The sequence below is a fragment of the Drosophila serrata genome, unplaced genomic scaffold (assembly GCF_035046125.1).
Source record: "Drosophila serrata isolate PLE 108 unplaced genomic scaffold, ASM3504612v1 contig_336, whole genome shotgun sequence".
NCBI classification, from domain to species: Eukaryota; Metazoa; Arthropoda; class Insecta; order Diptera; family Drosophilidae; genus Drosophila; species Drosophila serrata.
Window position 1 is genome coordinate 1 of NW_028257234.1, and position 253,993 is coordinate 253,993.

At 38.9% G+C, this 253,993-nt stretch overlaps 22 protein-coding genes across 55 annotated transcripts; 10 read left to right on the top strand and 12 right to left on the bottom strand.

Annotated features, from left to right (window-relative positions):
* Nucleotides 1–10,547: 10,547 nt before the first annotated feature.
* On the bottom strand, nt 10,548–13,458 carry LOC110184810 (uncharacterized). The gene is made up of 3 exons (XM_020953448.2): nt 11,988–13,458; nt 11,818–11,932; nt 10,548–10,904 (listed from the first exon to the last, which is right to left on the bottom strand). The coding sequence occupies exons 1-2, from the start codon at nt 12,547–12,549 to the stop codon at nt 11,895–11,897; spliced, it is 600 nt and encodes a 199-aa protein (XP_020809107.2). The 5' UTR covers nt 12,550–13,458; the 3' UTR covers nt 10,548–10,904; nt 11,818–11,894.
* A 14,051-nt stretch (nt 13,459–27,509) lies between these two features.
* Nucleotides 27,510–44,226, bottom strand: Tbh (Tyramine beta hydroxylase). 4 transcript variants are annotated; one of them, XM_086837945.1, is made up of 2 exons: nt 44,152–44,226; nt 27,510–28,139 (listed from the first exon to the last, which is right to left on the bottom strand). In XM_086837945.1, exon 2 carries the CDS (start codon nt 28,024–28,026, stop codon nt 27,706–27,708), a length of 321 nt encoding a protein of 106 aa, XP_086694071.1. In that variant the 5' UTR covers nt 28,027–28,139; nt 44,152–44,226; the 3' UTR covers nt 27,510–27,705. The 4 variants fall into 4 exon arrangements, with proteins under 4 accessions (XP_086694071.1, XP_086694067.1, XP_086694068.1 ...); XM_086837941.1 differs by lacking the exon at nt 44,152–44,226 and adding an exon at nt 31,751–31,959; XM_086837942.1 differs by lacking the exon at nt 44,152–44,226 and adding an exon at nt 31,747–31,955.
* A 2,764-nt stretch (nt 44,227–46,990) lies between these two features.
* Nucleotides 46,991–75,260, bottom strand: sn (fascin domain-containing protein singed). 2 transcript variants are annotated; one of them, XM_020953453.2, is made up of 7 exons: nt 75,200–75,260; nt 74,498–74,862; nt 54,125–54,394; nt 49,945–50,365; nt 49,312–49,881; nt 48,992–49,240; nt 46,991–48,295 (listed from the first exon to the last, which is right to left on the bottom strand). In XM_020953453.2, the coding sequence occupies exons 3-7, from the start codon at nt 54,327–54,329 to the stop codon at nt 48,202–48,204; spliced, it is 1,539 nt and encodes a 512-aa protein (XP_020809112.1). In that variant the 5' UTR covers nt 54,330–54,394; nt 74,498–74,862; nt 75,200–75,260; the 3' UTR covers nt 46,991–48,201. The 2 variants fall into 2 exon arrangements, with proteins under 2 accessions (XP_020809112.1, XP_020809111.1); XM_020953452.2 differs by having other exon boundaries at nt 75,149–75,260.
* LOC110184813 (uncharacterized) lies at nt 52,433–53,824 on the top strand. Its single transcript, XM_020953454.2, has one exon. The coding sequence runs from the start codon at nt 52,576–52,578 to the stop codon at nt 53,560–53,562; it is 987 nt and encodes a 328-aa protein (XP_020809113.2). The 5' UTR covers nt 52,433–52,575; the 3' UTR covers nt 53,563–53,824.
* Nucleotides 75,261–76,602: 1,342 nt separating the features above from the next.
* sws (patatin like phospholipase domain containing sws) lies at nt 76,603–95,064 on the top strand. Its single transcript, XM_086837975.1, has 15 exons — nt 76,603–77,570; nt 81,216–81,947; nt 82,368–83,338; nt 83,392–83,963; nt 84,094–84,512; nt 85,243–85,518; nt 85,623–85,809; nt 87,106–87,222; nt 88,146–88,262; nt 88,957–89,168; nt 89,237–89,578; nt 89,645–89,966; nt 90,571–90,705; nt 92,220–94,529; nt 94,595–95,064. The coding sequence occupies exons 1-15, from the start codon at nt 77,469–77,471 to the stop codon at nt 94,975–94,977; spliced, it is 7,197 nt and encodes a 2,398-aa protein (XP_086694101.1). The 5' UTR covers nt 76,603–77,468; the 3' UTR covers nt 94,978–95,064.
* Ubr3 (Ubr3 ubiquitin ligase) lies at nt 95,054–119,058 on the bottom strand. 3 transcript variants are annotated; one of them, XM_020953440.2, is made up of 11 exons: nt 117,323–119,058; nt 113,949–114,685; nt 113,653–113,881; nt 113,172–113,584; nt 112,961–113,131; nt 98,816–101,788; nt 98,318–98,738; nt 97,390–98,246; nt 97,183–97,314; nt 96,973–97,112; nt 95,054–96,919 (listed from the first exon to the last, which is right to left on the bottom strand). In XM_020953440.2, exons 1-11 carry the CDS (start codon nt 117,981–117,983, stop codon nt 96,802–96,804), a joined length of 6,852 nt encoding a protein of 2,283 aa, XP_020809099.2. In that variant the 5' UTR covers nt 117,984–119,058; the 3' UTR covers nt 95,054–96,801. The 3 variants fall into 3 exon arrangements, with proteins under 3 accessions (XP_020809099.2, XP_020809098.2, XP_020809101.2); XM_020953439.2 differs by having other exon boundaries at nt 98,318–98,741; XM_020953442.2 differs by having other exon boundaries at nt 95,530–96,919; nt 112,961–113,119.
* Nucleotides 106,812–112,917, top strand: orion (chemokine-like protein orion). Of its 2 annotated transcripts, XM_086837946.1 has the most exons (6): nt 107,089–107,664; nt 108,065–110,461; nt 110,539–110,703; nt 111,175–111,893; nt 111,957–112,352; nt 112,413–112,917. In XM_086837946.1, the coding sequence occupies exons 2-6, from the start codon at nt 110,081–110,083 to the stop codon at nt 112,705–112,707; spliced, it is 1,956 nt and encodes a 651-aa protein (XP_086694072.1). In that variant the 5' UTR covers nt 107,089–107,664; nt 108,065–110,080; the 3' UTR covers nt 112,708–112,917. The 2 variants fall into 2 exon arrangements, with proteins under 2 accessions (XP_020809103.1, XP_086694072.1); XM_020953444.2 differs by lacking the exon at nt 110,539–110,703 and having other exon boundaries at nt 106,812–107,664; nt 108,065–108,385.
* A 482-nt stretch (nt 119,059–119,540) lies between the features above and the next one.
* Nucleotides 119,541–120,628, bottom strand: LOC110184804 (small ribosomal subunit protein uS11A-like). Its single transcript, XM_020953438.2, has 3 exons — nt 120,440–120,628; nt 119,906–120,170; nt 119,541–119,848 (listed from the first exon to the last, which is right to left on the bottom strand). The coding sequence occupies exons 2-3, from the start codon at nt 120,140–120,142 to the stop codon at nt 119,630–119,632; spliced, it is 456 nt and encodes a 151-aa protein (XP_020809097.1). The 5' UTR covers nt 120,143–120,170; nt 120,440–120,628; the 3' UTR covers nt 119,541–119,629.
* A 48-nt stretch (nt 120,629–120,676) lies between these two features.
* Nucleotides 120,677–121,351, bottom strand: LOC110184803 (small ribosomal subunit protein uS11A). Its single transcript, XM_020953437.2, has 2 exons — nt 121,094–121,351; nt 120,677–121,024 (listed from the first exon to the last, which is right to left on the bottom strand). Exons 1-2 carry the CDS (start codon nt 121,328–121,330, stop codon nt 120,806–120,808), a joined length of 456 nt encoding a protein of 151 aa, XP_020809096.1. The 5' UTR covers nt 121,331–121,351; the 3' UTR covers nt 120,677–120,805.
* Nucleotides 121,352–121,916: 565 nt separating this feature from the next.
* Dhdds (Dehydrodolichyl diphosphate synthase subunit) lies at nt 121,917–123,325 on the top strand. Its single transcript, XM_020953446.2, has 2 exons — nt 121,917–122,786; nt 122,841–123,325. Exons 1-2 carry the CDS (start codon nt 122,130–122,132, stop codon nt 123,087–123,089), a joined length of 906 nt encoding a protein of 301 aa, XP_020809105.1. The 5' UTR covers nt 121,917–122,129; the 3' UTR covers nt 123,090–123,325.
* A 366-nt stretch (nt 123,326–123,691) lies between these two features.
* Nucleotides 123,692–125,519, top strand: LOC110184801 (uncharacterized). Its single transcript, XM_020953436.2, has 3 exons — nt 123,692–124,514; nt 124,571–124,716; nt 124,785–125,519. Exons 1-3 carry the CDS (start codon nt 124,075–124,077, stop codon nt 124,934–124,936), a joined length of 738 nt encoding a protein of 245 aa, XP_020809095.1. The 5' UTR covers nt 123,692–124,074; the 3' UTR covers nt 124,937–125,519.
* Nucleotides 125,520–129,213: 3,694 nt separating this feature from the next.
* Usp2 (Ubiquitin specific protease 2) lies at nt 129,214–144,461 on the bottom strand. 23 transcript variants are annotated; one of them, XM_086837961.1, is made up of 11 exons: nt 144,310–144,461; nt 142,333–142,470; nt 141,611–142,270; nt 137,397–138,084; nt 133,418–133,628; nt 132,871–133,017; nt 132,586–132,799; nt 132,196–132,518; nt 131,979–132,128; nt 131,842–131,920; nt 129,214–131,735 (listed from the first exon to the last, which is right to left on the bottom strand). In XM_086837961.1, the coding sequence occupies exons 3-11, from the start codon at nt 141,637–141,639 to the stop codon at nt 131,663–131,665; spliced, it is 1,914 nt and encodes a 637-aa protein (XP_086694087.1). In that variant the 5' UTR covers nt 141,640–142,270; nt 142,333–142,470; nt 144,310–144,461; the 3' UTR covers nt 129,214–131,662. The 23 variants fall into 23 exon arrangements, with proteins under 23 accessions (XP_086694087.1, XP_086694081.1, XP_086694084.1 ...); XM_086837955.1 differs by having other exon boundaries at nt 137,397–138,440; XM_086837958.1 differs by having other exon boundaries at nt 141,611–142,274.
* Nucleotides 144,423–148,891, top strand: wap (DDB1 and CUL4 associated factor wap). The gene is made up of 5 exons (XM_020953204.2): nt 144,423–145,276; nt 145,343–145,535; nt 145,605–146,064; nt 146,129–146,310; nt 146,391–148,891. Exons 2-5 carry the CDS (start codon nt 145,345–145,347, stop codon nt 146,587–146,589), a joined length of 1,032 nt encoding a protein of 343 aa, XP_020808863.1. The 5' UTR covers nt 144,423–145,276; nt 145,343–145,344; the 3' UTR covers nt 146,590–148,891.
* On the bottom strand, nt 146,744–150,437 carry tilB (touch insensitive larva B). Its single transcript, XM_020953201.2, has 3 exons — nt 150,278–150,437; nt 149,364–150,210; nt 146,744–149,228 (listed from the first exon to the last, which is right to left on the bottom strand). The coding sequence occupies exons 1-3, from the start codon at nt 150,285–150,287 to the stop codon at nt 148,901–148,903; spliced, it is 1,185 nt and encodes a 394-aa protein (XP_020808860.2). The 5' UTR covers nt 150,288–150,437; the 3' UTR covers nt 146,744–148,900.
* A 576-nt stretch (nt 150,438–151,013) lies between these two features.
* LOC110184610 (uncharacterized) lies at nt 151,014–152,901 on the top strand. The gene is made up of 4 exons (XM_086837972.1): nt 151,014–151,034; nt 151,305–151,410; nt 151,471–152,479; nt 152,539–152,901. The coding sequence occupies exons 3-4, from the start codon at nt 151,761–151,763 to the stop codon at nt 152,738–152,740; spliced, it is 921 nt and encodes a 306-aa protein (XP_086694098.1). The 5' UTR covers nt 151,014–151,034; nt 151,305–151,410; nt 151,471–151,760; the 3' UTR covers nt 152,741–152,901.
* A 234-nt stretch (nt 152,902–153,135) lies between these two features.
* LOC110184606 (solute carrier family 35 member E1 homolog) lies at nt 153,136–156,075 on the bottom strand. Its single transcript, XM_020953199.2, has 4 exons — nt 155,453–156,075; nt 154,745–154,953; nt 154,558–154,683; nt 153,136–154,479 (listed from the first exon to the last, which is right to left on the bottom strand). Exons 1-4 carry the CDS (start codon nt 155,781–155,783, stop codon nt 154,006–154,008), a joined length of 1,140 nt encoding a protein of 379 aa, XP_020808858.1. The 5' UTR covers nt 155,784–156,075; the 3' UTR covers nt 153,136–154,005.
* Nucleotides 156,076–158,498: 2,423 nt separating this feature from the next.
* Nucleotides 158,499–163,286, bottom strand: Vap33 (VAMP-associated protein 33kDa). Of its 3 annotated transcripts, XR_002319711.2 has the most exons (8): nt 162,792–163,286; nt 162,398–162,609; nt 160,303–160,455; nt 160,133–160,242; nt 159,836–160,066; nt 159,664–159,768; nt 158,825–159,230; nt 158,499–158,702 (listed from the first exon to the last, which is right to left on the bottom strand). XR_002319711.2 is itself a non-coding variant. In XM_020953198.2 (7 exons), exons 2-7 carry the CDS (start codon nt 162,459–162,461, stop codon nt 159,075–159,077), a joined length of 819 nt encoding a protein of 272 aa, XP_020808857.1. In that variant the 5' UTR covers nt 162,462–162,609; nt 162,792–163,286; the 3' UTR covers nt 158,499–159,074. The 3 variants fall into 3 exon arrangements, 2 of the variants coding, with proteins under 2 accessions (XP_020808857.1, XP_086694099.1); XM_020953198.2 differs by having other exon boundaries at nt 158,499–159,230; XM_086837973.1 differs by lacking the exons at nt 162,398–162,609; nt 162,792–163,286 and adding an exon at nt 160,738–160,815 and having other exon boundaries at nt 158,499–159,230.
* A 321-nt stretch (nt 163,287–163,607) lies between these two features.
* Nucleotides 163,608–166,652, bottom strand: LOC110184607 (gem-associated protein 4a-like). Its single transcript, XM_020953200.2, has 3 exons — nt 166,431–166,652; nt 164,201–166,372; nt 163,608–164,138 (listed from the first exon to the last, which is right to left on the bottom strand). The coding sequence occupies exons 1-3, from the start codon at nt 166,546–166,548 to the stop codon at nt 163,702–163,704; spliced, it is 2,727 nt and encodes a 908-aa protein (XP_020808859.2). The 5' UTR covers nt 166,549–166,652; the 3' UTR covers nt 163,608–163,701.
* A 42-nt stretch (nt 166,653–166,694) lies between these two features.
* On the top strand, nt 166,695–170,889 carry LOC110184604 (N-acetylneuraminate (7)9-O-acetyltransferase). The gene is made up of 3 exons (XM_020953196.2): nt 166,695–167,424; nt 167,493–167,589; nt 167,660–170,889. The coding sequence occupies exons 1-3, from the start codon at nt 167,142–167,144 to the stop codon at nt 169,851–169,853; spliced, it is 2,574 nt and encodes an 857-aa protein (XP_020808855.1). The 5' UTR covers nt 166,695–167,141; the 3' UTR covers nt 169,854–170,889.
* Nucleotides 170,890–206,776: 35,887 nt separating this feature from the next.
* On the top strand, nt 206,777–237,043 carry LOC110184609 (uncharacterized). Its single transcript, XM_020953202.2, has 13 exons — nt 206,777–207,304; nt 207,439–207,639; nt 207,704–208,397; nt 213,719–214,209; nt 214,318–214,629; nt 214,753–214,919; nt 215,333–215,939; nt 219,388–219,509; nt 224,230–224,304; nt 225,323–225,516; nt 230,902–230,993; nt 231,595–231,787; nt 231,888–237,043. The coding sequence occupies exons 1-13, from the start codon at nt 207,176–207,178 to the stop codon at nt 232,193–232,195; spliced, it is 3,585 nt and encodes a 1,194-aa protein (XP_020808861.2). The 5' UTR covers nt 206,777–207,175; the 3' UTR covers nt 232,196–237,043.
* On the top strand, nt 232,295–237,043 carry LOC147642886 (uncharacterized). Of its 2 annotated transcripts, XR_015272831.1 has the most exons (2): nt 232,295–232,869; nt 235,297–237,043. XR_015272831.1 is itself a non-coding variant. In XM_086837974.1 (1 exon), the coding sequence occupies exon 1, from the start codon at nt 232,295–232,297 to the stop codon at nt 232,781–232,783; it is 489 nt and encodes a 162-aa protein (XP_086694100.1). In that variant the 3' UTR covers nt 232,784–237,043. The 2 variants fall into 2 exon arrangements, 1 of the variants encoding a protein (XP_086694100.1); XM_086837974.1 differs by having other exon boundaries at nt 232,295–237,043.
* A 3,459-nt stretch (nt 237,044–240,502) lies between these two features.
* LOC110184613 (uncharacterized) lies at nt 240,503–248,441 on the bottom strand. 2 transcript variants are annotated; one of them, XM_020953206.2, is made up of 3 exons: nt 248,168–248,441; nt 242,792–243,676; nt 240,503–241,341 (listed from the first exon to the last, which is right to left on the bottom strand). In XM_020953206.2, the coding sequence occupies exons 2-3, from the start codon at nt 243,666–243,668 to the stop codon at nt 240,737–240,739; spliced, it is 1,482 nt and encodes a 493-aa protein (XP_020808865.2). In that variant the 5' UTR covers nt 243,669–243,676; nt 248,168–248,441; the 3' UTR covers nt 240,503–240,736. The 2 variants fall into 2 exon arrangements, with proteins under 2 accessions (XP_020808865.2, XP_020808864.2); XM_020953205.2 differs by lacking the exon at nt 248,168–248,441 and adding an exon at nt 244,504–244,589.
* Nucleotides 248,442–253,993: the final 5,552 nt, after the last annotated feature.

Consider the following 253,993-nt stretch of genomic DNA (forward strand, 5'->3'; position numbering starts at 1 on the left):
GAGATTTTTAAATTTTGATTTGACGACAAATTTAATTTAAAATTCTTTGATTTTGCAAAAAAAAAAAAAATGGTTAATAAAAGCAATGGGTTAATATACCCAGAATACAAATATTTGGTTTACACACTTTGTCTTCTAGAACTTAGCTTCCTTTTTGTTTTCCAGCAAAGGAAAACGTGGATTTATTTTGAATGGATATATAGTACAAAAACAAGAAAATTAAATTGGATTTGAAAGATTTAATTTCTTCTTGAAATATGCCCAAATGAATGCTCTACTTTAAGCGATTTCTTAAGCAACGCGTTAAGAGAAAGGGGAATTTATTTCCGTTGTTTCGTAATTCGAATGATTAAATGAAATTAAATTAAATTTTCTCTCTCTGTTCCAGTTACTCCCGGCCCGCATGAATATGGTGAAAGGGGAGAGGGGAAAGGGCGGACCGTGGACCGTGGACCGTGGACAGGGGAGGTCAGAGGACGACTTGGATTTATGCGGCGAAGTTGCTCCAACCGGCAGCACATCAGGCACATCAATTACAGCAACAATATCAGGCGGGCAACAGCAGCAATCGTGGATCCAGTGGAGCGGCAGTAACGAGAGCAAAAGAAAACCCAATAAAATGTCAAATCCAATTGGCAAACACACGCCGAGATCGAGGACGTGGAAGTGGACGTGGACGTGGATGGGGATGGGGATGTGGACATGGAGGAGAAGGAGAAAGAGGTCCTGGGCCAGGAGGATGGACGTGGACCGGGATGTGGCTTTACAGAGCACAGTTCGTAAAGTATATCAAACTGTTTGTCAGTCAGCAAAACACTGCGAAAAATATTTCCAAGTCAAAGGGTTTAAATAAATTGTAATAATAATAATATAATAAGAATAATTATGATAATAATTATATAATAAGCATAGTTATAATAATAATAATATAAATAATAAATAAATATGAATTCAGTAAGCATTTTTTCTGCGTTTTTTTCTGAACTAAAACCTGCACTTATTGTAGTCTTGGTAATTATATTAAGAATTTAAATCATTTAGCAATATCTTAAAAGGTATTCTGCATAAAATATGATTTTATTTAACAAATTTTACAACATATTCATATTGCTTAATATTAGATAGTTTTAAAATTGTTGTCAAAGCTCTAAAGTCTCTTAACAATTTGGATTTTAAAATGTTTTGCCTTCTTTACTAATTTGAATTTTTTAAGTTTACTTTTTCCTAATTCAAGTTTCACGTTTTATTTTTCCTTAATGTTTGTAAAAGTACATTTTAAATGTATATGACATTTATATCATTATTAGTTTATAGTTTTTTTTTCAGTGCACCTAGATGAAGATACTAAAGCCAGAAACGAAAGCGAGAGCGAGAGGGCGACAATAAAAACACTCGATTACAATCAAAAGTGACAGGGGAGGGGGGAGAGGGTGGCTACCGTGGTTTCTCCTACTTTCTTTTCTCTTTTTTTTAGCACCGGGAGAGGGTTATCAAAGGCAAGGGAGGCGGAGAAAGTAGAATGGGGGGCGGGAGGAGTCCATCCAAACCCCTTCTCCCCTCCCGATTCCGGGCAATGGTGCGTTGATGAATTTCGCTTTCCGGACCAGAGCAGTTCAATCAAGTTCAGCGGAAGTAATATGCCCCAAACGAGTTTTGGGTCGCAAGTCCCCCCTTGGGTGTGTGGGAGTGTGTGTGTGCTTGCCACTAAAATTGATTTGTTACCGTACATATGTCTCACTTCACTTTTACAAGCGGCACGGACGCACACAGGAGACCGCAGGACCACAGGACCTTCTCCCCTCGCTTTCTCCGGTGAAAGTTTGGTAATACGGAACAAATCGGTGTGTGCTTGTTCCGCTGCCATTTCGCAATTGTTCCGCCTGTTCCGGCACCCCCCCTCAGGCGATGGCGGCGCGAATCGAAATCGAATTTCGAAACCAATTCGAAAAAGGGGTCACAAACTCATAATTGGCTCGGTCGATCGGTAATTATATTTGCGAATGCCTGCTTTTCCGGTCCTCGGAGTTTCCGGTTATCCGGTTCTTCTGATAATCGGGTTGCTTGGCCTTTACCAGGTATTTAAGAGTTTGTTCAGAACTTGATAAAACAGCACATAGTATGTTTCAAGATAACAAGTATATGCCAAAAGTCAGAAGCTTGTAATGCAGTGAAGAAGCCATTTCCGACCCTATAAATATAAATATATAAATATATATATATATATATATTCTTGATCAGCATCAACAGGCGAATCTTTTAGGCCATCTCCAGTTATGATCGATTGCAAATTCGAATGCATGATTTTCTGATATTTTAGAGACAATATAAAGCTGAATATTAACTAAAACAAGGTAATAAATTTGTAAATGCAATTTAGCTAAAAGAAATGCTTCTCCAAATTTCGGCTTTTAAGCTTCTCAATATATAAATTTATTCTTAAGATTAAATTATATGCGATTATTCGACATTTGATTTGACAATACAGAATTATTGAGCGTTTGTAGTTATTTTTCTTGGAACCTGAGCAAAAGCCCAGAGCCGGTAGCTTCTTGGAATTCCACATGGGCCATGGACATGTCCCATCATCCTAGTTCTCCTGGCATTTAACAGCCGTATTATACGGGTAAATATAGCCGTATCCATCTACCTAAGTAATTCAATTTGTATCGCTTTGGGAGTGGCATGAGTTCGAGGGTCAGTCCACTGGAGTTCATTGTAGATTCAGTTGGGGGAACTGCTCGAGTTGAATTCATTTCGCATTGATTGGGCCCTCAGCAGTGCTGGCAATTTATCAACTATAAATTTCACTGTTTAAGAATATAATAAATATGCAATCTAATCTATCAGTAATAAATGCAAGTATCAGGGTAATTTAATAATAAATATTTATAGTCTCACAGCTAAAAGTTTGTTTTTGTTTTGTTTTGTTTAAAAAGAAAGAAATCCAATTTGTTGGCCAACACTGGGTGCTGAGTTTTACACTTTTCCTTCGCCTTTTTGGCAATTTGATTCCCGGCAAACAATATAGCAGGTATGAGAGTATGAGGAGTGTGATAAAATTTAATAAACTTGAAGTTTATTGCATTCGCCCGACTGCCTGAATTTCCCACCGCTCCCCCAATCGAGAAGTTTTCCGATTTTTCCTGGCCGCTTGAACTTGAAATGCCATTTGGACGCAGCTTCGTGTCATTCCAAGGGGCAAGCCAGGGGAGGTGGATATTCTCTTTTTTTTTTTGGGGGGGGGGAGAAGGAAAGAAGGAGATTTTAGAGAGGACTCTAAAGGGAATCCTTCGCATAGTTTTGCGTTCTCGATGACGGGAATGATGAGGACGTTGGCGCGGAAATGCCAAAGCGCACAGGAATTTTCTTATTATTTACTGGAGATGCGAACGAAGCGGCGGCACTCGAAGGCATGTCCAATTTACCGCCACCCACTCACTCCGAATCCAATGGATTCAGTCCTCCACCAAGAGTCCCATCCCATCCCCATGGCCCGAAAGGGGGGACAGCTCCACCAGCTGCACTGGGAAATGGCTTCATCAATTCATTGGCAAATTCGAATGCCATTTGTCACGAATTCAGTTAGGGATTAGTTCGGGATTAAGTTATGCCTCCACAAAGGGGAATAAATATGAAGAACAATTTGTTAAATATTAAGAGACTCTGAGCCAATAATCAATTAATATTTAAATCATTGAATTCATTGTTTTCCATTTGAAATAAGAGTTGTTATCAGAGATGATGTGAAGTAGGAATATTAAATTCATTGATTCATTTTAATTGGTAAATTCATTTTGCTAAATTTATTGATATTATTCTTTATCGGCATATATTTTACTGTATTTTTGATTGATTAATTAATATGTTATCTTTTATTTAAGTGAAATGTAGGAAGAAGACTATTTGTGTTGATAATTTCTAAAGTGAAAACTTTATAAAAGTTTACTAGTGAATTTATTTGGGATATGGGATAAATCTTTAGATTAAATTTCATTAAATTAAAATACACTTTAGAGAAGTTTTTGTGGTTATTTTGGCACAGTGTATCTCCTTTGCATTCGGACAACGGGCGGCTGCCACAGGGTTCTTTGTGAATGATGTCATTATAATAATGTTATATGCACAAATCGTCAATTGGTTTGGCCCGAGGACGATTTAGCTCTGGCTCTGGATTTTCCCCTATCCTCTTTTCCGACGAATTACCCCATTGCTCCATTTTCTCTCCGACATTTTCCCGTCCCCCTCCCCACTTGGCATTCCGATTCACATTCGTTCATTCAAATTGGCGCTCAAGTGACGCAAAAGCATCTTGGGAATGAAATGTTCGTGCTTTCTCTTTGCCCATTCCACAGCTTTCCACGTTTTCCGCTTTCTCCTGTGGCCCACTTAACACTTTATTGAATTCCTCTTGTCCATGGCAGTTGTTGTTGCTGCCTCCGTTACTCTTATCTCTTATCATTATCCGCGCTCTCATCTGTCCACTTCGATTGCCATGTCCAGGACATTGGCTCATAATATAAATTGACTGCCTTGTCCTTGTGTCCCCCTGCCCCCTTTATATCCCCCTTTTTTCCGGCCAATGCCTGCTGTCAGTTGTGAGTTATGAAATGGCTGGAAAAGCCACAGAACTTTTAAGGGGGCGTGGCATTCGAGCATTTCACAATTTCTGGTACTGTCATTTTCCCCAAAATGTTCCCTTTTTAACTCTTACGTTGGAATGGAATAGAGGGGCAACACTTTCACAGATATTTAAAGGATTTTTGACAAGAAGATATAGGACTTTATTTATGCATTTCAACAAGTAACAAAAATATTTACAAATATAAAAGATTTACAGGAAATAACTACAATTATGTCAAGGATTAACTCTGTGATATTTATTTCTTATTTTAAAGTACAACTAATACAATAAAGTAATAAATACAAACAATAAACTTATGAAATAATAATCATTATAAAAAGGAAACAATTCCACCTTCTGTTTTAATTAGATAATTCTCCAATACTTTCTCGCATTTTTAGAGTAACTTTCGGTCGACCTTTTTGTATTTAACACAAAAGAAAACATTGTCACACCCTCTCTTTGATTGAGACAAATATTTGAACAAATTTCGCTTTCGTTTTCGCTTAGAGACACCCGGAAAACTCACCCACCCATCGAAAGTCTCTCCTTCCTCCTCGCGAAAAACCTCAGAAATGCGGTCGTCGCTCTATATAAATTATTGAGGATTTATTGGAAGCACACACAGTGTGTAGGCTCACATAGAAGAGTACTTGTGTTCATGTGAGTATATATATAGTATCAGTGTATATATATTGGCATTTTGATAGACTTCCTATTGGGCAACCCCCAAAAATTTGATGTCCAGTGATGGCAAGTTTCTTGGGTAACTTAAATGCTACAAATGTACACAATTTGAACATAAAATTGTATCTCACCAATGGGTAAATAATAGTTGATTACACTGGTTAAAAGTGTTTTTTATATAAATATATGTACTTACAAACTTACATTTTATACATGCCTAATACATTCTTGTTTTATTACATTTTATCACTATTTTTCTTGTTTATATTTATTATTTAATTTATATGTATATATTTCAAGTACCAGCACCACCTTTTTGTCATCACTAAATATACACATTGGCGAAAACAAACGAGCGCACGTTTAGTTTATCATAAAGCTTATTTATGGCAGCCACTTTGCGCCACCTTTCGATAATGATAATGATTCCCATAGTGGTGGTGATGACGAACGATCTTGGGCAAGGTACACATCCTATACCTATTCCTATAAATACATATATATATATATGCCACCTTGGGGGCCGGACTTACCCCTAACAACTGTCAGGACACATTGAGTAATGACACTCTCAAGTCGATAATCCATTAGGATGTCCAGGCACTAAGCTCTATGAATCGTTAATGCCCCTGAAGCGGGGGGCAGTTGGGGGTTTGGAATTATATTTAACAGGCATTGTGGGGTTAAGTGGAAAAGAATTAACTATTAGTTTAAGAGTAATTTCCGACCCCGTAAATCATATATATTCTTGATCAGCATCAACCAAAAATTGTTTCTAGCTATCTCCGGCAGAAATAACATTTTTTCAAATATTGTAAATTTTTCCAAAAAACGAAAAGGGGTTACAACATTAAAATTTTTAAAAACTGACAAAAAATTTTACTTTTCAACATTTTAAACTGAGTATGCTGATTTATTTCCCTTACAAAAATTAAAACAGAAATGCTTTCCGAATTTAAATTAATTCATTTTTGGCTAAGATATGATTGATTTCAAGTTGGAGTTTCTGAGCCAATTAAAAGGGTATACAATCTTCGGCTTCTCGAAGTTAGCTAACTTTCTTATTAAGGGTTGTTCTTGATTAGTTAATTTTAATAGTTAATGAATAACAATTTAATATTTTCTTAGGAAATTTTAATACGAAAAAAGTGTTGCCTACATTTCAGCGCAAATGTCATTTTATGTCAAGTTTTGCTTATGCTCTGTTATTTGTGGATTATTTTGCTATTATTTATTTATTTCAATACCATATTTTTGACTCAACTAAACTATATTTATATTAAAGTCTACATTTGGGTAAAACTTTGTTGTTTTATTCTTTTTTAGTAACCAAATCCCCAACACATTTCAGCATCGATCATAAACTCTGCTTTCTGGCTTTTTTTTTCAGCCTACATTTCTGTGTGACATTTGGCCATTGGAAGGGAAAAAAGGACGAAAAGGAAGTCAGGCAACTGTGTGGGGATCAGGATTTAGAATGAAGCTGCATATGTTCCGAAGGGAGGAACGCACGTGAATGTAAACTGCCGCAGGCTGTTGCATAAATAACAAAGCCGCCAAATTGCCACGGCCACGTTTTTTGGCCAAATGACGCTTTGACCACGACCAAAGTCCTGACCACAAAAAAAAAATAAAAATAAAAATAGCAGGGGAAAAAAATGAAAATAGAGGGAACAAAAACAAAACTGCGGCGACGACTGCGGCCTCTGATAAATAAATTAAAAGGCACACGCAAAACAGCGGGAGAATAGGCCCCCAAAGTTCCCCTTGCAACTTGAACCTAATAAAGCTGGCCACGGACCAGGGGCGGCGGCATCACAGCTGAGAGAGGGGTCACAGCCACAGCCACAGCACATGTGTGGCCGGCAATAGAAAAAAAAAACAAAAATTGGAAACAAAAAAGAAAAAACCGCCAACGCGTGGCCACAGAACGGCCCAAAAGCGGCAAAAACTGGGCCAGGACCATGGCCAAAAGCGAAGCTGCAAAGCCACAGCCCTAAACAAAATTGATAAAAACCCAAGACCAGCAGATAGACGAAGCTTGAAATACCCTTAAAATACAATAGCATATCAAAATGTAGTTATTGGTTAATACAAAATTTCTAATAAATTATAAATAGGAGTCAGAAAAATCATATAAGATATGAATAAGCATTATTTCAGCTTTGAATATGATTTAACCATCATCTGATAACAGAATACCATTAATATTAAATCTATACCTAAATTGAATTTCCTTCTCTAGTTGTAAGCAATAAAATATAATCATCAAATCAGTTTAGCTAGGGCAACTTCTTCAGAATATACTTTCCCAATTGCAAACTTTTTATTCGTACCAAATCACCCGACTTATAATGCCCATTTCGAGAGGATAACAAGCAATGTCTAAACGAGTGCAGCCAGGAGAAAAAACAGTGGATGATGGTCACTGTCTAGAGCAGAGTGAAAACGAGTCCTGGCCATGTTTTCATTGGGTTATTTGACGCCACTGGCCGAAAGCCGAAAAAAAAGAAATAGTGGTCTCTAAGCCAAAGTGATCAGCAATGCGAATGACAGATAGATAAGACACAAGGTGGTCGGTATTGGATTTCGTTTTGATAACCAAGGATTTATATGTTTTCGAAACCTTCGAAAAACGTTACTTACAATTTACCTAAAGTTCTGCTTACTTTTGGCATTATATATAGAAAGTACATAACATTTATAAGTAATTATACAAATCAAAACATTTGTAACTTTGCAGGTTATTATAATTTCAGTCAGAAGCTTATAACGCTGAAACTAATTTATCTTTCTTATTTGTTATTGATTATTTTATATATATATATTACTATTTTATGAATTCCCTAAGATTGGTCTTACTTTAGTAACAATTGCCTTACAAATATATGAAGCTCCAACTTTGACTAAATTAACTTTAATTCGGAGCACTAACTATTGTTTAATATAACTATGACAAAATCGAAACACCAGCTAATTGGTACATATTAAATATTTATCAATAAAACCGATAACAAAGTTCAATTCACTGATTGGCAAAGGAGAGAAACTTTTGGATAATAAACTTAAATATTTTCCATCACTTAACTTTCTCAAAAATATTTAAATAAATTAAATTAAGTACAGAACTTCAAGGCGTTGATTATATTTTAAAGTTTCCTTATTTTTTGTGTTTATGTTTTAAAGCTAACATAATAATCTGTAATCTGTGAAGGCAGCCTGCCTGCCTGGCTTTCGCTTTTATGATGTCTATCTTGAGTAGCTCTTGATGTAGCCAACACATACACTTGTTCCGGAAAACTCTTGGATCGAAGGAAAGTGGCGATAAATGGAAGGCGAAAAAGGGGGAGAGAGAGGAAAATGAAGGGGGTTTGAGGTGGGGGGGGAGGGCGAAAAAAACCTTATCAGTGAGTGTGTGCGTGTTGGGTAAATTAGGTTTCATCTTTGGGCAATTTTCCTTTTGCTATTTTGCTGCCTTTTTTGCACTCTGTTTGCAAACTAATTTACCGTTAGTTATTACTTGGCACGTGTGTATGCGAGTGTGTGTATGCGAGTGTGTGTGTGTGTTTGTATGAGTGTGTGTCTATCTCAGCATGCATATGCCGGCCATTTGTCTGCCACGCCTTGACCATAAATAACACGTTCTTTAGGGTCCTGGCCACACCGAGCACACCGGACACAGCAGCAGCAAAGATACAGATACACAGATACAACCATACACACACACAGATACACTCGCACGCATACTGGGACAAAGTTGTCACTTATAAATGTGCAGCTATTTCCATTAAGTTGTTGTCATCACTAACATTCCTGCGAGCCTCATTTGACCATCGCCCAAGGCACTTGGTCGAAAAACAAAATTTCCTCCTCCTTGCCATCCTTGGATATCTTTACGTTTTGTTTTATATTTTGCAGGATCCATTGACTATGATGGTCAGTTGGTGACACAATGAATATTTGCCAAAATATATTAACATTAATTAATTCATATTTTAAGAAGCTTAAACCCAAAGACTTATTTTACTTTATTGAAATCGAATTTATTTTAAGTTTTAAAATAATCAAAAACAAAGGCAGGGAAAGGTATTTTAAAGTATAGATAATAATAATATTTAGAAAACTGAAGAACTCTTTTAAAACTTATATTAATATCTGTATTTATATACTCCCTTAAGAATTTAATAAACAAGTTTTATGTTAAACTTGTAATAAATACTATTATTATAAATACTATATTTATAAATATAAATGTTTATCTTGTATATTTAAAACTAAAAAATAGACAAATCCAAGAAATAATAAAATGCTTCTGTAAAAATAAAGAGTACTTGGTGCGCTGATAAGTTTTAACCATCGAAGACTCCTTTCATTTTGTTTTCGGGTTTGTTTAGGCCTGGCCAAAAAGGAGAAAGGTCATGGGGAGCAAGTCACTAGGTAATCTACGGCTAAACGAAGCAATGGGAAGTGGACTTGGACTTGGACTTGGACCTGGATGGGTTCAGACGGATGGAGGGGGATGAAGGAGGAGCAGGAGCAGGAGCAGGAGCAGGAGCAGGAGCCAGGGGACGGCTTTGTGGGCAACCAACTTAATCACAAGAAAACGACGTCACAATCTAGCTCGCTCTCGGTCGCTCTGACCCCTCCCTCCTCCCCTCCCCGCTGGGCTCCAGTTCCAATTGGAATCTGCAGTGTCAGCGATTCATTTGGTTAATGACATTGTGGCGGTTGCTGCGCCAAAAGCCACAACGAGGGGGTGGGGCAGGGGACCAAGAAGCAGAAGAGGCGGCAAGCAAGTATCTTCAAGATACTTTTCAACTGACACATAAACTTTTCGTTCGGCCCATCGCCATATGTACACACAGAGAAAAATTAAGGGGCTTATTCGTGAGAGATTCCCAATTCCTAATTAATAGAAATCCTTATTTATTGAGCTTAATATTTAAAGGAGGTTTTATACTTAATGACTTAATTTAGTCATCTCCGGCCGATTTTTCAGAAATTTCCCATTTTTTAAAAATAAGGAAAGGAAGGAAATTTGAATTTTTTAACATTTTAAACCGAGTATGTAGATTTCTTAGCCCAAGCCTTCCGATTGTAAATTAATGAATTTTTGACTGAGTTATGATCAATTTTCTCTGCAAGGGTATAGTAATTTCGGTTTCCTTTCTTCTACCTCCTAATCCCTCTCAACTTTATATGCTTAGGATATTTTCTTTTAAGTATAAGACAATAATTCTCAAATGTCTTGGGAATACATTTATTTTCTCTGTGTGTATATACATATGTATGTATATATTTGTAGGTGGATTTCTGTCGTCGTTGTCGCTGTTGTTCATGTTGCCGCCTGCCACTTGCCGCTTGCCGCTTGCCGCTTGTTGTCTGTGCATATGAAAGTTGTCCTCTTGGTGTCCCGCGGTCTTCCTTCAACCGCCGAGTGTCTGAGTCCTGGTTGAATTATTTTAGCAGCAACTGTTGTCTGTGTTCTTCGTCGTGTTGTTGTTGCTGCTGCCTTTGTGCTAATGCAGCAACCATTCACATCCCCTTGGGATGTGGCGACGACGACGGCGGCAGCAGTGAGAAATGGAAATGAAATCTAAATTAAAAATAAAAAAATACAAGAACAAAAAAGCAGAAGCAGAGGAAAAAAAATAAAATTAAAATTAAAATAGACAAACAAACGAGAATGTATGGAATGTAACCGAATTGAATTAAATGTACAAATGTCTGGGGAGGGGCCGAGGCACCACAAGCATTTGCATAACAGTCCTAGAAGTGACTTTCAGAATAACAGAGATATATAAACACACATATATTTAATATATGTTTATGAAAATGTATATAAATATGTATATTTTGTATGAAAATAAAAGGCTCTTCTTTGAATTTAGCGAGCAAGTCCTTGAACTTGACTAAAGATTCTAATAAAAAGGTAGAGCTTTCATATTGGAAATTAAGTAAATTATTTAAATAAAAAGGTTTACCTATCAAATTCTAATATTAATATTAAATTAATTATTTGGCCCTGCATTTAGTTTTAACAAGTTTTCAATATATTTGTTATAAATTTTAAGATTAATGTTTAAGTTTTTCCATATCAAAATATTACATTTCCAAGAACCAGCTTGAATGTGGTATTTAAATTATTTATATTTTATTAATTTAATTTATAAATAATAACTACAAATTAGACATTAGACATGAGTCAAGACCTTTACAAATTAAAAATGTTTTAAATTTAAAAAATAAGCCATTAAGATGTCAAGTTCTTTTTTAAAATCCCAATGTCTTGTTAATTACTTTTCATGATTTTATAGTACTTAAAATAAAAGTAATTAATGTGCTACAACTGCAAATGAAATGTGGACCAAAAGTATAGATATAAATCCTTATCTATATATCTATATATATCTTTAACTGTATACATATCTATACAGCAGACCTTTCTCTGTGGATATGTAACTCGGTTACTCTTAAGAAGTTGGAACACTAAGTTCTAGTAGTCTTACCGATTTAATAAGCTAAGCTTATAGAATGTGATTATGACTATGACAATGGTATATGATATCATTCACTGAGAAAGACTCTACTTCTTCTTGGGCTTCACATGGTCTTCTTTGCTTCCTGTATGGTAATTGGTATTAGTCTTATTCACTAGTCCCTATCCGGATTAGCTTACCCTTTGTGGGTGTGACCGAAGATTCGGATTCGGGATTGGTTGAGGCCTCATTTCCACGTTGGTTAGAGTTGGTGCCATTTTCTTTCGACTTCTTGCGATGAAGTCGCGGCTCCTTGGACTTGGACACAGCCGGCGATGTATCCTTGGAGCTCTTCGGCTGCGAACGCTTCTTGGGTCTGCCCACAGCCTTCGGCGACGAGGTGGACTGCCCGGATGTAGAGACCATTCCATCGGACTTCTTTGGGGTCAGACGTAGTGGCGTTACCTTTGCCCCCGATATCCTCTCGATCTCCGCGATTATCCTGTCGGTCTCTGTTTCGTAGACCCTTTCCGGGCCCTCACCCCTGCCGGCCACATCCATTCCACGGCTGCCATCCAAATCCAGTGGAATGGGCGGCCGAAAGATGAAGCGCCGAGCCTTGTCGTCCAAATTGAGGCATGCCTCATTTCCCGAACTGCCCCCCATCGACAGTGGAATGGGGGGTCGAAAGGTGAAGCGCCTGGCGACGCCTGTGTCCATGCCACGGCCTTTTGGCTTTTGCATTGTGGAATTATTGGGCATTTTACTGTACCAAAATATATTGATGTGCACAAGTGAAATCAAAAATGTTAACTCCTATGCAACGAAATGTTTTCCAGGGCACACTTGGATCTTAGACCACCAGGCAATTGTGATTAGATTTTAAATGATTTACTGCCAAGAATTTTTCTCTTGCAGGTTTGGTTTTCTCTTCTTTTCTACCAATATTAATGTTACGACGGAGAGAGCGGATCTTGCAGGTTTCCAAAATGCAAAAATCAAACGTTGTTTTTCTTTGCTGATTTTCCTTGGGTTTTTCGCAGGCACAAAGTGAAATCCAAGATATAAGCTCCTGTTAATCGAAATATATTCCAGGGCACACTTGGACCTTTGAAGTTTCAAGTACATTTTGCCAATCACATTTGTTTAGTGAGAGTTTTACTTCCCTTAAAAGGAAACTCTGTTTATTTTTACAAATTCCAGGGAATTTTAATTTAATTTTTAATGATTTTCTGCCATGAACTAGTCGCTTTTGGTTTTTATTTTAGAAAGACAGAGAGAGGGAGGCAGGCGGCTTGACCAATATTCTAGTGGTTCTTGTAGAATTTTCAGCGATGGCTCTTCCAAACACACACACCCACACACACCCACACACACCCACACACACACACACACACCCACACACATGTCATATGCAAAGACAGTAACCTGCCACTCCCCCTCCCCCCGATTTCCCGCTGAACTCTCACTAATGAGTTTCAAATGGAAAGTACTCAGACTCCCCGAAAAATACGCCCATTAACGGGTCGGGTCGGGTCGGGTCCCGTCCTCGATACGATTCCGTGGCTTTTCTTTTCTTTTTTCATTTTCATTTTCATTTTCCCATTTTTCGGACGCTTTCGGGCACTTGCCACTTGATGATGCACTGCAGCAGCAGCGGCGGCAGCGGCACTCGAACGGGGATGCAGGATACAGGATGCAGGATGGATCGGTTGATGATTCCCGATTTCCAAATGGTTTTCCTTTTAATGCGCGCCACATAGTTGACCCAAATGTGGAGGAGGACTAGGACCAGGACCAGGACCAGGACTAGGCGGCGGAGGCATGCCACACACAGTGGCACAACAGGATTTGCCTGCCCCTCCTTCTTAGCTTCTGCTGCTCCCGTCTCACTCACCATCATGATTCATGACACTGAGAACGAAACGAATTTTCTATTTCTGCATAGAACATTTTTAGAAGCCAAAAAAATATACGCAGTCGCTATACACTGACAGAAATAATTAGCAAGACAGCGTATGATAACAAAAAGAATCAGAATATAGTTTTCCGAAGGTAATTGAACTTGATAGAAAATCAATTATAGGTAATATTGCATCTTCATAGTTTATTGGTATATTCAATTAATTTATACTAATTTATTATTTTATTCTGTATTTTTGTGTACTTATTATTAATTAATAATATTATTTAATTAAAATATTATCTACATTTATTTTAAAGTACCTTAAACCTTTCCTATGATTTATTTCTACCGAAACCTGTTCTTGTGATCTTAAACTTAACCACAAGTATATACATAATTGATATATAAATCCTTGTAAATATTTTACAAGCTAGAAAACTTTCTTAAAATGTCTCTCAGTGTACTATTCTTTGCCTTTAATGAGTTGCAAAATGTTCCACATGGAAACATTTGAGAATGGAATGAAGCCCGGCAGCATTTTGTAATTGGCTAAGAGCGCGGCTCTGGTGGCAGGAGAGGGGAGGGGTTTGGACTCAAAAATGAAATTATATACCGCAAGGACAAGCCCTAAATGGGGGAGGGTGAAGGTGGTGGGAGGAGGTGGGAAAACCTGGGAGCCAAGCAGCTTGGGCAAACTCAATTTAATCAGGCAACGAAAATCAATTTAAAATAGATTTACTTCGCCACGCTAATTGAGGCGCCGCCGTTGCCGTTGGAAGCTAGCAAATATTTGCCGAAAACTAAACGCGGCTATATATGGGAAGCAGTTAGTTAATTAAACGCTTTTCCACGCTCCTTTCACAGCCCACGCCCTGCCCATCGCTTTCCACGCTTTCCGCTCGCGTTAACAAGCGGCGAGAACAACAACAATAAAAGTTGTTTAGACATAAGTAAATTACTTGGAAGCGCCATTTTGACACTTGGCTGGCGGCGGCAATTCCACAATTCCGCCCCCAAAGCTCACCCCCTTCTTGTTGGACCAAGGAAAATCCAGCGGAAAATACATGTGCCCCCATCTCCCTCTTCTTGATGGATTTAAGTTTCGAGCGTAAACTGTAAACAAGGGTTTGCGACTTCCAACTAAAGGATACCGTTTTTGGTACGATAAAATATGTAACAAAATAATTAATAAATCAATAATATTAATAATTGATAATTTTATGTACAAATTTGTCGACAAATCAAAGTCTGAAAAACTTATAACTAAGTCAAAAACGCATTAATTTCAATTCGGAAAGCTTTGGTATGTTTGTTTTTATGAGGTTAATAAATCTGCAATCAGTTTTCAATGTTAAAAAATTCAACATTTTATAAAATATTGAAAAAAATTTAAAAAAATGTATAATATATTTACCAGAGATAGCTAAATTGATTTAGCTATTCATGCTGATCAGGAATATATATGATTTATGGAGTCGGCAATGACTCCTTCACTGCGTTGCATGATTTTGAGTGAAATTAAAATACCCTGCAAGGTTATAATAATTATTTTGCGTCTTATAAGATTTAACATTTAGTTGGACATTTTATAGTCAAAATATTAAAACCAAAATACAATTCTAGAATAATCTCAACTGTAAAGTGAATCGAAATCGTAAATACCCCAACACTTTTGGCCAAATACCTTGTGGGCCAGAATGAGATAAGGATGAAGATGTAGAACGAGAAGGAGGCAACGGCGGCGACTAAGGAAAAGATGAAGAAAGGACCCAAGGAAAACGCAGGAGCCGCAGCAGCCAAGTGCCCACAAATACATTCAAATTTAATTGAAATACAAATTGGCAGCTTTTGTTGCCAATCGTCCGGCATAAAGCCCAAGTGGAAGTGGAAGCCGAGGCGAAATAACAAAGCAAATAAACAAACAAACAAACAAAAAAGGACGATGGCAAAAGGACAGCGAAATTTCGCAAGTGGAAAGCAATTTGAATTGAATCTAAATATTTATGCAGCAGTTGGAGGCAAGCAAAAGCAGAAACAGAGGCAGCTAACAAAGAGGCAAGAGAGCAGTAAATAAATACGAGGGAAATAAAACCAAGGCCCAGTAAATATTCAATCAGAATCCTGACTGATTTGTGAAATTCATAAATACTTGTACGAAGCACAAAAAAACAATGATAATCAATAACTATATCCAATTAATTATAATGAAATTCCCATAGTTTTCAATCGATTTCTTTCTCTCTCACACTTTTCCACACGAACACACATTGTTGCATTAATTAAGTGAAGAATTTTTCAGTGAAACAAAGAAAAAATTCAAATAAAACCAATAATTAAACTAACCAGTTGAAAATGCATACAATAACGTCTGTATATATTATTTATATTAAGTAAATCAATGGAAAAATTACTAAATAATGATAAAAGGAAATCTTTGGCTTTTGAATAAGTACCACAAACAAACAAATATTAAAGTCAACAATTAATACTTTTAATCTTGCCTTTGTTTTGTAATATATTTAAGTACATATATGTGGCTGATTTTATATTATTTTCAAACTTTTAAACCCATATATCGCTTCAGCTACTTTGGCTTTTCTGTATAGATACAAATAAGATCAAATGGGATTTGGTCATGAAGCGTGGCTATCTTTTGGATTGCATTTCCCCGTGAAGGTCTCTCTCGCGGTTGCCTCTAAATCCTCACTGCTCCCTCTTTTTGGTCATCTTAAATCGCATTAAAGTTTCCATTTTCCTTCAACAAAGTCAGCCAATCGTGGTCTCTTAAGGATAACACTCACCACACTCAAAACCCAGCACCCATACACACCCACACCCACACCCACATCCACATCCATATTCATTCACGTACGCACACCCACACCCACACTTGTGTTAAGCTGCATCAAGTGATTTGCCCAATTTAAATTGCCAACACATATATGTACCTAGTGTATATATATAAAGTGTAACATATAGTATATATAGAACCCAAATACAGCACAAAGTGCACCTTAATATTACCCAAAAGAAAAGGGAATTCATCTTAATTTTTGTGTCAAGAAAGGAAGTAAGACATAATAATGACGATCGATTGGCTCGAACATGAAAATATCCTACTTTTTTGTTGTTTTTGTTCGACTCAACCTCAATGTGTTTCCCCGAATCGAAATCCGATTCCAAGTCGATTCCTTCGCTAACCGGAGCAAATTCAAAGAAAATTTCCCTCAACAGCTTTGCCTTGCTTGAGCGCACTTCAAGTGGCACACACACACACACACACACACACACTGGCACACGTGTTGCAGGAAAAATCGAAGGAAAAGCGATGGGAAATGCAACACACAAAAAACTAGAGACGCTTAATAAAGCCACACGGAGCGGAAATGAGCGTGTAATGTAAACGGAAATGCGTTGAATGACGCCATATTTGTTTGGGGTTCCTTCGGTTGCTTGTGGAGAATACGAATTTCGCTTTGTGATGGTTACTGCACCAGAGGTCCTTCTGCTCCTCCGGTTATCCTAGTTATACCCCACGGAAACAAAAAAAAAAAACAGAAAGCAGCGACAAAGTGTTAAATTGTGTTCGCCAAAGAGTGACAGAATTTTTTAGGGGGAGAATCCTCTCACGCGTCGCACACACACACATCGGAGATCCGGGGAATTCCCGCTTTATGTCACCGCGCGCACGCTGCTGCAGGCAATTCCGCCAACCGACACTGTGGGACCATTATCTCTGGAATCGACTATATATATGTATATTTCTTTTTTGTCACATTTACGAAAATCGAAGACAGTATTTCGATAAATCAAAGTTTTTTCACTTTCTCTGATCGAACAAACAACTGGGTTTTTAGGGGGGAAAAAATGATCTTACTTAATGATATATCAAAATTATGTTTAATAATGAAAATTTAGTAAATCTAAATAAGCTCAATTATTTTTTAACAAATCTTGGATATGTACAAGAGGAAATTAAAAATAAATACATGGAAATAAATCCTTTATGGTTACTTTAAATATACTTGAAAGATTTATGGTAAGTTAAATAATACTTTATTTTAACTTTATGTTAATAAATATTTTAAATTGGTAATACAACAAATTAATTTGTACTCAAATAAATGTATCTCATTCTCTCTCTAATCTCTCTCTATATTTAATATGTATATTTAGTCATATTTATGCAATTTTGATGCAATTTTAGCTTCTCAGAACCACTGTGTAACACTGCACTCGGGGGACACAGTTGTGCTTGTGCCAGTATGTGTATGAGAGAGACATACATCATTGGTTATTTATTGGTTTCCACTAAATAAATCGAACTGAAATTGGCAAACGTCGCAGAACGGCCATCATTGGCCTCTCCTGACCCAGCGACTCGTGCTCCTTGCCGTGCCGTGCCGTGCCCCGACTCCTCACTGACCTCCATCCAGCTGGGAGAGTCCACGTCCACGTACTCCTCCTCACATATTTGGGGGATTGCCTTTCGAAGGAGCGCCAAAGTTTTCCCCGTGGCCCAGTCAGTTCCAGTCTCAGTCTCAGCCAAAGTCAAGTCAAGTCACTCCAGTGAATGTTGGCCAAAGTTTCATCCTTCGTTTTTTCTTTTCATTGCCTGGAGTTTATTATTTATTCAGTTGAGTTTTCACTCTGACACCGAATTCCAATACACGTCCATCTATATGGGTCGAAATGGGTCCACGTATATGTATGTACATATATATCTCATTAGCCTCGGTTTAGTTAGCGGATGATTTGCCCGATTGTCAACTGATTGCAGTGTAGCCAAAGTTTTTGGGGGCCCAAAGGAAGCCCGAAAATGAGTAGGCGAAAAAATACACACACACAACAGAAAAGCCAGCACGTTGCACACTTTGAATAAATATTTTTGATTTTTCAACACTATTTCGGGGCTAATTTAAAGTATAAGATTTTATATTTGATGGAAAAATTATTGATAAAAAATTGTAAACTTATCAGCACTGGTGTTAATTTTAATAAATTATTTAAAACGATTTTTTATTCCAAGTGCAAGAGACAACGCCACCTGCATTATCCGAAAGCAAATAAATATATATTTTAGATTTTCCAACACTATTTCAGGGCTGATTTAAAGTTTTAGATTTTATATTTAATGGAAAAATTATTGAGAAATAATTGTAAACTTATCAGCACTGGTGTTAACTTTTAATAAATTATAGGAAATGATTTTTTTATTCCAAGTGCAAGAGACAAAGTCACCTGCGTTATCCGAAAGCAAATTTGCTGTCTAGGGATTCGGTTTTTTTTTTTTTTTTTTGGATACGGAAGAGCAGCAGGAGCAGGAGCAGGAGATGCTGGCGATAAGAAAGGTAATAACTTTTTAAATCGCTTTAGGCCAACCCAAAAAGGCGAGATATAGGCTGACAGGGGGCAGGAGGAGATGGAGAAGGAGTAGAGGAGAGCCTCTCATCTTCGTCCTTTTTAGGCAAATCATTTGCCATTATGTTCGTCGGGGACCAGATTAGATAACTGCTTTGTGAATATTACACCAACGATGTGCACTCGATGATAAATGAAACAGTCCTGTAATAAATAATCAAGTTCCGTTCACCATTTGACAGCATAATTTTGAGTAAAAGAAATTATTAAATCATTTGAAACTGAATTTATTCAACAATTTTTAAGCTTTTTAAAGAATATTCATTTGATTTCATTAATTTGTTATTGATTGCAAAGAAAAATCACAGAGAAATATAAAAATAAAATACCACTTAAGTCTCTTAGCTTTGGAAAATTTAATAGGTCATCAGAATTTGTCAAATCCCCGATGAATAGTCCTCTTGCAGTTGCTAAAAACTTCGAATTTGAATTCGAATTTGAATTTGTATTGCTAATTAAATTTTCATAGCACACTTTATGGGGCATTCGCTTGGCCATTCTCCTCCTTTCCCCCTTGATTAAAATTAATGACAAGTTTTAGTTTGCCAGTAAATTTTTGCTGACGAAAACGAATGAATGCCAAAACAAGTGAACGGTCGACCAATGAACTTGCTCTTTTTTTATGTATGTTCATTTTGATACCCTTCAATAGTATATATCATTTTGTATGCAACAAACAAATTGCCTAAATTTGCAATACAATAAAATAAAAAAAAAACATCAATAATCAAACAAGTATGAGAATACTTTAATTATTTCCACGGTACCTTGGTCTTCGACTCCACCACGTTTCTTCGTTATTGGAAAATCACAGTTGGAGTCTTTCACTCTCATTCCACTCTGCCTTTCTGACTCTCGCTCTCCACTTCCAGTCCTTAAATTTCCAGCCAAGTCCAGTCAGCTTAGTGCCGAGCAGTCTCAGAACAACAATAATAATAGCAGAGAAAAAACAAAAAACAAAAATACAAACAACAATAGCGCCGCCGCCGAGCACTTTGCACACAACAAAAGTCGCCAAACAATAACAACAACTAAATCAACACTAAAACAGAGGAGCAGAGCATAAAACGAAGCAACAACAACAACAACAACAACAACAACAACAACGAAAGCAGCGAAGAACAGCTGTAAAAAGCGACAGTCAAGCGGTGCGGCGCTGGAAAAGAACTGGGAATAAAGAAGGAAACGACAGCTAAGAAGGAGGAGAGAGCGCCAGTCAGCGAGTCAGGAGGAGGGTCGGGGGGCAAAGGGGGAGAGCAGGAAAATGCAGCTGAGCACACCCACACCCACACCCTCACACACACACACACACACCTACACGCACATAACTCAGTAGCGTCGTGCAAAGGGAGCTTGAAGATCTCTGGATCTAATTAACGAAGAATATTTTTTCTTAATTAAAAAATCTATATTTCTTCTCTTGCGGGATACTTTCAAGTTAGTCTGAAGCCTTAAACTTTGTGAAAATGAACATTTTTTTTTTTAAATCTTAAATTTTTTCACAAAAAGGAAAGGGGTTACATCATGAAAATTTGCAAAAATCGGCCAAAAATTCACATTTTAAATGGAGTATGCAGTTTTGTTAACCTGCTAAAAATAAACATACAGCCGCTTTCCGAATTAAAATTAACGCTTTTTTGGCTTAGTTATGAGATTTTTAAATTTTGATTTGTCGAAAAATTTGCTATAAAAATATAGTTAAAATCGGTTAAAAAATGGTAATGGACCTTCAGTCAGAAGCTTTAAAATAAGTGAAGGAGTCATTTCCGACCCCATAAATCATATATATTCTTGATCAGCATCAACAGGGGAATCTTTCTGGGCATTAAGTGAAGAAACAACATTTTTGAAATTTTTTTCGAAATTTTATATGGGGTTACATCGTTAAAATGTTCAAAATGTTGAATTTTTTAACATTTTAAACTGAGTATGCAGATTTGTTAACCTAATAAAAACTAACATAGGAAAGCTTCCCGAATTGAAATTTATGAATTTTTGGCTTAGTTATGAGTTTTTAAAACTTTAACTTGTTAAAAAAAATGCATTTATATCGATTAAAAGAATGCAAATAATTTTAACTGAGTTATGGTCGATTACCGATTCTATTTTATAACTCGATTGAAAACGGCAAGGGTTTTAAATTTTCGGCTACCCGAGGATAGATTCCTTACTGGTTATAAAATTTTAATATTCAAGTAAATAATATTATTAGAATTCAAAATCAACATATAATATAACCATAAAAGCTAATAGTATTTAACCCTCTTGGATACGCCTCTGAACGAATAGGAATAAAATATATGAATACATAAAAAAAAGTACGCGACAGCAAAGTTAAGCTCAAACAAAGGCGCCGCTTGCTCAAAAAGGGGGGGGAAGGGGCACAGGTGGCAGTTAAAGAAAATGAGGCAAAGGGTGCAAGGGTAAGAATGTCGGGGGAGCAAAGCCTCAAAGCGCAATGCTAAACGCTCGTAAAGCTTTCAATTAAAATTAATAAAAATTAACGTGAATTAAATAAACACGGACCACAGATGAGACACCTATACCAGAGTGCAGTTGTTGCTCCTGGACAGGTGAAACAAAGGTAAAGGTGGAGAAAAATAAGAGAAAGCGAGAAGGTTTTCATCAAAGTTTTCAATAAGCAAAGATGGATTTTGTGGAAATATCACACAGGGCAACACTGCGTATGCGTGATATCAAGCCTATCAATTACTTATCATTTACATTCCAAGATCAAATTAGTCTGCAAATTGAAATCATGCATAAATCAATAAGAATATATATATGTCTTTGCATTTAGTTTATAATACAATACCATTAAAAACAAATTATTAAAAGTTATTGAAGGTTTGTGTATAAAAACATAGATTTTAAACGATTTAAATCGATGTTTTATTTTTTGCTTGAAAGAAGTATAATACAATTTACAAGTGTGTTTACTTGTTTTCAACAAGATTAATTATAATCAGTGATTTTCCCTAACAAATATATCCCAAAAGCCAACCCTGCGTATACTTGATTTGACGCTTATCAAACCCTTTTTTTCTGTACTCCTAGATTATATAAAACTGATATTTAGTACAAATTGAAATCGAAAATAAATCAATTGAAATGCATAAATTGTGATGAATATACAATATTTGCATTTAGTTTATAATTGAATGCTGTTAAATCAATTTGCCTAATGTAATTCGGTTTTGTCATATTTCCCAGGCACAAAACCAGGCGTTATCCTTGGCGGAACGTGCCCAATGGCCAATTGATTTTGCAATTAAGAATAGTTTTTATTCTTTTTATTTTTGCTCTTGTTTTTTGTACAAATTGCATATGGCTTTAATCGCAGCTCGTTTTTTGATTTAACCAAAATTCAATCAAATGTCCGTTACACAACTTCCGGATGCAACTTTCGCCGCTCAAAGGGATCAAAAAAAAACAAATATAACAAAGGGGAGCCAAGCAATATGTAACACGCATACGCATCCGGTTACGTGATGCGTTTAACGTGACATTCACATCCTCTGTGTGGTTGTGGCTGCCGGTGACACATTAACCTGGCCCAAAGCAACCTGCCAACCTGGATATGGTGGAGCAGGCCAAGGGATCAGGTACAGAATCAAGAGGAACCAGTGCTGCTGACAAGTTAACGTTTAAAAAGGAATGCTTTATCACTTTAAATTAAATTTAAATCTTAAATTCCATTTATAATATACCTTTAACCCGGTTTATTATAAGTATTCAATATAATTTAAATAAATTCCCAAGTCTTACTTTAATTATTTGCTTACCAAGTCACTGAAAAACTTGTATATACCTCCTAGGATCGTTTAAGAAGGGAAAGAAAAATAACAACATAAAATAAAACGGACAAATTGTCAGCTCTGCCAGGAACTGGCCACCGGATTATATAAATTGAATTGTTTGGTACAACATGGCCCTGGCCATTAAGCAGGAAGCTATGGCGGAACCGAGAATTTGTGTGTGCGTGTGTGTGTCTGTCGGGGATTCCGGGGGAGGGAATACTCCTCGTGGCGCCCCTTTGCTGATGCAAAGCTCTCTGTAAGCCGGCCAATGGGTAGACATATAAAAAATAAAAGGCAAAACTACGGTTTGCCTTCGATTTTGTCAGTTCCTTATGGATTTATGAGGCCCAGGAGCCTGTCGAAGGTAAATAAGTGGAGAGGCCTCTTCTCGCACTAATCAGACACTTATGTCGGATTTGGGACGACGACGACGACTACGATTCCTACTCTATGGGAGGTCATTTTGCGCAGACACACTCAAACTCTTATTCGAACTCGAACTCAAACTCTTACTCTCACCAGCCCACATGGCGTATACGTAATTTGAGCTGAGATGGTGGAAAAAGAAGAAAAATCAGAAGGACAACATAAAAATAAGAAATTATTTTGCTTATTTGGATATTTACGGTTAGCATTCAAATTTTGTTTTATGGACATTCAATGCCCCAATATGACGAACATGGTATAATGTTTCATCTGCACACTTACACTTGTAGAAGAGCTTTCTTAAATATCTTCTAGCATTTAAGTAAATATTTTAAGACAGAAAGTTATCCAGCTTTAGGGTAAATAAGCCTTCTTTAAACTCTTTAAGAGATGTCCAAAAATGTTAAATTATATAAATACAAATTTTAGTAATTGCATTTCATAATTTAAGGCCCATTTTAAAGGGTTTTAATACACCTAAAGACTTGTGAATCGAATTATAATTTCGTTTTGTTTTTTCTTCCCTGAAAACCTATTTTTCCAGTGAAATATATGAAGAAGGAGCATCACAGCCACAACGATGGCCATTAAGTATGTTTGTCCCATTTATGATTCATGAATGCTCTTTGTTGCTGTCATCGGACCAATGAACTGTCACCAAAATGGCTGGCGAAACTCGAGCATCAATTTGGACTTGTTGCCATCGATGATGATGTTTGGGCACTCGGTCGTCCAGTTTGCTTGCCAATGCATCAAGTAAATGGATTTACTTTAACATATCGATACATATGTATCGATGTTTTGATGAAGTAACTCAAGTATGGCAAAATAATTGCCATGACTTTCTTTATGGGGGAACATATACATACTCGTTTACTGGAAATATTTAAATTAAAGAATAAGATGAGCTAAAATATCTCTAACCTTTTCTGATTTATTATTTCCTTGGAGGGTATTATAATTTCAGTCAGAAGTCAGAGAAACGGTTGTTAAATGTAGAGGTAAGTATCTTTCAACAGTAATTAACTATAACCAGTAATTAAATATGAGCAGTAAGTAACTCTGAATATTAGGCATCTATGAGCAGTAAGTATCGATGACCAGTAAGTAACTCTGAACACTAAGTATCAATGTGCAGTAAGTATCTATGATCAGTAAGTAACTATGATCAGTAATTAGCTCTGAACAGTAAGAATCTATAACGAGTAAGTATGTAGATCAGTTACTAACTTTGAACACTTGTAAACAATGACTTGCAACTTTTGTAACACAACACATACCTGAGCCGTGGCCGGCAGCAATCACTTCGTTCCGAGGATGTTTGAACCAGTTGGGAATCATATGCACAGATGTGCGAGATTTGTTTTGGAACAAAATTAAAGCTATTTGAAGGAAACTATGGAGTTAATCTTCTATATAATTTTACAACTATATAAATCTGAGCATGGGGAATCGGTGGACTATATATATACATATATAAAGATGCCATAGGAACAATCGGACAATTTATAGAACTATGATCAGTAACTAACTATAAGCAGTAAGTAACTCTGATGAGTAAGTATCTATAAGCAGTGAGTAACTCTGAACAGTAAGTAAGGTATGACCACTGATTAACTATGATCAGTAAGTATCTATGATAAGTAAGTACCTATGACGAGTAAGTGTGTATGATCAGTAATTAACTTTGAACACTAATAAACAATGACTTGCAACTTTTGTAACACAACACATACCTGAGCCGTGGCCGGCAGCAATCACTTCGTTCCGGGGAGGGTAGAACCAGTTGGGAATCATATGCACAGATGTGCAAGAATTGTTTTGGAACAAACTTAAAGCTATTTAAATGAAACTATGGAGTTAATCTTCTATATAATTTTACTACTATATAATTTTGAGCACGGCGAATCGGTGGACTACATATATACATCTATATAGATGCCATAGGAACAATCGGACGATTTATAGAACTATGATCAGTAATTAAGTATGAGCAGTAAGTAACTCTGAAGAGTAAGTATCTATGAGCAGTGAGTATCTATAATCAGTAAGTATCTATGAGCAGTGAGTAACTCTGAACAGTAAGTATGACCACTAATTAACTATAATCAGTAAGTATCTATGATCAGTAAGTATCTAAGACGAGTAAGTATGCATGATCAATTACTAACTTTGAACACTTATAAACAATGACTTGCAACTTTTGTAACACAACACATATCTGAGCCGTGGCCGGCAGCAATCACTTCGTTCCGGGGAGGTTAGAACCAGTTGGGAATCATATGCACAGATGTGCGAGAATTATTTTGGAACAAACTTAAAGCTATTTGAATGAAACTATGGAGTTAATTTTCTATATAATTTTACTACTATATAATTCTGAACACGGCGAATCGGTGGACTATATATATACATATATATAGATGCCATAGGAACAATCGGATGATTAATAGAACTATGATCAGTAATTAAGTATGAGTAATAAGTAACTCTGAAGAGTAAGTATCTATGAGCAGTGAGTATCTATAATCAGTAAGTATCTATGAGCAGTGAGTAACTCTGAACAGTAAGTATGACCACTAATTAACTATGATCAGTAAGTATCTATGAGCAGTAAGTATCTATGAACAGTAAGTGTGTATGATCAGTAATTAACTTTGAACACTAGTAAACAATGACTTGCAACTTTTGTAACACAACACATATCTGAGACGAGGCCGGTAGGAGTCACTTCGTTACGGGGAGGTTAGAACCAGTTGGGAATTATATGCACAGATGTGCAAGAATTGTTTTGGAACAAACTTAAGGCTATTTGAATGAAACTATGGAGTTAATCTTGTATATAATTTTACTACTATATAAATCTGAACATGGCGAATCGGTGGACTATATATATTCATATATATATATCCTGCATTAGGAACGATCAGAAAAAGTTAATATAAAAATTACAACTTCTCTAGTTTTCAACAGATTTTCATCAAATTTAATATATAGCCTTATATATTAATCTTGAATTTTGTGTAAGATTGGATGAAAATCGTACTGCTATATCATATAGCTGTCATACAAACGATCATTAAATTTATAGGCATTACTGTATTGTTTTTTAACATAAATATATATAATTTATAATGTATTACTTCCTAGTGATCGAATTTCAATCTGCAAGGCGAACCGAACTTAGATTCCTTTCTTGTTTTTCTGTTATTAATATTATAAATGGCACACACTTCATCCTGATTACAACTGGAGGATCTGCGAAATCTTTGAACACACCTGAAGATAACCCAGCTATCCTTTGGCTTGGTGGCCACTGAAGCATCCAGCATCCAGTGGACCAGCGTGGCAGTCGGGCTGTCAGCGCACAAATGGCGCCAGAAATGTTTTGCCCTTTTTGCCCATTGGTAGAAGGATACATTTGTAACTTCTATTGATTTTTAATGCACGCCAGCCAAGGCGTCGTCGTCTTGGTCGTCGTAGCCGTCGTCTCGGAACAAGCCACCAAGCCATGAACTTTACAAGGAAGCCACCTACTACAACTGCTACTCCTCCTCCTTCGTCCTGCCAATCTTGTGAGCGGTGTGTGTGTATGTGTGTGCGTGTGAATTTTAATGCTTGTAGCGGGGGAAAACAAACAAACATGTCACAGTCGAGGGAACTGGCCGCAAATCCGCCATCTTCGTTGGCGGCGATGCCATTGCCATCGCTCCACTTGATAACTTAATGCCCCACGCATGCTTCCACATGCACGCACACACAGTCACTCTTTTCCCGGAGTCACACATACGCAATTACCCGTACACACCGACACCGACACAGACACAGACACGGGCATGATGGGTACGAGAACAGACACTCACTTACTCACTCACTCACTCAGACGGACAGAGAGACGGACGGACAGACGGACAGACGGACAGCTTTATAAACAAGCTGGCAAACAAGCGGCTCAACTTGCCCGGAATCCTGCCTATGCATTTGCGTATGGGAGATGGGCACGTGAAGGATAGCAATTTTGGGTAGTCTATCGAATTTAAATCGATCTATCGATGTAATCGAAAAGGTAATTGTGTAAAATTTAATTATCGAAATTTGAGAAATTTAATATTTCATTTCGTTATTCAAATATTTTAACATATTGCCGAGGGACAAGTGAATAATAAGAATTTCTAAAGGTGATCTAGCTGATATTTGATGAATTTAATATTTAATTAAATTATTATGCCGTCCCAGAACTTCTACATTCCCTATGAAAGTTGGTAAAGTAAGGAACTATATTGCTCAATATCATATCATCTTAAATCACAGAAGCAGATAGAAAATGAGACATTTTATAAGTTTTCTTCAAACTAAGTATCTTAGTTAATAATATTTTACTGTATTCAAGAATAATAAAACCCAAAGTTTGTACTCACGATTGGAGAAGACGCTAAGTGGACGCGTGAGAAGTGTGGCCAGGAGCAGGAGCAGCATCACTGGCAACACTGCCGGGGAACGTCCTTGGAGCACTTGTTTTTGTTTCGGCCGCTGCTCCTGATGGCGACGACGATGATGATAAGCCTGTTGTTGCTCCTGCTCCGGCTCCTTCTCCTGCTGATGCTGCTGCTGTGGTTTCTGGCGGAGTCCCAGGGAGCGATGGAGCCCGTCATCTTGACTGCTCAACTGCATTCGCATTTTCAGCATTTTAAGCAGTCCTTGGTTTTCCGATCGGTTATCTGTGTCTTTTGGTTGGTTATCGCTTATCGTTAATCGCTAATCGCTTTCAATACTCTTTGCCTGTCGTTTGTTGCCGAATGCTGTGTGCAAAATCAGTGATAGGAAAAACCAATTTATTTTGAAATCAAATCGCTGATGTGTTCGTTCGTTCACAAATACACACATACACATAAAAAAAATATACACTCTTCAAGGGGAATTGAAAGAAATATATAAACCAGAGAGAGAGAGAGATGGAAAGAGTGTGAAAGGGAAAGGGAGAAAGAGCTTTCATTTAAAATGTGTCGATTAGGAGATACCCTTCTTCCTAATAATTAAAGTATTTAAGAAAGTTTATTTGTTAAAGTCTCCTTAGAAGAAACCAAGCTAGCAGAAAATCCTTTAAAGATCTTCCAATACATCTCTTTAATTTAATTGCAAACTTTCTATTAATAACATAAGTAGTAATAAGTCCTAGTTTCATTACTAAAACACTTTTTTCCTGTTCAAAAATTCTTATAGTTTTGCAAGTCAAATCCCTATTTTGACTTTTCTGAACATACCCCAAGTTTCCGGCCATTCGCTGCGGGTGTAGAGGAGTATAATAAAACAAATCCGTGTACAATTTAAATCAGACAATTGACAGATTTGAGCATTGACAACAACAAGCAGAGAAATGTAAGCACATAATAAATGTTTACACGTTCATTGTATTGTATTTACATGACAAATTTATCCGCCGCCATGGGGAGTGAGAGTGGGTCTCCTCCCATCATTTCTGATGGATAAATGTGGGTGTGTTGGTTATATTGGGTGGTTTTTTGACGGTTTCTGGTGGGGCGGGAGGCGGAGTTTTTCTGATATCTTATTTTGGGAGGCTTTCTTTCGATGGCCGTGAGGCAAATTTCACGGAACCGCCTGCATTAACAATTCCATGGCGGCATTTTACGATTACGCTGCGGCGTACATCCTTCAACTTATTACCAAAAAAAAGAATAAAAAATAAAATAAAATGAGTAAGGAAAGTTTACAACGTGCCAGCATCAACGTGCAACTCCCACCACCACTCCTCCAACCCCCCTGGAACACGTTTTCGGCCTTGGCAAGCGCGGTGTATAATGGGGGATTTGTCGCGGCATAAATGGCATTAATCAGTTTGCGGTTCACTTTTACCAAGTCAACGCAACTTCCACTTGCCGAAGAAGTAAAAGTAATAGTATCAAGTTGCAAACTTGCCACCGAAAATCTAGGGGGATTCCCGCAGAAGAAACTAAAAACTAAAGTCTAAAGTCTTTCCGGGAAAAGAAAATAGAGAGAAAAAAAAGATTGATCATGGGAATTTTTTGTTTTGGCAAGAATTTATGCAGAATAAAATGTACTTTTTCTCTTATATGTATATATTTTATCCCTGCACGTGGCAGTAAGAGGATTTTGGGAATTAGAATCCTTTGACACAGTGGCCAGTGTGTGGTATATATATAAACATATTTATATGATATGTTACATATATTATAGATAACCGGTCAAACGATGTTGGGTTTATCGTCTCTGATTGCTTTGACATTGCGACAAGCGAAAATATTAATTACAAATTTCAAAATGAAATACATATTTGATGCCTGATATTTATTACTACATGCACTAATTAAAGTTTAGCCTTTTGGCTATGAATAATGTAAGATGGAAGCCAACTATTAAGTTATAAAGTCAATTTCATCCCGATACCATCTAATATTGTCAATAATTAATTATTTGCCAGGTGTTGGTGTGTTGGTGGTTTTGGGCATCCGCCAAATTAGCTGCTGTGAATGAACTTTTTTGGGCCAATAAATATCCAAGGAGCCGCCAAGGCAGAAACCTGAAACCCGAAACCTTAACTCAAACCCAAACCCGAAACCCGAAACCCAACAAATCCAAGCAGACAAACCGCCGGAGACGGAGCCGGAGACGGGAGCCGGAGCCGGAGACGGAGCCGGAGCCGGAGACGGAGCCGGAGCCGGAGACGGAGACGTGCCAAGTTTAATCGCGTTGCGGGGGATCTGCGTATTTGCTGTCAACTCGGGCATGAGTTAAGCAATCCTCGAGGCATTAAGTCTGGCCCTGCGGTTGGTTAGACCAAATTGAAAACGAATTAAAATGAAATTTCAAACGCTTTGTGCCAAAAGTTTCATTCAGCGCAGCGCAGCCACACGCTGAAATACTTTGGCAAAGTACTTAAATTCCCTTTTTTCTTTCTTTTTTTTCAAGCGAACTTGCAAAGTTCTGTTAAAGTTTTTTTGTTGTATTTTTCCAACTGTGGAATAGAGAATGCAATTTCCATTTTGATTTGTTCATTTCTAGCGCCTCCAGAACAAACTTTCAATTTTGAAAACGATCGACAGGGAGAAAATATATATAATAGCAAGCTATAGCTTTTATCGTGGCCATCAAATATTTTAAAGAAATGCCTTTTGGACGTGCTTTTAATTTTATTTCTCGAGTTTCCACAAACAACGTTTTACGAGCTTCTCCACTTTGCATTTGTTAAGTGCAGGAGGAGTGTCAAATTGACAGCAAAAAGTGCTAAAAAACATAAATGTTTAACGCAGGTGCGGCGACCCCTCTTCCCACCCACCCCTTCCATTATGTACTTCTGGAAAATATGCTTGTACAACAAAAAATAAAAAAAAGAACAGAGCAAAGATAAAAGTGAATTTTATATTGATATCACGAACTGCACTAAATCATCAATTAAATGATTTTATGATGCCCATTTCGGGTATCGACAGGAGGTTCTGCTCTATATCTCATTGCCCCCTAGCCTTTTCGCTAGGATCTGTTATCTGTTTATTTCAGTTACAGTTGCCATTCCCTAAAGGGAATCCATATACAAATATATAGTTGTATAGCAACTTTATGAATAAGTTAAGGAAACATGTTTTTAAACTTTGAATAAGCACAAATCATGATTTTTCTGATTGAATATATTACCAACATTCGCATTTTTGTCTGGGAAAAAGTTTTGAGACCAAATTAATAATGAATAATTCAAATTGAGTCAAAAATATTTCATATTAGTTTCCAAAATATGAGGAATTTAAATATAAATACAATGTTTACACTGAAGATATTGTAGAAACAACAAGAACTGAATTTAAAAAGTATAAAATAACTATTTAAATCTGAAAAATTATAAAGTATTCAATTTCTAGCTTGAATTTAAAGTCAAGCATTATATTTTGAATGTTTTATTTAAGGTAGGGTAAGGGTGACCGCATTATCTTTAAAAGTGAAGTATTTCCTTTTTAAATGGAGTTTCACTTGGCGAAGTTTTACTGTTCCCTTTTTTTTTTTTTGTTATAAACAGATAGCGGAGTTAGCGAAGGGTAGAGGGCTGTCAGCAACACCTGCGGCCATCTCGTTGTGGCCCCAAAGAAGATGCTAACGATAATGGAGATACTGAAGCTACAGGCAACAACGACAATAACAACACCGCCCGCTGAAGCGACGGGAAATGCAACACTTTTCCTTTTACGCTTCCGTTTCGCCAATTCCCGTTTGTTTTACTAGCTTTTGTTCCTGTTATTTCTTGGCCACTGTTTGAACAACGACAAAAACAACACTGGAAAAAAAACAACAACAATAACGCAGAAATGTGGAGCACGGGTAAAAACAAAAAAAAAAAAAAAAAGAAGGGAAAAAAGAATTAGGGGGAATCACAAGAGTTACCAACATCAACACAAACAAAGCGCCCGCCGGATTTATAATGGCAAAGTAAACAAGCTTACGAGTCGCGCGCGACTTTTGTCCCGTTAGTTGGCTTTTTGTTTTTGCGCGCGCTTTTTACCGCGCGACAGGAAACTGCCGGAGTCTGCGAAACCGGAAACGAGCCGAAAATTAGAGAGAGACCGTCCTTGGCAAGGCCGAAAGCAGAATGCAGCCGACCGCGCAGTCAGCACCGGCTTTTATACACTCCACCAGCCGAGGGCACGGCTGCCTTCGGCTCCGGCTTCGGCAGCGGCTTCGTTGCTGTGTAGTGTATGTGTGTGTGTGTGTGAGTGGGAGAGTGAAAGGTAGGGTTGTAGGGAGTGCAAAATGGAGAATGAGCGGTGGGAGAGAGTAGCGTCAGCGAGAGGGGGGGGGGAGCGGCTTCGGCTCGTTTAGCATATGTCTGATGCCATCGACATGAGCATCACTGGCACACACGTGTGCGTGTGTTTCGAAACAGTGGCATTCAAAATACTAGTTTCAAGCTTAATTTGAGCTTAATATTTAATAACTTTAAGTGCCTCTTTTAAGCATACTTATTCTGATTTCAGTTGATAAATTAGGTTTCATAAATACACATGCGTTTTATTAATTTAGTATACTTGATTACCTAAATAGTAATGAATTTAAATAGTAATACATTTAAATAGTATTTATTTAAATAACATTTCATTCCACACAGAAAACTCAAAAATAAATTCAAAATTAAATTAGCAACACTTCTGACGCTTCTATTTCTTTGACCTCCACTGTGAGTGTGCGTGTGCCAGTGTTTGCATATTTGCTTTATGAATGTGTTTACCAGCAAACTTTGGCGCGAGACACAGAATGAGTGAAAGAGAGAAAGCCAGGAGGAAGGCAGGACGAAAAAGGGCAAGTGGGAGCGAGAGGTGCGTGCGAAAGTGCCAACACTCGCATTAATGACGCCAACAACAAAGCCAACAATTTGAATTGTAAGCCAGCCAACAGCTCAATTAACTACCCGTCCGTCCGTCCGTCTGTCCGTCTGTCTGTCCGTCCGTCCGTCTGTCCGTAAGGGTTGTGCGACTGCCATGCCTCCTACTTGTTTGACTTTACCCCGTACTTACACTGGCCGTACGCATAATTCCCATTATTTTGGCAATTACAAGGATGTAATGGCAATTGCATATGCTTGATATTATTTAACCCGTAAGTATGCCGTGTCAACCAACTCGTGCCGTCTCGCTTGCGCCAGGTAACTGTAAATATGAAAAATGCATCGCAACGCTTGCATTGTCAGGATCTCAATTATTTATACAGTACGGCATACGTACATACATACAGTTGTGATTCTCTAACTAAAAACTTTCCTTTATTTAGTTTGCGAAACATTCGCAAAAAAGTATGCTATATTTTTGGTGAACTTCCGAAACGAATTTCGAAAGTAAATTCAGAGAGATTCAGAAAAACAAGTATTTATCTGAATTATTGATCATTTCTTCTGCTTTTTAATAATTTATTATTATTCTTTAAAAATCGTTATATGGAAGCCCGCCTGTAGCATGGTTATTTGGTGCATTCTGTGCATCTGTTTGTACGCAAGCGAATTTCTCCATGAAACACAAAGTGAGCAGCAAGTAATTTGCATGTAAACAGGTTAAGGGATAAAGTTCATCACATGTAAATGGATATTCCTGATTAATGGCAAATATGTATAAACGACGCACGATTCAGGGACATCTGCATCATTCGTGTTTTAAGTGCAACGTTGCTTTGAATTCGCCACGTAGTGTGACCCTTATTAAATTCGATAAATGGTTTAGGAATAAATTTTTTCGATTTGAAATCAATAAATATATAGGGAATTTTTTTTCCAAATTTTACAAGGGGTTACATCGTTAAAAATTGATTTTGATTTGATTTTTTTACATTTTAAACTGAGTAAGCAGATTTATTATTCTTCGAAAAACTAACATAAGACAGCTTTCCGAATTAAAATTAACGAATTTTTGGCTGAGTTATGGGATTTTTAAAACTTTAGTTTGTCGAATATTTTCATTTTATTAAATATATAAATATCGGTTAAAAAATGGTATTCTAATTTTAGTCAGAAGCCTTAAACGCTATGGTAGACTCATTTCCGACCCTATAAACCATATATATTCTTGATCAGCATCAACAGGGGAATCTTTCTAGGCACTTAGTAAAGAAACAAAATTTTTATAAATTTTTTCCAAGTTTTACAAGGGGTTACATCGTAAAAATTGATAAAAACTTAAATTTTTTAACATTTTAAACTGAGTACGTAGATTTATTATTCTTCGAAAAACTAACATAAGACAGCTTTCCGAATTAAAATTAACGAATTTTTGGCTGAGTTATGGGATTTTTAAAACTTTAGTTTGTCGAATATTTTCATTTTATTAAATATATAAATATCGGTTAAAAAATGGTATTCTAATTTTAGTCAGAAGCCTCAAACGCTATGGTAGACTCATTTCCGACCCTATAAACCATATATATTCTTGATCAGCATCAACAGGGGAATCTTTCTAGGCACTTAGTAAAAAAACAAAATTTTTATAAATTTTTTCCAAAATTTACAAGGGGTTACATCGTAAAAATTGATAAAAATTTGACATAAAATTTAAATTTTTAACATTTTAAACTGAGTACGTAGATTTATTATCCTTTGAAAAACTAACATAAGACAGCTTTCCGAATTAAAATTAATGCATTTTTGGCTGAGTTATGAGATTTTAAAAAAGTCAATTTATCGAAAATTTTCATTTTATTAAATATATAAATATCGGTTAAAAAATGGTATTCTAATTTTAGTCAGAAGCCTCAAACGCTATGAAGGACTCATTTTTGACCATATAAACCATATATATTCTTGATCAGCATCAACAGGCGAATCTTTCTAGGCATTTAGTAAAGAAACAAAATTTTTATAAATTTTTTCTAAACTTTACAAGGGGTTACATCGTAAAAATTTATAAAAATTTGAATTTTTTTACATTTTAAATTGAGTAAGCAGATTTATTATTCTTTGAAAAACTAACATAAAAATTAATGCATTTTTGGTTGAGTTATGGGATTTTTAAGATGTCAATTTATCGAAAATGTTCATTTTATTAAATATATAAATATCGGTTAAAAAATCGTATTCTAATTTTAGTCAGAAGCCTCAAACGCTATGAAAGACTCATTTCCGACCCTATAAACCATATATATTCTTGATCAGCATCAACAGGCGAATCTTTCTAGGCATTTAGTAAAGAAACAAAATTTTTATAAATTTTTTCCAAACTTTACAAGGGGTTACATCGTAAAAATTGATAAAAATTTGAATTTTTTAACATTTTAAACTGAGTACGTAGATTTATTATCCTTTGAAAAACTAACATAAGACAGCTTTCCGAATTAAAATTAATGCATTTTTGGCTGAGTTATGGGATTGTTTTTTCGACTTTTTTCTCGTTTAAAAGATATTATCGAAATCTATAATGCTCTTATTCAAAAAAGGAACTTTTAATAACAATTTAAATAATATAAATACGAATAAATTTGTAAATAGTCGTAGTAGTTTAAAGCAACCAAGCTAGTAATTGCTTGGAGCTCTTAGCAGGGCCAACCAACTCGCATCAAAGTCCCTGCCACAAGTGAACCACTCAAACTTGAACTTCGAGTCGTGGGTGCTGTTGCTCCCCCTGCCCCTGCTCCTACTCCTGCTTCTGCTTCTGCTGCAGTGGTATATATGCCAAATTCGATGCCAAGTTCTCTCTGGCCAAGTTAGTTTCATAAGCGACCTCAAGCCGAGCAGCTCAAACTTGAACTGCTTCCCCTTGGCGAGGTAATTGAGATTGATCCCCGGGCCTGTTTGGCTCGCATCCCGCGGCTTCACGCAACAAACACAGCCAAGCTCCTGCCACACTCGTCCGGATACGGAGCTGCATTCCGCACGGAGAATGTTATGTCACCTGGTGGCAAGAGAAGGTGGAAGAGGCGCCAGAGCAGAGCCTGACATGACCCCGACATTCCTTCGATACCTCAAATTGGGGGGCTGTCGTTCGTCGTTGGCCCAGTGTGTGAGCACTGCGAGAAATAGTTTTCTTAATTGCTACACATTCTTAATAAGAAATTGTGTATTACAATTAATTTTCCTTAAAATGCCTTTATTGTATGTCCTAAAATTAAATTTATTGTTTATTTAAAAATGTTCATTCATATACCAATATATTCATATTTTCTCTTTTCTGTTATTGAAAGCTTAGTTATATTTTCTATTATATTATCTCATTTTCAAAAGTAATCATAATTTATTTATACCTGTGTAATATCCCTCCAGTACTTCTACGATCCAAATTAAACTTGCCTTCATTAAATCATTAATGTAAGACTAACTTTCTTAGTAAGTCCTCTTAAATATGCCAACAAGTGTATCCCCTATATATTTGCGTTTATCTTATTTTATTTTTTAATTTTGGTCGAGTGTGCATAGCTCGTGCAGTTTGCGTATATTTTGCATAGCTGAGATAACTTTTGGGTTCATTGACAATGGCCACCTCGGAATACCCCACAGCCTCAAGGATTTTCGGGGAACATGTCTCGCATTTCACTTTCACAACTTGCCAACTGGCAAAGCAAGCAAGATGGAGATAAAGAATTCATGAATACATTCTGGGAAATACGGTGGAAAGAGACAGAGACAGGAGAGAGAGGCAGAGCCAGAGTGAGAGGAGACAGCGAACAATTTGTATTCAAACGATTTGAGAGCTCTCCTGAAAGTAACATCATTAAAAAAATTCTCCATCGCCTTGAGTAGCTACATAGGTACGGTCTCCATTCCCCGAATCTTTTTGCCAACCTGGAAAATAGGACCCCAGAGGCCTTCGGTCCCACCCGGAGTCCCTGTTTCAGTCCCAATCCCGCGGGAGCCATGGGAACTTCATTCAAATGCAATATTTCCTAAGCGGGGGCTATTCGCCGTTGAATATATATGTATATATAGGAGATGGCCTGGGCTATGTGCTAAGTGACATTCCCTGGCAAATACCGCGTTTATGCTATAAAATTCATGATTATTTCCCTGCTATTTTAATATTTGTCATATATTTTTTAATAACATTGCCACATAAAAAGATGCCGAAAGTTAACGATGTCTTTTAGTCTAGGCAGAAGCAATAGTTAAAGGATATTTCCATTAAAGTTGGATAAATATGTTATATATGTATATGGATATACATCATATTTAAACAATAAATATATATATATATTTAAACAATAAATATTTTAAGGCTTGCAAATAACATTAAAGTTATTATACAACTCTTAAGTAAGAGATTTAATTTAATAGTTTTGGTATAGAGTTTTTAAATGAACTATTAGCAAATAACTGGAAAATTTTATTTTAAAATAATCATTGTTTTTCTAAATTCTATACATTGATATTTACATAAATTGCTTGCTGAACTTTTATAAATGGTCCATTCAAAAAGTATAGCATACATTTTTGGGCATACCACATAGCTCTCCCGAAACCTTAAATATTTGTACATTTCCTTTAGTTATCAAATCGAATTAATTGTATCGCATAAACCTCAAAACTCATTCCGATTCCTATTCCGAAATAGAAACAAAAACCAATGCGCCGGGACCCCCGCAAGTCCAATCCAATTGAGGAGCAGTCGTTACCAGACCTCCGCTACCGCTGCCGCTTCCGTTTCCGTTTCCGCTTCCAATCCGATTCCACGCTCCGGGCTGTCAATCGAAGTTTACACGGGATATCGATACCTGCTACTGCTGTTTCCCGGGAATCAATTGGTAACAAGTGAGGCGGGGAGCTGCTGCGGGGCACAGGCACAGGTATGGGAATCCAATAGAAAGTTTTGCTTGCACCGCAGCAGCAGCAGCAGGAGCAGTAGCAGCAGGAGCAGGAGCAGCCAAAGAAGCGTTGACTGGCAGCTCGGTTAGGAGCTCGGTTCAGGGTTCAGGTCAGGAGGTATGCGAGGCGGGAGTACATCCAGGGATCAGGGGTTGCAGGTTGCTGGTGGGTTCAGGTTGCATTGCCATTGCTGCCAGGCAAAATAGCTAAAACATTTTTGCCAGGTAACTTTTTAATTAAAGCTGGCAACGGACGAGGGACGACGATGACGACGACGACGACGACGACGTGCCACGTGCATCGCCTTGTGCGGCTGCAGCAGCAGCTGCTCCTTCTTCATCATCAGCCTGCATACCCCCAACACACACAACATCATCATCATCATCATTATCATCATCGTCGCCATTATAGTCGTCATCGGCAACAGTTAACAACAGCTTCCTCGATGGCCACAATAAAATGCTTTTGCAGCAGCAACAACCACAAATCCCATTCCATTCCAGGCCATATCCTTGATCCTGCGGTTTTTTCCCCCTCGACTATGACAGTAAATATTCTCATAAGCGAATGTTAATATTAACATAAAGAATTCCCTAAACTAGCAATAAAAAAATTGTATTAGCTAAGACATTTCTTGCCTCGTATTTCTATCGTTTTAAAGAGAAACAAAATATGAAAGCATTTATGGAACTTTTACTGTTTTCAGATATTTCTACCATCATCGTCGGTTTTCCCTTTCACTCTCCTGTCTCCTCAGCCATTACCTCGTTCGCTCTCGTTATTGTTATTGCAATTTTTGCATTTTATTCATAAGCTCCAGCTCCAGATTCTGGCCGACTGTGTTGAAACCAATTTCAATTTATACAAATAAAATCAATTTCATTTATGGCCGGCTGCATCTCCCCTTACTTTTTTTATATTTCATTGCCCAGCAGGGCGGCAGCAGTAAGCAATTTTTAATTGAAAAAAAAAGAAAGAGGCACAGGTTTGGATACATTTTCCAAAGCTTACCAATCGATCTACATCCTAGAAATGGATCAAGCACTGATAATAATATCAATAAATTGTGTGCATTATTTGGTTAGTTATCTGCAATATTTTGCAACTATGAATAACTTCTTTTGTTGCATAGCTGGATCTACTTAACAAATGATGATAGAGAAGATGTATAAAGTCGTACAAAGTCACCTTTTATAATTCTGATCATAGTAATCGATTAATTTATCTAAAATTTAAGTAAGTAACTAAAGTTTTACTATCGATATTCTCCCATCACTAATTGAGGCAACTCCCTGTGCGATCTACCGTTGTTTTACTTTCTCTCTCTCCTGTCTCGATATGGCAACCTTATTGCACGTGTGTGTTTGTGCAAGTGAGTCAGCCGAAATGTTGAATTATGAAAAGTCACCGGTTACCGTTGCTCCTGCTGCCAGCAAAATAATCAAACTGCACAAACAACTCGACCTCATAAATAGTTAAGAGACAGAGAGAATACGGGAAAAATAAAAATGTTATTTCTAGTCCCACATCCTGAGGCCTGGGGGCGTCCAATGGCCAGCCAGTCAGCCAGCCTGTCCCAGTCCCTGTCCCTGTCCCTATCGCTTTCTCCCCCTTTCTCTCCCTCTGGGTGTGTGTGTGTGTCCTGTGTCTGAGTCCCGGATCGCTGGCTTTTCCTACTGCCAGTGTTACCAGAATCGCTTATTTACCGCCCAATCTAGCTTTCTTTTTAAGGTGAAATTTAATTGATATCTTTTTTTAAGTATAATAGCTTAAACAAGAAAGGAAACTAAATCTGGAGGCTAAAGTTTATATAACCTTGCAGTTTGCAATTAAATTAAAGGATAAAATTGGAAATAGATCACAATTAACATAAACTTAAAATAATAGCACTCCTTAGATCGATATTTATTGATATTTTCAAAGTCCAAAAAAACTCATAACTCAGTCAAAAAAATCTTAATTTCCATTCGGAAAGCTGTCCTATATTAGTTTTTATTAGGTTTATAAATCTGCATACTCAGTTTCAAATGTTAAAAAATTCAAATTTTTTAAATTTTTAACAATTTTAACGATGTAACCCCTTATAAAATTTCGAAAAAATGTACAAAAATTTTGTTTCTTTACTAAATGCCCAGAACGATTCTCCTGTTGATGCTGATCAAGAATATATATGGTTTATAGGGTCGGAAATAACTCCTTCACTGCTTTTTAAGCTTATAAATAAAATTAATCCTCTGCAATATAAGTAAGAATCGGAATTTTGCAATAATAAATATTTAAAAAAAATCTAAATTAAGATAATGTTCTTCTTAATAATTAATAAAAAGAATTTGTTTAGCTTTTTTTGTTTAAGGTTAAGTTCCATTTTTATTAAAGCTAAACGCTATATTTCCTGTAGAGTAATTGCCAGCAATGGTTACGATTGCTTAAGACAATATTTTTGTTGTTATACCCTCTCTGAAAACATTATTAGATTTGCAAAACAGTTTGCCTATCTGCAACCTAGTAGATTTAGCAAAGCCCTCCTCTGTGGTTCGTTATTCAGTAACATTGGCACCAATTTTCGGAAAGTCTTAAATTTGTAACACTTTAAATATATATGAACATAAGTTAAGCTTGACTAAATCGGACGACTATAGCTTTAAACTGTCATGGTTAAATGTAAACTATGTAAATAGCTTCCTGCAAGGACATACAAACTTCGGCTATACGATGTAACTTCCCTTTGGTATTGTTGCTGTTTTTTTTTTTTTTTTGTTTGTCCTGTTTCCATTTTTATTGCCCGGTGGCCACACGCGAGGATGCCAGGATACCAGGATCCAAGAGGAGCTCAAGCTCCTTGTTTACACTGTCCAAACTAATTGGATTGGCAGTTTGCAACGCTAGAAGAAGCCGGCGATATATTGCATTGCACTTGGCCAAGTGCGTGTGTGTATGTGTGTGTGTGGGTGTGTGTGTGCGTGTGAACGTGGGCGTATGTGTTCTTGTTGTGGCATTGCTTTTAGCACTCGACTGAGCATCACGATAACGATAAGTCAACGGTAGGTCTGGTCACACCACAGCCGTCTACGGGGATTAAAGGACTCTTTGCTGTCGCACAAAAATTGCTGATGTTGCAAAGTATATATACGGTTTATCAGGGGGCAAAACAAAAATGAAAATAAGGAATTGTTGTACAATTTCCCTTTTTCATTTCATATTTTTGTATCACTAGTTCTATTGAGATAATAGTAAGGCAAAGGTAGATTTGATCAAACCCTGGGCAGCTTTGAAAAACTACCTCATTATTTTTGTTAAAATAAATATATACAAAAATATAAATATATATATTATATTCCATTATATTTTTTGCTTTTCAGAATTTCCCTATCTTTGTAAAGTGCCCACATATATGTATGTATACAGAGAAGCACCTGAAAATTAAGTACAAGGAAGAGAAGACGTTAAAACTCCTGGGCAAAACTTTATCACAAACTTTATAAAATCAGGATACACATACGGGTTTTGCAAGGGATTCTTTTATTTTTCGAACAACTTTAGGCAGTGGATAAGACCAAGTTTCAGTTTCTTATATTCACACTTAAGCCCCAAACCTTAGAAAGTTCGTGTCTTTAAAGCAAAAGCCCAAAATGTGCTGTGCTCTTTGAACTTTTAATGTAATTAATTGCCAAGTTTATTTGTCACGGCCAACGGAAGCGTAATTAATATATTAAACTACATATAATTGCCAACAGTCATAAAGTGAATGGAACTCGGGCTCAAATGGATTTGGCTTGAAGCTTAACTTTAATTACCACGCATTCAGAACCATTTCATGTCATTTAATAAATCATCAAGTTGAATTTAATGGATTTAAAACACATACTTCAATTAACATTATTTCTAAAGCGCATAAATAATATAACCAAGTTTGAAGTATGTTAACCTTATTTCATTCAGCATTTAAGACCCAAGTCCTGAACATTAAATCATCTACTTAATTTATAACGACCTGAGGAATCGTATATTTTTTAATTAAGTGAACAAAAAACGGTGTGAACTTTTCGGTGAAGGCGCCTCAGACGGCGGCAATTTAGCAAATTAGACCAGCGGCAGCAGCAGTCCGAAAGAGTCCAGACTTTCTCCTCCAGCTCCAGCCTCCAGCCTCCATCATCCCGTTAACGAGCAACGTATTTCCAGAGTGGCCCAACCCCAATCCCCATCCCCTCCATCCGCAAGGAGGGACATCCACTTGTTGGCCCATTGCAGCGGGTTAGAGTCGCCTCGAGATGTCCTTACACATTCCGCTAAACAATAAAAATGCAAAAAGGAAATTGAAAGCCCCGAGATGGAGCAATGGAGCCATAAAGTTTGTGACTTTGGCAAACAGTTTCCACGCTTTTCACACTCCTCAAAAACTAAATGCAGATTTGGTGAGAAATTTATAATAGATTGTAATAGATTTAATTATTTTTTTTAAGTCTTTTCGTGTATAATATCTTTGCAAATGTATTTCAGAAAAATCTAGTTATCAAATATTATTATTTAAAAATTCTGCTGTTTAATTGAATTCTACTAAACAGTAAATAATACCTTTTAAGTATCAGATGAAAAAATCAAAATTTGCTGTCTTATTAATGAATTTATAGACGATCTCTTTAGACCCATTAATGTTTAAGTTATCCTGATTAATTGAACGAAATCCAAATCCCATTCCAAAATGTATACTACACTTTTCTCTTTGTGTACTGGCACTTAGCTGGTGGCGCAACTTTGTTGCGAAATGTGCAACAAAATAAGAGCACAGCAAATCCATAGGAGGAATGTTGTTAGCCGGGATTCAGTTCGCGGCTCGTGACTTTCCTTTGCCCTGCGTTTCGTCACTGGCATTTCTCGGTTTTAATGGCAGCCAGGACACTGGCCAGAAGCTGTGCGCCAGGATTCTGCTGCACCCAGTAGCCAGTGGCCGCGAGGAGGCGAAGACGCTTAATTGGCGGGCGGCGAATCTCCGCCTCCTCTGCACTGCCACAAATTGCCGGGCAAGTTGGCGGCGGCTGTGTCTACGTGCTGCCCCATATCCGGCCTCGGCCTTCACTTCCCCCCTCACCTTCCAAGCCGCCTGATTGCACAAGTCCAACGATGGTTGCAAATAAATTTTCGCGCCGTGTTCATCTATCCCCACGTCCGTGTGCCATTTGCATTCCGCCATTGTCCTGCGCCAAAGTCGTTTGGCCAGGCTGGATGGCGAAGGGCACAGGGATGGGAATTAGGATGGGGGAGGGCGGCTAAGGATGGGGGCTTGGAGGTGGGCGTGGGCGTATACTGGAGGAGTTGCCCTACGTGTGTGCCATATAACTTTGTCCTGGCGTCATTGTCATCGTCGCTGTCCATTGTGCACCGAATGCAGTACGTAATCACAACAGCAGTGGCCAGCAACCACGATGCACATTGGTCTCCACCTCATTTTCAATTCAAAATAATAAAAAACACAAATTTCTCACAATTTCGGGTTTTTTTACCCTTGCTGGGTATTATAATACGAGTCAGAAGCTTTAAACGATGTGAAGGAATCATTTCCGACCCTATAAACCATATATATTCCTGATCAGCATCAACAGGGGAATCTATCAAGCCATGTCCGGCAAAAATGTAATTTTTTCAAAATTTTTAAGGGGTTACTCGTTAAAATTGTCCAAATTTGACAAAAAATTTAAATTTTTTAACACTTTAAACTGAGTATGCAGATTTGTTAACCGCATAAAAACAAACATAGGACGGCTTTCCGAATTAAATTTAATGCATTTTTGGCAGAGTATGGAAATTTAAAAATTTAGATTTGTCCAAAAAACTGTCATATAAAAAAATAGATAAATATCGGTTTAAAATGGTATTCTAATTTTAGTCAGAAGCCTCAAACGCTATGAAAGAGTCATTTCCGACCCTATAAATCATATATATTCTTGATCAGCATCAACAGACGAATCTTTCTAGACATGTAGTAAAGAAACAACATTTTTGTAAATTTTTTCGAAATTTCGAAATCGTTAAAATTGTTAAAAATTTATAAAATTTAAATTTTTTAACATTTTAAACTGAGTATGCAAATTTATTAACCTAATAAAAACTAACATAGGAAAGCTTTCCGAATTAAATTTAATGCATTTTTGACTGAGTTATGAGTTTTCTAGGCTTTGATTTGTCAAATAATTTGGCATATAAATATATTGATAAAAATCGATTTATAGAATTTATAAAATATAAGGCTTAAAGTAAATAATAATATAAGTTGAGCGTTATTAAATTGCGCCAGCATTTTTCACCAATTTACAAATTGCCAAGCAAAAAAAGGTAAACAAAGGCAGCTTTCCAAATGTAAACACAGAGAAGCAGAAGAGCGTATCGTATTCCGTTAAGATATCTCTCTCACTCTTAGGTTCTACTTTCAAGAGGCAAAACAAACCGAGCCACTAACGGCGCTTTCACAACAAGAACAAGAAAAGGAAAAAATCACCAAAAGAATATAGTTTTGTTTCACTCACTCGTTCACACTTGTTGCTGCAGCAGATCCCAACGGCGAATTAGCAGACGAAGACACAAACACAAAAAAAATATATATAAAGCGTTATTTGAAGGTTATGGTACATTTCTTTGCATTTTCTTCACATTTGTAGCACTTGCACATACAAAAAAACCAACCAAATTAACTGGCCGAGGAAAATGCACTGATCTTTGGCTATTTACATATACACACATGCACCCACAAGGGGAAAAAAAAACGGCAGCGGCCCGGCTTTTGTATTGTGGCTGTTTCAGGCTTTCCCCCACTTCACCAACACTTTCCACTACTGGAGCTCACTGTCCTCAAGCAATTCCACCACTTTCCAGGGTTTTTCCGCTGCTAGTTTTCCCGGAATTTAATTTTTTCTTCCGACCGATCTGCACGCGTGCAGGTGTTCGCGCTATTTTTTTTCGTTTTGCTTTCTATTCCTTCGTCTGTTATGGCAACAGTTGGCTCCTGTAATTTAACAGACCCATGTTAACATTATACATGTTTACAGATGCATGGGGTAAAATTCGCATGTAGAAAGTAAAGTAGATTAACAGATCTGTAAGTTAACATATGTAGATCGCGGGAGTAACTGATTTGCAATGGCCGCCGGAAGGGGCCGCTCTGCGTCACTCTCTCTCTCTCTCTGCCATTTTTAGGCGAGAGAGGAAATTCGGCAATGGCGTCAATGTCAGCTGTCCCCGTTTCTTAACCACTTCCTGTTTCGATTCAATTTGTGTTGAAAAGGCGTTTTTGGATAATTGGATCAAAGAAAATAACAATTAATAAATAGGTTTAAAAGAAATTAACTTGGTTTGCGCATATATCAACCCTTTTTTATTATACCCTTGCAGGTTATTCTAATTATAGTCAGAATATTGCAACGTAAAGAAGATGCTATTTCCGAATCTATGAAGTAAATATATTAGTTCAGCATTAACAAGGCGATCTAGCCGTGTCCTGTATTTTACTGTATATTAATTTAATTTTTAATACTTTTTAAAACTTTAATATGAATAATTTATTGTCCATTTGCATTTTGGCAAGATCGTGGATTAAATTTTTGTGTAGGAATCAAAGGAGAAATGACCACGGTACACGGTACAAATGACATCAACGACTGACAGCAACAAAACAATGTGGCAAATGTGCAACGTGGCTGTGTGCCGGCGATGGGGGAGGATCAGGAGGCGCTGCTGCCACTGCTGATGTCCTGGCAGTGGCCTCCGCTCCTTGGCCCGAGTCCGGCCATTGCAGTTATGTCACATGGCTGACTTAATTCATTCATTTAGACGACGCTGACAATTGTAGGTGTCGGGTGTGCGCGCGCCCTCTGTCATTTCGTTTTTGTCAGCGACGACGCAGGACGAGGACGACGCAGTGCAGCAAAGGACAGCACAGCCGTAGGGAGAAGGACATGCAGAACAGTGGGACTGGGGAGCCAGTGGAGAGCCATTATGGCACCGACATTGTCAATGACTGGCGAATTATTATTGCCTGGCCAAGGCAGGCAGTTGGACGCCAACTCAACTCGGTCCCAGGTTGCAGTTGCAGTTGGAGTCCCATTTCCATTTCCATTTCCATTCCCGTCGCATTGTTCCACCACGAGTGGCGACCCCATCTTCTTGTGACAGTTGGCACCAATTTCAGCACACGTTGCAGGTGGGGACTCTCTGGCTCTGGCTCTGCTCGTGGGCGTTGCGGAAAGGAGGTCGCTCAATCAGGAGCTGACTTATTGCATTATGCAGCCACTAACAATTGCACTTCACTTTAGTTGTTAACTAAAATCGCGAGCATATTAAATAATTATTCGTATTTGTTCATAAAGTAAACTTTGTAATTAAAATTATATTTCTTATTTGTTTAAGAAAATTTACCAATATCAAGATAGAAAACCATCCTCTATAGCCTTGCAGTTTGCATTTTAATTATGAGATCGAATAAGAAATCGATCATAACTAAACTCTATGACCATTTTTCCGTTAAATCAAAGTCTAAAAATCTCATAACTAAGCCAAAAATGCATTAAATTTAATTCGGAAAGCTGCCCTATGTTAGTTTTTGTATGGTTAATAAATTTGCAAGCTCAGTTCATAATGTTAAAAAATTTAATTTTTTCATAAATTTTTAACAATTTGAACGATGTAACCCCTTGTAAAATTTGGAAAAAATTTATAAAAATTTAGTTTCTTTACTAAGTGCCTAGAAAGATTCCCCTGTTGATGCTGATCCAGAATATATATGGTTTATAGGGTCGGAAATGAGTCTTTCATAGCGTTTGAGGCTTCTGACTAAAATTAGAATACCATTTTTTAACCGATATTTATATACTTAATAATATGAAAATATTCGAAAAACTAAAGTTTTAAAAATCCCATAACTCTGCCAAAAATTCATTAATTTTAATTCGGAAAGCTGCCCTATGTTAGTTTATTAAATAATAATAAATCTGCGTACTTAGTTTAAAATGTTAAAAAATTAACAATTTTTATTTTATTTTTGACAATTTTAACGATGTGACCCCTTATAAAATTTCGAAAAAAATTGAAAAAAATTTACTTTCTTTCCTACATACACAGAAAGATTTGCCTGTTGATGCTGATTAAGAATATATATGATTTATAGGGTCGGAAATGATTCCTTGACTGCTTTATTATCTTCTGATTAAAATTAGAATACCATTTTTTAACCGATATTTATCTATTTATTTTATAAGACAAATCAAATTTAAAAATATCACAACTCTGCCAAAAATGCATTAAATTCAATTCGGAAAGCTGTCGAATAATCCCACAAAACAATACCAAGCAAAATGCAATTAAACATAATCATTTATATATATGTATATATTTCATATGTATCATACAAAATTTCCATTTGAAGATTTAGCAACTAAATGGGTTTGAGTTTTGTTTTTCTTTCTGGTTTCGATTTCGAGTTGAAGTGCACAGATTACAAAAAAAAAAACATTGATTACTAATTAATTAATTAAGAAAGAGTTGATGCAAATAAATAACAAAAAACTAATTCAATATATATATTATGCATACATATGTAAGATATATAGTTGGAGTTGATTCCATTGAAAATCGCAGTACGGAGAGATTTGTTTTCTGTTTGTTTTTTTTCTTCGGTTTTTTAATTTTTTTTTTGTTTTATTTTTTATTACAGATTAAACTTTTTTTTTAAGTTTTTGCTTAGCGACTAAAATGTGGTTTTTGCGTATTAAAAATTGCTTGCTTGAGTGTTTTGTGTGTGTGTGTTTTCAATTGTGTGGGTGTGTGTGTGGGTCAGTGTTCATATCAATATGTATATAAATATATATATAAATAAATTTATAGGAATATGTGTTGATTTATTTTTATATAATTCTTGATTCATTATCATTCTCATTTATCATGCTTTCCTCACTCTTCCTTTACTCTTTCGATCCTCTTTATTTTTATAAATTATTACTTTTTATTTAATTCCGTTTGATTATGTTTATTATATAGGTTGTGTGTGTGTGTGTTTGTGTGTGAATATATGATGTGCTTGCTATATAACCATTATGATCTTAATTTTGCTCTTGCTTAGTTGCTGATATACTTTTTGTTGTTTGATAAAAAACGGAAGGACTCGCTTGCGACAAAAGTTCTGCATTTTAATATATATATTTTCTGGTTTTCTTTCATTTTTCATATCTTCGTATATAAAAACGTATAAAAAGCTAAGTAGGTTGGTTGTGTGTTTAAAAAAATCCCTCTCTTTTTCTCTTTCTCTTTATGTATACGATATAGATCTTTATCATAATCTTTATTTATATATATATAGTAAATATATAGATATATATATATATGTAGTATATATATATAAATATGTGTTTTCAATTTCATCCTCGCTCTTTCCCTCTCTTCGTTTAATTGTTTTTTTAGGATCAAATTCTTCTTGTGCGACTTTCACTGCAGCTCCTTCCTCATCGAGACTTTGGGCATGGAAATGGGGGACATGTGATGATACTGACGACCGGAATGGTGGTGGGTGGGATGAGTGGAGGAACGCCCTAGAACTCCCATTGGGTGGCCGAGTCGGTGCCATCGTCCAACAGCTTGAAGGCTCCGTTTTTAGTGGCGCCCAAATACTTGCCCTGCTGCGATCTGTAAAGATGTAGAATTTAAATTATATTAGTAACCAAGTTTAATGTTAATTTGTAGAAGAATTTACACACTTTTTGGTCAGAATAAAAGCTTTTTCTAGTAAAAATTTAATGCGACTATTATCAATACACATATTGATCCTTAGATATTATAATTCATTAAAATACAGATGCTTTAACCCTACATTATTATGAAAAGTACATATAAAGTAGAAAACTTTCAGAACATTAATTAGATATAAAGGATTTTGATACAAAAGATCATTTTTTCTAAAAGAAAATCTATTTCTTTAATTACTTTAAGAATTTTTCACATAATAATCGGATATGTATACATTTTAGATCATAGAAATCTAAGAAAGAGAAATACTTTCAACTAGGGCTAGCAGAAAGCATCTAAATATAGTTACTGTATCGATTTTGATGCTAATCTAGATATACAAATCAATATTTTAACGTTGCGATATGCATATATACGATAAATTGATATTATTTATAATATATCTATGCAATATTATAGGAAAGATAAAAACTTATCACATTTTTTGGGATATTTTTGATACTTTCAAATTATTTAATTATAATGTGGTATTTGTGGACTATTATAAACGACTTTTTCTCTTGATATACATTGCTACTGCTATTATTTTGACCAAATTTATAACTGCCAGTATTGGCATTGATATATCCTCCGAACCTTATGCAGATCCTGGTTGGCTCGCGTAACTCCAGGAAGAATCCATCGCTGGGCGCGTCGGCATCCACCGAGATGCTCTCGCCATCGATGCGCCAATACTTGCCGCTGTGCGCCTTCAAATGAACGAGACCCTTCTGGGCGCGCTCCACCAATATGGTCTCATAGGTGGCCTTGTTGCACTCCAGCTTTAGGTTGCCGGGTGTACGATATCCCACGAATCCTTGCTCACACTTCAACACAAGAATGGGTCTGCCCAAGTAAAAAGAGAAGCAAATTAATAGCTGTGTGAAGTTAAATAACAAACCCATATTAAAACTTACCGATTAATCAAGTAAAAATAGAACTTGGCAATCTCCTCGATGGACTCCGAGGTGGCAAACAGATGACCGGAACGCTTGGTGGCCAAAAATTTGCCATTATTGGCCCGGAACGAGAGCGAACCATCACCGTGCCAGATCAATTCGAACAATGCGTCGGCACAACGACGATTTCCGGTGGCCTGGATGCCACCGCCGGCGGACAGGCACCAGTAGCGATCCTGGGTGGTGCGCAGGGCCCAGCGGTGTGCCGACCAATCGTATTCCAACTGGAATGTCTCATTCTCGCCCACCTCATCCTGGTTGGCCGTCACATCGACGCCCTGCTTAACGCTCACATACCGCAAGTTAAGGCCGGCAATGAACGAGGCCTGCGGCAGTGAGTCCTCCAGCGAGAAGAGCTCATCCCGGGTGACCGTCGAGGAGCGTGACTTGAGCACAGCCTTCGATCCAATGGGTGACAAGTATTGACCCTGGCGATCGCGCAGCGCCAGATGACCGCCATGATATTCGGCGCTAAACAGACAGTCCTCGTTGCACACCACCTGAAGTTTGCCATTGGCATTCAAATATCTGCAAATATAACCAAGAAAAGTAATTAGTAAGGATTTAGAATGGAGATTGGATACCACTCACTTGTTGTTGCACGTATGCAGGGCATAGCGTCCTCCCTCCTCGGCACGAAACTCGAGAGTAAAGAGTGTATCCTCGCCCCACGGAATATTGGCATCGACATGGATCTCATCCTGCGACTCAGACAGATGGGCGAAACGCTTCCGTCCAATGGAACGCAGATTAACCTGCGGCCTGGCGGCCAAATGTACGGTCCAGAACTCGCTGGCACCCGGAGTCTTGGCCGTGCAGACCAGCTTGTCGGGCGTGCCGCCCAGGAAGTAGCCACGCGACTCATTCTTCAGCGCCCAACGACCGCTGCCATCCTCGCTGATGCTGATCTGGAAGCGGCTGCCAGCGTCCCGTTCGTCGCTCTCGCAAAGCACATTGCCAAACTGATCGACCGAAAGGTACTTGTTCAGATGAGATCGTAAGTAGATAATACCTATTGGAAAAGATATGAAAAAGATTGGAATTGTATTACTTTTTTGAAGAATTATTGGAATAATAGTAATAGAAATAGTAGTGGTTATGATAGTAATTGTAATAGGAATTTTATGACTCCAACTATTTCTATAAAACTGACTAGATAATTTATAAATCAGCTTACTATATACTTATTTACGTAAATAGAGAGCATTTAATATCCATAAAATATGTTTATTAATACATATATATTATAATTAATATAATATAAATAATTTATACTATTTGACTTTATTTTTTAGCAGTTTTTAATTACAAAAATCTCCTTAAAGCAGAATAAACTTAAGGATCAACTTATTGCCTCGTTTCTTCATCTAAATACACAGCATACAAATTCGATAGTTGATTGTTATGCTAACCAGTTATCGATATTGCTCGATTTTACTTAAATTTCTTGTACATTTATAATACTTAACGATTTCAAAAGTAGTTTTGTTAAGTTGGTTAAGCTGCATTAATCATTGATTTTTGAATTAATTATCTCTCTCTCTGTTCATTTTTGTTTTGATTGTGTGACCAATTAGTGAGCCTGAAAAAAACGATAATCCATGGCGCTGACATCGATCTATCGATTGGCGATTTGTCTCGCTTTCCAAACATTTTGAATGCTATCATCTATTAAGCCATTTGCGCCAATCCACCGTAACAAGTAATACAATAAGTGTGGTTGGTGTTTTTTATTTTTTCAATTTGGATGAGCTATTTTAATGGCCAACAACGAATGCTGACTTATGGCTTTGGTATTATAGAAAATGTTTATTAATTGCCCAGTGGCAACGACCACGAGTGGCGGCAAAAGAAAAATAATAAAAAATAAGTAAGAAAACCAGTTGCTTTACCAGCTTTAATTGTAATTGCCTGCCTCGCCACGGACTAACCAACATCGAGTCGAGTCGAGGCACCAACTTTTAAAGCCAACTTTAAAGCCAAGTCCAAAGCCAAGTCCAGCTCCAAATCCAATTCCAATTGCAATGCAGAAGCCGCTTGTTGCCTGATAAATGATGCCAAATTCGTGAGGCGCTTTGTTTTCTACTCTCTTGGCTCCGTCAAATTAGTGCAACTGGAATTATCTTTGCCTCGGACCCCCAATGATTTATGTTACGAAAATAAAACACAAACAGCAACAACATCAGAAAATGAAGAAAAAATTCAAGTAAAAGACGCCACTAACTGGCCAAGATGATAGTGATTAAGCCTGGCAAATGGCTTCGACTCTGCGCCACTTAGGCCCCAAGAGTTGTGGCAACTAACTGGTTGATATATATATACACATATCTTATATATATAGAAACCAACAAACAACAAAATAAAAATAAAAAAATCACTTGCTGTCCAAGGCAGAGGATTAACGTCTGCTTATCAGGATTCATAGATAACAAAACCATGGTTATTCCCATGTAAATGCAAAGGTGTATCATCGATTATTCCGATTAAACCATCGTGGGAAGTCAGACAGGCAGGTGTCATTGAAAAAAAATATACAAAAAATCACATAACTTAAGCTTAATGAATAAATATGTAGTCATTATGAAAGGGAACTTTTCTTTAAGGGATTATTGTTTGAAGAACTTGAAATGTTTTGCTCAAGAAGAATTAATAAATAAAGAAAGATTATATAAATAAATGAAGAAATAAATAGATAAGTATATAAATAAATAAATACATAAATAAATATATAAATAAGTATATAAATAAATATATAAATAAATATATAAATAAATATATAGATAAATATATAAATAAATATATAGATAAATATATAAATAAATACAGAAATTTAAAGTTCAAAAAGGCATTAAATTTAATTCTAAAAGCTCAAATGCGAAACAAGGAAAATGTATGAATTACTCCCTTAGATCTTTTCTAACTTCTGATTAAAATCCAAATAATAGTATTTAACAAGACCTTGATTTTTTAAAAATAAATTTACATAATAAACATTATTTAGCTTACATGAAAATATAATATAATATATATACAATCAAGTAAGCCTTGGAAACAAATTTAGAACTCAAATAGGAATCATTGTAAGACCTAAGCCCAGCTCCACATTCTCAGTCGATCAGATCTCTCATACAGTGCGGTGTTCCAAAAATAAAATATATATCCAAAAATAAAAAGTTCTTACTATTTTTCTCACTTTTCGATTATAAAACTAAAAAACCAAAAATGAATTCAAAACTTTTCTTAACTTTCATATTTTTCGTGAATGTGATTCCCCTTATCCTGGGCACCTACGATCCCCTGCTGGATGATGAACTCTTCGGAGATCTCAGCTTGTATGCGGAGGCAACTGGTGGTGTAGGTGGTGGTAATGGTATCGGTTCCAATGGCGGAGGCGGTATCAGTGCCGCCAGCGGTGGCGGAGATGCTGGTGGTGATATCGACACCGGCATTGGCACCAGAGGCAACGGTGGCAGAACTGGTGGAGGAGGAGGCGTAGGATGTGGTGCGGAAGTGGAATCCTCTTGTTCGGGCAAGACGAACACCAATGACAAACAGGGATGCGGCATAAATCTATCGGATCCCAAGCAAAAGGCCTCGAATATTGCCCAGAAGGCGGCCCAGGAGGCCAAGGCCGCCAGCGATGCCCAGATGCCGGCAGCCGAGGCGGCTGCCATGCAGGTGAAGACCGAGCTGGCCGACAAGGCATCCCAATCCGCTCGAGCGGCTGAGGCGGCGCTGGCGGGCAAGCAGCAGATTGTCGAGCAGCTGCAGGTGGAGGCCAAGGAGGCTAATGCTGTGATCCTGGAGGTGACCGTCTCCCTGGAGAACACACAGGCCAATGCCAATGCGGCCACATCGGCGGCCAATGAGGCTCAGGCCCAGTTGACCCATCTCCGCACGCTGGCCGAGAAAATTGCCGGCAATTTGGCCAACATCAAGAAGGTGGCCAATGGGGCCCAGGCTCAGTTGGCCGAACGCACCCAGCTATTGGAGGCGGCCAAGATGCGTGTGGCCAATGCCACGCGCCGTGTGGCCGATGCCCAGGCCGATTATGACAAGACCAAGGAGGCCGCCTCCAGAGCTGTCTGTGCCGCCATGGAGGCCAAGCAGAAGGTATCCCAGTCGCCGCGTGGCCGCAGGACTCTCGGCCATGATCATGGTCGCAAGGACAATATTGGCAATAGCGTCAAAATGTCCAGATACTATTAACTTTGCATTTGCATATTTTGGCATCACTTTAATGTTTCAAATTCTATTTGGTGTTACATTGTTTTTCGTTTTCGGTTTTCAAAAATTTGATTTACGTTTATATGTATTTGTATCGATGTCGATAGGGGATGAGTATCCATCCATCCACCCCCTTTCAAGACTAGTATTTATATCGATGTCGATAAGGGTTACAATCCCTATAAGCCCTAAGCCCTAACCTAATTGAAAACGGAGCCAAATAAAGGGTTAATTGTTGTTTAAATATCAATAAACTGTCTTTGATTAAAGATTTGCAACTCTTTCTTCATGGCAAAAATAATGAATTTATAATTATTTAACAAGGATTATTTTTAGGCTAGGATTAAATATTAGCCCTGAGATGTCTTTCTCTGTAATTTGGAACACAATTCTTGAACAATTTCCTTATCAAAATCTACATTTCATCAATCAAGAGTTCAAAAGCTTCTAAAAGATCTTTGTAAGCTCTCCAATTATATTTATCAAATCAAATCAAACATAAACAACATTAATTTCCATTTCTATATTTAATGACAAGACTTACTTTCACCGGTGTTCGAGGGCTCCAGTGTCCACAGTTGCTTCTTCTTCAAACTGGCCCCATTGGCATTGAGCTTGAACCCAAAGGTCTCAGCGGTCATGTACTTGTGCTGGCCATTAATCACGCCAATGGTCCACCATCCCTTCTGTTGATTCTGTGAGATGATGTCCCCATTGCTGTGGCCCAGCTCGCAGCCCTGGCCGTTCATGGTGCTTATGGGAGCAATCTTGGGGCTGTTCTCCGGACTCCGGGATGCGTTTGATTGAAAGGAATCTGAAAATGATATGTAGAATAGTTCAATTACTTGGATTATTGAATTGCTTTGCTAAAAATAAATATATATAGTCCTGAATATTACACAGATTATGCATTTAATTATGTAAAACTATACGCTTGATTGATGAACACTTTGTCACGGCCAGACGAGGCGAGGCTGAGGCTGAAGAAGACTCAAGACTGAAGACTGAAGACTAAAGACTGCGTGCAAGATTTATGTGGAGACGGGATTGAAAGACAGCCTGTCAGACGGGATCTCCTCCTCTCCACTGGCTGCTCCTCCTGCTCCTCCTGCTCTGTCTGTCTGCATGTTGAGTAGCCAGCCAGTGGGTTTCCTTCTTCCATCTCCAGACGAGTCTTTGCTCCCTCCCTCTCTCTCTCTCTCTCACTATCCTTGTCTCTGTCTGTGCCCTGGCATTGCCATTCATTCGCAACAGGAAATGCAGATAACATTTGCATTACATGGCGACACATGTCGCTGATCCTCCAGCTGCAGGCTCTCCTCCTCCCCGCTTCTCTCCTGAATGGATTTGGATTTGGTGTCTTCCAGCTCCAATAAATTCAAACTCAACAGGCAGCAGTCAGGCTGTCAAAGCATCGATGACACTTCTATCGGGCTGCATCATCGATAACTGTTGCAAATAGATTCGAAGCAGGTGTTTTGCTTTGCCTTTTTATTTGCAAGAGCCACTCCTCAAACGTCCTTGGAGATTAATTAGTGGCTGCAAATGGCCCAGCTGTATTGCCAACTTGGAAAACGGCTTTGAGTTGAAAAACAGCTGTTTATACTAACTTTAACAACTGATTTTGAACAGGTCTTTGTTAAATGGTAACTTAAACTTGTCGCTTTTGATATCAGAAATCTGTGTTTATATCTAAGAGCCAACTTTTGATTAAAAAAAAACAGCTGTCTATATTTGCATTCTTTGAATCGATATAATTTATATGACAATTTCTTCGATAAATCACAGACTTAAAAACTCATAACTTGGCTAAAAATGCCTTAATTTCAATTCGGAAAGCGTTCCTATGTTCATTTTTAGCAGGTTAATAAAACTGCATACTCCATTTAAAATGTGAAGTTTTTGACAATTTTTGCAAATTTTCATGATGTAACCCCTTTCCTTTAAAAAAAAAAAAATGGAAATTTTCTGAACAAATTTTTTTTCGGCCGGAGATGGCTTAAAAGATTTTTCTGTTGATGCTGATCAAGAATATATATGATTTATGCGGTCGGAAATGACTCCTTCACATTTTTTTTAAGCTTCTGACTGAAGGTCCATTACCATTTTTTAACAGATTTTAACTATATTTTTATAGCAAATTTTTCGACAAATCAAAATTTAAAAATCTCATAACTAAGCCAAAAATGCAATAATTTCAATTCGGAAAGCTGTCCTATGTAAGTTTGTATTAGCTTAATAAATCTGCATACTCCATTTAAAATGTTAAAAAATTCAAATATTTTGTCAATTTTTGGCAATTTTAACGATGTAACCCCTTATAAAATTTGGAAAAAAAAAATTTTAAAAAAATGTGTTTCTTTAATACATGCCTAGAAAGATTCGCCTGTTGATGCTGATCAGGAATATATATGGTCAATATGGTCGCAAATGACTCCCTCACTGGTTTTGAAGCTTTTGACTAAAATTAAAATACCCTGGAAAGGTATACAATATAATAAAAACTATATATATGTATATATATATAGGCATAGTCAGAGAATCGGTAGCAATAACGAGAAGAAGAACCACTCATTAGCGTGACGCGTGCCTGCTAATCAGAGCTTATGAATCGCCGGGCCCCGGATGAGTCAACAACTCCCATAAAAAGCAGCAGCAGCAACGCCAAACATAAATTAAGAACGTCGAGAGGAAAAACTTAAATAAATAATAAAACAAAAAGAGGGGAAATAATAATAATAAGTAAGGAGGAAAGCACAGAGAGAATGACACAAAAGGTGTGTGAGTGTGTGGAGTTTCCAGGGGGGAAAATTAAAGGGGTGCTGATGAGCCTGGGTTGGATTTTGCATTCTAATTTCTCAAAAAGGCAAAACAGCAAGCACAAAGGGGCGATAAACGGCGAAAGAAGACAAAAGCGTGACAGCGACTCCAACGTTTCCTTTTTTTATACACTTTGTTTTTTATTTATATATGTATATATATTTCTAGGCGTTGGCTCCTGGGACGGACAACAAATAACAAAAATCCAACAGAAAATAAGGCAGAGAAAAAGCCAGGGCCAGGGCGTTGGCTTAAAAGCAAATCGCAGATGTTAGATTAACATCAAAATGGAAATGGGAAATAAAGTAGGAAAAACGAAACGAAAATGTTGCACATATAAAGAAGAAATAAACAAAGTAGTGCAAGATATATATAATAAATATAAATGATCTCCTTAAAAAGGCAACTTTTTAATTAAGCGCCACACCCAGCAATAGAAAAAAGATTTCTTTTTTTGATTGTTAAACTAATTTAAGTAATGCATAGTAAAACAATATCTTTTGGATCTTCTTAAAAACTATGCTCGTTTTTTTATTATTTTAATTCCGGTAATGAAACTCAAGGAAATATTGCATGCTTTGTTGAGATAATAAAGGAAAGATATATTTGCTTAGATTTGACTTCAACTTAATGGTTTCTGGGTTATTTTAGGTGAATTAATATATGAATATATCCCAAAATGAGGTAAGAATTTTCGAGTTTATTATTTCAATTAATTAAAGTAAGTGATCAGTAAGTATCCATGAACGGTACGTTGAACATTAAGTATCTATAAGCAGTAAGTAACTCTGAACTGTAAGTATCTATGACCACTAAGTAACTATGATCAGTAAGTATCTATAAGCAGTAAGTAGAACATTAAGTATCTATAAGCAGTAAGTAACTCTGAGCAGTAAGTATCTAAGACCAATAAGTAAGTATGATCAGTTAATAACTTTAAACACTAATAAACAATGACTTGCAACTTTTGTAACACAACACATATCTGAGACGAGGCCGGCAGCAGTCACTTCGTTCCGGGGAAGTTAGAACTAGTTGGGAATCATATGCACAGATGTGCGAGATTTGTTTTGGAACAAATTTAAAGCTATTTCAATGAAACTATGGAGTTCTTCTTCTATATAATTTTACTACTATATAAATCTGAGCATGGCGATTCGGTGGACTATATATATACATATATATATCTGTCATAGGAACAATCGGACGATTTATAGAACTATGATCAGTAATTAATTTTAAGCAGTAAGTAACTCTGAAGAGTAAGTATCTATGATCAGTAAGTATCTATAATCAATACATATCTATGACCAGTAAGTATCTATGAGCAGTGAGTAACTCTGAACAGTAAGTAAGTATGATCACTAATTAACTATGATCAGTAAGTATCTATGAACAGTAAGTATGTATGATCAGTTACTAACTTTGAACACTAATAAACAATGACTTGCAACTTTTGTAACACAACACATATCTGAGACGTGGCCGGTAGCAGTCACTTCGTTCCGGGGAAGTTAGAACTAGTTGGGAATCATATGCACAGATGTGCGAGATTTGTTTTGGAACAAATTTAAAGCTATTTCAATGAAACTATGGAGTTCTTCTTCTATATAATTTTACTACTATATAAATCTGAGCATGGCGGATCGGTGGACTATATATATACATATATATAGCTGTCATAGGAACAATCGGACGATTTATAGAACTATGATCAGTAATTAACTATAAGCAGTAAGTAACTCTGAAGAGTAAGTATCTATGAGCAGTGAGTAACTCTGAACAGTAAGTAAGCTATGACCACTGATTAACTATGATCAGTAAGTATCTATGATAAGTAAGTATCTATGACGAGTAAGTATGTATGATCAGTTACTAACTTTAAACACTTGTAAACAATGACTTGCAACTTTTGTAACACAACACATATCTTAAACGAGGCCGGCAGCAGTCACTTCGTTCCGGGGATGTTAGAACCAGTTGGGAATCATATGTACAGATGTGCGAGATTTGTTTTGGAACAAATTTAAAGCTATTTCAATGAAACTATGGAGTTATTCTCTTATATAATTTTACTAGTATATAAATCGGAGCTTAGCGAATCGGTGGACTATATATATATATATATATATATATATATATATATATATTTATATATAGCTGCAATAGGAACAATCGAAAAATTGTAAGAAAAATAATAATAAAAATAATAACTTTTTCAGTTTTCAACAGATTTTCATCAAATTTAATATATAGCTATTATATATTAATCTAAAATTTTGTGTAAAATTTTATGAAAATCGGACTACTATATCATATAGATGCCATACAAACGATCGTTAATAATAGAGGAAAATGTTAAACGGTGAATGAAATGAAAGCAGGCATTACTTTATATTGTTTCTAACATAAATATATATAATATATATTGTATTAATTCCTAGTGATCGAATTTCAATCTGCAAGGGTATACAAATTTCAGCTTGCCTTGTTTTTTCTCTCTCTGCCTCTTTTGCCAAATTCGGGATTATCTTGTGGATTATTTTGTTGTAAAAGTCAATGCTCGCTATATATGCTGCCTCGTCAGCTTAAAGCCAAAGCTCTCGGCTCTCTTCACCACCTTTTCGTCATTTGTTTTCCAACTAAATGCAATTCGATAGGCGAAAATGTTTGAACAAGTTCGCTGGAAATATTAATTGTGGCCGTTTAAGCAACCGATTTGCACACTCTTGAGTCAAACGCAAATCATAATTAATTATGCAAACGGGTTGGGGTTGTGGTTTTTCCTGCCATCTCTGTATGTGTTTAAACGTTTCTATTTTTCTTTTTTTAAGAGAGGGGACCCCCAGGGGTCACTCTTCAGGGAGTAAGAGAAGGAAAGAAAAGATTCGTCCTCAAACAATTAGACAGAGAGCAAATGTGTTGTTGGCCAGAGGCAAACACATACAATATCACAGTTAGGCACCGGTCTTTTTCTTTTTTTTTGCAGTTGCAGCAACCTCATCATCATCATTAGACTATATATCTATAGCTTTAGTATTATCATCATTATCAAGCCAGCAAAAGCAGCGCCAATTACTGCAAATGGAGTGCCGGGCATCGCCAAGCGGAACAAATGCAGTCCAACAATCTATCCGAACATCCACATCCACCAGGCACATCCACATCCACCAGGCACATCCATGTTCGTGTCCATCCAAAGATGCGATGCCAATGGAAGGCCCAGAAGCTGTTGTAGCTGTTGCCAACTGCCTCCGATTCGGCCTTTGTCTGCCGTTCTGGCTTTCTGCTCTTTTGCTACCCTGCCTTTTGATGGAGAGTATCTTAAACTCAAGGTCGGATTTGGAACAACAATTGTAATCCTAACCTTAACCATTATGGAAGGAGATGCTCACTAGGGATAGCTAGAGTTTCGTTGAATGTCTTCTATTATACCCTTGCAGGGTATTATAATTTCAGTCAGAAGTTTGCAACGCAGTGAAGGAGGCACCTCCGACCATATAAAGTATATATATTCTTGATCAGGATCAACAGCCGAGTCGATCTAGCCATGTCCGTCTGTCCGTCTGTCCGTCTGTCCGTCTGTCCGTCTGTCCTTCTGTCCGTCTGTCCGTTTCTACGCAAACTAGTCTCTCAGTTTTGAAGCTATCTGAATGAAACTTTGTAGTTAGCCTTCTATATACTCTCACTCGTATATATGTCGGAACGGGCCGGATCGGACGACTATATCATATAGCTGCCATAGGAATGATCGGAAAATTTTTACAAAAAAAATTTTAACATTTTCAGTTTTCAATAGAATTGGATCAAATTTGAGATATAGCCATTTTACTATACTCTACAATTTTGTATAAAATTTTATGAAAATCGGGCTACTATATCATATAGCTCCCATAGGAACGATCGAGAAATTAATAAAATTAAAAATTATAACTTTTTCAGTTTTCAACAGATTTTCATCAAATTTGAGGTGTAGCCATTTTATATTAGTCTTAAATTTTGTGGCAAATTTCATAAAAATCGGTTGACTATATCATATAGGTGCCATACAAACGATCGTTTGATGAAGAGGAAAAATGCAAATCTGTGAATGTAAAACTGCAAATATAATATGTATAGGTGAATGAAATGAAAGCAGGTATTACTTCATTGTTTTTTAACACAAATATATTTAATTTATATGGTATGGATTCCTAGTCATAGAATTTCTATCTGCAAGGGTATATAAACTTCGGCGTGCCGAAGTTAGCTTCCTTTCTTGTCTTAATTTTAATTTTAGTTGGAGTATTATTATCTATGAGATACCTAGTCAAGAGTGTAAGTTAAAGTACAGTTTTATACCAATTTTTACTGTTCCTAAATAACCTAGTTTAAAATGTATATCTAAGACAAGTCTTAACTTTGCTTTTGGGTATTATAAAATTATATATGTTTTATAATATTATTTTGAGACTATATATCCCAAAGTTACTATCATTTACGATTCCTACTCACGAGTGCAAGGAAAGATATAGGTTTTTTCTAAATTTAATTCCTCTTAAGTCAAAAAGTTATATCTTTAACCAGTCCTTACTTTGTTATTTCTTATTATAATTTTATTAAATTTAGCATGATGCATTTTAAGGTCATAATATAGATTTTTAACAAGTTTCAGCTCATTCCAATGACTATAAAGCCTTGCAATCCTAGAGAACATGGGTTTGTCAAGGGTATTTCCAGACTCGATCTTAAGATCTCACTCTTTTGTGCTGCTTGTGTGCTCATTATTATTCTGTTGCTGCTCCTTCTTGTTGTTGCTCTGTTCGCAAATCAATTAAATTACACTATCAATATCGGCGATTGAATGTCGCCTGTATATATATAGTACATATATATAGATGCTTGTTTGTGTGTTGTATCTTGGCCTTTATCTGTGCTTTGATGTCTGCTATATGAGTGTGTGTGTGTGTGGCATTATTAAAACGCAATCTAATTAAATGAAATTGCACACGCACACACCACCACCTGAGTGTGTGTGTGAGTGTGTGGGTATGTGCTTTTAGCAAATTACGAAAATGTAAAATATGATGGAAGCTTTATCGCATCCAGCGCGCACCTTTCACCAATTGACGTGTCTCTACGCCTTCTCTCCTCCTCCTCTCCTCTTCTCCATTCTCCACCACTTTCCTAGTCTCTACCTCCCTCTCCACCTCTCCATTTCTTTTTTCTCCTCTTGCTCTCTCTCCTTTCTCCGCTGCCTCGGCCTCTGCCTCTGCCTCCTCCACCTCTCCTTTTTGACGCCCAACCTGCTTTTATTTTGCGTGTGTTTCGCTCTCATGCGTGGCTGTGTTGGCTTGTTAATGATAACGGTAAAGCTAGCCAGCAGCAGAAGCAGCAAAAGCTATAGCTGTTAACTGCTGACTGACTGATAAACGCAGTCGCATCCAAACAATGCGAACACAGATCGCACATCCAAGAAGCTCCAGCTCCAGCTCCACTTCCAGCTCCAGCTCCACTTCCAGCTCCAGCTCCACTTCCAGCTCCAGCTGCAGGTTTCCAGTGCAGCTGTTTCCATTCTTTATTTCCATTCTTCACATTTTCAGCTCTTCTCGCTCGCTCTTGCTTCAATTCTTCTGCTAATAATTCTTTTTTTAAAAACTACTGGTTTCTTTTTAATTTGAAAAGATTTATACATTATTAAGTTAAGCAAACTAGACAAGGTCAGAAGAATTCAATTTTTCAATTTTGTCATTGGAAGTTTCTTGCTTAGATTCTTCTGCTGTTTCTTCTTTTTTCTTTTGGAAAGCTTTAGGTTCCTTTTAACAATAAGAAATTATTTACGTATATAAGATACTGATGAAGATCCTGACAAGGAGAGAAAAAGGTGATCTAAGCCTTTAAATGCGTTTTTATTTTTTATATTCTTTAACTGTGCCATAAGAAGACCCTTTTCTAGTTTTTCCTCTGTTATGTTTTTACCCTTGCAGGGTATTATAATTTAATTCAGAAGCTTAAAACGCAATGAAGAAGTAATTTCCGACCCTGTAAAGCCTACATATTCTTGATCAGCATTAACAGCCGAGTCGATCTAGCTATGTACCGGAATTTTAATTTTTTCAAAATTTTGAAAATTTTATAAGGGGTTACATCGTTAAAATTGACAAAAATTGACAAAAAAGTTGAATTTTTTAACATTTTAAACTGAGTATGCAGATTTATTAACCTAACAAAAACTAATATAGGACAGCTTTCCGAATTAAATTTAATGCATTTTTAACAGAGTTAGGATATTTTTAAATTTTGATTTGTCTAAAAAATTGTCATATAAACAAATAGATAAATATCGGTTAAAAAATGGTATACTAATTTTAGTCAGAAGCTAGTAAAGCAGTAAAGGAGTCATTTCCGACCCCATAAACCATATATATTCTTGATCAGCATCAACAGGCGAATCTTTCTGGACATGCAGGAAAGAAAGCAAATTTTAGAAAATTTTTTGGAAATTTTATATAAATTTTATAATTTAAAATTTATAAAAATTTGAATTTTTTTACATTTTAAATAGAGTATGCAGATTTATAAAGCTAATGAAAACTAACATAGGACAGCTTTCCGAATTAAAATTAATGCACTTTTGGCTTAGTTATGAGATTTTTAATCTTTGATTAGTAAACAATATGGTCATGTAAAAATATACAAATATAAATATAATATATTCTCATTTAAATATAATTAACGACTCGATCCTGAAAATCTATTGCTAACTGAAAGCGTATATAAACTTTTGCCTTCCGTAGTTTGTAGTGGTTTTAAGAAAAATCATTTCATATTTTGTAATATCATAAAACAAGTCACTTTCTTTATAAAATCAAAATTCCCTCATTGCATAAATATTATTCAATCTCTTTTTCAGTTGCACACAAAAAATACCCCAACAAAGCAAAGAGTTATAAGCTGCATTTATATTGTACTTGAAGCTGTCACAATTAGTGTGTTTGTTGTCTGTGTTGCATAAATGACAAAAGCAGCTTAAATCCATTCATTCAGTTGAGGTGCAAAAAAGGTGCAAAAGAAACTAATGAGACTTTAACGAGGGAGACAGACCCCTGAGTCTTGGCTTTGGGCCACATACATAAAATATATATTTTTTCAGGTCATTATTATTATTTTTTGAGCGCAATAAATCAGCGACAATAAACGAGGAGCATCGATTGTGCGCTTGTGATTGTGATTGCGAATTTTCTTCTTTCTTTCTTTTATATATATATATTTGCAGCTCTTTTATAACATTTAATCGTAGAAATATGCTGCAGCATACGGTATATTTTACTGTAATGCACGGCAAGTGGAGCACCGGCAGCACCGGCAGCAGCGGCGTTCTGAAAATACAGATACAAAGATACAAAGATACTGAGATACACCTAACGAGCCGATGGCCGAAGCCTCTCTTCTGCGCGAGAAGAAATGAAAATGGAAATGGAAAGATTGCCACAGTCAGCGCCTGCTACAGTTAACGATGTGCTCATGTCACTCCACCTGTCCCTGTCCCTGTTGCACCTTCGCCAGCCGTCTCGCTCTCCCAGTGCCTTCTGACGCACGCGCGCACGCGCTCTCAAGCGTTGCACATTGTGATCGCTGTGTGAGTGAGAGCGGAGCGGAGAATGGGGCAGAGTGTTCGTGATGCGACTTTTATGGTTGTCAAGAATGCGGTGCAACAAAACTCAAGGAGCCACCGGAGAAAGAGATAGACGGATCGAGCGAGAGAGAGGGAGAGAGAGAGACTAAACCAAAACCTGAACACTCTTTTAAAAGTCCTCACAAAATCAAGGGACATTTTTGAGGATATATCATCTTCCTAGTTTAATATTACCTTGAAATTTGGTATGTGGTTTTTTAAATATATAAAGTTGTTATTAAATGAAATACATTTATATTCGGTAGAACTATAAAGTAAATATTTAGTCTCATCTATGGTGTACAAGAAATTGGCTACATACTTTTCTTTAAATACAATTTTGTTGAAATTTTGTATGTGGGTTTAAAATTATATTTAATTGTTTTTACATTAAATAAATTTATAATGAATGGAACTTTGGCAATTACACTTATGGTACGAGGGAATTCCTCAATCCTTTTCGATCTAAAATTTAAAATTAAGGTAAAATATTAAGTTATTATTATTAAGTTATAAAAAAAATATATGGAACTTATATGATATATGATTTAAGTATTAAAAAGATATTATATACCTGGATTCTTGTTTCTTTGCAATATATGGCTTTAAATTAAGTACAAATATTTATTAAATTTTAAACAACAATTTGTTTAATAAATAGTGTTTTATAATGATTAAATGATTTTTTCCATTCTCCACAAACAGGTGTTAATTGTTGGCTTTACCCCCAAAACCATAATGAAGGCTTAAGGAAAAGCTTTGAGGAAAGTTAATTTACGGGGGTTGATGAAAGTCAATTTTCCGCCAGTTTTCCCAACTTGTTGGAAACATTATAATGCCACCTCTGGCTTTAGGGTATATACATACATCCATACACACATTCATTCATATATGAACATGCAACAAATGGCAGTGACCTGAGCACAAGATACTCGAGGGTATTAAAGTGTGGAGATGCAAAAACATTTACACACACTCTTCAGCTTGATGAGTTGCCTTCGGGCCTCTGTTATTTATAAAACATTTTGCGGTTGTTTATTGTTTATTTTCATCTTTTTTTTGCAGTTAAAACAAAGGAAAACAACTTTCTTCGATGATGTTTTGGCAATGAATTTACATGCTACGGCCGGCCTTCCCCTCGAAGAAATCTTCAAAGATGTTTTGTTTGATTGTTTTGCAGTTATATAGCAAATGGCAAAAAGACTAGTATATAGAATCGATTATGGCCATGGCCAGTTAGGATAATTGCGGACACGATGATGTCGTGATGGCAAATTGTTACATATCCATAATGAAGCCTTACAACAACGGAGACCGAGACCACAATTCAATTAACAATGAAATCAAGCGATCTCTGATCGATGTAGATGTCGATAGTCTATAAACCGGCATTCGGATCGATCGTTTGTCACGGCAGCAAAAGCCGTAAAGTAAGACCGCCACTCAACTAAAATCGACTCAACTCAGCGGGTCACCTTTCCAATTGTTTTATAATTACCAACCGCAAGCCAAAGCTTTTCCTTCGTCTCCACTCTACTCTTCCCATCTTTACTTTACTTTAGTTTTAAGTTTGTAATTGTTTTTTGCATTTTTAGAAAGCGCCGAAACAAGTGCAGCAATCAATTATTACGATGATGATGGCTTCCAAAGAAAAAACAAAACAAAAAAGTAAAAGTCTTTAAGTTGAAAATTTGTATATATTTTTTTCGCTTGGCCAAAAATAAAGAAAACCGTTAGAACAGCAGCGTTCGCAATCGAATTTCCAGCTCTACAAAAAAAAAATATATATAGTAAAAAAATACCCATATTGTGATGCAAATTTGTTGACGGTTTGATGATGGCAAACGGAATCCCCAACGGCGCTATCCAAAAATAACAACAAACTTTACGATCTGCACAGCACGAAAAAAATAAAAGAGATTATCAAAAAATGTTTCGATTCATATTTGGTTACGAGCAATTTTACCGTTTCCCCTTTTCCAATTAAATCAAATCAGATCTCATTTCACTTTATGATTTTTGCCGTATTTTTTAATTAAGTCTTGGGACATAAAGATACTGCGTTATTGTGTTAATTAAATTGTTCCTAATTTGTGAGAATTGCAAGGAAAGAGCATTGGGAACAAAGGTAAACTTGGTCATAACAAAATAATTAATAAAAGAGTTTTTTTTGTTAGTTCTAAAAGTATTATTCGTTCTGCTAAAAGTATAGAGTAATGATTGGAAGAAATATATTTTAAATACTTATTAAATCAAATGAAATCATGAAATCAAAGTAAACTTTGGTTCAATATTTATCAATATATTTACATACCAATTTTTTCGAAATATCAAAATTTAAAAATCTCATAACTTAGCCAAAAAAGTATTAAATTTAATTCGGAAAGCTGCCCTATGTTAGTTTTTTAAAGCATAACAAATCTGCGTACTTTATTCAAAATGTTAAATAAATTAATTTTTTTCTGAATAATTTTTGACAATTTTAACCCCTTATAAAATTTCAAAAAAATTAAAAAAAAAAATTCCCTTCCTAAGATGGCTAGATTGATTCGCCTGTTGATGCTGATCAAGAATATATATAGTTTATGGGGTCGGAAATTACTCCATCACTGCTTTCTAAGCTTCTGATTATTTTTAATGCCATAAAATAATTTCTCACGTTCTCGTGTTTTCCCTGGGTATTTTTCACAGTGTAAACGATCGGATCCACTGCAATTTACAGTTGAGCGACAAAGACGACGAACGGCAATCAAAAAATCAAAATCAATAATGAAATGGAGTGATTTCAAATAGAGAAATCAATGAAAGCCACCGAAAAAAAAGCCCGATACCAAAACTGAAAACTAAAACGAAACAAGAGAGACAAAACGGTTTCGGGTTTTTGCTTTCTTTCTTTTACATTTTGTATCTTGTATCTTTGTATCTTTCCTTCGTTTTGGATAAGCACGAGGGAGAAATACAACAGAAAATAAACTAAAGAGGGGGATGGTCTCTGGCCTGCAATTAAGTGGAGGTTTGGTTTATTGAACGCATCTATCTGTATGGAAAGAAACATCTGTGCAGCAGATACAAATGTATATCCGAGTATCCGAGTATCTGAGAGTATCTGAGGCAAAGCAGCTAACGGTCGCTGTGGCGCTGTGTGTTGTGGCAACACTGAAATTACCGCTGCTGCGCTCTCGGCGAGGCAGGTAAAATGATTTATGCGCCAATTATGTGGACGCCGACAGCACAGGCCAGAGCACACAGAGAGCGCGGGAAAGTCGACGGGAAAATCTTCAGAGCGAAGGAAAATCGCTGCCTCCCTCCACCTCCAGCTTCAGCTCCAGCTCCACATGCACATTAATAATTTGTTCGCATTTTCAATACATAATAACAATGCGCATAAATATCGTGGAACCGAAGCAAATTGCATAGGCCAGCACCAGATGCCTCTGGCAGAAATATAAAAAAAATGTTAAAAAATACATAAAAAAACGAAAGAAAGATATATATAAATGTATATATATATGCTGCCCCTTTTGCTGGATCAATATTTTGCCATCTTTTTCGCAAAAGAATGCTGGGGCCAATCGATTCAGAGGAATCTCTTGCAAAAAGTGGGCTGCAACCATTCAATTCTAATTTATTATTATTATTACAATGCATTATTCCAAGTCAAGTGCTGCTTCACTTCGGGGGCTACATCATTTTCCCAGAATATATAAGAATCAAGATTGCCCTGTGCTGCAATCACAGGTGATTTAATTTAGTTTTCCTTTTACATTCTGAATTGGTTTATTTACTTGAAATTGTTGCAGATAATTTAACATAATTTTTGATAGGTTTGGAAATGCATATTTTAAAATCTTCTTTTGAAAAATTATTATTTAAAACAATAAAGAGACTAACAGCAGTTTGCCATTTTATTATAGGATCGTATCGGAAATCGAACGATTTTTATATGGCATTTTTTTCGAAAAATCTAAATTTAAAAATCTCATAACTAAGCCAAAAAAGCATTAAATTTAATACGGAAAGCTGCCCTATGTTAGTTTTTTGAAGGGTAACAAATCTGCGTACTTTATTCAAAATGTAAAAAAAATAATTTTTTTTGAATAATTTTTGACAATTTTAACCCCTTATAAAATTTCAAAAAAATTAAAAAAAAAATTCCCCCTCCTAAGATGGCTAGATTGATTCGCTTGTTGATGCTGATCAATAATATATATGATTTATAGGGTCGGAAATTACTCCTTCATATCGTTTGAGGCTTTTGACTAAAAATATAATACCAATTTTTAACCGATTTTTATGTATTTCAATTTATGAAAATTTTCGATAAATTAAATTTTTTTAAATCTCATAACTCAGCCAAAAATGCATTAATTTTAAATCGGAAAGCTGTCTTATGTTAGTTTTTTAATTGTTAATAAATCTGCATACTCAGTTTGAATTGTGAAAAAATTAACATTTTTATCAATTTTTAACAATTTTAACGATGTAACCCCTTGTAAAATTTGGAAAAAATTGATAAAAATTTTGTTTCTTTACTAAGTGCCTAGAAAGATTCCCCTGTTGATGCTGATCAAGAATATATATGGTTTATAGGGTCGAAAATGAGTCTTTCATAGCGTTTGAGGCTTCTGACTAAAATTAGAATACCATTTTTTAACCGATATTTATATATTTAATAAAATGAAAATTTTCGATAAATTGACGTGCTTGTAAGTATACTTAAAACTCTGCCTTATATACAAGTTTTAAATATATTTAAAGCTTCTGCATAAACTTATATATCTTATGCATGTTTTCAAACAAATTGCTAATGATTTATGCTTTCAAACCCAATTTTAATTATATGTAATTTATTGTTTTAAAGTTTTAAAGTTATGTTGTGCAATTATTTTTGCTCTCTGCTTAAATTGCTGGTAAATGGCGTTGGGGTTTTTACTTGAAGGTGTCGCCACAAATTCATTTTGCTGCAATTTTTTTTTACATATTTTTTGTCTCTTGGAGGCGTGTCCAATGGCGCATGCCACACAAGTGCAAGCTGCAATATTGCTGCTGCTGCTGCTGCTGCTGTTGTTGATAAACTTGTTGCAGTTGCTTGCTGCAAAAAACTGAACCATAAAGAAATACTAGCAACCAGATGCCAAAGATGTTTTTGGGTGAAGCACCAGTAAAACCTGGAGGCCACATTGCAGCATTGAATCCGAATCAAATTCCCAGTACGAATACGAAACCAACGAAGACGACTGCAACTGGTCCAGCTGGTTGTCAAGTGAGACATAAATGCCAGGTTTTTGGGCTCCCAGGTTAGTGTTTGATATTTGAAAAGATTAAAAAGCAGCTAAACTTTATTCATATTTTCAGTAAAAAAGAGAGAATTTTCATGGGGGGAAATGTAACTGAGATGAAAGAAGAGACTCTTTACCCTGATCAGCTCTCTCTTCCCAGGTTTTAAGCTTTATTCTTTATAGATTTTGAAGCAGGTTCCAAAAAAAACATTGCCGATCGAGAATGTATATGATTTATAAGGTCTGAAATGACTTCTTCTCCGCTTAGCAAACTTTGAACTTAAACTATAATGAAATCTCCACTCAATTAAAGATAAACCCTGACATTTTAATTGTCACCAGTTATTGTCACTTCATTTATTTTTCCCATCCGGGATTTCAGATGCAACATTGTGGCCCTTTTTGTTGATAATTCCCTTATAATTATGCATTATTTTTTTCGGTTTATCGAACGGAAGCGCCCTGATATGTTTGCTGATGCTGAATGAGAGAAAGACTTGGGGTGAGTGAACCCATTGAAATGGGTGGGGGGAATATCATCCCATCGGCAGAAAATCAGAGAAGCAAGAAGCCCACAAGAGCATATCAATTATTTGTATTGTGAGGCGAGGCGAGGCAATGAAGGAAGCAAGTGCAGTCACGACGACAGACGGGCGCCTCCGTAAATATTTCCTCCAGAGTCTCCAGAGTTCCAAGATACCCCGAACCGATACCCCGAGATCTCGAAATGCCATGCCCATTTGCATTGATAATGCCACAAGTCGAAGGAGTTAACCCGGGCCCATTGATATATGGCCCGTAAGTGAGTTTGAAAAGGCGGCAGTGTGAATCACAAGTAGTTGGGAATATATATATTTATACACAGGGACTTGGACTCGGAGTTGGACTCGGACTTGGACTGGCACTGGTGGCCAGAGACGGAGGGAGAGGGTTAAGTCAGGGCGTGCCGTTGAAAGCGAAACCAGTCAACAAGAAAAGCTGGGGGGAAAAAAAGGAGTAACGTGGAGGAACAACACAATATGGGGACATGACTCAGCAGCAACAGATACCCGGGGCAACATACAAAAATAAAAGCACCAAAAAAGAGATTATTATACATATATTTTTATAAAAGAAACCCAGAAAACTTGTACAAAACTAACAAAGAAACCAAGCAGAACCATGCCCCAAAGGGATTATGTTCATTACTTCAAATCGGAATATAGAAAGTCGAAATTAAATGGTTCTGATTATAAATAAAATAATAAAATGGAAAAGGAAACTGTACCAACAGATTACCAAAGAACTCTTGTAAGTCATTTCCGAGATGGTAAAACTCAAACTAAAAAGTAAATAACATGAGTCTTGGTTAAAGGGAAATGTTCTGATCGAGTTTATATAGGGGTAGCCTTTACTCTTCATTTAATGTTATTAATTTAAGATAACAAACTTAAACAGAAATATCCCATATAACTATGTATATACCCCCCCTTGAAACCAATCGAACAAAGAAAATTGAGTTTTATACTACATATATATGTGGTAAGGAGTTGTATTCGCAGAGTGAATATTTCCACAGGCTGGATGGATATATAAATAGCTTATCCACTGGCTCTGCATTCCGTTCAACCCTAGACATATAGACAACCCTCGATATTGTACATATATCCCAGTCGTAAAGTGCGTAAAGTGCGTTCAAGGACAAGCGACAGCTGCAATTGATGACAGATAGAATTGGGGGATGGGGATGTAATTGGGAGTGAGAAGTGAGCACAAGACGGGGGTGTAATGCGAGCATATGCAGCCAAAATCCGCAGACAAGTACATAGACATACACCACATAGCTTATATATACAATTGAAGTCAAGAAGATGGCACTGTTTAAGTTTAAAATACTCACAACTCTGTCAAAAATGCATCAATTTCAATTCGGAAAGTTTTCCTATGTTTATTTTTAGCAGGTTAATAAAACTGCATACTCAGTTCAAAATGTAAAAAAATTCAAATTTTTATCAATTGTAGAAAATTTTAAACATAAAAAAAATTTAAAATTTATGAAAAAAAATGTTTCTGCCGAAGATAGCTAGAAAGATTCGCCTGGTGATGCTGATCAAGAATATATATGGTTTATAGGGTCGGAAATGATTGTTTCATAGCGTTTGAGGCTTCTGACTAAAATTGGAATACCATTTTCTAACCGATAATTATATATTTTTTTATATGAACATTTTTAACAAAAATCAAAATATCATAACTCTGCCAAAAATGCATTAAATTTAATTTGGAAAGCTGTTCTAGATTTGTCTTAATGCGGTTAATAAATCTGCATACTTAGTTTAAATGTTAAAAAATTAACAATTTTATCAATTTTTTTACAATTTTAACGATGTAACCCCTTGTAAAATTTGGAAAAAATTTATAAAAATTTAGTTTCTTTACTACATGTCTAGAAAGATTCGCCTGTTGATGCTGATCAAGAATATATATGGTTTATAGGGTCGGAAATGATTGTTTCATAGCGTTTGAGGCCTTTGACTAATATTAGAATACCATTTTTAACCGATATTTATATATTTTCTTATATGCAGTTTCCTTGATTGTAAAGTTACTAATTTGTTGTCCCCAACTGTAGCTATGTGCTTAGTCTGGAGCGCCCAGACTGTTGCAACAATGGCTTCTGCGAAAGCACCAAGAAGGCGAATGGGCAAAGAAGTGGCAGCCCCGCAATGGGTGGTAAACGATTCTTGGCGGGGGGAGGAGGGAGTCTGGGGAAGGGGACTCCCAGAAAGGCGGTGTTTTGTATGAAGCGGTGGCGGTGACAGAAGGTGGGGTTTTTTTCATTGTCGGGTGTACCTGATTTCCGGCGGTGCGCAGCGGAAGCATTCGATTGCCATGCGACATAAGCATATAGAATACGATATATATATATATATATATATATATACGTTGGAAGGAAAGATATGGGAGACGTTGCCATTAGCACAATCACAAAACAAAATAAAACGTGACTCAGTTTCGAGGGGTCTGTCTCTCTCAGTTGGCTATAACTTCTCGAGCGCTCCTGGCATACTAATTGATCCCGAAACCCATACCAAAATCCTCCATTGAAAATTATTGATTTGCCATTTTTCCCTGGGGTAGGGCAGGATATACGCATAGGGGGTGAAGGTGATGGTGGTGATGGTGGTGGGTGTGTGCGAAATGAGGCAGAAATTGCAGGAGAGACCGGTGAACAAAAGGAATATATGCACATATATCGATGACGTGTCGCCCACCATGGGTCCAATTCCAAAAACCCAAAAATGTTTGTCAACGCCAAATTGCAATTTTCCAATTGAATGCGATTTCTTCAAAAAAGAAAAAGCGAGAATTAAAACGAAAGAACACTCTCCTCTGCTACAGTGATGACTCAACCATAGGAACTGCCATAATCATACCATCTTCAGACAATCGGAACGTGAGATATGAATGAATGATGATAGTTTGTGATAAGTGAATGAGAAGTTTCCGACAAGTATAAATTTGAGAATTAAAAAACCCAATATATTCCATTACAGTTTAATTAATATATGTATAAAATAAAGAAAATAAATGGGAATATTAAAAACCAAGAAAGTTATAAGAATTTATAACAAAGATGTTGAAAATAAGTTGACAAATTCCTAGATAACATTCCATTTCAATATATTATATACTTTAAATATGGAATTTTAATATTATTTAACTATTTTCATTGACTTAAGAATCTTTTTAATAATTTTCAATTAAAAACATTAAAGTTTTTCCAAAATTTTCAGGGTAATGTTTTCCAATATTTTCCACCAATGTAGCTTTTCCGTTTCTGCTGCAGTCGACGTCCTCTGCCAATAAAGCACACGCCCTGCGCGCATCCGGACGGACAGAGAGACAGAGGATAAAACCGGCGGACAAAATAACGGACACAAGGACGAACCAACGAACAAGCGGACGGAGAGCCAGGAGCGGAAGAAAAGGAAGGAAGGGCGTACACAGACACCGGCTGGGATACATACACACACACACTCACCCACATCCTCGTATTGCGATGCGTTTGGGAGCGTGGAAACAAAGAAAGGCAAATGCCGAAAGGAGCAGGAGAAAACGTAAACAAGAGCAGCCGCCGATAACAACAACAACAGAAACTAGCCAGGGAGAGAAAGAAAGAAATGATAGCAGCAAGAGAAATATAAAAAAGAAAAACAGTTATATGGGGGAAGGGGGATGGATTTGCACCTTGACTGCGTGTTTATGTCTGTTTATAGTTGAACTTGAATGATTGAAACAAGTCGGCGAAGAGCGGAGTGCAGAGAGCGAGAGAGAGCGGCTGGAAGGCAAAAAAAAAACAAAAAAAAAAAAAAGAGAGCATTGAATGCCAATGTCAAGGCAATTAGCCAGCCGAAAGCCGGTTGGAAAAATCAGCGGCTGAAAAACAATGCCGCAAGGTGGAATGGTGGCCGCCGAAGGAGAGCTCAAAACGAAATGCTAAAGTGAAAAAGATGGGAGAAAAACAGCCAGCGAAGCGACGAACTGACAACTGCCATAGATTTTATGACTTGCAGACCGGAGTTGAGTTGAGTTGAGCTGAGTGGAGTAGCAGTGGCAGTGGCAGTGGCGTGGCATGGCATAGAGTGGAGTAAAATCCGTGGCCATTGGCTTTACACCTGGAAATGGAGCAGCAGCAGCAGCAGCAGCAGCAGCCGGCTTCGCAGTCGCGACGCTGCTCCCTCTGTCTAATTTGCACGAGAAGATGTCTGCAAATAGAGATGGTAGCGTGACCCAACTACTCCAACAAAACACGACACGGACACCAGGTTTCCAATTCGAATTCCATTAGAAAATTATTAAAATCATTTAAAAAAAAACCAAGGAAAAAAAAAAATTATTAAAGAGAGATTTAAAAAATTACAATAAACTCGACTTATTCATTAAATATGGGCAGAGGTAACTTCGTTTCAACAGGCTGTCAGTATCTCTGTTTTATCTATATAGTTTTATCTTTTTAGAACCTTGCTTAGAGCCCCTTTTTTAATTAATTTCGCAAATTTGCTTGAAAACCTTATTTTCGTGTCACGACATACATACACGCTCCGCCCTAGACACAGTGGGTAGAGTGGGGGAAGGGGGGCGGTAAGAGAGGAGCCATCTTTGGGCAAGGAATTCCACTTACTTTCTTTACTGCTCCTTCGGCTTCTGCCTTTTCTCGCTTTTCGCTCTTCGCTGCTGCTGCTGCTGCTGCTGCGCTGCTTTTGCCGCTATTGCTGCTGCCTTTGTTGTTGCTGTTGTTGTTGTTTTAGATGTCACTTAGCCGCCTGTTTTATAGTATTAGTTAGTCGCTGTGTTATCCTGTTTTCGCGTTTTCTATTTTGCACTCGCTCTCTTGTCTCGTCTACCTTTTAGCCGGTGTTTCTGTGCGTGTGCGTGCGAATGCCGTTTGTGTGTGCGTGCGTCTGTCACACCCTTCACTTCCAATTCGAATTTTGGTTTTTCGGCCTTTTGCTTGTTTTTTCGCCAGCTAGATGCTCTCTTCACTCCCTTCTCACACAATACAAAAAAAAAATGAAGAAAAAAACGTAAACAAATCACGGTTAGCGGCAATTAATTAGTATTTCTTATTCTTGTTGTCAGTGGTTGGGCAGAAGGCTGAGTCCGGCTTTTGTGTTTGTTTGATTTTTCATATGGCAGAAAAGGATTTTCACGATTCGCTTCGAGATGATTTCTGATTGGAGGCGAAACGCATGCGCGCACAACTGTTCTTTTCTGTTTTATATATTTTATTTTATTTTCCGATGCCGGAGAATACGACCGCTATCCAACATACACTCTTTGAGCCAAATTCAAAACTTGCAAACAATTTGTATATGGCTCGCACTTGCGTTCCGCTTGTTTTCTTTAACAAAATTCACCGTTGCTGCAAATCTGAAAAAAATTTTGGAATGGCTCGCTTGCACTCGTATTTATAGCCGCCGACGGTTGTCGGCAGTGGTGTCTTCTCCGCTTTTTTTCCGCCGGATTTGGCTTGAAGTGCGATATAAAATAGCCGGCAGCGGGAATTTTAAATTCTTCGCAAATTGAGCACACTTTATATTACAATTTACCGCATATTAAGAGTTCAATTAAGTGTAACGGCAGCAAAAATATAAAAATGTTTTAAACACCGGAATTAAGGAGTTTTTATTTTATAGATTCATATGTGCGCTTGTTGATGCTGGTCAAAAATATATATTTATAAGAGCGGATAAGCCAACTTCTTACTATAATTATATTTCCCTAGCATATCTGCTAGCATATATGTGTATATATTATAGCATTTGAGTATACAATAATTTAGTATATGAAAATCGTATAAAATAGCTTTTTTACTAGAAATCTAGCTCAGTCGCAACACTGATTGGTAGAGCCATATGTGACTTGCGCTCTTGTCGCGCATCCGCCACTCAGAGACATTTACTATACATTAGCCAGAAATAGTAGCTAAATCATCACCACTGACAAAAAGAGAGTCTGTAACGCCTCTGCTAGATAACAGCATTGGGCCTATGTTAGCCAACAGCGCTGCAACAGCTGCACTGGCTGTTAACTTTCGCGCGCTGCTTAAAATCGTAACGTAACGGTGTTTGGGCAAAGGAAATGTGCATAACTTAAGTGCATTGCATACTTAATTGCAGCTGCATCCGAAGGGGTGATGCGGGGCAGCAGCAGCAGCTGCTGCTGGCCACCCAAACGACGCGTCCCAGCCGTTTTGCTTGGCTTGCCGAGATTCGGATTCAGATTGAGACTGTGCCGCACGCTCTAATAACTTGCGATGCACTTTAAATGCACTTGCATCTTTATTGGATGTTGCACGTTAGTTTCGGACCTCTGCTGCTCGACGCTCTTAGCTATGTTCGGTGTTCGGTGTTCAGTGGGTGTCGAGTTGCTGGATTTCACCAAAATCCTTTAAATCAACACACAGCACATGAATATTTATACAGATTTTGGATTTTACAGTTGTTAATCACTGAATGTTGCCGACTCTCCATCTCCATCCCCGTCTCTGCTCCGCTCTTCACGGCTCCTTGGCTGCGAGCAATCTTAAGCGGAGTTAATTATGCCCCGCAAATTAATGTTCAACTGCATGCCAATGTCGCTGAATGAATTGTCTTGACTTTTGCAATATTTACATTTTTAAATCACAAGCTGAGCGCGCGCGCGCATTTGTCGCCAGAGTTGTCACCCGTCACGCGTCGCTGTTAATTCAGTATGACCATTTGCCGTGAAGGAGAAAATCCTTCCGTTTCGTGACGATTTTCGGCCATCTGGCTGAACAGCCGGGCGATCACACTCGGAAAAAATACAAACAATTCTAGACCATTTGACTTTATTAGTTTGTAGTATATATAGCAAAAATCAAAGTTCGACTAACTAAATTAAGGAGGCTACTGTTGCCGCTGCCATCCCCCACCACTCCCTTCCGCCCCAGAGACTGCAGCAACATGTTTTGGTAAAACTAAACGCATTCAAGACAAAAATCAACATAAATTCTTATTGGAAACGAAAGACTCCTCCGCAGCAAGAGTGTGAGCGAGAGCGTGCGGAAAGAGAGTCGAAATCAAAATTACCCGTTGAATCGTAACTACAAAAACACGAGAAAAATTGAAATCAAAATTTTTGGTCGGTGGTGCTGTGCTCGAGTGTGTGTGCGGGTGTGCGAGGCCTGTGTTTGTGTGTGAAGAATAAGTGCGTGAGAAAGCTGGAGGCGCGTGCATTACAATAATTGCACAAATCCCAAGACAAACGAGGGGCGGGGGTGTCACCAATCCGCGAGAGCGAGCAAGGCAGATAGACAGGGCGAGCGAGACGGCCACGAAGCACAGCAGCAGATAAAACAACAACAAAGGGCTGTGATTTCTGCCAAAACGCCCACGCACCCGCCCCCGCCCCCTCCTTGCCGTGCCTCCGTTGCCTTGCTCTTCTCACTTCCGTATTTACCTAATAAACGGGACACAAGTAGTCAACAATAAGAACAACGACAACAGCAAGAGATAGCCGAGAGAGAGAGAGAGAGAGAGAGAGAGAGAGAGAGCAGCAAGGAAGAACAAACGACTAAGCGGTACAAGGGAGAGAGACCCAGAGGAACTAGCTGGGAGAGCAAGCGAAAAATGGATATCCTGGAGATGCTGCGCGCCAGCGCCACTGGCAGCTACAACACGCTCTTCTCGGATGCGTGGTGCGTTTACGTTTCCCAGCAGATCAGTGCAACGGTAAGTGAACTTCACCCTTTCTTTGTTTATTTTCAAACATGCAGTGAGTCAGTTAGGTGAGAGCGAGACAGAGGTGTGAGAGCAGGCAGGATAGCAGATCCAGGAGAATAGGTAGACACAGCGGAAGGGAATAAGGGTGGATCAAACATAATGCGAGAGTACAGCTGTTTTTAGGGAGTCAGACAGCATGAAAGAGAGGGAGAGAATTATCGATCACATGTGGAGGATAACAGCTGTTCTTGTCCAAGCTTCAAGTTTTCCGGGAAACTTGAAAAAACACTTGATATTGTTAAAGAAGAAGGAGTAAATATATTTTCCTTTGAAAGCCGCGAGTTTTGAAAGTCAAGATTGATTACAAATTGATATTTTGCTGATAATGATAAGCCCTATTAATAAGAAATAAATAAAATGCGTCAGCAAACCTACAAAAAAAAAGTAAATTTTCAAATTAAAATTCAATAAAATAAATATATATATATATTCTTTGAAATTGAACTCTTTAAAACAGTTTTCGAAATTAAATATTTCTTAGAATACACATAAACAGATTGGGAACACCTGTTGAATATTCCGAGTAAATAATTTCATAAATCTCTGCAACTGGTTTCGATCCTGGCTAGGTTTAGGACTTTTTAATTAGTTTGCTGATAAGACCCTCTATTCCTCTCCCATATTTCTCTCTCTTGCCCGCATCCCCATCTCTTTTCGTCACTTCCGTGTTTTGATTTGATTTCTTTTTTTTTTTGTCTTGCCTTCAAATCGGAATTTGTTTGTTTTGTGGCCTTGCATAAAACCAAAAACAAAAACAAATAACCGAAAGAAAAGAAGGAGAAAAACAAGGAACACCAACAACTGGTTACAGTAGCCACATGATAAGCACACGGCCCAATATATTATACTGATAATGATAGTGTGACCCCGCTGGAAAAGCTGATTACACGTCACACGTAACTATAAACGAATGCTAATCAGAAGCACGTGCAATTGAAAAAGGGAAAAGGGAATGGGCTCGAAGGGGGCATGGCTGCCCAAATCAGTTTTCAATAATTCAATTAACCCCTTGGGGCCGCATCAATTTAGCCCATCGTCTTGTGACCGCGACCGTTGCTTTTGTGTGCGAATTTCTCTCCCTCTCCCTCTCCCTCTCACTCCCTATCTCTTACTTTGTTGCCATGTCCGATCAGCTAGCACATACACACATACATACATATGTAAATCCAATTGGATGGCTAAGAGGGTTTAGATTTCAATTGGAGCAAATGAGCCATGGATATCAATTGTTTGCAATGGGACAAGGGGACGGACAATTGGAATTTATGATAAAACGAAAACCTGATGTAGAACTAAATTGTAAACAACAACAATGATAATGGGAATCGTAAATAAAAGTAATATACTTACTATATTTATATCAAAATAAAAGCACAATGCGGAAATTGCAGACAATAACAGAGAAATAAATAACAACAGCAGAGTAAAGTAAAAGAAAACTAATAGCAACAACAACAACAACTATTGTGAACCGCAAAACACTATGAAGAAAGTAGAAGAAGAACGACAACAACAAAAGCAGGAACAACAAGTGCAACGACGCCGCAACGTCGTCATTTCAATGTCAAAGTGCCTATGAATACAATAATAACAATAACAATTGCATATATCAAACATTAGCATGAACATATTTAAGCGTAAAGTCGAATATGTGAATACTCTCGAACAGTTTTTGATTCATTTTGTTCAATAAAAAGTTCTTTTTAAGCCCAGAATGGGATCCTTTACCTAGCTCTCTATTCTAGTTTATTTTGTAATCAAATTTAAGAGAATTTTGAAGAAAGACCTGAAATATTTATATTCTATTTCTATTTATATATATGACAATTCTTCAAATAAATCAAAGCTAAGGATAAACAACTAATGCACAATATCAGAACAATATGAAGAATTAGGGAGTGGCACTTAAGAACAACTTTTAATAGGCAAATGGCAAAACCTTGGGTCATTTTTTATTGTTTTTATACGAAAATAAATGTAATATTCCCCTGATTGGTTATAAAAGCCAAAAGAACAACAAACCGCTAACAACGCCCAGCTGATGAGCTCGATTATACGGGCCTCACACTTACTGGAATTCAGAGCGTTTCTTGGGAACAATAGCAAGTGTTTCTCCCTGAATAATTCAAGATCGTATGTCTCACTGAGCTTACATTGGGTGTCGCTTGAATATTGCATTATACGACCACAAAAACTAAACAAGAAAGGAAACTGGAATCTGGAATCAGAACTTTATATACATATGTATGTACCTTGCAGTTTGAATTATACGATCGTATTGGAAATCGATCATAACTAATCCCAAAATATTCGCTTTCGATTTTTTTGACGACAAAGCAAAGTTTAAAAATTTCATAACTTCGCTAAAAATTCATTAATTTTATTTCAGAAAACTGTCCTATGTTAGTTTTTATGAGTTTAACAAATCTGCATACTCAATTTAAAATGTTAAAAAATTCAGATTTTTATCAATTTTAACGATGTAACCCCTTATAAAATTTCGAAAAAATGACAAAAATGTAGGTTCTTCCCTGCATGCCCAGAAAGATTCGCCTGTTGATGCTGATCAAGAATATATATGGTTTATAGGGTGGGAAATGACTCCTTCACTGTTTTGCAAGCTTCTGACTAAAATTAAATTATCCTGCGGGTATAAAAAAGGCAGAAAAACATGTGTTGGAAAGACTACAAAGTACGGGTTATATATTCTTGTTTAAAAGCCTTTATCCTTAATATTTGTATTTTTTATAAGCTTTAAATTTATAGTTTTAATTACATATGTACATTTTTGTACCCAAAGTTTAATTTGAACCATTATTTGAACATTTCAAAATACATACATAATAGTGGAAATTAAACACAGCTAATTCTCTCTTTGGGAACTTTGCAAGTGTTGCCTAAATGAATAATTAAGCAAAAGTGGTTGTGGTCTCACTTATATATTCCCTTTGACCATGTTCTCCAAGGGATTTCCAAGGAAAGTTTAAGGCAGACGGCGGTTTTCAATCGAATTTTCATGATTAGTTTCGGTAACAAAGTAGAAGAAATTTTTTAGGGTTATTCTCCAAGGATTATTTGAAAAGAACCGTCTTAATATTCAGGGGAATCCCTATACCACTAAAAACAGCTGTTGCCATACAAATTTCTTATTCGATATTTTCCGTCATTTGGGTCGCTAAAAGTATCGGCTTCTCTGATTTAGTCGTTCAGGGAATCCCCTAATTGTTTAACATGATATTATTATTATTAAAGATATATAGTACATAAATCTTAAAGGTATAATCATTTAAGTGAGTTTTAGACATATTTTGGCTTTATCTATAGCTTAAAAAAAGATATACCTTGGCTCGGTATTTTTCTATTGGCGTATATCGTACGTAAGGCATTAAATGCAACCCTGCCCAATAACAAAAAACCTCGTAAACTCCCATCTCTGAGAACCTCCAATTGTCACGACAAATCTCTCGATTAAAAAAGCTCTTTGCTAATTAAAGTGTCCTTAATTATCTCGAAACAATGAGGAACTGGATTAGATTGGGATGCATTTTAAACATTTTCTCAATACTTGTTGATCTCTCATTCTATAATTCACAGATGTACGTATCGATGGGCGTCCTTATTCCGACCATTCTCCTCTTCGCCTGGTGCATATACTTTAAGCGTTTGGCCCGGTTGCGCCTGCGCGATGAGCTTGCCCACTCCCTGAGCGCCGTCACCTCGTCCGGCGGGGATCTCCGCGGCCTGCGCTTCCGGAAGCGTGACAAGATGCTCTTCTATGGACGCCGCATGCTGCGCAAGATGAAGAACGTGAGCGGTCAGATGTATAGCAGCGGTAAGGGCTACAAGCGGCGAGCGGTGATGCGCTTTGCCCGCCGCATTTTACAGCTGCGACGGGACAATATGCCGCTGGAGATGCGAACGGTGGAGCCGCCGGCCGAGTATCTGGAGGAGACAATGGAGGGCAGCGATCGTGTGCCGCCCGATGCGCTCTACATGCTGCAGAGCATCCGGATCTTTGGACACTTTGAGAAGCCCGTCTTTCTGCGACTGTGCAAGCACACCCAGCTGCTGCAGCTGATGGCCGGCGACTATCTGTTCAAGATCACTGATCCCGATGACAGTGTCTACATTGTCCAATCGGGCATGATCAATGTGTACATCTCGAATGCCGATGGCAGCACCCTGTCCCTGAAGACGGTGCGCAAGGGTGAGTCTGTGACGTCGCTGCTCAGCTTCATCGATGTGCTGTCGGGGAATCCCAGCTACTACAAGACGGTCACCGCCAAGGCCATTGAGAAATCGGTGGTCATTCGACTGCCCATGCAGGTGGGTTTCTCCATTGTTTTGTTTCGTTTGGTTTTTTGTGTGGCTTCACCAAGAACCACCTGCTCCGTGGCTTTAATCAGTGCTCATTTAATCATTGGCATATCTTATCTGTGGGTTAGATAGACACCCAAAAATATGGGCTTGAATTAAAATATTTTATAAATATAATCCAGGGGATCTAGATAAGTTTTTTACTTGCTATATCTTTAAGTAAATCCTAAACTTTATAGGGGTCTAGGAATGTATATTGTTTTACAGCAAATACTCCTCTTTTTTTTACAAGTTTTTGCAAACTATAATATGTAAACAAGAGCTGTATTTACACAACTTACTTAAAGATTACCAATTTTAATGTTAACCATATAGAGAACCACAAGACAAACTGTTTAATAAATACTTTTTCTGTTCTCTTTACGCCAGGCCTTCGAGGAGGTGTTCCAAGACAATCCGGACGTTATGATTCGCGTCATCCAGGTGATCATGATCCGATTGCAGCGCGTTCTCTTCACCGCCCTGCGTAACTATCTTGGTCTAAACGCCGAACTGGTGCAGAATCATATGCGCTACAAGAGCATTGCCATGATGTCCGGGACCATTGTCAACTCGCAATCATCGCGTCAAGCTGCCACCACAGCAATGCCGCCCAGCCAATTGCCAGTGCCACCGACAGCGGCGACTCCGATGACTCGGGAAGCGGGAGCGGGAACAGGAGCAGGAGCAGGAGCAGGAGTTGGTCGGGCTCAACACTCATCGTCGCGGCATTCGCGCGAAGAGCACACCTTATCCGATCCAAATCCCAATCCGGATGCCTGCCCACAGATTGGGACAAATCAGATATTCAGCGACCTGCACGGGGAATCGTCCAGTGCGTATGCTTTCCATCAGCAGCAGCATTCTGTGGGGAATCTGTCCACGCGTCGCGGCTCCATCACCCAGCCGGGTCCATCTTCGCCCCTTGAATGTGGCAACTCAACGCAGTCGCAGCAGCAACCGGCGCCTGCGCCGCAAGCACCTTCGATAGATCTACGACTGGTGCAATCCTCGGCCGTGGAGAGTCTGCGCCGGGAGCTGGGCCTACCGGAGGAGGATGCTCACATTATAGAACCCTTTGTGGAGGTCCGTGAACTGGAGCCCAATGTCACGCTCATCACCGAGGGCAATGCGGACGATGTGTGCATTTGGTTCGTGATGACTGGTACCTTGGCCGTCTATCAGGGCAACCAGGATGCCACACGGGCCAAGCCGGATAAGAGTGATATGCTCATACATTTCGTGCATCCCGGCGAGATTGTGGGCGGCCTGGCCATGCTCACAGGCGAAGCGAGTGCCTATACTATCCGATCGAGAAACAATAGCCGGATAGCGTTCATCCGGCGAGCGGCCATCTATCAGTGAGTACTCCATTAGGCTCAGTCGTACATTTATCTCATCTTGTATTCTATAGAATCATGCGACAACGGCCACGGATCGTTTTGGATCTGGGCAATGGTGTGGTTCGTCGCCTGTCGCCGCTGGTGCGGCAATGTGATTATGCCCTTGACTGGATTTTCCTGGAGTCGGGCCGTGCCGTTTATCGGCAAGATGAGAGCAGCGATAGTACCTACATTGTGCTGAGCGGACGCATGCGATCGGTGATCACGCATTCCAGCGGAAAGAAGGAGATCGTGGGCGAGTACGGCAAGGGTGACCTTGTGGGCATCGTCGAAATGATCACCGAGACGTCGCGCACCACGACGGTGATGGCTGTGCGCGACTCGGAGCTGGCCAAGCTGCCCGAGGGCCTGTTCAATGCCATTAAGCTGCGCTATCCCATTGTGGTTACCCGGCTGATTAGCTTCCTTAGCCACCGCTTCCTCGGCTCGATGCAGACGCGCTCGGGCAGCGGGGCGCCGGGCGCGCCCGTTGAGGCCAATCCCGTCACGCACAAGTACTCAACGGTGGCCCTGGTGCCCATCACCGACGAGGTGCCGATGACAACCTTTACCTACGAGCTCTACCACTCGCTCTGTGCCATAGGTGCGTATACAAAATATTAGCATAGGTATCTATTTTCAGCCTTTGATGATCATACTTTCCGGTAAAGTGTATATAATAAGCCAGATCCTGGAAGTTGGTCAGTTATTAATCCATCTTTATCCCACGGCAGGTCCCGTTCTCCGGCTCACATCGGACGTGGTGCGCAAGCAGCTCGGCCCGAACATCTTTGAGGCGGCCAACGAATACCGGATGACCTCGTGGCTGGCCCAGCAGGAGGATCGCAACATTATAACGCTCTATCAGTGCGATAATTCCCTCAGCGCCTGGACGCAACGTTGCATGCGGCAGGCGGATGTGATTCTGATTGTCGGCCTCGGTGATCGTTCACATTTGGTGGGGAAGTTTGAGCGTGAAATCGATCGACTGGCGATGCGAACACAAAAGGAGCTGGTGCTGCTCTACCCGGAGACGACAAATGCCAAGCCCGCGAATACTTTAAGCTGGCTGAACGCCAGACCCTGGGTGACCAAGCATCATCATGTGCAGTGCGTGAAGCGCATCTTTACGCGCAAAAGTCAATATCGCATTGTGAGTATTGTAAATGGATCTGTAAAGCGACTTTATGGGGTTATCAATACTTGTAAATGTTTAGACATAAGATTTAGTATTATTTAGTTTAGTTTTGCCATAGGTTTCCTTCAAAGTCTGTGTGTACTTGCAATATTATTGTTCTCTCGCTCATTCCTAGATATCAAATATTTATCAACATATAACCACTATTTAGAGGCATATTTTTTCTGTGATTTTAGTGCCCACTTTAAGTTCTTTTATGGTATTTTATGGCGAAAATATCTCGATATATCAATACTTATCTTTATCATTATCTCCACTAAATAGAGTCGTAAACTGTAAACCATTCATTATATCAAACTTTCTCTGTACATTTCTTTATACATACATTCCCAATTAAATTTATGTGATATTAATTCACCTGTCAAGGGCCACTACATTCAATTAAACGTCCATGGCACTGAGCATCGTAAAGATAAAGCTATCAGGTGCACTCCATAATCATAATCAGTGAAAATGAGTAAAATTACGTATCATAAATATAGCTATATCTATTAGCGAAGCATGTAGATTAGGGCAGATTAAGTATGGATAGTCACGTTTCAGGTAATCATGATTGACAATATTTCATGAAGAGAAGATAAGGTAATCAATTAACCGGGTTTTTGATTAAATATTTGACAATATTGATGGTATTTTACATACATTTTGGTTATAGTTTCTAATTTCTCTCTTTCCTGCTTTACAGAATGATCTCTACAGTCGCGTCCTGCTCTCCGAACCGAACATGCATTCCGACTTCTCGCGCTTGGCCCGCTGGCTGACGGGTAACTCGATTGGCTTGGTCCTGGGCGGCGGCGGAGCACGCGGTGCTGCCCACATTGGCATGCTGAAGGCCATCCAGGAGGCAGGCATACCCATCGATATGGTTGGCGGCGTGAGCATAGGCGCTCTCATGGGTGCCCTCTGGTGCTCCGAGCGCAACATCACCATAGTCACGCAGAAGGCGCGCGAGTGGTCCAAGGTTTGTCTCTGTGGATCCCAGGGATCTTGGAGATCCTTTGAATGTTGAATTCAGGCCTAGCCTATCATGAAACATATAATAATTTTGGAATTGAATTATTTCAGAAAATGACAAAATGGTTCCTACAACTGCTGGACCTCACTTACCCGATCACATCGATGTTTTCCGGACGGGAGTTCAACAAGACCATCCACGACACCTTTGGGGATGTGAGCATCGAGGATCTGTGGATACCCTACTTCACGCTGACCACAGACATCACGGCCAGTTGCCATCGCGTTCATACCAATGGTGAGTCCAGTCGGTCGTCCTCTGCTTTTGCCTTTTCTCTCCCTCTCTGTCTCTTTGTCTCTGTCTGTCTCTTTCTTTAGATATCTCCCTCCTGTTATACATATCTCTCTCTGTCTCCTTGTCCGTATCTATCTCTGTCTCTGCTATTGTCTGCCTTGCTCTATTAGTTATAAAACTGCAGTTAATATATCATTTAAAGGGATTATCTTTACTTTGCTACATAAATATCAAGATTTTGATTTTATATCGATGGAAATATATATTGTTATGATTAAAGAAATTAATTCATATAAATTATTAAAATATTATTGATCTCTTAATCGATATATTACCTGCACAAAGTTAGTATGTTTTATTTTAGTAGCTTTCCTTTAGTTCTTGCTTCTTTCTCTCTGGTATTTCGATAATTTTCGGTTCGATTGTAACGATAACACAGCTTCTTATAACTTCTTCTGTTTTTGGCTTTTGTAACGCTTCCTATTCCTTCAGTAAAAGCCTTAGAACTGAGTGTACATCCACGATAGAAAAAGACAAAAAAATACACACCCCACACCTGCACACACACACACCATCCATGGCCAGCAATTAATTTTGGAACAATTTCTCAAACATTTAAATGTGAAAATTTCGGAATTATCGGCGCTGAGCTCCCAATTGAATGTGTGCCGTCTTTAATTAGTTGTAATTTCTTGTTGTCCAAATTTTGTAAAGAAATTATTTTTAATTGCTGTTGTTGTTGTTGCTGTTGTTGGTTTCGCGTTGATGTTGTTTCTCTGCAACAATTTGGAGGTTTAAGCATAAAACAAATGAGTATATCCTTGGCTCTTGTGGTTTTTGCTACAGACTTAAAACGTCTGCTGCTCCCTCGTAAAAAAAAGCTACCCATCGCTGCTCCCATTTTTCAACAAGCTCCACTTGTGACACTCATATTCTTTATGTGAAATTCATTTAAAATTGATCCTTCTTTTGTGTGATCCTAGCCAAAGTCATTTTACAATCCTTAGTTTTTTTTTGTGGTCCCCATTTAACCCATATTAGTGGCTCCCAAGTCCTGTAACCCGTACATCGCATGCCCCAAGCTCATGTTTATGTTAATCCTCATCACATATCCTTAAAAAAAAAGAAAAGAAAAGATCGTTGAACGCTTTTTTCTCTCTCTCTCTCTCAATCTCTCTTTTTTTTCTCTTTTCCCCCGCCACACACACAACACACACACGAATTAAACACCCTACACACACACACCCACACCCGCCACGACTTATCATTGCTGCTGGCATGTGTGTCTCTGTGTCTCAGGATCTCTGTGGCGTTACGTACGCTCCTCCATGTCGCTCAGTGGCTACATGCCGCCGTTGTGCGATCCCAAAGATGGGCACCTCCTGCTGGATGGCGGCTATGTGAATAATCTGCCAGGTAATTAGCAATTAGCACATAGAATACGATTTAACCAAAAAAAAAAAAATGAAAAAAATAACGATAATGAATATGAAAATAATACCTAAATCCACCGAGCGTGTTAATCCAAATCTCACTTTCAATTCCAATCTAGAGCTGTTGTTTTTTTTTTTTGTGTTGGCACAGAAAGAGAGAGAGCGCGCAGAGCGTTGGAAAGTCCTTATTGTTCGTTCGATCGATCATGCTTGCCTGCGTTCCCTTCCACTGCTCCACTTCCCTGTTTCATACAAAAATTCCCTCTTGCCCAATACTAAAAAGTTGTGTTGTGTTTTTGTACCGTTTCCGCCGGATGCCATTGCTTTTCTTCGGGCTGGCAATGCCGTCGATCCTTGCATCTCAACCGGTAAAGCTCATTTCCGCCATCATGACCACACACACACACATGAACACACACTGACACAAACAAACAAACACTTGTTAAAAAAAAAACAGAGTGCACAAAGTTTCTTTGGTTTTTTCCCCTTATTTTATTAACTTTGTAGTGTATAGTTGTTGTTTCTTTCTGAGTTGTCCTTTTGTTTGTTTACCCCTTTCCTTGGTTTGGCCTTTTTGTTGTATTTTCATTTGTAGTTAGAGCCTTGTAGCAAAACCGTTATTTCTACACAAGCAACAGTTGTCATCGTGGATAAAATTGTGTCTATCTCTTTATCTCTCTCTCTCTCTTTATCTTTGAAACACACACACACTTACACTCGTCCTCCTTCACACACACACACACACGATCAACAATGAAAATGAAAATTTATGAAATACGAAATTGATGAAATTCAAATCCATAACCCACCATGTCGCGTTTGTGTCTCGTCGTGTTGTGATGTTTTTGATTTGTTGGCTTTGTACACCTGTTTTGTCACCTGTGTTGCAAACGGCAAATAAAACAGGCCACCTGTGGCGTTACTGCCGCGCCAGCATGTCAATTGCCGGCGTATTTCCGCCATTTTGTGATTATAGCGACGGTCACCTGCTGCTCGACGGCTGCTACACCAACAACGTTCCAGGTAAACAGCATCCACAGAGTACCGAGTACCACCAGTCCCGTAAACGTACCATCCACAACACTAGTTGCAATTCCAATTCCCATTCCAACGCTCTGCGTCCGCTCCAGTATTGGAAATTGAATTCAGCGAGAGTGTCCTTGCAAAGAGTCCTCGATTTCCCATGCATCTTGAGTCTCCAATTGCTTCAAAGTTCCAAAAATGCAATTGAAAAACATTAAATTAAGCAATCTAAATTTACAATTAAATCGAAATTAATTTTGGACTAAAGTTTTCTAAAGACTCAAGTTGCTGCGGGAAAAACAAAAACACAGCCAGTGGATTCTATTTAGTTGTAAACGCGAAAATAACACGATTTAATATTAAAACATACAGAATATTATATAATAACACGTATTTACCCATTGAAAGGCTTTCTCTTTGCAAAATTAAGCCCCAAAATAAGGTTTTAAAGGTAGAAATTTGACTTTTCCTTATTGGTATTGCCAAACCTTAAATTACAAAGCTTATTTCTCTGCTTAATTTTGCAAAATGAACCAATAATCGCGCTCGAGATGCTACTGAGAATTGCTAACCAAACATATTTGCATTTTAAACAACAAAACAACCATCCGCCTCCGATCCGCATCCGTGTATTCCAACGCCATTTCCCTCCACACGTCCACTTTCCCGTTTATATATATGTATATATATATAGCCGATGTGATGCACAACCTGGGCGCTGCTCACATCATAGCCATTGACGTCGGCTCCCAGGATGACACCGATCTGACCAACTACGGCGATGACCTCAGCGGCTGGTGGCTGCTCTACAAGAAGTGGAATCCCTTCACGTCGCCCGTCAAGGTGCCCGATCTGCCGGACATACAATCCCGGCTCGCCTACGTCTCCTGTGTCCGCCAGCTGGAGGTGAGTGTGCCTTGGATAGTTTCTCTACAAATCCTTTATTAATCCCTAAACTTCCTGTTCCCCAATAGGAAGTGAAAAACTCAGACTATTGCGAGTACATCCGACCGCCGATTGATAAGTACAAGACCCTGGCCTTTGGCAGCTTCGACGAGATCCGGGACGTGGGCTATGTGTTCGGCAAGAACTACTTTGAGAACATGGCCAAGGCGGGGCGGCTGGGCCGGTTCAATCAGTGGTTCAACAAGGAGCCACCCAAGCGCGGCAACCACGCCTCCCTCAACGAGTACACCTTCATCGATCTGGCGCAGATCGTGTGCCGACTGCCGACCGCGGTCAACACCGGAGCGGAGATCTTTAGCGAGGACGAAGACTGTGATGGCTACATCTCGGAGCCAACAACGCTGAATACGGTGGGTTTGATTAGGATTAAGGCACGGATTAATCAAAGACTAAATCTATTTGTGTTTTAAATACAGGATCGTCGACGTATCCAGGTGCCGCGTGCCGGCAACTCGCTGTGCTTCTCCGAGACTGAAATAGACTCCGATGTGGAGATCGATCTGAAGCTAGAAAAGACGAGTATTCAGAGCAAGGAAGAGGCTACACGACATCATCATCGGTATCATAGGCATAAACGGGAAGACGAGGTGGTGGCAGCGACCACGGCGGAGCAAACAGTCCAGCAGCCACAGAGCACAGCAGATGTTGGAGGGCGGTGTGGCTTGGAGCAGGGAGAGAATTGCCTGAACAAGGACGACGATAAGGAGAACCGGAACAGGGCGAATAATGAAACCAAAAACTAGCAAATAGGCAAAAAAAAAAAACGAAATCAATCATCCGCAGAAACACGGTTGACCTCTCTCCCCTATAGGTTTTATAATATAGCAACCAAGACTTAGGCTTAGCTCTTAGCATACGAGAAAAACCGAAGAAAGATTGCCTTGCCACCCACTGCACACTCTCTCCCACTCACCCACAACTACACATATTGTAATGCAGGCACAACTTTGTCCACAAAACTTTGTATATACATATATATCAACTATATGTATATATATTGTATATTTTTACTGAGGAGAAAACCTGTAAGGAAACGGAGATCCTGGGCCATCCCGAAAACCGCATCCACACCTACACCTAGTGGTGTGTGTAGTCTCCCCCTCTCTCTCTCTCTATATATATATATTACTATTAGTAAGTGCAAATTGTTTGTTTTAATGGTCGGATATATATAGCATATATGTATATGAATTCTTTTTTTTTCTTTTTGTAAATGCAAGCAAATAAACTGAAATCAATTGAAAGTACAAAAAATACACAAAGAAACGTCTTTAAATCTAAATGGAGTCGGATATTTATTTATAATTTACTTATTTACATTTACTTATTACATTTCCCCAAGTGTTCCAAGTGTTGGATTCGGAGTCGTGGCCTATTCCCCGGAAATCGTGGAATGGCACTGATACCGAGTGGTGCCGGCGCCCCAGGCCTCATCTTACAACGGCATCGGCCATAAATGGCTACATCCAGTGGCCAGGTGAGTCAGTTGCCCAGGTAATGGCAACCACAGAGCTTGGGATAGTTGTCGGCTAGCTAACTAAGAGGTGAGTCCCATAAAATTGAAGGGAAGAAAAATAATAGTGTCTAAGTTGAGTGTTAAATTAAAAAAAAAAAAAAATTTTGAAAGCACCGTTAGATCCTCAGAGAGGGAATAGCAAAGCTTCTCTCTGATTGGTCAGTTCAAATGTAAACAAAGGACGGCCATCATTAAAATTTTGAAAGCACCGTTAGATCCTCAAAGAGGGAATAGCAAAGCTTCTCTCTGATTGGTCAGTTCAAATGTAAACAAAGAACGGCCATCATTAAAATTTTAAAAGCACCGTTAGATCGGCGGACTGTGGTTCTGAAGTAACGGTTCTTAAAAGAGGGGAAAGCAAAGATCTTGCTGCTGGCGAACAGCTTGCTGCTGTTTCTGTTCGCCTGGTACATAAAGGTAATGAAATTGGTCATTTTGGCCGGAATTTGGTGCAAACAAAAACGGATTCGATTGAAGTTGGACTCGCATTCACCCAATTTGCCCAACTCGAGTCAATACAAATTAAATATTGTAGAAAAATACAGAACATAAATTTTCACAGTCTTCTATGAACTCTAGGGAATATATTATATTAGGTATATTTCTGGTTAATTTCGGTTGGGTTTTCGTGGAATTTAAATTAAACTTTAAGGTGTATGAACTCTAACAAATTGCGACAACTCTCACTCCATGGCAATCATGTACCCTGAGTGTGCCCTATTTTTTTGAGTTCCGAAATCAAAGTAGGCAGGAGAGGGCAATCCTAAACTAACACACTCATCGTCGTTTTCGGTGTCAGAATTTTTTAGTCGTTGACCGATTCGGAGCTGAGCAGACCTAACCAACAAAAAACGAAACGCTTTTTAATTATTGCCTTTCGGTGGCACTTAAATTCGATTTTGTAATACTTTTGTATAGCGCGGCATCGGCTGTGCTTTATTTTTCGATTGCCCACGATTCATGTAGTTCGTGTATTGGTGATATATACATACATATCTCTTTCCTTTAAGAATGGAGAAGAATCGCAAACACAAGAAGGTTAAAAATTGTGAGTATGGTACGGGGAAGCACACTACCTGTGAAAACTATAGAATCCCAGGGGGGCGCAGAACATCGACAAATACAAATCTGCATTTTTCTTGGTTTCAATTCAATTTTGTTTGGAATTAGTTGCTACCAATGTTGTTATCAATAAGATTCGTAAGCTCGATCCATTTTAAATACCAAATTCAAGAAAATGCACACATTACACGCACACATACATATGTAAATAGCAAGAGGTTTTTTTTGTCTTCTTTCCTTTTCTTTCTTTCAAATTTTGACACTTTGCAAACACCACATATATACATATACCGCCATATTGTCTTCTCTCTCTCATTTTTGACAGTTGTTCACACATACTTTGTTATATATGCACGTGTGTGTAATCCTCCTCTCCTTCTTCCATTCCTTTCTTCCCCCTTCCTCTTTGTCAGGCAAAAAAATGGCACGCGGCAAAAAAGCCCCGGCCCCGCTCGAACCCGTCAGTGCTTCGGAGGAGGAAGCGCGTACTTTGATGCCACCGCCTCCCATTCCGGTCAACAAGGAGCCACTAGAGCAACCGGAGCCATCCATCCAGCACATGGTCGCTCTGAAACCCAAGTTCTTGCCCAACCTGAGGAGTCTGGTGTTCCCGAAGATGGTATACGAGCAGGCCAAGCGTCTGGTGATCACGCCGCTGATGACCTACAGCCATGATGCCGCGGCCGCCACGAAGCTTCGCGGCGCGCGCTGTCCCAGCTTCGAGCTGCCCAAGGATATGTTCCCCAGTGGGGCACCCATATGGAAGATCACATTTCTGCCGGAGGAACTGCTGCCGATGGGCTTCGATGCCGGCGGCGTCTTTGCCACAGGCGTCCTGGCCCGCAAATACTATCCCACAGATTTGTTGAGTGCGGATCACAAGGGCCAAACGCCGCCCCTATTCATTGGACATCGCAACTCGAGCTATATCCTACCGCCGGAGGTCCAGGCCCAGGCCAAGGGCAATGGGAACGGTGGGGGTCAAGCACAGGCCCCGCCTAAACGCATCCAGCCACTGACACCGGCACCGCCACCTTCGCCACCCTACAGGCGCAGCATACAGAAGCCCAATGCCTCCGTTACGGATGATATGAATCGACGCCTTCTCCACCACAACATCACCGTGATTGAGATTGTCATTATGCCGACTTACCCGAAGCCACAGTCGAACTATCCTATGGCCGCTCCTATGCAGATGCAGTGCAACATGTATGCACCCGACTTGAGTAAGGTCATCTTTGCAACGCAGGAAATTAAGATGACCGTTGTGGCCATCCTCTCGACGGTCCATCAGCCGAACGTACCGGAGGTGGCGATGGCCACCATGGACAACGAGACGTGTCCCATGTTCGAGCTGCCTGCCGATATCTTTCCGGTGGACATCAACCGGCCGGGACCACGTTTCCTGCCCCAGCGTTTCCTGCCCGATTTCTGTGATGCTGGTTGCGTCTTTCCGCCGGGCTCGCTGCCCGACTCTGTGTTCCACGGCGCCATCCGTACGCACTATGACCTGGAGCAGCATCACTATTCGATGACGCCACCGCTGTTCGTGGGCCAATGCAAGCAGCAGCAGGAGCAACCGTGTGACAACGGAACTGCCCAAGTTTACAAAATTGACCCGGTAGCCATGCAGCTGAAGAAGCTGGCCCTGAGGAATATGGCAGCGACGAAGAAGGACACCACCAAAATCCCGGTGCCCCTCCCCGAGGGCACGAAGCGCTCCCACGACTTTAAGCTAGCGGCTCAAGCCGGCAAGCCCAAGGGCTTCGTCCTCATCGAATCGGACCATGTGCCGCGTGGCGCCATCCCGACCGATTTCTTTGGGGCCTTCCTCATGGGATGCTTTTTTATGATTGCACCCAATAACAAGGGTGTAACTCAGTCCTCATCCGAGTCGGAGGATGATGAAGAAGATGAACAGGAATTCCTGGACTTTCAGAATAATATGTTTACTATGGTAAAATTGAACAGAGGAAGTCTGGCAGGAGTGCCGGCAGTTGAGAAAACTGAAGTTCAGAAGAATGAAGTTAAGAAAGCGGATGTCAAGGAACCGGAAACTGAGGAATCGGAAGCCGAGCTCAATTCTGAAGAATACGAAACCGAAGAGTACTTGGACGAAGACTGCGAGTCCGAGGGATATGAGGCAGAAGAGATCGATACCGATGAGTATGAGGCTGAAGTGCGCAGGATCGAGGAGATCGATCCAGATGAGATCGACACCGATGAGTACGAGGCCGAGGAGGTCGATCCAGACGAGATCGAGACCGATGAGTACGAGGCTGATGAGGACAAGACCGAGGAGCTGGATCCCGATGAGATCGAGACCGATGAGTACGAGGCTGAAGAGGGCAAGACCCAGGAGTTGAATCAAGATGAGATCGAGACCGATGAGTATGAGGCTGATGAGGGCAAGATCGGGGAGCTGAATCCAATTGAAATTGAGACCGATGAGTACAAGGCTGATGAGGGCAAGACCAAGGAACTGAATCAAGGTGACATCGAGACCGATGAGTACGAGCCTGTAGAGGCCAATACCAAGGAGCTGAATCAAGATGAGATCGAGACCGATGAGTACGAGCCTGTAGAGGCCAATACCAAGGAGCTGAATCAAGATGACATCGAGACCGATGAGTATGATCCTGAGCAAGCGGATGGCAAGAAGCCCAAGGTGGTCCAAAAGTCCGACATCGCAGAGCCCCCGGCTAAGGAACCCAGTCTAAAACGTAACTCCAAGGTGTTCAACTAGAATTAAAATGAAAGTTAACAAAATGTCCCTTTAATTTTGCAGGTAAACATACCAACACTGATAACGAATACACCAACCGCATCGCACCGGACTACACTGGCTGCGACAAGGTCTACAGCTACTTCACCATCGACAGCAACCTGGATGATATTGCCGAGGCTGCCGGTGACCTGACCACCGCCCGTTTCGAGGTCATAGTGCATGCCTCCGAGCTGCCAGGAATAGACGTGAACCGAGCCGTGGAGCAGTTCCGCCAGGTCCTGCAGTGCCGCAACGAGATTCGAGCCAAAATGACGGGACTGATCAATGCCCACGATGCGAAGATGGAGGCGGACCACAAGGTGGTGCTGGTATCTCCTGTCCCGGAAGTGAACACCAAGCGCGTGTTTCGCAAGACTTGCTCGCAGTGCGGTAAAAACCACTAGACGAAATCCATATCAATAATGGATATCGTATCAAGTATATCGATTTTTTTAAATCTTATTTACAATAAATATTAAATTTTTAATGGATTCTCAAGTTTATTCAGGGGCTTTTATCGGCTCGTCACGTCTCACTCCCTACATATACATATATTTATATAATTTTAGCCTTGCGTTTTGGGTTTCAACTATAGAGTGTGTGAGTGTGTGGGTGGTGCTTTAATTGGAAATAGTTAATAGTTAATTGTTAAATTTCTCGATTTGTGTCTTTGTGTGGAGTATTTATTAGTTATTTAGTCTAGGACGCCGAACCAAAACAAATGTATTTGTTAAGCTAGCAAAAAAAAAAAAAATAGAAGAGAATCGAAGGGGGAAATGTCTATTAACATAGTATATTATATATCGCCTTCAGTGTATTTACAATCCCTAAAAATATTCAAATACTAATTAAATATATTATTTCTCGTGTCTTTTCTCTTTTTAAAAATGAAACTCAAACGTTAAAAACTTGATAATCCAATTAATTGCTCTAGAATTCGATGGAAACACATGTTATTCACCAATTGGGAGTAGTAGACAACCTTTTTCTTTTAATTTTTTGTTTTTTTTTGTTTGTATCGCTTAATTTTCTTTGCTTCAATTACAAATAAATTTCACAACTGTAAAAACCTTAAAAATACAGATGTATTTAATTGCTAAAGAGCTAGGGCCCATTTCAAACCCCAGGAAATCCAAAAAAAAGAGGGCTTTTTAGATCTGGGACTAACTTCCGGTGCAAGCAAGGGTGAAAAGTTTGAGGGCGGAAATGTGGGACAACAAAATTCACCTAGCTCTTCCTTGTCGCGTCTTATTACATATCGCCTATCATATGTATAATAATTAATATAAGATGTGTGTGTTATGCAAACTAACTTCTACGCAATTCACAATTCGCTTTTCGTTTATTTGTGTAATTTTTTTGTTTGTTTTCTTTTATGTTGCATTAACTTTAGTTATATTTTATATATATATATTAACTATATAAACTTTTTTATTTATTTTTTACATGCACAATCTCATGAGGCCAAAAACGTAGACAATTTTGTTAATATATCGTGTGTCGGTAGTGTGTTTTACTCGCTACTCATTACTCGCTCTCTTTTGCCTTTACTTTTACCTAAGGAAAAAAAATCTATAGAATTATGGTCCTAAGACTTATCTTTAGAGAGACCGAGTGAAACTGAACTTCCTAGCCGCTTCCTTACTTCTTCATATAGCATATTTATATATTTATTTTATATATATATATATTTATAAGTCGTACTAGATTTCTTGCTAAATATTTTCTTCTTTTCTGACCGGAGATTTGCTGACAACAAACAATCGCAATACATAAATCATTATGTGGCTGTGTTTCGTATTCATATTAGAAGTATGCTTGTTATATATGTATAAAGGGCGTGTAATATCAATTAACTGTAAATTGCCAGGGTAGGATTTAAAGGTGCTTGGTGACATGGACAAGGGTAAGGACACATGGACACACGGTTGCGGTTATAGAGATTACCTGGCATGTGTTCTACTAATACTCCCCATCTTCCTCCTCCTTCGCAAAACAACATAAAAAAATATAGGGAACACGTGGGGCGAAGGTGGAGGAGACTGGAGCTGGTAGCAAACGGATGATTTGAGATTTGGAGATTGTGTGTGTGTTGTCGTGAGTGTCGTCTTCGGAGGAGCTTCGGGTTGAGTGGTTCGACTAGGCTGTGAGCGGCCTTCCAGCTTCTGCGTTCGCATTTAGATCTGGCCAACCAGCTCCTGTATGCTGCGCAATAAGTCTTCCATATTTCACAAGAGATCCCGATGGAATACCCAGGTGTGTTTTGTATGGGCAAACTTATGGGACAGCCACTGCGACTCCAGCAGGTTGAAGCGATCCTGGCTCAAGTACAGCGGTTTGCCGCGCCTGCAAGGAAGGGATTGAAGCAAATGTTTGATATATCACAAAAGAACACTCACTTGAGATCCCGATCCTCCTCATCAAAGTCGTCCAAGTAAAGGGAGCCCCACAGGCAGGCACGACGGCCGCGTATAACGATAATATACGTCGAGGTCACCACCAGGAAGATGCCAATGCCGCCGCCGCAGGATAGGGTGTGCTGCACACATAAAAAATACAATATATACATTATAGCATACAATAGAATATAGAATCTAGCTGACACTCACCCGCACCGCCTCGCAGCAATCGTTCTCTGCACAACAGTTCTGTTTGAGGCACACAATCGTCCCGCACAGCAGGCAGATGGAGCTCTCCTTGGGCACCTTATAGCAGTTGAGGCAGGGCCGTTCGTGGTAGTACTGCCGAGAGAAAGAAAAATTTATACATTTAGCTTAACGATCCCAGATTTTGGTTAATGTTAGGTTCTGCCTCACCGTAAACAAGCGCTCGTACTCGCGCGGCAGCTCGAGGAGTCGCGGCTGTTGCCACAATGAATGCTGATTGATAAGCACCAATTCGCGCACCGTATCCGTTGGCGGTCGCACGTCCATAAGCTGCTTGCACCAGAACTGCGGCAGAGTCTGCTCGGTGCCGGGTATAAAGCACAGGCCCTTACTGGCATTGAAACAATCCCAGTCCATGGAATCGGTGACCAGTTCCAGGTAGTAGACGAGACGCACAAACTCTAGCGGTGGCGCCGAAATCTCTGGCATCTCGTGGTGATACAGATGCTGTCGCAACAGGGCGGCCACACGCAGAAAGGGCAGGCACAGCGTTTGCAATTGCAGTTCCATGGACTTGAGGTTGACCTCGGATGAGGACGAGGAAGAGGCTGCTGCGGCTGTGGAGGCTGCTGCTGCTCCTGCTGATGAGGAGGCTGCTGCGGATGGGGAGGCTGCGGCGGAAGTAACAGTAACCGTGACGCCGGAGGATGTCGAGGCGGTCGCTGCTGCTGCTGCTGCCGCAGAACTGCTGGTGCTGGGTATGCTGTCTCGTCGCAGATGCGATAACTTGTTCGTATGCCGAAGCACCAGGGCCATGGCCTTGCCCAGCTGCGAGGAGTTGGCCTTCTGCTGATGGTGGTGGCCACCAACAAGCCGGCGGCGTGTGTACGTCGAACTAGCCGTGGCAGAGGCTTCCCCAGCGGGACTACTATCACTGTCGGCGGCGCTGCTCCCGTAGGTGGCCAGTATATGATCGCACTCGATATCCGTGAGAGTGACACACAGCTGCACCACTATTTGATAGTACAGCAGGTTGTACATCACCTTCACCATGCAGGTAAAGTAGTCTGTCAGGATTAAGAGAGAGAGAGAGATAAATACAGGATATTGGGAGGAAAGTAATGTAGATAACACTCACCCTGATCAAGATGCAGCGGCGCCAGCAGGATAAACTTGAGCAGCAACGCTATGGGATCCGCCAGCAGGCTGGGTATCAGATCCAGGCAGTGAGCCGGCAGGGGTTCCGTTTCGCTCACCGGCAGACCGGCCAGCGAGGCCCAGCTGCTCCACAGCGGCCACTCCGCCAGCACTCGGACATGGACCGACAGCACATGTAGCAGCGGCACAATGCAGTCCCGCTTCGGCTTGTACCGCGTGGCATTCGCCGAGCACAGCGATCCGCCACGCTGTATGATCTCCGCCTCCAGGTTCGTGCGCGCAATCGAGGTGACAAAGATGAACAGTTTGTGGAACGTGATCGAGGCGCACTTGACCTTGCGCTGGGCTATATTGGTCATTACCTCCATGGCATGGCCCATGGCCTCTGTTAGCTTTGTGGGCTGCTAAAAGTAAGAAATAAATGTTAGAAGACGCACTGGGATGGATCCTCAGGGGATCCCTAACTCTATATACTCACCGGTATCGTCTCGTTCTCCTTGATCAGATCGGTTAGGTCGGCCACGAGGCGCTCAAAGGGCTGATTACCCGAGCGCACCAGATGCGTGGGCCTGTCCAGCTGCGGACTGAGCGGCAGCACCGAGTTCGAGAGCTGCCGGCACACTGGGCAGTAGAACTCACCACGATCCTGCACCGGCTGCCGCTGAGTGGTGTACAGCGTCTTGAGGTACGCCTCAAGGCAGCCGAGATGGACGTGGTGGCCGCACGACTGCACATGGACGCCGTTGTCGTAGGCCATGTTGTTCGAGAGATACCAGGACTCGTCGCCGAATTTCATGCTGAGCAGCTCCGTGCGCCGTGCGAACTCGGCGGCCAGACGGGTGGCATGCGCCAGCTGGTACTCATCCTCCACGTTCAGCGGCAGGGGCAGTCTCTCGGCTATGCGCCGTCGGTGGCCAACGATGCCGCTGGACTCGACCAGCACCACGAGGCCGATGGGATTCGTTTCGGTACTGGGCGTGGTGCAATTGCAGATAATGCAGTCGTATTCCTTCTCGCGCGGCTGCTCCTCGTATAGCTCCTCCTCGTCCTCGTCCTCCAGGCCGTAATCCATGCTGCTGGCCGCCGCGGCCGCCGACTGCATGAACTGCTTCTGTTTGTTGGCAAAATCCTGCATCATCTTCTGCTGACGCTCACGCGCCTTCTTGCGACGCTCCTCCTTCTCCTTGGTCTCGCGCGCCTTCGCCTCCGCCTGTTTCTCGCGCTGGTTGGGCCAGAGGCGGGCTCGAATCTCGTCAATGCTCAGCGCGCAGAGTTCGTCCTGCTTGGCGATCTTTCGCAGCAGGTTGCCAATGAAAAAGGGTCCGTCGCCAATCCGCGAGGTGGACACGTGGATGTTCTTGTAGTTGCGCATGCCGCCACTGGCACTACCGCGTCCTCGCTCAGCCAAGGCAGTGCTCGAGGTGCTGGCCTCATTGCAGTCCACATCCATGGAATCCTCGGTCCCCGAACCTCGCTCCTCGCCGTCGCTCAGCGAGAAGCTATCCAGCGTGCCCGAGAGCTGCGAGTGAAGCTTGAGCAGCAGCGACAATATGCTCTCGTCCAGATTCAGCTCATCCTTGTTGCTGCTGACGCCACCGATGGCAATGTCCACGGATCGTTTGCGTGCTCCGCCAGCCTCATAGTTCATCCGCCGGCCACCACCGCCGCCGCTGCCACTGCCCAGGGCCCCGCTGACGCCCGAGGTGAAGCCACCGCCGCCGACACCGCCGGCGCCGACATTCGATGGCACAATGTCCATGTTGACGCTGCTGCTGGGCACGGCCACGGGCTGGACCCGCTGGAAGGGGAGCAGCATGCCGCTGCCCGTGGGCGTTGTCGGGGAGAACATTTCGTTGCTGGCCGGCGGCGGATGTGTGATTCCAGCAGCTCCGGGTCCAGTTCCAGCTCCGGCTCCCCCATTGTTCGTTTCGGCAAGCAGGAGATCCCTTCGTATGGCCACCTCCATGCCGCTCTCCGGCAACGTGATCTGCTGCAGCGGGAAGTGAAAGTCAAGGGCGGCAGCAGGGCTCATGTCCATGGCATGATCATCACCATCCCTTAGCAGCTCATCATCGTTGCTGTCCTGTCGGATCACTACGCCCGTTTCGGCGACCACGGATAAATCGGGTGGCAGGGCCACCTCCATGCCAGGCACTCGCATTAGAGCCAGTGTCTCCGATACGGTCCGTCCTCGGACACCGCCCACTGGTGCCAGTCCCAGGGCACCGCCGCTAGCGCCGCCGCCGCTTCCTCCTCCTACAGCGCCGCCTCTTGTGGCATCTTCGCCCTCCATTTCAGACTGGCCAATCATGCGCAACGCCTGGTCCGGTTCCCCGTCGACATCAAAGTCAAGATCCGAGTAGAACGGATTGGAGCGGTAGCTAGAGGTGACCACCTGCGGGTCGCGTGACTTTAGCGACACCTTCTTTACCATCTGACGGAGATTGCAGCTGAGATTGTCCGTTGGATAGCACTGGAACAGCTTGGGCGGCTCCTGGCAACCAGAGCCGTAGCCATGATGATAGCCCAAGCCGCCTGTTGACTCAACCATGGCAGCAGCAGGCGGAGCACCGCTACCACTAACACCACTGCCACCCACATCCTCGCTGGTCTCCACGGCAATTTCGAGCAGGAAGACGGCCAGGGCCAGCACATGCTCCGAGACATCGCGCGTGTGGACGGCACGGAATAGGATCGACAGGATGGTGGAGTGGAAGACGCGCGAGTTAAGGATGCGGCAGGGATCGCTGAAGGAGCTGGTGGCGGGCAGCGCCTGAGGCAGACGGAACGGCGGCCACAGATTACCGCTTGCCGGCATCTTGTCCTTGCTTTTCACATAGTTGGTGAAGCGATCCAGCGACGACTGGAAGTCGCGACGATGCACGGCCCTCAGGAGGACATGCAGTGGGTCATAGTGCTTCTCCCACACCTCATCGATGGGCGTGAAGAGGCCCTGTTCCAGGTTCTCGCTGCCGCTCGACGGCGCCTTGTACACGGACAGCTTCTTGAGGAAGGTCTCAAAGTTCTTGGTGTGCACGTTGCCCGATCGTTCCGGCATCAGCTCCAGGAGCTGCGAGTGCGTCTTGTTCTCTGTGGAGAGCAGCGCACTGATCTCGATGATGCACTGGGTGGCCTCGTCGTTGCCCAGGTTGGTGCGACTTGTGACCAGCGTGGCCAGGAAGGTGAGGAAGCCCTCTAGCATCGACGACTGCTCCGTTTTTTGCGTCTGCTTCAGCGGCGCCGTCTCTAGCCACTGGGCCACGTCGAACAGCTCAATGGTTTTCTGCAGGAAGAAGTACTGCGGCAGGTTGGTGGCACAGATCTGCAGGAAGAACAGATCCATATCTGCCATCGAGTTGCAGAAGTTCGCCTGGATGTAGGTCATGGCCTGGCCCTTGATCTGCAGTCCATTCCGCACCCATTTTCCGGCCAAAATCTCGTAGAAGAAGCTCTGTAATGATGCAATTGGAAAGGAAATAAAATTAAAATTATAATTTAAGTAAAAGAAAAAAAAGGAAGCTAGATTCGGGAAGACGAAGTCTGTATACCCTTACAATTTACAATTGGATCAGGATTCCGAAACAGAAATTGATCATAGCTAAGCCAAAAATGCATTAATTTTAATTTGGAAAAACTGTCCTATGTTGGACATTTTAAGGGTAACAAATCTGCATACTCTATTTAAAATGTAAAAAAATTAAAATTTTTTATAAATTTTCTGACAATTTTAACTATGTAACCCCTTATAAAATATCGAAAAAATTTAGTAAAATTATTTTTTCACCAGACATGGCTAAATCGATTCGGATTTTGATGCTGATCAAGAATATATATAATATATAGGGTCGGAAATGACTCCTTCACTGCTTTACCAGCTTCTGATTAAAATTTAAATACCATTTTTTAACCCATATTTAGCTATTTTTTATATGACAATATTTAAGATAAATCTAAATTTAAAAATATCATAACTCTGCCAAAAATGCATTAAATTTAATTCGGAAAGCTGTCCCATGTTAGTTTTTATTAGGGTAACAAATCTGCATACTCTATTTAAAGTATAAAAAAAAAAAATTTTTATACATTTTCTGACAATTTTAACGATGTAACCCCTTATAAAATTTCGAAAAAATTTAGTAAAATTATTTTTCCACCAGACATGGCTAAATCGATTCGGATTTTGATGCTGATCAAGAATATATATAATATGTAGGGTTGGAAATGACTCCTTCACTGTTTTACCAGCTCCTGATTAAAATTAGATTACCATTTTTTAACCCATATTTAGTTTTTTTTTTATATGACAATATTAAAGACAAATCTAAATTTAAAAATATCAGGACTCTGCCAAAAATGCATTAAATTTAATTCGGAAAGCTGTCCCATGTTAGTTTTTAATAGGGTAACAAATCTGCATACTCTATTTAAAGTGTAAAAAAAATAAAATTTTTTATAAATTTTCTGACAATTTTAACGATGTAACCCCTTATAAAATTTCGAAAAAAAATAGTAAAATTATTTTTCCACCAGACATTGCTAAATCGATTCGGATTTTGATGCTGATCAAGAATATATATAATATATAGGGTCGGAAATGACTCCTTCACTGTTTTACCAGCTTCTGATTAAAATTAGATTACCATTTTTTAACCCATATTTAGTTTTTTTTTTATATGACAATATTAAAGACAAACCTAAATTTAAAAATATCATAACTCTGCCAAAAATGCATTAAATTTAATTCGGAAAGCTGTCCCATGTTAGTTTTTATTAGGGTAACAAATCTGCATACTCTATTTAAAGTATATAAAAAAAAAATTTTTATACATTTTCTGACAATTTTAACGATGTAACCCCTTATAAAATTTCGAAAAAATTTAGTAAAATTATTTTTCCACCAGACATGGCTAAATCGATTCGGATTTTGATGCTGATCAAGAATATATATAATATGTAGGGTTGGAAATGACTCCTTCACTGTTTTACCAGCTCCTGATTAAAATTAGATTACCATTTTTTAACCCATATTTAGTTTTTTTTTTATATGACAATATTAAAGACAAATCTAAATTTAAAAATATCATAACTCTGCCAAAAATGCATTAAATTTAATTCGGAAAGCTGTCCCATGTTAGTTTTTAATAGGGTAACAAATCTGCATACTCTATTTAAAGTGTAAAAAAATAAAATTTTTTATAAATTTTCTGACAATTTTAACGATGTAACCCCTTATAAAATTTCGAAAAAAAATAGTAAAATTATTTTTCCACCAGACATTGCTAAATCGATTCGGATTTTGATGCTGATCAAGAATATATATAATATATAGGGTCGGAAATGACTCCTTCACTGTTTTACCAGCTTCTGATTAAAATTAGATTACCATTTTTTAACCCATATTTAGTTTTTTTTTATATGACAATATTAAAGACAAATCTAAATTTAAAAATATCATAACTCTGCCAAAAATGCATTAAATTTAATTCGGAAAGCTGTCCCATTTTAGTTTTTAATATGGTAACAAATCTGCATACTCTATTTAAAGTGTAAAAAAATTAAAAAATTTTATAAATTTTCTGACAATTTTAACGATGTAACCCCTTATAAAATATCGAAAAAATTTAGTAAAATTATTTTTTCACCAGACATGGCTAAATCGATTCGGATTTTGATGCTGATCAAGAATATATATAATATATAGGGTCGGAAATGACTCCTTCACTGCTTTACCAGCTTCTGAATAAAATTTAAATACCATTTTTTAACCCATATTCAGCTATTTTTTTATATGACAATATTTAAGACAAATCTAAATTTAAAAATATCAGAACTCTGCCAAAAATGCATTAAATTTAATTCGGAAAGCTGTCCCATGTTAGTTTTTAATAGGGTAACAAATCTGCATACTCTATTTAAAGTGTAAAAAAATTAAAAATTTTTATAAATTTTCTGACAATTTTAACTATGTAACCCCTTATAAAATATCGAAAAAATTTAGTAAAATTATTTTTCCACCAGACATTGCTAAATCGATTCGGATTTTGATGCTGATCAAGAATATATATAATATATAGGGTCGGAAATGACTCCTTCACTGTTTTACCAGCTTCTGATTAAAATTAGATTACCATTTTTTAACCCATATTTAGTTTTTTTTTATATGACAATATTAAAGACAAATCTAAATTTAAAAATATCATAACTCTGCCAAAAATGCATTAAATTTAATTCGGAAAGCTGTCCCATGTTAGTTTTTAATAGGGTAAGAAATCTGCATACTCTATTTAAAGTGTAAAAAAATAAAATTTTTTATAAATTTTCTGACAATTTTAACGATGTAACCCCTTATAAAATTTCGAAAAAAAATAGTAAAATTATTTTTCCACCAGACATTGCTAAATCGATTCGGATTTTGATGCTGATCAAGAATATATATAATATATAGGGTCGGAAATGACTCCTTCACTGTTTTACCAGCTTCTGATTAAAATTAGATTACCATTTTTTAACCCATATTTAGTTTTTTTTTATATGACAATATTAAAGACAAATCTAAATTTAAAAATATCATAACTCTGCCAAAAATGCATTAAATTTAATTCGGAAAGCTGTCCCATTTTAGTTTTTAATATGGTAACAAATCTGCATACTCTATTTAAAGTGTAAAAAAATTAAAAAATTTTATAAATTTTCTGACAATTTTAACGATGTAACCCCTTATAAAATATCGAAAAAATTTAGTAAAATTATTTTTTCACCAGACATGGCTAAATCGATTCGGATTTTGATGCTGATCAAGAATATATATAATATATAGGGTCGGAAATGACTCCTTCACTGCTTTACCAGCTTCTGAATAAAATTTAAATACCATTTTTTAACCCATATTCAGCTATTTTTTTATATGACAATATTTAAGACAAATCTAAATTTAAAAATATCAGAACTCTGCCAAAAATGCATTAAATTTAATTCGGAAAGCTGTCCCATGTTAGTTTTTAATAGGGTAACAAATCTGCATACTCTATTTAAAGTGTAAAAAAATTAAAAATTTTTATAAATTTTCTGACAATTTTAACTATGTAACCCCTTATAAAATTTGGAAAAAAAATAGTAAAATTATTTTTCCACCAGACATTGCTAAATCGATTCGGATTTTGATGCTGATCAAGAATATATATAATATATAGGGTCGGAAATGACTCCTTCACTGCTTTACCAGCTTCTGAATAAAATTTAAATACCATTTTTTAACCCATATTCAGCTATTTTTTTATATGACCATATTTAAGACAAATCTAAATTTAAAAATATAACTTTGCCAAAAATGCATTAAATTTAATTCGGAAAGCTGTCCCATGTTAGTTTTTAATAGGGTAACAAATCTGCATACTCTATTTAAAGTGTAAAAAAATAAAATTTTTTATAAATTTTCTGACAATTTTATAAAAATTTGGAAAAAAAATAGTAAAATTATTTTTCCACCAGACATTGCTAAATCGATTCGGATTTTGATGCTGATCAAGAATATATATAATATATAGGGTCGGAAATGACTCCTTCACTGCTTTACCAGCTTCTGAATAAAATTTAAATACCATTTTTTAACCCATATTCAGCTATTTTTTTATATGACAATATTTAAGACAAATCTAAATTTAAAAATATCAGAACTCTGCCAAAAATGCATTAAATTTAATTCGGAAAGCTGTCCCATGTTAGTTTTTAATAGGGTAACAAATCTGCATACTCTATTTAAAGTGTAAAAAAATTAAAATTTTTTATAAATTTTCTGACAATTTTAACGATGTAACCCCTTATAAAATTTCGAAAAAAATTTAGTAAAATTATTTTTCCACCAGACATTGCTAAATCGATTCGGATTTTGATGCTGATCAAGAATATATAATATATAGGGTCGGAAATGACTCCTTCACTGTTTTACCAGCTTCTGATTAAAATTAGAATACAATTTTTTAACCCATATTTAGATATTTTTTTATATGACAATATTAAAGACAAATCTAAATTTAAAAATATCATAACTCTGCCAAAAATGCATTAAATTTAATTCGGAAAGCTGTCCCATGTTAGTTTTTAATAGGGTAACAAATCTGCATACTCTATTTAAAGTGTAAAAAAATTAAAATTTTTTATAAATTTTCTGACATTTTTAACGATGTAACCCCTTATAAAATTTCGAAAAAAATTTAGTAAAATTATTTTTCCACCAGACATTGCTAAATCGATTCGGATTTTGATGCTGATCAAGAATATATATAATATATAGGGTCGGAAATGACTCATTCACTGCTTTTCAGACGTCTAACTAAAATTAGAATAACCCTGAGAGTTCAAAATAGGGAAATCGATCATTACAAAATATGTAAATAAATAACTGCAACTTGGCTACTCCGATTACCGATATCCCGCAGAGTAAACAAAACTAGCTTCTTGACACACCGATGACCGATAGTTATCGAAACTCGTTTTGGGAATGTCAACTCTCTGAGCGGCGCAGCTGATGTGCTCACCAAGCATGCCAGCCTGCTCACTCCAATGCTGTGACCTATGTATGCTGGCGCTCTCTCTTCCCCCTGCCAACAAAAAGAACCGTTTGTGACAAAGCATAAGGCAAAAAATAACAAAGAAAAAGAGCGTGTCTACATATGTGTGAGTGTGTGTGCGTCAGTGTCTGAGTCTGCAAGGGGCAGAAAAAGAAAAACACAGCACACATCACATTTCATCTCATTTTTTAATCAATCTCGGAGGCAGCGCAGGCAGCGGTTCAAATTCGAGCCCCAGAAACCGAGCCAAACTCAACTCTCTGTTGTTTGTGGCGGCCGCATTCGCGTTTCGATTTTCAGCGGGCTCAGTTGCGTGTCAGGCTGTAGTGTGTGTGTGTGTGTGTGTGTGTGTAAACAATTCCCGTATAAGCGAAATTTAATCATAATATTTAAGGCTCCCCCAAAGCCAGCGTTATCGCCACCTCCGATCTGATTTAAAGCAAACAAATAACGCACACACGCCGCATCTCCGCCACCGACACCCGATATGATGGAGTTTAGGAAATGGGGACTTCCCCTGCTGCTGGCCACTCTCATTTCCCTGCAACAGCCGCCGCCGGCAGAAGCGCTGATCGAGGACGTCCTGGACATCATCCATGTGGTCAAGGAGGTCACCTCCGGTGTGCTCAAGGCCTGGGACATTGTCCAGTCCTCGCCACTGGCGGCCAACATTGACTTTCCGCTGATGCGGGAGAAGCAGAAGAAGGTCTTGCAGCGCCTCAAAGAAGTCAGCAAGCAGATAGACCACACCGAAGAGCAAGTGAGTCAGAGGTGGTTGAGAGTCACAAGCCACTCTAATTTCCACCCCGGTTTCAATACCCTTGGAGCGGATACTTTATAGGGTATATAAGTGTTGAATATCCGCATTTTGATTCCAATTTTTTGTATTTACTAGTTCAATTTTAAACGAAACTCCCAAAACTAATGAATTTTAAACATTCGGAATGATGGAAGTAATACTTCTTGAAAATAATCAATTGTTAGTTATTATGGACATAAATGAATAACTTGACTAGTTTTAAAGATCAAGCAAAAAGTCTAGAGCTACATTTTGTCTAATTCCTATGCTAACTGCAAGGGTATACGACGTTCGTATTACTGATCAAACTTTCTCGACTGAAACATCTAACCTTCTTCTTTTTCGGAATAACCCACTTCAGCACGCTCAATATGTTGCCTTGGCCATCGAATCGGTGACCAGCTATATGCACAACAACGCCCCCATTATGGCCAAGATGAACGACATCACGGACACGATCAACAGGATCTCGTCGCGCTACCAACAGATGCAAAACTACGAGGCCCACAAGGACAAGCTGGAAATGTCCACGCTTATAACATTTGCCGAGTGGACAGTGTCACCTAATGCCCACTCCGTTCATCATCTGATGGATCGATTGCATATAACTCTACTGGGGAGCGAGGATAGGGCCAATGCCACATCGAACAACCTGCTCGCGCAACTGGTCACCGCCTACGAGGTAATACAGCCGGGCTATAATGCCACGAAAATTATTAGTAAGACAAGATAGCGCCATTAGGAGCACGTTTTCTAATCCAAAGGGATAGAAGTTAGATCTTAGAAGAACTTTTGATGTAGGACGATATCTAAGAAGGTAGATAGTGTGATAACTTCAAATCAGTGTCCCACTGTAGCTGCCCGCTTGTGGCATTACGTTCCACTGTACTTAATGGTGGCTGAACTGAGCTCGTGAATGGGGTGTCAATTTGCGAATCGCTTCCTGCACGGGCTACACTAACCCGGAATATGAATCACTATCACGATCATGATAATGCCCATGCCTTGCATTCCTCTCCGAGGAATTGGATGCGGGTCTAGACCTGAGACGTAGCGCGCAGGGCCTTTAACTTTGGATGATGAGCATTATAAACTCGACTTTCCGGTTGCGGCCGCGTCACTTGTTAATTCGGCAAAAGAAAGTCTTTGCAGGGTATTAGTCATCGTCATCCTCATCAAGTCGTGGTCGTTGTTGCTAAATAACGGTAAACAAAGCTTGAAAGCAAGAGCTTCCACGCACTTTATGCAAAATGCTCGCCAAAACAGAGGTTTTATCCCCCCTTTCTGGATCTGTATGTGTGCGTGAGTGTCGGTGTAGGTTCTTTTTTGTATTTGCGTGAGGTCAAAGGTCTGATGTCAACAAAAGACTGCGGGACAAGTTAAACAAAACAAAAATAAAAGAAACACAGTCGAAATGAAAACAAACGACAGAGGGCAATGCAGCAGTGCCGCCCCCATGCAGAGAGCAGCACCAGCAGTGGTGGCAGAGAGCGCATCTCTTTGTTTGTGTGCATTGCGTCAAGGTGGGAGCGGGATAGCCCACGCACTGCAGGGTGAGAAAGAGAGAGGAAAGCGAGGAGTGAGAGCACTCACAGCTGTTTGGCATACCAATTACACGGGCACAACAGTAGCAACAACAGCAACTGTAACACAAACAATGAGAGTGAGAGAATACAACTTTCTAGTTATCGATTGGCTGTTCATGTGCCAAATGATCGCCAAATCGATTGCATTGTATAATTAAGTTAGCCACTTGCAGTGTATCATTTAAGTCGCCACAGCCGAGGAATTTAACCAAACAAAAATTTGCTCAATTCGTGATTGCGGGCGCGCTGCTATTGCTCACCAATACTGATGCCTGCCAAGAATAAACAAAAACAACAATGGGGCACGTAAAAAGAGCTTCCAGTCGTCAGCGGATTCGTCGTACACACAAACACACTCACACACACACTCAAGCGAGCGGAGCTGAGCGAAGCGCTTTAAAACTGAAAAAACTGAAAAAATCACAGTAGCCGACCAGCACTCAGAATCACAGCACACACAGCAAAAGACGTGTAAAAAAACTAAATAGGCGAGCGCGAATTAAAGTAAATCGCAAATAACGCACAATCAGTTTTGGGAAAAATTTAAGTGAACAAAAATCCTAAAACGGGACTGTGTTGTCCCCAGCAAGCAGTGCTCTGTCCGCCAGTGCACAAGCAGTGCAAGCAGACAGGCAGGCAAGCAGGTGGACGCGTGTCGTCGCTTCTTCTTCTCCAACGAAGAAGGAAGAAAGGGAAGCTCGAAATATTCAGGAAATCCCCTGATTAGTTTTATCCGTTGAGCGGATATTACTTATCGTTAATACGTACGACGCACCACACACACGCTCAAAATGGCGTCGCCTGGTATCGCTGCTAGTGCCCTTGCCGCCACCGCCGTTCTCTTCTTGGTGATTTGTTGCGTGGAATCCGCAGCCTCTACCTCCGATGGATGGATACATCCGCGCACCCCTCAACTGGAGGTGGACGCCATGCGCACCGAGTACATTGCCCTGGAGCGTGCTCTGTGGGATTATCTGGCCAAGACGGCCAACAGTCAGAACAACAAGGAAACGCAGCTCCGCAAGGTGTTTGATTCTCATCGCGACTTTGATGCCAAGCGCCTGATGGGACACAACTTTGAGGAGCATCGCTACGAGCTGCTAAATCACTACGAATGGTCGCTGCTGGAGCGGGATCTCATCTACATCAGCAAGCTGTACGAGGCCTACAAGGTACGATCAGAGGACGAAGATTCCTGCCCAATAAGGGATTAAACTATGATAGTAATCCGTTCAATTTGCTTCAATAGGAAACCTTTGTGAGGCAAAACTCTAGCGCCCAACTGGATCAACTGGCTGTGCTGGATCTGACCCGGGAAGTGCTGCGGAATGACAACACCATCTCGATGCCGCGCATCCTAGCGGAAATCGAGCGAGTGATGGTTCAACAGACGCTCTACTATCGCGCTATGATCGTTAGTTGACTTTAGTACAAGATACTAAATAAGAGATCAAGGGGATATCATTTATAGAAAATTCACTCCATGCTTATAATGAATAGACTTTCAGGATGAAGAATCGATAGACTTTGTAGCCAGAAACCACTGATTTACGTAGCAACTTCTAACCAACTATTCAAAATAATCTCCCTTCAAAATCTGCATAGTTTCCAACTTAATTTTAGTTGGTGAAATTTTGACAAGCTTTTGAAAGAAATGTAGACACGCGATCAGCGTAATTAACAACATTCTGATGAATCGTTTTTTATAGTTATATAGCGATCTTAATGGCCAGATGTTACGAGCTTAATTAGAGCTAAAAACTAACAGAAGACTGCTCACTGGCTCGAGTTACTAAGGAAGGAATGCATTCCACAGCTGTGCAGCTGCTGGACATTAGCCATATATCTGCTGACATTTTTAGTAAATATTCTATCCATTTTTCAGGTGTCTACCAATCAGATTTGCAACACACAGCAGTCGGCACAGCAATTTGTGTACTCTCTGTACGCAGATATCGCTCTGACCGAACTGAAGGCCTACACTATGATGGAGTTCTCGTGGATGATGCTTCGCGTGTACGGCAAGGGCAACTTTACCCAGGAGGCCGAGCTGATGCGAGCGGATTACGAGAAGCGTACGGAACGCACGCTGAAGCTGCTAAAGGACGTAATGTTGCGCGCCGATCGTATCGTTTATCGCTGTGATCCCGACAAGTATGTGAGGGGCGTCAACTATGACGAGGTAACTCGCCTGCTGCAGGGTTACATTGAGAACGAGGTGGATCTGAACAATGAAGAGACGTGCCGGGAGACCTGTTCCTTCTACCAGTCTACACGCAGCGAGGGCTGCTTCAAGGATCTCTACTGTGCCCGCCAGCCCCGGTGCTCGGGTCGCTTGTACAACTGCCAGTTCGTGGATAGCGACATGTGGGTCTGTCCATCACCTCAGAATAGCACCAGACGGTACGAATTCATTGAGTATGAGAATGGACGCGTCCTGGGACAGAGGGCCAGGTGCACCAGGGGCACCACCAAGGTGGATAGTTGGTGGCGCTATCTACTCTGGCACTGCAGCTACTGTTTCTGCCTCTGCGACGAGCAGGGCCTCAAGTCGGATCGTTTCTTTAGCCTGCGTGATTCGGTGGCCGATGTGAAGCGCAACAGGTAAGGATGCTTAGAGACCCTAGGAATATTCCCATAATCTTATATATCATTTCTTTCTTTTAGGGTTGTGACTGGTTTACGCTTTGTGAAACTGAACCGCATATTCCACTTGCAAATTCAGGAGGGCGAACTCCTGCCCCGCGGCGCCATCAATCAGAGCACGTTGGAGTGGAAGCCCGTGGATAAATACAACATCTTTGATCGTGATGTAAAGAAGGGCGTCGACTATCACACTCTAAGCTACGAGAGTCGCACCATTGACCTGGACGATGTCAATACGGATGATAATAGCTTTGTGATAACCGGCGTGCGATTCAGGGTGGTGGGAACCCATCTCAATCTGGAGGCCTACTACAGCGAATTCGACTTCAAGACGGGGCAGCTCGTTCAGGTGGAGGGCAACAGCTATTGGAAGTCCAATGACAACACCGATGTCAGCAATAATAGCAAGGAGCGGAGGTTAGTATACCTTTTGTCAAGGAGAACCTGCAACGAATTAACTTCGATATACTTTTCCAGGGAGAAAATACGCCTGGAGAACGCTGACGTGTCCACGCGTACGATCACACCCTCGATACCTCAGTCGCGCCACAACCAGTACATTGACTTCACCAACACAGGCCTGGACAAGGATGCAGCGCAAAGCACAGTGCCGTTCATTGACATCCAGGACGTGATCTCGAATCCGCCGGTGCCGCTGTCCGGCATTGGAATCTATTACAAGGGACGCAATGGCTATGGTGGCTTCCTCGGCCCCAAGATCATCACGTATGACTTTACGCCCCACGTCCAGGTGCCCAAGAAGAAGTTTTAAAGGGGTCACGTAGAGATGAGGCGGTGCCCGCACATATGTCATAGCTTTCTTAGTTGTACACACACTACACACCCTTGTCGCGTAGTCCAAAAGGAGGGAGAACGAACGAAGCGCCAGGCAAGACGCGAATATAACTCAAATTATATTGGAATTTAGCCATAAACAAAACAAAAATAAAGAGAATCTGAATCTAAGAAACCCCCTAGAAAATCAAAGTCTATTCAATACATAGAAGATAAGGAGCAGGACTCACCTGGACACGGAGCGGATGAATCATCAGCAGGGGCAGCAGATATGGACGCGAGGGTAACACTTCACTCAGACTAATGCCCATTTTGGTAACCGCCTGGCAGACGAAGGCAGCCAGATAGCGATGCAATGGAAAGTGGAACGAGGCCTGCATCATCTCCTCCTGCGAAAAGGGCTAATTAAAAGGTGTTAGAGGATGTGTATACTCCACTCACCATCGACAGATGCGCCTCCATAAAGTATATAGAGTCCAGCCACTCATGCAGTGTCGTCACACAGTAATTGATAATCTTTTTGGCCAGATGGGCGTGCGTGCCGTCCTGCAGATGGGAGATAATCGACCACATGGGATAGGCACTGGCCTCCAGTTCACAGGAGAAGGCTGCATAGTAGCTGTTCGGCTCGAATTCCACATGGGAGGCGGTCTCCCGCACGTTAACGTTCATGCCTTGGAGCATTTGAAGGAACTGAAACCACATGTCGATGAGGTTGTCGTCCCGTAGAAAAACCAGAGCCACCGATTCGTGCGATAGGACGTTGTTGAAGTCCGAGACTAGCGGCCAATAGCAGTGATCCTTCATCACCTGGCGGGTGCAATCGATGACAAAGTGGAAATTCTTGGAGGGATCTGTGGGGAAACCAAACTCGATTTAGACCAAGGGAACGGGAAGAACTACGCTACGGTACGGAACTAACCATGCAGAGTGTTCTGTATGAGTATCTTGGACATCATTAGCTTTAGACTGATGATCATCACGTGCAGCAGCGACAGCTCGTTGACCATCTTGAGGGCAAGGCTCTCGTTGGAAAAGAGCTGGACGCTCATGTGCACCACACGGTTGCTGAGCGTGTCCGGATCGCGGGACATTTCCAGCACGGACGGTATGCGACTGTAGTGCATCACAAAGGTGCGGGTGAGGTGTTCCTATTGAGGAGATAAAAAGAGTCATTATGCATTCAAATGGAGCTGGCTTTCATCTCGCTACACTCACCTTGTAATCCTGATCTGGCAGCATGTTGAGCAGAAAGCAGACCAGAGTTTGCGGAAACTCAAACTTGAACGTCCAAAAGATAAACTCCTCAAGGAGTGTGGTGTGGACCAGAGTATCGCCCAGCGCTGGCAGATCTCTGTACTCATCGGGGGGCTCTGGATTTGGAAATCTGTTGACCGCATCCTCGTACTTTTCCCGGTTGGCCTTCAGAAAGCGTCCGTTGTTCGTGTCCAGGCACGGTGCCTCCATAAAGAAGGCATATACCTCTGGATTGATTAGCGTGCGCGTCATCACCTTGCGCATTATCTCGCCCATGTTGTTCAGATCGATCAGCATGTTGGCGAACTCCTCGCATAGGTACGAGGTCATTGCGTGCACCTGCAGCGAGGTGTCGCTATGCTCCCGGAAATGCTGCAACAGCCGGAACAGTAGCTTTGGCATAATGGCCTCGGCCACAGCCAGTAGATTATTTGGCACCGGATCGCGATTCACCCGATTGTTAATGCCATGATCGCTGCAGAAGCCCTCGGCCTTCATCACGGATGTGTCGCCGCAGTCACAGGCACCGCCCGCCTGGGACAGGAACATGTTGAAGTCGTGGTTGGCATGATTGCCCTTCTTGAAGCAGTCCCGGCAGATGGACATGCAGGGCGAGATGCCGCAGGTGCGGCACCTGTATGCCACTACATGGGGCACCCACACCAGACCGCACTTGGCATGGTTGTCATAGCTGCGCACTGCAAACACAGAGAAAGAGAGAGAATGGAAATTAAATTACAAATTTTTAGTGGCTTGGCTCAAAGTTGAAATAAGGTTACAACATTTAACTGAGTTAAGAGTGGGAAAGAGTGTGTCCGCGCTGCGTTATTGGATAAAAAGGCTTTTGAATTTTTTTTTTAGTTGTAGAACCATCAGGGAAATATTCGATTTTATAAGGTTTGGACGATGCCCCCCACTTTAAACCGCAAAAATTTTCCAAGTTTACCTGGTTAACATGAGAGCGCGTTGTCATTTTGTTTAAACTATTGGTGGAACTTCTACTCTTATATGGGACACGCATATAAGACCTATTTTAAGTCTCAGTAAACATACACAGAGAAACGCTTACTTGTGGTAAAGGATTTCAATGGATTATTCAATAATTTATTTATTCCCAAAGAAATTTTTAATTTCAAACTAATGTTTAAGCACACCATAAGAGAAAGAGTTTAAAATCCCTCAATAAAATAGGCACAGAATACATAATAAATATTTCAAAAAGGGTTTCCCAAAGGAATTTTAGGAGATAATTATTATAACGAGAAAGACCTTTGATAGTTACATTTTCATTACAATAAGGAAGTTATTAGTTTTGAATTTTACAAATATTGAATTTAAATGTTTAAGTTACATATACAGCCACAACATTTAATGCTGAGCTTATTACTAGTAAACCTTTAACAAACATACATATTTTTTGTAGATCGTTACTAAGGTAAAGATCACCTGCTAGTTTTATTATTAGTTCGGGGTATTAGTGCGGTGTAACCATCAAGTTTACGATTTATGTAACTCTTTTAATTGGGGTTACAGAGCATAAAGTAATTAAATATTAATTTTTAAAGGAAAAAAAGGTTTATTTTCACAAGTAATTATTATTTCCCATTTTTGCTACACAAATTTAGGATAAACAATTAAAAAAATATTACTACAATTGTATCTCCCATCCCCAATCACAGGAATAATCGATTTTGGATGACCACCTGTAAATTGGGGAGCGATAACTTATCGCGAGGTAATCGAAAGAAAAAAAAAACCCGTCGAGGCCAGCTGTTTTTGGCCACCTTGCTTTTGCGCTTGCCATTGCTATTGCTATTGATTTGATTGAGTTCCAAAAATAAATTGATGCACTCATTGCTTAGTTAATTTCGCTTGTTGCGTGACTCTTAGCTTTTGTCTTTGGGCTGCCGCTAGCTTTGCCATTGCCGTTGCGTTCTGGCTTGGACCTTGCTGGCTGAAAAGGTCAACGTCGGCCGCAAGCGGAAGGAAATCAATCGACAATAATAACAACAACAACAACAACAGTGGTAGTGGCGGTGCAGCGATAAGTTGATTGACAATTTTTGTAAATGGCGATCGATCGTCAGCCAAGTTGGCAACTCTCTGCGTCGCCCTCGCTCGCTCCCGCTTGTTTTGGCCGCCATCTATCCATCCCCCTCTAAGTGAGAACTTTTGGACAAGGTTCAGTGAAATCGAACGAATCAAAATCAAAGAAGCGAGTGGGAGCGAGGCAGAGGCAGAAAGTGGGGTGGGTGGCAGTTACACGGTGCATGGGAACGGAAAGAAGAGGTGCTGCACATACACTCTCGTAGAACATAACGGTCTTAGTCGGTCGGTCAATTGCCGATGACAGCTTACAGTGGGCCGCACACACACACTCAGGCACACACACTTGGTACACCGCACCTACTGTGCGTGAATTGGTGGCGTGTTTTGTCAAATCAACAACAATGACGACGGTCAATAAACTTTTGCAGTAGCGCATTAATTTCATGTGCAATTTTGCAATTGTTCTTCTATGCAAAAGGCCATCCAGCATAAAGCGGTGACAAAAGGTGTCATGCTAGCCAAACAAGTGGCAGTGTAAATCTACATATAGGTTGGTGTGCGTCAGTTTTTGGTTTTGCTTTTGTTTTAGCTTTGCTTTTTTTTTGGACGGATGCTGCGGAAACATTTATTACGCAAGGCGAACAGCTGACACACAGGCTCAAGGTGCAAGCTGCATTCCACTGTGCGTGAGCTTGTGTGCATGTATCAGCTAGCGCAGCCTCTGTCTGTGTGAGCTGACAAGTGGGACAAAACAAGAACGAACGCCAACCATAAACGATAAAAGCCACTTTGGCGACATACGCAGGCTGGCACAAGAAATAAGTAGTAATCATAAAAAAGTATGCACAAATACGGCACACACAGCATGGCAGATAGATGAGCAGTTGAGATTAAATTGGGCTAAAGTTGACTCCCCTAATCAGTGTGTGTGTGTGAGTGAGTGAGAGCGGTTGATTGCTGTTGCCATGGTGGTGCACTCGCACCGTACTCTTCATGCTGCCTTGCACCTTGCTGTTATTATGCTCTTCTCTCTCCTTCTGCCGCTCCCACACCCTTTGCTTTGCGTGCCCTACAACAATTTCATACACATACACAAACACACAACGCACATACACACAACACACATACACCGCACAGGTATCTCGAACTCACACTTGCAGCGTTTCAGGGGCAACGGACTTGCCTGCGATCAGCTGGTCGCGATAGAAATGCAACACATATCGATAAATCGCATGGCGAAAAACTAGAGCTAAACTAAATTCATTCTCGGCGAATTTTATGCTTACCAATTTTCACGAACTCCTGCGGCGTCCGTCCGCCGGCAATTAGCCATCGTATCCACTCGATGTTGTCCGGATTATCGATGGGCGTGCCCGGATTGAACAGGGTGTCCATTATTGAGTCGAGATCGGGCGTGGGTCCGCCGCGGCAGCACTCTGTGTTGATCAAAGCGGCCACCTCCTTGCGGCTGCGCAGACTAAATGAGGAGGCGCCAAAGAAGAAGCTGGCCTTGGCGCCCGCATCGCCAGTCGATGCTCCTGGTCCGGACCCCGTTCCAGAGGCTGCCGTAGATGCTGCTCGTGGCGGCGGCGGTGGCGGCGTGGCTGCCGCTACACTGGAGTCCCAGTCATGAAAGGGGGAATGCGAGTTGATGGTTATGCTGGCATTGGTGGCCATGCTGGCTCCGGCCACAGCTGCTGCAGCGGCCACGGCAGATGCACCGCCGGAACTGGTACCGCCGCCTGCGGTCCGAGCCGTGGCGTTCATGCTGGTGCCCACCATGGCGATGGGAGCATTACTGTGTGGCAGCACATAGACGGAGGACAGATCTACATCGGAGGCATCGGCGTCCGCGTCCTCCTCCTCCATGGCCTCTCGTTCAAGCTCTACTGCCTCCTCTTCCTCGATGCTGATATCGGCATTGGAAAGGTTGTCATCCTCGTCCATGGCTCTCGATGTGTGTGAGAGAGAGAGAGATGAGGCGGTGGCTGTTGCTGAGCTGCCTGTGACTGGCGTTTGATATTTGGTTGTTGTTTGGTGACGTCGCCGCCGCGGCTGCTGGGATGATTTGGTTCTGGAATTCCACTTCTCCGTTTTTTTCTACGCTTCTTTTTGGAGGTTTTAAACAAGTTTTTCTTTTTCGGCTGCCGCGATTGCGGCGACTGCTGCCGCTGCTTCTGTTTATGGTGGCTTCTCCTTGCCCAAGCACTGTGTGTGACTTATTATTGTTGTTTTTGTCTGTGGACTAAACTAACTATTTGTTTATTGTGGAGTGTGCACTGCGCTGCGTTTCGTATTGAAAATTTTGGAACGTATAAAACGTTTAACTGGTATCACGAGGACTGTGTGTTTGGTGTTTCGCAGAGATATTGACGATTATACTGACGAAACGACGAGAAAACAGATAATTTCACAACACCAAAACATTTGGATCTTGACTCCGGGCTCAGTGGAGACTCTGCTCTGACATCTCCACTACGTTCTACTACAGCTGCTGATGCTTTTGCTCTGGCTCTGGCTCGGCTGACTCTCGGTTGCTCGGTTCAATTGACGTGACGTCGACCGCCCGGCCAGCTATATCCCCATCGTCTAGATCCAGAGTGTTTTTACTCCTTGTCAATTGTTTCCTTTGGTAATTTCTCGAAGGCAGCGCCTTGAATTTCGGTTTGCTTTGCTTTTCACGCTGTTTCATCCGCGAGTCTTGCGAATAAGAGATACGCACACATACTCGCGACGTTCGACGCACACAATCTCACACACAAGACACACACTCGCGCGCGGGGCACACACACCGTACACACACGCACACTGGCAAGTGTGGCCAAATATATTATTCGTGCATTGAACTCCCGAATTACACCAATATTCGCACTATGTCCGGGAATCTGTGGCCCTGCTCGGTGGCTATCTGTTGTCCGTGGTCCCCTGGCAGCCCGTTTGACCACCGCTTTAATTGCGAACGCGTTTAATCCTTGGCAATTTCGATTTGCTTGCTCCACGAATCCACGAATGAATAAAATCGATACACAAGAGAGTACCGATATCGATACTTAAGTATCGCATAAGAGGAGTATCGATAGTGAAGTCATAGCCATCGGAACACGTTCGATAGTATTGGTATCGATAGAATACTTCGAATAATTTTAAAATAAAAATGTATATTTAAAATAATAATAAATAATTAGGGGATGAGATTATATTAAAATTTATGATTTTAATATAAACTTGATTTGAATTCTTTTAGTTAATTATTTTAAACTGACTTGCGTAAAAAAAAATTCAACTGTAACCTTCTTCGCCACATCTGCATAAAATGAAATATATAATGTATATAAAATATAAATAACAGATATTTATACTTTGTTTTTTTTTTTTAAATTTATGTTATTACGATCTAAGCTTAGTCAATTTTCTAGGACTTGTGTATGTTAAAAATATAAATATATTGACCATCAAATTAAGCTATCGAACGCTTCGAATGCTAATCCCCAAAGTCGACTTTACTCCGATTTCCATTTTTTATTTCTATATTTATGCTGAATTGATGTATTTATATAAAAAATAAACGCAGCAGAACAATGTGGCCTCACACTTTACAGACGACGACCACGGCGACCGCCCTTCCTGCGGGTGGAGTCCGATGGGATGGGAGTCACATCCTCAATGCGTCCAATCTTCATCGAGGAACGGGCCAGAGCACGCAGAGCGGACTGGGCGCCAGGTCCGGGGGTCTTGGTCTTGTTACCGCCGGTAGCACGCAGCTTGATGTGCAGCGCGGTGATTCCCAGCAGCTTGCACTTCTCAGCCACATCCTGGAGGGAGAGTTAGCGGATTAATAGTGTTTTCGAATAGGGATTCGCTCCTCTTACCTGGGCAGCCAACATAGCGGCGTAGGGCGAAGCCTCGTCACGATCAGCCTTCACCTTCATGCCGCCGGTGACGCGGGCAATGGTCTCGCGGCCAGACAGATCCGTGACATGGACAAAGGTGTCGTTGAAGCTGGCGTAGATGTGCGCCACGCCGAAGACGATCTCGCCATCGCGGACTTGGGGTCCCAGCTGGACTTGAACCTCCTCCTTCTGAACTTTAGCTTTCCTGGGTGCCATTCTGTGGGATCTGCTCGACGATAAGCAACTAAAATGGAGAGCAATCACTCGTCAGTCACCGGTTCGCAAAACAACAACAACAGTTCCCGGGCACCACAAACAAACAAAAAAAAACAATAGAAAAATAATTCAGCAGCATCCACACCGTGCCGTCGATTATTCCCATTTTGGGTGGCATCATTGCATTGCCAGTCGATTGCACTAGCTGTTGCATCTTTCCGTTTGTGGCGCCCGATTCGCAAATCGCAATATTTTCACACAAAAAAAAAGTAAAGGGGGAGAAGACCGAAAACGAACCAATTGCTTGAACCGGATACGAAAAAAGAAGGCAAAAACACAGCTGCTGAGCCGATAGTTATCGCAACAGGGTTGCTGGATGGACGCGCAATCGATAAGTCCCACGCAAAGTGTGGCAGCACTGGTCGTTCAAGTTTGCGATTTTTGTAAACATTTCACCAAAATAGCTGATTTAGCATTAAAAACATGCTAACAAAACCCCCTCTATACACAATTAGCATGCGAACTGGTTAGTCATTCGTTTTAGACAATCTTCCCGGTTTATTACAGTGCCTTCATGCACACAAACAGAATAGCGATGTTCTTGTCATATACACAAAAGCAGGGAACGGCAAAAGGAACATCCGGCATCCGGATTCCATCTCTCTACAGACGACGACCACGGCGACCGCCCTTCCTGCGGGTGGAGTCCGATGGGATGGGGGTAACATCCTCGATGCGGCCAATCTTCATGGAAGAACGGGCCAGAGCGCGCAGAGCGGACTGGGCGCCGGGTCCGGGGGTCTTGGTCTTGTTGCCTCCAGTGGCGCGCAGCTTGATGTGCAGCGCGGTGATTCCCAGGGTCTTGCACTTCTCAGCCACATCCTACAGAGGGAGCAAGAGTACACACCTTTAGGGCCGAACTCCGCCAGAAAGCAGCAGGAAGAAACTTACCTGGGCAGCCAACATAGCGGCGTAGGGCGAAGCCTCGTCACGATCAGCCTTCACCTTCATGCCGCCGGTGACGCGGGCAATGGTCTCGCGGCCAGACAGATCCGTGACATGGACGAAGGTGTCGTTGAAGCTGGCGTAGATGTGGGCCACGCCAAAGACGATCTCGCCATCGCGGACCTGGGGACCAAGCTGAACCTGGACCTCCTCCTTCTGAACTTTAGCCTTCCTGGGTGCCATTACGAGGTGGTTAGTCGATCAGCAACTGCGGGATAGCAAGGGAATGCAGATTTATAACACACTGTGGCTTCACAATCACAAACACAAGTGCGTGCGCACAAACAAAACAAAAAACATAAAAAAAACGTGGTCGCCCGGCGTCTTTTCTTCAGTTTTCAATCGAGCCATTGAGCACTCTTGAGTGGGGCACACTTTTAAGGCCTCAAAAGGGCTCTGGACACGGATTTTTAACAAAAAATTAAAGGGCAAAAATTGTGACGAACCACTTGCGTGAACCGGATATCAAAAAAGAAGGCTGTCATAGCTGTCAACAGAGCTACATAGACGTCAAAATCACTATCGATACTATCGATAATATAGTTAAGTTATTTTTTCGTCGCGGTAGATGGTAACACTTAAATCGATTTCGGCTCGGTGTTCATCGAAAATAAAGTATCGCCTTCGGGCATGTCTAATTGGGAACTTTTATAGGGAAATAGCTACTAATTGATGACAATGATGATGGAAAGCGTTAATTCGATCAAGAACATTGCGTGATTGCCGCAACGATAATAATAAAAAAATACTGGTAAATACCAAATTCGATGTTCTTACTTCAAGTTGAGCCGAAAGGTTTGGGCCTTTGCTAAATCGGCATCTTGGCGAGTCGTCATGGTATTTTTGGCAAAACAAGCGGTCACACAGATTTTTCTGAGCCACGGGACCCACCACCGGCCTTAGAATAATTATTGTTTTGTAATTAAACGGAATTTTACGTCTTTAAAGTTTCAAACACACACACACAAACTGTGGGGCCATCATGTCATGGGTCTCTGACTACCAGTACTCGTTGACGGAGAGAATAGCGATGCGTACGCTACGCATCTGTGGCCAGATACCACACCACGTCGCCTTTGTCATGGACGGCAACCGGAGGTTCGCCCGCTCCCAGCATATCGACAAGATCGAGGGTCATTCGCGGGGCTTCGAAAAGCTGGCGGACTGCCTCCGCTGGTGCCTGGACGTGGGCGTACGCGAGGTAACCACGTTCGCCTTCAGCATTGAGAACTTCAAGCGATCCAGTGAGGAGGTCGATGGTCTGTTTAATCTGGCGCGGGAGAAGTTCGATCGCCTGTTGCAGGAGACAGCACGGCTGGAGGAGCACGGTATACGCATACGGGTTATAGGAAACATAGAGCTGTTGCCGCCGGATCTGCAGAAGTTGATGGCCACTGCCATGCTGAGCACTGAGCGCAATGACAAACTCTTCCTGAATGTGGCCTTTGCATACACGTCACGGGACGAGATCACACAGGCGGTGGAGACAGTCCTTCGGCATGGCAACGAGGATATAGAACCGACAGACATCAGCGAGCGGCTGCTGGAGGAATGCCTCTACACACGGCACTCGCCGCCTCCGGATCTGGTCTTCCGCACCTCCGGCGAGACCAGGCTGAGCGACTTCATGATGTGGCAGGTGAGTGCTGCTCCTATTAAGATTAGCAGCTCAAATAGCTTCTTTCTTTTTCAGCTGAGCACATCGGTGTTGTACTTTAGCAATGTCCTGTGGCCACAGATCACGTTCTGGCACTTTTTGGCCAGCATTCTGGCCTACCAGCGCGACCGTTGGCAGCTGGACGACTTCCGGCGGAGGGAACGAATGCATAGCCTCCAATTGGCCAAGACCGGCGACTTTTATAGCGAGAGAGTGCAGAAATTCCTAGCCACCATTGATGAGGATAAGAGGAAACTGCTCGTTCGAGTGGCGGCCGCCAACTAAGGGCAGCAAAGTTGATGTTTTGTGATATGAGTGGCAAATAAATCCGGGTAAATACCACATATACCTATGTACATTCTGATTAAACGCATTTGCTCGAGCAGCTGCCTCTTTGCGGCCGAGAAGTGCGCTTAATAAGCTTATTTTTGCAATTAATTGAGTTGTATAATATTAGTGCAATAACGTTTCTGCCTTCCGTTTGATTAGTAAATTATATACAAAAGTTTATAACGACTTAATGACTCGTTTTGATTTGAATTGGGGGATCCCTTAAGCGTGTGTCCTTTTATTTCAGAGCCTGTATGGGTGGCAGTATTTGCAAAGAATGATTAAATCCATTATAAGCTTTGGGGAATAACTGCCATTCCTGTGTCTGGACCCAGTTGCATTAATTTGTTTTGATATTTTTGGTATTTAGCTTCATTCTTTATGAAAGTTCGAAGCACTCCTGCTAATTTTTGTAAATTTGAATTCTAATTTCGATAAAGACATATCGATGGCACATTAGTGGTGAAATAGAAAACACGTATGCCCATTTAAGCGATTAGCCGATGAGGTATCGATATTTGGACAGGTTCTTCCTTACGTCACAAAATTATGTTTTTATGTCCTCTGACGTCAAGAAGATTACGTCATGGATCGCGTCATTTGGAAGATATTTAATGTATAATTCAGAATAATTGATATTTTTAATTTTCCAGAGCGACTAGAAACTATCGCATAAAAATGTAGATGTATTGAAACATTTCTCTCATCCCTAAACAGCAGGCCAGGTGAAATCAGAATCAGGAGATATTTATTATATTGTGCCGGCTCTGCATGGAAATGTGTGTGTGAAAATTCAAATCTATTCTTACCGAAAATCAATCTAATATCTCCGAGGCTCCCGAAACCTGGATAACAGCACTCGCGGCTCGACTACTGAACGCCTATTCGAATCGCTTGAGACTCGATTTCTGGTGAAGATCTGCAAGGAATTGGCGTAATCATGGCCACTGTAGCCCTCATCACACGGCAGCGTATGTTTGCCAGCTCGCTGCGCCTCTTCAGTGGCCGTCACACGCATTGCCTGGCGGCTTTGCCGAGGATTGCCACTGCGAGTCCACCATCTTCGATAGTTGGCAGTGGCTTCTCCTCGGTGGGTACTACCGATCAGCGTGGCTTACTGCTGCCGCTCCAGCTGCAGCGCCACAACCACAAATCGTCAGCCACAACCACCACAAGCACCACCACCAGTCACTCAACGGATGAGGAGAAGAATGCGAAAGCTACCGCTACCTCGTCCACCGATCTCTTTGGGGAGGCGGCAAACATGTCACTGATGTCCAAGTTCAAGCACATGTACAAGAAATACTGGTACGTGCTCATTCCGGTGCACGTAGTCACATCGCTGGGCTGGTTCGGAGGCTTCTACTATCTGTCCAAGAGGTGAGTCTATCTTGAGTACCCTGGGATCTTCATTTAACATTTTCTTACATTCTTAGCGGCGTTGATGTCCCGGCGTTGCTGCAGTATTTGCATCTCAGCGAGAACATAATCCAAAAAGTGCAGAGCTCTCACATGGGGCACTATGCCATTGCATATCTGTGCTACAAGGTGGCCACGCCATTGCGCTATGCCCTCACTTTGGGTAAGGATTATCTTTTAGGCACCTTAGTATTCTGGTAACCCATAGATATACTTCTTTCTTTGCTGCAGGATGTACCACTATTTCTATTAAACACCTGGTATTGCACGGCTATATTAAGCCCATGCCCACCAAGGATCAACTGATCAAGATGTACGAGGACAAGAAGGCGATCCGGGCCAGCGCCAAGGCGGACAAGGCCGAGAAGGATGAGACTAAATGATCTTTGGCCGCGGGCCGCGACGGCAACGCCGGCCCGCTTGTGTCGTTGCCGTTGCCACTGTCACACCAACATCCTAAGCCGTCGCCACGGATCGGGGATCAGCAGCAGCATCCGCGACAGACGGCCGCCAGCCAGCGGCGTGCTGCAGTTGACCTGTTGTCTTTTTTGTTAAACTGCCGCCGCAGCTGCTGGCACTGGTGCTCAACGAACTTAACTCTTGTCCGAAACCACAGTCGTCGCTCACAGAAGCCGCCGCCGTCGTCGTCGCCACAATGAGGCCACCAGCAATCACATAGTACATACCATACCCAATCCCATGCCCACGCCCACCCATTCCCTAGTTCGAGACACATCTTTAGTTGTGGGAGGTCGTGGGAAGACCCTGTCCCCCAAAAGAAACCATAATAACACGGAGAGTCACACACATACATACACAGAGCCGCAGGACCTGGAGTTCAGTTAGTCGTTATTTATATAGATATATTTTGTAAAGTGTGAGAAAGTTGTCGCAAAACAATAATAACTTAACTTTTATTAAATTTAAATTAAAAAAAGGCCCCAACAGGGAGCCACAAATTGTTGACATGAATGTTTTCTTGTTTTTAACTAAAGGGTTAAAAGATTCAAATGAGAAAAAATTAAAAATTAAGGCAAAATTCAAGTTGACCGATAAATTTGTATAATTTCGTGAAACATGTTTTTGGGCGATCATCGATGGCCATAACGGAGTAATGGAGTCATTTCCGACCCTATAAATCATATATATTTTTGATCAGCATCAAAATCCGAATCGATTTAGCCATATCTGGTGGAAAAATAATTTTAATAAATTTTTTCGAAATTTTATAAGAGTTTATATCGTTAAAATTGTCAGAAAATTTATAAAATTTTTTATTTTTTTTTTACATTTTAAATAGAGTATGCAGATTTGTTACCCTAATAAAAACTAACATGGGACAGCTTTCCGAATTAAATTTCACGAATTTTTGGCAGAGTTATGATATTTTTAAATTTAGATTTGTCTTAAATATTGTCATATAAAAAATAGCTAAATATGGGTTAAAAAATGGTATTTAAATTTTAATCAGAAGCTGGTAAAACAGTGAAGGAGTCATTTCCGACCATACATATTATATATATTCTTGATCAGCATCAAAATCCGAATCGATTTAGCCATGTCTGGTGGAAAAATAATTTTACTAAATTTTTTCGAAATTTTATAAGGGGTTACATCGTTAAAATTGTCAGAAAATTTATAAAAAATTTTAATTTGTTCACACTTTAAATAGAGTATGCAGATTTGTTACCCTAATAAAAACTAACATGGGACAGCTTTCCGAATTAAATTTAATGCGTTTTTGGCAGAGTTATGATATTTTTAAATTTAGATTTGTCTTAAATATTGTCATATAAAAAATAGCTAAATATGGGTTAAAAAATGGTATTTAAATTTTAATCAGAAGCTGGTAAAACAGTGAAGGAGTCATTTCCGACCATACATATTATATATATTCTTGATCAGCATCAAAATCCAAATCGATTTTGCCATATCTGGTGGAAAAATAATTTTACTAAATTTTATCGACATTTTATAAGGGGTTACATCGTTAAAATTGTCAGAAAATTTATAAAAATTTTTAATTTTTTTACACTTTAAATAGAGTATGCAGATTTGTTACCCTAATAAAAACTAACATGGGACAGCTTTCCGAATTAAATTTAATGCGTTTTTGGCAGAGTTATGATATTTTTAAATTTAAATTTGTCTAAAAAATTGTCATATAAAAAAATAGCTAAATATGGGTTAAAAAATGGTATTCTAATTTTAATCAGAAGATGGTAAAACAGTGAAGGAGTCATTTCCGACCCTACATATTATATATATTCTTGATCAGCATCAAAATCCAAATCGATTTTGCCATATCTGGTGGAAAAATAATTTTACTAAATTTTATCGACATTTTATAAGGGGTTACATCGTTAAAATTGTCAGAAAATTTATAAAAATTTTTAATTTTTTTACACTTTAAATAGAGTATGCAGATTTGTTACCCTAATAAAAACTAACATGGGACAGCTTTCCGAATTAAATTTAATGCGTTTTTGGCAGAGTTATGATATTTTTAAATTTAGATTTGTCTTAAATATTGTCATATAAAAAATAGCTAAATATGGGTTAAAAAATGGTATTTAAATTTTAATCAGAAGCTGGTAAAACAGTGAAGGAGTCATTTCCGACCATACATATTATATATATTCTTGATCAGCATCAAAATCCGAATCGATTTAGCCATGTCTGGTGGAAAAATAATTTTACTAAATTTTTTCGAAATTTTATAAGGGGTTACATCGTTAAAATTGTCAGAAAATTTATAAAAAATTTTAATTTGTTCACACTTTAAATAGAGTATGCATCAAAGCATCAGCATCAAAATCCGAATCGATTTTGCCATATCTGGTGGAAAAATAATTTTACTAAATTTTATCGAAATTTTATAAGGGGTTACATCGTTAAAATTGTCAGAAAATTTATAAAAATTTTTAATTTTTTTACACTTTAAATAGAGTATGCAGATTTGTTACCCTAATAAAAACTAACATGGGACAGCTTTCCGAATTAAATTTAATTCATTTTTGGCAGAGTTATGATATTTTTAAATTTAGATTTGCCTTAAACATTGTCATATAAAAAATAGCTAAATATGGGTTAAAAAATGGTATTTAAATTTTAATCAGAAGCTGGTAAAACAGTGAAGGAGTCATTTCCGACCATACATATTATATATATTCTTGATCAGCATCAAAATCCGAATCGATTTAGCCATGTCTGGTGGAAAAATAATTTTACTAAATTTTTTCGAAATTTTATAAGGGGTTACATCGTTAAAATTGTCAGAAAATTTATAAAATTGTTTAATTTTTTTACACTTTAAATAGAGTATGCAGATTTGTTACCCTAATAAAAACTAACATGGGACAGCTTTCCGAATTAAATTTAATGCATTTTTGGCAGAGTTATGATATTTTTAAATTTAGATTTGTCTTAAACATTGTCATATAAAAAATAGCTAAATATGGGTTAAAAAATGGTATTTAAATTTTAATCAGAAGCTGGTAAAACAGTGAAGGAGTCATTTCCGGCCCTATATATTATATATATTCTTGATCAGCATCAAAATCCGAATCGATTTAGCCATGTCTGGTGGAAAAATAATTTTACTAAATTTTTTCGAAATTTTATAAGGGGTTACATCGTTAAAATTGTCAGAAAATTTATAAAATTGTTTAATTTTTTTACACTTTAAATAGAGTATGCAGATTTGTTACCCTAATAAAAACTAACATGGGACAGCTTTCCGAATTAAATTTAATGCATTTTTGGCAGAGTTATGATATTTTTAAATTTAGATTTGTCTTAAACATTGTCATATAAAAAATAGCTAAATATGGGTTAAAAAATGGTATTTAAATTTTAATCAGAAGCTGGTAAAACAGTGAAGGAGTCATTTCCGACCATACATATTATATATATTCTTGATCAGCATCAAAATCCGAATCGATTTAGCCATGTCTGGTGGAAAAATAATTTTACTAAATTTTTTCGAAATTTTATAAGGGGTTACATCGTTAAAATTGTCAGAAAATTTATAAAATTGTTTAATTTTTTTACACTTTAAATAGAGTATGCAGATTTGTTACCCTAATAAAAACTAACATGGGACAGCTTTCCGAATTAAATTTAATGCATTTTTGGCAGAGTTATAAAATTTTCAAATTTAGATTTGTCTAAAAAATTGTCCCATAAAAAATAGTTAAATATGAGTTAAAAAATGGTATTTAAATTTTAATCAGAAGCTGGTAAAACAGTGAAGGAGTCATTTCCGACCCTATATATTATATATATTCTTGATCAGCATCAACCGGCAAAGCTTTCTAGGCATGTAGGAAAGAAAGTAAATTTCCTTTTTAATTTTATAATAGTTTTAAAATTTAAAATTGTTAAAAATTAATACAAATTTTAATTTTTTTACATTTTAAATGGAGTATGTAGATTTGTTAACCAAATTCAAAGTAGTATAAGAAAGCTTTCCGAATTAAAATGAATGCTATATTGGGATTGTTGAGTTTTTTAAATTTAGATTTGTATTAAAATTGTCATATAATAATATATATATATAAATTTAAAGTATAAACAAAATACATTACATTACGTTAAAACCCCGTTTGCAGTCCTTATCGATAAGTTTATCGAAATCAAAACTAAATTCAAAATCTTGTTTTTTTATTTTTTTTTCGTTTATTTTTCTTGTTTTCCTCTTTGTGTTTTGTTTTATTCTTTTTTGCATTTTTTTGTTTGGTTTTCTTTTTAACGTTAGTAAAATATCCAACAATTATAATGTAACTAATATTTAAGCCAGAAAAAAATATATAGTAGTCGCAGTTTGCTGTTTTACTTTCTTTTTTTTTTCGTTCATTTACAAATAAATAAATAATGTGTCTTGTTGTTATTTTTTATTTCAAATCTTCCATCAATTATAGTGTATATGCTGCAGTGTAGGCGTTTTGTAGGTTTCATCTCTCGTTGTTGTTCCGCTTCATTTCTTTATTTTAATTTTTGTTTCTGCAGAAAACAAGTTGCAGTATGTACACAATATATATACTCCCGTTTCGCTGAGTGTAGGAGTCTCTGTATGTCTGTGTGTGTTTGTTTATATATCATTTACATAAATACAATAAATAAATAAATTACATAATATAGTGTATATTATATATGTAGGTATAAAAACAAAAAATAGGCAACAAAAATATATAAATATATATATAGATTTGTATACATAGCATGTATAAGGAGGAAGGGGTAGGGACGTTGGGATGGGTAAAAAACGCTCTTGACTTAAGCTTAAAAATATATATATATATACGCACAGAGTTAAAAAAAAAGAAAACAAATGAGATATATAGAAATACAATTATTTAAAAAACAGTTTTTTTCGGTTAAGTAGCGCATAAAACATAACATCAACTCTTGCTGTTTCTTCGCTTTCCGTTGCTTTATTTTGAGACTAGTTCTGGGTTTCTATTATAACAATTCTCCCTTTCGTGGACGAAAAAAAAAACAATCATTGCAACAAAAACACAAAAATTATACAATTTTGAACGAACTGAACGAACGAGCGCTGTGGCTCTCCTTGGCAGAATTTCCCTCTAATTGGTTGCTACTCTGGATTTGGTTCTAGTTGGTGTTTCGTCTAAAAGGGAAATTCCCCATGCAGGCTGGATGGTTTTGTTTTTTTGGTTGGTGTTTCGGCTAAAACGATAACGATAAATATTTCTTTGTTTTTCTCTTGCTGTCGCCGCATCTGCTTCTCTTCACTTCCTCTTCGATTGTTTCCGTTAATTTGTAATTAGCTTTTAATTTAGTTTAACATTTATCATAAGTACGTTCTCACAATGCAGATTTTATTTTGTTGTTGTCAGCTGTCGCACGTCGCGTCGTTTTTCGGTAACATTTCCTTCCTTCCCTATTTCTCATTTCTCTCATTATCAGTTAATTAATCACTATGTTTTCGGGTTTTTAGTTGTTACTTGTTAATTTTTAGTTTTCTTTTTAGTTGCTAAAAAGCCATTTTACTTAGCTAGTTAGTTTTTAGTTTTCTTTTTGTTTATGTTTAGTGTGATTTTTGTGGTGCGATTGCATTGGTTTTTCTTCTTTCTTTTTGCTTTGTTTTACTTGTTGCATTTGAATCGTCTTTAGTTTTTTAAGTATTTTTATTGCATTTACTTTTTTGTTGTTGGGCTTTTTTTTATGAAACATTGCAGAAGAAAGACGAATTTCAAATATATATATTTGTGTTTAAAGATAATTTTAGGTATCTCTTTCTCCGCTTATGTAGAGTTTAGCATTCTTCTTTTTTGTCGCATTGCCCTTCCATCGTCGCTTAGCTTACGTTACTTTTTGTTGGTTTTCATTTCCTTTTTATCGTTTATGTTTTGTTTCTTCTTTTTGCACACAACCACAGGGACAGGCTTTCGGCAAACCAAGGGACAGACTCAGAGCCGCGAGGAGACGTTAAACGGAAGTTATTAGAAGAGATAGTTATAGGGATGGAGAGAGATAGAGAGATAGGGGGCGTGGCATAAATAACACTTAATAATCAGGAGGGAAATACACATTAAGTCCTTGCAACGCCTTTGGCTTTATCCCCGCTCGATTTTTTTTTGTTTTTGCTACTGGTTTGCCGAAAGTTGTTATTGCACAGATTATATGTATCTTTGTTTTGTTGTTTGTTTGTCTGTCTGCATGTTTTGTGTATGTTTGTTTTGGGTTCGTTTCTTATGTACATCCAATCTCGTTCATCCGTTCATCGTGGACTTGGCTTCGCTTCCGCCTCCCACTGCTTTCTTCTGGGTTTCTTTTGTTTTTGTTGTATTTAGTTAGGAGTTAGTTTCTGGTTCTCTTCCTTCTTGTTTTCTCTTATTTCTTGAGTTAATTAAGTAATTTGCTTTTGTATGCAATTCTACGAAGCGATTTTACGAAGAGCCCGCCTGCCAATCCTCCTAGTCCTGCTCCTGCTCCGCTTGTGTTGGTCCTAAGCTCGCATCTGCATCTCATTCAATAATCGTATGCGTCGTATCGCTGCTCCTTGGAGCGAGTGCAAGGCAACCACTTTATCGTGGTTGCCCCTACGCCCAGAATCAGCGAAGACTCCCTCCTGCTTCCGGGCCTTACGCACGCTCGTAGAAAAGTATATAGGCACTGGATGAAACGAGATGGTTTTCGCTCAAGGCATCGCTGACGCTGTAAAGAAGTTGAATGTTATTAAAATTCACAAAATTGTATTAAGTATGTAGTTAAAAAGTTAAATAGAAAGCACAAATCATATCTCCTCGTAACTAATACTCACATATTATCATTGAACTCGTGCCACTTGCGGGAGATGGGATGCTTGCACAGGGCCACATAATGACCGCCAGCCGTCGAGCCTGCAAGAAACTCAGTTAAGGAGTTGATGATAAATGTAAATTAAAGCTGGAAACATACCCATATGATTGGATATCGCATAGAGCGAGTAATGCACATTCGAGTTGGAGTTGGCGCCATAGGAGCCCATGTTGAGCTCGCGATCCGATGTGGGGAACTCAACGATGTTCGACAGTTTGCTCCAGCGCGTCTCCGAGAAGCGTTTAAGGTCTGAATGAAATTTGTATATTATATTTACTATATACAAACTGTTAGGGATAAATGGTGGCAAACTCACGAATAACGAGATATTTGGGGAAACGCTGTATGGTGAAGCTCTTGGTGCATTTCCGTCGTGTCTTGCATTTGGCGCATGTCGGCATCTCGTCCCCGTCAAGAACCTCCTCGCGTATGAAGAGGTCCAGGCAGGCCTCAAGCTTGCAGCGTGACGAGGAAGGGAGCGGTACGCTCAGATCCCAAAAGGGATCAAATGTAACGCTCGTATTGCCGCAGGTGGTGCACTTCAGGGTGCTCTTTAGCTGCCCCACAAAGAGGTCGCGCACCAGAGAGTTCTCATGTCGCGTATACCATTCCCAGGTCAGGTCCGCCTTCTTATTGTCACTGTCAAGTGGGAATTTCGGATTAGATGGGAAATGCGAATAGAAATATGAGGAGACTGGAGACCCACCTGAGATTATCGTCAATGTTGAGCGTCTCACCCTTGACGCCCGTGTTGAGGGCCGAGTGCAGCGAGTCGAGGAAGAAGCGCAGGAACTCCTGGGCATCCTGCTGATTGTAGTCGCTGTACATGCGGTGCTTCGTGGAGAAGGCACGCTTCAGCTCCATGGGCGTCATTGTGTGCACATTCGAGGTCCACATTTCCTGGATGAGTTTGGCAAATTCTATGGCGAAGAGCAACGAAAATTATGAACATATATATATTTTACGAAACCGTTTTTGGGGGTAACCTTACCGTGGAGTATCTGCTGGTCCTTGGTGGAGGACGAGCGGGAGCCGTGCTGCGAGCGCAGGAAGCGCGTCAGCTCTTGGGTGTGGCTCAGGCACTGGATGACAGAGTTCATGAAGCATGTGTTCCCGATGTTTCTCAGCCCGCACAAACCTGTGGATTGACAAGCGGAAAGAGGGCATTGATATTAAAATTACTGACAAGGGGCAGTTTCTAACGTGGGTCACTCCCCAATCTGGAGGCATGCGCCTGTATGCGGTCACGCTCGCGATTAACCACAGGCATTCGGTTCAGCTTCAATTCCGTTTGATCCTCGGCCTGAATCTCAAGTTCCTACTCCCTGTTCTTCTTATTATACTATGATTCCTTAACAATCACGTGGGTATGTGTGTCGTGTGGTTTATAAGTAACTTTCATGGGGAATTTCAACTGATTACTGGGGAAAAGGTTGTGTGTGTGTGCCACATAGTCAGGTTAACCAACAACCTAACTGCCTAGGGGAAACCCCTATGCCTCCTTAAGGAACTTATCAATTATTCACAATCGTACGCACCTTCTGACTTCTCATCTCTAGACGAGGAGGCGTTCTTATAGCCATCATCCGAGTTGTGCTTCAGCGACGACGAGGTAAGGGTGGAAGTGGAGCCGCTGCTACGGCTAGGGCCGCTCTCACGATCCCGATCCCAGTAACGACTCGACGTAGGTGTCATGGGCGGCAAGACGCTCCGGGCACTGCTGCCAGTAGTGCCGCTCCTCGCCTGCGTCTGTGTAGGAGGGTTAGAGTATCACAAGTTATATATTAGTTAAAAAATGTAGTCCTTTTATTAAGGGGAGCCACGGAACTCAATTGGCCTTCAAGCGACAAGGTTTTAGTGATGGGAATTCTCTTTTTAGGGTAGTTTTAATTAGGTTTCTTCTAGTAAATATGTTTTGGTTCATCTTTTACGAGATTTAACAAAAGATTTTAGTCATTAGGTAAGTTAATTAACTAAGCTGGGTACAAATGTGTGAAGTCCAGACTAATCTTTACTTGGAAAACTTTGAAAAACCAAAGTTGTCTTTAAATTCTTTTACATTTCAAGTACAGTTTCGATTTATCCCTACTTTCCCATCACTAAGTAACCTCCTCAAGCAGGCCTATCGAATTCGCGGCGATTATTAATCGATCGTTAAATAGGGTTAATTTAATAAAACCGAAGCAACTAGCAATCGAGCAGTTAGAGATTAAGGAAGAAACCCATAAGTCCAAGATTAGTGTGTGTTGTGTGTGTTAATGCGAATGAAGAGTGAGTGCGTAGCATGCAAAGGATAAAACCAGGCTTAAAATAGTGATAGTTAAATTATATCGAACGATAGGCAGCGATAGTGTGTCAGTGTGAATCAATGAATTCAAAATGAGAACGCAAAGCGTGATAGAGAAAGACAATGGAAATGCAAATATATACTTTTTGTAGCTACAATAATTGTGTTCAGATCAGAAATGCTTGCTCTTGCCACAAGTCGAATATATATAAATATATATATAGAGAACATATATAAGAAGTTGAAGAAAACGGAATGGAGAGAGAGTATAAAGTAAACTAAACTGAACTGATATAATCGGTGACCTGGCGAAGGACCGACTTACACTATCGCTGGCGGAGCTAGAGGCTGTAGCTGTTACTGTACTTGTGGCTGTGGAGACGGAAGACGTGGCTGGTGTGGTGGCATTATTGGGTGTTGCTGATACTGCTGTTGTTGTTGTTGTTGGTGTTGTTCCTAGCCCAGCTGCATCGCTGTTTACCTGTGTGGCAGTCACGGCACTCACTGCCTGGCGGCTGGCATGCACTCCTGCTCCTGTTTCCATACCCATTTCCGTTGTCGCACTAACACTATTCATGGTGGCCGTGGTCCGGTAGGCGGCTCTGGTCAGGGAACTACTATAGCCCGCTGCTGCCGCCACTCGTATGTTGTCCAGGTCGCTGCTGTAGCGCTGCTGTAGGTTGCCGCTGCTCCCGCCAGCGGCCTGCTGTTGCTGCTGCTGGTGCTGGTGCTGGTGCGATGTATGATTGCTTCGTCCTCCAGAGGCAGCGACCGCAGCTGTCCCACCTGTCCCACTCCCGGTGGCCAACATAGCTGTGGTCGTGGTTGTGGGTCTCTTCTGGATACTAAGATTGTTAAATTTCTCAATGGAAGCCTTAATGCTCAGCGAATCGATTCCATAACGACGAGCATTGCCACCGGCAGCTGACCGGCTCTCTGTGGCGCCAGTAACCTCGCCGGCGCCTCCTCCTCCACCATTGGTCTGACGATGATAGCCGCTGCTGAACTTCTCAAAGTTGGCCGCAAAGTTCGAGTGAGCGGAGGCTATAATGGTGGACTTGGGTCGGGCATAGCGATGGCTGCTGTTTGCTCCACCGCTGCCAGATTGCTTCTGCTCCTGCTGCTGTTGATTGCGATGTCGCAGCTGCAGCGGTGGAGTTATTGGCTTGAAGTAGCATATGTTGGCCTTGGTGGCCGCTGCTCCCGCCCCTCCAGCTCCTCCTGCCCCTCCATTGGCTGTCGGCTCGTCGCTGTCTATATAGGTAATGTCATCGTGTTGCTGCTGGCGTTGCATCATGTTGTTATTCCCGCTGTTGCTGCTGCTGTTGGCGGCGGTGGTGGTGCTGCTTCCGTTGTTATTATTATTGGTATGATGATGTCCATTCATCATCGCTGCTCCTGCTGCTGCGGCGGCTGTGTTGTTGTTGGCGTTAATCGGCTTCAGCTTGCCATAGACCTTTGACGAGGTACCGGAACGGGTACTATACTTGTGGAGCACCCCGTTCGTGTTGGTTTGGTGGCCAGCGGTGATCCTGTTGCTGTTGCTATTGCTATTGATGGTGGTGCTCAGGTTATGGCTCTGACTATGGTTATGGATCTGGCTCTGGCTCGTGCTGGTGCTGATCTGCTGATTGCCATTGAACATGGGCCCCCGTCGCATATCACTGAGGGGATTTGCCCTTCTGCCGTTGCCGCTGTTGTTGCTATTCGAATTATTATTGTTGTTTCTGGTATCTTCACCGGCCCGTATGCGATTGCCTTTTGCTTTGCTGGCCGTGGTTGTGGTCGTGGTCGTCACCTGGGCGTGGGCCAACTCGCATTCGGCCTTGAGAAATGTTGGATCCTTGTAGCTGGATACCAGAAAGTAACGCTGATTAGCAGCCCGCACCGGATTACTGCTGGAAGTAGTGGTAGTAGTGGTGGTGGTGGTGGTGGTGGTGCTAGCGCCGCCTTGCCCTCCGGCCAGTGTCGAACGGACCTGTGTGGCTGGAGTTACTCCTCCGTTGCCGTACTTAATAGACGCCAGGGCGGCGTGCGTCCTGCTCGAAACCACCGAGGGCACGTTGGCTCCTCCTGCTGCTTGCCTACCGTGGGCCTGGCTCTGGTTCTGGTTGAGGTTGTGGTTCTTTGAACGTTGGTTCTGGCTGGTTCCCCTGCCCGATGTTGTTGCTCCGGCTGCACCTTTAGTACCTGCTGCTGCTGCTGCTGCTGTTGCCGTTGCTGCTGCTGTTGTGGCCTCTGCTGCTGAGGATGGTACTACTACTGCTCCCGTTGATGGCTGCAATTTGGATGGCTGTGGAATCTTTTGGAATCCTCTGGTCTTCTTAATGTCTAACATCATTCGACGGGCGTTCGCTCGTTGCTCGATACTCGTTCCTTGCACCTGCCGTTGTTACTCTTTTCTTTCTGTTGCTTTTTGGAAGGGTGGACGAGATGTTGTGTTGTGTTAGTTGTTTAATTATTGCTCGACGCCTGTCACGTTCAAACGTCAGTCGTCAAACGATGACAATGTTGCCCCAAGCTACTTGATGTTTCAGCTTTTGTTGACTCTGCTTTTGCTCCTAAAACTGCTGCTTCTGCTTCTGCTTCAGCTGCTCTCCTGTTCCTGCTCCTGACTAAGAAAAGCCTCTTCCTATTTACCACACACTAAAGCAATTATGGTTTTTCTGGATGATTTCTGTATGATTTTTGTTTTCTTTTTTTGTTTTGGGGAATGTTTTAGGAGGATTAGAGTTAGTCTGGCCTTATTATTAGTTTTGTTCGAGTGGCGTTTAGTTGGACTTTGGACTTGGCTTTGGTTTAGGCTTGACGCGTTTTGCTTTGAATTTGTTTTGAGTTTAGCGGTTTCTTGTTAACTTTTTCGTTTGGTTAAAGTTAGAACAGGGCGCAATCACTGCAAGAGTTTAGCTAAAAATACATAAAAATGTTGAAAGTTGATTAAATGATCGGCTTTTTCGGGGGTCTCTTTTAGCTGTGTTAGGATGACAATGCGTTTGGATAGAACAGAATAGGGGTTAGGGGTTTGGGATACTCTTTTTTTTTTGGGGGAGAGGTTCAGGGTCAGGGTCTGGGTCTGGGTCTCTGGGGGTCTGGGTCTGGCTTGGCACACACACATACACACACAGAATATATAACTGAAACTCAGGAGGTCAGTGGTCCTTGTCTTGGCATGCAATTAGTTTTGGTTTTGGTTTTGGTTTCGCTTCGCTTGGCTCGTTCCTTGCTGTTACCTTGCTGTCGGCGGATGAGGATGATAGCTTAAATGTGGCCGTGGTGCTCACATTTCCATTGTCCACCTCCGCGTGGGCATCGCTGCCATTGTCATTGCCATTGCCATTGCCGCTGCTGGGAGCAGAGATTCCTGCATCATCGGTTGTATCCTGGTTCCTTAGATTGCTCCCACTCCGGCTCTCATAGATGGCATTCCGCTTCGGCGAAGTGGAGAGCAGCGATAGGCCATTTAGCTTTGCCTCCAGTTCACCGCCATTGGTCTCTCCTCTCTCCCCCAACGATTTGTGACCATTGGTTGAGGCTGGAGGCGGCGGCGGTGGCGGAGGAGGAGGTGGTGGTGTGGCCGTAGGTGTAGCTGTGGCTGCTGCTGTTGCCTTGGCTGCGACATCCTCCGCCTGACTGCGACGCGTCCGACTGCTGCGTAGTGTAAAGGTGGCTGTGGGCACATCCCCACTGCTGTTGCTATTGTTTATCGAATACCTGCTGCCGCTACTGCTCCGGGAGGTCGTCCCTGTGCCAGTTCCAAGTCTTCCAGAGCTGGTCGTGACCTCACCGCCCGCATCACTGCTGTTGCTGTAGAGGCGACTATACCGGCTGCTACGCGGCCGATCCAGTGTCACCGTCTCGGTGGGTGTAGCACTGCCGCCGCCACTTCCATTCTCCAGCTCCTGCTCAGCATGCCCCGACCTGGAACGTGACAGTTCACAGTTGGGTTTATAGTTGGCCGGACTGTACTTTTCGTACATATCCAGTCCGGAGGTGGCCACCAGGCGGGCCAGCGATGGGGATGAAGATGAACTGGACAACCGGCTGCCAGATGATGATGATGAAGATAGCTTGCCGCCGCCATGGCCATTGGTCTCCGTGTGATTACTGGAGGAGTTACTTCCTCCAGCGCCGCCGCCGCTTATCGGCGGCTTCTTGGCGGTGGAGGAGACGGAGTCCGCTATACTTCGCCGGCTGACATAGTCATCCCTCTTGGCCGCCGATCCGCTCAAGCTATCGCCATTCGAGGTGATCTTTGATGATGTTTTGCGCGGTAACTTTTTTTCGATCGGTTGGGAGTTTCGATTTTGGTTTTTGGTTTTCGGTGTTTGTATTATATATATTTTGTTTATATATATATTTGATTTTTTTTTTGTTTTTTATTTTGCGAAACATTTACAGGTGACAAATGAGCGGAAACATTTGTGGTGAAGAAGAGGTAACGGTAACGGTAACGATAAACGGCAACGGGTTTCAACATGTTTCGTGTTCACGTTTCAAATGTTTCAAAAAATATCGATAATTAACAAAAACAAAATATGTAAAGAAAAGAAACATCAATGATGAGAGAGTTTAATGACTGGAAATTTGTACAAAAATAATGAACAGTAAATGATATATATATATATAAATAAATAAGATGAATAATGGCAAATGAGGGGTCCACATGAATTGCAAAATAATCGAAAAGGCGATGACCCATCACACCTAATAAGCTTTGTTTTCTTGCATTTGTTATATTAATTAAAACTGTAAAAAACTAAAGATTTCTGTCCCTTTTTGATCATGAATTATTTAAGTCTGCACGGGATAAATTCAAAATCACTTCCATGATGTCATTATAAATTGATGCTGCTTAATCTTATGATAATTTACACGTTAATCGCAATGGCAATATAAAAATTAATTTCAAAAACGACCTCGTTTTCAATGCGCCTAGTCTGCGGTAAATGGTGCGTCTGAAAATAGTAATTAGCGCGAAATGTGTCGCCTACAGAACTTTCCGTACATACTATTGTCTGTGTCAACCAAAAAAAAGTGAGAAAAATAAAAGGAAAAATCGGACCCGACCCACCTACATAATGTAGATGTTGTTAATGCCAGATGTTAACCAAAAGTTATGACGAAAAAGATAAATAACAAAAAAGAAAAGAGTGTGAAATGTCAAGGGGACGCACCTACTGATTGTTTCGATTGTTTTTTATTTCTTTCCACCCTCGAAAATAAATAAATAAACTTCACATGTGGTGTTCTCTTGGGCACACACACAAAACACACACGCACACACACCGGCCAAAGTCAGACAGGGACAGAGCTATGGCATTAACCTTATTGCGAATTTCTCGCGGGGAAGGCGGCGGAAAAGGGTAAGAGAATGACACAATTGTTGCTGTTGTTGGAGGTGTGTTGGCCTTTTGTTGCTTATAACGTGAATTCCCGTTGCCTCAGTCGCTTCTAGTTGTAGTTGCTGCTTTGTTGTTGGATCTGTGCCAACAAGTGGTTCGCGGTTCGGTTCAATTCAGCTCAATAGTCATGCACACACACAGTCCACACACACACACACACACGCATTCCATTCCTGGGCCTCTGACTCTGACTGTGACTGTGCCTGTGCCTGGGCAATGACGCATCCGACTATGTTTGTGTACAAACTAAATGGTTCGTCACAGGAATCGCTATCAGTAGGGAAACCCCTCGTTATCCCTCTTTGCAATCTGTGTGGGTCCTGTATTATTTATTGGTAGAAACTCTGTAAAAAACTAGTGTTTTTAGCATGGTTCAGTAAGGAAACGTTAATTATTCTATTCAGCGCTTCAAATATTATATTCAGCTCGTAATACAACCTATTCAGCGCTTCAAAAATTATATTCAGCTCGACAAAGATTATATTCAGCTCGTAATACAACCTATTCAGCGCTTCAAATATTATATTCAGCTCGACAAAGATTATATTCAGCTCGACAAAGATTATATTCAGCTCGTAATAAAACCTATTAAGCGCTTCAAATATTATATTCAGCTCGTAATCCAACCTATTCAGCGCTTCAAAAATTATATTCAGCTCGACAAAGATTATATTCAGCTCGTAATAAAACCTATTTAGCGCTTCAAATATTATATTCAGCACGTAAAATTCTCAAATTATCAAACAAAGCTCTTCCAGGGAAGTCTCTCCATTACTAAGAAGTAACCCTTTCAAAGTTGTTATTACTGAGAGATCACTGTGCATCGGTATCCGTTATCGGAGGCACAAAATGCCGCATTGTCCGTCCGTCCGTTCGTCGTGTGTTTGTCTTTGTGGACATTCTATTTGCTATTTGCCTAATGCGTGAATATTTGCATTTGTTTGAGTCGAACTGTGTGTGTGGGTTGAGTGTGTGTTGGGTGTGCGTGAGTGGGTGGGTGTTGTTTTTGCTGGTACGTTGTTGCAATGACAAAATACAACACAAACAATACACAAAACGAAATAATCAGCAAAAGAATAAGTAAAGAAAAAAATACGGGAACTAAACTAAACTAATCACTAAATAGGGGGGAGGCTGGGAAGGATCACCACAAATCGGGGGCGTGGTTGAATATGAAAACCATGAGCCATGAGTGTATCGGTAATCTGTTCTTGGGCTTTTTACTTGGAAACGAAGGGCAGGTCACCTACAAGCGCGGTTTGCCAACCTTTCTGTTTTGTTGTATTGCATATATAAAAGCAGACACGACTACAGATCATATTTGAGATATAGGATGTTATATGAAAAGGCAAGGAAGTAATCGCTGAATCTATTTGAATATACAAAACATATGGGTTTTACCCATGTCTTTAAAAGCAGAAGTCTTGAATTTTATACTATTAAACTATTAATTCTATATTATTTTATAGTATCTGTTCATCTTAAAGCATTTTTGATATACAATTTACTATTAGCAAACTCTAAATCTTCAGGTTATAAATTACATATTATTAACTCCACATTAACTCTATCTATCAAAAATATGCTGGCTATGCTATTGTTTAGACTATATTTCTAACGCTAATTAAGGCTTCCCAACTAGATGCCATCACAATTATTATTAATCCCTTTTCGATGACTTGATGATATTCACAGAACGCATGAAATGATCAGATTTTACGGGAGGGAGAGGACAATTTGTGGGAGGGTGAGTAGAGTTATACCAAGAACCCAGCATACAGGATATAATACTTAATCATAATGGAGGGAGAGACAGAGAGATAGAGACATGACTCAGAACCGTGAGAGATCAGCCACCAATCGAACATACGAACATACATAACTAAAAGAGTAAAATCTCGAATAATTCAGGATGTTTCGGTTTCGGTTCGCCTTGGATTCCCCAGAGGAGCTCCAAGGACTTTTCAAATCAAATCAAAGTAAAGCTTAATGGGTTCGCTATAGTTAGGAGACAGGGAATTAAGATAGGATCAAAAACTCACTCCGTATCGGCTGTACGTAGGTGAATCATAACTGGAGCCGCTCAGATACGACGAAGAGCTGGTTGTGCGGTAGGCGGACGCTGTGGAGCCGGAACCACCGCTCAGATACGACGACGACGATGTTGATCCTACGCTGCTCCTTTGCAGGCTGCTGCGCGGCACATACGATGATCCTGAGGTTGAATGGCTTGCAGAGGAGGAGTACGCCGAATATGAGCTGGGGTAATAGCTGCTACCGTAGCCGGACGTGGACGTGGATGAGGAGGAGCCACCGGACGTGGGCAGCCACTTGGAGAGGCTGCTGCCGCGATCGTAGCTGCCCGAGTACCGCGAATATCCGTTCGTGGTGGCCCCGACGCTGGACCGATCCACCGCGCTACCGCTAGCTGAGCCGGTGGCTGAGCCGCTGCCGCCGGACGACGACGACGATGTGCCGTAGAGACTGCCGGTGCCCGCCGCTGACGTTGACGATCTACGCGGCGCGATTACACGCATATTAGTGGCAGCAGCAGCAGCAGCAGTGACCTAGTCCCGGATTTAATCAGGATGAATGTCCAGCCGAGCGTTGTTTGATGATTTTTTTGTTGTTAATTAATGCACGTCCTTCCGTTTGTCCTTTCTTAAATTCCTTTCCGTTGCCTCCTCAATGTTTGTCTGATGCTTTCTAGGTAAAGATTTTCGAATACTTTGAAATGCTTGACTGGAAATTGATTTCAGCTTACCTTGTCTCCTCCTGTATCTTCTTATTTACATTTATCCAAGCATTATCTTCTAGTTTTAGTTTAAATTTAAACTTAATTGCTGCTTATGTGCTACATCTAAGACCCGTTGTTGTTCCTGCTGAAGTAGTAGGCAAATATCTAAAAGAAAAGCATATGCCAGGTATAAAATATCATATCATTTAAAACATCATACAAATGGATCGGAACAGGCATTTTCTGATATTGTAAAAACTGTTAAAAATTGTATTATAATAAAATTTTTTTAACTTTGTGTTTTTATTTTTCAGCTTTTGTTTTTTTTTATGTATTTTCTGATCAATTCTTTTTTTCAGTGAAAAACTCCAACATTTCCCGTTGCTTGAATGCCATTGGCCTCGCGCATATCGTTATTCAGCGTGTTTACTATTATGTTTTTCGTTTTTGGAGAGTATTCAAGGCTGTCGAGTTGAAGGTTTCTTTTCTCTCTCCATAGAATTCGAAGGGATGCCAAGGATAACTGTTTTTCAAGGGGAACTCGGTCTGCCACTTCCATGACCCCCGCCTCCGCCTATGCTCGATTGATTTTTCACAAACACACACACTCACACATAGTAATCAATTAATTAAGCGATGAAACAACAAGAGGAATTTCAGCTACGTTATTTGCCTTTTTTTTGCTGCTGCATCTCTGGCCGTTTCGGCCTTCGGGCTGTCCAACGGTTTTTCCCAATTGGAATAATAAACAGTTAGGCGGAGAATAGAAACCGATCAGCTGCGTCACTTGTTTACAATTGCAAAATAACAATACAAAAAAAGAAGAAAAAACTGCATGCTCGTCATAACAACAATTACGTAGGGCGAGAGGGGCAGAGTGGGAGGTGATGGGTGGCTGGCCTTATGCGGTAACACTAAAAATGAAGTTACGGCTGAGCGTGCGTGTGTGTGTGTGTGCCGCCAGGCAGTCTACGTTCCCGTACGAGGAAACCGTTGCTTTTCCAGCACATGTATGGGTGTTCGTTGGTTGGCAAAGGAAGGGGGGCTGTCGAACAGCGCTTAACTATTATAAAACGGCCACACTTTCAATCGATCTTTCGTTCATAAAATACTACAACTACAACCCATTCACACGCACGCACACACCCACACAAAAGCACGCACCAGCACACACCAGCGTAACCATGGGCAGCACACCACACGCACTTGCAATTGCCTTTTCGAACAACAATAAATGAAATTCTTCAAGTTCACACACAGACACCAGTGCACCTGAACTTTTCCACGGTTACCACGTTTTAATCGCTTTCTTTGGATAAAAAAAAAGTATAGATATATGTGTCTTCTCACTGCCAAAGCGGAACGTCAAAAATCGAAATAATTATGATAAAAGCAACAACAAAATATAAAACGAAACGAAATGAATTCTATTTATAAAGGCGCACACACACACATACACACGCGCGAAAATATTGTGTGTTGGTTTGACAGTGAAATGGGAATGAGAGGGGAACGCTGCGGCGGCAGGGAGTAAGGGATGGCAGTAGTAAAATCTGCGATGAGCATATGCGTGCAGGCGAGATAGCAATATTGGCGACACAGTCACAGTCACACACACTCACACCACGGCCACACGGCCACGAGCTCTCTCTCACACACACACTCTGCCAGACGGCAGGCAACGTACGAATTACGCAAAGTGAAATATCTTTCTCAAAATGGAAAGTGGAAAAGTGATTTAAAAAAAAAGTTTATACCAAAATAGGAGCGAGAGAGAGCGCGGCTATGGGTGCACAGGGAGAGGAGAGCGGGCAATTGGGGAAAATTTGACCGCAAAACGAACATCACGACGCGAACGAGGTCGCGCGGCCGCAAAAAAAAATAGAGTTTCTTCTTGATCTAACGAAATATTGCAACGCGAGCCTACCGTCTCACTTGTTTTTCATCGAAAAACTATAATTTTCGGCTGATTTTAAGCAATTTTCAACACAGCACAGAACTCACTTTGCAATCTGATTTTTTTTTATTTTGGCCGGTGTGACCGCGCTGCACTAATGTCAGAACGACAAAACAAAATACCAAGTGCTATTTTCAGCTGCCTATCGATACTAATCGATAGATATTTGGTATATTCTGTCACTCGCTCCCAGTATATACATAGTTGGTGGTATATTTTGACGGTCATATTACGGTCACACTGTATACATTTTCAGTGAAAATTCTTGAGGAAGAAATTCTATTGAAAATTCGTAAAACAATAACTTTGTTCCGTATCGCCGACCAAACAGTCTTGCCGCACAGCCACGCGAATCGCGTATATCACAAAAGCAAGTGTTATCAATTGCCGCGCGGACTAGCAGAAGCAGCAGTTACAAATTTCGTTCTTGGCCGCCGCAACTGCAATTGTCGCGTCGCATTACGTTTCCAGTGTTGCCACCAACTTTTCCGGGTTGAGGCCGTCGCCGGGAACATTTTGGTAGCCAAGCCGGACGCGTTGCGGCCGGGGGATAATGTCCATGCCGCTGGGTCTGTGATTTGTTATATATCGAGCTCCATCTACCCAACTGGAGGATACACATTACCGTCTTGCGTATATTATTTGGTCGGAAAACGGCCGAGCTGGCAACACTGCGAGGGGAACAAAATGAAGTGACAGAGAGCGAAAAAAAGCTAAAGAAAAACCTAAGAAAAGCTGCAGAATAGTGAGGGGGGAAAAGTGCAAATGCAAGGCGCTAGCGAAGATCTCTGTTACCACCCGTTCCATGAGGCGCAGCAGATAGGCTTGTGGTTGAGTTTTCCGCTGTTCTGAGTGGTCGTCATTATCAATCATTATCATCGTCATTATAATCACCATCGGTCATCGTCATTAGCTAGCCGTCAGCCAGCCAGCCAGCCTTGAGGTGACTCTGCCGCATTAGCTTCCTCTCGATCTCGATCTCTTGGAATTCCATCGCACACCCACACAGTTCAGGTGGGTTTTCCGTGGCTCGTAACCAGCTTCTCCAGATCTTTAACCACTTGAACCCATCCTCTGCAGTCATGTCATCGACCGCCGGCAAGCGCAAGGAGATCTACAAATATCTCGCACCATGGCCGCTGTACTCCATGAACTGGAGCGTCCGGCCGGACAAACGTTTCCGGCTCGCCCTGGGCAGCTTCATTGAGGAGTACAACAACAAGGTGCAGATCATCAGCCTGGACGAGGACACCAGCGAATTTAGTGCCAAGAGGTAAGGAGTTATATGCTGGAACATCATCTAATTCCCATCCTTAATGTATCTTTACCTCCTGTCGCTTAGCACCTTTGACCATCCATATCCAACGACCAAGATCATGTGGATACCCGACTCCAAGGGCGTCTATCCTGACCTGCTGGCCACCAGTGGCGATTATTTGCGCGTGTGGCGTGCCGGCGAACCGGACACACGGCTGGAGTGTGTGCTAAATAACAACAAGAACAGCGACTTTTGCGCACCGCTCACCTCGTTCGATTGGAATGAGGTGGACCCGAATCTGGTGGGCACCTCCTCGATCGATACCACCTGCACCATATGGGGCTTGGAGACAGGACAGCCGCATGCCCGAGTCTATGTGGCGGGACATGTGAAGACACAGCTGATAGCCCATGACAAGGAGGTGTACGACATAGCCTTCTCGCGGGCAGGCGGTGGCCGGGATATGTTTGCCTCGGTGGGGGCCGATGGATCCGTGCGCATGTTTGATTTGCGGCATTTGGAGCACTCGACCATTATATATGAGGTAGGAATGATCTCAATCAACACCAGGTTAGATTCTATTCTATATTTTGGTATATTCCATTCAGGATCCAGCACACACGGCGCTCCTGCGGTTGGCCTGGAATAAACAGGATCCGAACTATTTAGCCACTGTTGCCATGGACTCGTGCGAAGTTATTATTTTAGATGTTCGTGTTCCTTGTACACCCGTTGCAAGACTGAGCAATCACAGAGCGTGCGTCAACGGTATTGCGTGGGCGCCGCATAGGTGAGTGTATAAAGTGCTGGTATCTTCTAGTTCTCTTTCAAAAACACCTCTTGTTCCCCTACCCCCATCCCATCGTCCAGTTCCTGTCACATATGCACTGCCGGTGATGATCACCAAGCACTGATCTGGGATATACAACAAATGCCACGCGCAATCGAGGATCCAATTTTAGCCTATACAGCTGCCGAGGGCGAAGTCAATCAGATCCAATGGGGCGCCACACAGCCCGACTGGATAGCCATTTGCTACAACAAAGCGTGCGAGATCCTCAGGGTTTAAGAGTCAATTTTTATTTATTTATATATGTATTTTAATTTCTCCCCCCTCTGTGTCGGCTGAGTAACGCACACAGAACCCACACACCGCGAACACATGGACACCTCTTTGCTGTTGTTTATCCTCCTTTTTTTTCTTAGAAGAAGTTGAGCTTGAGTTTCATTTTCGTTGTGTCTTGTGGAGAGTAGGGAGGAGGAGCATGAGGCAGGTTAGGGAGATGGCAAAGGCGACGGAGCATGTATTTTAGAGACATCTTAGCTTAGTACACACACACACACACACACACACACAAGTATATATATATATATATAAGTCTAAAGGTATAACCAAACTATGTATTTCTATAATTATGCATGTAGTTTATTTCACACACTGACAACGGCAACAAAAGAAAAGCTAACGAACCCCGCAGAATCGATTTGAGGCGCTCCTTTAATTTATTTTAAACAAAAAGATTTCAGAAACAATGATCCTACCTCGTTTTTTGTAACCAATTTTTTGTGTCTGGCACAGAGACAGGGAGAAGGAGAGAGGGGCAAGGCAAGGCTTTTTCGAAATATTTTTCACTTTTTTTTCTATTGAGAACCAAAAAGAAAACGAACAGAAAACTGAAAACTGAAAACCAACCAACAAACAAACGGAAGATATGAAGGCAGTAGAAACAGAAGCAAAACCATGGACTTAAGCGAATGCAAAAAAAAACAAGAAATGAATTAAATAAATAAGAATAAAAGAAACAAAAAAAAATACTTACAAAAAATATAAAACCGAATAAAAAGCACACACAAGACAACAAAAAAAAAAAAACAAAAACCACAGCTAACAACACAATACTATTTAAAACAAAAAATAACAAAAACTACAAACAAAAGCAAAATACCGAAATATATGAGCGAGAGAGAATACAAGATTGTTGCTATATCCATTTAACGAACGAAATAAAAACAAAACAAAATACAAGGCAAAACCGTAACTATGATCATTTCGAGAATAGGACTCTCCCCCCATTAAATAATCTCCAACAACAACCAACAAATAAACTCATTTTTTTATGTATCTTATGTACTTTATAGCAATTTCACCTCATATATATACTATATATATATATAGAAGGATATATATACAGAAACGCGATAGCAATACACCAGATAATCCCCAAAATGATCATGTATTGTAAATAACAACATGAAAACTTTGTAAAACAAAACAAAAAAATATATATATAAACAATCAGGAGTGGAGCTGCAAAAGCATCGATTTTTTTTCGATATTTTAACATGTAAACATCAATGTATCGGCCAATAAAAAAAAAATTGAGGCTGTTGCAGCTCTAATCAGAACAGAGCCGTAAAGAACTTTTGAACAAGACTTAGCCCCTTGATTTTTGTAAAGCCATATTTAAGAGATCGAATCCGAAACCGAACCCCCTTTCAACTTGAAATACTCCCCAGCAAAAAAACAGAATAAAATAAAATTAAATCGAATTGAGATTAGGGATGTCAGAAAAACAAAAACGTTATATCGTTACTGCATCGATATATAAAGCGAAAATTGATATATAAATCGATAAAAAAAAATATTTTAGCAATGCAATAAATAGATTTCCTTTTGATATATTGAACCAATATAATCGAAAAAGTGAAATAAATGAAGACACACTTTTCGAAAATGTTGGTTTTGATAATCTCGATATTTTAACATTAAATGCGTTAATTTTCAATATTTAAAAATTCGATTTAATAATGAGAATGCTATCATTGCCCTCATATCAAATCGGGCCTTCCCTCTCGATATATATACACATCCCTGATCGAAAACGATAACGAATTGAAAACGATTAAAATCATTTTTGATATTTGTACATCGATTTTCATTGATTTTTTGCAATAATAATGGTTTCTTATCGGAAATTAGAAGTAAACAAAAGAAAAGAAAAACAAATATTAGCAAATAATTCGATAAAGAGGCTCCCCGAACATGTTCTCCTCTCAGTTTTTGTTCTCTTTTTGCATTATCTCTGTATTTACGTTGGCCATTTGTAAACACACATAAAACACACCCAACACAACACACCCCAGCGCATAAATATAAAGACACCCTGGCCGGGCGGCGATTACTAGGATTACAATGTAAGGTAACGCCGATCTTGGTGGAGTTCACCTAAACCCAAACAAAGCAAAAAAAAAACAAACCACTAAACGAAACGAAACAAATCGACGATGATGGAGAGGATGAAGGCGTGGAGTAAAAACAAACCAAAACAGACGACAAAAAAATATTTAAATAAACCATTTTTAAATAAAAACCAATCTTATTAAATCAAATCCGGCAAATCGGCGGGCGGACAAATGTTACTAATATCCACCACACCGCGTAGCTTCTCCCCTTTGGCATCCTTTTCAGCATCCTTTCCAGGAGGAGCAGGCTTGATCCTGGCCGAAGTGGCCTTTGGGGTTAGCAGCTCATTGATTTTCAGCTTACGCAGTATCACCATCAAATGGCCCGTGGTTTGGGAACGCTGGACCGTGGACTCGTCCGGCTTGACTTCTTCGTTGTAGGCTATCTGGAAAATCTTGCCCTTGACGGTCACCCGAGTGTAGTTGGTTTGAACGTCTACGTCGATGAGGGAGGTGTCCAGGTGTCTTGAGAAGGAGGAAAGAAAGCACAGGTTGGGTTAAATGAATAAATAAAGTATGTATCTGCATTATACATTGGAAAACAAACGATATTAATTATTTCAACTTTAAATATCCAAAAATATAGGTTATATCACCCACCTGTAAACCTCCAGCTGGAGCTGGTAGTGATCGGCCTCGTCCTGGAACTTAAAGGGCAGCTTGGCCTGGTTCATGTTATATGGTCTGCCGTCGGGGGCAAAGAAGTGACGCTCTCGACGCGGTGGATCCAGCGTCGACTTGGGCTCATGGCGCTCCCTGCCCAGCCTGTGCTGGCGGGCAATCTCGGTGCGAATCTCCGGGCAATGCTCGCTCTTGGCCTGCCAAAAGGCCTTAGTGCGCTCCTCCTCGTCCTCGATGCCGGCACACTGTTCGGCCAGGGCGGCCTGCTGCTCGGCTACCCGGATGCGCTGTTCATCCCGTTCGATGGACTGATCCGCCTGCCTTTGGACAATAATGGCCCGATTCTTGGCCAACTCTCGAATGGCCTGCAGGCGTTCCGATGGCGTAATCTCGACACAGTCCAGGCTGGTTAGCTGCGGCAGGGTGGCCACCACATAGTCCCGGTAATGGGGATAATCCACACAGGGATTCCCTATCAGCAGCAGCTCGCGGAGATTGTGATTGCCGCGCAGCGACTCCACGCTAGTCAGTTCGCCGATAAAGTTCAGGGTGAGGTCTAGTTTGTTGAGGGACTCGCAGCCCTCGAGATTCTCCACCCGTTCGATATTGTTGATGGCCACATTGAGGTACTCCAGGCACTTCAGCTTGTGCAGATTCTCGAGGCGAGCTATCAGGTTGGACTGGAGCAGCAGAATCTTGAGGTCCCGACACCAGTTCTGGATGTGCTCGATGACCTCGATGTCCTCCTGGTGCAGGGATATTTCCTCCAGGGTGCTGATGAGGCGCTCATTGTGCTCCGATTTCTTGCGCACCAACTCCTCGGTAACTATGCAGAATATATTTGTATAACTTTGTAAAATTCAAATTAAAATTAAGTTACAAAGTATTCTTACTTCGCACCATGATGACGCCGACCAGTGAGTGTGTTTTCCAAACTTCGAATGAAAAACAAAGGAAAGACAGGAAAAGTAAAAGTCAAAGCCGCCTCCGTTGCTAGGCATTTTCCCATTCCTCACTTTTTGTTATTTTAGTGTCTTATTATTTTTATAGAAACTTTGAGTAGCAACATTTTTTTATAGCGAAAAAAAAAAATTGAAATAGTAATTTTAAAATTTCTCATTTTAATTTCACGATTGATAATAATAATTTTGTTTGCATTATTATGAAAATTAGTTAAAATTTGCATTGGCTTCCGTAAAATCGTAACATGAATTTGAATTAATTCTCTATTAAAGTACTTTAAATAATAAATTTAAATTCGATTAAAATTATCGATGTGTGCTGCGCAGTGCGCACTCAATTGCATATCGATTGTGACGTCATCGATAAATCCACAAACAGTCACGAAATTCACTCTAAAAATGCTTTAGATTTGACTTTCTGTACCAGGCGAACATAAAACTCAGCAAGCAGCTGAGCGCCTGAATTAAAAGTCCTAAAGTAACGGTTCTTAAAAGATGAGAACCTAAAGAACCTCTCTGATTGGTCCAATCAGAAGTAAACAAAGGGCGGCCATTAATATTTAAGTTCTAAAGTAACGGATCTTTATAGAGAGTAATGCGAAGAGCTTCTCTGATTGGTCTAATCAGATGTAAACAAAGGGCGGCCATAATTGATTTGTTCTAAAGTAACGGATCTTCAAATCGAGAGGTACGCAAAGGGCTTCTCTGATTGGTCTAATCAGATGTAAACAAAGGGCGGCCATTACTGTTCTGGAAAAGATCCGTTATGAACAGCGCTTGTTCTTGTGCTGCAGGGTTGCTGCCAGTGGTTTCTGTTTGCCTGGTATATCAGAAGCGTTAGATTTGTTAAATTAGTCTTTTTAAGGCCCACATTTCAAAGTTTTGCAAGGGGAAACCAGACATCATGAAAATTGTAAATAAATTGATATAATATGAAATCTTTTAAATATTTTTCCAGAATAGCTTTTTGAATTGAAACTAATGCTTCTTTGGCTAAGTTGTGAGTTTTTTAAACGGCGAAAACCCATTCAAAAAGCTTACATCAAAATCAACAATAATAAAACGTATGTAGATAACGATTCAGTGATAGAGTGATTCGATACAGTAAATGCAATCTATTCCAGACCACACTCAACTAATTTGGACGACAATGGAAGCCACTTAAGGCCGCTTGCGAGATAAGAGAACGGAGGTGCCTTCCGGGTGTGCCGCCTGCACCCACCTACCTCCATTGGCCGGCATTTCGCCCCTGACCGACTGAGAGAGAGAGAGAGAGAGAGAAATCTAATCAGTTGAATTAGAATTAAGTAGCTGGAACAACGCGAGCGAATTAATTGCGACGTGTTTAGAATCAGTCACCGGACGGCGGCCAGACGGAGCACACACATTCACACCCAGGTATCTCTCGATCGCGATGGGAATCGATGGCGATATGGATAGTTTCGCTGGCGATATCTTGCGGCCACTCAGCGATAGCGAAGTGGACCAGCTGCTCGATCTCTACAAGGCCAAGTTTGGCGTGAGGAATTTCCACTATTTGCTGATGTACAACCAGCGGAAATGGGACCGCCAGCTAGACGAGGCCCAGATTTTGCGCTCCGATCCCGCGTATATATCCCTGCGCAAACAGTTCTTCACCCATCGCAGCGGGGACTTCCGAAAGTGGGGCACCTATGTTAGCCTTCATCGGGACATTGTCCAAAGTGTTTCGTTCTTCAGCTGGCAGCCGGATGGAGCGGCCGAGATGTGGCAGTGCCTGGAGGAAACCAAACGCATCGAGTGGACGCAGGGAGCCCTCTTGACCAATGTGGATCTGGACTTTTGTGAACGGGTTAAGGAGCTGGCTGGCCAGCGTGGTGTCACCGAAATGCAGCCGCGTCAATGCTACGGCATGGTTCTGCCACATCAGGCGGCTCTCGACACCGAAGTGCCGGAGCTGCTCTCTGAGTTCGATATGCGACGGCTGACGGACGAGGATGCGGCCATGGTACACGGCACCTGGCCCAACAAGGGCGAGGGCTCATTGGCCTATCTCCGGGCACTGATCCGGTTCAACAGGACGATGGGCATTTGCCGGAGCGACACGGGCGAGCTGATAGCCTGGATCTTCCAGAACGACTTCTCCGGCCTGGGGTGAGTTTTTAGCTCTAGGGAAAGATTTGCTAACTAATCCGAATCCTTTCCGATTCTAGCATGCTGCAAGTTCTGCCCAAGGCGGAGCGACGTGGCCTGGGCGGTCTTCTAGCCGCTGCCATGACACGCAGAATAGCCAGGGGCGAGCCGGATCTCACACTGACCGCCTGGATAGTGGCCACCAACTGGCGCTCGGAGGCGTTGCTCAAGAGGATTGGGTACCAGAAGGAGCTGGTCAACGAGTGGATCAAGTTGTTGTAGAGAGTCTTGGCGTGGGATAAAGGTTGGTTAGTTTTTGGGGGGCTTGGGTTTAGTTCAGTTCGGTTTAGTCAGGTCAGGAGCTAAATGTACATATGTATGTGCGTTAAATCGATATTCTATTGGAAGATAAATAAATAAAATCAAATAATTTTTTAATAAAATCTATGTTTTAACTTAAAATGCGATCTTTTTTGATATATAAAATACCAAAAAATAATAGTTTACTATATTTAAAACTTGATATTGAATAAAATCAATATCTTAGAGTTAAATGCGAAATTTTTAGCTAGATAAAAGTTCTTTATATAAAAAATTTACCATTTTTGTTTTCGATACAACTTTTACTCCCCGATTTATGTACAAACATACATCCCTAGTGACAAAACATACAAAGATTTGCATTTGCTATCTGTGCCTATGTACATGGTCAACAATTTTATTCTGAATACACTTTTCGGCTTATTCGAAATTCAAAAACAAATTCGAAACTAGCGGGGTAGGGGCAAGGGATAGGGAAAGAGGGGGATATGGAAATCGGGCGGACACACGAAATACTTATTTACAAACACAGTTGCGCCTCTATCTCTATTATCAAAAATACAATTTGCATTTTGGGCCAACTGAAGAGGCACAACAAGCGCATATAAATTCGACTTGCCAGTTGTTTTAATTTCTTGTAAATCGTTTTGTTTTCATCGATAGTCTCTTTCTATTTTTTTTCGTTTGTTTTACTTAGCACCTTTTTCGAAATTCACTTAAAAACGTAGTCGTATTTCTCCATTTTCAAATTCAATTACAAAGTTGAGGAAAAGGAAATGCAAATCAAGCTAATTTTATGTTCAACTTAAAGGTAAACATTAGGGTTTAACTCTCATTCTTCGTCAAGTTGGATTTTACTTAATATTATTTTTTTTACTGCCTTTAAAGTTGTGCCTCTTTAGTCAGCTGTGTATAATACATAGAGCTTGTAGAAAACAAGTTGCTGTTCCCCAGCTGAGCGCCTCTTCTAACGCTCTTTCATCAATCTTTCAGCTTCCAAAAGAGCGATTAAGATAAGCGCTTGCTCTCTGGGAGATGGTCTGATAAGGAACAACGTTTAGTTACAAGCTAAACAAATACATATGTACACTTAACATACATTTCGAAGAGAGAAGGCGAGATGGATAGAGAGAAAGGGGGACACAGAGTGAGAGAGAGAGACGGCGAGGAGGAGAAAGGGAGCGATGGAGAGAGTCGAGGGTGTACGTCATTCACTAAACTACAAACTACACAAACAGTAGCCGCGTGGCAGCCGTACCGCTTGGCATTCCGCTGCCATTCGCCAGCAGGCTATTGCTCGGCGTCATTGTCGTCGCCCGGTGCAGGCCATTGGATAGCTTTCCATTGACAGAGCCCCGGTAATAGGGATCCGTTTGCTGCTCCAGCGGCTGGTACTTAATGTGCGAGCTCTGGGACAGCGGCAACGTGGGCGCCTCTCGTCCCTTGGTTATTTGCTTGGCCCGATTGTAGCACAGAACGCCGACAATGGCCAGTGTCATGCCCAGGCAGTTGATCCACGTTACGGGGTTGCCCAGAATTAGCAGCGAAACGGCTATGACGAATATTCGCTTCGAGGCGCTGGCCACCGCGTACGTGAGCGGTGTGACCAGCGAGAGGACACTGAAGGCGATGATGTTCTGCAGCCAATTGAGCACGCCGTCCGCAAAGAGCAGGGCAATCACTCTATAGTCCAGGTTTTTCTGAAAGGACACAAGACAAATTAATTAATAATATTAATGGGATATTTGCAAAAATCTACACCATTTGTTTGTACTAACGATTGCATTGTGGCGGAAGACAGCAAAGCTGTCCATATACAGCCAAAGGGGCAGGAAGATGAACAGCGATAGCTTGCCAAGCAGATGCAGCAATCGCAGGTGATGGATGTTGGTATCCTTGAGGACCTAAGGATATAAAAATAAGATGAAGAATTGCCTTAATGAAAGTAGAAAACTGGACTCGTACCTTCTTGGAGAAAATGTTCTGCATGGAGAAGCCCATCGTGGAGATGAGGGCACTGATCAGACCCATCATATCGAAGGAGATCTCCGTGACGGTGGCAATGCCCACGCCCGTTATGATGGGCAGCAGGCTCAGGTACACGAGCGTTGGCTGTTTCTCGCCAAAGAAGAGGCGCGTAAGGACGACGGTGAATAGTGGCATTGTGGCTTTAACTGAAAGAAGGAACGAAAAAGTATGGTTTAATAGAATAACTTTAAGGTATCAAAACCTAAAACTTTTAAATGAGAGAGCTACGTTTCATACAAAAATGTGTTTAAATAAAATACAAACAATATACATTATAAATTATTATATATTAAATTATGTATTTAACCATTTTAATAATTTCTTTAAAACAAATCTGACTCAATTACTGATATTTTTCATGCCTATAGCAATATTTACCCTTTAAATTCAACGTATTACTTTTTAATTCATTCAAAAAAGGTTGAATTATTTATTTACCACTTTGATATACTTTTTCACATGATCAGAAAGATTAAAACTCCCCTTTAACAACATTTACATGTAAGCAAAGCCACTTTGAGCAGCGAAGAGATATCTAATTTCAAGTATCTACACAGATAGCCAGCATATGATAGCCATAGCCACTACTGCTGACGTGTTGGTGAAGCACACTTTGGCGGGCAACTCCACCTGCTAGTAACTCACCTGTGTGCGCATAGGAAACGGGGACCTTCCACAGCGAAATGTGCGATGTGACCGAGGCGAGCAGCTTGCCCACAGCCAGGGGCACAATCAGCCGGTAGAAGTAAGGACGCGGTATCTCCTGGTACTTCCGGATGCGCCACAGATTGAAGAAGGGGCCGCTATACAGCGTTATGCTGCACAGCTGCACCAGCGTTACGGTCATCGGGAAGGGGAACTCGTTCAGCACCATCTTGCCGATCACATTGTTGCTGGAGGAGATCACATACCAGAACAAGCACATCAGCAGCACGACGGCTACGTGCCGCGATCCCGTCCGCTTGCCGCCCAGCATTCTGTTCTGTTTTGTCCGTGGGAATCACGGCCCTTGCCTTGCTCTCGTGGCGGCACTCAAGTCCCCCGTTGCGGATTCGACCGCAAATCGAAGCGATGGCAAGTGCGGGGCCTGGTAGCTAGCGAGCTGGTGGCCTGGTCTGCGGGTCTGCTAGGCTTTCCGGCACACGGCGACTATTGCATTGCGCTTGATTTTGGTTTTAAATAAAAAACGTCGTCTGTTTGTTTTCGACGTGTACCTGCCAGTGTGACCAAATGTGAAGCTCTTAGCCCACGGGAAAAATATGCTTGCTGGTATTTTTTTTTTTTGAATATACTACTAAGTATACTATCGATTAGATCCACGTTCAGCAGAACTATCGACAAGAAATCATCGATGATCAGTGATTACAAATGCAGTGACTTAGAACAAGGCTTTGAATTCTAATTAAAAACCAATAGCTACAGTTGCTGAAAGAAATGAAGCATATTTTGGGAAACCGGGATTTTTATACCCTTGCAGCTTGCAATTGATAAAATTATATTTTTAAATTTATTAATTTTAATTCGGAAAACTATCCTATGTTAGTTTATTTAAGGGTAATAAATCTGAATACTCTATTAAAATTGTAAAAGAATTGAAATGACTCCTTCACTGCTTTATTAGCTTCTGACTAAAATTAGAATACCATTTTTTAACCGATATTTATCCATTTTTGTATATGACAATTTTTTAGACAAATCTAAATTTAAAAATATCATAACTCTGCCAAAAATGCATTACATTTAATTCGGAAAGCTGTCCCATGTTTGTTTTTGTTAGGTTAACAAATCTGCATACTCCATTTAAAAAGTAAAAAAATTAAAATTTTTTATAAATTTTCTGACAATTTTAACGATGTAACCCCTTATAAAATTTCGAAAAAATTTAGTAAAATTATTTTTCCACCAGACATGGCTAAATCGATTCGGATTTTGATGCTGATCAAGAATATATATAATATATAGGGTCGGAAATGACTCCTTCACTGTTTTACCATCCTCTGATTAAAATTAGAATACCATTTTTTAACCCATATTTATCTATTTTTTTATGCGACAATTTTTAAGACAAATCTAAATTTAAAAATATCATAACTGTGCCAAAAATGCATTAAATTTAATTCGGAAAGCTGCCCCATGTTTGTTTTTGTTAGGTTAACAAATCTGCATACTCCATTTAAAATGTAAAAAAATTAACTTTTTTATCAATTTTTTAACCCCTTATAAAATTTAGATAAAATTGACAAAAAATTATATTCTTTCCAACATGCCTAGAAAGATTCGCCTGTTGATGCTGATCAAGAATATATATGATTTATAGGGTCGGAAATGATTCCTTCACTGCTTTATTAGCTTCTGACTAAGATTATAATACCCAGCAAAGGTATAAATATCTACACATTCCTGTTTTCCAATTTATTTCAAATGATATTTTTGATGTTTAATTAACAATGTTTCATTTTTATTTTTCCTTTAAGAAAAAAACACTTAGTTCTTAAGATTCCATGCTGTAAATATTATTATAATAATTGTTTTCGTCTTGGGCGTGTTGTGTTTGTGTGTGGGGTTTCCTCCTTGCTCCTTCTGCTTGTCCTGAGCCTCTCTTTCTCTTTCTCTATCTCTATCTCCCTCTCTCTCTCTCTCTCTTTGAAGGAGCCTTTGCGGAGTGTGAGTTGTGTGTTGGATTTCAATTAAATAATGCTTTTGAAATGTTTGTTTTTAAATGTACCGAAACAATTCACATTTTATTATTATTATTATTATTATAATATATGGGTTTTCCTTTTATTTGCTACAGCTGACATCAAGTACATTTTGCTTATGAGTTGCTTGATTTTATTTTTCCATTTCCACTCCTCTTTTTCATTTATTTTTAGGTTTTTCTTCTGTATTTCTAGTTAAACATTTAAATACGAGTTCTTTTGTCCACATGCCTATGAAAATACAGCGCTCATGCGTGTGTCTGTGTTCATGTAGTATAAATCTATATACCCTTCCGATGCTTTGCAAACTATATTGAAAAAAAAAGAAAGAAACCACAAATTGAGGAGAACAAGTAGTTACTATTCCAACTACCGAGGATTTCTTCCCAAAAGAGAGTTTTTACAAGTCTATGTAGGGTAGGATAGGTGTCTTGTCGTCACATTTTTCATAAAAAACTTGATTGATTGATTGATTCTTTGCTGCTGACCGTTTTTCAGGTAGATATATACTTTATTCCTTGACATATATCCAGGCATATAACTCGCCGATGATCCAACACAAATTGCTTATATAAATTCATTATAATCGTACAATATATAAATATATATATATATAGCGTGTGTGGGGGATGAAAGTAAATGCAAAATGCCAAACGAAAACATTAAATAACCAATTATATACATATATTATATATCATATATAATATATCATATAATCGGTCTGGGCTTGAGAAACATAGTCGGAAGGAGGGTGAAGCAGCTGTTTTGTAATTTTTCTTAGAGAGCGTCGGCCTAGCAGAGCATTTTCCTTTTGTTTTGTTTTTCATATTTTTGAAGCTTTTCCTTTGATTGATTTTAGTTTTTTTGCTTTTTCCCTTTATTTTGCAACTTTTTTAAGGTTTTTTTTTTATTTAATTAATTTTTGTATTGGTTTTAGCTCTTACATTCTTAAAAAAAAAAAACAAAAAAATAGCAAAACAGTTAACAAAAAATATTTATAAAACTCAAGTTTATTCGGTGTCGAGAAAGAAATATATATAGTAGATTGTGTGTTTAATTTTGGCTTCTTTAAATAATTTTGTTTTTCCTTAAAAAATACTCCATCAACGCAATTTTGTCCATATTTGCCAACATTATCGAAATGCATCTTTAAAACGACTAAGACGGATATATATATATATATAGGTTGTAAATCACTTTTCAAGTAACATAATGTTTAACGTAAGCGATAATCCAAAAAATTAAATGATTGAGAAACGAAAAAAAAAGAATGCGTTAGAACAAAAATCGGAGCTTTGATTTCAAATAGGGATTTTACCTCTTGCGAATATATATATTAATTTCTTAGCTTTTTTTTGTTTGTCTTTCTTTGCTGTTGTTATGGTGCAGCGTTTAAATGATGTTGTAATGCCCCTGCTGCTTGCCGTTCGTTGTTGCTTGCTTGCTGCTGTTGTTGTAGATTGATGATGTTACTGTTGCATGTTGCTGCTGTTGCTGCTGCTGCATGTTGCATGTTGCATGTTGCATGTTAGGTGTTGCTGTCGTTGGTGTTGTGGTGTTTATGGCATTCAGAGAAAGAACTTGCCCAGCAAAAGGCTCAAGATGGCCGCAGCAATGGCAATTGCAATGTAAAAGACTGGAATCTGCTTCTCAGCCAAAACTGGGGCATAGGGCTCATTAACCTGCTTGATGGCCGCAGAGCTGCGGTAGCGTGTGATTTGATCCTGTAACAGAGACAGAGAGAAAGAAAAATTATTATCTAAACAATGAGCAATAAGCAATAAGCTTTGAACATCAACAAGTACCCAGACAATTATAAACAACGCCCTCATTAACAGGAACTAGTTTATCATTGGCTGAAACATAACGAGAAAGGTGTCATTCAATCCCATTGATAAACATTATCCGATTGTTTATTTCAACCGAATAACAAGAAAGAAAACTAGCAACTTCGAGAAGCCGCAGTTAAAACTGAATCTTAGAATCGAATCTGAAACCGATCATAACAAAGCCTAAAGAGTATGTTGTTTGCTTGCATTTTTAAAATGCTTTTCTATGCTTTTTTTGATTGGCTTATAAAGATCTCGAAATTTTGTACTATTTCAACTTTTAAGTTTTTCTAGCGGACATTAAAGTGTTGCCTGTCCCAGGACCTACCTTCAAGTGGACAATTTCTTTTCGCAGTTCGCTGTTGACTTCACGCAGACCCTTAATCGTACCGGCCATCGACTCCACATCGGTTACATCTAGCAAATTCGAGGGCTGTATAGGGAGGGATAAAATACCAGAGTTAACAGAGACAGCAGAGATCAGAGGAGTTTAAACATACCTTGTCCTCGCTGGCTAGCTTGGGCTTGCTCTCAAGCGCCTCGGCACTGGCTGAGCTGGTGTTGGCGCCCGCGCTGCCACCGCCGGCACTGCCGGTACCGCCGCCGACACCGATGTCACCGGCACCACCGGCGCCGCCGCTAGTGTTCTCGGCATTTGCATCGTTGTTGGGCATCTCAAACACACACTTCAGCTTGGCGTCCATCAGTTGCTCCGGCTCCAGTTCCTTCCACTAAACGCGAACGGGAAATAAATAAATATATATGAGTCAATACGGATTTTATTCTGGCTTACTTACCAATTTATTCAAATCGGTTAAATCGGCATCCGTGGGAGCCAGGACGCTCTGCACCATGAACTTGTGCTTGTTCTTCTCCTGTTGATCGTAGATAAATGGCTGCAGGCAGACTATAAGTGGTAATTCATATTAGAACAGATATTATATGTAGGTATCAAATAAATACTCACTCTCCACCTGGGTCGAACGATAAGGCAGGATCTTGCCAATGTTTGGACGTACGCAATAGCGCTTCGGGGCGGTTGTCTTGATCTTGAAGACCAAGGGCATAGCCGAATTGTTGCGCAGACTCATGATTGTGACGACGGGACGATTGAATGGTCCTGTAACGAAGACGAGAATGCGATAAGGAAAAGGATTAGCAAGGAACCTTCGATTAGTCACACTCCATTGGCGGCATTTTCACCCCCCCCCCCAAATTCCGCCCACTTTCCACTTCGTTCCGCAGTTCTTTGGGTCCCGTCACGCCCATTGCGTCATTGGGGCGAAAAACAAGTTCAAATTAATTGAATTAAAAGCAAAACAAAAGCGGCAACTGGCTTAAAAACAGGAAAATATCGAGAAAGAAAAACTAGGCAAAATAATGGAGAGAGAGGGACGAATACCCTTGTAATGAAGTTATGGAGCATATAAAGTCCTTGGGATATAGTGTTAGAAGTTATAATATCTTAGATGTTTAAGATTATACTAAGCATTTTTAAATCTTTGAAACTCTGTTGCTAAACTCAGACTTTACTAAACTATGTAAAGACAAAGAAACTGGAACTAATCAATTGTTTAAGGTATTGAAAGTGTTTTACATTATAATATTAAAACAAAAGTGGTAAAATTTATATATTTTACTAGCAACAAATAAATATATTAAAGTATAAAGAATTTACTTAACATTCAGCGTAAAAGTTCTCATGACATCTAACAAATGTTTCACGTATTTTTTTATTTACTAGTAATTGTAGGGTATCAACAACTTCAACGTAAGACTTCTACAATGGTTTTTGTGTCCCAATTAGAAATCGATCGTGGCCTCTTGACAAATCCCCAAATACTCTCCTGTTTTCTTTACGCGAGAGCGAGAGTGGGAATGGGCAAGAGGAAGAGCAAAAGCAAAACACCGCAAAACAAAGTAACACGAATTCCTGCCTTTTAAATGGCCGCCGTTGTGTGCGTGCATGTTATGCGTGCTTGGGTGGGTGTGTGTGTGTGTGTGAGTGTGCTTCAAGGAAATTTCATTAGACAAAGTCGTCGCGTCATGCATGTGTTTTTGCTACTACCTCCCCCCCTTCTATTGTCCGCCCTAAAACACCCGCACACCCGGGCACCACCCACAATAGTCAACGATCAAACGAAGGGGGGGTGGTGGTGGGAAAAGAATGGGGCTAAGGCCCACAAACACACACAAATGCGTTCTTACACAAATATGAAAATATTTGCGCACAGTGGGATAGGAGTTTCGTATTTAAATTAAATTATAGTTTAATTAAAACTACAATAGTTAATAACAACAATGAATATAGATAGTTGCCTTGATGTCGACCGAATATTAATAATTTTAAGAATTATTTTACGCATTTTCAATACATTTTCTGGCCACAGTGCAGCGAGTGAGTGCTTTTTGCTGTCATATTGCAATGTTGTTGCTGTTGCTGCCGCTGCCGCTTTTGCTGCTGTTGCTTTTTGGCCAAAATTCAAAAAGTAAAAGACAAGAAAAAATTAAAATGGCCCATGACAAGTTTTTGCGTATAAAAATAAAATGCTAGCCAAAAACGCTGGGCCGAAAGCGGGCGGGAGCGGGAGCCTAAGAGAGAACGCGTGAGCGAATGGGACAGGCTATGGAGTGCAAGAGAGAAAGAGAGCGACGCCAGCTGCCGGCATCAGAAAACTTGGCCGAGGGGGCGAAGAGGGTGATAACTAAGAAGACGAGACGGCACACGTAGACCTCAAAAAATGTACGAAGAAAATCATACGCGAGAAGAACAACAAAAACAACGGAAATTATTGATAAGCTGCAAAAGAAAGTAAACGAGAGAACACCACATATCGCACCGAGCCGAGAGAGAGCGAGAGTGAGAGCGCAAGCAGGGCAGAACGCGCTTGCTTGCTGCGCGTGTGTGCGTGCGAGCGAACTTTGCAGTTTGCTCCTCGGGCGGTCGGCCCTTCGAAGCGAATTTGCAACAAATTGGAGGTGAATTCGGCGTTAGTTCTTTGGTCGATATGAGACGACCTTCCCACCAAAACACAGAATGCAATAATCTTTCGTTCACTTACCAACAAAGCGCAATTCATGCTCCGGTTCAATGGTCAGCGGGGTCTCAAAGAGTGGCTTGCTCATTTTGGCGGCTCTTGATGTTTCTTCTGCTGCTACTGCTGGTGGATTGTTGTTGTTCGTTATGCGGCGCTGCTCTGCGCTCCTCTTTTCTTAACGTTGTTAAATTTCCGTTTGTGTTTGTGCGGTTCGTCCTTTTTGATGATGTTGTTGGCTGTTAAGGAAATGCACACGGAATGGAATTACACTCGAACGTATATATATTTTTAACACACATACATAAATACAGGGGGAGAAAAATAAAGAGTGAAACAGGGAAAGGGCCAGGGGCAGGCAGGGGCTGTGTGACAGAGACAGGGAGAGAGGTGAGACACGGATGCTTGATTTTTCGCTTACGTTTGCGTTTTTTCGCCAGTACTCTCCGAAATGCCTGCTGTTGTTTTTATATCTGCAGCAATTTGCTTGTTTTGTTACCTTTTTTGTGTTTCCCCCCGCGTTATTTCCTTTTCACACTGCGCGTTTTTCTCGTCCGTTTCGCTCACTGTCCGGAATATCGGTAAATTTGATGCGACCACACACACACGCTTGCGAAAACGGACAAAAAAAATAAAGGAATGGCCGAAAACTCACACTAACACACGCACGGCGGTTTTCTATTGTCGCGTGCGGTTATTTTGGAAAAAACTACGATCAACGTGCGTTTTTTCACTTCCTTCGGCTGGTTTTTCACTCCAATCTAGTCGAATGTTTTTCACGCACTCGGTCTTCGGGTTTTCCTTTCGTTAATTTTCATAGGCAAATGCAAAGCCACAAATTCTGCCAGAAAAACGCCTGTCAATTTAGAGATGAGACTATCGGGTGTTATCGATGATACGATGATACCTCATTATCGATAGTACGATGTACATATCGATTGAACAGAGCTTAAATATGTGGCTATTAAATATATGCTTTAGTACAAATGAGGAAATAGCTTAAGAGTAACAATACACTTAAATAATAGCTTTAATTAAAAAAAGGCACCCGTACTCCGAGTTCCCTATACGACTAAATGACTGAACTTTTAAATACATCTGCGATATATTCAGCCGGATAGGCATCGACCCAAACGAATCGACCGCTAATATTTGAAACATCCCAGTGGAAAGCTTTAGAGTAAACTATAGTATTCTTCTGCTTCATTATGTTGTTTATGGATAAAAAACCCTTGTATTTGTATTTAAAATTTAATATTTAAATTCTTCAAAAAATGTAACCATATCCTTTCGAAGGATATGAAGTATTACAAGATAATGTTGAAAATGCTTTATCCAGACTTGGTCTTGATGCTGTCAATAAACAGGTCCATCTTCTTCTTCACTTCCGACACTGTATCCTCCGGCGAACCGCCTACAATCAATGCCAGCCGCTGGGCCAACTCACGCTTCATGGGACTCCTCCTGCGTCTACGTGTGTACCCAATGCAGGCGTCCACGTGGCAGCCAAAGAGGAATATGTATGCCTCATTAGCGGTGTAGGAGTCTGCATGTTCCACAGACTTGGCGAGATCAAAGAAGAGGATGCAGTCGGTACGAGATTCAATGCTTTGGCGAAAGAGTATGGTGGCCTCTTGGGCGCTGGCTTGCGTCACCCAGCGTATAAATTTGCGTTGGTAGTTGGGATCCTCGGGCGGTGGCAGTTCTGCGGTGAGGAAATCCTGGTGTTGCAAACAAGAGGTACAGGCATCAAACTTCTGGCGAAACTCTATAAAAGAAAACCAATGATTAAGAGGATCTAGAGGACTCTTTTTTATCGAGCCAACTCACCCGTATCCAGAAACATCAAATTATTGGTATTCTCCCGCCAGTAGCTTACTGCCTCGCCGAGAAGATCCACGCGCTCCCAATCGAAATTGGTTAGATTCCAACGCAGGGAATCGATGGTTAACAACAGTTGTGTCATTAGCGGAATGTGAGCTTGGCGCCACTTGGGCAGATGCTGGTGCATATCGACATAGTGCATGGCCTGGACCACAGCTTCCTCGGCATTGGGGTCGTCCTTGCCTTCTCTGCGCATCTGCAACAGCTGTTGACGACCACAGGCCTGGATTTCGTGCTCAACGGCTTCCAGCTGCTTGAGCAGCTGCAGGATGCGCCGAAGTATGACATAGTTCAGGTTCGCAGAAAACTCGTTAAGACCATCGGCACAGGCCTGGAGAAAGTTCGATTGAGCTGCCCTGAGCTGCTCCAGGTTATAGGGCAGAATGTCATCACACAGCCTTACGCGATAAGCATTCGATCGCAGTTTGATCAGTCCGTTCAGGACCAACGGATGGATGTATAGGGAGTATAGAAAGGTCGAAGCGTTGCCCTTAAGCAAGGCGTCATCATCGGTTAGCATCTGGTTGGCTAAGTGAGCCATCTGGTGGACCGAGTGCGCGGCACAGTGCTTGGCCATTCGCCAAAAGTAGGAAGAGAAACGGGAATGCGCCATGGCCAACTTGGCCAGTGCCAGCCAGGATTCCTCGGGGTCCTCAAAGCAGAATATCAGAAACTGGTGCACCACGGCCGCGCTGCTGCCATTGAGGTTGTTGAAGAAGCTGATGCGGCGCTCCTGGAGATTGGGCGCGGCGAAGGAGAAGGCCTTGGTAATGCCAAACTCGTCGCGGAACTGAAGCAAAAGGATCTTGTCCTGCAGATTGCACTGCGTGAATATGGGCAGCAGAATTGTGAGCAAAAGGTCCGCATATTCATCCTGCTCCTCCCCATCGCTCATTTCATCCTCATCCTCCTCCATTTTCTCCATCTTAATGTCTGGAATGGCCTTTCTGGCCTCCTCGACGTCATGCAAATGCTTTAGTATAAGCTTAGCATGCTTCAGGCCGAGCAGCCCAATATGCTTCGCCATTGTCTCCAGGCATTCATCATTGCCCAGGGCAATCGGGCGTTTAAGCAGACACTCAAGACCCAGCTGTAACTGCTCTTTGGTGACGGGTCCCGAATCGCCATCGAGGAAGGACAACAGCTCACCCATGCTCATGCCTGACAGGATGTCCTCAAAGGTTAAGGCCGACTGGGCAAAGGTGAGCAGCTGCGTGCAAACCTCGTGCTTGCTGAGTTCTTCGTAAGGTTTAACAGCCTTGAGTACTGCCGCTGACTGGTGGCAGATGAGGGCCTGGTAGTTGTAGAGTGTCCAAGGTGATGAGATCTCCATCCAATACATGAATATATCCACCGACACTTTCTCCACGATGCGTTGCAAGGCATCCATTAGGATTTTGACATAGGGCTTTGCAACGCTCTTAGGATCTGAATGACGTGCCTGTTGATCAGTTTCCGGACTTAGGCTATTGAAGGTGTTGAAGGAAACCGGTGTCCCTGGAGGCTCCAAAACCTCTAGGATAACTTCTAAGAGCATCACCATGGCCTTAGCCAGGTATACTTTGCGTGGCGTTGGACGCAGCTCCTTGAGGCGTTCGTTAGAGTCAAGCAAGTGACGCTGCAGCATCCTGCCCATCTCGCGAACCGGTATATCATTCATATCAGCGATACCGGCACGACCGGCGGCCTTTAAAGTGCCTGAGATCCATGTTAAGGCGTCCATCCGATCTGGAGAGACATGGCTCAGAGCGTCGTTGAGGGTACCGAAATATTGGACGGTGGCCCAGCTGGGGCCGCACTCAAGAAACTCCAACAGCGGCTGCTGGAGACCGCAGCTCATGGCAATGGCCACGGTGAGGAACTGTGTAAGTTGCGGAAACTGCTGGCACAAATGCTGACATTGCAGGCTCCACGGCGACTGACTAGAGCAGGTAGTGGCCTCCGTGTTGACCAGCAAAAGGATGAGGACACCGCGCAAGTGCGATATGGCCTCGGGGCCGGTCGGCAGTGTCTCCAGCTCATCCGGGCGCTTGGGATGAGGCTTCTGGGTCACCAGTTCGTGCTCCACAAGCAGTTGGACAACTTTTGTACATAATTCTTCGATGCGCTCCTCATTGCCTTAACAACAAATATATTTTAATTGCGAAAAAAGAAGACAAATCAAAGAAGATATTACCGCTCCAATAGAGGAATGTTGCGAGGCGTTTGGTCTGCCTATTGTAGGCCTCGAACATGTTGCGCAGCTGCACAAATAACTGGCAGTTGTCCATTGGGTGCTCCTTTACTTCCAACATCTCCTACTTCAGAGAATTGAACACCATTTGTCAAAAAATGTTTAGGATTTAAAAATTTCTGCTGCACCGATAATTGTTTGTCGCAAAGTTATCGATTAACAGCTGATTGACATTATAACTGTCAAATCGTTAACGGCGCTATCGATAGTATCGTAGCTTTTCAAAAACAGAGCAGTTGAACATCTTTAATACATGTTAATTGACTTTCTGATAATAAGCTAAAAATTACATACTATTGGGTTAAAATGTTAAACCTCTATGTGAGTTCGCTTACCATTCGCCCGGACACACCGCCACCATCAGCTGTTCGATTCCGATAGGCGCGGGCGAACATGGGAAAATGCGGGGGTGGCGGGTGGCTGGCAGCTGCAGAGATAGCGGGCGCCTATCGGCCGGCGAAGGAAGTTCATTATTGGCTGCGAAATCAATAAATAAAGCCCCGAAACTGCCCCATAGACACTGCAGCCAAGGAGTCCAAGGATACATGCTGGTGCCCCGGCCATGCAATAGTCTTTAAAGTCACTCTAAAAGAGAGAGCAAGCAAGAGGGAGAGCGAGCCAGTGAGTGGGAGAGAGGAGCGACGGGCGTCAATTATGGAGCTTCGGGAATTACGCGGCAGTGGAGGAGGAGGAGGAGTTGCCGTAGCAGGGGGAACAACGGCCGGAAGAGCTGCATCAGGAGGCGGCTCAGCCCCATCGGCAGTCAGTCCAGAGCTAGGCGGCATCTGCATTGGCGGCTCCGGTGGAGGCGGTCAGCGTTTGCCCACCAAAGCTGATGTGTTCATGGAGCAATTGAATGCTACCAATGCCAAGAAGGTGGCGCTGCTCCTGGTGCTTGGCTTTATACTCTACCACGGCCTACTTAACTGGAACTATGGTGCGTAGTCCGTATAGAGTGAAGTCCTCCCTTATTGATTTATCCTGGTTAACGTCTCTGCCTCTTAGGAAGCGACTCCTGCCAGTGGCTGCTGTCCAAGGGCCGCTTTAAGGGCGACAATGAGTGGCAACCATACGGCTGCATGGTTCACAAGTACTCCCTCACGTGAGTAATCATAGCATAGATAACCTGGGCCTATGACTCACCTCTGGAATCTCCTCCACCCCCCTTACAGCGATACGCGGCGTTGCCTGCGCTACCTCGCCTTCTTCGACAACAAGAACAACTTTGTGTTCATCGGGGACGCCAGTGTCCGCCTGCTCTACGATCGTTTTGTGGAGCAGTTACGTTTGCCCAGTGAGCAGGAGCAGGGGCAGGAGCAGGACACTGACGACAACAATGCCAGCCGATCGGCGCGCTTCGAGGATCAGAAGTTGCATATGCTGGCCCAGTACATCCAAGCGGACGAGGTGAGTCCCTCGCTAGTAGAGCGTCTGTATCATCTTGAGGCCGAGAAGCAACTATCCTCTGTGTATGTGGTGGGCTTCACCTATGCCGGTCTCCTCGCCGGCAACACCACCGACGATGTGCTGCGTCAATATGCCGCCAATCTCACTCTGCTCGTCGCGCCCTTTCATCGGCTGGTGGCCCAAACGTCTCGCGTGCTCTGGAAACTGGCGGATCGCGTGGATGAGGAGAAGTTGCCCGCCAATTGGAAGCTCCTGCAGAACGAGCACATTGAACGGCTGAACAATGTGGCCCGTGGCGTCTTCCGCTATACGGAGATCAGTGTGTGGGAGTCGGCATGGCACATAGCCAACGGTCTGCTGGACAATGCCGCCGAGGGGCATCAGCTGTGCGCGCATGGACAGCGGCTGGAAGTGCAGCTGTTGTGGAATATGTACTGTAACGATTACATGAACTACAACGATGGAACATGTTGCAGTAGCTCCGAACCGCACACCACGCTACAGATAGTTGCGTATGCCTTGTTCGGTGTGTGCATGTGCCTGGTCTGCGGCCTGTGTTTGAGGAGATGGATGCTCCATCTGCAGGGGCAGACACTGTATGTGCCGTTACAGCAGCAGGAGCAGCAATATCAGTCCAACGATGGCGTGCGAGGAGGAGCCAGCACGCCCATGGTGTCCCTGTCCCTGCTGGGCCTAATTCTGGCCTACTTCTACCTCTGCGACCGCACCAATTTCTTCATGAAGGAGAACAAATACTACTCGGAGTTCAGCTTTTGGATACCCGTTGGCTATGTCTTCGCCCTGGGACTGTTCTTCACCGAGGATTCGCGCTTCACCAAGGTCCTGAATCGCGATCAAACGGATGAGCTGCGCGGCTGGATATTGCTGGTTGTGCTCATTTACTATATGACAGGGGCTCAGCGCATCCTGCCCATCCACATGCACATTAAGCTGCTGATCTCCGGGTACTTCTTCCTTACCGGCTACACGCACTTCAGCCACCTGTGGCAGACGGGCAGCAATGGTGGCTCGCTCTTTGTGCGCTTCTTCCAGTCCATGTTTCGTGCGAACTTCCTTAGTGTGCTGCTGTGCTTCTGCATGAACCGACCATATCAGTTCTATTACTTTGTACCGCTGCTCTCCTTTTGGCTGTGCGTAGTGTACTTGGTGCTGGCATTGCCGCCAAGGATCTCCGCTGCCTCGGTGGACGCCAATCCGCTGCATTATCTATATTTGGTGTGTAAGTTCATAGGCTGCCTCGGAGGAATCACGGTACTCTTCATGTCGGAGGTATTCTTCGAGCGGATCTTTGTGACACGTCCGTGGAAGGCGCTGTTTGTGACGACAGACGATGATCTGCACGAGTGGTGGCACCAATGGAAGCTGGACAGGTATACGGTGGCCTTTGGCATGATCTATGCCGCCTGTTTTCACATCGCCCAGAAGTACAGTGTCTTTGATGACAACAATCATGGGAATCTCTTCGCGCGACGCACCTCCATCTCGGTCACTCTGCTGGCCCTACTCGGCGTGGGCGTATACACCGCCTTCTCCTTCCTCTGCCGCAACGTTCAGAACTGCGAGGAGATTCACTCGTACATCCTGTTCATCCCAATAGTGGGCTATGTGGTCCTGAGGAACATATCGGGCATATTGCGGACGCGCTACTCGGCGTTCTTTGCCTGGTTCGGACGCATCTCCCTGGAGCTGTTCGTGTGTCAGTATCACATTTGGTTGGCCGCCGATCGCCATGGTGTGCTCGTCCTCCTGCCCGGCTTTCCCACGCTGAACATGATCATCACGTCGTTTATATTTGTGTGCGCCTCGCACGAAGTGCACCGTCTGACGCAGATCCTGCTGCCGTACGCCGTGCCCAGTGACTGGCGGCTGGTCATGCGCAACTTTGTCATCTTCCTTATAGTGCTCATCCCAGTGGCAAGGTCGGACGGCATGTTTTGATCGGAGGCACGAGCACGGGCCCGAACCTAATTCCCATCCTGAGCGATCTGCAATCCAATTGCCGCTTCGAGGAGAGAGTAGACCCTAAGTATTCGATGGATAGCAGCTCCTGCCTGAATAACACACACACCACACACAGAACATACAGACCGTGCACTTGCCGGAATGGGTCGGTTTTGATCGAAAACAAAAGTCAAGAAGAAAGTTCTAAGCTTCACACTTACTATATCTCATTTAAGTTCCCCCAAAAGTATTAGTTTTTGAAATGAAATTTGGTTATTAGGAAGGATACTTTATGTTATGATTCTGCTTTCAATCGAATACTAAAACTGGCAGGAAATACCTTTTGACAGCCATTAAAAAATCGACCCAATCTAGTTTAACCATATATAGTGCGTATCATAGCTGTAAGAAGCAGGTTGTTGCTATAAAACCTTGATTAAAAAAAAAAACAATTATGCCATTTGCTAAAGCATCAGTTTTAAGCTAAACAATATATTAGTTTCGATTTGAATATTATTTAAGTGATTATTCTTGTAAAAGATACTTTAATTCTTTGCATAGCTTCATCCATTATTTTTTTTGTTTTTGTTTTATTCCTTGCAAGCTTTATAGGCAAAAGATTAGAGATCTCTTAGAGCAATGCGGTCAAGTTGTAGCTTTGAAATTACACATTCTGTAACCTTCTGCTCAACGTAAAATGCCTTTAAGGCTTAAATTATTTTGTATTTACACATTCTGGCTTTAACTTAACTTAGGCACAATATATTCTTATGGTTCTGAAACGCACTGTATGCACAATTTACACATACATACATACATATATCGATATATATATGCATATATTTTACGCCTAATGTTTACAACCATAGGTATAACTTAGCTTTAAATAAATTTTTGCACAAATTACTTAACACACACACACGAGACATACACCACACACTCACACACAAACACACACACACACACACAACAAGCAGCGGCAAACCAAATGTATGTATAGAAAAAATAAAGCAATGGATATATACTTATTGAATGCACTGTAAACCTTCGACGGAAAAATAATTGCCATCAGCCGGAAAATTGCTTTATCAACGCAAAAACCAACAGCACTAGCAATTCCTCCTGTGATTCATCCTTTAAATCCTGCACACGAGCAGGATTTGTACAACTGATGATTATTTCTGAAATGAATACTTAGCTTTGTGCATAGTAAATTCTCTTTTGTGTGTAATATCGTTTTTTTTTGTGCATTCATATCATCCATAAAAAACATTCTTTCAACTCTCTCGGGGGTCGGGAAAAAGGGTTGAGGAAGCACCAGGGGATTAGGGATTAGGATGTGGGACCTCTCACACACGCTCAGTATACAATAATATTTGCATAAATAAACACACACACACACGCTTGAGTTAATGAGGAACTTAATTCGCAATGTAAACAGGTGTCTCCGCCTAGTTTAATTGGAAAAGGTAATGGTTTTTACAGGCTTTAAGGTTCTAAGACTTGGTAAATCACTTTCTAAATGCAATTACATTTTATCTTAAGATTGTAATCAAGATTAGGAAGAGAGATAAGAAAGAAGAGAGAGAAGAAAGAGAGAGAGAGAAGGGAGAAGAGAGAGAAGAAAGGAGAAAGAATATAGAGAGAGAGAGAGCGAGGGAGAGATAAATAGTCTAGAGAGCTTTGCAAGCCGCTCTCTCAAGCTAGGCTTAAGCAACTTGTATTTAGTTCCCATTTACCAGAGAGCATCTACAGTTCTAATTAAAATTTCAAACGATAAACATACTCCATGCGCGTCGCGTAAAAAAAAAACCGAAAGTGCACGTGTTATTTTTGATCGAGTGAAAAGTTAAGTTAATTTAAAGTTAATGCCGAGTGAATATTCCGGGTGTGTTTCGTATTAAAATCGTTGATATTTCCACCAAGCTTATATTGATAAACATCGATTATGGGATCCAGGTATGTAATTGTGTTTCTTCTTCTTTTTTGGCTTTAAAAAAATATGAAAAATACGAAATATTATTTATTATATTTATATTTTTAACAATTAAAAATCATACATTAATTTATGATATATAAAGCAAAATAACAGGTATTCATAATAGGTTAAATCTTTAAAAACTAGCAAAGAAGTCATGAAAGTTAACTTTAGTTAGTTGTTCAGTGCTATAATTGTTAAACTTTATTGTTTATTGTCGCTTTTGGTACATTTGTGGAGGTTGGTTTTTGATTTTTTGCGCTTAGAGATCAGCTTTGGCAGCTGAAAAGCTCGCCCGGCTCTTGGCAACAAGTGGCCCTCCCACACACACACCTCCGCAGAAGCTTTTCGCACTTTCCTGGCCGCAAGCCAGGTCGCGAGCCAAGCTTTTGTGGGGGCGCTTGGCTTTTCCGAGTCCCGCCTCGGCTTTCCTCGCGCTTTTCCGCAATGCAGCCGAAGGCGAAGGGTTTAAATTGAGGCATCGAGCGCGTTAAGCTTCCAGATAGCGGCCGAAGGTAGTTGGAAACGGTTCGTTGGCACTCGAGAGAATCCTGGGAGCAGCAGCAGGACGAGCAGAAGGAGCAGTGGCAGCCGTGGCAGTCGTGGCAGTCGTGGCATCATCAGCAGCAGTAGGACCTGGCACAGCAGTGGCAGGCAGAGGCAGCTTTCGGTTAGTCGTAAGGCGCCAAAATCTTGGCTGCCGCTTAAGAAGCCAAACAATTTCAAATTTCGTACAAAAACTTAAAAACAACTTAATATTTAAATTGAAGAATTGGAATATAGAAAATAGAAATTAACTTACGAATTCAAGCATTCAAATAATATAAATCCAAGACCTGCTGCTGTTTGGCGCCAAAACTGCAAAAAGGCGCGAAAATGGCTGCTGTTTCCCCTTCCTGTTCCCCTTCCTGTTGTGCGTGTTTTCAAAGTGCCAAATGAAGCGATTTCTTCTGCTTACGCCGAGTTTTTGTTTCACCAAGTGTTTTGTATTGGAAAAAGATATATTCTATAAATTCACTTTCTTTTTTGTGGCATTTTTTTTTGTGTTTCCCAAAACAGTAAACATATCAAGTGAAACATATTTAACAGAGACAAAGTGAAAGGCAATAACAACAGGATTGAATCATAAATATTCACAAATATTCAAAGATTTGGAAATCAAGGTCAAAATCGATATCATCGGAAGGAAGAACATAGATTCGAGAGAAAGGAATTCGCATTGAAGACAAACTATAACATCTTTACAACAAACTTGACTTCAACGAGCAAGTATTTACAATATTATCCCTATAAATGTTCTAAATAAATATCTAAATGTCATATTTAATCGAAAACCAAATATAAACTAAGTTGAGAGCTAAATAATCGAAACTTTTCGATTGATAAATCATATAAAACAAACTGAAATCTTAACAAAAACCATCACATAACGAGTCTATTCACACCAAATACAACTATCAACGACACACTATTTACATTTTACTTCGATTACAAGATCAAAAATCGAAAATCAAAGTATTGATATCCAAATAAACCCAAAAAAGAATCGTAGTATTACGCAATCTGATTGAGGAAAGCTATGGAAAGTACGCTTTTAAGTCTGTAAACATTATTATAATTAACAGTTGAACATATTCACATCGGAATGAACAGTTTCCTTGATCAGTACTATACAAATCTATATCAGATCAAGCTGATCGTTAGGTATTTGATCGAGCTGATCAAGTCGAAAAGGCAAAGCAAGTCCAGCAACTCGGACTCTGAATTTGAAACTGAATCTGACACGTCATCGTCAGCGAACTAAACGATCGACAAATACACCAAACTTATCGAAAAGTAAAACAGACACACCAGATTAAACTATAAAACGGCTAAAAAATAAAAATATATAAGATAATAAAAAAGTAATTAATATCTCTACATATTGTGCTTATTTGAACTCTTTTGTAATAATTGTAATTTGATGAATATAATCCCATATTTTAAACTTCAAAGAACCCTTTTAAATCAAGAAATACACAAGGAAATTCCCGCATATCCTGTTTTATTGATTATTTCGATAATTCGATTATTTAAAATTATGGAATCATATGATAGTTATTTTTTTACAAAATAACTCAAGGAAATATCCACATATCCCACTTGTATTTTAAAAAACAATGATCTAACCCCGATCCCGCATCCAACTGAGGACAGAAAAACTCTGAATAAAGGTTGATCATTCGAGGAAAAGGAAAAATTCTCTCTATAGGAATATATTTTAATGATATATTCAAAACGGAGATCGTCTTTGATCACAACTATAAATAAATAATAACAAAAATAAATTTAAACCGGAAGTTATGATCTGATCTGAATATAAACAAAAGGTACTTTGATATATAATAAGCAAAAAGTGAAGAGTTAAATCAAGAACTAACTAATACCAGAATTAAAAAATATAAAATCTTAATACATTAAAACCCAAAATTAAAGACATACAACATCCCAAAATCCTCATCAACTAAAGAAAGTCAATAAAATTGAAAGAAGAATCTGGAAGAATCCCACCTATAATCGATAAGAAACCAACACTGAAGACGATGATCTGGAACCTGGGGTGCTACTGGCACCCGTAGAATGATAAAGATCCCTCATTATCCTTGATCCTGAACAGGACCAGCGATGATTCGCAAAAAAGAACTCAAGATTTAGCAGGTGAGAATATCAACGACATGAATAACATAATTATAAATTCAATTTGATTAAGTTGTTGGCTCTGGCCATTGCTGTTGTTGCCTTTGTTGTTACGGTTTATGTTTCCTTTATGTTACCGTTATCATTATATCGTTATCGTTATCGTTACCAAATTATCGTTCCCGCTGTCAGTATCATCGCTGTGGCCCCTTACTTATGTCATTTGCCATTACAATTGCTCTCTATTGCGATTACAATTAATGTTGAGTACGCACAAGGACGACGGCATACAGACAGGACATACAGACACCGACACAGATACAGATACAGCAGATAAAGCCACACAGACACACACTGTTACGGCTGAGAGGAACTCAGTTAGAGGCACTAAAAGATACTATATATTTTTTTGTATTCGTATTTATTTATTTTCTTTTTGAATCTTTGAGGTTTCGATTTGGTTTAATTTGCGGATTAAAAAGCAAAACTCAAGGAGGTTTTTTGGTCCAATGACAAAGGTCTCACCAACTTACAGCCTCCACCACACATCTCTCACTTTTCTGGTGTTTGCGACTTTTTTGCGGCTTGGAGAGTGAGTGTCCTTGTGTATCTGGCAGTTAATTAGACTTGCGTTGGCCCGGCTGAAGGCTCCTTGTTTTGATTGTGCCAGACAGAAGCTCAGACAACTCACGTCTTTGCCTTTGCCTACGATTTAGCCTTTTGCCCTCATCCCCATGAAGGTCCCTCTACACTATTCGATCTACGGGGGGAAAAGCAAATAGAATGCTTGTCGAAAAATCATTAAGCAAGTGGTATTTAGAGTGGAACTTTTAATACAGTTTCGCATGTCTCAATTAGGAATTCAAAATCAAAAGAAGAATTAGGTTTACGGATGACAGAAAATAACACAATATCCATGCTGTATTGTCATATATTGTTATTTTTCAAGACTAAAGTTGTGTTGGCTAATTTTTAATATATTAAAATTTTTTATCTATATATAGTATTCAAAATTTACTCTCAAAATCCATCTCTAGTTTGATTTTCGTTATTTATTTTTCTCTCCGTGTCCAAGGAGTACACACACACACACTCAGCCCGAGGACATTGGTGTCCTTGCATTTGCTAAGAGGGTAACATCTGCCTTGTGGCCACCCCTTTCGCCTTTCGCCTTTCTTTTTCTTGCCTTGCCTTTCTAACCCATCCTGCTGCGTTATCCTTAGCGCCCTTTTTACGCTTTCTCCTTGTGTGTGTGTGTTTGTGTCACAAGTTTGTTTTTCAGGGACTCAAAATTGCTGTTTTCGCTGCGTTTCGATTTTGATTGTAGCTTGGCCTTAGTTCTGGGAACAATTTCGACACAAAATATCGAAAATATTAAGCCAAGCAGCTGCATTTCATATATTGATAGATTTTTTCCTATAACTGGCTCATATATTATTTCATTTTGATAGTGTTGGAATATATTCCCAGCTACTCCTTTATCTCCATGTCGTGGTCGGCCCTCTAATGTATGCTACACTTTTGTTCTTTCCTTTTAATTTTTTGTCATCCTTCGCCCTGCGGAGGAAAACAACTCCAGAAAAAAGACAAAACAAAAATATGAAAAATGCCAAATGTAAACAAAATCAAAAATGCCGGCCATGTCCTTTGGCGTTTTGCTCCACATATTTTCTTTTGTTGCTCCCCACTGCCTAATATATACAAATATTTTGATGGCTGATGGCCAGGAGGAAAAGCAGGAAAAGCAGGCAAAGAAAAAACGGAAAAATGGATGGGTGTGTGGGTGTGGGTGTGGGGGGGAATGGTCAAAATTGCTTGGCCTGTTAATTTAATTTTTCGCCATCTCCTTGCACCCCACCCTCCCACTCTCTCTCCCTGTGATACGATTTCCGTTCGTTGTCACTGGATTTTCGGCTGTTTCTCGTTCCCTGCTCTGCTTAATAAAAATCAAAGCTGACATCTTCGAGATGGCAACTAATTCATGAATGAATTCATTACACAGGCGATTCATCATGAATCATTTTAAAAGGCTAAGTAATTGTATTTTTAAAGAAATATTCACTTACATCTTGTCTTGGTAGCAGAACTTTTGTGTATTTATTTATTCGGACTTGTAAAACATTCGGTTTCGCTTCTAGGAGGGTCGTTTCTCTCGTTCACCATTGCTTGTACATGGCAGGCAATGCTTAAAAAAGGAATCTCTAACGAGCTCTGGTATTTTTATTTTAGTTTAAGACATTACGTTTTATTTTTGTAATACAAAATGAACTCAACCTTAATCGTTGCGATATCAAAATTCTAAATTAAACATTCCAAAATTTGCAATTACTCACTCTACCTCAGATAGAAGTATTTTCCCTCCATTTCCCTTATATTTAAACGTTTTATACATACATATATTTGTTTTTAGTTCTCTGTAAGCATTAGCATTAATTGATTTAATCTGGTTATTGTGGCACTTGTCGGTGGTGTTGTCTTAGTTCAGTTTCAGTCTTAAGTTCGGTTCAATTCGATTTTCATATTTAATTCACTGGAAAAACTGTGTTGGATGCATTTTATTATTTTTTTTTTATACATACATTTTTTATATTCTCCATTTGCGTAACGGTGTTGTGTTTTTCGTTTTTATTTTTCAGCTCCCCAAAAACCATTTTGCTTGTTTGCCGTTTGTTTGTTTGTTTGTTGGTTTTCCATTATTTATAACTGAACATTTTTAAAACTCTGTGTTGAAGCCGATGGCGGGACGTTGCTCCCTCCATCCTTTGTTGTTTTCCCCATATTGTTTTACTTATATATATATATGTATATGTTATATATATATGTTATATATATATTTGCTTTATTTGTTTATGGACCTTTTGCTGTTGTTGGTTTTGCTTTTCTGATGTCCAGTTACGCTAACGCTTTCACTTTTCGTCTGTGGAACAGCTCTTTTTATTCTTACATTTTCCTTTTTTATTTTCCATTTTCATCCCGCTGTTTTCCCCCTTTTTTATGTGATTTAAGTGAAAACATTTTGTTTTGTGTTTCCCAAGAAAGAGTAGAGTTAAATGGCCTAATTGGTCCCATTTATCCACACGGCTGCCATAAGTTTCTGACATTTTAGCAACCTTTAATAGAAACATTGTATATTGTTGTTCGATTGAATACTATGTTGTTTTTACATTTAACCAAAAAAATACACAGAAATATTTTTAGTATGAAATCTAGTTAAAACTAGAGGAAAAAAGTATTATTGGGATTTCAAATTCTTTAATAATAATATCTATACAAATTAAAGATTTTCCTGAAATATTTCTAGCATACTGCAAAAATCTCTATATATTATCTCACTCAAACACACACACACACAATTGATTGATTTATAAACTTTGAAACGATGGGAGAAAAGGCTTAGTTTGACTTGGAATTTCGCGAAATCGAGATGTTTGTATAATCCCCCTGGAAATTCCTGGCCGAATTTCCCAGATAGCTTTCCGGAGTGGCGACTGAAGTGCAGTCCAGTGAATCGCATGAAAAATAAGCCATGCAAAGGGGATTGAATGATTTCGCAGGAATCCGAGGTCGCGGCACAAGTCTATCGGGTATAGAGATATATAATCATCGGAGGGCCATAAAACGGAAACCAGTGACTGGTCGTTGTGTCCCATAAAGTCCCGGGGAGTGTTGATAAATCCATAAACCATAAGTGCGATAAAACGATCAATCTGAATGAAGTTTATTAAGGCAGTGCCAGGAGAGAGGGTCTATCCATAGCCATATTGATAACGATTCTAATTGAATGGGGGAGAACTGATTATATTAAGGTGTGAGTCATGACTTCCTGGAACTTAAATAGCTGGCTGGCAAAAAAAAACCAGAATGAATGAAAAGCTGTCTAAACTGGCATTCAAATTTTCGTTTGGCCAAAAGGAAAAGGCCAACTGAATCAATAAACAACTCAGACTTAAGTGGCCTGCAAATGCATCTGGCTGCAGGAATTGGATACTTTTCAATGAGGAATGAACAGAGCTACAGGAAAGGAAACCAAGGAAAACTGCTATCTTCTTTTACGTTTTGTTTTTACATCTTGTTTTTATTTATTTCTTTTTTTTATAGAGATTTATAGAAAGGAAAGATTAAATAGTAAAGGGGTTTTTTTGTTTACAGCATCCTGTGCAATCGCATTAGAAGTCTTTTCTGCTCCGCAAAACTGTCCGAAATGAAAAATTACTCACATATTCGCCTATGAAAAAGCAAAGCAGAAATGTTAAAACACAGAGTAAGAAATGTATCTGATTCTTGAGAAGCTTTAAGAAAGTTTTCTACTAGTTGAAAAATTGTATTATAAATGAATATAGTAAAAGACAAATATATTTAGAGTTCTGTACAAGTTAAAACTTTAACAAGCCATAAAGTTAACTCGATTAAAATGGTTTTTGTGTTTTTGTAGGATTTTTATAAAATATAGAAAGTTTAAATTTGAAAATTATATTAGCTTTCGAAACAAAGTACAACTCCTTTAAGCATATTTATTTCTAAATTTGTTTATATTTTCACAGTGCCTTTTGTGTGCGTATTTAAATATATTTTTGTTTCAACTTTAGCAGCATATGTGTGCCAGTTTCTATGCGTGTGTGTGTGTGTGTGTACTGTCTGTCTGCCAGAATGTTTATGCTGAAAATTGCTGTCGGAAAATTCATTCCATCTCGACGCCACGCTTCTTCTCCTACGGCAAGAGAACAGAAGTTTTGACAGAAATAAAAAAAAAAAGGGAGACCGTTGCGAACATATGTATTTTATATGCTAATGTGTTTAAAATCATTCAAATCGGTTCTATATCACACACACACACAAAGAGAGAGAGAGAGAGACAAATGTCATTTGCAACTTTTTTTTAACAAAAACTGTTGGGGCTTTTCTCTGTTTTTTATCTCTTTTTTTCCTTTTCTTTACGTTTTTTTTCTTTTTCGGGGAGAAAATGTGCAAATGGCAGTCAAATCCTGTCGTCGCGTCTGTGCGTATAAATATTTATGGCTTGCACTGTATAAGTTCATGAACAAGTCTGGCGATTTGAAGGCCAAAATGGATTTTATGTTGGTTTAAATACAAAAATATGGTCAACGGGTATACATTTCAAGGATCAGTCAATAAGTATTCAAATGTTCGAAGGTAGTATCTGTATATGTAAATAAATGAAATATATTTTTTCTTAACTAAGCTTTAAATATTCGTCTTTTTAGCATCGATATTAGTCGACATTTTCATTTGACAACATTTGGAGAAAATTAAATATTAAAAAACTCAAAACTAAACCAAAAAAGCATTAATTTCGATTCAGAAAGCTGTTCTGTTATACCTTTAAAAAGGTTATTAAATCTGCATACTTTGGTTAAATTTTAAAACTATGAAAATTTGTGTAAATTGTTTAAAATAATAACTATGTAAAAACCGCTTAAAATATTTAAAATTTTTTTTCAAAAATGTATTTTTTTTCAACATTCCTAGAAAGATTTGCCAGTTACTTCTGATCAAGAATATATATATTTTATTGGGTCAGAAATGACTCCTTAACATCGTTACAAGCTTCTGACTTTATTTAGAATACTCAAACAGGGTAAAAAATGAAGCAAGTTTCCACTAGGCGGATACGTAATATGAAGTGAATATTACGTATACGCCATGTTTGCCCTCTAAAGTCCACTTTTGTATCATAATTCGTATTTTTTTAACTTGATATTTCGGAATAATTTTACTGAAATTCATTTAAATATTTAACTTGTTTTAGAGACTCACTGGCAAAGCCAATTTATTCATCAAATCAATGTTTAAAAAACTCACTACTAAGCCAAAATTGCATTAATTTCAATTCGGAAAGCTGTTCTGTTCTAGTTTTTAATAGGTTAATAAATCTGCATACTCAAATTACATTTTTAGGCTATTTCAATTTTCGTCGATTTTTCAGAATGTTTATGATGTAAAAAACGGCTTAAAAATTATTGAAAACAAGAAAGGAAGCTAACTTCGGCACGCCGAAGTTTATATACCCTTGCAGATAGAACTTCTATGAATAAAAAACCATACAATACAAATTATATATCTTTGTGTTAAAAAACAATGAAGTAAGTAATACCTGCTTTCATTTCATTCACCTATACATATTATATTTGCAGTTTTACATTCACTGATTTGCATTTTTCCTCCACATCAAACGATCGTTTGTATGGCACCTTTATGATATAGTCGTCCGATTTTCATGAAATTTACCACAAAATTTAAGACTTAAATTAAATGCCTATACCTAAAATTTGATGAAAATCAGTTGAAAACTGAAAAGGTTATAAATTTAATTGTATTAATTTCTCGATCGTTCCTATGGGAGCTATATGATATAGTAGTCCGATTTTCATAAAATTTTATGCAAAATTGTAGAGTATAGTAAAATGGCTATATCTCAAATTTGATCCAATTCTATTGAAAACTGAAAATGTTAAAATTTTTTTTGTAAAAATTTTCCGATCATTCCTATGGCAGCTATATGATATAGTCGTCCGATCCGGCCCGTTCCGACATATATACGAGTGAGAGTATATAGAAGGCTAACTACAAAGTTTCATTCAGATTGCTTCAAAACTGAGAGACTAGTTTGCGTAGAAACGGACAGACGGACAGACGGACAGACGGACAGACGGACAGAAGGACAGACGGACAGACGGACAGACGGACAGACGGACAGACGGCTAGATCGACTCGGCTGTTGATCCTGATCAAGAATATATATACTTTATATAGTCGGAGGTGCCTCCTTCACTGCGTTGCAAACTTCTGACTGAAATTATAATACCCTGCAAGGGTATAAAAATGCTCAAAAATTTGTTTCTCTCCTTTTTGCCTAGAAAGATTCGTCTGTTTATGCTGATCAAGAATATATATAGAATATAGGGTCGGAAATAACTCCTTCACTCCGTTTCGAGCTTCTGACTAAAATTAAAATATCGTTTTTAAGTCGAATTTCGATATTTTTAAATGACAATTTTTTCAAAAAATTAATGTTTAAAAATAGCACTACTAAGCCAAAATTGCATTAATTTCAATTCGGAAAGCTGTTCTCTTCTAGTTCTGAATAGGTTAATAAATCTGCATACTCAAATTACATTTTTAGGCTATTTCAATTTTCGTCGATTTTTCAGAATGTTTATGATGTAAAAAACGGCTTAAAAATTATTGAAAAAAATGTTCAAAAATTTGTTTCTCTCCTTTTTGCCTAGAAAGATTCGTCTGTTTATGCTGATCAAGAATATATATAGAATATAGGGTCGGAAATAACTCCTTCACTCCGTTTCCAGCTTCTGACTAAAATTAAAATATCGTTTTTAAGTCGAATTTCGATATTTTTAAATGACAATTTTTTCAACAAATCAATGTTTAAAAAACTCACTACTAAGCCAAAATTGCATTAATTTCAATTCGGAAAGCTGTTCTGTTCTAGTTTTTAATAGGGTAATAATTCTGCATACTCAAATTACATTTTTAGGCTATTTCAATTTTCGTCGATTTTTCAGAATGTTTATGATGTAAAAAACGGCTTAAAAATTATTGAAAAAAATGTTCAAAAATTTGTTTCTCTCCTTTTTGCCTAGAAAGATTCGTCTGTTTATGCTGATCAAGAATATATATAGAATATATGGTCGGAAATAACTCCTTCACTCCGTTTCGAGCTTCTGACTAAAATTAAAATATCGTTTTTAAGTCGAATTTCGATATTTTTAAATGACAATTTTTTCAAAAAATTTATGTTTAAAAATAGCACTACTAAGCCAAAATTGCATTAATTTCAATTCGGAAAGCTGTTCTCTTCTAGTTCTGAATAGGTTAATAAATCTGCATACTCAAATTACATTTTTAGGCTATTTCAATTTTCGTCGATTTTTCAGAATGTTTATGATGTAAAAAACGGCTTAAAAATTATTGAAAAAAATGTTCAAAAATTTGTTTCTCTCCTTTTTGCCTAGAAAGATTCGTCTGTTTATGCTGATCAAGAATATATATAGAATATAGGGTCGGAAATAACTCCTTCACTCCGTTTCGAGCTTCTGACTAAAATTAAAATATCGTTTTTAAGTCGATTTTTCAATATTTTTAAATGACAATTTTTTAAAAAAAATTAATGTTTAAAAAACGCACTACTAAGCCAAAATTGCATTAATTTTAATTCGGAAAGCTGTTCTGTTCTAGTTCTGAATAGGTTAATAAATCTGCATACTCAAATTACATTTTTAGGCTATTTCAATTTTCGTCGATTTTTCAGAATGTTCATCATGTAAAAAACGGCTTAAAAATTATTGAAAAAAATTTTCAAAAATTTGTTTCTCTCCTTTATGCCTAGAAAGATTCGTCTGCTTATGCTGATCAAGAATATATATAGAATATAGGGTCGGAAATAACTCCTTCACTCCGTTTCGAGCTTCTGACTAAAATTAAAATATCGTTTTTAAGTCGATTTTTCAATATTTTTAAATGACAATTTTTTCCAAAAATCAATGTTTAAAAAACGCACTACTAAGCCAAAATTGCATTAATTTTAATTCGGAAAGCTGTTCTGTTCTAGTTCTGAATAGGTTAATAAATCTGCATACTCAAATTACATTTTTAGGCTATTTCAATTTTCGTCGATTTTTCAGAATGTTCATCATGTAAAAAACGGCTTAAAAATTATTGAAAAAAATTTTCAAAAATTTGTTTCTCTCCTTTATGCCTAGAAAGATTCGTCTGCTTATGCTGATCAAGAATATATATAGAATATAGGGTCGGAAATAACTCCTTCACTCCGTTTCGAGCTTCTGACTAAAATTAAAATACCGTTTTTAAGTCGAATTTCGATATTTTTAAATGACAATTTTTTCAAAAAATCAATGTTTAAAAAACTCACTACTAAGCCAAAATTGCATTAATTTCAATTCGGAAAGCTGTTCTCTTCTAGTTCTGAATAGGTTAATAAATCTGCATACTCAAGTTACATTTTTAGGCTATTTAAATTTTCGTCGATTTTTCAGAATGTTAATCATGTAAAAAACGACTTAAAAATTATTGAAAAAAATTTTCAAAAATTTGTTTCTCTCCTTTATGCCTAGAAAGATTCGTCTGTTGATGCTGATCAAGAATATATATGATTTATAGGGTCGGAAATGACTCCTTCACTTCGTTTCGAGGTTCTGAATAAATTTTAAGTACCATTTTTAAGTCGAATTTCGATATTTTTATATGACAATTTTTTCAACAAATCAATGTTTAAACAAGAAAGAAAGTTAAGTTCGGCACGTCGAAGTTTATATACCCTTGCAAATATAACTTCTATGACTAGGAATCCCTACAATATAAATTATATATATTTATGATTAAAAACAATGAAGTAACACCTGTTTTCATTTCATTCACCTAAACATATTTATATTTGCAGTTCACAGATTTGCATTTTTCCTCTACATCAAACGATCGTTTGTATGGCACAGTCGTCCGAATGTCATGAAATTTTACACAAAATTTAAGACTAATATAAAATGGCTATACCTAAAACTTGATGAAAATCTATCGAAAACTGAAAATGTTATAATTTTTTTTTGTAAAAATTTTCCGGTCATTCCAATGGCAGCTATATGATATAGTCGCCCGTTCCGACATATATACGTGTGAGAGTATATAGAAGGCAACTACAAAGTTTCATTCAGAAAGCTTCAAAACTGAGAGACTAGTTTGGGTAGAAACGGACAGACGGACAGACGGGCATGGGTAGATCGACTCGGCTGTTGATCCTGATCAAGAATATATATACTTTATATAGTCGGAGGTGCCTCCTTCACTGCGTTGCAAACTTCTGACTGAAATTATAATACCCTGCAAGGGTATAAATAAAAGAAAAGTAAACAAACAAGGAAAAAAAATCCTAAATAGACTTATATTAGCAAGCTTAAAATCCTTATTTTTTGAGCGGACTTTTGTGTGAAGAATTACTTTTGCAAAAATTATATACAAGCATTGCTTGAAATATGTTAACTTTCTGTTATTTAAAAGCATACCAATTCTTAAAAATTTGCTTTACAAATATAGATCAACTTATTTTAATATATATTTTATATTGAGCAGTTTCGATCATCACCATTGTTGTGTTCTTTGTTTAGTAAGTTGTGCTGAATAAACTATTTTCGGGAGTTAAGTATACTTTACTATAAACAAATAAATGACACCATATCCCCGCTCGTCATGATCATCACGGCTCTTAAAGAGAGCTTGGAAGACTTTTCGAGATCAATAATAAGCTAGTCAACACGGCCAAGGGTATGATAATTAAACAATAATTTAATATAAACCATATTTTCATGTATCTTGACTTTTTTGGGCCTTGTTTTGGTTTCAATTATCAAGAGATATTTTATTAACGTCTTACCTTAATTAAGAAAACTATAATTTTTATGATTGCCACATCCACTTGATCAAAGTCTATCAACCACTAAGCACTAGATTAGTAATCTATATAAAAAACACACAAAAAGAAGAAGAAAACTAAACTTCCTCTAGCTAGGGCCTTGCTTAAGTATAAGACTTGAGAATCGCAGAGGAGAGCGCTCTATGTACCAAATAGTTAAACAAAGCCTATCTTTCAGTCGAAAGCTTGAAACTTAGTGAAGGAGTCATTTCCGATCCTATTATTCATATATATTCTTGATCAGCATCAACAGCCGACTCGATCTAGCCATGGTTGCCACATCCACTAGATCAAAGTCTATCAACCACCAAGCACTAAAATAGTAATTTATATAAAAGAAAAAGAAGAAAACTAAGCGTTCTCTAGCTAGAACCTTGCTTAAGTGTAAGACTTGAGAATCGCAGAGGAGAGCGCTCTATGTACCAAATAGTTAAACAAAACCTATCTTTCAGTCGAAAGCTTGAAACTTGTTGATGGAGTCATTTCCGATCCTATTATTCATATATATTCTTGATCAGCATCAACAGCCGAATCGATCTAGCCAGGTCCGGCATAAATTTAATTTTTTCAAATTTTATGACAATTTTAAATTTTTATAAAAATGGTGAAAAATTGACGAAAATTTGAATTTTTTTAATTTTTAAATTGAATATGCAGATTTGTTACCCTAATAAAGTAAGTAAGTGAGTAAGTAAGTAGGAATCCCTACAATATAAATTATATATATTTATGTTTAAAAACAATGAAGTAACACCTGTTCTCATTTCATTCACCTAAACATATTTATATTTGCAATTCACAGATTTGCATTTTTCCTCTACACCAAACAATCGTTTGTTTGGCTCCTATATGATAGAGTCGTCCGATTTTCATGAAATTTTACACAAAATTTAAGACTAATATAAAATGGCTACACCTCAAACTTGATGATGATCTGTTTAAAACTGAAATAGTTGTAATTTTTAATTGTATTAATTTCTCGATCGTTCCTATGGGAGCTATATGATATAGTAGTTTGATTTTCATTAAATTTTACACAGAATTGTAGAGTATAATGAAATGGCTATATCTCAAATTTGATAAAAATCTGTTGAAAACTGAAAATGTTATAATTTTTTTTGTAAAAATTTTCCGATCATTCCTATGACAGCTATATGATATAGTCGTCCGATCTGGCCCGTTCCGACATATATATGAGTGAGAGTATATAGAAGAGTAACTACAAAGTTTCATTAAGATAGCTTTAAAACTGAGAGACTAGTTTGCGTAGAAACGGACAGACGGACAGAAGGACAGACGGACAGACGGACAGACGGACATGGCTTGATCGACTCGGCTGTTGATCCTGATCAAGAATATATATACTTTATATGGTCGGAGGTGCCTCCTTCACCGCGTTGCAAACTTCTGACTGAAATTATGATACCCTGCAAGGGTATAAAAACTCACTACTAAGCCAAAATCGGGTCGGAAATGCCTCCTTCAATGATTTTTTAGCTTCTGACTAAAATGTTAATACCCTTTAAGGGTATAAAAATGCCTAATTTTTAATTATTAAAAATATATTTTCTTTTAAAATATATACCATATTTAGGGATATTTTTTTGGGGAGAAGCTGACGTTCCTTGGGCTTTTGACTCAATTTGGATTTATGAAAATTCATTCATTCATTCATTCATTTCTTTCCCTGAATGAATTTCCTAGATATTCATTCTTTATAACGTAGCTTAAAAGTAGCATTTTTATATTATATTACCAGACACGTCTTAAAGCCATTGTGTGTGTGTGTGTGTGTGCGTGTGTGTGCGTGTGTTGGTGGGTCATTAGGAGCACGGTCCTTGCCTCAAAATACTTTCCTGGAAATACATGCATATAAAGCCAGAGTCGGAGCCAAAATGAAATAAGATAAATGAGCCAATTTGACTTGGCCTTCTGCTGCTTAGCGGCGGCCACAATAACAAATACTCCGGGTTTTGGCCACCCACAGACCGGATTCTCACCTGGTTACACCTGCTGTCGCTCCCTCTCTCTCTCTCTCTCTCTCTCTCTCTCTCTCTCTCTCCCTCCCTCGTCTCTCGCGGTGTTTTGGCCCGGTTAATAGGCCAATCCATATACAGCCAAGTCAAGCGTTGAAGCAAGGCGGATTCAGTTTGTCAATCACAGCGCGTAAAGGGAATTTTTGAGCGAGATTTATTTATTTATTTCGCGTTGTTGTTCGGTTTATTGGGTGAATCTTTGGAATTGGAATTTTCGTGTAATAATTGATTTGGAGAAATGATCGAAAAAGATTTGCGCCCGCCCCTGCCAGGGATTATAGCGAAGGCATTCCGTCTTATGTTTATGGTATTTTTCGTCGTACACGGCAAAAAAAGATTACAGGTTTCAATTGGGAGAAATTTGTTTAAAGTTTATCATACTACCTATATGGAATGTATAGAGTGCCTCTCTATATCACTTTCATATTATAATATATAAACACAAAAATCGTTTGTATGGCAGCTATATGATATAGTAGTCCGATTTTCATAAAAATCTAGATTAATATATAATGCCTATATGTTTAATTTGATAAAAATCTGTTGAAAACTGGAAAAGTCAAAATATTTTTTCCTTACAATTTTCCGATTGTTCCTATAGCTATATATATGGTCTATGGCTATATGTATAAATATAGCCCAACGATTCGCCATGCTCCGATTTATATAGTAGTAAAATTATATAGAAGAATAAGTCCATAGTTTTCTTCAAATAGCTTAAATTGTGTGCCGAAACACCTCTCGCACATCTGTGCATATGATTCCCAACTAGTTCTAACATCCCCGGAACGAAGTGACTGCTGCCGGCCTCGTCTCAGAAATGTGTTGTTACAAAAGTTGCAAGTCATTGTTTATTAGTGTTCAAAGGTAGTAACTGATCATCCATCTTATTAGGCATAGATACTTATTGATCATTGTTACTTACTGCTCTTAGTTAATTACTGATCAAAGTTACTTTCTGATTATTGATACTTACTGATTATATTTACTTACTGGTCTTAGATACCTGCTGCTCATAGATACTTAGTGCTCAGAGTTACTTACTGCTCATACTTAATTACTGGTCATAGTTAATTACAGATCATAGTTCTATTAATCGTCCGATTGTTCCTATGGCAGCTATATATATATCCTACAGATTCGAAATGCTCCGTTTAATAAACTTGTAAAATTATATAGAAGAATAATTCTATAGTTTCATTCAAATAGCTTGCACTTAAATTTGTTCCAAAACAAATCTCTTGTGCATATGATTCCCAACTAGTTCTAACATCCCCGGAACAAAGTGACTGCTGCCGGCCAAGTCTCAGGAATGTTTGTATTACAAAAGTTGCAAGTCATTGTTGATTAGTGTTCAAAGTTAATTACTAATCATAGTTACTTACTGATCATTGCTACTTCCTGGTCATAGATACTTATTGTTCAAAGTTAATTACTGGTCATAACTAACTTCTAATTTTATTGCGAAGCTTGAAACGCTGTGAAGAAGTTTTTCAAAATTTTATAAGGGGTTATACTTTAATTTTTTTTTTACATTTTATTTAGAGTATGTAGATTTGTTAACTTCAAAAAAACTAACATAGGAAATCTTTCCAATCTGAAATTAATGCATTTTTGGATGAGTTATACGTTTTTTAGACTTTGATTTGATGAGAATATTGTGATATAAAAATATCTATTAATATCATTGGCTTTGCCAGTGAGTCTTTAATACAAGTTAAATATTTAAATGAATTTAAGCAAAATAATTCCGATATAAAAAGTTAAATGAGTTCAAATTCTCATGCAAAAGTGGCGTATACGTAATATTAATTTTTAAGCTTAGATTTGAAATATTTTTATATAGTGTCTTGTTAAATACATATTATTTTCCCGAGTGTATTTGCCAGCCATTGTGCTTCCTTTTTGGGCCTTAACTGCTCTCCTGCTCCCTCCTCTCTCTCTCTCTCTCCCTCCTGCTTTTGGTACAGAATTTTGTGATGCGTGTGTTTTGCTTATTGTTATTCGCCTGTCTATGCCAACGCGTTCATGTGTGCTGTTGTTGAGCGTTTTTCCAGCCCCAACTCCCTGGCATATATGTACGGATATATATATGTATATATATATTTTCCAGCACGCTTTTCCACCTAGCACAGGTTGCAAAAATAAAGAAAAATTCAACTCGACTCGACGACTCAAAAAGCCATTAAGGCGTCGAAGTCAATGCACTCGAATGACGGGGAATGCCATTTTCTGGTATATGTAGGGGGGAAGTCCCTTTGGATATTTATTGACATTTAAATTGACTTGCGACTGCCCGGCAAAGTATGTTTTACGAGTTTAAAGATTTCCGCGACTTTTTACCCACCGCTTCCTGTTATTGATCTAATATTTATGGATTAATCAATCATAAAATTAAGCCGGCGAGAAGGGAGACGAGCTGAGCTGAGCTGGGGGCCATTGTTGTTCCATAATTAATTGCGGGAGAGCCAACAGGGCGTATACTTAATAGGCTCAATCAACACGCATTTGAGAATTGCGCTGAACAAAAGCCACTTGTTCGAATATATATATATATATATATATATATATATATCTAAAGAATGCCAGCCCACCATTCATCCCTCCAAAACCATCTGCATTTGTAGCTATATCTATAGCTATATAGAGCTGTATCTATATCTCACGCGGTCTGTTCTTTTGTCCAACTAATTATGACGGACTCGGTCCACAGCCTCTGATGGCGTCTGTTCTCCATCGCTTATCTTTGGTGGGCGTTGACAAGGCTCCATTATCCCATATAATATACACTACTCGAGACTCTGGTCCACTCTACTTCTTCCTTAACAGAGTGTGTGCAGATTGAGAGAAGAGTATTTCTGGGCATCTTTCCATTTAGAGTTTAGGTGTCAATTAATGATTCTTACTCCCAGTTTAATATATATATTTTGGAAATTAAGAATCATTTATATTGAAGGACTTTCCTATGTATCACTCTTACTTTATAAGAAAGTCTGTATCTTTAGTAATAATTATCATTTTGTTTAGAAATCAATTAGTTTTTCTTACCCACAATTTAATATATATATTTTTGTAGGAAAGCTTTCTTACTTCATAAGAAAGTCTATATCTTTAATAATATTTATCATATTGCTTAGAAATCATTTAGAGTTTCTTACCCACAATTTAATACATATATATTTTTGTAAGAAGTATTCTTTATTTATCATTCTTACTTCATAAGAAAATCTGTGTCTTTAATAATATTTACAATATTGTTTAGAAATCAATTAGTTTTTCTTACCCCCAATTTAATATATTTAGATTTTTGTAGAAAAGCATTCTTTCTTCATAAGAAAGTCTGTATCTTTAATAATATTTATCATATAAATTTAATATATTTATATATTTGTAAGAAAGCATTCTTTCTTCATAAGACAGTCCTGTATCTTTAATAATATTTATCATATTGATAATATTATTAAAAAGAGTATGCAGGAACTTTTATTTTTGCTGTGTATATTCAGTGTTTTGTCTGTATATTTAATCTTTCGGCAACCAGTCCGGGCATTTCTCATCTTAGCCAGAGAAACTCGAGAAATCAGAATGGGGTTGTAGGTGACACATGTAACCTTCTCCTCCCAACCCCCCCAGGAACTTTATGAACTTCGCTTTTTGCCGAAAACTCACGCAACTCGAGGGGAGTGTGGAAAGTGGAGTGAAGTGGAGTCCACCTCCTCCTCCTCCTCCTCCTCCGCCGTGACACCAAGGGGTTAGCTGGGAGTGAGTGGTGACATTGTTTTGGAGGGGATGAAGTGCCACGTAGCTGGGGCTAACTAATATTTGCTTCTGGCAAATATGAGTACGCGGTACAACTAATTACGCGCTCCAGCCGCAAGCGAAACATACTAATAAAAATATTGTCTCAAATTTATCCAAATGAGTCATAAGAAACCATGGGGTATTGCCTTAAAAACAACTGGTGCTACGATCCCTGTTGATTTTCAATCACACCCACTGCTGTGAACAGTTTTTTAAGGGTTTTCCGGGAAGGATTTCCGGGGATTTACGTATGGGTTTCCGGAAATTCTTTAAAAGTTTTTTCAAGAGTTTTCTGGAAGGGTTTTCGGTAGGTTTTTGAGAGTTTTTTTTCGGAGCTTTTTTCGAGGGCGTTTTTAAAGGTTTTTTCACGATTTTTAGGGGGTTTTGTTAAGAGGGTTTTCAGAGAGTTTTCTGAGGTGTTTTGAGAGGTTTTTTCGGGGTGTTCTTGAGTAGTTTTTCGAGGATTTTTTGTTTAGTGTGTGTGTTTAGTTTTTACAAGCTCATAAACAGCTTTTCTAAGAATTGACGCCCAACTATTGCACCTTAAATCTCTCTGTTGCAATCTCTTCTTCACATAGAGAACGAAAGGGAGTTCATTTTAAGCTGCAATCTGAAAGGACTTTAGTGTGGAATCATAAGAGAAACTAAAATATACTCTTTAATATGAAAGGAAAGCCACTTGTAAAGTGTTGAGCCAACTAAACAAGCTCAAGTTTCCTTTATATATCAAAATATTTAAAAAAATTGTGAGACATTTTTGAACCTAAGGTAGTATTAGTTTACTTAAACGAATTATGATGCACTAACTTATGCCATGCACTGGCAGGGTAATTTGCATTCCGTAATTAAAATGCGGTGAGAGCTGTCAGCGGAAATCAGAATAGATCTCGAATGGGATTCACTGGTCCGTCAATTAAAATCATATTTGCAGAAATGTTCACACCTGTGTAAAAGCGTGTAAGTAAGCGCGAATTGATTGTCACACCAAATAATCATAATAATCATTTTCGTGGGTGTGCAATTTCAATTGACAGCCGGTGGTCGTGTGTGTGTGTGTGTGTGTGTGCGTGTGTGTGTGGGCGTTGCAACGAAGCGGAAAAGCTGTTAGGGGGAAAAAAAGAAAAGAGGTGTTGAGAAATCGGAAAATGAAAATCGTAAATGAAGCAAAAAATCAAGGTAAATATATTTCAGAGCTTCAGAGCTTGTAGAATCAATAAAGAATTAAAGAACCTATTTTCAATATTTATAATACTTGTAAAACTCTTCTAAATGATTTTGTAGAAATAGAAATATAGACTAAAATAAAGTAAAAATTTCCTTGTTTAAAATAAAATAAGTTATGTAAATCTTGCTGGCTTCTCCTAATCACTAAAAAATGAAAGAAAAATATATACCCCAAGTCTATTTATCAAAGTTCCTTTCCCCCCCATCATTTAAACTAATCAACAAGAGCATTTTTGTTGCTACCTCGCCCCCTTCTGAATTATGTATTTGAAGTACATGGCTTGTGGCACCTGCGGGGCCATCATTTGGGCCATGAATTAATGGCAGCCTCTGCTTTCCGCCTTTTTCTCTCTCTTTGTGGGCTAAGCTCTCCAGCAGTTGGTACTTTACTACTCCATTTGCAGCTTCATCTCTAACCTCGCACAATATCGATTTAACGTAATTAAGGTAAAGCAGCAGCAGCAACTACAATAAAAAATGTGTCGCACACACAAAGCAAGAGAGAGAGAGAGAGAGAGCGATGAGGGGTGACAGAGATAGAGAGATACATCATACTAAACATACTGAACACAGTCTTGTCCCGAAGCCCAAATAAAAATCAATAATTAAAGTTACTTTCTCCCAGCCGAGGGAGTCGCTATTGTCGCCTGTCGTCTGGCTTAGTGCTTAAAGTCTGGGAACAAAAAGCAAAAAGAAAAAGTCCCACTGAGGGGAATTCAGTTTTGCTGACCGACTGGCACTTAATAAAATATATTGCGTATACGCACTGTTAACGTAAATAATAATAACAATTGTTATTATTAATATTATCATGATTATTCTTTGATTAATCTATTATTATTATGATTATTTAACAACTTTAGTTGACAGTTTTGTGGGGTCTTTTTCCTATGGGTTTAAAAAAAAGAAAAGACCACAACAAGTACAGTTGTGTGTGCAGGGAAATTTTCACTTAGTCACTGTTTAAGGAGCTACAAAAGAATATTTGATAGGTTTTTTGACAGTTTACTGTTACTGCTTTTTCTATCCTTATGCCATAAATTCATTCAAAAGAATGAAGAAGGAGCCAGGTAAATTTAACAAAGTAGTCTGTTTTTACAGGAAAGTACAGTGTTGATCAAAAATACTGAAGTTTATTGGTAGTTATAACAAGGAATTTTATATATTTTCAGATATTTTAAGGTGATTAAAATAACGAGTTCAAAATGATCACTCTTGTTTTGTACAGACTTCAATAAATACCTTTTAAAATAGAAAAAATCAGATAAAATCCTCTTCTATTTGAAAGTACAGTTGTGTTGGGAAATTTTAATTTTCCCTTGATCTCGACCCGTTACAATGCAAATCTGTCAAATACAGTGCTTTCGTGTTAGTTAGTTACTAAAATCAATAAATTATCGCTTTGAGAATATTACTTAATCAAATGAAATCCCGGAAAACCCTAATAAAGCCTCTCCAATTTGATGGTTATCAAGGAATTATAAATAGCATATAATTGGATTAACATTTGTCCAAAGGTCGCGCACGATTTTTTGTAATTCTTAGGAGTCTTGGGACTTCCATGTTACATGTATATTCATATACCTTAACACTTTGGAGTGTAATTTACAAATTGTAATTGACAAATTACACAGTATATGATTTATCCTGGAAAGTGAAGGAGACAAGTCTGTGCAATGTCAATGCATTTTGCAATTGGGAACATCATGGAATGGAATGTCCTTTCAGTGGCGGGTTTTCCGTTTACAAATGTCACTTACACCAAAGTCTCAAGTAAGTGCGGAAATATGTTTTTGGCCAAGATAAGCCCATGACAAATGGCAAGACGTCCCCCAAGTCAAAATGTTGACCAGCAAAGCGGTACAGTGTATAATGTCAAATGAAGAACGCAAAATCGAAATGTTCTCATCAGGGTCCTTTTAGACTCGTCCTTCACTGTAATGGCAAATGCCGTAGGCGTCACTCTGGTCTAGTTTAATGGTGATTAATGATCGGATTTTTGGCAGGCAGTGAGTGAAAAACAGGCAAATGCAAAAGTAATGTTTAATATCTGTCATGCTGAATAATAAAGCTGGAAAAATACAATGCTCAATGGATGTTAACTTCCATTTACGTCAATCTGCTGTTCAGTGGCCTAATTTAAATTAGGGTTTAATCAGAATTCCATTATGAGTTATGATTGAACTTGTATGCTTTTCATTGCCACATTTCGTTCTTCATTCCATATAAAGTTGAGTTTTGCTAGTTCCTATGGATGCAGGTGTCATTGTACCAACCGTTGAGGGTATTTACTTCACCCAGGAAGACAGTCCTGGCAATCCTTGCCGCATCCTTGGCTGAGACTCCTTCGTGGCAATGCAATTGGGGTCGCTTATGGCGGACACAATACGTTGTTTCCACACAGAAAGCGATGCATTCCTAGGCCCCGGAAGCGTTCTTTAACCCACAACTTTTACACTATCACAAAAATATGAAAATGAATCATAAAATCATTGTATTTCCTTTGAGTTTTCTGGAGTATTCAAACTATATATTTTTGAAAGAATACTTTGAGTACGATTACCTTGGAAATAGGTTGATGAAATAATGCTTTTAACTTGACTTATTTATAGTCTTGTATTTATTTTTGTAACCAATTCTCCTACACCATTTTTGTTTCGAGTGCATTGAGGAATAAAAATGTGCACAAAATTGTTGCGTGCAATAACGGTAAGCTCCGGTAACGTGGACTACCGTGAGCTGGAGCTGGAGTCGGAGCCGGAGCCGGAGACGGAGACGGACCCGGAGACGGAGACGAAGCCGGAGTAGATGAAGGAGTCCCTAACCCATAGTCGTTGCCAAAGTGCAACGTGGCTGATGTTGCTGGTATTTAAATGCCATCGCACAAGTGCTGCAAAGTAGAAATTGCACAGTGGTGTTCGGTGGGGATCTGTGGGGGGTCTCTGGGGGAGGAGGAGCGCTCTTTTGGTGCAAATAGTACAAATGAAGTGGCACGCCAGCCTGACAGTCGCTTGAAATGCTTCCGGCTGCCCCCATCCCTTGCCACGGCCCCATTTCTGGCCAAATCCCATTGCAGTTGGCACTTCAACTGGCTCACTGGCTGCCTCTTTATTATGTGAAATTAATTTTAATTAAAAATATTTTGAGCTTTCGAAATGAGCAGGCGAATGAATACATAAAAGGGCAAACTAAAGAACTGAAAACCTGTTTTACAGTTGAGCTTCAAGTAGTCGAAGGAATAAAATCTTTCTTTTAATATTTAATAAAACTTTGGTTACTTATAGTGCATAAAATAATTAAGAAAATGCAGCTGTTCTTCGTTGATTGTGCCTCGTTTCAAGTACATTTTTGACACTTTAAAATCAAGCACAATAAAAGAGAGAACATAGCTTTGGTGTTGAAAACATCGCGATAATGATTCACACAGTTCGAGTTGACAGTGATGAAGCCCTCCGGCTGACAGCTTGGCTTTAGGCCCTTTCATGGGCCCCAATGCCCTGACAGACGATGCAAACTGATTACATACACCCACAGTCCACAGTCTATAGCTTTTCCTCCATTTTGCCTGACTTTGAGTTGATATATATATACATATATACGGATATATATATATATTTTGCAATCAACTCTGTCGCATTGTCATTGTTCTTCTTTTGGATTATTCAATGCGAAAGGAGTGCTATCCATTCCTTTTCGATTTTGTGTACAGTTGAATTTCAGTAAACCAACTAAAGAGACTATATATAATGAGTATAATTAATCTACCCAAGGTCAAGGTTTCTAATTTCCTTAATGTATTTAAATACTTTTTAGAGATGGTGAAGAACACTTAAAATTAAAACTCCAAGACGTTAGTTTAACTCAGTTAAGAAGAGAAACTGTCGCTCTTCATTGGTCAATTAACAGTCCCTGGAAGCCAGCAAACTAACATAGCCTCCCACCCATCTTGGAGTGTTCCTTCCTTTTCGTATCCTGATACCGTTGCCGTTAGCCTTGTATCCTGTATCCTATGTATCCTGGAGGCAGCTGCTCCTCATGCATGTGTCTAATTACAATTAGAGGCATCTTAATGCGCCCCAGCCAGGGCAAAGTGTCTGTAGTGGAATCAATTAATATTGGCAATGGGCACCAATTAGCGATTGATTAATTAGAATTGGATGCCAGGCCAGGATGTGGGGAGGGGGAAAAGATGGGCCAAGGGCTGTGGAATCGAAAAAAAAGGAGGAAACTTCTTGATGAAGCCTGAGGGGGTTTATTTAATTGAAATCGAAACCGAAAGAAGTAGAATTACATATTAAGAAATGCAGTCAGAAATGGTAGGGAGATTCAGCGAAGTTTAAGTCGAAATATACATTAAGAAGTTGAACAATTAAATTAAAAATTTGACATATCATTAGGAAGAGTTATATGTTTCATAGGTAAATTTTAACACATCCTTAAATTCATTTACCAAGAAAAAGCTTGGCTGAAAAAGGTTGAAAGGCTACAAAGACAAACTGAAATAGCTTAAATCGAAAATATCGTTGGGCATGGATATATATAAATAAATATATTTATTCACAAAAGGCCATCAACCGCAGGGACGACTATGGCTATGACATCTCTCCTCCGCTTCCTCCACAAAAACCGGATGAAGCCCATTCGTGTCCGGCTGAAAGTGGTGTTGCCGCTGGGAATCTATCAATTTTTATTCCAACTACAAACGGACTGCGAACTATGGACTACTCCTGGGTTGACCCACTCTCGGAGCTGTCGGCAGAGGATGTGCATTGTGAGGATATTGGGAGGGTATGGTGCGGAAAGGAAGCCAATAAGCTGGCAATCAACCGGAAAGGAAGCATCAATAAATAAATATATAAATCCAAGTGGTTACTTCCGGCATCATTATGCCATTTGCCAATTTCAAACGACAAACAATTTCGTCATCATTATTATTTTTCAACATTATTCAGGGACAATAGAGGAGGAATGCCTTATTGTCTCGAACTATCAAATTAGAATGTTCTGTGTCCTGCATTTTTCCTGAGTTTTTGTTTTGTTTTCATTGGGGAAATGGGATTAGTTTTAATGTTCAGAGATTGTTAGCCCAATTTGTGAAAAATTGTTACTTAAAGGGAAAGCAAATTTGCAACAAGATTTTACGGATTCGATTTTGAGGAAAAATATTATGGATTTTGTAATGGTGATTTCTTTTTATTGGAATATGGCAATAATAATTAAAGTAAAACAATAAATTCCGTCTCCATAAAAAGTGTCTTAATAAAGCGAGAAAGATAAATATAAACTTTCGGAAACCCAAAATTCTATAGCCTTTTATTTGTTTAAGGAAAATCATCATAACTTAGCCAATAATGCATTAATTTTGATTCGGAAAGCTGTTTCATTCTAGTTTTTATTAGGCTAATAAATCTGCATACTTAATTCAAAATGTAAAAAAATTCAATTTTTTTTTTAATTATTGTCAAAAATGTAACGATAAAATATCGAAAAATTGTACAAAATTTTGTTTCTCTTTTTAATGCCTAGAATGATTCCCCTGTTGATGCTGATCAAGAATATATATGGTTTATGGGGTCGGAAGTGACTTCTTCACTGATTTGTAAGTTTCTGATTGAAATTTTAATACCCTAAAAGGGTAAAAAAAAATTATGCTAGGTTCCACTGGGCGGATACGTAATATGACATGAATATTACGTATACGCCACGTTGCCCTTCCAGCTTCACTTTTGCGTTAAAATTGGTACTTTTTTAACTTTTCATTTTTGACATTTTAAACTTAAATTATTTTAAATATTTCATTTGTATTAAAGACTAACAGGCAAAGTCAAAGATATTTATAGATATTTTTATATGACCATTTTTTCAACAAATCAAAGTCTAAAAAACTCATAACTTAGCCAAAAATGCATTAATTTTAATTCGGAATGCAGTTCTATGCTAGTTTTTGTTAAATTAATAAATCTGCATACTTCATTAAAAATGTTAAAAAATTCAACCTTTTTATAATTTTTTTTACTATTTTAACGATTATAAAGTTCGAAAAAAATGTTCAAAAATTTAGTTTTTTTCCAACATGCCTAGAAATATTCTCCTGTTAATGCTGATCAAGAATATATATGGTTTATAGGGTCGGAAATGACTCCTTCACTGCTTCATTAGCTTCTGACTAAAATTAGAATAACTTTCAAGGATATAAAATAGGTTCGCAGTTGGAAAACAAAGAAATAAACACCAGGCTTGGCAGATATTAAAAAATGGCCAGTGTTAACTTATTTAAAAGTCGGAAATTCAATTTAAAAATGTTTTCCTAATTCCACTTTTGACTTGTAATCGATTCCCAGATTTCTAGCAACTGCTAAAGTTTATGTTATTGCTCAATCCAATCTTTTTGTATGAAACATATCCATTTATTTATTTATTTTTTTGTTGCGTTAATTATCCTTTGGCTTAACTGCTCCCCTCCCATTTCGGGTTTCAGAAGTAAACTATGTGTGCGGCTGTTAGGATTTGAGTGAAAGAAGGTGAAAGTCAAAGTTTCGGCCCGGCGGCTGTTGTCATAAAACTTTATCCCTGTCATTACAAACGCCTTAACAGCTAGATCAACATGCCGCAAGTGGCCGCCCAGGACAACACAGGCAGAGCAGCCTCCCCCTCTCCTCCCCCCTCCCCCCAGCTCCAGCTTCCATCCACTTTCCACTTGGCCACATCCTTTAACCCCCTCCATCGGGGTCCTTTTGGCTCCTTTGGCAGAGCAAATGTGAAAAGAATAAACTCGGGGCAAGAAAACACTTGGGGAAAAATACTGAAATACATTTGGCAAGCGGCTCTGAAACACTCGAAATCTTTTCAAAAAATTATCTAAATAACGAATGACAAAAAATTGCTAAATATTAAAATAAATCTATAAATTAATTAGGGTATGTATATGACATAAATTAATATTCTTTTTGATCTAATAAACCCTGAATAGTTATGTCATTTTTAGATAGTTTCAATTATACAAATATTTTTGGTAAATCGTTCAAATATTTTTGATATAATACTGTTATTTAATATTTTAACTGAGATCAAATACTTATATCAGAAGTATACCATTTTACTTTTATTATTATTATTATTTAATATTTTAACTGACATTAAATTCTTATATCAGAAACAAATCATTTTAATTAATTATTACTTTCTTCTTGAAGAACTTCTACCCGTTGTTCTTTTTCCATCAACGATTTAAAAAGATTAAAAGAAAATTCAATTTTCCTGATTTCTTGTATACATTTTCTGCACTTTCTTTGTGTAGAACTTTTTTTTTTTTGAAAGGTTCTTTGGAAAAAAAAGGGAGTGTTCTGGCTTGCTCCTTTTTTCTGTTTCTGTTTTCTATTTCTTGTCCATAATTTTTCTCGGTTTTAGCCTGGAGGGCGGAACGGAGTCTCGGTGCTCTTTTTTTTTTTTTTTTTGTTGCTTAAACATTTATAAGGCTCTCCTGTCCGTTTCCCTTGGCCCATTCATTCATTTTCATTTTCATTCCGCCGCCGTCGCCCTTAAACATGTGTTGTAGTTGTGCAAATCCAATTTCATTCGCCTTTTTCTTCCTTTTTTTTCTATTTATTTCTTGGCTCCTTTTGGCCAGTTTTTTGTGTGTTAGTTTTTTGTTGCCCAGCAAATGTCCAATGTCCAATGTCCAAGTGCCACTTCAGTTCACCAGTCTTCGTCCCCAGTTCCACTCGTTCTCGAAGTTCTCTCTCGATTTTTGGGTCAGTCAGCAGCGGCATAAATTATCAGCCCCCAAGTTCGTGGATCTATCAGGATATTCACACACACCCAAAAGCACACACACGCCCACACCCACGCCCACACCTACACACACTGTGTCGCGGCCTATGCAAACAATCAGCGGAAAAATGCCCGGAAAATGGCAAGTTTTTTGGGGGAAAGTCAAGTGAACCCTGCGGAAGCAGATGGAAAATGGCAACCTTAAAATATAGGAAACATATAGAAAATAAATGTGAAATTTATAATTTAGAGAAGACTATTTGCAAGTCTTTAGCAAATAATAATATAATTTAATCTGATTTAATAACTTTTGTTATTAATCTTGTATTTTTAAAATATATTCATTAAAAATCTAAAAAATCCTTAAATATTCAACTGTTTAAATTCAATTTGCTCAACAAAAGTTGATAAAGATGTTTATAATTATCGACTTAAAATAGATTTTAGTAAGCTTGTTCCTGGATATTTACCAAATTCCGATTTATAAACACATAGAAACCTCAAAATAAATCAATATTTAAACAATGTTTGTTTAAAAACCCACCAAATTCATCCCCACATAGATATTAATCGATTAATAATTGATAAAAAATCGATTTGACTTGCATATTGAAAGTTTTAAGTTTTTTGTGATAGCTTCGAAGCTAAAACTATTTTTTCAGTGCAACAAAGTTAAATACGCAAAATAAAAACAAGTTCCTGACCCTCTCTAGTGTTGTGCACACACACAACACACCGCTTTCAAGTGGTTTAAAAAGTCACAATTCGAAAATGTATAGGAAAACCTTGTTGATTGACAAGTTGTGAAGTTATTTACGGAAATGAATATTTGTGCAGCTGCATTCGATGTCACATTTTTAGTTGGGAGTTTAAACACAATTTTAAAGATTCTTTGTGATTGTATTTAAACTAAAAGGATATAGATATGCTTTTCCAAATGACTTTTGCAAATGGATATATAAATGAACTCAAAGACAACACTGCGTATGTGTGATATCGCCTTGTGACTAATATCAAGTATACGCACTGTGGCCGCTGCATAGATTTTAGCCTTTCAAGTTAAGCTCATTTAATGCGAATTTGCTAGGATTTATTTTTACCTGGTAATCACTCCCCCAAATGCTAACGAGCTATTGCCAGGTAACCACACGATCTACAGTGTCAGTTTCAGCTGAATTGACCCTGGGACTTACCAAGCCAAGCAAACCCGCCCACAAGTATTTAGTGTCTGAAGGCAAATGCTCCTTAACCTTAAGCTGGGGCAGCTGCAGATGCTGCATTTTGCTGCATTTTGGTCTTCACAAATGACAGTCCTCATAAGCAACTTCCCGAAACTGAAACTGAGAGTGAAATCGGTCTCGGAGAACTCGTTAATTAAATATAAATACCTCTGAATAAGTCAGAAAGTAAAGAATAATATGCTTCACGGCTCGCTAGCCTCGCCAGCTTCTTTACAATTTGCATAAATGCTATATTGTATGTATATGTATATGTGCATTTGGGTTGCTAATTAAAAGGGCCACACATCTGTGTGTGTGTGGATTGTGGGTCAGGGAGCTGCTGGTTACCAGGATCCCAGGTATCCTTACACATACATATGTCTGTGTATAATTTTTTTTTTGAAACTGTACAACGCCTGTCCCTGTTTCCGTACTAAACGCCTCAAACGCTTAGCAGCAAAAGTCCTCAGCCCATACCCTCCAATTACAGGAATTTATACAGTGACAAAATCTTAGAAATTTTATAAAGAAAATAATGAAATTTAAAAAGAGAAAATATATTAATAATAATAAATAAATATCAAAGGAAAAGTAGTCGGAAAATTAAAGTTTTCCATATTCTTGCTGGCAAACTCCTATTAATATCGATGGCAAAGTAATTGTTTATTTTTATACCTACCTATACCTCATTTCAAAGTTTCAAAATCTCTTAACTAAGCCAAAAAATCATTTATTTTGATTCGGAAAGCTGTTCTGTTCTAGTTTTTAATAGGTAAATAAATCTGCATACTCAAAATACATTTTTAGGCTATTTCAATTTTCGTCGATTTTTCAGTATCTTAATGATGTAAAAAACGGCTTAAAAATTATTGAAAAAAATTTTCAAAAATTTGTTTCTCTCCTTTATGCCTAGAAAGATTCGTCTATTTATGCTGATCAAGAATATATATGATTTATAGGGTCGGAAATTACTTCTTCACTTCGTTTCGAGCTTCTGACTAAAATTAAAATATCGTTTTTTAGTCGAATTTCGATATTTTTATATGACAATTTTTTCAACAAATCAATGTTTAAAAAACTCAATACTAAGCCAAAACTGAATTAATTTTGATTCGGAAAGCTGTTCTGTTCTAGTTTTTAATAGGTAAATAAATCTGCATACTCAAAATAAATTTTTAGGCTATTTCAATTTTCGTCGATTTTTCAGTATCCTAATGATGTAAAAAACGGTTTAAAAATTATTGATAAAAATTTTCAAAAATTTGTTTCTCTCTTTATGCCTAGAAAGATTCGTCTGTTTATGCTGATCAAGAATATATATGATTTATAGGGTCGGAAATTTCTTCTTCACTTCGTTTCGAGCTTCTGATTAAAATTAAAATACCGATTTTTAGTCGATATTTCGATATTTTATATTACAATTTTTTCATCAAATCAATGTTTAAAAAACTCACTACTAAGCCAAAATTGAATTAATTTCAATTCGGAAAGCTGTTCTGTTCTAGTTTTTAATAGGTTAATAAATCTGCATACTCAAATTACATTTTTAGGCTATTTCAATTTTCGTCGATTTTTCAGAATGTTGATGATGTAAAAAACGACTTAAAAAATATTGAAAAAAAATTTCAAAAATTTGTTTCTCTGCTTTATGCCTAGAAAGATTCGTCCGTTGATGCTGATCAAGAATATATATGATTTATGGGGTCGGAAATGACTTCTTCCCTGTGTTACAAGCTCCAGACTAGAAATATATTACCCTGAAATAGTTGCAATTTTAAGTTTGTGATTCAAACTACTTGTGTTTTTTTCTGTCTGTAGTTACATACATACACACACACCGTAGTTGCAACTTTTTAATAAGCCCAACGCGGGGGAGGAGGCTGAGTCTGTGTTTGAGCTTGGACTGCCACTTGACATGGTTGAGCCCAAAAAAGGGGCTAACTTTGTCCACAAAATGCAAAATGTGTTGGCTCATGGATGCACTTCCGCTGACGCCTCCCAAAGTTGGCGTAACAATTAGCCAATTATATGGTCTTATTCATTTACTATTTAAAAATGTTAAAAAATTATAAAAACTATGATACAAAGATGGATAAATCTTGTTCGTGGTATAAAAGATTTCTTCTTATGGATTAGATTTTCATAGATATCTTCAATATATAAGATCAACAAGAATATGATTTCATGTAGTTGCAGCTTTGATATTTTATTAAAACTATCGATGATAAATTTTTAAGCCACGCTATTTCCAAACTGTTTCCTTTTTTTTTAAGTGCGTATAGCATTTTTTTTCATAGCTTGCTCACATTTCTCCCAGTGTAAGCTATGAGGGTTGAAGCGGCTGCTAATTTGTTGCGCTGCAATTAATTGACGGGTCCTCGACTGCTGACTGTTGACCTCTTCGTGGAAAAGGATCTGGGTCTAGACTTCAGACTGCACACTGCACGGACACGCCTGCGGAAAGCCACGCCTTTCCCTGAAACCAAAGCCACTTGTTGAGTCACAAAAGCGACGTGCATTTGACTTGTTCTAGCCAACATTATTGCCAGTGCACTTGGCTCCTTCTTATGGCTTTTATTATTTCTCAGAATTTCGGATTTTATTATCGGTTTTTGAGGGCTTCTGGAGCTCTTGGGGAATTAAGAAATTGCGGAATTAGTGATTATTTCAGTACCCAGAATGAGTTTCTCGGAATTGCAAATAGTAATAGTGGTTACCCATAGCTTAAAGGCTTTGTTTCTTTGTACAACAATTATATTGAGAGGATCAACAGTTATTATAACCTTTCAGGGTATTATAATTTTACTTAAAAGCTTCAAATGCTGTGAAGGTGTCATTTCCGACCCTATAAATCTTATATATTCTTTTTATCTATTTCTTCTATATTTAAAAATTCTAGATTAATATATGATGGTATATATGATATGATATGATATTTGATATATATTTGATGAAAATCTGTTGAAAACTGGAGGAGTTATAATTTTTTATCTTAACATTTTCTGATCGTTCCTATGACAGCAATATATATGTATATATATAGTCCACCGATTCGGCATGCACCGACTTATACACTAGTAAAATTATATAGAAGAATAACTCCATAGTTTTATTAAAATAGCATTACATTTGTTCCAAAACAAATCTCGCACATCTGTGCATATGATTCCCAACTGGTTCTAACATCCCCGGAACGAAGTGCCTGCTGCCGGCCAAGTATCAGATATGTGTTGTGTTACAAAAGTTGCAAGTCATTGTTTACAATTGTTCAAAGTTAGTAACTGATCATACATACTTATTGGGCATAGATCATTATTGATCATTGTTACTTACTGCTCTTAGTTAATTACTGATCAAAGTTACTTACTGATTATTGATACTTACTGAATATATTTACTTACTGGTCTTAGATACTTGCTGCTCATAGATACTTAGTGTTCAGAGTTACTTACTGCTCATACTTAATTACTGGTCATAGTTAATTACATATCATAGTTCTATAAATCGTCCGATTATTCCTATGGCAGCTATATTTATATGTATATATATAGTCCACCGATTCACCATGCTCGGATTTATATACTATTAAAATTGTATAAAAAAAACTTCATAGTTTAATTTAAGTAGCTTGCACTTAAATTTGTTCCAAAACAAATCTCTTGTGCATATAATTCCCAATTGGTTCTAACATCCCCGGAACGAAGTGACTGCTGCCGGCCTCGTCTCAGAAATGTGTTGTGTTACAAAAGTTGCAAGTCATTGTTTACAAGTGTTCAAAGTTAGTAACTGATCATACATACTTACTCGTCTTGGATACTTACTGTTTATTGAGCAGTAAGGCTCATAGTTACTTATTGCTCATAGCTAGTTAATAATTTCATTCCGAAGCTTAAAACACTGTGAAGGACTCATTTCCGACCCTATAAATCATATATATTCTTGATCAGCATCAACAAGGGAATCTTTCTGGGCATATACTAATGATACACAATTTTGGACCATTTTTTCGAAATGTTTTAAGAGGTTACATCGTTAAAATTGTCAAAAACTGACACAAATTTGCATTTTTTAACACTTTTTATTGGTTGTGCAGATTTATTAGCCTTGGAAAAACTTTCAAGGACAGCTTTCAGAATTAAATTTAATGAATTTTTGGCAGAGTTATAATAATTTTAACATTTGATTTATCTAAAAAATTGTCATAGAAAAATATCTATATAAATCGACTCAAAGAATGCGTATTTTAAGCTTAGTTATGATCGATTTCCGATTTGATTTTTTAATTCAATTGCAACTTTAAGGTTATATAAGTTTCAGGTTGACAATGTTAGTTTTCTTTCTGTTTTTTTTTTTTGTATGCCCGAATACAGATTTAAAGATTATATAAAATGAAAAGATTAATTAAAAGCTTCCGGAATGTTTTGAATTTTATTCATTCTTGGATATATTTGTCTTTGTTTTACACTAATACCCTGCTAGTAACTAAAGTCTTACCCATAAATAACCATCAAAACCAAGGCTTTGTCATTTTCTGTCTTAAAAATTAATTTTGGTTTTGTTTCCATTAATGAAAATAAAGTGATTTTTGATTGACAATTTGAGAACAATACAAATTTAGCTATTTGCTATTTGCAGTTGTATTTCTATTAGGATTTTCATATATATTCATAAAAAAATATTTGTATATTTACATATATTTTTTTTGTGTGTGTATTTTTTTCCGGCACCTCATTTACATGCCCAATGGGGGAGCTTAGGCTCAGGCTCACTCCATTTGCAGTGCATAAAAGTTTAAGCTGAGGGTGTCCAGTCCGAGGAAACCGCCATTAAAATAACTTTTTACCCGCCAACATTTTGTCCCATGTTTTCTCGATATATATATACATACATATATACATACTTATTTATATATTTATATATATATTTAAATAAGTATGTTGCGGGGCGTATGCGTAACATTAGAGTGACACCTACAACGGAAGCGGCCCCCTCTCCATTACCATCTCCATCGGCAACTTCAACATCAGTTTTTCACGACGGCGGCGGTCTGATAACTTTTCAAATTTAGCCGCTTGGAAAAGCTCAAGGAAAATGCGGAAAAAGCGGCGGAACACTGGCAAAGAGGAAGCGCGCCGAAGGGGTGCCGGAAAGTATGCTAAGTATTTGGCGGGTCGCAGTTTACATTGGGGGGCCCCTGGACCCCGCCCATTGAAATTTTTGCTCTCAAGCTCAGGAGCCTTTCACAGAAGTTCGCTTTCAATTAAAGTTGAACGGGGCAAAGAAAAACCCCGGGTATTTGTGGGGCCCTAATCCTAATCGCAGCCAGAGAGAGATCCGATTTTTGATACGGAAAATATGAATGAATAAATTTAAACAGGATTAGAATGCTTAAAAGATATCAAATTCAAGAATATGTTTACTGAAAATATGTTATTTTACTTCTCACTAACAAAATTATATATGTTTTTTACTTATTCCGATACGATTTCTCTGTATATGTATGAAAATTTCGATATAATATACAAAAAGTGATAGGAAAGTTCTCGCTATAAACAGGAATATGAAACATAGTTACAGGTTTGATTATTTATAAACAATATGAATTGTAGCTTTTATTATTTATAAATAATATCAATGGGAGCACTGATTTTGTATACAAAATATCGATAGTGGACTGTGATGATGTTAGAATGTGTGGATGACTGTGACAATGATTATCGATAAATACAAACGATAGAAGGACGTTATGACAATGATTATCGATAAATACAAATGATAAAAGGACGTTATAGCTATAATCGCAATTCAAAACAGACAGGCTTTTATTTTGCAATTTTATTTAGAATTATAATTTGTAATTATTAATATCCTTTTGTGTTTTTTACTCTCTTTAATTTATTATTCATCGCTTTCGCTTTCGCTGTCCTATTCTAACCTTGATGCGTGTTCTCTCCTTGCATGTTACTTGGTCTGCGGTTGCATTCGATGACGGACCAATAAAAAAAATATTTGATAAAAACAAAACCAAAACCAAAGATTTTTTCATATAAAAAAAAAAGCAAAAGATAAAAAAGACAGACAAAAAGAAAAAAAAAAGAAGAGAAAAAATATATAATAAAAAAAAGTGAAGAAAAGTAAAAATAAAAGCAAAGATAATGGATACCAAATTGGAGGCGCGTGGCCAATTTCCGGCTTCGTTTCCGGACACATTCAAAAACTTCTTTGCTATGATGAACGAAGACGAGGATCATATGGGGCTCTTTGCCAATCTCCTGGAGGATAAGGTAGTCCCTGTCCGAAACTAAACCGGATCCTTCAACCCTAAAAAAAAAAGTGAAACCTCGATATCCTTCCTCTAACAATTGCCTAACTTGAAATCCTCAAAACTAACTGAAAATCAACCCATCATCATTCGCAGGTAATTCCCCGCCAGAATAGCCCCGTGCCCGTCCAGCGTCAGCGCTACGGCGGCAGCATGCGGAGCCACAGCGGGGGAGACAGTTCCGGCCGTCCTGGCCGCCACTATCATCCCCCCCCGCAACAGCTGCAGCAGCAGCAGCATCAGCAACAGCAGCAGCAGCAGCAGCAACAGCAGCAGTTGCCGCAGGGCCAACAACAGGTGAGTGTGCCTAGCCAGGTATTCTTGGAGCACTTGGATATTCTCCTCTCTCCCTGCATCATAGCACAACATGTCGGTCTATCAGTCGCGCAGCCGGAGCGGCAGTGGCGGCAGCGGCTCGGACCTGATCTCCGCCAGCATCGGGAGTCGTCCCAGCTCACTGCGTCGCTCCCGGGCCTCACTTAGTTTCAGTACCAATGGCTTGAATGCCGCCGGTATGGGGCCGGATCCAGGTCCTGGTCCTGGTCCTGGTCCTGGTAGTGGCAGCGGCCTGGACCTAAGCCAGAGTCAAAATCTCAATCAAAATCATGGCCAGAAATTGAAATCGGGAGCTCAATCAAGTGGATCCAATACGCAGCTGTGCAAGCACATCAAGTACTGCTGCCTCCACCAGGAGGCCGTGTCCCAGCCCTCACAGACCGATCCCGGCCAGAAACATGTGACCCTTGTCTGTGACTGCGAGAGGCTGAGGGAGAAACAGAAGCGTCTCGGACCCGATGGCGAGGACAATTGCGGCCTGATCAAGCTTCAGGGCTATGTCTATGGCTATGCCCCGCCACAGGTGTTGCCAATAAAGCCAACGAAGCCATCGAAGCCAATTAAGATCATGGCACCACCATCGACCACCACGTCCAGCGATGAGCCGAGATCCTCCTCGCCCAGCACCACGGCGGCGGCCAAAAATAAGAGCCTCCAGGAGCGGCAGGAGCGCACACAGGCTCGACATTCGGTCATTCTGGAGAGAGCATTCGATTTCGGTGAGTTTTTCACAAGAGTTTTTTTAAATTTACTATAGTATAATATTTTAATTGGGTGTTTAATATTACTTTGAAGAGTTGTGATACACTACATTCAATTTGGTGTTTTTAATTCCCTTTATTTTTAGATAATTATACTAAACCTGATTCTAAAATTTAACCTAAACCAGTATATCCCAACATTATTCTCACTTATTCTTAAAAAGGAACCAAGAATTCAGTTCAGTTTATATTTACTATATAAAACATAATATTTTAATTGGGTGTTTAATATTACTTTGAAGAATTGTGGTACACTACATTTAATTTGGGTTTTTTAATTCCCTTTTTTTAGATAATTATACTAAACCTGATTCTAAAATTTAACCTAAACCAGTATTGCCCAACATTATTCTCACTTATTCTTAAAAAGAAGCCAAGAATTCAGTTCTCTGGCTGTGCCATAATTTTTCCTTGATTGCATTCTCGCTTCTTATCACCTGCCACTGGCAGTGTTGTAAAGCGCAATTAAAAGCACACGCAAAGTGCAATAGATTTTCACGTTGCAAAATGTTGGCCAGGTGGCTAATCAAAAGCGGAAATGCAGGCGTTGCATGGAAGTCTGGCAGGTGCTTGATTAGGGAATTAGGGCAAACAAAAACGCCCAATCCGCCCCCGGAAGTGCGTGCTTGCGCTTGCATGGTGCACGGCCAGGTAAATTAAGGACTTTGTCCCTTGGACTTGTTTGCCATGCCAGCGAGCGACACCTGGCCCCAATTGTTGACGGTCCCCCTGGCTGGCTGCAAGTGCTCCAGATTTGCAACTCACCTACTTTGGGGGCCAGAAAAATATAAGAAAATCTTAACAATTGTTAGGCTAACTAAAAAATTATATGAAATATATATAGGATATTAGCCAATTCTAAAAGAAGAAGACTCCCCACCCAGAGTCAGTTTGCTGTTTGCCACATTGATGCAATTATGGTTGCTTTGTGGCACCTCCAAAACGGGGAGTCCCCTGTCTGCTATCTCCCTTGTCTGCTCTCTGCTGTCTACTGTCCAGTTTAAAGCACTTAGGACCGGAAGCCCATTATCAAACGGAGGGGCCTTTCCAGGACAGGCTGTTCGGCAACAACAAAAACCAACGGCCAATGGCCATAGAAGCTCGGTTCTCGTTTTAGCTGGCTTCTTAACTCAATTTGGTCTTCCTATTTGCCAGTTACCAAAGCCATTAGCTTGTTTTATGCCTTCTTTTTTCCGAAAGGTAAATACAGCCTAAGTTATTCTCAAGCTTATATAAATATATTGAGCTTTATATATATATATATATATATAGAATTAATAATAATTATACTTGTACAACTAAATTTGTAAGGATATATAGATTCATAATCCACTTCCTGGTTATATCTGTTCTAAAACGGTATTAGACTCTAGACACTTTTTAAATAATGGAAAAGCGAAATGCCGCCAGCCGGAAGCGAGCCCCAAAAACGAAAATTAAACATCAGCTTAAAAAGTGGCAAATGAACAGCAGAAAAAAAAGGTCCCGAATCCTTTTTACAGATTTCCTTGGGGGGGACGTGAGAGGATAATCGGTTCGGGTCCAGGTATAAAGGATGTGAGTACTTGGCCCACACAAAAAGTATTCATTCGCCTTTGTCCACTTAATTGCATTTGGTAAACTGTTGAATGAGACCGAAGAGGCACTTCACGGTGATTAATTCGGGGAGCCCGAGAAATGTTTGAAGCCGCTTTATGATTAATCGCCAGAGCCTTAAAATGCACAAAAATAAGAGGGAGCCGTACTCATTAATCGAATGATTGAGCCTTGAGGGGGAGTGAATGAATTGAATGAATGAATATATAGACATTTAATCTCTGAATTGAAGGCTTTCCTCTTCCCCTCTGCTTTGGCAGCAATTTTTTTTTGAGTATCTTGCCGCTGCGAGTCCTGGTTGGGTAATAAAATTCCCAAGCTAATTAAGAGTAAGCACCGTCGATAGAAAGTTTCGCTAGACAAAACTCCGGCGCGGTGAAATTTTTATGATCCTGCGGCGGAAGGAAGTGAATATTCTAGACTTTATATGAATTGATAGGTCCTTTTGGAAACAAGAGTTTTTAAGCTGGGAAATAAGTATCTTCCTATTGGAAATGTTATAGATACCAAAATATGGTAACTTCTAGAAATTTTCGTTTGTAAACTATTATATATATTTGTGAATTTACAATTTAGTTTACAATATTTTTTTTATATAATATTGAGCATGATTTTGTTGTCTATGGAAGTGAATATCCTAGACTTTATTCTTATATGAATTGATTGGTCCTTTTGGAAAAAAGAGTTTTATATTATTTATACCAAAATATGGTAACTCCTTTTAAACTATTATATATATATATTTCTGAATTTACAATTTACATACATCAAAGTTTACAATATCATACAGGATATTTCTGCCCGATAGGAAGTGGCTATTGGAGGTCTCTAATAGGTTAAAATAAAGACAGAAAATAAGGTTTAAGCCACAAAATAATCTAGGAATGATAATCAAATATATATATTATATGTATATATTATTTTTTTATTATTATTTTTACCATTCATTTTTATATAACAACGTTTTAGACTTGTTCACTTGAAGTGCCATTATTTACAACTCCTTTTTGTGGAGTTTCCCAGACAAGGTGACAGGTCGCACGCTGTTGAGCTCTGTCTATGTGTCAGACTTTCTTAGAGGCAAATAAATATTTAATATTTAATATTTAGTATTTAACTGGGTATAGCTTGCAAACCTGGTATGCGTGTGTGTGTGTGTGTGCGGGGTGTGTGTGGGGTGTGACCATATTTTTAGCCATGTTCCGGGATCTAACCGACAATTTTTTATGGCACCCAGCAAGGACGACGACGCACACAAAGTTTATTAAATTTTTTCGCTTCTTTTTTGTTCCTTTTGTTGTTTGGGAAAAGTGGAAGAAAGAAAGAAAACTTAAGCTTGGGCTATAAACATGTAAACAGCAAAGCAAACAGAAGGCAAATTCCCCATACATACACTGACTTTGGGAAATGTCTCGGAAAAGTTTCTTTACTTTTTTTTGCTTCTCCTCAGCTCTCTGCTCTCTGCTCTTTGCGGGGTCTTTTCTGGCAAAACATTTTCATATTTGACTTCAACTTGGGGCACATAATTCTTGGGAATACACAAGCACACTCGCCGCCTAGTAGTAGGTGCCCCCAGGTGGCACTCATGGAGCATATACATCCATTCTTATATGTACCTCAAGGTGGCCCTGGACACCACCACCACCTCCCTGTGGCTGAAATGTATGGAATGTATGGGGAATGGTCAAATGGAACAATTAGAAAATAAAGTCCAAACAACCAGAGTATGTGATTTTTCCCTTGTCATTTAAATTGGATATTCGGGGGAACTAGAAGCCTGGCGAAAAGCAAATTATATAGAGCCTGTTTGTTGTTACGGCTTGTTCCCTATAATTTTTGATTGCAATTAGTTGTCGCTTCGATTCGAATGGCATAAAATTTCCGAAAAAATCCTCGAATGCAGTTAATGAAGTGGGTTTCTGTGAATGAGTATAAATTCATAGAATGATACAATACAAAATTAAGCACAAAAGAAATATTGATGTTGCACAAAACTCGGAAGGGAATCTAACATCGGCAATCCGAAATTTATACACCCTTGCAGTTTGCAATTAAATTATGGGATCAAATCGAAAATCGATCATAACTAAGCCTAAGGATTTATTGAATTCATATTTGTATCTGAAAATTTTTTCGAAAAAGGAAAGTTTCAAAAACTCATAACTCAGCCAAAAAAGCATTAATTTTAATTCGGAAAGCTGTGTTAGTTTTTATTATGCTGTATACTCAGCCTAAAATGTTAAAAAATTAAATGTTTACACATTTTTGACAATTATAAAATTAAAAAAAATGTATAAAAAGTTGTATTTTTTCTACATGTCCAGAAAGATTTGCCTATTGATGCTGATGAAGAATATATATTATTTCTAGGTTTGGAAATGACTCCCTCACATAGTTTAAAGCTTCTGATTGGAACTATAATACCCTGAAAGGGGGGGAAAAAATGAAGCTAGGTTCCACTAGGCGGATACGTAATTTGAAATGAATATTACGTATACGCCACGTTGCCCGTTGGTACTTTTTTGACTTTCCATTTCGGTTTTGTTTAACTTAAATTCCATTAAATATTTAGCTTGTTTTAAAGATTTATGGGCAAAGTCAATGATATTTATTAATATTTTTATATAACAATATTTTATACAAAGGCTTTGACTAAAAAACGCATAACTTGGCCAAAAAAGCATTAATTTCAATTCGGACAGCTTACCCGTGTTAGTTTTTATTAGGTTAACAAATCTGCATACTCTACTTAAAATGTTAAAAAATTCAAATTTGTATCAATTTTGACAATTTTAACGATATATATAACCCCTTATAAAATTTCCTAAATTTAAAAAAAAATTTAATTTTCCACGGACATAGCTAGATCGATTCTCCTGTTGATGCTGATCAAGAATATATATGATTTATAGGGTCGGAAATGACTCCTTCACATAGTTTAGAGCTTCCGACTAAAATTATAATACAAGGAAATAATTAAACAAAGAAAACATTTAATGATATTATTCCCATATAGCAAACCGTATCAACGATTTAAGAGATCTCTACAATTATAAATTTGCTTTAATTATTTATACAGCATAAATATGTGGAAGTGCCAGCTTCTGAATATTTTTATTTTTCATTAACCAAGTTTAATGCCTTTAATTAAATCAAAATTTTTAATAAGTCTCCAAACAAGTCAACTATTTATATGACTTTTGTGGTTTTTCCTTTGACGACTGTTCACTTCCATGGAAATGCATTTATTTGCTTTCCACAACTTTGTCCTTTGTTTAATTTTTTTGTGTAAAGCTTTTTATTAGATTATTGTAAAACACATGGAATGCATGAGGGAAAAAATATTCATATTGACATTGCAAATGAGAGAGACCTTAATTAAATCATACTTTCAAGCGATTTCATTATTTATGCAGGCACTAATTTACACCAAATGACTTTTTTATGTTTTTAATATTTAATAATTCCCAACAAAGCTGTTTGCTTACACTTTAACTTTGATAGCTATGGGCGTTTTATTATTTAAACTCATAGGTAAAGTAAGTTAGTAAGGAAAACTCTTATAAAATGAATATAGTTTGTATTATTTTGGGCTTTGTGCCGAGATGTTTTGCAATATTAATTTTGTTTCCCCATTTAAATTCAACCTTATCCTGGCTGTTGTCCGTGGGCCGGGTCCTCAGATGCCAGTTGCGATGAGAGCGATAGCCTCAGTCTGAGCAGCAGCAACCAGGGACCAGTGCCATCGCCAGCTCCCCATCAATTGGCCTACAATGTGCTCAAGCCGATCCTCAAGCAGCCACAGAAGCAACACCAGCAACAGCAGCAACATCAGCAGCAGCAGCAGCAGCAGCAACACCTGCAACAGCATCTGCAACAGCAACAGCAACAGATACCGGTTCATCCGAAGCAACATCGCATCCTGCCCACTCCACCCACGCACAGTGGCCTTGGGGCATACCACACCCGCGAGGCTGCCTTGCAGCGTGTCCAGCAGCAAAGTGGCTTCGGTAGTCGAGGCAACCTGACCGCCATTCCGGCCACTGCCACGTCTTATGGCCAGGGACCCAGCACCTCGGCAGCAGCAGCAGCGGCCTACAACGCCTACAGTCAGGCCCTGGAACAGTCGTTGCAGCAACTGCAGCAAGTGCAGTTTGAGTCGCAGCAGCCACAGGTAAAGATATTCATAGGAAAAGTAATTTATAAATATTTAAAGTATATAAAGCATCGAGTTTTAGATCTCTAATCCTTTTTTGGGTTAACTTTTCTGCTCCTTGAACAGGTTCAGTTCGATTCACAGCATGTGCAGTTTGAGCCACAACAAGTGCAGTTCGATACTCACCAGCAACAGCAGGTGCAGTTCGAGGCTCATCAGCAAGGCTATGATGTGGAAGAGCAGCAGTTCCTGGAGCAGCAGCATCAGCAGCAGCAGCATCAGCAACATCAGCAGCAGCAGCAACATCATCACCATCAGCAGCAGCAATTTCCGCCTGAGGAATGGGATTATAGCACAGATTCAAATCCAAATACAGTGCCGCTTCTTAGCACCTACAATGATTTCCTCAATGCAGCCCAAAATCCAACTGGTAGTCGAGTAAGTAATTATAGGAAATAATTAAGAATAAAATAAATAATAGTAATAAAATGTAAGCTTTTCCTAATACATTACAAGCCAATATAATATATATTTTTCCCATTTTTCCTCTTATATTCTCAGCAGAGTCTTAGGGCCCAAAAGTCACCGATTTTGAATAGACGACGAGCCTCTTCGATAGCCGGAAACCTGTTGCATTCGGAGTACAATTATGGAACTCGAAATAGCATCGGTGGAGTCCCTTTAGATCCTGAGGATTTTCAACGCATTTCGCACAGCAGTAGCGCCAGGTGAGATTATTAATTAAATAATAAATATAAAATTTAACCAAAGCCAGAAAGTTCATATGTTTTAAGTGTTGCAACATGTGTTCACTGGAAAGCCTTTTAGCCTTTAACCTTTGGCACAAATTAGCAATGTGACCTTTTCCCACCTACTGTACGGCGGCTAACTAAATCCTGAATTTTGGTTTTAGCCAGGAACAGGCAGCGAGAGTTAATTGCACTAAAAGCTAGCTGGAGAGCATGTAACCTATTCAATCAGCGGTGGCTAAGTGCACCAATTATGAGATGAAATGCAATTTGTTTGTAGAGTTTTGTTGGATTTTGTGCTACAATATACAAAATGGAGAATACTAACCACTGCACTTTTATGTAGCTAATAGTAGATATATATATTTTCATGATTTACCATTTATTTCCAGGGATCGCATGTCCCTTGCTGGTGTCCTTACTTTCCAGCAAGCCATTTCCGGTGCCGTGTCGCCGCAATACGGTCCCATAGGACTGGATGCCGCGGACATGATGCCAGGTGGAGGAGGTTCCGCAGGTGCTGCAGCTGCTGGTGACCGAGGAGGAGGCGGCTTAATTGGTAATTTGGGAAACGGGAGTGGAGGCCTGCCGGGCGGTTCAGCCCACAATCTCAGCGTTGGCGTTGGACTGGGATTTCTGGGTGGCTCAAGCAGCACCTTAGCTGCTGTCGCCGAGGTGACTAGTGGGCCGGATGCCACCTCCAGTGACTCGCTGTCCCCAGAAGTGGTAATACCGGGACAATGTACCACCACCAGATCCACACAAACGCAACTGCAGCAGCAATTGCAACAACAGCAGCAGCTGCAACAGCAGCAGCAGCAGCAGCGGGAGCGCGGTGTGGGCGTTGGCGAGTCCTTCGGAGGAGGCAGTGCCTCCAACTCCAATATGGCCAGTATGGCCGCAGCCAATGTAGTTTCAACAACAACATCACAGCTAGGACGATCTCTGCTGGAACGACAACGCCTTAGGACATCCAGCATGCCAGCAGAGAGCCGAAGGGTGAGTTGCTAAACATATCGCTTCCTAACTAGAAATCTATAGTCCAAAATTGCTATAAATCAAATCTTTTAAATATAATTCTTCAAGTATTTCTTAATACTATCAATATATATATATTAATACAGTGCTAATATATTCTTCTATATATTAAATTTCAATGCAATATCATATCATCTTTCCTTTCAATATATATCCATCATATAAATTTCAAACTTAAGTAATACAAATAATAATTGCCTCACTAATTAACTTGCAAAAACCATAAGTCTGAGTATAAATTTAGATAAATTCATTTAGAATCCTTGAAGAGTTAAAAAGTAAATACTAACATGATATATTATGTTAAGCCATATGCATAAGCATCCACTTAAGCTGATAAGAAAGTCATGACAAATGACAGATAAACAGACAGGAAATGGGATTCCAGGCACGTCGGGAACATTGTTGGAAAAACAAAAAAACGGGTCCAGTCATTGCAACTATTTATTTTTGGCCAAAAATTCAGTTAGTCATCATTCCCATATCTTCCCCCGGGAATGGAGTCAGTTAAGCCAGTTCAAGGAGCAGGACTTTGGGGAATTATCATCGACATGGGACAACCGACACAAGTAATTGAAACTTGGTCCAGTTGGGGAAGGAACAAAGGCCATTTAAGGACACCCATTAGCACTCACCACTCCACTTGTGTGGTGAAATATTCCCAAAAACTAGTTGGCAGGATGTGCCAAAAAGGAAAGCAAGGAAGAACTAGAGGCAAAAGATTACACATGTATCTGGGGATGTCTGGGTCTGGGTGTAACATAAGTGTTTTTGGCCAAGTTTGCAGCATTCAGCATGACTGAGCATTTGATGCATGGCCTGGTCCTGGCTCGGTCCTGCTCCTGCTCCTTTGGCCGGGTCATTGCCTGCTTAAGCCTTTGCTGTGGCGCCAGCTAATCCTGTTCTGTGATGTCCTGGTCGGGTATGGGGTAAGGGTATTCCCCTTCTGCTCGTCTCCATTTCCCTGGTTAGCCTACCACAAAAATCCCACTTGTGCGGCCACCTTGTGTGCCTTGCAATGCCTTTTTAGTTTTCTTTTAATATTTTTGTTTTTTTTTGGCACATTGCATAGGAGAAGCGTGTCTGTTTTTTTTTTTTAATATATTACTGAATTCCTGGAGCGCACTAGATAACTCGCTTTTATATTTAGATAACTTTAATGTTTCCAGAATTATTTATTTTGTTATAAGGAGCACCGCATTTCCTTTATTTAATGAAGGGCACATAGCTTTTTCTCTAAAATTTCGAAACTATATACGCTTCTTTTGAAGGCAGTCCTAGTCCTAGTCTCAGTCCTAGTCCTAGTCCTAGTCCTAGTCCTAGTCCTAGTCCTAGTCCTAGTCCTAGTCCTAGTCCTAGTCCTATTTGTAGCCCAAGTTGCCGTGGCTAATGTAATTAATTTGTGAAATTGCTCGAGTCTGTCACCTGCAAGGCTCAGCTGCTGCACTTGCTCCTTTGCCACATTTGGCTCCCTCGACTCCACCTCGCCACCGCACACCTTTGGGACAACTGGGAACTGGGCGGCGGGAAAAGTGGAACAGTCGGGTGCAATGACCTCTACTCAAAATAGTTGCGGGCTGTGGTCGATGGACTACAAAGTTTCCATCATTTTCATGCGCAAACTTTTCAGTTTCGATTGATTTCATTGGAAAAAATATACAAAAAAAAAAGCAGCAGTAACCTGTGGAGCACTGAGAAGAATAATTGAAATTTAAATATATATTATATTAATACTAAATAGTAATTAATTTCAATTATTTTTTTAATTTGCGGTAGTAATATATATTTTGAATACATTTTCGAGAAAAGATAGAAGATAGAGAGAACTTTTTGGGAAATAAGTTGAAACAGCTTTAAATGTTTCTAAACAAAACGATAATCTTAAAAATAATTTGAAGTAAAGGCTAAATTTAATACTAAAATTTAAAACCAAAATTTAATACTAAAATTGAATATTAAAATTTGATACTAAAATTTAATACTAAATACTACGAAATACTAAAAAGTTGCGTATACGTAAATTTAATACTAAATACTACGAAATACTTATAAATTGCGTATACGTAATATAGTTCACATCAATTGTATTACGTATACGCAATGGTCACACTTTAGTCATATATATATTTTTTTAATAGAAACCATTTGAAAAATAGACTATATTTACTTAATTTGTTAACTTTTTCTAATTTGCAACGCATTATTTTAAATTTTAAGAATATATTTTAAAACATAACAAATTCTTTTTTGCTGTGTGCAATTAAAGTGAGCGAGAAACCTTCAATGCGAATCAATGGCAAGCACGTAGTCGATGGCTCCGGGCCAGAACTGAACTCGGCACAGGGACTGCTACGCTTCATGGGGAATGTGCAGGCATTAAATGCGAAATAGTGTCAAGTGAGTGGTGGCAACTTGTCGACTGCAGTCACACTGCCTTATCCACACCCAAAGAAGGAGAGAGAATAAAACAGAAAACCCGCAGACACAGACCCTGAAGGCAGCCCCGAAAAAAGTAAAGTAGAAACAAAAAAAAGAAAGAGAATAAGAATGGAAAACTTTTGTGCAACCGCAAATATCTCTGTGGGTGTATGTGTGTGTGGAATTGGCAGGAACTGTAGTTCGTTCGGCCTCTTGGCGACAGGAAATAAGAGTCCTGCATATAAAGCCTTTATGCACACACCTTATGGCACTGCCTAATTGAAGGTACAAGTGCACACACATTCCATGTGCGGTTGCAGCCTGATTGCCTTTTTTTTATGCCACTCTCACAATCACAAATACGATTTGTGCGTAAATATCGAAGCTAAGTTAAGTCGGAATTTCTTCACATCGAGGTGGTTTTATTCACACACATTTTTTATTAAAATAAACCAACTTTGGTTTGCTAGACGTCCTTGTGTTCAGTCACCATTGCATATACGCAATATTTCTTAAAACAAGCGCATTACGTATACGTAATCTCTTCTAAACAATTTTACATCAAATACATAGTTTATAGTTTATGTAAAAATGAATAGAAGAATAGATTAATTAAAACGAAACTATTCTAAATTTAAATGTTAATATAAATTACAAAATTACTTCAGGAGCTATATTATTTTAATCAAGACCTAGGCATAACTTAAAAGAATTTTTAAAATTGATTTGTTTCAAAAGAATTTATTATTTCTCATTATTATTATTAGACAAATTATATATCCACGAAGCTAAATTCAACTTTAAGATATCATTAATTTAAAAAAAATCTAATAGGCTACAAAAAATGTACGTTAACATTTCTGCTATCGAAACCAATCATATAATACTTTAAGCTTTGGTTTGGGGAAATTTCTTTAACTAATAATACATTTTTTATAAATACTATATAGTTTTTGTTTACCTATATTCATATATTTATATTTATTTACAGCCCCGATTGGCGGATATGCGCCGGTCTGCCATCCATACCGGTGATCCAGACATGGGCTACTATCGTCTACGTAGCTTCAGTATAACCTCTCACGGAGTTTGTAATTTGGGTGACTCCCTAAGGTGAGTTTTATATATTTCAATTAGGAAGAAGAAGAAAACAATTGGGATACCATTAAAAAAATATTACTTAAAAATAATTATTTAAAAGCAAGAAAGGAAGCTAACTTCGGCAAGCCGAAGTTTGTATACCCTTGCAGATTGAAATTCGATCACTACGAAATACGATACAATATAAATTATTTATATATTTTTCACCGTTTTGCATTATCCTCTATTTTAAACGCTCGTTTGTGTAACAGCTTAATGATATAGTAGTCCGATTTTTATAAAATTGTACACAAAATTGTAGAATAATATGAAATTTGATGAAAATTTACAGAAAACTGGAACAGTTATAATTATTTTTCTTAAAATTTTACGATCGTTCCTATGGCAATTATATATTATATATTTCTGTATATATGAATGTATATAGTCCTAGCTAGAACAGAACAGCTTTCCGAATTGAAATTAATTCAATTTTGGCTTAGTAGTGAGTATTTTAAACACTGATTTCTTGAAAAAATTGTCATATAAAATTATCAAAATTCGACTTAAAAACGCTATTTTAATGTTAGTCAGAAGCTCGAAAAGAAGTGAAGGAGTCATTTCCGACCCCATAAATCATATATATTCTTGATCAGCATCAACAGACGAATCTTTTTAGGCATAAAGAAGAGAAAACAATTTTTGGAAAATTTTTTTCAATAATTTTTAAGCCGCTTTTATATGATTAACATTCTGAAAAATCGACGAAAATTGAAATAGCCTAAAAATATAATTTGAGTATGCAGATTTATTAACCTATTCAGAACTAGAACAGAACAGCTTTCCGAATTGAAATTAATGCAATTTTGGCTTAGTAGTGAGTTTTTTAAACACTGATTTCTTGAAAAAATTGTCATATAAAATTATCGAAATTCGACTTAAAAACGCTATTTTAATTTTAGTCAGAAGCTCGAAGCGAAGTGAAGAAGTGATTTCCGACCCTATATTCCATATATATTCTTGATCAGCATCAACAGACGAATATTTCTAGGCATAAAGCAGAGAAACAAATTTTTGAAATATTTTTTCAATAATTTTTGAGCCGTTTTTTACATGATTAACATTCTGAAAAATCGACGAAAATTGAAATAGCCTAAAAATATAATTTGAGTATGCAGATTTATTAACCTATTTAAAACTAGAACAGAACAGCTTTCCGAATTTAAATTAATGCAATTTTGGGTTAGTAGTGAGTTTTTTAAACATCGATTTGTTGAAAAAATTGACATATAAAAATATCGAAATATCGACTAAAAACGGAATTCTAATTTTAGTCCGAAGCTCGAAACAAAGTGAAGGAGTCAATTCCGACCCCATAAATCATATATATTCTTGATCAGCATAAACAGACGAATCTTTCTAGACATAAAGGAGAGAAAAAAATTTTTGAATTTTTTTTTCAATATTTTTTAAGCCGTTTTTTACATCATTAATATTCTGAAAAATCGACGAAAATTGGAACAGCTTTAAAATGTAATTTGAGTATGCAGATTTATTAACCTATTAAAAACTAGAACAGAACAGCTTTCTGAATCGAAATTAATCCATTTTTGACCTAATTATGAGTTTTTTAAGTTTTTATTTGTCATAAAAACAAGAAAAGAAGCTAACTTCGACACACTGAAGTTTAAATTGCAGATATATATAGTTATGTTTAAAAATTATCCGATCGTTCCTATGGCAGCTATATAAATTATATATATATATAGTCCACCGATTCGCCATGCTCCGACTTATATAGTAGAAAAATTATAAAATTATTATATAATTGTTCCAAAACAAATCTCGTTTACATATGATTCTCAACTAGTTCTAACATCCCCGGAACGAAGTGACTGCTGTCGGCCTCGTCTCAGAAATGTGTTGTGTTACAAAAGTTGCAAGTCATTGTTTATTAGTGGTCAAAATTAGTAACTGTTTATACATACTTACTCGTCATAGGTACTTACTTATTATAGATACTTACTGAACATAGTTAATTAGTGGTCATACCTTACTTACTATTCAGAGTTACTCACTGCTCATACTTAATTACTGGTCATAGTTAATAACAGATCATAGTTCTATAAATCGTCCGATTGTTCCTATGGCAGCTATATATATATGTATATATATAGTCCACCGATTCGCCATGCACCGACTTAAACACATGTAAAATTATATAGAAGAATAACTCCATAGTTTTATTAAAATAGCATTACATTTGTTCCAAAACAAATCTCGCACATCTGTACTTATGATTCCCAACTGGTTCTAACATCCCCGAAACGAAGTGCCTGCTGCCGGCCAAGTATCAGATATGTGTTGTGTTACAAAAGTTGCAAGTCATTGTTTATTAGTGTTCAAAGGTAGTAACTGATCATCCATACTTATTGGGCATAGATCATTATTGATCATTGTTACTTACTGCTCTTAGTTAATTACTGATCAAAGGTACTTACTGATTATTGATACTTACTGATTACTTATATTTACTTACTGATCTTAGATACTTGCTGCTCATAGATACTTAGTGTTCAGAGTTACTTACTGCTCATACTTAATTACTGGTCATAGTTAATTACAGATCATAGTTCTATAAATCGTCCGATTGTTCCTATGTCAGCTGTATATATGTATGTATATATATAGTCCACCGATTGCCATGGTCGGATTTATATACTATTCAAATTATATAAAAGAATAGCTCCATAGTTTAATTTAAATAGCTTCCTCTTTAATTTGTTCCAAAACAAATATCTTGACCATATGATTCTCAACTGGTTCTAACATCCCCGGAACGAAGTGACTGCTGCCGGCCACGGTTCAGGAATGTGTTGTTACAAAAGTTGCAAGTCATTGTTTACAAGTGTCAAAAGTTAGTAACTGATCATACATACTTACTGAACATACATACTTACTGAACATACATACTTACTGATCATAGTTATTTACTGATCATACTTACTTACTGATCATAGATACTTACTGTTTAGAGTTACTTAATGCTCAGAGTTACTCACTGCTTATAGTTAAATAGTGATCATAGTTAATAGCTGATCATATTTCTATAAATCGTCTGATTGTTCCTATGTTAGATATATATAGTCCACCGATTCGGCATGCTCCGACTTATATACTAGTAAAATTATATAGAAGATCAATTGCATAGTTTCATTCGAATAGCTTGCTCTTAAATTTGCCCCAAAACAAATCTCGCACATCTGTGCATATGATTCCCAACTGGTTCTAACATCCCCGGAACGAAGTGACTGCTGCCGGCCACGTCTCAGGAATGTGTTGTGTTACAAAAGTTGCAAGTCATTGTTTATTAGTGTTTAAAATTAGTAACTGATCATCCATCTTATTAGGCATAGATACTTATTGATCATTGTTACTTACTGCTCTTAGTTAATTACTGATCAAAGGTACTTACTGATTATTGATACTTACTGATTATATTTACTTACTGGTCTTAGATACTTGCTGCTCATAGATACTTATTGCTCAGAGTTACTTACTGCTCATACTTAATTACTGGTCATAGTTAATTACAGATCATAGTTCTATAAATCGTCCGATTGTTCCTATGTCAGCTGTATATATCTATATATATAGTCCACCGATTCGCCATGCTCGGATTTATATACTATTAAAATTATATAAAAGAATAGCTCCATAGTTTAATTTAAATAGCTTCCTCTTTAATTTGTTCCAAAACAAATCTCTTGACCATATGATTCTCAACTGGTTCTAACATCCCCGGAACGAAATGACTGCTGCCGGCCACGTCTCAGGAATGTGTTGTTTCAAAAGTTGCAAGTCATTGTTTACAAGTGTTCAAAGTTAGTAAATTATCATACATACTTACTGAACATACATTCTCACTGATCATAGTTATTTACTGATCATACTTACTTACTGATCATAGATACTTACTGTTTAGAGTTACTTAATGCTCAGAGTTACTCACTGCTTATAGTTAATTAGTGATCATAGTTAATAGCTGATCATATTTCTATAAATCGTCTGATTGTTCCTATGTAAGCTATATATAGTCCACCGATTCGGCATGCTCCGACTTATATACTAGTAAGATTATATAAAAGATCAATTGCATAGTTTCATTCGAATAGCTTGCTCTTAAATTTGCCCCAAAACAAATCTCGCACATCTGTGCATATGATTCCCAACTGGTTCTAACATCCCCGGAACGAAGTGACTGCTGCTGGCCAAGTATCAGATATGTGTTGTGTTACAAAAGTTGCAAGTCATTATTTACAAGTGTCCAAAGTTAATTACTAATCATACATTCATACTTACTTGTCATAGATACTTACTGATCATAGTTAATTGCTGATCATAGTTACTTACTGTGCAGAGTTACCCACTGCTCTTAGTTAATTACTGGTTATAGATACTGAATGTTCATTGATACTTACTGCAAGTTTGATTGAGATAACTGATGATGCTGATCAAGAATATATATACTTTATATGGTCGCAGATGACTCTTTCACTGATTATCAAACTTCTGATTTTAATAATAATACCCTGCAAGGTTATAATAAGAAATGAGATAGAAATATTGAATGTATTATTGTCATACTTTGAGTACATTAAATGTGAATTGTAAATGATAATTTCAATGTGTATTTCCCTATATATATTTCTCCTATATATATATATTTATCTTGTTTTTTCTTTTGTCACAGGAGCCGCAGGTCACGTTCGATCAAATCCGTGACATCGACGGGCACATCTACCAGCGGCCTGGATCGTCACAATAGGTGAGTTCAGGAGTGGTTCAGTGACTCAATGAGCACGAGTGGCTGGCTGGCTGCCTGCCTGCCTGGCTGGCAATAAATTGTTTATAAAATGACAATAAATCCCCACGGAGACAGTGGCAGTTCGCATGGCGACAACAATGCCACCGAGACGTGCGGCATTCGCACGTCGTCTATATAGTCGGCACTAATTTCATACAATTTCCACGCCAAACAATTTCCGCTGCCATTAACAACCGGCTGATAAAAGGGCCATGCCATGCCACGAAGATAGAAGGTGGAAGATGGAAGATGGACGCGGAGAGATGCTGATGAAGATGAGTGTGTGGCAACAATGCCAAGGCATTTTCCGTCTCATTGTCAAAGAAAAGCCGCCATCGCCACAGCCGCCGCTTGTCTGATTATTGTTATTATTAACAGTGCTGACAACATTCGAAATATTTCCAAAAAAACAAGTAACAACAAGTTAGATTAAACAGGATAATTTTGAGAAAGGAAATAGATTTCTTTTAGCTTCAAATTTTCGTTTTTCTTTTCATTTATTCATATTTTTTATATTTTACATTTCCTTTTTTTGAATTTATATTTTCTTTATAGAGAAAATCAGCTCTTTCTAATAATTTTATAGAAGAAAACGTAGCATCTTACATCTTATAATTGTTATGACATTTCATATTTACATTAAATAGAAAGCAGTCACACTTTACGTTCACTTTTTTCTAATTATATTTTCAATAGTATCTTGTACATATATAATTAATAATGAATACATTATACTATATATATAATATTATATATTTTATTATTTTTTATAATGCAGTGTCATAACCCCATTAAGCTAATAATAGATGCTTTCCACTTCCATTTCATTAAATAATTTAAAGAAAAAACTAAGCATTAATAATGATGAAAAACCGAATGTACTGTCAGCACTGATTATTTGTTATTTTTGTTTCCACATGTAAACCCCTAATTGATTTTCGTGTATTTTTCTTTCCCCTCCCCTCTCACCCCTCCATAGCAACGCTTCGCGAGCCTCTGGAGAAGTCGTGGACGGTGGGGATCCCATGGTCCTGGGGGACAGACCACCGGATGGGGATCCCAATGTGCCCGCCTTTAAGATTGCCATGCTCGGTGCCTCCGGCGTGGGCAAGACCACCCTGACATACCAGTTCACCACATCCGATTACATATGCGCCTACGACCTGAGTCTCGGTAAGTGGAAAATCATTCATTCATTCATTCATTCATTCATTCCCCCAAATTCATCCCAAAATACTCTCAGGGTCTTAAAGTCTGAGCTCTGAGCATCTAAGTCCCCCTGCTCTGTTTAGCAAAACTATTTGATATTTGCCTCTGATTTCGTTTCTCTATATATAGATATATATATATAATTAAATTATTTAAAATTCAAGTTCCTGTAGCTTCGACTTGGCCTTAAACCTAGATGACTTGTAGTTTAAATCCAGTAATGGCAGAGTAATTGAAAACCAAATCCCAGGCCAAGGCATTGCCTCTTCCTTCGCCTCCTCGTTTCCACGTTTCCTTCACTATGCGGCTTTTAATCAAACACATTTGCATTTTAATTATGGCACAAAGTCATAAAATATGAAAAGCTTCAGCGCTAATTTTATTAACTTTTGCGACCATATCAGGAAGAGATTGGGGGAGGAGAGCTCTCTGCTCCTTTCGGAGTATTTCTTTTTGGGGAAATGGATGGTAGCTGGAGTCTTGAAAATTTCCATTAAAATTGTTTTCAATGCAACTAAAAACTAAAGTTAAAGCTGCGGCATGTAATTGAGATTACCTTAAAGTGAATGTATATATATATAATTATTAAATTAATAAGATGGAATCTTATTCTTGAAAATTCCTTGCCACCTCCTGGGCTGCTTTCCCGCTCTTCTTGATATTTCCTTTTATTTTTGTGAGACACGTGTCGCCTTAATTGTGGGTCAAGGATGCAAAAGGATGCATCCGATTCTTGGACGGACTCTTGGACTTTATCAAATTACCTTTTGAGCTCAGCCACTGAGCTAATTACAGCTGAGACATCTTCCTGAGGCTTTTGACGGGTAATCTAATTGTGATGAAAAATTGCCGAAACTTAATATTTCATATTAGCAGCAGGCTAAAGCAGGGAAATATCAAAATATTGTTGTGGTACTGATAAAATATGCATATATCGAATAGGAAAGAAACCTGACATTGATTTTAATTGCTAGTAGAAAGACATATATCACATTTGGCAATTATTGGCTTTTCTAAGTTTTTCAAATATTATAACTAAGCCAAAAATGCATTAAATTTAATTCGGAAAGCTGAACTATGTTTGTTTTTATTAGGTCAGCAAATGCATATTTTTATCAATTTTTCGACAATTTTATTGATGTAACCCCTTATTTAATTTTAAAAAAATTGCCAAAAATTGAGATTCCTTGCTACATGCCTAGAAAGATTCCTCTGTTTATGCTGAACAAGAATATATATGATTTATAGGGTTGGAAATGTCACTTATTTACAAGTTTCTGACTGAAATTATAATACTCAAGAAAGGTTAAAAAATTGAAGCTAGGTTCCACTTGGCGGATACTTAATATGAAGTGAATATTACGTATACGCCATGTTTGCCCTCCAAGGTTCACTTTTGCATGATAATTCGTACTTTTGCAACTTTGCAATTCCATTTTGAATTTGTTTAACTTAAATTAATAGATTGTTTATAATATAACAATATAAAAATACATATTTTCTTTCTAATATTTAAAAAATCCTTTTTAGATAAAAAACAAATTGATATTAACATTTTTCCAGTCATATTTTGTAAAGCTTACACAGTGAAACTATTCTTTTGACAAATAATTAAACAAAAACAAGAAATGGTAATAAAACAACGATGCATCTATATTAAAACTTTTGAAAATAAATATTTAATCTTTTTCTAACTGACTAACTAACTAGCTTCTGGAACAATATGCATATATTTTCTAAACTAAATATTGCACAAATCTAAATATTTGTTAAAGCCTTGATAATATTGCACACGTGCCTTGGCTTGTCTTTTATTTCAAATATAATTAATTATATATTTTGAAATCCAATTATTATCTTGAGTTGTTCATAGTTCTCCATAGTTCTCTTTTGACCTGCTCTACCCTTAATTAAAATAGTTGAATTATTTTTGCACAAGCATATGCATATACTATTCGGTCACCCTTGGCGTATGAGTGATATTTACTTCTGCTGCTGCTGCTGCTGCTACTGCTGCTGCTGCTACTGCTACTGCAACCGCAGCAAACTGTTGCGCGTGGCATAGTTTTTGGGATTCGAGTGAAGGCCTTTGGCCAGAGTGATGTATGTATCCCCGTTCCTGTCCCTGCTCCTGTTCCTGGGACGCCCTTCTCCTGGCCTTTGCTGGGGTTACGCAGCCTTTGAGCTTCGGGGCTCAGCCTCCCATTGGGATCACGCAGAAATTTGCAGCTCTCTGTTGTCGAGATAATAAAATTCCAAGTTTTAATTAGCACAGCAGCATCAGGAGGCAGGAGCAGGACGCAGGAGTAGGAGCCAACTTTATGACCGCCACATACAATTGCCAGTGTGGCCAGGCTCGTGTGCGTTGGCCTTTCTTTTGGTCCCCCCCCCCTCCCACTCGCTTTTTGTTTACGCGTTTTAGTGTAAATGGCAAAAGGAAAAGAGAATGGAATGTGCCTGTGCCTGCAATTCTATGCCTGCAGGATGCAGGATGTCCCCTGCTCTGTGTGCGTGTGGCCCTTTTTTCCTTTCTCTAGTTGCCATTTTCTGTGCTTTTATAATGCCCTTTTCCAGGACACGCAAGCGATTACACTGTAAACAAACAATCAAATTACGAAATGGAAATGCAAAGTGCAAAAAGTACACATTTTCACGGAAAAGTGTAGCTTAGAGGGCAAACATGGCGTATGCGTAATATTCACTTCATATTACGTATCCGCCTAGTGGATCCTAGTTTTATTTTTATACCCTTTCCAGGGTATTATAATTGTAGTCAGAAGCTTGAAAAGTAGTAAAGGAGTTATTTCCGACCCTATAAATCGTATATATTCTTGATCAGCAGGCTAATCTTTCTAGGCATGTTGGAAAGAAACTACATTTTCGTCAATTTTTTCGAAAATGTAAGGGGTTACATCGTTAAAATTGTCAACAATTGATAAAAATTTGAATTTTTTAACATTTTGAGTGACGTATGCAGATTTATTACCCTTAAAAAAACTAACATAGGACAGCTTTTCGAATTAAATTTAATGCATTTTTGGCAGAGTTATAAACAATCAAGTGTCAAGTGTTTTGACTCAATTGCCAATGGTAAGAGTATACAGTGTTCGGTTTCCCATAGTTAGCTTTCCTTCAAATTGTATAATATTATTTAAAAGAAATCAATATTTAAAGATCAATAACGATACATCAAAGTTTTTAATGTTTTCGATATAATATTAGGTAGGATATTGTTCTTTTTGAACCTTTAGAAAGGACTCTTACCTAGTACAAGTTCATATTATTGTATTGCTAAACAGTTTAAGGAAAAAAATCCCTAAGAAAATTTAAAATATAATTAAATTCTCTAAGAAGTAGCGCTTTTTTTGTTCAGTGTATGGCTGCGTGTGGGTGCCTGGCATCTTTTCCCTAATGGCAGCCGGCGTGGCGTTGCATGACCAAATCTGGGCGAGGGCTAAGCACTGACTTGGCCACTCCCCCAGAGCAGATGTTGGATTTATTACATTCCACCTCCGATTCAACTAAATTTAGCTGGGGATTTTGTTTTTCCCCTATTTTCCTTGTTTTTATTAAGACTGAAGAAAGTCTATTTTAGTTTCGGCACAACTGTACGGCTCATGTTTTATGTTGTAAGTAATTTAGTGGCAAAACTGGTTCAGTTTTTTAATTAAAATCAAGAAAATCAAAATAGGGCTAGAGTCTTGGGTTATTTTTAAGCGCAACTGTACCTATATCGTGTCCTGTCTTGTAAACGCAACTGTACTTTTGAAGCACAACTGTACCCGCATGCGTTACTTAGCTGTAAATTGGGATAACAATGCTTAAGAAAATATATTTACTCTTTATTTAATACCTTAAAATTCCTTAAATTAAATTAATCTCAATTATAATCAATTAATTATAATTGACATTGACGAGCGCAAGGTGTGGAAGCGATTAATTCAAGCTTAAATTCCATACCATCTACATACGCAGTGACCTTTTGGTAACCATAACCACTAATAAGCCACAAATCTCTTGGCCAAAACATTTATAAATTAAACGTTGTTGGCTTTCGCTGGGTTTGGCCACAGAGTCCTGTGGTCCTTTCAGTTCTTTGTTTGCGCAGGAATTTATATAATTGCATTGCAATGACTGGCTTTTGGTTTTGCCGCCACCATTATGACTAATCGGCTAAGTCCGTGAAAGGACTCGCAGGACACGCTTTATGTTGTTTTACATTTTCCCTATTGAATTTTCTAAAAAAAAATATATATATATGTTATGTACTTGCAACATGCAAAATGAAAGTGGAACTGGCTGAAAAGGAAAATTTCTCTGGTAAAACTATCCTCCAAATATTTGACACAAACTGTATGCAAACAGAGTTGAAGTTGGACACAAACTGCAGTCATTGTCTGTCCTGGTGCGGGTCCTGCCCCATTATCCTTGCTTTCTTGTAGCTTCTCGCTTAAACTCTGTTACCCTTTTTCAATTTTTTTTTTTTTTTTGGCTCATGTAAAACTGCTGACAAAGCTGGCATTCACTGAAAGAAATCAAAGGATTGGTCCTTGAGATTATTTTATTTCTTTTTTAAAGAATAAAAACACTTGAAATTTTTTTTATAGGCTAGCAATTAAGCTGTACTCTTTCTAGCTTAATACATAAATATATACTTAGTTATTTACTTGTTTTGATCAGTGTCCTGACGTGTCCTGGAACAGGCTTTACGAGCTGCCACCAGGTTCCCTCCCTGCTCCTTGTACACATTTTATGACTCGCTTCGTTTAAAAAACGAGTCAATGACAATGACGTTAACTTGCTGGCCAAATAAAATCACTCTGATTACGGTTTTATGGCCGACACGCCCCTCCCTCCCTCGCTGCTGCAATTTGATCGATTTTTTTTTTAAACCAAGACTGCAAGTGGTAACTACTGCACTTTGGGACTACATTCTGTGGCAAGTAGTACTTGCTGGTAACGAAGGGGGGGAAGAATGGGAAGGAATCGTGTTTAAATTGGTTTATATGGTGGCTTTTTTTAGTATACTTTAAAGTCGTACTAAAAACTGAAGGGGATATTAGGTATAGAAGAATATGGGTTTGCTTTATGACTCTTAATTACTTCTATAATCTTTCCAACTCTTAATAAAGTAAGAAGAAGGAAAGAACTTCTTATACACTTGGCCAGAAACAGAGAGAGCTTTGATTTGTGTAAATACATATAACCTTCTCTTAATTTTATTAAACGCAAAAGGCCTTGAATAATTCTATAAATTATAAAAGGCAATACAGAAAATATACAGACAGAAAATGTATAGAAAAACCATTTGATTTTTTTTATGTTGTACATTTTTTTGTTTTGTTTTAGATGATGACTATGGACAGAAGAAGGTGTCGGTGCTGCTTGATAACATTGAGACGGATTTGGAAATTATTGACCATCCAGCGAGCGAGATGTCGGTGAGTAGGTAGAACCCAGAAACCCATAGCATGTAGTGCAGTGTAGTGGCTAATGTCCTAGTCGTAGTCGTCAGTCTGTGCTCCATTTCCACCAGCCAAACTGAGCTCCAACTGAGCTCCAGATGTGGCGGGTTTAAGGGCCATTCAGAGGCCAAGGCAAATGTCATTAACACTTTTGTCCTTTTGCTGCCCCAGGCTTTAAAAGAGAAACAAAGTAAGGCGAATGGGTTTGAAATATACTTATGAATATGGGACAGACTAAAGGGATTCCAAATCAGCTTGAATCACGTTTATTATATGTTCTGTTTAATTCATTAAGTACATCTTTTGTATAATACCCATAGGGGTTGGCTCTTACAGAGCGTTATAATTTCCTTAGCAGAGCTTTAAGTCCTTAAGTCAACCGGCCAAGGTCGCCGGCGAGGACTTGTGGCAGCTGCGCTCAGCCAAGCGTCCTGGTTTGGGGGTTTTGGGGTTGGGGTGTGTAGGATGTAGGGTATAAGGCCATGATTTCAGCATCCTAGCAGCTTTTTTGTGTAGCCTACTTAGCAGCGCCATATGGCCATCGAAGTTTCATTGCCTTCTCCTCATTCTATCCCAGACGGAGGCCTTCTGTGCCACCTACAACATCGATCTGTTTGTGGTTGTCTACTCTGTGGTGGATCGCAAAACCTTCAAGGAAGCGGAGCGCGTGCTGCAGTACCTCAAGGAGAACGAGATGCTTCTCTCCCGGGGAGCCATTCTGGTGGGGAACAAGACGGATCTGGAGCGGCATCGGGTGGTGAATCAGTACAGTAAGTACTAAAGATATATATAATGTAATTTAGTTTACTATAAAATCAAATTGAAAGAGACTTAATCCAGGTCTTTTTGATTTCTTCTCCCCCTTTTCAGTGGGTCGCTATGTGGCCACCCAGATAGCTTGCAAGTTCATCGAGACATCCTCCGGTCTGCATCACAATGTGGACGAGCTCCTAGTGGGCATTGTGGCCCAGGTGAAGCTCAATCCTCAGCGCCTGCGCCGCCTGACGGAGAAGGAGCTGTACGAGCTGCTGAATCTCCAGAGCGCCATCCAGAAGCATAGCGGTATGCATCTGCATGCCCGTCGCATGGTCCGCCAGATGAGTATCTACCAAGGCGACGAGGAGGAGCAAGACGCGGAGGAGGATGAGGAGAAGGAGATGGAGATGGAGAGTATATGACAGGAGGAGCAGCAGGCAGAGGGAGGAGGAGTTGGTGGTAGGAAGACCCGCATAGAGAATCCCAATCGCAAGCCCTTGAACTTGGAGAGCATCCTCAAGATGGGCGAAAGTGAGATTGAGGATGGCGACATCCTGGAGTCCACACATCACCATCAACAGCAGCTCAGCAAGTTCGAGTTGCTGACCGCCAACGAGGAGTTCCATCGCCACCGAACGCCACGACGCCAACCCTTTGGCAAGAGGCGCTCCTTCGACGGTGCCACCTTCACGTCCACGGCAGCCGCCGCCATGGCCGAGCTGCAGCGTCGCCATGAACTCCGCGCCCTCGACGACTCCCAGATCCCCGATGAGGAGGAACGGCTACGGCACAGGAACAGAGACAGGGATGGCAGGAATGCCAGCGAGGATGACGAGGAGGCTGCCGGGGGCACAGACCCGGGAGCACCTCGGAGCTCCTGCAACCGGAAGGTGGTCAAGAAGCTAACCGCCCGCACCAAGGTCTTCATCTCGTCGGTGCTGCGCTTCAAGAAGTCCATCAATCTGAGGCGTCGCAACTCCTCCAGCTGCAGCGATCTCTTTGTGATCTAAGCTGGAGAGGATCACGGCAATGGGCGAGCCATAGACTGACTGTACATAGACGGGAATCAAGGAGGAGAGAGTAGCATAGAATCAGGGTAAGTCTAGCGGATGTAAGGGTGAACAGGGATGGATGCAAAAGAGCGTGGGGAGAGCACAGCGAGAGGGATCCACAAGAAACTACAGGGAGTCGTCACCAATTTTAGTCAGAAATATTTTTTAGAGCACCATCTTGAGGCAGTTCTTCGAGCTCCGAGTGGAGCTTCCGGCGAGAATGTTAAAGGGTTCGAAAGATTTTACTAAAGCTGCAAATGCCGACAATAATTTTCAGTCCAATGAATATTGATCAGCAGACTTTTTAAGTAGCAACCAATCGGAATAAAAATAAAATACCTGAGGTACAAAAAAGGTATATCGTAACACACACATAAACGATTTTAAGGCATGTTTGCAAATTAACAAATTAAATTAACTAAGCAGCAAGCAAAGAGACAACAAAATTTAAGGCCTCAGGGCTCAAACGGATGTATGTTAAAGCTAAAAAGGAAATAGATAAATACCAGGACATGCAACAAGAATGAACAGCGAAATATGGTACTTTATTTTGAAAGCAAAAATTTATAAAAATGAGCAAATTACCAAGCAAAACATTCTGAGCTTAAATTTCAACATACAGCAAAAGGCATTGATTTAAAAATAAAAACAAAAGCAGCTTTTTGACCAAGGAGCAGGCGATCTAGAAAGGTGCAACATTTTCTTTTACACAAAATTCGAAAAATCGTCCAGTTAAAATGTTCAAATATTTTCGAATATTTTAATCACCTTTTCTATAATCATTTTATGTAAGTGTGACCAAAAGCAACATAGCAGCATGCGGTGTGACCAAATGCAACTTAGATGCACCTTCTTGAGAGTTTTGATACTCGCATGTTCATTTTAAAATTGGCCTTTGGCAATATTTTTTGTAAAAAAAAGAAATTAAAAGACACAAAGCAAAAAAACCATATATAATATTTTAATATTATATATTATCGCATATATTTTCTAGAAATTATACGAATGTGAAAGAAAATTGCACCTTTGTAATCGCTTCTCTTTTTGCTTTTGCTAAGCAAATATTTATTGTGTTACAAACAAATGCTATACGCAAATGCGCCCAGGAGGATATTTCTTGATGGCGTCATTAATAACCACAATCAAGATTTTACAAAACACAAGTGTTTTATTATCGATGTGTATATGTTGTGTATTTAAAAATGATTTGTTTAAAAAACAAATAGCACACACACACAATACCCTAAATGAAAGGTGTCAAGTAGAATGAGGAACATTTTACTTACTTCAGAATAAATAGGAAATGTAATAGATAAAAGAGGTATTTTTTGATTAAGACATTTAAATTATATTTATAAATTAAACTAAATAATTTTATTAAATTAATTATATGTAAATTTAATCAGTTTAATTATTACATCCTCTTCAGCTTTTCTAATTAACAATTATTTACTTTACAATTTTGAGAAATATTCTTATTTATGATTTATTATTATTATTTCCTTGATTATTTAATTTTTAAATATTTTTGTTTTAAAGTCATTAGGTAGTGCTTCTTTTTTTTAAGGTACTCAATTCCTAGCAAAGATAGGCGAAGGCAGAAGACAGAAGGCCAATAAAATTATAAACAATAGTGGCAACAAAATGGGCTAAAAACGAACAAAGTAAGCCAAAGTTTCCACTTTATGTGTGTGTGCTTAACAAAGAGCTCTGCTCTGCAGAAAGTCAACAAAAAATACAAAAAAAATTAAACAAATTGAAAATGGCAAAAAAAAGAAACAAGTAATGAAAACACATACAGTCACCACCAACAACAAATATACAGCTACGGTCAATATTTCAACATTAGGCTGGTATTTTCCAATCTTTTGCATTATTTCCTTAATATATATTATTTTATTATTATTATATCCCAAAGATGGCTTCCTTTCTTGTTTTCATTTCATATTTATTTCGTTAATTATTTAATATACTTAAATAATTATACCTCTGCCGGAAACCTTAAGAGCCATCCAGGAAACGTTTAGAACAGTCTTATCAGTGGTTTTCTTTTCATTTAAAATTACTCTATACCCAAAAATGAAGTTCTATTTTGGATTTTTTTTTTAAATATGTGGTTTCTGTTTGCCTGGTATATCAGAAGCGTTAGATTTGTTAAATTAGCCTGTTTAAAGCCCATATTTCCAAGTTTAATAAAGTCCGTTTGGTGCCGTGCAGATTTATTATTCTAATTAAAACTAATGAGTTCTACAATTTTTCCATTACGATCCTTTTATTTAATTTCAAACTGCAGGGGTATAAAGACTTCGGAATCCCGAAGATAGTTTTCTTTCATGTTTTTGTATTTATTTTTATTTTTTATTATACTTGTGATTATATTGCCATTAATTTCGATTTGAGCCCCCTAAAATAGAGCTCATTATATACATTTATATATTAATTTGCATTTGTTTTTAAGACCGTAACTGTAGACACTAATCGTACCTTCACCAAACCGAACCGAACAGAACAGAACAGAACAGAATATGCCAAAGTGCTGGACAAAGGAAAGAGAATTATTGTATGTTGTTCCAGTTTGAGAAACGTAACGTATTATATGGGATGTGAAAGCCCTGATCCTGATCAGGAAACGATAATGAACGAACAAAGTGAACGGAACAACGAAATGGAAGTAACCTGATGTAGGAACACGAGTTAGACAAAGGCAAGACACATTGGCACACACTACCTACCTTCGGGATTATCCCTAAACATACTATACAGACTCGAAGCAGGGGCTCATACATATATAAAAATATGCAAATATGTCTCTAGGAAATATATGAATACCATGATCTGACCGTTCGTTATAATTTCCAAAACAAATAACCGAATTTAGAGCCACTTCTACTTCGAAACCAGAGACTGATAGTCCATGCTATATTTGCAATCTAAAACCAGGGCATCCTTAAAACAGGACGATCCTCATTTCGACGATGAGCACCCCTGCTGAGCCCTTGATCCGCGATATTTCTTCATTTCCCCACACACAAACACCGATTGACTAGGCTTTAAGAGTTACTAATCAGAATATATAGGCCATAAGACCAAGAGATATACATATATCGAAATATATACACATATATGATTATATAACCCATATTATATATTGAGATATATATACACACACACATGTCTCTCTTCTACAAAAAAAAAACACAAAAAGATGAAAATGTGGGGAATACCTAAAGTTAATTTAGAAAACTTTATACGAATTTCGGACAAGATCTTTGAGTGGAATTTTTGATAGCCAGCTAGGCGGACTTGTTCTATATCATATATCAAGTGTGTGATAGACGGAACGGATGTGGATTTAGTTATGGATTTAGTAAGGAAAATGTTTCCCCTTATAGGTTTCCTCCCCTCAAAGCTCTTTCTCTCCAAACAAGAAAATGTAAGAAAAAAATTTAAAAAAAGAAAAAGAAATGCAAAAAACTATACAAAAATATTGAAGGAAAATCCACTTTTTGACTAACAAAATTGTTTACAAATCAAAAAAATATATGTAGTTGGATTCTATATACACGAATATACAAGAATATATACACCTATACTTATGAATACATTTTTTTTATGTACGTTAACCCTTTGATGATGTATTTGTGTGTGTTTTGAATGAAATCTATTTGTAATTGATAACTATACATACATATATACATATATATTTATATTGATATATAGAACGACAATTTGCTCCATTCCCAATGATTTCAATTCAATTTTTACAGTTTTCCATGCAAAGCAACTAAGTTTAGTGAGTTTTAGTGAGCAAAAAAGGATAAAGGTTCCACGGGAGAGCTCCCAATTTTGAACCAAACGCAAAGAACAGGGGTGCCCAGCACACAAATATAATCACCTGTGCAATTTTAAAACAAAAAGAACACCTGATTTCTCACCATGTAGATCTTCCGAAAACCCAAAAAACCAATTGCATTCAAAATAAATAGCAATGTTTGTGGTGAAACTAAATAAAAGTGTTGTGGATTAGGAAGAGATTAAAGGGCACCTCTGATGCGCTTTGGAAATTCGTATATATTTTATTTAATTTATTATTTCGTTTTGCGAAACCAAGCCATTCAATCAAATTGAATCGGACTTCAGCGTTTCCACCAAACCATACAACTTACATATTTTATTCTATGTGTACAATTAAATAACAAAATACATATATAAATATGACTTGCAGTTTATTTCTTGGGAAGTTGGGGGTCTGGGATTCGGTGGCTTTGCCAGCTAATTAAGGGGATGCCATAGATCCTGCCGAATCTGGAATCCATCACGCCCTGCCACGATGCGCATAGTTTCTAATTAAAAGTTGCTCCTGCGCTGAGTTTGACAAATGGTGAGGCCGGCACTTAATCAACTCGAAAAATGTGTGTGCTCAGAGGAGGCCTTGGAAGGCCCCAAAAAGTCTGGGACGCACTGGGGGAAGAAGCCAGAGTGAGCCCATAAATGGACTAATCAAAATGCCACAGATGCCAGGGAGGCCAGAGATGAGACTGCGGTAAAGCGGATTATTCAACGTGGAGCGGGCAGCAACACCAACCAAGAGGCCCAGCCATCAGCAAGTGTTGTGCTCCATTGAAACTTCCTTCCAGTTTCAAGCAAACTTTAATAGATGTCATTTCCCCATTGAATTTCTATCTATAAACCGGTAAACAAAACCTCAGACTCTATACAGAAACCCAAAAATCTTAATTACTGGAGTAGATGATTTTTAAACCTAATAAAAAAACAACAAGAAAAAGCTTATTACATTGAAATATATACGTCTTTGTTTGGCTAAGGTAAGTGTTTTTCGAACTAATGACCTAAAATCATAATGAAAATGTGGTCTGCATTTTATTTCAATTCAACATTTTTCACAATTAACAACAAATCCAGCAACATTCACGAGCGGCTGCCAATGTGTACGATATTTGCTTATTTTCCACATCGTTTCAGTCTTCTGATACCAGGCCAACAGCAACGGCCACAGCCCAACAAGATCTTGAATTAATCAGTGCTTATAACGGATCTTTTCACCTTTTCAGTACATTAATGGCCGCCCTTTGTTTACCTTTGGATTGACCAATCAGTGACTTTGTTTACGTTCCTCTCTGTAAGGATCCGTTACTTTAGATCTTAAATCAATGATGGCCGCCCTCTGTTTACATCTGATTAGACCAATCAGAGAAGTTCTTCACGTTTCTCTCTTTTAATAACCGTTACTTTAGGATTTTTAAGCAGTCGATCAGCTGCTTGCTTGCATTTCTGTTCGCCTGGTAGAACAGACCAAGTTTTTAAGAAATTTACGTTGCGAAATCGCTAATTTGGATTTGATTTTTGTTGTTGGATTTGTTTTTTGTTGTTGGATTTGTTATTTCTTAGAGTTAGTTTTAATATAATGGCGGATTTAATTTTTTTAAATGATTAATTTCAATCATTGGCTTTTCGGACTTCGTGTACCTATAATAAAATTAAAAATATTTCTATGCTACCTAAATTAAATATTTATTTTTATATGTTAACTTTTTGTAAAAATAATTTTTTTTTATTAAAATAATTAATTCGTAATATACAATTAAATATATATGTCGATCATAACTAAGACAAAGATGCATCTCAATTTGAAAAGCTTTTCTGTATTGGTTTTTTAAAGATTTTATGATAAAAATATTTTATATTTAAGACTGTTTAAATTTAATGAATTTTATGTATAATTTTCAAGATGTCTGTTACCCTTTGCAAAACTCTGAAATGTGGGCTTCAAACAGACTAATTTAACAAATCTAACGCTTCTGATATACCAGGCAAACAGAAACTACTGGCAGCAACCCTGCAGCACAAGAACAAGCGCTGTTCATAACGGATCTTTTCCAGAACAGTAATGGCAGCCCTTTGTTTACATCTGATTAGACCAATCAGAGGCGTTGTTTACGTTCCTCTCTGTAAAGATCCGTTACTTTAGGACTAGATCATTAATGGCCGCCCTTTGTTTACGTTTGGATTGACCAATCAGAGCCTTTGTTTACGTTCCTCTCTGTCAGGATCCGTTACTTTAGAACTTAAATCAATGATGGCCGCCCTCTGTTTACATCTGATTAGACCAATCAGAGAAGTTCTTCACGTTCCTCTCTTTTAATAACCGTTACTTTAGGATTTTTAAGCAGCCGATCAGCTGCTTGCTTGCATTTCTGTTCGCCTGGTAGAACAGACCAAGTTTTTAAGAAATTTACGTTGCGAAATCGCTAATTTGGATTTGATTTTTGTTGTTGGATTTGTTTTTTGTTGTTGGATTTGTTATTTCTTAAAGTTAGTTTTAATATAATGGCGGATTTAATTTTTTTAAATGTTTAATATTAATCATTGGCTTTTCGGACTTCGTGTACCTATAATAAAATTTAAAATATTTCTTGGTACCTAAATTAAATATTTATTTTTATATGTTAACTTTTTGTAAAAATTAATTTTTTAAATGTCATAACTCGGCCAAATATGCATTTATTTCAATTCGGATAGCTTTTCTGTGCTAGTTTTTATTGGGTTAACAAATCTGCACATTAATCTTGAAAATGTTAGGAAATTAAAAATGTTATCAACTTTGGACAATTTTTACTATACAACCCCTTATAAAATTTATAAAATATCGGTAAAATATTTATTTTCCCCAGACATAGCTAGAACGATTTATCTATTCATGCTGTATATGATAAATATGGTCGGAAACGACTCCTTCACGTTTCAAGTTTCTGACTAAAATTAAAATAAATAATTCGTAATATAAAATTAATAAATTTATGTCGATCATAACTAAGCCAAAGATGCATTTCAATTTGAAAAGCTTTTCTGTATTGGTTTTTTAAAGATTCTATGATAAAAATATTTTATATTTAAGACTGTTCAAATTTTATGAATTTTATGTATAATTTTCAAGATGTCTGTTACCCCTTGCAAAACTTGGAAATATGGGCTTCAAACAGACTAATTTTACAAATCTAACGCTTCTGATATACCAGGCAAACAGAAACTGCTGGCAGCAACCCTGCAGCACAAGAACAAGCGCTGCTCATAACGGATCTTTTCCAGAACAGTAATGGCAGCCCTTTGTTTACATCTGATTAGACCAATCAGAGAAGCCCTTTGCGTACCTCTCGATTTGAAGATCCGTTACTTTAGAACAAATCAATTATGGCCGCCCTTTGTTTACATCTGATTAGACCAATCAGAGAAGCTCTTTGCATTACTCTCTATAAAGATCCGTTACTTTAGAACCTAAATATTAATGGCCGCCCTTTGTTTACATCTGATTAGACCAATCAGAGAGGTTCTTTAGGTTCTCATCTTTTAAGAACCGTTACTTTGGGACTTTTAATTCAGGCGCTCAGCTGCTTGCTGAATTTTATGTTCGCCTGGTACAGAAAGTCAAATCTAAAGCATTTTTAGAGTGAATTTCGTGAAACCGTTTGTGGAATTGTCGTTACAAGCGTGGTTTTTAGTCAGGCTAGCATATGTATGTACATATATAAAATTAAAATACGTAGAACGTGCATGTTTCAGCACATCTTGGCGATACAAAAATAATTATAGAAAAATGTCATAATTAATTGGAAGGTAATTTCGTTAAATTCTGTAAAAAGAGGTAAAGCAGCACCCGTGTTTACATTTTTTCACATTTTTTTATTTGTTATTCGTTAAGAAGTTTAAGAAATAAATAAAAACTAACATTTAACTGATGACGGATCGAATAAATAGCAAATAAATAAGTGAATTTCAGATTCAGGGGATACCCTAGGCACTAGCTACTAAGTCTAACTCCAAATCCCGGCCAGCTGCGGCGGTACAAGGTATTTACACTGTTGCCCAACATATTGGCAAACTCGCGCTGGCCGCTCAATTGAAAAAATCCAGGATGCCGTTCAACAATTCGTAGGCGAAGCCGGTCTCCTCGGTCGCCTCGGCGGCGGCCTTCTTCTTCTTGTTCTTTTTCGCCTTCTTCGATTTCTTGGCCTTGGGCGTGGTGGAGTCAAGGTCAGCGGTGGCAGGGGCCGGTGTCACCTCACCCTCGACGGCAGCCGGAAGTGCGGCCTCATCTGCAGCTGCTGCAGAGGCAGAGGCGGCGGCATCATCCTTGGCGGGAACAGTGGCAGCCGGAGCACCCGCCTCGTCCTTGCTCTGCACCAGCTGTGTCTCCGCCTGGCCATCGGTGCTCACATGCTCCCTGGTCTGATCGCCGGCACCTGCAGCAGTAGCAGCTGCAGCAGCAGCAGCAGCCGCAGCCGCTGGCTTCTTGGCCGGCTTCTCGTCCTCGTCATCATCCAGCTCGTCCAGGAGTCCGGCCAGACTGAAGCCACCGTAGTCAGCGTCCTCGGGCGCCTCGGCCTCGTCGTCATCAGCATAGTCCTCGGTGTCATCATCATCATCGGTATCGGCATCGGCGTCGTTGTCGGTTTCGCTGTCATAGTCATCATCCTCGTCCTCGTCATCGTCGCCACCAGCTATGGAATCGGAATAGAAAAGAAATATATTAATATGCTTTAAAAGTGTAAATAATAATTTTAAAAACTAAATTATATTATGGATATGTATAAATGTATATGTGATTGATATTCCATTTGAGTTATCTGATCAATTTAAAAGGTGAAAAAACAAATAAATTAAATAACATTAATTCAATATTTTTAGATAATAAATATACTTTAAAGGGATATTGGTCAATATTTACAATTTTTATATTGTATCAGTGCAATAAATTTGATTTATTAAAACAATTTATTAGCAAAAACAAAAGAAGTGCTTAAAGAACTTGTTATCTATATTTTACGATGTTTATAATTAATATAAATCATTGTTTACTATATGGAAATCGAAATATACATATATGACGTTTGGCAATCATTGACTTTTTGGATTTCATTTGCAAGCAAGAAAACCAAAAATTTTTGCATTCAAGGTAAATATTTAATATTTAATAATATATATTTTTATTTGCTAATTTTAAGAGTAAATATAAGTTTTAAAAATATCATAGCTCTGTCAAAAATGCATTAAATTTAATTCGGAAAGCTGTCCTATGTTAGTTTTTGTATAATGTATAAAACGGTATACTCCGTTTAAAATGTTAAAAAATTCGATTTTTTATCTATTTTTAACAATTTTAAGCCTTATAAAATTCTCAAAAAATTAACAAAAATTTCGATTCTTTGCTTCACGCCTAGAAATACTCCCCCGGTGATGCTGATCAAGAATATATATGATTTATAGGGTCAGAAATGACTCCTTCACTGCTTTATTAGCTTCTGACTAAAATTAGAATACCATTTTTCAACCGATATTTACCTATTTTTTTATATGGCAATTTTTTAGACATATCCAAATTTAAAAATATCATAACTCTGCCAAAAATGCATTAAATTTAATTCGGAAAGCTGTCCTATGTTGATTATTTTAAGGATAATAAATCTGCATACTCAATTTAAAATGTAAAAAATTCAAATTTTTATCAATTTTTCACAATTTTAACGATGTAACCCCTTATAAAATTTCGAAAAAATTGACACAAATTAAGATTTTTTTCTACATGTCCAGAACGATTCCCCTGTTCATGCTGATCAAGAATATATATGATATATAGGGTCGGAAATGACTCCTTCACTGCGTTACAAGCTTCTGACTTAAATTAGAATACCATTTCTTTACTGATATTTATCTATTTTTTTATGTACAAATTTTTCGAGAAATTATAATACTCAAAAAGGGTTAAAAAAAATAAAGCTAGGTTCCACTAGGCGGATACGTAATATAAGATGAATATTACGTATACGCCATGTATGCACCCCAAGCTTCACTTTTGCGTGAAAATTCGTACTGATTTAACTTTACATTTCCACTTAAGATTTATTTAACTTAAATTAAATGAAATATTTTACTTGTATTTGGAAGACTCACCGGCAAAGCCAAAGATATCATCGTCATCATCGTCATCATCGTCGCTCGCTGGCTTCGTGGGCAACGGCTCCGCCTCGGCCACTCGCAGACCCTCCGGACCGAACTTGAAGCAGGAGACCCGGAGCGAGGCCTCCACCTCCTCGTCGGAGCGCAGCTCGAAGGCCAGGCAGGCCTTGAAGTCCTTGGACTCCTTGGAGCGGGACAGGCCATAGACGCGGCCACAGAACTCGGAGTAGCCGCCGGGCAGACCCACGCAAATGGGGCGTGCCCGCTTGCTGGAGATGCGGCGCGAGGCCAGGGTGATGTCGCCGTACTTCAGGGACACGTTCATCTCGTCGTTGCCCAGATAGGCGATCCTGGCGCAACCCTGGCTGGTCAGCAGCGGCAATCCGAACTTGCGGCAGCAGTCGCACTGCGACTCCGAGCACTTGCAGTACCTGCTGATGGGATTCTGCGGCTTGGCCGTGGTGCTGGGCACCTTTGGTGGCTTGGTGATGGCGGCGACAGCTGCCTCTGGAGCAGCCTCAGCCACAGGAGTTTCCACAGCAGCAGCGGGAGCAGGAGCAGGAGCAGGAGCAGCAGCAGCAGTGGCCACTTCCTGCACCGCATTGGTGGACTCCACATCAGCGCTGGTTATCTCATTGGCACTCTCATCGATCACCGGCACAGCGGCATCCACCACATCGTCCACCTTGGGTGGCTCGGACTCTGGCGGCGCCACATTCGGATCGATTTCCTCGGGCGGCAAATCCAGTTGCTTGAAGTTCTCCGATATCTTATCCGTCCGGCGGAAGACGGTCTTGGCCTCCAGCTGGACAATGGCAGTGCTGGCCACCAGGAGCAGCACTAGCATTAGGTTCTTCCGATAGCTAGTCATTATGCAAACTGTGAAGGAATTTCAAAAGAGTTAATTTCGAAAAGTCACACTTTGAGAGAAATAAAAACAAGAGAGAGAGGCTCAGAAGCTGCTGCAGCTTTGGGACATTTTCCCGGAATAACCCAACAATTCCAGGGAAAAATGAATGAGAAAATTCGGTGAATCCCTCAGAGAAATGGAAATCAAAGTAGAGCCCAATGCCATTAAATACCCAAAGGTATTCGGTAAAGTCAACAAGCTTCGTTCGAATCGTCGCTTTCAAGTGGCCAGCGATTAAGTTTCACCGCATTCTTTCTCCGCTTCGCTTTTTTGTCACTTTTTTGTTGTTGTCACGCCTTTTGCTTTTCGCAAAAGAAATGGATATAAATAAATATTGACATAATTTCTTTCACTCTCTGCGCATCTTCAACTGCCTCCGAAATGCAAAGTAAACAAATTAAAGCTCCAAAAATCAATGGCTACCCGGACAAAAGAAAAAAAAAATAAGTAAAAGAAAGAAATAATAATAATAATAACGAAAGCGAAAAGCAGCCCAAAAAGAGACTACCAAAAACGAGAGTGAAATCTCCTCTGTCTCTCGGCCGCAAAGTTATTTAATTGACGAATTGGGTTAGCCTCATTAGAATAGCCACGAAAAATGCCTCGGCTTGCCGTTTGAAATTCATTCACTTCTCCGCCGAGCAGAGCCAACATGTTGGAGCTTGTTGCCAACTCTAACGGGGCCCCCGGGGGCATGGAGATGGAGGAGGGGAAAGACGAGGAGGAGACGGGGGAGGGGGAGCACTGGGAGTCACCGTCACCGCTGGCAAAGTGAAATTTTCAGCTATTGACTCACTGTGCCGCGACCCAAGAGATGTCCGAATCAATTAGCGGCTCTTAACTGGAGCTCAACAGCGCACAGGAGAAACCCAGAGCAGAACTATTTAAAGACCGATAAATATGCGTATATATATACATATATATGGAGCAGGTGCTGCTCATTCCAAAGCTCTCTCAGGTGCTCTCAAAGCTAAGTACAAGAACGATTTAGCGCATTCTCTCTATGCTTTGCCTATTCGTTGTGCTAAGTACCGTTACTTGGCTAATCAGAATCATATTTGTTGTTGGATTGTCGAAAGGTCTACACTGTGAGAAAGCGGGTTATGCAGTTGTAATTAAATTGATAACTTATTATATATTATATCATTTATTATTTTTTTTATTCGTAATATAGTACAAATACGAAAATAATATCAATATTGTGTTAAAATTTTAAGCAAAATTCAATATATAAATTTTAATTTATTAAAATAATTAAAATTAAAATTTAAACTATATTCCCCGTCATATTTTGAAACAATATATTTAATTAAAAGGGACAAATAAATCAAATAAAAATTCTGTTGAAATATTAATTGATATTCAACGACAAAGAGCGATATTTTTGTATATTTCATTTTTACGATATTTAAGACAATGTAAAATAATTTAAGTGAACTTTTAGCATTCCAAATATATTAGAGCTAAAATAATAATATTATATTATGCTCAATTAATATTATATATAGATTATAGGACCATGCTCAACTGATGGATTCTGTGGCCAAGTATCCGCTGTGAAAGTAACCCTCATTCATTCATTCATTCATAACATTCTCTCAAATGGATTCCTCCTCAGCCTGCCTCAATGACTATAGATAGTGTGTGTGTGTGTTGTGAGTGTGTGTGTAATAAGCCCATGTCCATAACTGTCTTATTTCTACCATTATCTCCTGGCTCTCGCTCCCCCTCCTTCCCCCCTTTAATGCGGCACATTTCCTTACATCATTTGGTAAATGGTAAATGGTAAATAATAATAAACAGAAATCTCGACCGACTCTGAGAACCTGTTCCACTTTCATTTTTCTGGGCACCGCCTCCCGACCATCCCCATCCCCTTCCCCATCCCCATTCCCATACACATTCCCATTCCCCATTGAAAGATGACCTTCTGCTTGACTGGATGCGGCTTTGTGGATGGCCATGTGACCCAGTTGGTGGACGCAGCTAGTATTTGGGCAAAGAAAGTGTGCAGGCGTCTAAATATGGCAGCCAGAGGCATGTCCAAGTCCAAGTCTTCGTCCGAGTTAAGAATAAATGGCTGATAAGATTGGCCAGTTACTCGAAGCAGTATGAATGGCCAGAAGCGTAGACCATGAGTCTCCTTTAAAGGCTACTCCAGCCGGAAATCTTAAGGTCTTGAGGTTTAAAACCCAATTACTTAATTTTTAGCATTTTTTGTATCAGTCTGCATACTATATTTACCATTTTCTTAACCCTTTAATTATCCATTCAGGTGCAAAGCATAATATTTACGAAAGTAAGCACTAGGGTTAATCTTTCCTACACATTCCGATTTAACCGTTGAAACTGGCCTCTGCAATGGAGAGTCTCCACACGCATTCATAATTTCTCTCTCATCCCAAATGGGGAGCTACAAAATTCCCAATTGGAAATTCCAATACGTAACCGTACAACCCATTACAAAGAGTCCAGTTCATTTGCATGTCGGCAGGTTTGGAGTGTAGAGATGGGAGAGTGTCGTTCGGAGTTAGTGGGAGAGAGAGAGAGAGAGAAAGAGGGCGGGGGAGGGGGACCAGAGCTGGCCCCACGTGTGCCTTGTGTTCTCCCTCGCACACCGTTTGTTTTTTGAGCGCATTTTCGAATTTTGTCAATAAATTATAACGGTTGTGAAAAGTTATTAGCATTAATTAATTATTAAACGCATAGGAAAATAGAAAGTGAGGCACACAGCAGTGGTAAGGCCTTAGTTTTTTTTTTTTTTATTTATCAAAAATTATCATAAGTGAGGGGAGGGGGTCACTGCTGCTGCTCATATCGAAATCGAAACCAAAATCGAACTGTTAATTATTCGGTGTGGCAGCGAAAGTGTCTGTGTCTGCGAAAATTCCGTAAAGATTTCTTTTGATTTCGAATCATTAATATCTACTTTTTTTAGACTTTTTTCTCCCCTTTTTTCTTGATTACGAAACCCATCGCGCCTCGATTATGCTAAGCAGTTTGTCAGACTTTTACATCCTTTAGTTTTTTTTTTTGTGGGTTTATATAACACACATGCATAACCCAACGAAAATTTGCATAATTTTGATTCGGCTTTCAGAGATTTTTCTTTTGTTTTTTTTTAGCTAGATTTGCCGTGTGTGTGTGTGTGTGTGTGCTTAACACTTTCTTCGGTGTGTGTGGGTGAAATCTCCAGCAGAAAGCCAGAAGAAGCAGAAGCAGAAGAGGCAAAGGTAGAAAAAATCAAAGTTACCTTAACGAGACAAAGAGAGAGAGAGAGAGAGAGAGAGAGAGACAGTGGGAGAGGAGACCCATGCCAAAATTAAGGTTAAGTTCTTTAATGCAGCCAACGGTGAAATTTTTGATTTGTTTGCTATTCGCGTGGGCCGTGGGTTAATAGAGGGTTAAAGCGCCCGAAAAAGGGGGCCAGCATTTCCGGTCAAGGCTGAACCGATGGACCAGAAAATTAGCCAGTTTAAAGTTGGAAAAAAAAGAAACTGGGATTTCCTAGGGCTTAACTATTTACTCTTTTTTATTTAGGAAAATAATAAAAGAAATGGCAAGCGATTTAAATGCTTAGGTATATAATAAAAGTTTTAAAATAATACTAACTTCTTTTGATCCAAATATATACGTTTTAATATACTAAATCGAATTTTTGTATATTTTTTTTAAATCAACCTCAAACTGTCACGATTTTCCAATACTTTATCGTTGGAATAAACCTATGTCGAGCATAACAGTTTGATAAAAATATGGCACATATATTGACAATTTTAAAATACATTTATATATCGAATAATATCGTTTTTGTAAATAACATACAATCAGTTAAAGACTTTCGTTACTAGTTTTTGTCAAACTTTTTGGTATTTGTTTTTGGCAATTAGCCAGACACAGCTGGCTAAGAGATCTCTGGAGCCAGCAGAGGCAACATTAACCATTAACCCACAGCAACCAGCTGGGGCAACAAACGGACAGACAGTTCCACTTTCAAGCCAACGGCACCCGAGAGTCGAGGCTTCGCGTCTTCGCGTCTTCAGACAGCGAAGAATGCGGCGTTGTAGAAAGTAAAACGGAGAACGCGTTTCTTTTGTTTTGCCAAATTCAAATAAATTAATGACTAGCGAAGGAAGAATGCGAGCTACGTAGATGGAGATCTGAAGAGTTAGGAGCCAGAAACCGCAACGGAATCCCAGTCGAAGACGAGGTCCAAGTCGGAGCCAAACTGGTTGACACAATTTCACGGCGACTTTTACGTGCAATTGCCTCGGCCTGGCTTTGGCTTTGGCTTCACTTTTGGCTTTTCCTGGTCTGCCAGTCATCATCATTATTGGCCCCGTTAAGTGCTCGTTGTATGTTCTGCAACTGTCGACCGCATTTCACCTGTCTCTCTCCCCCTCTCCCTCCCCCTCTCCCTCTCTCTCTCGGTCTTACACGAATTCTACTTGCAACTTTACCTAAGACTGGGTTTAATCCTCCTGGTATCCTGGTTATCCTGGTATCCACACCACTTGCACTTGGAACACAAACCAAAAAAAAATGCAAAAAGGCAACTCCCTGATTAACTATTTTTAATTATTATTACGAAAGCCAGCACAACACAAAAAAAAAACGAGATAGTATTTTAGTATTTTATGATCTTGGAACGCGCGCTTTGGGTGAAGCTGACTGCGGCTGGATGCCTTTTAAAGAGCTGAACTCAACGCTCGGAGACGCGGAACTCGACTGCGCGGATGTGGAGCCACCAGGCCAGAGTTATGGGCGCGAGACCACAGGTTCGGGGCCACCAGCTGATCGAGCTCCAACTGCAACAACAAAGCCAGCTTTCTTTTCGCATCGCATCGCATCGCATCGAACGTGTTGTGAGGCGGCCTTCCGCCTTCGGTTTGGACAGCAGGTAGCTCTGGTTGCGACCCGACCGGTGGGGCCACCTGATCCAACCGAACCACGCAGTGGGCCAAAATCCATAACCAAATCCAATTCCAAAGTCTAACGGTAAGGCGGCGGATCTATGGGCACGTAGCACGTAGCATTAAGAGACACACAGAGAGAAAAATGTGAGGGGTTTATATGGAATATAAATGAGCGATATACTAAATGGATCAAAAATATATATAGCAATCAATAGAATATTGTAAGCTTTGATGTGTCGAAATTATAAATATAACAGAAATATTGCATTAATGTTTTTACATATGTTACAAATTGATTTAATTTATTTGTCTCTATTTCGGATTATATTGTTTAATTTAATTTAAGATTTAAGCAGATTTTAAAAATTCAAAATGAAAACAAGATTTAAACCGATTTTAGAAATTCAAAATCAATACACCCCATTTTCTTATTTAATTTAAGGGATTAATCAATATGAAATGCAATTTTTAAGCAAGCAAAATTATTGGCACTTCCCTCTTTAAATAAAAATAATAATCAAATTAAATGGTTAACTTACAAATATATTTTTTTCATGTGCATGTAACCCCTGGCTCTTCCTACTCCTCTCTCCTACTCGACCCAGCAATGGGGACTCCTTTGTCTAGGTATCAGATCAATCACCACGATGACGAATGACCAGCCACACCCTGGGAAGCTCCAAGACCTTGAAGTAAGGCCAAGGAACGACGACAAAGAAGATCTTCATTGCGATCGGGGGATATCCATCCAAGGGACACACCTGTGTCAGCTTAAGACTACGTGATCGCCCTCAATGGGAATCCTGGACTCTGCCAAGTCACCCACAAAACTTTTAATCAATTTGCCAGCTCCACGAGTTTCATTCCAAGGAAGGTGACTAAGGGAAGGGCTAACAGAACTGAAGAAGAAATAATACAATCTAGGCAGGGATCTCATATATCTATAATATATCAAAATAGTTCTTTCCTACATGCCTAAAAAGATTCCCCTGTTGTTCTGATCAAGAATATATATGATTTATGGGGTCGGAAATGGCTCCTTCACTTTCTTTTGAGCTTCTGACTGAAGGTCCATTACCATTTTTATACCTATATTAACAATATTTTTATATGAAATTTTTCGACAAATCAAAATTTAAAAATCTCATAACTCAGCCAAAAACGCATTAATTTCAATTCGGAAAGCGGCAGTATGTTAATTTTTAGCAGGTTAACAAAACTGCATCCATTTAAAATGTGAATTTTTGGCCGATTTTTGCAAATTTTTATGATGTAACCCCTTTCCTTTTTTCCGAAAAATGGGAAATTTCTGAAAAAAAAATTTTGCGGCCGGATAAAGCTAGAAAGAAAGGTCTGTAGATGCTGATCAAGAATATATATGGTTTATGGGGTCGGAAATGACTCCTTCACTTATTTTTAAGCTTCTGACTGAAGGTCCATTACCATTTTTATACCTATATTAACAATATTTTTATATGAAATTTTTCGACAAATCAAAATTTAAAAATCTCATAACTCAGCCAAAAACGCATTAATTTCAATTCGGAAAGCGGCAGTATGTTTATTTTTAGCAGGTTAACAAAACTGCATACTCCATTTAAAATGTGAATTTTTTGCCGATTTTTGCAAATTTTCATGATGTAACCCCTTTCCTTTTTTCCGAAAAATGGGAAATTTCTGAAAAAAAAATTTTGCGGCCGGATAAATCTAGAAAGAAAGGCCTGTAGATGCTGATCAAGAATATATATGGTTAATGGGGTCGGAAATGACTCCTTCACTTATTTTTAAGCTTCTGACTGAAGGTCCATTACCATTTTTATACCTATATTAACAATATTTTTATATGAAATTTTTCGACAAATCAAAATTTAAAAATCTCATAACTCAGCCAAAAACGCATTAATTTCAATTCGGAAAGCGGCAGTATGTTAATTTTTAGCAGGTTAACAAAACTGCATACTCCATTTAAAATGTGAATTTTTTGCCGATTTTTGCAAATTTTCATGATGTAACCCCTTTCCTTTTTTCCGAAAAATGGGAAATTTCTGAAAAAAAAATTTTGCGGCCGGATAAAGCTAGAAAGAAAGACCTGTAGATGCTGATCAAGAATATATATGATTTATGGGGTCGGAAATGACTCCTTCACTTATTTTTAAGCTTCTGACTGAAGGTCCATTACCATTTTTATACCTATATTAACAATATTTTTATATGAAATTTTTCGACAAATCAAAATTTAAAAATCTCATAACTCAGCCAAAAACGCATTAATTTCAATTCGGAAAGCGGCAGTATGTTTATTTTTAGCAGGTTAACAAAACTGCATACTCCATTTAAAATGTGAATTTTTTGCCGATTTTTGCAAATTTTCATGATGTAACCCCTTTCCTTTTTTCCGAAAAATGGGAAATTTCTGAAAAAAAAATTTTGCGGCCGGATAAAGCTAGAAAGAAAGGCCTGTAGATGCTGATCAAAAATATATATGGTTTATGGGGTCGGAAATGACTCCTTCACTTATTTTTAAGCTTCTGACTGAAGGTCCATTACCATTTTTATACCTATATTAACAATATTTTTATATGAAATTTTTCGACAAATCAAAATTTAAAAATCTCATAACTCAGCCAAAAACGCATTAATTTCAATTCGGAAAGCGGCAGTATGTTAATTTTTAGCAGGTTAACAAAACTGCATACTCCATTTAAAATGTGAATTTTTGGCCGATTTTTGCAAGTTTTCATGATGTAACCCCTTTCCTTTTTTCCGAAAAATGGGAAATTTCTGAAAAAAAAATTTTGCGGCCGGATAAAGCTAGAAAGAAAGGCCTGTAGATGCTGATCAAGAATATATATGGTTTATGGAGTCGGAAATGACTCCGTCACTTATTTTTAAGCTTCTGACTGAAGGTCCATTACAATTTTTATACCTATATTAACAATATTTTTATATGACATTTTTCGACAAATCAAAATTTAAAAATCTCATAACTCAGCCAAAAACGCATTAATTTCAATTCGGAAAGCGGCAGTATGTTAATTTTTAGCAGGTTAACGAAACTGCATTCTCCATTTAAAATGTGAATTTTTTGCCGATTTTTGCAAATTTTCATGATGTAACCCCTTTCCTTTTTTCCGAAAAATGGGAAATTTCTGAAAAAAAAATTTTGCGGCCGGATAAAGCTAGAAAGAAAGGCCTGTAGAAGCTGATCAAGAATATATATGATTTATGGGGTCGGAAATTGCTTCTTCACTTATTTTTAAGCTTCTGACTGAAGGTCCGTTACCATTTTTATACCTATATTAACAATATTTTTATATGACATTTTTCGACAAATCAAAATTTAAAAATCTCATAACTCAGCCAAAAACGCATTAATTTCAATTCGGAAAGCGGCAGTATGTTAATTTTTAGCAGGTTAACAAAACTGCATTCTCCATTTAAAATGTGAATTTTTTGCCGATTTTTGCAAATTTTCATGATGTAACCCCTTTCCTTTTTTCCGAAAAATGGGAAATTTCTGAAAAAAAAATTTTGCGGCCGGATAAAGCTAGAAAGAAAGGCCTGTAGATGCTGATCAAGAATATATATGATTTATGGGGTCGGAAATTGCTCCTTCACTTATTTTTAAGCTTCTGACTGAAGGTCCATTACCATTTTTATACCTATATTAACAATATTTTTATATGACATTTTTCGACAAATCAAAATTTTAAAATCTCATAACTCAGCCAAAAACGCATTAATTTCAATTCGGAAAGCGGCAGTATGTTAATTTTTAGCAGGTTAACAAAACTGCATTCTCCATTTAAAATGTGAATTTTTTGCCGATTTTTGCAAATTTTCATGATGTAACCCCTTTCCTTTTTTCCGAAAAATGGGAAATTTCTGAAAAAAAAATTTTGCGGCCGGATAAAGCTAGAAAGAAAGGCCTGTAGATGCTGATCAAGAATATATATGATTTATGGGGTCGGAAATTGCTCCTTCACTTATTTTTAAGCTTCTGACTGAAGGTCCATTACCATTTTTATACCTATATTAACAATATTTTTATATGAAATTTTTCGACAAATCAAAATTTTAAAATCTCATAACTCAGCCAAAAACGCATTAATTTCAATTCGGAAAGCGGCAGTATGTTAATTTTTAGCAGGTTAACAAAACTGCATTCTCCATTTAAAATGTGAATTTTTTGCCGATTTTTGCAAATTTTCATGATGTAACCCCTTTCCTTTTTTCCGAAAAATGGGAAATTTCTGAAAAAAAAATTTTGCGGCCGGATAAAGCTAGAAAGAAAGGCCTGTAGATGCTGATCAAGAATATATATGATTTATGGGGTCGGAAATTGCTCCTTCACTTATTTTTAAGCTTCTGACTGAAGGTCCATTACCATTTTTATACCTATATTAACAATATTTTTATATGCAATTTTTCGACAAATCAAAATTTTAAAATCTCATAACTCAGCCAAAAACGCATTAATTTCAATTCGGAAAGCGGCAGTATGTTAATTTTTAGCAGGTTAACAAAACTGCATTCTCCATTTAAAATGTGAATTTTTTGCCGATTTTTGCAAATCTTCATGATGTAACCCCTTTCCTTTTTTCCGAAAAATGGGAAATTTCTGAAAAAAAAATTTTGCGGCCGGATAAAGCTAGAAAGAAAGGCCTGTAGATGCTGATCAAGAATATATATGATTTATGGGGTCGGAAATTGCTCCTTCACTTATTTTTAAGCTTCTGACTGAAGGTCCATTACCATTTTTATACCTATATTAACAATATTTTTATATGACATTTTTCGACAAATCAAAATTTTAAAATCTCATAACTCAGCCAAAAACGCATTAATTTCAATTCGGAAAGCGACAGTATGTTAATTTTTAGCAGGTTAACAAAACTGCATTCTCCATTTAAAATGTGAATTTTTTGCCGATTTTTGCAAATTTTCCTTTTTTCCGAAAAATGCGAAATTTCTGAAAAAAAAATTTTGCGGCCGGATAAAGCTAGAAAGAAAGGCCTGTAGATGCTGATCAAGAATATATATGATTTATGGGGTCGGAAATTGCTCCTTCACTTATTTTTAAGCTTCTGACTGAAGGTCCATTACCATTTTTATACCTATATTAACAATATTTTTATATGACATTTTTCGACAAATCAAAATTTTAAAATCTCATAACTCAGCCAAAAACGCATTAATTTCAATTCGGAAAGCGGCAGTATGTTAATTTTTAGCAGGTTAACGAAACTGCATTCTCCATTTAAAATGTGAATTTTTTGCCGATTTTTGCAAATTTTCATGATGTAACCCCTTTCCTTTTTTCCGAAAAATGGGAAATTTCTGAAAAAAAAATTTTGCGGCCGGATAAAG

Excerpts from the sequence above, each read along its gene's own strand:
- LOC110184810 (XM_020953448.2), bottom strand. The coding sequence starts at position 12,549 with ATGCCCAATAATTCCACAATGCAAAAGCCAAAAGGCCGTGGCATGGAC. Across the intron at positions 11,933-11,987 it reads TTCGGTCACACCCACAAAGG|GAAGCAAAGAAGACCATGTG; the intron begins GTAAGCTAATCC and ends ATTACCATACAG.
- Tbh (XM_086837945.1), bottom strand. The coding sequence starts at position 28,026 with ATGCTGAAAATGCGAATGCAGTTGAGCAGTCAAGATGACGGGCTCCAT.
- LOC110184813 (XM_020953454.2), top strand. The coding sequence starts at position 52,576 with ATGAATTCAAAACTTTTCTTAACTTTCATATTTTTCGTGAATGTGATT.
- sn (XM_020953453.2), bottom strand. The coding sequence starts at position 54,329 with ATGAACGGCCAGGGCTGCGAGCTGGGCCACAGCAATGGGGACATCATC. Across the intron at positions 50,366-54,124 it reads GCCCTCGAACACCGGTGAAA|GTATTATCTACTTACGATCT; the intron begins GTAAGTCTTGTC and ends CTTTTCCAATAG. Across the intron at positions 49,882-49,944 it reads CTGCATACGTGCAACAACAA|ATATTTGAATGCCAATGGCA; the intron begins GTGAGTGGTATC and ends TTATATTTGCAG.
- sws (XM_086837975.1), top strand. The coding sequence starts at position 77,469 with ATGGATATCCTGGAGATGCTGCGCGCCAGCGCCACTGGCAGCTACAAC. Across the intron at positions 83,964-84,093 it reads CCACTCGCTCTGTGCCATAG|GTCCCGTTCTCCGGCTCACA; the intron begins GTGCGTATACAA and ends ATCCCACGGCAG. Across the intron at positions 84,513-85,242 it reads GCAAAAGTCAATATCGCATT|AATGATCTCTACAGTCGCGT; the intron begins GTGAGTATTGTA and ends CCTGCTTTACAG.
- orion (XM_020953444.2), top strand. The coding sequence starts at position 107,392 with ATGATGGAGTTTAGGAAATGGGGACTTCCCCTGCTGCTGGCCACTCTC. Across the intron at positions 108,386-111,174 it reads AACTGGTCACCGCCTACGAG|GTGTCTACCAATCAGATTTG; the intron begins GTAATACAGCCG and ends TCCATTTTTCAG. Across the intron at positions 111,894-111,956 it reads GCCGATGTGAAGCGCAACAG|GGTTGTGACTGGTTTACGCT; the intron begins GTAAGGATGCTT and ends TCTTTCTTTTAG.
- Ubr3 (XM_020953439.2), bottom strand. The coding sequence starts at position 117,983 with ATGGACGAGGATGACAACCTTTCCAATGCCGATATCAGCATCGAGGAA. Across the intron at positions 113,882-113,948 it reads TGCCAGATCAGGATTACAAG|GAACACCTCACCCGCACCTT; the intron begins GTGAGTGTAGCG and ends TCTCCTCAATAG. Across the intron at positions 101,789-112,960 it reads TTCATCCGCTCCGTGTCCAG|AGCTTCTTCTACGAGATTTT; the intron begins GTGAGTCCTGCT and ends GCATCATTACAG.
- LOC110184804 (XM_020953438.2), bottom strand. The coding sequence starts at position 120,142 with ATGGCACCCAGGAAAGCTAAAGTTCAGAAGGAGGAGGTTCAAGTCCAG. Across the intron at positions 119,849-119,905 it reads CCGCTATGTTGGCTGCCCAG|GATGTGGCTGAGAAGTGCAA; the intron begins GTAAGAGGAGCG and ends CTCTCCCTCCAG.
- LOC110184803 (XM_020953437.2), bottom strand. The coding sequence starts at position 121,330 with ATGGCACCCAGGAAGGCTAAAGTTCAGAAGGAGGAGGTCCAGGTTCAG. Across the intron at positions 121,025-121,093 it reads CCGCTATGTTGGCTGCCCAG|GATGTGGCTGAGAAGTGCAA; the intron begins GTAAGTTTCTTC and ends CTCCCTCTGTAG.
- Dhdds (XM_020953446.2), top strand. The coding sequence starts at position 122,130 with ATGTCATGGGTCTCTGACTACCAGTACTCGTTGACGGAGAGAATAGCG. Across the intron at positions 122,787-122,840 it reads GCGACTTCATGATGTGGCAG|CTGAGCACATCGGTGTTGTA; the intron begins GTGAGTGCTGCT and ends TTTCTTTTTCAG.
- LOC110184801 (XM_020953436.2), top strand. The coding sequence starts at position 124,075 with ATGGCCACTGTAGCCCTCATCACACGGCAGCGTATGTTTGCCAGCTCG. Across the intron at positions 124,515-124,570 it reads TTCTACTATCTGTCCAAGAG|CGGCGTTGATGTCCCGGCGT; the intron begins GTGAGTCTATCT and ends TTACATTCTTAG. Across the intron at positions 124,717-124,784 it reads GCGCTATGCCCTCACTTTGG|GATGTACCACTATTTCTATT; the intron begins GTAAGGATTATC and ends TCTTTGCTGCAG.
- Usp2 (XM_086837948.1), bottom strand. The coding sequence starts at position 136,507 with ATGATGTTAGACATTAAGAAGACCAGAGGATTCCAAAAGATTCCACAG. Across the intron at positions 132,800-132,870 it reads GGACCAGCAGATACTCCACG|AATTTGCCAAACTCATCCAG; the intron begins GTAAGGTTACCC and ends TCTTCGCCATAG. Across the intron at positions 132,129-132,195 it reads CCCCAAATATCTCGTTATTC|ACCTTAAACGCTTCTCGGAG; the intron begins GTGAGTTTGCCA and ends AATTTCATTCAG.
- wap (XM_020953204.2), top strand. The coding sequence starts at position 145,345 with ATGTCATCGACCGCCGGCAAGCGCAAGGAGATCTACAAATATCTCGCA. Across the intron at positions 145,536-145,604 it reads AGCGAATTTAGTGCCAAGAG|CACCTTTGACCATCCATATC; the intron begins GTAAGGAGTTAT and ends CCTGTCGCTTAG. Across the intron at positions 146,065-146,128 it reads ACTCGACCATTATATATGAG|GATCCAGCACACACGGCGCT; the intron begins GTAGGAATGATC and ends TATTCCATTCAG.
- tilB (XM_020953201.2), bottom strand. Across the intron at positions 149,229-149,363 it reads CTCCAGCTGGAGGTTTACAG|ACACCTGGACACCTCCCTCA; the intron begins GTGGGTGATATA and ends CTCCTTCTCAAG.
- LOC110184610 (XM_086837972.1), top strand. The coding sequence starts at position 151,761 with ATGGGAATCGATGGCGATATGGATAGTTTCGCTGGCGATATCTTGCGG. Across the intron at positions 152,480-152,538 it reads AACGACTTCTCCGGCCTGGG|CATGCTGCAAGTTCTGCCCA; the intron begins GTGAGTTTTTAG and ends TTCCGATTCTAG.
- LOC110184606 (XM_020953199.2), bottom strand. The coding sequence starts at position 155,783 with ATGCTGGGCGGCAAGCGGACGGGATCGCGGCACGTAGCCGTCGTGCTG. Across the intron at positions 154,954-155,452 it reads CGTTTCCTATGCGCACACAG|TTAAAGCCACAATGCCACTA; the intron begins GTGAGTTACTAG and ends TCCTTCTTTCAG. Across the intron at positions 154,684-154,744 it reads AGAACATTTTCTCCAAGAAG|GTCCTCAAGGATACCAACAT; the intron begins GTACGAGTCCAG and ends TTATATCCTTAG.
- Vap33 (XM_020953198.2), bottom strand. The coding sequence starts at position 162,461 with ATGAGCAAGCCACTCTTTGAGACCCCGCTGACCATTGAACCGGAGCAT. Across the intron at positions 160,456-162,397 it reads GCATGAATTGCGCTTTGTTG|GACCATTCAATCGTCCCGTC; the intron begins GTAAGTGAACGA and ends TCTTCGTTACAG. Across the intron at positions 160,067-160,132 it reads TAACCGATTTGAATAAATTG|TGGAAGGAACTGGAGCCGGA; the intron begins GTAAGTAAGCCA and ends GTTCGCGTTTAG.
- LOC110184607 (XM_020953200.2), bottom strand. The coding sequence starts at position 166,548 with ATGTTGGAAGTAAAGGAGCACCCAATGGACAACTGCCAGTTATTTGTG. Across the intron at positions 166,373-166,430 it reads AACATTCCTCTATTGGAGCG|GCAATGAGGAGCGCATCGAA; the intron begins GTAATATCTTCT and ends TTTGTTGTTAAG. Across the intron at positions 164,139-164,200 it reads TTTGATGTTTCTGGATACGG|AGTTTCGCCAGAAGTTTGAT; the intron begins GTGAGTTGGCTC and ends TTTCTTTTATAG.
- LOC110184604 (XM_020953196.2), top strand. The coding sequence starts at position 167,142 with ATGGAGCTTCGGGAATTACGCGGCAGTGGAGGAGGAGGAGGAGTTGCC. Across the intron at positions 167,425-167,492 it reads CCTACTTAACTGGAACTATG|GAAGCGACTCCTGCCAGTGG; the intron begins GTGCGTAGTCCG and ends TCTGCCTCTTAG. Across the intron at positions 167,590-167,659 it reads GTTCACAAGTACTCCCTCAC|CGATACGCGGCGTTGCCTGC; the intron begins GTGAGTAATCAT and ends CCCCCCTTACAG.
- LOC110184609 (XM_020953202.2), top strand. The coding sequence starts at position 207,176 with ATGGATACCAAATTGGAGGCGCGTGGCCAATTTCCGGCTTCGTTTCCG. Across the intron at positions 207,305-207,438 it reads CCAATCTCCTGGAGGATAAG|GTAATTCCCCGCCAGAATAG; the intron begins GTAGTCCCTGTC and ends CATCATTCGCAG. Across the intron at positions 214,210-214,317 it reads TTGAGTCGCAGCAGCCACAG|GTTCAGTTCGATTCACAGCA; the intron begins GTAAAGATATTC and ends CTCCTTGAACAG.
- LOC147642886 (XM_086837974.1), top strand. The coding sequence starts at position 232,295 with ATGGGCGAAAGTGAGATTGAGGATGGCGACATCCTGGAGTCCACACAT.
- LOC110184613 (XM_020953206.2), bottom strand. The coding sequence starts at position 243,668 with ATGACTAGCTATCGGAAGAACCTAATGCTAGTGCTGCTCCTGGTGGCC. Across the intron at positions 241,342-242,791 it reads TGATATCTTTGGCTTTGCCG|CTGGTGGCGACGATGACGAG; the intron begins GTGAGTCTTCCA and ends CCGATTCCATAG.